The 253,850-nt window shown below is 47.5% G+C and overlaps 16 protein-coding genes, 3 long non-coding RNA genes and 2 other non-coding genes across 60 annotated transcripts; 6 read left to right on the top strand and 15 right to left on the bottom strand.

The window, feature by feature from the left end:
* Positions 1-2,913: 2,913 nt before the first annotated feature.
* On the bottom strand, positions 2,914-2,995 carry TRNAS-CGA. The gene has a single exon. It is a non-coding gene; the product is annotated as a tRNA-Ser (tRNA).
* Positions 2,996-3,861: 866 nt separating this feature from the next.
* SMARCC2 (SWI/SNF related, matrix associated, actin dependent regulator of chromatin subfamily c member 2) lies at positions 3,862-23,934 on the top strand. 6 transcript variants are annotated; one of them, XM_036864962.1, is made up of 30 exons: positions 3,862-4,017; positions 6,102-6,221; positions 6,839-6,924; positions 7,377-7,458; positions 7,554-7,646; positions 8,244-8,313; positions 8,523-8,592; positions 9,291-9,366; positions 9,536-9,667; positions 9,773-9,888; positions 10,555-10,679; positions 11,687-11,746; positions 11,904-11,941; positions 12,211-12,341; positions 12,626-12,697; positions 14,441-14,554; positions 14,993-15,146; positions 15,821-15,913; positions 16,147-16,266; positions 16,358-16,420; positions 16,753-17,011; positions 17,250-17,411; positions 17,684-17,748; positions 17,940-18,075; positions 18,152-18,318; positions 18,717-18,851; positions 20,181-20,562; positions 20,889-20,972; positions 21,246-21,311; positions 21,868-23,255. In XM_036864962.1, exons 1-30 carry the CDS (start codon positions 3,907-3,909, stop codon positions 21,942-21,944), a joined length of 3,459 nt encoding a protein of 1,152 aa, XP_036720857.1. In that variant the 5' UTR covers positions 3,862-3,906; the 3' UTR covers positions 21,945-23,255. The 6 variants fall into 6 exon arrangements, with proteins under 6 accessions (XP_036720857.1, XP_036720854.1, XP_036720856.1 ...); XM_036864959.1 differs by having other exon boundaries at positions 20,889-21,311; positions 21,868-23,256; XM_036864963.1 differs by lacking the exon at positions 21,246-21,311 and having other exon boundaries at positions 3,863-4,017; positions 21,868-23,934.
* A 78-nt stretch (positions 23,935-24,012) lies between these two features.
* On the bottom strand, positions 24,013-27,207 carry MYL6 (myosin light chain 6). Of its 3 annotated transcripts, XM_036864992.1 has the most exons (7): positions 27,115-27,207; positions 26,818-26,845; positions 25,816-25,959; positions 25,436-25,609; positions 25,261-25,338; positions 24,910-24,954; positions 24,013-24,204 (listed from the first exon to the last, which is right to left on the bottom strand). In XM_036864992.1, exons 1-6 carry the CDS (start codon positions 27,115-27,117, stop codon positions 24,926-24,928), a joined length of 456 nt encoding a protein of 151 aa, XP_036720887.1. In that variant the 5' UTR covers positions 27,118-27,207; the 3' UTR covers positions 24,013-24,204; positions 24,910-24,925. The 3 variants fall into 3 exon arrangements, with proteins under 3 accessions (XP_036720887.1, XP_036720886.1, XP_036720888.1); XM_036864991.1 differs by lacking the exon at positions 24,910-24,954; XM_036864993.1 differs by lacking the exons at positions 24,910-24,954; positions 26,818-26,845; positions 27,115-27,207 and adding an exon at positions 26,613-26,636.
* Positions 27,208-27,490: 283 nt separating this feature from the next.
* On the bottom strand, positions 27,491-31,705 carry MYL6B (myosin light chain 6B). 4 transcript variants are annotated; one of them, XM_036864981.1, is made up of 9 exons: positions 31,607-31,705; positions 31,248-31,326; positions 30,040-30,283; positions 29,297-29,324; positions 28,941-29,084; positions 28,538-28,711; positions 27,931-28,008; positions 27,739-27,776; positions 27,491-27,600 (listed from the first exon to the last, which is right to left on the bottom strand). In XM_036864981.1, the coding sequence occupies exons 3-8, from the start codon at positions 30,235-30,237 to the stop codon at positions 27,748-27,750; spliced, it is 651 nt and encodes a 216-aa protein (XP_036720876.1). In that variant the 5' UTR covers positions 30,238-30,283; positions 31,248-31,326; positions 31,607-31,705; the 3' UTR covers positions 27,491-27,600; positions 27,739-27,747. The 4 variants fall into 4 exon arrangements, with proteins under 4 accessions (XP_036720876.1, XP_036720878.1, XP_036720877.1 ...); XM_036864983.1 differs by having other exon boundaries at positions 30,040-30,264; XM_036864982.1 differs by lacking the exon at positions 31,248-31,326 and having other exon boundaries at positions 31,607-31,700.
* Positions 31,706-31,857: 152 nt separating this feature from the next.
* On the top strand, positions 31,858-43,109 carry LOC118901647. 2 transcript variants are annotated; one of them, XR_005021429.1, is made up of 3 exons: positions 31,858-31,965; positions 34,814-34,931; positions 42,975-43,109. It is a non-coding gene; the product is annotated as an uncharacterized LOC118901647 (long non-coding RNA). The 2 variants fall into 2 exon arrangements; XR_005021428.1 differs by lacking the exon at positions 31,858-31,965 and adding an exon at positions 31,980-32,119.
* ESYT1 (extended synaptotagmin 1) lies at positions 37,302-61,536 on the bottom strand. Of its 5 annotated transcripts, none has more exons than XM_036864968.1 (34): positions 61,482-61,536; positions 60,634-60,697; positions 52,805-53,001; positions 51,990-52,393; positions 50,345-50,386; positions 50,040-50,174; positions 49,862-49,935; positions 49,673-49,745; positions 49,427-49,516; positions 49,200-49,255; positions 48,649-48,772; positions 48,384-48,560; positions 48,184-48,266; positions 47,841-47,889; positions 47,620-47,706; positions 47,424-47,516; positions 45,935-46,006; positions 45,668-45,754; positions 43,870-44,019; positions 43,392-43,547; positions 43,086-43,262; positions 42,850-42,932; positions 42,688-42,736; positions 42,491-42,580; positions 42,263-42,358; positions 41,920-41,991; positions 41,741-41,827; positions 39,630-39,770; positions 39,366-39,520; positions 39,161-39,259; positions 38,946-39,077; positions 38,763-38,868; positions 38,475-38,524; positions 37,450-38,279 (listed from the first exon to the last, which is right to left on the bottom strand). In XM_036864968.1, exons 4-34 carry the CDS (start codon positions 52,371-52,373, stop codon positions 38,240-38,242), a joined length of 3,309 nt encoding a protein of 1,102 aa, XP_036720863.1. In that variant the 5' UTR covers positions 52,374-52,393; positions 52,805-53,001; positions 60,634-60,697; positions 61,482-61,536; the 3' UTR covers positions 37,450-38,239. The 5 variants fall into 5 exon arrangements, with proteins under 5 accessions (XP_036720861.1, XP_036720863.1, XP_036720862.1 ...); XM_036864967.1 differs by lacking the exon at positions 52,805-53,001 and adding an exon at positions 52,723-52,804; XM_036864969.1 differs by lacking the exon at positions 52,805-53,001 and having other exon boundaries at positions 61,482-61,504.
* ZC3H10 (zinc finger CCCH-type containing 10) lies at positions 54,955-61,554 on the bottom strand. 4 transcript variants are annotated; one of them, XM_036864974.1, is made up of 3 exons: positions 61,482-61,526; positions 60,634-60,697; positions 54,955-59,171 (listed from the first exon to the last, which is right to left on the bottom strand). In XM_036864974.1, the coding sequence occupies exon 3, from the start codon at positions 59,117-59,119 to the stop codon at positions 57,821-57,823; it is 1,299 nt and encodes a 432-aa protein (XP_036720869.1). In that variant the 5' UTR covers positions 59,120-59,171; positions 60,634-60,697; positions 61,482-61,526; the 3' UTR covers positions 54,955-57,820. The 4 variants fall into 4 exon arrangements, with proteins under 4 accessions (XP_036720869.1, XP_036720866.1, XP_036720867.1 ...); XM_036864971.1 differs by lacking the exon at positions 61,482-61,526 and adding an exon at positions 61,147-61,463 and having other exon boundaries at positions 54,955-59,174; XM_036864972.1 differs by lacking the exon at positions 61,482-61,526 and adding an exon at positions 61,147-61,463.
* A 445-nt stretch (positions 61,555-61,999) lies between these two features.
* On the bottom strand, positions 62,000-63,263 carry LOC118901627. Its single transcript, XM_036864931.1, has 4 exons — positions 63,165-63,263; positions 63,027-63,051; positions 62,622-62,644; positions 62,000-62,346 (listed from the first exon to the last, which is right to left on the bottom strand). Exons 1-4 carry the CDS (start codon positions 63,240-63,242, stop codon positions 62,167-62,169), a joined length of 306 nt encoding a protein of 101 aa, XP_036720826.1. The 5' UTR covers positions 63,243-63,263; the 3' UTR covers positions 62,000-62,166.
* A 1,596-nt stretch (positions 63,264-64,859) lies between these two features.
* Positions 64,860-72,829, bottom strand: PA2G4 (proliferation-associated 2G4). 2 transcript variants are annotated; one of them, XM_036864928.1, is made up of 14 exons: positions 72,559-72,829; positions 70,629-70,757; positions 70,262-70,367; positions 70,100-70,169; positions 69,760-69,852; positions 68,211-68,274; positions 67,888-67,966; positions 67,657-67,735; positions 67,441-67,574; positions 66,672-66,766; positions 66,419-66,546; positions 66,203-66,256; positions 65,917-65,983; positions 64,860-65,080 (listed from the first exon to the last, which is right to left on the bottom strand). In XM_036864928.1, the coding sequence occupies exons 1-13, from the start codon at positions 72,644-72,646 to the stop codon at positions 65,918-65,920; spliced, it is 1,185 nt and encodes a 394-aa protein (XP_036720823.1). In that variant the 5' UTR covers positions 72,647-72,829; the 3' UTR covers positions 64,860-65,080; position 65,917. The 2 variants fall into 2 exon arrangements, with proteins under 2 accessions (XP_036720823.1, XP_036720825.1); XM_036864930.1 differs by having other exon boundaries at positions 64,860-65,076.
* A 167-nt stretch (positions 72,830-72,996) lies between these two features.
* LOC118901628 lies at positions 72,997-78,943 on the top strand. The gene is made up of 4 exons (XR_005021426.1): positions 72,997-73,092; positions 75,316-75,491; positions 77,020-77,077; positions 78,604-78,943. It is a non-coding gene; the product is annotated as an uncharacterized LOC118901628 (long non-coding RNA).
* On the bottom strand, positions 73,822-91,033 carry ERBB3 (erb-b2 receptor tyrosine kinase 3). Of its 4 annotated transcripts, XM_036864924.1 has the most exons (28): positions 90,802-91,033; positions 87,175-87,326; positions 86,469-86,655; positions 85,624-85,749; positions 84,931-84,996; positions 84,640-84,758; positions 84,390-84,531; positions 83,904-84,017; positions 83,677-83,797; positions 82,005-82,078; positions 81,775-81,865; positions 81,323-81,528; positions 80,986-81,118; positions 80,688-80,778; positions 80,309-80,463; positions 79,851-79,904; positions 79,366-79,507; positions 78,645-78,764; positions 78,421-78,519; positions 78,045-78,230; positions 77,738-77,893; positions 77,416-77,491; positions 77,087-77,233; positions 76,675-76,772; positions 76,390-76,578; positions 76,158-76,229; positions 75,654-75,948; positions 73,822-75,467 (listed from the first exon to the last, which is right to left on the bottom strand). In XM_036864924.1, exons 1-28 carry the CDS (start codon positions 90,881-90,883, stop codon positions 74,944-74,946), a joined length of 4,017 nt encoding a protein of 1,338 aa, XP_036720819.1. In that variant the 5' UTR covers positions 90,884-91,033; the 3' UTR covers positions 73,822-74,943. The 4 variants fall into 4 exon arrangements, with proteins under 4 accessions (XP_036720819.1, XP_036720820.1, XP_036720821.1 ...); XM_036864925.1 differs by lacking the exon at positions 79,851-79,904; XM_036864926.1 differs by lacking the exon at positions 87,175-87,326 and having other exon boundaries at positions 90,802-90,930.
* A 38,133-nt stretch (positions 91,034-129,166) lies between these two features.
* On the bottom strand, positions 129,167-131,477 carry RPS26 (ribosomal protein S26). Of its 2 annotated transcripts, none has more exons than XM_036867413.1 (4): positions 131,274-131,477; positions 130,809-131,010; positions 129,604-129,734; positions 129,167-129,272 (listed from the first exon to the last, which is right to left on the bottom strand). In XM_036867413.1, exons 1-4 carry the CDS (start codon positions 131,274-131,276, stop codon positions 129,237-129,239), a joined length of 372 nt encoding a protein of 123 aa, XP_036723308.1. In that variant the 5' UTR covers positions 131,277-131,477; the 3' UTR covers positions 129,167-129,236. The 2 variants fall into 2 exon arrangements, with proteins under 2 accessions (XP_036723308.1, XP_036723309.1); XM_036867414.1 differs by having other exon boundaries at positions 130,833-131,010; positions 131,274-131,443.
* A 2,752-nt stretch (positions 131,478-134,229) lies between these two features.
* On the bottom strand, positions 134,230-159,579 carry IKZF4 (IKAROS family zinc finger 4). Of its 5 annotated transcripts, none has more exons than XM_036865263.1 (9): positions 159,411-159,579; positions 155,896-155,973; positions 151,223-151,274; positions 144,249-144,353; positions 142,365-142,625; positions 141,402-141,569; positions 138,614-138,775; positions 138,104-138,235; positions 134,230-137,470 (listed from the first exon to the last, which is right to left on the bottom strand). In XM_036865263.1, the coding sequence occupies exons 3-9, from the start codon at positions 151,260-151,262 to the stop codon at positions 136,710-136,712; spliced, it is 1,629 nt and encodes a 542-aa protein (XP_036721158.1). In that variant the 5' UTR covers positions 151,263-151,274; positions 155,896-155,973; positions 159,411-159,579; the 3' UTR covers positions 134,230-136,709. The 5 variants fall into 5 exon arrangements, with proteins under 5 accessions (XP_036721158.1, XP_036721160.1, XP_036721162.1 ...); XM_036865265.1 differs by having other exon boundaries at positions 138,626-138,775; XM_036865267.1 differs by lacking the exon at positions 159,411-159,579 and adding an exon at positions 150,006-150,104 and having other exon boundaries at positions 155,896-155,908.
* A 717-nt stretch (positions 159,580-160,296) lies between these two features.
* Positions 160,297-164,507, bottom strand: SUOX (sulfite oxidase). 2 transcript variants are annotated; one of them, XM_036865261.1, is made up of 4 exons: positions 164,426-164,507; positions 162,917-162,976; positions 162,479-162,656; positions 160,297-162,243 (listed from the first exon to the last, which is right to left on the bottom strand). In XM_036865261.1, exons 2-4 carry the CDS (start codon positions 162,964-162,966, stop codon positions 160,834-160,836), a joined length of 1,638 nt encoding a protein of 545 aa, XP_036721156.1. In that variant the 5' UTR covers positions 162,967-162,976; positions 164,426-164,507; the 3' UTR covers positions 160,297-160,833. The 2 variants fall into 2 exon arrangements, with proteins under 2 accessions (XP_036721156.1, XP_036721157.1); XM_036865262.1 differs by lacking the exon at positions 164,426-164,507 and adding an exon at positions 163,695-163,718.
* A 184-nt stretch (positions 164,508-164,691) lies between these two features.
* Positions 164,692-165,065, top strand: LOC118901741. Its single transcript, XR_005021459.1, has 2 exons — positions 164,692-164,833; positions 164,945-165,065. It is a non-coding gene; the product is annotated as an uncharacterized LOC118901741 (long non-coding RNA).
* A 1,355-nt stretch (positions 165,066-166,420) lies between these two features.
* Positions 166,421-184,619, bottom strand: RAB5B (RAB5B, member RAS oncogene family). 2 transcript variants are annotated; one of them, XM_036865269.1, is made up of 7 exons: positions 184,545-184,615; positions 173,490-173,609; positions 172,413-172,675; positions 170,399-170,550; positions 169,995-170,117; positions 169,337-169,430; positions 166,421-169,017 (listed from the first exon to the last, which is right to left on the bottom strand). In XM_036865269.1, exons 3-7 carry the CDS (start codon positions 172,573-172,575, stop codon positions 168,902-168,904), a joined length of 648 nt encoding a protein of 215 aa, XP_036721164.1. In that variant the 5' UTR covers positions 172,576-172,675; positions 173,490-173,609; positions 184,545-184,615; the 3' UTR covers positions 166,421-168,901. The 2 variants fall into 2 exon arrangements, with proteins under 2 accessions (XP_036721164.1, XP_036721165.1); XM_036865270.1 differs by lacking the exon at positions 173,490-173,609 and having other exon boundaries at positions 184,545-184,619.
* A 1,249-nt stretch (positions 184,620-185,868) lies between these two features.
* CDK2 (cyclin dependent kinase 2) lies at positions 185,869-191,511 on the bottom strand. Of its 3 annotated transcripts, XM_036867289.1 has the most exons (8): positions 191,194-191,450; positions 190,375-190,452; positions 190,146-190,266; positions 189,287-189,457; positions 188,713-188,814; positions 187,893-188,036; positions 187,386-187,589; positions 185,869-187,110 (listed from the first exon to the last, which is right to left on the bottom strand). In XM_036867289.1, the coding sequence occupies exons 1-8, from the start codon at positions 191,307-191,309 to the stop codon at positions 187,006-187,008; spliced, it is 1,041 nt and encodes a 346-aa protein (XP_036723184.1). In that variant the 5' UTR covers positions 191,310-191,450; the 3' UTR covers positions 185,869-187,005. The 3 variants fall into 3 exon arrangements, with proteins under 3 accessions (XP_036723184.1, XP_036723185.1, XP_036723186.1); XM_036867290.1 differs by lacking the exon at positions 187,893-188,036 and having other exon boundaries at positions 191,194-191,511; XM_036867291.1 differs by lacking the exon at positions 185,869-187,110 and having other exon boundaries at positions 187,452-187,589; positions 187,893-187,945.
* A 122-nt stretch (positions 191,512-191,633) lies between these two features.
* On the top strand, positions 191,634-201,667 carry PMEL (premelanosome protein). 3 transcript variants are annotated; one of them, XM_036864635.1, is made up of 13 exons: positions 191,634-191,677; positions 191,797-192,050; positions 192,283-192,407; positions 195,944-196,054; positions 196,215-196,361; positions 197,164-197,298; positions 197,679-197,840; positions 198,093-199,124; positions 199,875-199,991; positions 200,229-200,313; positions 200,424-200,629; positions 200,732-200,819; positions 201,438-201,667. In XM_036864635.1, exons 3-13 carry the CDS (start codon positions 192,332-192,334, stop codon positions 201,577-201,579), a joined length of 2,301 nt encoding a protein of 766 aa, XP_036720530.1. In that variant the 5' UTR covers positions 191,634-191,677; positions 191,797-192,050; positions 192,283-192,331; the 3' UTR covers positions 201,580-201,667. The 3 variants fall into 3 exon arrangements, with proteins under 3 accessions (XP_036720530.1, XP_036720529.1, XP_036720528.1); XM_036864634.1 differs by having other exon boundaries at positions 191,638-191,681; XM_036864633.1 differs by having other exon boundaries at positions 191,658-192,050.
* Positions 201,668-201,752: 85 nt separating this feature from the next.
* DGKA (diacylglycerol kinase alpha) lies at positions 201,753-221,635 on the bottom strand. 7 transcript variants are annotated; one of them, XM_036867203.1, is made up of 24 exons: positions 221,504-221,635; positions 215,917-216,064; positions 215,423-215,496; positions 214,961-215,093; positions 214,636-214,710; positions 214,130-214,179; positions 213,696-213,770; positions 213,377-213,496; positions 213,149-213,263; positions 212,488-212,576; positions 212,232-212,351; positions 211,939-212,037; positions 211,681-211,764; positions 211,404-211,477; positions 211,022-211,096; positions 210,525-210,610; positions 210,344-210,433; positions 204,006-204,166; positions 203,670-203,734; positions 203,342-203,432; positions 202,860-203,058; positions 202,625-202,745; positions 202,375-202,435; positions 201,753-202,100 (listed from the first exon to the last, which is right to left on the bottom strand). In XM_036867203.1, the coding sequence occupies exons 2-24, from the start codon at positions 215,978-215,980 to the stop codon at positions 202,017-202,019; spliced, it is 2,205 nt and encodes a 734-aa protein (XP_036723098.1). In that variant the 5' UTR covers positions 215,981-216,064; positions 221,504-221,635; the 3' UTR covers positions 201,753-202,016. The 7 variants fall into 7 exon arrangements, with proteins under 7 accessions (XP_036723098.1, XP_036723096.1, XP_036723095.1 ...); XM_036867201.1 differs by lacking the exon at positions 221,504-221,635 and adding an exon at positions 220,676-220,758; XM_036867200.1 differs by lacking the exon at positions 221,504-221,635 and adding an exon at positions 219,876-219,952 and having other exon boundaries at positions 214,961-214,994.
* A 3,407-nt stretch (positions 221,636-225,042) lies between these two features.
* On the top strand, positions 225,043-242,537 carry PYM1 (PYM homolog 1, exon junction complex associated factor). Its single transcript, XM_036867151.1, has 3 exons — positions 225,043-225,136; positions 241,133-241,226; positions 241,588-242,537. Exons 1-3 carry the CDS (start codon positions 225,103-225,105, stop codon positions 242,069-242,071), a joined length of 612 nt encoding a protein of 203 aa, XP_036723046.1. The 5' UTR covers positions 225,043-225,102; the 3' UTR covers positions 242,072-242,537.
* A 6,406-nt stretch (positions 242,538-248,943) lies between these two features.
* TRNAK-UUU lies at positions 248,944-249,015 on the bottom strand. Its single transcript has one exon. It is a non-coding gene; the product is annotated as a tRNA-Lys (tRNA).
* Between the last annotated feature and the right edge of the window lie 4,835 nt (positions 249,016-253,850).

Here is a 253,850-nt window from a genome sequence, read left to right as displayed (position 1 = left end):
TTGGCTGTGCCAGGTCTTAGTTGCAGCATGCGGAATCTAGTTCCCTGACCAGGGATTGAACCCAGGCCCCCTGCATTGGGAGCTCAGAGTCTTAACCACTGGACCACCAGGGAAGTCCCAGAGGATATACATTTTATTAAAAAAAAAAAGAGGGGGCTTCCCTGGTGGCGCAGTGGTTGAGAATCTGCCTGCCAATGCAGGGGACACGGGTTCGAGCCCTGGTCTGGGAAGATCCCACATGCCACGGAGCAACTGGGCCCATGAGCCACAATTACTGAGCCTGCGCGTCTGGAGCCTGTGCTCCGCAACAAGAGAGGCCGCGATGGTGAGAGGCCCGCGCACCGCGATGAAGAGTGGTCCCCACTTGCCGCAACTAGAGAAAGCCCTCGCACAGAAACGAAGACTCAACACAGTCATAAATAAATAAATAAATAAATAAAAGAACGTGAATTTCTTGAAAAAAAAAAAAAAAAAAAGAGTAGAAAACAACATGGTGATTTGGAAGTGTCAAGTGAAGGTATAGTTTTGTTTGTCCTAAATTAATGAAGGATTGAATGAGTAGAGTAGGAGAATTTTAACTTGTTACGGAAGGATATTCATGGAAGGTTCCTTAGGAGGTTGAAATGAGTGGGACTGCAAGCCAAGGTGCAGAAGGTAACTTCAGGTCAGAAGAGCAAGGCCAAATACTGAACCAGAAAATGAAGAATGCCAGTGGGTAGAATGTAGTAAATACGTAAGAATAGTGAGAAAGGGGGCCTGGTTATGCAACACAAAGAAAAATATAAGGATAGAGAGATAGGATTTGTTGGGATGGAAGGGTGAAGGAATTGTGGGTGGTGGGCTGTGGGGATGGTTAAAATTTGAAATTATCTGTTGTACAGGAAGGTTCAAAGTCTTGGCCTCTCACCCCCAGAGTTACAAGGGAAGCATCTGAGAGTGAAAAGTAGTATCTCAGGTACCAAACAACCTCAGCCAGCTTATTCCGGATCCAGATCCTCCATTTTGTAAACCATGGGGCTTCTGCTCTTCACAACATAGTTGTCGGTTGCCCTCTGCTGGTCAATTTTGGTCCTGGCTCTTCAGATGTTTAAATTTGAGAGTGTGTGCAAAATGGGATTTGGTAGGCAGTCCAGTACAGAACCTATTCGATTCTATTCATTCAGTACATTTTTTTATCACATCTATGTCTAAGGCCTAGTAGAGGAGGTACAAACAAATAAAATACACAGTCTTTACTCTCAAGAAGCTTACAGTCCAGTCTGAGTGAAGATTAAAACATGTACACATGACTATGTTAAAAAACAGCCATGTACGCAAAAAGATTTTTTTGGAGTGGCTTATGTGTGCCAAGAGTGTATATTCTATGGGGGAAGAAAGATTTCACATAGAAAGATTAGGGAATAGGATATGGTGGGAGACAGGTGGTTACAGAAGACTTCCCAGGAGAACCAACATTTAAGTGGAGACTGAGGAGAAGGTAAGGATGAGAAAGATTATTTCAGGCAGAGAACAGCAGGAACACAGAAAAATACTATGCCAGGAACTAACAGAATACCAGTGGATGAAATGTAGTGAATATGAAAAAGTGGGGAGAAAAAGAGGGACCAGATCATGAAACACAAAAAGCAACCATGGAAGGGTTTACGGTCCCCGGCTACCTTAAACCGGGGTAGTGTGGATGCTTTAGTGCAGCTTTACATATATCAACTCATGTGGTCCTCAAAAGTACCCCTACCTACCACATGAAGGCTCCAGCAAGTGGTGGGTCCAGCCTGCACTCACCTCTGAGAAAAGTGGACACAGTTGAGACTATTTATGAGGTAGAATAATGTAACTTGTTTTATTTTATTTTAATTAATTTTTGCAGAAGCGTGTCAAAGGAGATGCCTTGCATTCAACCTAGTGGATGGTGGTGGTAGGCTCTAGCTGTTGTAATCAAGAACCTCAAAGAGGAGGGGTAAAAAGACGGGGAGGATGGAAAATAATAATGGTGTGGGGGGCAGGGGGAAGGAAGTGGTGAGGCAAAAACAGCATGAGTGGAAAAAACAGCATGAGCAATGATAGGAAGGTGGGAAACTCCAAAGTGTAAATGTGTAAAAAGCTCTATGAATTACCTTTGAACCCCCTGCCCTCTGGGGAACCTTCTTGGAGATGTGGCTGTGCAAGAAATAAAATACAAAGAGAACATCTTCAACAGGTATCCTAGATATTCCCCACAGTGAGCAACTGGGAATAGGAAGAACCGGCTGAGGTGAGTACAGGAGGGTGAGAGGTTAGAGAAGGATTAATCCCCTAGCTAGGAACTTGGAACATGGAGAATTTAGAACACATAATGAGCACTCAATAAAAAGTGAGTTATCTTCACACACTCTGGCTCCAGCTGGATTGGCAGCGTTCATGATTCAATAGGCTACTCCCCGCTAGCCCTGTGATACCTGAGGTGCAGCTCTTCACAGCAATCCCAGTGAGAGAATGCCTTGTTTCCCGGGTCTTCATTGTAATCAGACCTACAAGATGTGACGTCTGGTCATGAAATCCAGAGGTGCCCTCTTTACCTGGAAACTCCAGTTTTGACTATTATAGCACAACAGGTATTCACATTCCCGAACAAAACTTAACCTTTCTTCAACCAAATCCTTTGCTATGCCCTCCCAAAAGAATGAAACAAGGTATGCCAAAACTGTGCTTGCAAAGCTGAAGTTAAAGAACTCTGAAAGTGCCTTGTATCCTAGCAGCCAATACAGTTGTGCATAATTACGCTTCTCATGGTCACCCTCATTCCCGCCCCCCTCCCCCCAAATCCAGAGGTGAGACCTTCTGGCTTCTGTTTCCGAGACAAAGGGAAGTGCACGAAAGACACGTGGAAGACAAGGGGCTCCCTTCACACACCCTTGAAGGAAAAAAAAAAGCGGTCGTCACGAACAGGATTCGAACCTGTGCGGGGAAACCCCACTGGATTTCGAGTCCAACGCCTTAACCACTCGGCCACCGTGACTTCCAAAACCACTCTTCGCCGCGCATTTACAGAAGGGGTCCGCACAGCGACCCGGAGGGAGTGCGACACAGGGAAGCCGGGCCGGGCCCAAACACACACACCCTGTGACCTCCTCCCGCCCCGCTCCTTACCTCTTCCTCCACGCGGCTCAAAGGAATAGAGTCTGGTGGACCGGGTGACCCAAGGACGGAGGGTCTCCCACCCCACGAAGATGAGGGTCTCAAGGAGCGTAAAGCTATTCAGGAGGCGATGGTGAGGCCTGCAGAGGAAGCAGTTGGAGAGGAGGGGCTGGGCCCCCAGGGTAGCGGCTAGGGGACTCCTCGGGTTACGGAGTGAGAGGCGGACCTGGGACATGGCCTTAGGGGCGAAGGAGGCTCAGAAAGAGCTTAAACGGGGAACTCCTGCGGATGGATGAAAGGAAGGAACTTCTTGCGGAAAGGGGTCCGGGGTTCCTTGGGATTAAGGGCTCCGTGGGGTTAGAAATGGGCAAGGTGAGGACTACTCGGAGCTATGGGCTGGGGGCTTCTCATGCCACGGGCATCCCCTTGGGGTAGGATAGAGAGGTACCCCACTTCCCGGGCTGAAAGGCAAGAAGAGAAAAGGCTTCAGGTCGGTTGGTAAAGGGCGCTCTCAGGGGAGTGTGCGCCCCCTCCAGGAAACAGCCTCCTCCCCGAAGCTCCGGCCGCTCCCGCCGCCGCCGCCGGGGAGGCCGCCAGGGTCGGCCCCGCGCCCCGCGCTCTGCCGCCTCCGCGTGCGGCCGGCCGGCAGGGGGCGCTGCGCGGGCCGGGGCCAGCCTAGGCGGCGGGAGGCGGCGGCCGCGGCGGCGGCGGGAGGCGGCGGGAGGCGGGCGGAGGAGGAGGCGGGAGCTGAGCTGAGCGGGGCGGGCGGCGGCGGGGCCCGAGCCCGAGAAGATGGCGGTGCGGAAGAAGGACGGCGGCCCCAACGTGAAGTACTACGAGGCCGCGGACACCGTGACCCAGTTCGACAACGTGCGGCTCTGGCTCGGCAAGAACTACAAGAAGGTACGCGGGCAGGGCCGCGCGGGGGCCGGGGGCGGGACAAAGGGACCGAGGCCCCGCGGCCCCCCCGGATCCTGCCCACCCTCCGGCGGCCCGCGGCCCGCGGCCCCTCCCCCGCGGCGTCCTGAGCGGCCCCAGCGCGCCCTCCGCCGCCCCGCGCCCCTCCTCCAGCCTCTTTTACCGCCCCCCCAGCCTCTGATTCCAGCCCCCGCCCCCACTGCTGCGCCCTCTGCCCCTTGTTTTTCTCCGCTGGCCCGGCGGGTCCCGGTGCCAGCTGCCCACCCTCCATAAGCCATCGCTTTGCGGGCTTTTCCGGGAGAGACGGCCGGGGGTGGACGGGGTGCCGAATGCACCCCCCCCACACACACACACACAGCGTGCCCGGCACGGTGCCCGCCAGAGCTCCCCACGGGGCCAGGTACCAGCAGGGTTGAGGCCTCCCCGGTGCTTTGTGTGTGTTCAGAGAGAGATGATGAAAGCGGGAGGGTAAACAGCTATAGAGCAGGCCCTCGACTGCTCATCAGCCTGAAAAAGGCCCCCACCCCGGGATCACCTGTCTACCGCTCGTCCCCCATCTCCGTACAAGGGGCAACAGAACCTCTTTGGGAGTCAGGGTAAAGGAGTTCCTGGGCAGCCCTTCTAAAACCATTCCTCAGCTTCACATTGAAGTCACCCCACACCACCTGGCCTTGCATTGCCTTGGGTTTGGGGTTCAGAGTCTGGGACACACTTTATGTCCATAGTCCCCCATCTCATAACAGGAGATACAAGGTAGTGAACAAAGGGTTCAAGCCTTACCTGTCTTTTCTACCAGACCTCTTCCTGGTGGTGTCTTTGTCTGTCTATAGGCCTGGTTGAAAGGAACATCTCTACATAGGGCTTTTCTCTGGAGATGGTCTGCCTTTCTTCCTTCTCACTACCCCCAGTTAGGGGTTCTCTTTCTGACGTTCCTTCAGCTCCCCAGTTCTTCCTGCCCAGCTTTGCAGCCTGTCAGAAGTGTGATGGGTGGTTTAGGAGGATGCCCCCCTGATCCTGGTCATGAGCCTGGGAGGTCTCTCTGGGTGTCAGGATCTTGACAAACAGCTGCTGGGTCTGTGGCTTGTCTGTACCCCAGCGTGAGGCTCTGGTTCCCAGGCATCTACCTTTGACCTTTTGGAAGGGAGATCAGTCTAGGGGCTTAGTCTCTGGCCCTGGGGGGATTGACAGCCTGTGACCTGGTTCAGCTTTCAAGCTCTTAGCTCTCTGTCATTTGCTTTTTCTTTCAGGGATCTCTTTACACCTCCCACTGAAAGGTGCGCTTTTCTCTGTGATCAGGGTTGAGGAAAAAGGGGTCAAAAGGTAAAGAGAAAGTTAGCCTCTTGGCACAGTTTTAAAATGAGAACAGAAGGCTAGGATGCTAGGTAGCATAATATGGAAATATTTAAGAAGGCCCAGGGTTGCTTGTCTCCGATACAGTTTCCTCAGAAAGGATAGATGTTGTCTTGCTATTTCCCACCAGGCTGGGTAGTAGCTGGTCTTTTTTTTCCATCTAGCAAGGCCTGTGAAGACATTTGTGCCCAGTCCTAGCAGAAGCAGAATGTACAAACTATTCTCTCAGTCCGTTTGCCTTACCTTATTACTTCCTTGCATCTTTTTTATTAGGCTGTATTATCGGGGGAATCTTGACCTTCCACAAAGTTACCCCAAGAAGTAGACTGTTGTCTCACTTAGAGCCTTGAAGATGTTGCTTCTGTGGCCTGAACTCCGTGAATCTTCAGAATTTTACAACTCTCAGTGCTGTTGGCTAGAGATCAGGGTCCTGCAACTCCATTTTTAGGTTGTTGGCTGAGGGAGAGTAGGAGACTGCCTTTACCTCCAGCACCAAAGACTGGTAACCTAGGCTGGAGGCAGCAGAATTTCAACTTCTTGGTGAGGGGCATCTAGGGCCTCCCTTCAGCCATTTTCTTTTTAGAGACTAGACATGTGGGGGAAGAAGACACTATTTCTTTCTGCCCCAGATGCTTCCAGAGCTCCTGGGCAAGAAATAAGGGAGATGGTGGGTAATTGATCTGGGATCTATTTTTCTTTCCTTTTCCCTGTTTCCCCAGTATATACAAGCTGAACCACCTACCAACAAGTCCCTGTCTAGCCTGGTTGTACAGTTGCTACAATTTCAGGAAGAAGTTTTTGGCAAACATGTCAGCAATGCACCGCTCACTAAACTGCCGGTGAGTGCAAAAAGCACGGGGGCAAAGCCTCCAAACCCGAGAGGGAGTTGTTTTTTTGTGTTTTTGTAAATTTGTAATTTTTGAGATTTGGGTGATTTCCTACCATCCCTTTCCCTGGTTGGGGTGTTACTGGCTTAGCAGAGTCCGCAGTTTACCATTCCCTTTGTCCTAGTAATAGTCTGTGCAACAGGTTATCTCAGAGTGTCTAAGCTCAGTCATGAAACTCATGGCATGGTTAAAACACATGAGATTTGGATTTGTACAAGCTTGTGTTCAAATCCTGGCTCTGCCACTTGGTGTCTCTGTGATCTTGGACAAGCCATTTATACCTTTTGAGTCTTGGTTCCTTCATCTCTCCATGGGATTAATACACCTACCTTGTAGGGTTTCTGTAATGGTTAACGAGGTAACCCAGTAAAGCACATAGCGGGGCTTTGTGAATATTGGTTTCTTTCTCTCCTCTCTTCCAGGCCTCATGATAGAATGGCACAGGGGTTAAAGAATTCCAGCTTCAAGAGGGAGATCAATTCAGCATAGGATTTTGTGAAAGGATTGTTAAGTCATAAGAGAATTTAGGATGTAACTCTCACATACTTCTTCCCTTCTCAATTTTGTAGATCAAATGTTTCCTAGATTTCAAAGCAGGAGGCTCCCTGTGCCACATACTTGCAGCTGCCTACAAATTCAAGAGTGACCAGGGATGGTGAGATGCCTTCTCTTCTCTCTGTGCTTCTTACATTTAGTTTAGAGGGAATCCCCCTTTATGATTCCCTGGGGTCTTTGTGGGGTGGGAGAGCATAGACATTCTTGCAAGTCTCTTACTTTGCTAGGTCAGTAGGCCTGACCTGCTAGGTTGGCTGGGAGTCAGAGCCAAAACAGTCTCCAAGAATGAGTGAGTATGTGTATGTGCATCAGTGTGTGTGTTGTAGAGGAAAAGGGATTCTTAGGTTGGCATCTCAAGCTTTTCTTTGTCCTTTTGCACTAAGTACAAAGTGATTCATGGAGTTATGATCAGTGAACCCCAGATCCCAGGTGATTTTGGCAAAGCTGAGGGCACGATTGCCTCCTAATTTCCCATGTTAAAAAAGTCACATACTCTGACCTCATCCCCAGACTTGAGCTGTACCACTCACTAGATTATTGCCTCTTTACAAGGCGGCGTTACGATTTCCAGAATCCATCACGCATGGACCGCAACGTGGAAATGTTCATGACCATTGAGAAATCCTTGGTGCAGGTAATAGGAACCTCCTCCATCCTTCTCCCTTCCCTTGGTGAGAATCCGAAACCCCTTCCCTGTAATCTCATCCCATTTGTTTCTTCTCCCTACAGAATAATTGCCTGTCTCGACCTAACATTTTTCTGTGCCCAGAAATTGAACCCAAACTGCTAGGGAAATTAAAAGACATTATCAAGAGACATCAGGTGAGTGGGTGGGTCAGGAGAGGTTTTAGAAACTCCATGACTCTCTTTCTGAAGTTTTCCATACAAGAAGCAGCCCTGAGGTAGCCCTGCCTACTTGGAAAAGTATTAGAATTAAAGCCTTGAGCCTCTCTTTCTCTGTTCCTCCCATTTCCCAGTCTTGGCAGATTTGGATCACTGTTCCTAGAGACTGCATGCGCCTGGGGGAAGAGCATCTACTTCCGCTGAGCTAGAGATTGCCTGATTTCAGATCAATGAAATCTTTGCTCTTTGGAACTCTATAATAACAAGCAGATGTTGTTAGGACATACAGGGACATAAAATCGACTGTACATTTCCCATGTGTGACAGATTATCTTCTCAGAGGATTATCTGCAACTTAAAATTCTTTGATTTGTCTCCATTATTTGCACAATCCCAGCTGTTTCTCTCTGCCACTTAGCTGATCTGTGCTTAGAGAATGCAAACCAACTTTGATACCATTCTGAGCAAAATATGATTAGGAAGGCAGATCTGTGGTTAAACCTTACTTTGGTTTATTTACATCCATGAGTAATTCAGAGGGGACCATACTTACCTGCTTCTCCTTGTGCCATCCAGGGAACGGTCACTGAGGATAAGAACAATGCCTCCCATGTCGTGTATCCTGTCCCAGGGAACCTGGAGGAAGGTGAGACCTGGGTTTTCTTGGTCACTGCAGTGGACAGCTTGGACTAGGAGGTGGAGGACTGCTCAGCAGCTGTGCAGTGCCTGGGCTCCTCTCTCCCTTCAGCCCTGAATCCTCTTACCACCTTTGCTGCAACAGGAGTTGTGTACAGAGTTATTTTGTGTGTATATCCCTTTAGCTTATGTTTCTCTCTGCTCTGTCTCTATCCCCAGAGGAATGGGTACGGCCAGTCATGAAGAGGGATAAGCAGGTTCTTCTGCACTGGGGCTACTATCCTGACAGGTGAGGATGGGTTCCTGGGGCAGGTTTAAGTACAATAGCCAGACTGAGAAGCCCTAGAACATCTAGTAAAGCAAGAAGGCACTCTTTGAGGGTTATTTTTAGGTCTGTTAATTTGTTCTCCTCCCACCTATTACGCGAATCCTCTGTCTTGGGGGAAGCTTGGACTTACTGGACAAGGCTTAGTCTAAAAGGATTGGGGCTTTCTGTGTGAAATGGTTAGCGTAGTATAATTTTTGGTAAGTAAACATTAGAAATAATCTCAATATCTAACAGTGGGAAAATGTTTCAGCAAATTTATATATCTAGTCAGTGGGCTATTTTGCAGTCTTTAAACTGATAGAGATAACACGTGATTTGTAGATAAATATCGCAAAAAGTAGGACGTAAAATAACATCTAGTATCAATGCAATTATGTAAAAACAAAATTGTACAGAAAAAAGTTACTGGGGAAAAAATATATCCTGAATGTCACAAGAACTTGTGTTAGAGTGATTCTTTTCTATTTTTGAAATATTTTATGATCATTTTTATTACTTTATAGTGAAAAGAATCCCAATATTAATTGGAAAAATAATCATACCAAAAAATAACCCAACAACCCATACTTTTTGTAAATGGAAAAGGTAAAAGGTTTGCACTTTATTTTTCCACAACTCTATCCCACTGATTGTGCTTTACGCTCAATTTCCCGTGGCAGTTACGACACATGGATCCCAGCCAGTGAAATTGAAGCATCTGTGGAAGATGCCCCGACTCCTGAGAAACCTAGGAAGGTGAGCTTTTCTTGTCCGTCCCCCCTCCCCCAAGAAGAATGCCAGGGCCAGACCACTCTTTGGAGGTGAAGCAGAGGCTCCTGTGCCCTTGGGCTCCTCTGTTAAGGATCCCCAGACAGAACTGGGGCTTCCAGGCCTCTCTCCAGGACAGTCTGCCTTTGTACTTCAGGTTCATGCAAAGTGGATCCTGGACACAGACACCTTCAATGAATGGATGAATGAGGAAGACTATGAAGTAAATGATGACAAAAACCCTGTCTCCCGGCGAAAGAAGATTTCAGCCAAGACACTGACGGATGAGGTGAAAGCTCTTCTTCTTTTCTCCTTGAGCCCTTAGCGCAAGTCTCAGAACAGGTCTTTGCTGGAGATTGTTGGCTGACGTTTGCCCCAATTCTCCAACCTGCAGGTGAACAGCCCAGATTCGGATCGACGGGACAAGAAGGGGGGCAACTATAAGAAGAGGAAGCGCTCCCCATCCCCTTCACCGACCCCAGAAGCTAAGAAGAAGAATGCTAAGAAAGGGTAGGCCAGCCCCTAACCCGCCCCCGCCTTTACTGCTCTGTCCACAGCGTGGTGAAGGAAGGAAGGACAAATCCCCTCCCGTAACCACTGGGCCCTGACCTGGGTGAGCCTGAGAGGGAGGATGAGGAGGTCTTCTTTAGCTGTCCAGTGGATACTTCTGATCCTGGCCACTAGTAAACTCAAAGAGAGCTTAATCTCCAAATGAAAGGCCTTTGCCTCTTCCCATTACTCTATAGTGATTGGTTTCTCTTTGCTCAGCTCTGCCCTCAGGATTCTCTCTCCCTTTTTTATTTCCTTCCAGTTTTATTGAGGTGTAGTTGACATACAGCCCTGTATAAGTTTAAGGAATACAGTCTCATGATTTGGTTTACATACATCATGAAGTGATTATCATAATACATTTGGTGAACATCTGTCGTCTCATGTAGATAATAAATAGAAAAATAAATAGGTAAAAACCTTTTTTTTTCTTGTGCTGAGAACTCTCAGGATTTCCTGTCTTAGCAGCTTTCATGTGTACCATACGGCAGTGTTAATTCTATTTATCATGTTGTACCTCACAGTCCCTTTGGGAGTCTTTCTTGCTTCCCTCCCGTTGGACCTCGCCTTCCAGGGATTCCTTGTCCAGGGGTGACTAGATTCTCTTTCACTCTCTTTCCTTCCCAGTCCCTCAACACCTTACACCAAGTCAAAGCGTGGCCACAGAGAAGAGGAGCAAGAAGACCTGACAAAGGACATGGATGAGCCCTCACCGGTCCCCAATGTGGAAGAGGTGACATTGCCCAAGACAGGTATGGGCCAGGCCAAGCTCCTGGGCACCCCCTCCCTGTCCTGCTCTTCCTGTGTCAAACCCCCTGGGTGGGCTGACTTCCCAGGCCCAGCTCCGGGTCTAGAGGGTCTTTCCCTTCAGCTTAGCTGGTTATCGAAACCATTTTCATCACCACAGACAGTCCTCGAACTTCATATCCGTATCTGAGTTGTGGACTGTGCTCTGTCTCCAAACTCTTTTTTATTACACACAACATCAGTAAAATGTATTTGAGCACAAATTATACACGTGTACTGTTTACCACTACTTTAGGAACGTTATAAAACACATTATCTAAAAATGGGCAAATGTAGAGGATAAGATTAAAAAATATAAAGAGAGGTTCTGATATTCTTTGCCTGTATTTCAGTGGACCCTCTTTTGCGTCCCCATTTTGGAGACCATTGCTCTGCAGTACTGGTTTACAGTCTGTATTCCATAGACATCCAGGAGTGGGTTTCAGGAGTAGGATAGGGGAGGCCACTGAGAGAGAGGAGTTCCGGCTTCCACCCCCTCATCAATCAGAGCAGCTCTCCTCTCTATCTGTGTTTTCTCCTGAGCTTCTGTGTATGAATTCAGTGGAGGAAAATGTCCTCTGTTTTCAAAAATGTTTAAGATCCAACTACTCCTCTACAGAGTGATTTGGTCAGACTCTGTCTCAGTCCATGAAGAACTTACAGACACATGAATGGAGATAAGGGCCAATCAAAGACAAGAATGATTGATGAGTGTTCATAGAGTAGAAGATGCTTCTTTATAAGAAAAAAGTTGAGTTAAATGAATTTTTTGTTGGGGAAGGGGAGAAAGTGGCAGGAAGGGGAGAAAGTTTCAAGCAGCAGAATGATTGTGACTGGAGGAAGTTACTACGTTTTGTGATCAGATGGGGCAAGCTTTTGGAGAAAGTGAGCTCTCTGGAACTGTTAGCAGTGGAGAGGCGACGGCTTGATTTAGGCAGAACCTGTCTGTGAAAATGACTCTCTCCCCTGGCAGTCAATACTAAGAAGGACTCGGAGTCAGCCCCGGTCAAAGGAGGCACCATGACTGACCTGGGTAAGATGGGGAGCTTGGGGCAGGGTGGTCAACGCCCGAAGGAGGCGAGGAGAGGCTGCCACCTGCCCCTAGCCTGCCGGGGCCTTTCCGAAAACACACTTGTTCTGCGGCCCCTGAGGAGGCTCCAGCCTTCTATCTTGCTGTCTCTCTCTTTCAGATGAACAAGAAGATGAAAGCATGGAGACCACGGGCAAGGTGGAGCCAGTTTAGAGAGGCCCCTACCTCTCTATGTGATTCTGACTTGTGATTATAAAGTTCCTTCTACCCAGAACTTTCCACTGCCCAGACTTCTCCCACCCTAATTCTAGCTGTTGCTCAAAACTCTGACGCTTTGAGTCCCAGGGCCCAGAACTGTTCATTCCCATCCCATCTTTAGTGCCCACATTCCTGGGGTGTAGGAGAAGCAGGGGGTTGCTAGGGGCAAGATGGGGATGCTGAGAGTCCAGCAGCCTCCATCCTCGCAGGATGAGGATGAGAACAGCACGGGGAACAAGGGGGAGCAGACCAAGAATCCGGACCTGCATGAGGACAACGTGACCGAACAGACCCATCACATCATCATCCCAAGCTATGCTGCCTGGTTTGACTATAATAGGTATCGGTGCTCCACCTTCTCACTAAATCCTCATTTTCCTGCTCCACAGATGAACATGTTGTTCCTCCTCCTGCCTCCAAATAAGTTACCTCTTCCTCAGCCAGGTAGACCGGGGTACAGTTCAGTTTTAGGGAAGCTCGTGGTCTCTGAGTCTTCCAGCCCTGGCGGAGAGTTCTCCCCAAGCGTCTCATTCCTTCCTGCTGCCCCATCTTCCAGGCTTTTCCTCCCTTTGGGGTCTCATCTCTCCACTAGAGCCTCTGAATGCACCCTTTCTTGTCTTGCAGTGTTCACGCCATAGAGCGGAGGGCTCTCCCTGAGTTCTTCAATGGCAAGAACAAGTCCAAGACTCCAGAAATGTAAGGAAATCTCAGCTCATGGTTCTCTCCCTCCTGTCCCCATTTGTTCCTCCCGATCCAGTGTGGCAAACATTTCTTGAGCTCCTTCCATGAGCCAGGCACTGTGCTAGGCTTACAGAGACATGGTCTCTGCCCATAGGCAGCCTCGGCCCAGCACTGTGACCACTGCTCTCTAGGATTTGCCTGGGGGCCATATTAAGCATATGCCTCTTCTGTTCAAAACAAGTATCTGCTCCGGTACCTGCAGAGCCTTTCCATCCATAATTACTCATGCTGTCTAAAATGCAGATATCTCTAGCATAAGTAGTAGCTTTGACTAAAATATAACTGACTACTATTGGTCCCTTAGAGTAGGTTTTGATAGAAAAAATGGGAGGAGGAACTATTAAGACCCAAGTCTGTGAATTAAGGGATGGAGAGACGTGTTTTGTAAAATCTGGGCTTGGGGCTCAGAAGTCTTCATCTCCTTCAAGGCTCCTCCTCGGGCCAAATCTGCCTGGCTTCAGTTTGGTGCTTTCCATGGTTAGGGATGCTCCGGGATATATATGGTGAGGCAGGTGAGACTTCGTGCTGAGCCCAGGCCCCCTGAGGACTGAACCAGCTGGCTTCCCAGCTGCTCCTCAGCCTCCCCACTCCCTGCTCCGGGGCCACCTTCCCTTCCACCATGTTTCTTTCCCCGAAGCCTGGTATGGTTCTCTCCTCCTCGTCTTCCTGGGGAAAACAGTGTGTGAAAAAGCCTTACTCTCTCCAGAGGAAGTAGTGACAGATGACAGGAGTGCAACTTGACCTGCAGGCAGAGTTGGAACTAGAACTGTTCTACGCCTTGCACTCTTGGTGTAAAATAGTAAATGATAATTGCCTACGGGTATTGAGAGCTTACTATCTCCCAGGCATTATCCTAAGTGTCCTACATACCTTGACTAATTTAATCTTCACGTCAGCTTTAGAGGTAGGTCCTATTATCTTCAGTTTAGTGATAAGGAAACTGAGGTGTAGAGGGGTTAAGTCACTTGCCTAAGGTCACACAGCTCGTGAGTAGTAAAGCTGGGAGCTGAGTCCTTTAGTCTGGCTCATGTTCTCAAATTTTACACTATACCACACAATAGCTACCATTTTTGGGGCCCGTACAGTGTGCCCGGCACTGTTCTAAACCTCTATAGACCTTTCTAATTCTCAATAGACACTTCATTTTACAGATGAGGAAACTGAGGTTCAAAAAATTTAAGGCCATCACAGTAGAACTAGGATTTGAACTTAGACCTTTCCACCTTTGAAACACGTGTTCTCAATACCATGCCATGCTGAGTAGGTGGAGGCACCGATCAGGACTTCCCTTTAACATCTGCCTTTGGAATTAAGGGCACTTTCTCTTACCTTTTGATTCCTTTTTCAAAAGTTGGATTGAGGGAGTTCCCTGGTGGCCTAGTGGTTAAGATTCCAGGCTTTCATTGCGGTGGTCTGGGTTCAATCCCTGCTCAGAGAACTGAGATCCTGCAAGCCGAGTGGCATGGCCAAAAAAAGTTGGATGAAACATCCCCAAGTACAGCCAAGGAGATAACTCATTTAACTAAAAACCCCATCAAAGGTTTGAACCCCTTGTGTCTAGCACACAGTGACCCTCAGTGTGTATTGAGTCAGCTGCAGTGTTCTTCTCTGTCTCTGTCACACAGGAGGAGTCCTTAGCTCTCTTATCATTTTTCCTACCCTTCAGCCCTCTCATCGTTCATCTCTCTCTCTTCTAAGCTACCTGGCCTATCGAAACTTCATGATCGACACTTACCGGCTGAACCCCCAAGAGTATCTCACGTCCACCGCCTGCCGCAGGAACCTGGCGGGTGATGTCTGTGCCATCATGAGGTGGGTCTGCAGCTGAGGGGCGGCGGGTACCTGAGGATGAATGCCCACAGATGTCTCTTGGCTGAAGTAGAGAGGCCGGCAAGGAGCATAGGGGACGAGCAGGAAAGGACATCTCTAGAGAAAGGCGAAGTTCAGGTTCGGGTACGGGTGACTTAGGGAATGGCAGGGGCACTCTCGGAAGTGTGGAGGAATGGAGGAGGGGCGCGTGTGTAGTGAAGGAGCCTACCCAGCGAGATACGCAAGAAGAGATGTTTAGTAGCTGGGTGGGTATGGAGAGAGGCCCCTGCTGTGGATGTAGACGTGGGTGTCAGTGGCATGTAGGTGCTGGGAGGAGACGGTATTTCCCAGGGAGTGGGAGGAGCAGAGAAGAGGGTGCCCCAGCTCCACCCCCAGCCCTCCTCCTCGTGTGTGACCCTGTCTCTGCCTGTCTCCTCACAGAGTCCATGCCTTCCTAGAACAGTGGGGTCTTATTAACTACCAGGTGGATGCTGAGAGTCGACCAACACCAATGGGGCCTCCGCCCACCTCGCATTTCCACGTCTTGGCGGACACACCGTCTGGGCTGGTGCCTCTGCAGCCCAAGACCCCGCAGGTAGGGCGAGGGGCTGTGGGGACAGGGTGGGATTGGGCTAAATGGGGCTTCTTCGCACTTTTCTTTTTCTGGTTTTTTAGGGTAATGGTTCAGGAGTGTTTTGAGGCTTCTTCCTTTCCCAGGGGATGCAAAGGGCCACAGGAATCAGCCCCATGTATTTAGCACCCTCTCTCAGCCTGTGTGCCCAAGACTGTGAGGACTTGCTGAGGCAGAAGAGATGCTTCTTGTTCTCGGGGAGCAGACAGGCTAATTAGGGGACGGAGCAGATAGAGAAAAATGGCTTAAAATTAAGTTGCATGAAATTTTTTAACTTTGTCACGTTTCCAACATTTTTTCATTTTTGCTTCATAATTTTTATCACTTCCATTTTTTTTCCACTTCCATTTCATACATTACAAAAATTAAGAAGAGAAAAGTTACGTGGCTTGCCCAAGGTCACACATGTAGGGTTAGAGCCTACTGGTCCAGCTCCTAAGAGAACCTGTAAAGATCCACGTGAATACAAATGGATATCATGCCAACTACAGATCTAAATAATCATTAAGGGAATACAGAACAGTGGCATGAGTGCCCCCCGAGCTTGCGAGCTGCCCGGCATTTGCTCTTGAGGCCTCCAGGGCCTCGGCCTGGTCTTTTCCTGCCCAGCCTCCATGACGCCAAGCTCTGTCCCCCAGGGCCGCCAGGTTGATGCTGATACCAAGGCTGGGCGAAAGGGCAAAGAGCTGGATGACTTGGTGCCAGAGACGGCTAAGGGCAAGCCAGAGCTGGTAGGTGGGGTGTAGACCCCGCTGGGCTTCTTATTTGCCCCTTTATTGGGGGGCCCCTGCCCGGGAAGAAGAGCCATGAGAGCAGAGGAGCTACAGCAGTGAGGGAGGAAGTCCCGCCCAGGGGTGTCCCTGGCTGTGGGAAGGAAGCTCCTTCTGTCTGTCCTCTCTCTCTGTCTGCCCCTGGCTCCTGGTGGTCACTTGGACTCACCTCTTTCTTTCCCCTCCACAAATAGCAGACCTCTGCTTCCCAGCAAATGCTCAACTTCCCTGATAAAGGCAAGGAGAAACCGACAGACATGCAGAACTTTGGGCTGCGCACAGACATGTACACAAAGAAGAACGTCCCCTCCAAGGTACGGAGGTGCGGGCCGCCTGGGGGTGGTGCACCTTCGCTCCTTGAGGCTGCGGGCTCCTCCCTCTGACCCACCTGTGTTTCCCCTGCAGAGCAAAGCTGCGGCCAGTGCCACTCGAGAGTGGACAGAACAGGAGACCCTGCTACTCCTGGAGGTAAGTAGGGCAAGGGAAGGGGAGCCCTATGAAAACGGAAGTGGCCAGGGGGCCGGCCGCACTCGTGAGTGGGGAGAGCATGATCTTGCCCCAGTCTCTCTCCTTCCTGGCGCCCATTGCACCTGCCCCAAGGACCAGCTCCAGGCCAGGGACTGGGACCATTTCGTTAACCCCTTGTCCTTTCTTAGTGCTACTTGCAGATCCCCCTTGGACCCAGGAGAGTACACAAATACCACAAACCAGAGAGCTTTGAAGCAGCTCCGTTTAGTGGGATGGGGGTGTTGACCTTCAAGGAAAGTGGCTAAGTGAGGTTGTGTCTCCACCACCACCAGGCACTGGAAATGTACAAAGATGACTGGAACAAAGTATCGGAGCACGTGGGAAGCCGCACACAGGACGAATGCATCTTGCATTTTCTTCGGCTTCCCATTGAAGACCCGTACCTGGAGGACTCAGAGGCCTCCCTGGGCCCCCTGGCCTACCAGCCCATCCCCTTCAGCCAGTCAGGCAACCCTGTGATGAGCACCGTTGCCTTCCTGGCCTCTGTCGTCGACCCTCGAGTGGCCTCTGCTGCTGCGAAGTCAGCCCTAGGTAATGCAGAGGGGTCCTGGCCCTCCTGGTTTGCGTTTGAAGGGCTGGGTACTCAGGCCGTGAAACCCCCTCAAGTTTGGCTGCCCTCCTGGCCTTGTCTGCTGCTGGCATCAGCCCAGGCACCTGTCCAGCTCCATGAAGGTGTAGATGAAGAGCCGGGCTTGTGAGGAAGCTCTCACAGGGAGAGCCAGAACTGCCTACCACCCGCTCCCAGCCTCACCCTCTCTGGGTCTTACAGAAGAGTTCTCCAAAATGAAGGAAGAGGTACCCACAGCCTTGGTGGAGGCCCACGTTCGGAAAGTGGAAGAAGCAGCCAAAGTGACAGGCAAAGCAGACCCAGCCTTTGGTCTGGAAAGCAGTGGCATTGCAGGAACCACCTCTGATGAACCTGAGCGGATTGGTAAGACCTGGCATGTTCCCGGACTCTTCCCTTCCTACCAAGAGCCTGAGCCACCTGGCCTCCCCACACCATCCCTGCATCCAGTTGGCCTCAGAGCACCAGACGAATGGGGAGAATTGGTGGGGCTTTTGTTTTTCCCAGGGCTTTACCTTAGGTACTGCGGCTCCCCACTGGTCCTCTCAGTAAGATCTTGGCTAGGAGAAGGGGCTGTTGGAAGAGCGTTGTAGCCAGACTGTGTCAGACATTTCCCGTTTCCTCTTCCCCGGGCCCAGAGGAGAGCGGGACTGACGAGGCGCGGGCGGAGGGCCAGGCCACAGAGGAGAAGAAGGAGCCCAAGGTATAGCGGGGCCCACACAGGCTGGGAGGGCAGAGGGGACAGGCGTGGACCGCGGTGGGGGGAGCCGGCTCCGTTCAGCTCAGGCAGGCTGGGCTGGACCTCCCAAGTAAGAGGCGTAAACTCAGTTCCTGGTCTGGGCCCTCTGTGTGCGTACCAGCGCCCTGATGCTCCCCCCTTTCCCGGGACTCCAGGAACCACGAGAAGGAGTTGGGGCTACAGAGGAAGAAGCAAAGGAGAAGACCAGTGAGGCGCCCAAGAAGGATGACGAGAAAGGGAAAGACGGCGACAGCGAGAAGGAGTCAGAGAAGAGTGACGGGGACCCGATAGGTAAGCCTCGAGCGTGGTGGTTGGGGTCCAGGAAGGAAGCGAGGCTGTAGGGCTCAAGACCCTTTTCCTGGCCCAGTTGATCCTGAGAAGGAGAAGGAGCCCAAGGAAGGGCAGGAGGAAGTGCTGAAGGAAGTGGTGGAGTCGGAGGGGGAAAGGAAGACGAAGGTGGAGCGTGACATCGGCGAGGGCAACCTCTCCACCGCTGCGGCCGCTGCCCTGGCTGCCGCTGCCGTGAAGGCCAAGGTGAGGACCAGAGACCCAGGGGAGGAGGTGCCCCTTCCCTCATCTCACATCACCTGGAAGAAATCCTTTCTTGTCATCCTTAAACAACGCTGGTCTGTTTCCTTTCCCTTTTGATCGTGAGAGGGAGACTTGGTCATCTCTTCTCTAAGCTTTCTTAAGCCTTTACCATTGGGCCTGTTTTCACCCTTTAATTATTTGACCTTGTCTTATCCTTTGCCACTCTCTCTCTCTCTTCATGTTCTTTTAAAAATATCGGTCAAGCCTGTGCTACTTTCTGGGTTGTGACCACAGCAAGTTCTCTCTTGAAACCTGGCAGCCTCCACGCTACCCTTCTCGGTCCCGGAACGTCTTCAGCTGGGTCCTCCCACTGACGGGCCGCCCCACCCCTCCTTCCTTAGCACTTGGCTGCCGTTGAGGAGAGGAAGATCAAATCTCTGGTGGCCCTGCTGGTGGAGACCCAGATGAAAAAGTTGGAAATCAAACTCCGGCACTTTGAGGAGCTAGAGACGATCATGGACCGGGAGCGAGAAGCGGTGAGTTGTGTCCCCTGGGTGTCGGTGGGGTCCCACCTTGACACTGGGCTGGGCCCCAGTTTAGGATGGAGGGAGTAGCAGTGCAGAGAGCCTGAGGCCGACAGGACATCACAGCAGAGCGGGCTAGCCCAGGCCAGGGCCGGAGCCAGCCCAGGCAGTTGGGGATAAGCAACCCACAGTTGCAGCCTGGAGACCGACGTCCCACAGAATGTCAGCTCCAGGGTCACGTTCTAGTTGGTTCTTTGATTGCTGCATCTCCAGGTCCTTGAAGGGTGCTTGGCCCATAGTAGACTCTCAATAAAGATTTGTTGAGTGATTGAACAGGTTTAAGGCATGATGAGAGGGTAAGGGCTTCAGATCCAGGAGGTGAACTTGGAAAGGGAATGGGATGGACAAGGTGTTGAATCACTTTGATTTTGAGAAGATACAAAAGAAATAGAAGACAGGGACTCTGACCCTGATCTCCTCAATTGAAGATATCAGACATACAACATGGAGACATCAAAACCAGTTAATGCTTCAGGTATCTGACAAACGCAAATTAAGAGGTTTCCAATTAAGAATAAAAGTCCTGGGGCTTCCCTGGTGGCGCAGTGGTTGAGAATCTGCCTGATAATTCAGGGGACACGGGTTCGAGCCCTGGTCTGGGAAGATCCCACATGCCGCGGAGCGACTAGGCCCGTGAGCCACAACTACTGAGCCTGCGCGTCTGGAGCCTGTGCTCCGCAACAAGAGAGGCCATGACAGTGAGAAGCCCGCGCACTGCGATGAAGAGTGGCCCCCGCTCGCCGCAACTAGAGAAAGCCCTCGCACAGAAACGAAGACCCAACACAGCCAAAAATAAATAAATAAATAAATAAATAATTAAAAAAAAAAAAAAAAAAAAGAATAAAAGTCCTGAGAGAAAATGGAATAAAGGCGAAAGCTCAGAGGCTAGGGAGTTGATCTGGGATGGCTTCCTAAGAATGGTGAGTTTTTCTCCAGTTTTGAAGGAAGCAAAGAACATGATTTGACAGGAGGAACTGGAGGGGTTTTCCAGATTAAAGTAATGACAAATTCAAAGCTTTGGAGCTGAAATGAGCAAGGGCTGCCACCAGATTAAGTCCACTGCAGTGAGAAGCCAGCGGGCAGCCAGAAGACCTGGTGGGGGGAATTGGAGAGGGGAGGGCGGGGGGGGGACACCGAGGAAGCCAAGCACAAGGGTGAGATTTGGCTTGGGGAACTGCCAGAACGAGAGTCTGCATTTGTCAGAAGACAAAGCAGGGGACAAGGCTTTCGCCTCTGGGGTCTCCTGAACCCGAGTAACCGTTCTTCATTTGGTCCTGGCAGCTAGAGTATCAGAGGCAGCAGCTCCTGGCCGACAGACAAGCCTTCCACATGGAGCAGCTGAAGTACGCGGAGATGAGGGCCCGGCAGCAGCACTTCCAGCAAATGCACCAACAGCAGCAGCCGCCCCCGCAAGCCCTGCCCCCTGGCTCCCAGCCTGTCCCACCTGCGGGCGCTGCTGGGCCACCCGCTGTCCACGGCTTGGCTCTGGCTCCAGCCTCCGTGGCCCCTGCCTCTGCGGGCAGTGGGGCCCCTCCCGGAAGCTTGGGCCCCTCTGAACAGATTGGGCAGGCAGGGTCAACTGCAGTGCCACAGCAGCAACAAGCAGCTGGAGCCCCCCAGCCTGGGGCAGTCCCACCAGGGGTACCCCCCCCTGGACCCCACGGTGAGTGATGGGTTCTGAAACTCTCGCTGACTGGAGGGATCCGGGTGAACGTTCCAGTTCCCCTCAGAGGGGGTATGGGATAGGACTGGAGATGAGGCTCAGCCTCGATTTTGATAGATTGACCTTGGTTATATCCCTAAGCCAGCAGGGATCCCTCCCCAAGCCCAGACTTTGGGAATTTTGTTCCAAGGATTTACCACTTACTCTAGTATCAGGAAAAAGGAAGGTGGCACCTAGGAGTGACGAGGTTATCCTTGCTGTGAAAGTGAGTTGGCAAGTGAGATTGTATGCTTCTAATCTTCTTGATCTCTCCTTTTCATTCCCAGGCCCCTCACCGTTCCCCAACCAACAAACTCCTCCCTCAATGATGCCAGGGGCAGTGCCAGGCAGCGGGCACCCAGGCGTGGCGGGTAATGCTCCTTTGGGTTTGCCTTTTGGCATGCCGCCTCCCCCCCCTGCTCCATCCATCATCCCATTTGGTAGCCTAGCCGACTCCATCAGTATTAACCTCCCCCCTCCTCCTAACCTGCATGGGCATCACCACCATCTCCCGTTCGCCCCGGCCACTCTCCCCGCCCCTAACCTGCCTGTGTCCATGGCGAACCCTCTACATCCTAACCTGCCGGCGACCACCACCATGCCATCTTCTTTGCCTCTTGGGCCGGGGCTCGGATCCGCCGCAGCCCAGAGCCCTGCCATTGTGGCAGCTGTTCAGGGCAACCTCCTGCCCAGTGCCAGCCCACTGCCAGGTGAGAAGGGTCCTGGAGGGGAGAAGGGTGAGGGAGAGGGGTCCACGTGGAGGGCTGGAGGGCAGGTGGGGAGGGGCTCAGGTACTAGAGCTTCCACGATCCCTTTTTGAACGCTCTGGTAAAATTAGAACACAGGAGGGAAGGGCCTCTCTGGCTGTCCTCCACCATTCCCCAGCCTGGCAGCTGCCACCCCTGGGATGACGCTGGTGCCTTTCACTGGTGGGTCATGGAGGAGTCCTGTGGCACAGAGCATCTCCGTTGTAAACTGGAAAAACGGCTACTTGTCTGCATGATGATTGGCGTTCCCTTTGCTTGTTCCCGTCACGTTCAAGTGCCCCATTTAGAGAGTTCCCTTGGGGGCAGGAGGAGGATTTGGGGTATCCCAGTTTTCCCAGCGTATGGTGGGAGAGGGTGTCGGGGAAAGGAAGTTGTACACCGTGGGTACTCTTTCATCTCCTGTCCATTGCATGCCATGCCCGGTTGTTTGTCTGGTGGCCTGGGTCTGGAGCCCTCTCTCCTGCTCACCCCAGCTGATGCAGCTCCCTTCTCTCCACAGACCCAGGCACCCCCCTGCCTCCAGACCCCACGGCCCCGAGCCCAGGCACAGTCACCCCTGTGCCGCCCACACAGTGAGGAGCCAGCCAGACATCTCTCTCCCTCACCCCCCATGGATATCAAGGTTCCAGGAACAGCCCTCTCCCCACCACTGGGACCCTTCCCCAGCCTGGAGAGTTCATCACTACGTAAGGAAAGCTCCTCCTGCCCCTCCAAAGCCCCCACCGTGCCTGTCAGGGGCATGCACTTTTATATTGGATTATTCAAGGACTTCTGTTGAAAAGATGTTTCTAATGTCTGGGAGAGAAGATAGGATGGGGATCCTGCCCTCAAAGGAAGGGCTGGGGGAAGTGTTTATACAAGGTTCTAATTAACCACTTCTAAGGGTACATCCCCTCAAAACTATTGCATTTTTTATGGATTGAAAAAGAGTGAAGCTCTTTAAAAGGAAGTAGAGATTTAAAAAAAGGCACATTGGAGCTCCCTCCACCCAGTGGAAAAAAATCCAACTTTTACATATTTTGAGGAGGGAGGTGAGTTTTAGGAAAGGGGAATTTAGGTTCTGGGGAGAGCTCTGGGGCTAGAACAGGGTGCAGAAATCTGTCTCCTCCAGCCCCTCGTTAGTGACTGAGGCAGCTCCCGAACTCCCTTGGCCACCCCACCCCCAGTTTATTCCCACTAATCTCTCCTGCTGCTTCCTCGGTGTTGCTGTTTTAGGCCACCCCAGCTCAGCCAATGGCCCCTTTCCCTCTGAATGTCAGCTTTGTGTTTTAAAGTCTCCTGCGTAGTTGATGTCAGCGTATGTGTATTTGGTGGGGACACATTTTGGGGGTTCCTGTGGCAGGTAGTAGAGGAAGAAAGGGCGCTTGGGGCTATGCTGCCTCCTGCCTGGGCTCTGTCAGCGAGCGGGCTCCCAGAAGATGTGGAGAGGGGCTCTAAGAGGATGGGAAGTCCTAAAAACGTGAAATTGTCAAAAGCACTTAAGCACCTCCTTCTTAGGGCTTGGTGGGTCACCCCGCTCACCTCTTCCCTCTCCCACCAAGACCATCAGAACCGTGGCTGGCAGTAGCTAGGGATTCCTTGGGATTTGGGGCAGCAGCCGGGGAGGGGGTGCCCGACCTAGGGTAGTGCCGAGCCCCTGCTTGCAGCTCACGGCTCGGCTCTGCTCCCCGGATCCCAGTGCCCCCGGTACCAGCTCTCCCCTCTTCGTCCTTGGTGTGAAGGCAAAAGTGACTCCAGGCTCTCCACCAGTTCTTCCTGGTCCCTCCCACCAGGCCTTGTGTTCCTTGTGTCCCCATATTTCTCTTCCTCTGCGTCTTGGCACCTTTCTTCTGTTCAAAAGTTTTCTGTAAATTTTCTCTTTTTTCTTTCTTCTTCTTCTTCTTTTTTTTTTTTTTTTTTTTTTTTTTATAAATTAATTTGCTTTCAGTTCCATCTGTGGATGCCTTCTGTGTTCTCTTACCTATGGCTGTTAGGCGGGGGGAATCGGGCTGGGGGCAGCACTCCTGGAGTCCTTCCCAGTGGCGCTCGGAGGGGCTGGAGAGGCACTGGGCCTCTCTCCCAAACAAACAGGCCGAGGGCAGCACAGCTGTCCGGACTGTACAACTGGTGCAGGGACTGGGCAGAGGCTCTCACCTGCCCTCAAAATAGCCATTTAAGACTTGGAAGGACATCCTCACATCCCAGAGATTTTGTCTCTTTATCCTTTCAGAAGTGGTGGCTTCATATCTTCCCTTATTAGGTGGGGAGAAGGCAGGCATCTCAGCTACTTGTTACTGTTGGCCCCTAGCCTTGCTGAATTGACAGACAGGCTCAGGCAGTGCTAATATGGCCTGGCTTTTGCGCCAATAAACACTCCCCGGGCTCCCCGACAAAAGGCCTTCAGTGCTGGGGAGGGCTAGGAGAGGACTCAGCGCCATATGGGATGGCCCAAGGGTGGCCAGCCTTGGTGCTACAGGGATTTATGGCTTTCCTAATCCCCAAGGGGTAGCCTTTGTCGCATCAATAACTAAGGCCAGCATTTCTTAAATCAGGCAAAGATGGTTCCTAGAGGCCCTTGGCCGGCCGGCTTTCCCCAGCCTCTGGTCCATTGACCCCCGACTGTCCTCCCCTTCACCCTGCTCAGGAAGGAAAGCAGAACCGCATGTAGGGCAGAGAGCAAGTTTATTTGGTGAATGCTGATGGCAAACATCATCCAAGAGAGACAATCTGGGAAAAATACTGTGACAAGAGCACCTAGGAGGCCTCCGGGGCTACATACACAGTCTCCCACAGGGAAGGCGTGGTTTCCGTGCACACTGGGACTGTCTTCAGCCATTCAGCACCATGCGGACGAGCTCTGCGGAAAGGAGAGGGGGTGATCCAGGGAGCAGGGCCAAGGGGAGGGGTCCACCAGGGGCCAGGAGACCACAAGACCACAAAGGTAGCCTAAGAAGGAACGTGCCCACAGCAACCAACCTTGGGGTCAGTTTGCAGAGGGGCCACCTTGAGTCTGACCAGTCCTCTCAGCCCCCGGCTCCCCTCCCACCAGCTGTTATTTCCCCACCCCACCCTGAGCAGCAAGAACACAGCAGAGGCAGAAGAGTTCTCAACTACACCTACAGCTACTGTCAGCCATTGGCGGGAGGAGAAGACAGAGTTTTGGGTTAGGGTACCTCCGAGCTGCCCAGCAGAAGGACGGGGAAGAGACTTCAGCTACAGTAGCACAGTGGGACAGGCAACCCAGCCCCCTATGCCAACTGCCCGTGCTCCCAGGCTAAAGGATGACCATGAAGCAAGACTGGGATAGGCCGGTGTGAGTTCCCAGACACCAGCGCCCTAAGAAGCAAAACCTCAGAGCCCATTCTAGGAGAGAAGGAGGTACCACACCCCCAGGCTGTCTTCCTCTTTGAGGAACCCCTCCCCTCCCCAGTCAGCTCCATGCAGAGACATGCCAGGAGGAAGTCAGATGGTAGTAGGGGAAGGGCAGGGGCTAGAGAGCAAAGGCTGGGAAGAAAAACACTGGGGAGGTCAACTAGAGAAGGGGGGCTGGGAGGAGCCGTACCCGCCCCATGGGCCCGTCACCCCGACAGGATATGCCTCACAAACGCTGCAGGAAGGAAGAGACATTAATGGTGAAGACAAGACACAGACATGGGGTGAAGGGGTCAGGCGGCGAGGGATTAGACATCCATTTATTTTACTTCCCATCCCTTTCCCACCCTTCATGCCACATGAGCCCTTCCTTTCCTGTCACACCCCCCCTGGCCTCCCACTCCTGGGCTGGGCTGGGCCCTGCCCCTTGCCTCTTGGCACTTTTTGGAGCCTGAATCCAGGGACAGGGAAAGCCCCAAATGCTGTGCTTGACCTGCCCTGTATGGCTGCTTCCTCCGTGAGACCCCAGTTAGTCCCTCACCTTCATAGTTGATACAACCATTGCTGTCCTCATGCCCTGCCACCAGCATCTCTACTTCTTCCTCTGTCATCTTCTCACCTGCAGAGGGGGAGAAAGAGTGAGCGTTCTGGAATTGGGTGACACATGAGGTCTATCAGGTGGCACCTCAGCTCAAGAAGGAAGGGCAGAGCCTTACCCAGTGTGACAAGAACATGCCGGATCTCAGCACCCATGACGGTGCCGTTCCCTTCCTTGTCAAACACCCGAAGGCCTTCAACGTAGTCCTCATAGGTGCCCTGGTCCTTGTTCTTGGCCACAGTCTGCAGCATGGGCAGGAAGTGCTCAAAGTCCAGCACCTTCACGTTCATCTCTGCCATAAAGGAGGTGGAAGCAAAGTCACATGCATTCTCAGGACTGGGGATTATGGGGTTCCCACTCAAGGCAGGAGAAATCTATCTGTGGGATTTGCTAGACAAGAGCTGCTTGAGTTCAAGGCCTAGGAAGATAAAGCGAAGCTATTAGCTGAAGACTGCAGACCCACTACCACACTGCAGAGTTATTCTTAAGGACCCTCACCATCACTCTTGGGGTTCCCCAGGACCTTGAGCACCTCGGCGTTGGTGGGGTTCTGGCCCAGGGCCCTCATCACGTCCCCACACTGGCTGTACAGGATCTTGCCATCCCCTGTTCGGTCAAACAGCTGGAAGGCCTCCTTGAACTCTGAGGATTCAGAGAAACATCAGCAGTGGGCACGTGGGGGTTGACCCAAACCCTCCCTTACAGCCCCTGCAGCCCATTCCACTTTGATCATGCTGAGGAAACCAGATATTTATACCGCTGTGCACCCAAACCCTCTAAGAGGGATCCAGCGGCCCTTCCTCCGACTCAGGTGTCCCACATAAAGACCCGGCCTTCCTCCCCTTGGCAGAGGTACCAGCCATTTACATACCCTCTGCCTGCAGCAGCCTGCCCAGCCTCCTCACCTCACTACTCAGGGCAGGGATTTGCCACCGCCCTGTCTGGGCCCTGTCCTTATAAGGAAGTGGGAGCAGCAGCCTGGGACTGGGGTCATCCCAGCCTGCCACTTCCCACCCCTCCAGTACAGAGACCTTTCAGAGAGTTCAGCTACAAAGAAGTATCCTCAGCAAACTCCCCTGTTCCATTTTCACAAAGTAACAGGTCACTGCTGTCTACAGCCTTCACAATTCCAAGCTGGGGGAGGGGAAAAGTTATCACAGGAGGAGCAAAGAAGCAGAAGTAGCTGACTAAGGAACAGAGGAGCACAGGCAGCTTAATACACAGTCCCCAAGCCCCACACACAACAGGCATTAGTGACCAAGTCGTTTCACATGCCCACACCACCTAAAACTCACCCAGTGCTTGGGGCTCAGATCTAGAGTACAAGGGAAGGGAGGAAGAAAGAGTGAGAAAAGAAAATGGAAGATCCAGAAGGACGGGAGAAGGGAATCCACTAGGTACTCCCCTGGGGGTGCTGAAGAGAAGACGGGTGGCTGGAGGGTGCTAGAGGGAGTGTCCCTCTCCCCTAAGCATGACCTCAATAGGGGTCAGATTACCTACCTGCGGTCTGGTCCTCGGTGAAGTCACACTGCTCAGAGAAGAGGGAGCGGTCAGCATCTTAACTCCAATCCCCCAAGCTTCTATCCCAGTCCCAAGAACTCTGAACCACAAACTCCCGTTCCATGCTGGGGACCCGCTTCCCAGCAGGACAGGATCCCCGACACTCCAACCCCACCTCCAACCTTTGAAGCCCTCAGGTTCCTTTACCCCCTACCTTTTGCCTTCTCCCCGCCCCCTATCCCCGGCTTCCCGCCTCTCGCCCCAAATCCCGCTCATCCTCCCAGCGCTGGGCCCCACCATCTTGACTGCTCAGCTCTGCGGGACCTTTTCCTGCAGTAATGGCTCCGGTTCCTGGCCCAACCCTAGTCTTAGTACGTCCCAATGACGTCACCCCCAGCCGACCCAGCCAATAGGAATCCTGGCCCGGGCTTATGCAGATGACGCTGCTATATTAGTAATGAGGTGGGCGGGGCCCACTGCTGTTCATTTCTCCAGAATAGCCCTATCTGGGGCACAGAAACTGCAGAAGAGGGTGGAGTGGGGCGCAAGGAATCTGCTCCTCCGAGAAGCAAGAAAGTTAGAGGATGTCGGATTGGGGAGGGGTGGGGGGAGAAGAGAGCCCTCCCTTTCCTTCCTTCCCTCCCCCACCTATAAAGAAAGCAAGAGTCGGAGACCAAGGGAGGAACCGTCTCTTTATTTTGAAACAATAGCCTCCTAGTGGCAGGAACTTGCTTTCGCCTGCGGGAGAACGGGGTCGGGGGGCAGTGTCCGACCCCACTGCACCTGTGGAAAAAGATGAAAAGTTGCCAAATCCTGGCGCTCTCGCGCAGCAGGACATGCAGACGTACTTCCCTGCTTTTCCACCCTGGCTGAGGGAAGGGAAGGAGGCTTGCCTCTCAAGGCGAAGTGGGAGGGCCCTACCTGTGGAGCTCAGACGCTTAGGATGTGCTTCAGGAAGGCTGCAGAGAGAGGAGGCAAGAGGGGCTGCAGAAGCTGGCCTGATGATGATCCACCTGACTTTAGATAATACGGGTCCCAGGGTGCCTCACCCACATATCTCTAACTTCCTGCCTCCCCCCTTCCCCTGTCCCTTCTGCTCCTCTGGCCCCTCACCTTCATAGTTGATGCAGCCGTTGCTGTCCTCATGTCCTGCCAGAACTGCCTCCACCTCTTCTTCACTCATCTTCTCTCCTGAGCCCCAGACACAGCGTTTTAGCCCCTGCCTTCCCTCCCTCATCAACCTAGGCCTCTTTCTTCTGAGTGGTACCTCCTCTTCTTCCACCCTGGAGACTTGCCCACAGCAACAGTCCCCCAAGAGAATCCTCTCCCTGTAATGAGCATGCCTTGAATGTGTCCCTGAATCTTGCTTTCCGTTTCACCTCAATTACACCCGGTGAAAGCTTTGACCGATAAGGAAACTGAATTCCAGAGGATTAAGAGACATACCATATCATAGAGTACGACCATCTCTTCCAAAACCGAAACTCAAATCTCCCACCTCATCCCCTTTCCTCTGCCCTTTGGGAGGCATCTGCAGCCCACACACTTTAGCCTCCGCAGGAGGAAGACCTTCAGATTGTACCCAAGCCTCTGACCTTCTCAGTCTCCTGCCCATGACCTACAGGAAAGTAATCCCTCCCTGGCTCTGCCTACTTAGCCAACCTTCTTCTTAGTTCACCCCCTCCTCTCAACCCCACGGGAGTTCTGGTCCCTGCCTCACCCAGGGTGGTGAGGACATGTCTGAGCTCTGCTCCCATGACTTTGCCATTCGCCTCTTTGTCAAACACCCGAAGCCCCTCCAGGTAGTCCTGGTATGTGCCTTGGTCCCGGTTCTTGGCCACTGCCTGGAGCATGGGCAGGAAAGTCTCAAAGTCCACACGCCGGGACTTTAGCTCTGGAGATCAGAGAAGTGAAGGAGAGGTCACTGTAGTGTCACCCAGGACCCAGCTCCCATACCCACCATGAAGGGTTTTATCCGTTCAACATTCACGATGCTTTTCTGCCCCTGGGTTTGACAGTTTCTAAAGTCCTGGGACCCACCTCAGCATTTTTTGTCACCTTACCAACATTCCTCGGTTCCACCACCAAACTGAAAACCCGCATTGTCACAGAGGTCCCCTCACCATCACTCTTGGGGTTCCCCAGGACCCTGAGCACCTCGGCGTTGGTGGGGTTCTGGCCCAGGGCCCTCATCACGTCCCCACACTGGCTGTACTGGATCTTGCCATCCCCTACTCGGTCAAACAGCTCGAAGGCCTCCTTGAACTCTGAAGTATAAGGAGGGGTCAGTGTTGACAAGGGGTCCCATCACCACCAGGAGAAAGGAGATTCAGAAACTATGTGCTTGAGCTGAGCAGAACAGGGAACACAAAGAGTACTAGTGTGGGAGTTTTCAAGGTCGGGAATGGAGTTAGGGGAATAGAAGGAGGATCTGAAGAGGGACTTGGGATGGACAGTGGGCTCAGGGGCTTCGCCTCACCCTCCAGCTGGTCCTTGTTAAACTCGATCTGTGGAAGAAAAGAGCAGGTGAGGAGAGATGACAGGGCTCATTCAATCCCTCTCCAGCACTCCTCCCGACCAACTGGCAGCCACTTCTGGGGAGGGGCCCAAAGGGACCAGGCTGGGAGCCCAGCCACCTCAGTCCCATTCCCAGCTCCAGACCTTGGGAGAATCCCAAGAGGAGGAATTATTGGGGGGAGGGTTTCCAGGGAACAGGGTTAATCCCATGCCACCTGTTCCCCTCCCTCTACTGCCCTGAGCCCTGCATCCCTCACATAACTGGGGGCTGAACAAAAGCTAAATTTACCCCTGGCCCCCAGCTGTGATTGTCTAACAAGTCTGTCCTCTTCAGCCTTCCCTCCTGGGGTTCAGAGCTGTGGCCTTTAGTGCTGAATAGTCAGCCAGGCACAGGCAGCAGCTCCCTCCCTTCACCTTGAAACTGTCCTCAGAACCCAGATGTTCCCCATCTTACAGGCCCTGCCTCCAGCAGGAGGGTAGGTGAGAAGGTGGGGGGTGTGTGGGTGTGTACATACACACACATGACAACAAAGACAACAGCAGGGTCATAAGCCTGGATGCTTCTAAATGGGGTACTAAGAGAAAGCCCCACTGTTATCCAGTGCTTACCGATTCCCTACCTTCTAGATACCCCTAGTCCCCTAGGCTGTATCCCACCCTTGTACCACCCCCTCCAAATTCTTTTCTCATTTTCCAGGGACTCACCACCACTTTGGAGAGATCGATGGGGGGCTCCTGGGTTTTCGCAGTTTTCTCAGGGGTTGGAGGGACAGCTGGCACTGGTGCTGGCACTGGCTCAGCCTTGGTCTTGGCTGGAGGGGCCCCTACTGCTGGCTTGGCAGCAGGCTTGGGGATAGAGGGTCCTGCTGGTTTCTTCACGGGAACATCCTTCTTGGGAGGCATGATGTCCGGTGGCCAAAGGACAGTGTGCTGATGGGGGCACCCATCTCTGTTTAAATAGCCAGGGAGTCTGGGATGTCAAGGGGCGGGGGCAGGGGCAGGGAGCCAGTTGGCTCTGGGGAGGGTGAGATAGAGAAGAGATATGACGGCCTGCCCTCACTCCCCTGGCCTCCTACGGTTCAGGACTCCTGCCCCAAGGTCTTCTCCCTTCTGTCTACCCCGCCCCAAATGCTGACCAGAACAATGGCCCCTTTGGGGGGAGGGGGAGGAGGAGGAGGCCAGAGACTGCCCAGAATGGGGCAGTTAACCTCCAGGGTGAGGATAGGATGCTTGCCAGTGACAAACACTGAAATAGGGATGTGACAAACACTGAAATAGGGATGAGGCAAAGAAGGGCATCCAGGCGTTTCAGGCCCCCAACCCCCTGACTCAGAATAGCCCTTTTTCCTAGCAGCTTTAGACTCTTGAAGGCTGAGGCAGGGATGGGGGCCTTGTGAACTGGGATTGTTCAAGTGGAGTCTGGGAGTAGTGAAAGGAGAAGAAAACAAGCAGCCCTTCCATTTCCCTCTTACCATGGATGAGGAGCAGGGTAGTTGACCCCACGGCCGAATAATCCTCAATACCTCAAGTCCCTAACCCCCTCCCTCCCAGCCCAGAACTGGAACTGTGCACAATATAGAGAAAGAATAGCAATAGAAGAGTGTGACACCCCCACTCCCCTCATTGTCCCCTGTGCCCAGTGTTGTTTTAGAGGTGGGGATGGAGGCAAGGATCAAGGAAGGAACCCTTGTCCACAAGCCTATGGTCATTCAAGTCAGACAAAGGTAGGGTGCCTGCTGAACCTGCAGGGACTCCGTGGTGGCACCTGGGGGGAAGGGCAGGCTCTGAGAGGCAAAGGGCCTAATTTCTAAAATCTCAATCCAAAGGGATATGAGAGGTCCCCTGGGCTCCATGAGTACTCACACCCAACCGGAGGGATAATAAAACCCTGACTCGGTAGCCAGGTTACAAACCTTGCTGGGGGCGCTGGGGAAGGGTGGAAGTCGATGGGGGGCGTACAGAAGAGGTGATGGGTTGCTGGTTACTTTTGTTCTGGGAGTAAAGAAGGAGACGATTTAGATAGCATTCTGAGGAAGATAGTAGTGATTCCTCTTAGGCCCTGAGATTCAGAGAGTTGATGCTGGGTCTCCCACTCGCAAAAAAAGCATTTGAGTATCATTACTGCAAATTGTCTCATTTTAGGAAAGTCAGAATCATTCCTCCAGCCGGGACTACACCACACACACACACACACACACACACACACACACGCACACACACCCCTAAGCCTTAAATAAAGGAAAGAGTCCCTCCCCAGCGCCCCAAAACTCACCCTGCGGGGTCCAGGTAAGGGGCGGAGGCGGGGCGCAGGGCAGCCGCGGACCCTGAAGGGTTAATTCCCGTGGCCTCTGAGCATGCCGGGAGTCGTAGTCCTCGCGCGCCCGCGGGCTCACGGGAAACTCCGCCCTACAGAGCAGGGCGGACGCCGGCGCAGTGACTTCCGGCCCACGGCGGCGGTTGGCGACTCACGATCTTTGGGACGTGATTCTTGTCCCGGAACCGAAAGGCAATGAGCACTTTACAATCCTCTTCCCTGACCCTAAAACCACGCGCGGTCCCTCAGGATATCTCCCTTGCTCAGGCCTGCGTTGCGCGTTTAGTGTGGGCGGGGATATTTTCCTGAATCCACTGGTGAGAACGCAGAACGAGGGGAAAGGCTGCAGTTGCAGCCGGCCGGATGGAGGTCAAATAGTAGGAAGCATTTACTGCCCGGGGCAGAGTGGTGCGGTCTCTAGTTTCCTCTTGCGGTTTGGTAGAAAGAGAACAGAAGCTGTTGAGTTGCCGTGTGAGTTGGAACAGTGACTTGGAACAGTTTTTGAAATGAACTGGTAGTTGAAGTAAATGTTAAATTTTGGAATTAAGCCGGGTCACCTGCCCCAGTCTCTAAGTTGAGATTTCTCCATTTTGCGCCGCGTATGCGCCAGCCACCTCGTCGGTTCCTCACAGGTCTCCTTGGAGTGGAGGACTGGGTTCTCCAGCCCTTGACTCTAAGACATCTCTTCCCAGCATCGGACATCTCTTTTCTGGAGATGGCTGTTTGTTTTTTAGATCTGTTTTTTGTTTTGTTTTTTTAAATTGAGGTATAGTTGTACAGTATTACAGAAGTTTCAGGTGTACAACAGTGATTCACAGTTTTTAAAGGTTATACTCCATTTATAGTTATTATAAATATTGGTTATATTCCTTGTGTTGTACATCCCCCAGATGTTCATCAAAGGTCTCATCTGTGTCGGGAGGGAACCAGCCCAGGCAGGCCCAACTTCACTTGCTGGATCAGTAAATGCCCTGGCGGCATACCTTGCTGGACATTGGGGCTTGCATGGGCCTGCAGGCAGTGGGTCAGAGTAGAAAACCCTCGGGAGGTCAGAAAGGTGAGGCATAAGTTAACTTTATGGGCAGTGCAGAAGTGATGTTTGCTGGTTGGGGAAAGCTTGGAAGAACAGAAATGGGTTGTGTAATATGGTTGGTTACAAGACTGGGTGAGGGCATAACAGATGCCTTTTAGTGTCTTTCATCACTTACACAGAAGTTGATTTCGAAGATGTGGTTTATCCGATTTTTTTACTCCTCCTCCTTTCCTTTATGGCTGCCTTTTGGCAGTTTGCCAAGTGGAAGTGGTTATGGCATCTGACTTTCTAGCTTTGTAAAAAATATATTTATTTGTTTATTTTAGCTGCACCACCTCTTAGTTGTGGCATCATTGTTTGTTTTTTGTTTTTGTTTTTTTGGCTGCGTTGGGTCTTTGTTGCTGCACGCGGGCTTTCTCTAGTTGCAGCGAGCGGGAGTCACTCTTCCTGGCGGTGTGCGGGCTTCTAATTGCGGTGGCTTCTCTTGTTGCAGAGCATGGGCTCTAGGCGCGTGGGCTTAAGTAGTTGTGGCACGCAGGCTCAGTAGTTGTGGCGCACAGGCTTAGTTGCTCCGCGGCATGTGGGATCTTCCTGGACCAGGGATCGAACCCATGTCTTCTGCATTGGCAGGTGGATTCTTAACCACTGCACCACCAGGGAAGTCCTGTCTTTTTGATAATAGTCATTCTAACAGGTATGAGGTGATATCTCATTGTGGTTTTGATTTGCATTTCCCCGATGATTAGTGATGTTGAGCACCTTTTCATGTACCTATTGGCCATCTGTATGTCTTCTTTGGAAAAATGTCTATTCAGATCTTATGTCCATTTTTTTAAACAGGTTATTTGTGGTTTTTTGCTTTTGAGTTGTTTGAGTTCTTTATATATTTTGGATATCAATCCCTTATCCGATAAGTGATTTGCAAATATTTTCTCCCATTCAGTAGGTTCATTGTTTCTTTTGCTATACAGAAATTTTTTAGTTTGATGTAGTCCCACTTGTTTATTTTTGCTTTTGTTGCCTTTGCTTTGGGTGTCAGATTGGTTTTTAGTTCTTTAGGGCAGTCTTACCTTTACATTTCAGTAGTACCTTCCTAGTGCAATGCTCCACAAATGTTTTCTGAATTCCTGCCCAAGATTAGAAAATTGACAGGTAGGGGGACTGCTACTGGAGAGAAAGCTTACTAATTTCACCAAGAAATGACCATTGGTAATCTGATAGTGAGGGAAGAGACAGGAAAATCTGTAAAACTAGGCAAAATTTTGCCCATCATTTGGCAAAGATTTTTTAACTTGTAATAAATATCCAAGAGAGAATATAGGAAAACATTTTTGTGTAATGCTGGTGGGAGTAGAGAATTCATATAATTTCCTTAGAATGTATTTTGGAAGACGGTACTGAAAGTCGTTAGGGGACTTCCGTGTGCCACAACTACTGAGCCTGCGGTCTAGAGCCCACGAGCCACAACTACTGAGCCCGCATGCCACAACTGCTGAAGCCCGCACGCCTAGAGCCTGTGCTCCGCAACAAGGGAAGCCACTGCAATGAGAAGGCTGCCCACCGCAACGAAGAGTAGCCCCTGCTTGACGCAACTAGAGAAAGCCTGTGCGCAGCAATGAAGACCCAACGCAGCCAAAAATAAAAAAAAATTAAAATTAAAAAATTAAAAAAAATAAAATAAAAGTCGTTAGGGAATTCCCTGGTGGTCCAGTGGTTAGGACTCTGCACTTTCAGTGCTGAGGGCCCGGGTTCAATCCCCAGTTGGGGAACTAAGATCCCACAAGCCACGTGGCGTGGCCAAAAAAAAAAAATAGTCATTAAAGTACATAAGTTGACCCACCAATTATACTTATCCTAAGGAAATCATTTGAGATGTGTATACTTTTGTGTTCCCACAGTGAATAGCAAAGCAGAACTACCTTCATTTCTGACAATAGAGAATCAGTTAAACTATGGGGCAGTCATTCTAAGGAACTGTATACATTGTGACCATTATAAATTATATTTTCAAGGAATATTTAATGAAGTGTAAAAATGCTTGTGTGTTAAGTGAAAAAAGCAGGTTATAATATACCTCTAATTTATAAAATATGTATCCATGTAATCATGTTAGCTTTTCTTCCTTGTGTTAGTGACCTCAGGCCTTAAAGAAAGCTGCTGCAGCTCCAGGCATCACATCTTCCCACTAATGACCCAAGCAGAAAGGAAGGGAGCAACGAGGGCTTTCTTCTGTTGACGCTCCGTCCCCAGGTGACTTCCTCTTACATCTTATTGACCAGAGCTGGGTCATAGAGCCACTCTGAGTTGCAGTGGAGGCTGGGAAAGTGAGCATCTAGCAAAGAGGATTGTGATTAATCCCTTGGGGCTGGCACACTGCCACTAAGAATGCTCTGGGGTTCTGTATGTAGGGAAGAGGGGCAAATGGCGGGTAGACAAATGTGTTGCCACACCCAGTTAACTACAGCATGTTGTTTGGGCCAATAAAGCCACATTCCAAGAGGGCAGTATTTGTAAACATCAGTGACAATGTACCCATATGCCATCATCTCTGCCTTTCTCTGGAAGAGGTAGGCATCATGTGCCAGTGTCAAAGACCAGCTGTTTGAGAAATAACAAATTAGCATTTGTTTAATTCCTGTGATTAATGACCCTTAGTTTACTTCATCTTTGTGTAAGAGCAACAGTATACTGAGTTGTGTCTCATCTTGTATTTAATATGTAGATCAGTACTTCTTCTGTTATGTATCCTGAACTTGAAAAGGTTGGGAAAGAGTAGGGACCCTTCTGGGATGGAAGAATTTGTGCCATGTCCTTTAGTTTTCTGGAATTGTAATTACTTGGAAATGATGAACTAGGTAAAGAGTGCTTCTTAAAATCACACATTGCAAGATCTCTGAAGCCAGCTAGAACAGCAGGCCTTGGGCTACATGCCCAGTATTGAATAATAAAACGAGAGACCTTAGAAATATAAGTTCCTCTGCCCTGTGTTTTGGGGGTTTTCACCCCTTCAGTTTTTGGGTCTGGGGAAGGGCAACAGAGACTTCTTGCTCACGGCCAAGGCTCTTAAGTTGATGGGAAGGAAGTAGAGATGGCAGAAGAACCAGCAGTGAGTACCAAGGAGTTATTGGGAAAAAAAATTAGGAGCTGAGTTAGTTGATGGCATAGAGTTTATTTTTATTTTTTTAATAAAGTTTCTTTTATTTATTTATATATATATTTTTGGCTGTGTTGGGTCTTCGTTGCTGCGCACGGGCTTTCTATAGGTGCGGCGAGCTGGGGCTACTCTTCGTTGTGGTGCGCAGGCTTCTCATTGCAGTGGCTTCTCTTGTCATGGAGCACGGGCTCTGGGCACACGGGCTTCAGTGGTTGTGGCACGGGGGCCCTAGAGGGCGCGGGCTTCAGTAGTTGTGGCGCACGGGCTTACTTGATCTGCAGCATGTGGGATCTGCCTGGACCAGGGATCGAGCCCGTGTCCCCTGCATTGGCAGGCGGATTCTTAACCACTGTGCCACCAGGGAAGTCCCTATGGCATAGAGTTTAAATTCAGCTTTTGCTAAGGTGGATTTTGACAACTCCTTGGAAGCTGAGTTTAGTTCTTTCCCTTGAGCCTTTCCTCTTCTCCCAGTGGACAGCATCTTAAGTTCCAGAGAAGATGATAAAGCCCCCCTGAGGCAGTTATGGAATCTCCAAGTTTCTATTCCAGTGACTCAGTTTTCAGTAGTTCACTCTTCCTCCATCTCGCTCTCCCTTCACGTGGTAATTAGAAGGGATAGGGCACAGCTTTTCTAGCTTGCATTCCAGGAAGGGTCCCGAAAGGAGCTGAGTTCAGGGTGAGCAGCTCTGAATGGGTATAAAATACTTCTCACGTAGCTGCGGATTGGGTGGGGCCTTAAGCCCTTTTGGATGTGGCTGAACATGCCACTGATACTCTGTGACCCTGTGCTGTGGCACAGAGCTTCCAAGTTCACCAGGTTTAGGAATCCTTTCCCTGGAAAGCCCAGAGGATGATAATCGGTAACAGACTTCACCACTGTGACTGGGAATGAATCTCACCAGAAACTCAATAGCAGCTAATTAATTCACACAGGTCCCTTGACCACCCTCAGTGCTACCAACAATCTTGGTGGCTGCAACCACAGTAGGTTCTGACCACTAATGAACTTGACTCAATCTCTAAGAAGCAGTCTCAGCTGCAGGGAGCTCGGGTTCACCTGCGCCTGCCTCACCACTGTTTGCTCTCACGGAGGAACAAGTCGGTCAGGAAGCTGCACCACGGCCTGGCTCTTAAAGAGAGACTCTGAGAACCAGAGGTGGAGATTCACTGACTGACTTAGAATTACGCTAAGCAGCTGCAGCGTAATGTCTTTGGAGAAGGTATGTGCCGACTTGATCAGAGGCGCAAAGGAAAAGACTCTCAAAGGGAAAGGACGGATGCCCACCAAGACTGTGAGGATAACTACAAGGAAAATTCCTGTGGTGAAGGTTCTAGGACTTGGGATCATTTTTCAGATGAGGAGCCACAGCGACTCACTGGCATGCACAGTCCTTCTGCAATTGTTAATAAGATTACTTCCATCAGTATTGAGCCAGGAGTCGAGGTTGAAGTCACCATGGCAGATGTTTAAATCAACTTTTTTAATAAACTGATAATCAGTTGATAAAAATATAAACAGACATCATTTGTGAACTGAATAAAGGCTTTTGACACTTGGAATAAACACCTGATGGGTAGGCTGTATTCTCTGCCCTTAAGGAAAAGAGCCACAGATGATTTGAGTATAACGTTTAATGTAAGATACAGTGGATTGGCAGAGTTGGTACAAAGCTAAGAGATTCAGTTCTAGTCAGTGAGTTAACAGCCTAGGCACCTGGACAAAAAATTGGCCCTGCTGTCCTGGGTCCTCCAAAGCCCCCTGGATGGCACCAGCTAGAGGCCCCACACCAAGACTGATATTGGCTACCTGCAGGCTTTGATGGAATCTACTGTTCCCAGAGTGATTCAAGAGACTGGCTGGCCCTAGTCAACATAGCAGGTGTAATTTTCAGGACAGGCTCGAGGAAAGTGGGTATAGAACTGGACATGGGGTTTGGGTGGCTGTACATTTGCTGCATGCAGTAGTCCAAGAGGCTCTCAGCTGGCGTGGTTAGCCTTTCCACCCACCCTGACTGCTGTTTGGGAAGAAGGAGAAAAAAAGGTTTTTCAAAAAGCTGTATTTGGCATGAGCTAATGCCACTGCCAGTGCTGCCAGTGGCCAGGCACAGACACAGAAGGCCCTGAGGAGCTGGGCGGAAAGGAGAATGTGCAGGCAGAGCAGGAAATAGCCAGCTCACATCCCTGCCGCAGAAGCCCAGAAGGATAAAGGCCGTGCAGTAAAGGGTAACATACGGTCCTCCTCTTTGGTCACGCAAAGGCCCTAGCATGGGCCTGGGAGGTGAGAGGGCTGAGGGGTACAGGCTCTGCCCTCGGGCCCCAACCTTTAGGCTCATCACATTGAGGCGGTGATGCAGCGAGAGGCGAGGCAAGGAGACAGAGCAGTCAGGCTGGTAATCTCTGGCTCCTAGGAGCTGCCCTTGTCCTTGTCATCCATGAGGTCATACCTGTGGGAACAAGCAGAGAGGGCTCAGGTAGAAAGATGACTTCTGTGTCCTCTTATAAATGAGACAAGATCTGAGGGCTCTTGTACTTCAGAGGATCACTGGTTCTCAGCTTGGGTTACATCCTTTTTCCCTCCTATGATTGGGATTTTTCCTACTTAAGCATCCAGGCCCATCCCCAGCTCATCAGACACTCACCACTGGGCTGCACCCTGGGAAAGGTCTATCTCAGCGAGGTCCAACTGCACCTGTGTTGGAGGATAGTAGGGGTGAGATGTTACTTTTGATGTCTCCAAAGACCACGTCCTACCCTGACACACTCCTGGTCCCAAACCAGTGCAGAGGTAATTGGGTAGTAAAGTACTGTAAAGTACATCTGTAAAGTAGTGTCACCAGGGTGCTTACTCCCTAATAGGGACTACAAGCCTTTCCACCAGCAACTTCTAACTCTCACCTTTGCCTGGTCCACCTTTGCCCTCTTCTTACCTTCCCCAGCAGCTCACGCTCTCTTGACATGAAGGAGGAACTAGACTTCACAGAGACGTCCAGCTTTCGCCGCAGGGCCTCATCCAGGGGCATTTCCCACTCAAACCTGAGGAGGGACTGAGGTTAGGGGCAGGGGCCCTTCCCGAGCCTGCCATCTCTTCACTTGAATGCTCACTGACTGACCGTTCATCGAATTCAGGATTTAGGGTCCTCTTCTTCTGTGAGCTCTTCCTCTTGGTGCCCCGGTTCTTGTCTGGCAGTAGCAACAGTGACACGTAGGGGTCAGGGGGATCCCGTCCATTTTGTCGAAGGGCCCTGTGACAGGAGGAAGGAGGTGATGAGGCAACCTGAGGGGAGGGATGGGGAGAACCTGGAGGATGTGACGGATGGAGTCTCACCGGCAACTGTGAACGATGCCGACCAGCTTTCGTTCTTCACTGTAGTACCAAACAGTGAGTTTCACCTGGCCCAGAGGCCCGGCTGGAGCCTCAAGGGGACTGTGGAGAGATGGAGATAGCGGTGGGAGGAGGTAGTGCCCCGGGAGTCTGTAGCTTATCCTTTATATCCTTGACTGAGTCCCATGGTTCTGTCCCAGCGCTTTACCTGTCACTGTGTGTTAGGCGCTGCCGGAGCTCTGGGGCTGGGGAAGTGATGTGAGGGAGTCCCCCCCAGAGCTCCGGTTCTTCGCTCAGAGATGAGGAGCTGTGGCTGTAGCTGTGGCTGTGAGCTTCCACCCCTGAGTGCTGGGACACCAGGATCTAGGCAGACAAGAAAGCGGCACGCAGAGTCCTTCCGCTCTCGGGCTAGAAGGACACGGCCCTCTGCTCCCGCCCTCCCTCCCCTTGCCCACTGTCTCCTGGCACTCACCCCGAGCTGTGCTCTCAGTAGCACCTGCCCTGGACCATTGCTGAGCATAAACCAGTGGTCCAAGCAGAGCTGGTCAGCCACGAGGAGCTCAGAGAGGGGCAGGGATAACGAGCCCAATGCGCCAGTCCCCTCACCCCGAACCTGTGGAGCAACAGGACTGCCGTCAAGAGAGAAGTGATTTAGGTAGTTCCCTGGCGATCCAGTGGTTAGGACTTGGCCCTTTCACCGCCAGAGCCCGGGTTTGATCCCTCGTCGGGGAACCGGGGAACTAAGATCCCGCAAGCCGCACAGCGAGGCCGGGGGGGGAAAAAAAGAGAGAGAGAAGTGATTTAATCCTGGCATTCCAGGTCCAAATGCTTGGACGCTTGAGTGGTTTTGGAGAGACTCTCCTTCGTGAAGGGCAGGGGAGCCGTGGTAATAGTTGCTGCTGGTCCCACTTCCCTGCTTCCCTTTCTTTCTTAACCAGAGTAGACTGTACTATCTTTACTTCCTAAGCTTTCACAAATTATCCCAGTAATACCTGCACAGGGTAGAAAAAAGAACAGTAAAAATAGAATTAAATTGTTTCCTGCCCATCCTATCCTCATGTCCATACTCCAAATGTAATGAGCCCTTCCTATTTTCTTTGTTCTGGCATAATTCTAACTAATATGTCTATATCTCTATTTCATGATTTGCCAACTTTAATATCTACTGATTCCCTGCTATTCAAGATGACAAATTGAGCTCACTTACATCTCTTCTCTACCTCTGCCAGTGTTGTTAATAGTCACATTATTTGAAATTCTGTTGGTTTCTATTCATGTAATTCTCTACTTACTGTTCTATCAACTTTGGAAGGTATCTGACTCCTTACTCCATGTAGAGAAAGCCAGCACTCCTATATTACCTTCCCCCATCCTCTCCCCACCTCCCATACCTCTTCACTTTTCGGTCACCCTTCGACCCACTGAAATCTAGTTTCTACTCCATTCCAGCCCCTGAAGTTGCTCCAGTCATCAGTGACCTCCTAGTTTTCAAAGTCAGTGAATAGTTTTCAGTCACCTAATTTTACCTCTCAGTAACATTTGACCACTTCCTGTCTTTTGAAACACTCTTCTTTTGGCTTCTGGAATCCACTCTCTCCTGGGGAGCATCCCACCACCCTGGCTACACTTCAGTGCTCTTCTTCCTCCATCTGCCCTTTTGTTGCAGCACCCAGCATGTCCAACCTTTGTCCTCTTTTCACTCTACACACGCCCTGAGAGCTCTCACTCACGCTTGTGACTACAGCTGCTACCTGTTGCTTGCTCATGATGCTCAAACAAGAGGGAGAGGGAGGAACACCACGATGGGCCACAGATCGACCTTCCAGATGGCTGTCTCCCCTTGGACAGCCCTCAGAGATCTCAATTTCAAAAACTCCTGCTCGGTGCATTCCCCGTGTTGGCGATGGCACCTTTATCTGTCCATCCACACTAAAACCCCAGGAGTTAACATGTAGTTGTTCTTTGTTCCTCTTCCCCCTCCATGTCAAAATAACCACCAAACACTATCTGGCCTTTGTCAGTTCTTGCTTCAGTTACTCTAACAGTCTCTTAAGTGACCTACCTGCCTCCAGTGCTGCCTTCCTCCAGTTCATTTTTTTACCCTGATGTCAACACCATCTTCCTAAGATGCAAATCTGGATGCCACCTCTCATTCCTTCAAATGTTTCCCTATGCCTTTAGGATAAAATCCAAATTCTTAGCATAATTTTTTTGTGATCTTGCTCTTTCCTGCCTCTATAATGTATAATTTGCCTTCTTTCTCCTCCATTCCCTTCTCAGCCTTAAGAGTTTTCCTGTCCTTCTTTTCTTGGTCAGGGCCTATTTACCCTTAAGCTAAGGACGCCTTTCTTACCTCACCTTTTCCCTTGTCTGAGTTAGAACCCCTCCTTTTTTCCCTACACTGCCTTTACCTCAGCAGTTATCAGTCAGGAAGTATTCTCTGGTTATTTTTCTCCCAAAAGAAGAGTGTGAGCTCCAAAAAGATAAGAACTACATCTTTTATCTCTGAATGCCCTGTGCCTGGTTCAGTGCCTGGCCTGTGACAGCAATCTGCAAAATGTTTGTAGAATGAATTTACGGTACCTGCAACTCCAGGCTCTCAAAGTGTGGTTTCCTGATGAGAAAGGAGGCACTCTCATCCCAGACAGGGGCTGACGTTTGGGAAACAGTCTGGTGGAGATGAGGGGTATGATCAGTGTTGACATTTTCTCCTCTACGCCTCTCATCCCTCCCATCCTTAGTCCTGCAGCATTTCCTAATACCTTAGTTTTATGAGAAGTATCTCCCACGGCAAGAGTAGCATAAGGGCTGGGAGGCTTGGTACCTTTTCGGAGCTGGAGAGAGAATGTTAGTCTTAAATTTGGACCAGTTAGGCAGATTCGCCCCTCCCCTCACAAATTACATCCACAGCCAATGGCCCATGTCCTCATTATCACTTGACAGCCCTCACCCTCCTGGCCTCGAACAGACAATTCTTCCCACCCCAGCACCACCCTGGGAGAGAGGAATTTGGAATTTACTATCCCAAATACACTAGGAGCATCCAAACCTGAGGGATGTAGAAGAAGGGCCAGGGAGCTATGGGGCGTGGGGAGCAGATCTCACCGGTAGGTCCTCAGCCCGCTCCAGGTAGACGGAGAGCAGGGCTGCCGCCAGTTCTGTACTCTTCTGAGTCTGGATCAAACTGTTCACCTGCAGCACCTGGGGAAGGACACATGGGAGCTGGGGAGTGGTAACTGACACTCTGGGGCCTGGCATATGCCTTAAAAGCTCATAGAAGAGTTTACCTTGACCCATCTTGGGTCCCTTCCTTCCTCCAGCATCTTTCCTTACCTCCTCTAACTCAGCAGCAGTGGGACGGGGGGTCAGACGCTCCAGACGCAAGTGTAGGCGGCCAGATGGGACATCCTCCAGGGTCAGCCACTGTGGAAGCGGGCAGGGTTAAGACTTGGGGGTGTGGGGACAGGGACTATGAGAATGAATCATGCATCAAGATCAGGAGAGACTGCTGATTCTAATTCCATGCTCACCTCATCAAGGAAGCCATTGTCTAGGACTGTGGTGAGGCTCACTTTACACCTGTAGAGGAGAAAGATTAAAATTAAGGTCTATGGTCAAGAGCCAAGTCTTTTGTCTCCAAGGTCTACAGAGGCCCAGCCCATCTTCCCCGCTGGACGCCCCCCGCCCCTCACCTGCCCAGAAAGTCATCCTTGTCCAGGTCCTTGTCAAAAACTTCAACCTCTAGCTCTTGGCCTGGAATTGATGTGACGATCACCTAGTGGGAGAAAATAATGGGATCCTTTCCTTTTCTTCTCAGAATGACTGGACACCTCCCCCAATCAACTGAACCCCAGAAGTTTTTTGGACCACTCAGAGCTGGGGGAGGAATGGGGCAAGACTGGGAAGAGTCCTAGCCCTCAATTCTGACCTCAAAGACCTCGTTCCAACGGGGATTGAGATCTTCCTGAACAACACGGCTCCGGAAGCTTCGTCCTCCCAGCTTTAGTTTGACATAGGGGTCTGACTTCCCCTTCACTAATCCCCCCAAGAAACGGTCTTTGGCAATCAGGTCCTGGGCCTCTAATACATGGATCCGAAGCACATTCTGCAAAAGGAACAGGTGCGGCACCAGGTGGCAGTCAAAGAGAGAATACTGTCAGACCCAGCCCTGAAACAGGCTTTGCGCACGTAGGGTGGGCAAACAGACTCCAGTCCTTTCCAGATACAGACTTACCTCTGTCCCAAAGTTACTGTCAGGAGTAGTGTGACTGGGTCGAGGTGGGGCATCCACACTGCTGCCTGTCTGGGGGCCCTCGTCGTCCAGGTCCCAAGCTTCAGGAGTACCAGGCACAGCAGGGAAGCGCACTTCTGATGAATCCAAGTACAAGAGCTGGGAAGGGTAGTGTGATTGTCAAATCAAAGCAGTGCATTTAGCCACCAGCAGGCAAGGTATGTGGGGGTGGGGGGGGGGCAGAGCAGGGGCTCTGACAGGGAAACTAGGTCCCTGCCTTGGCTGTGCTTATCTCTGGGGGGTTCACTCCACACTCACCCTACTCAGACACCATGTCTTCCCCCAGTTAGATCAACAAACATTTTTTGTGCGTCTGCTAGATGCTTCCAGATACACTAGCTCATTTCATCGTAGAGGATCCCCTTTCCTTACTCTTAATACCACAAGGAATCCACAGGGCCCTTCCCCTCCACCTCCATACCCTCATAACCAGTTTCATGTACAGCCGGGAGTTTGGGCCAGAACTGCTGAGCTGGAACCACTGGTCCAGGGTGAGTTCAGGGGCAGTCAGCAGGCGAGCCAGAGGCAGGGTCAACGCCCCTAAAGTCAGGGCCCTGGAGTCATCCTTCACCTATAGGCACAGGAAGAGGGGATGGAGTGAGGGATTAGGGAAAAGGGAGGTAGCCTGCGGAAATGATGACACAGCTGCAGCTTCATTCTCTCTGTGCCAATCACAAACCTTTTGCTCTACTCCAGGCCATCCTTTTACAGTCCTCTGCCCACTCTACAGTCCCTTCCTCCTTTGCTCGTTCTGGTCTCATTACCTGGAAAGTTCTCATTCTGCTCTTCTCTGCCTGTTTAAATCCTACTGATACTTTAAGGCCCTCTGAATATCCTACTTCCTTCACAAAGACTCTCTAGTTACTCCAGCCTCTGTACTTTTCTCTGGCCATCCTAAGCACTATACTATGGGTATTTTACTCCCAATGATTAATGTTGAATCATTCTTAGATGGTTATATATGTTTGTCTCCTCTCTGAAACGAGCCAGTAAGCTTCGTGAGGGCAGATACTGTGTTTTGCGCTTTTTCTATGACCTTAAAAGTGCTAGACGTCTGGGAGGCTGGGACTGGCATATGCACACTACTCTATGTAAAATAATCAATAAGGACCTACTGTATAGCGCAGGGAACTCTACTCAGTACTCTGTAATGACCTATATAGGAATAGAATCTGAAAAAGAATTAGGTATATGAATATGTATAACTAAGTCACTTTGATGTACATCTGAAACTAACACAATGTTGTGCTAACCCTATACTCCAATGTAAAATTAAAAATTAAAATAAAATAAAAATAAACCAGAAAAAAAAAAGTGCTAGGTGTCTAGCTGGTGCTCAATATGTTCTTCTCTTCTTTTAACAGGGTTTTTGTTTATTTTTTGGCTGTGCCTCATAGCATATGGGATCTTAGTTCCCCGACCAGGGATTGAACCTGTGCCCCATGCAGTGGGAGCGCAGTCTCAACCACTGGACCACCAGGGAAGTCTCCTTCTCTTCTTTTAAAAAATAATTTTTTTGAGGCATAATTTACATACCACAAAAATCACTCATTTTAAGTGCACAATTCTTAGTTATAAAAATGATTCTAGGGCTTCCCTGGTGGCGCAGTGGTTGAGAATCTGCCTGCCAATGCAGGGGACACGGGTTCGAGCCCTGGTCTGGGAAGATCCCACATGCCGCGGAGCGACTAAGCCCGTGAGCCACAATTGCTGAGCCTGCGCGTCTGGAGCCTGTGCTCCGCAACGGGAGAGGCCACGATAGTGAGAGGCCTGCGCACCGCGATGAAGAGTGGCCCCCACTTGCCGCAACTAGAGAAAGCCCTCGCACAGAAACGAAGACCCAACACAGCCATAAATAAATAAATAAATAAATAAAATTTAAAAAAAAAATTAAAAAAAAAAAAAAAAAAATGATTCTAGAGAGACAGGTGGGGAACCGTGGAGAGTAGAAGAGGTGGAGAGTCTAGGTAGATGGATTGAAAATAGAGATCATGGAATTCCCTGGTGGTCCAGTGGTTAGGACTCCGTGATCTCACTGCCGAGGGCCTGGATTCCATCCCTGATCAGGGAACTAAGATCCCGAAAGCCACACGGCACAGCCGAAAAAAAAAACAAGAAAAGAAAATAGAGATCAAAGGAGAAGATGGAGAGAAGAAATGGTGCAGATCTGAGAAGACAGAATAGGGTATCCAGGAGGGACTGATAGGTGATTCTCTCACCTGCACATCGAGCTCCTGGCTTCGAGGGTCTTGCAGGAAGAACCGGAAGGCCTCCTCCCACACCGGGCCGTTGGTGTTATAGACAGCCTAGAGATGTGCAGGATGTGATCAAGGTACACGCCACAGTCCCAGTCCTGTTTCTCCAGAAAACCCTTCCTCTTACAGGCATCCTAAAGGGAACGCTTCATCCCAAGAACAGTCCTCCCTCCTCCTGTCCCCACACACACATGACACCTGGCACAATGATATCCTTGTCCTGGCCCTCACCTTGCTCTCCTGGGTCACATCCTGAATTGACAGCTGTACCATGGGGTTGGGCTCCTTGTTCCCCTTCTTCAGCTGTGGGGGGTAGAATTCAGAAGTCACTATCTTGGTTGTTTTTGTTTTTGTTTCAGTGAAGGAAGGCGGGCTGTCATCAGAATCCTTCCCCTGGGGCTTCCCTGGTGGCGCAGTGGTTAAGAATCCGCCTGCCCGGCACTTCCCTGGTGGCGCAGTGGTTAAGAATCTGCCTGCCAATGCAGGGGACACGGGTTCAAGCCCTGGGGCGGGAAGATCCCACATGCTGCAGAGCAACTAAGCCCGTGCACCGCAACTACTGAGCTTGCGCTCTACAGCCCACGAGCCACAACTACTGAACCTGTGCACCTAGAGCCTGTGCTCCACAACAAGAGAAGCCACCACAATGAGAAGCCCGTGCAGCGCAACGAAGAGTAGCCCCCACTCGCCACAACTAGACAAAGCTCGCGCACAGCAACAAAGACCCAATGCAGCCAAAAATAAATAAATTAAATAAATAAAGATTATAAGAGAATATTATGAACAACTTTATACAAATAGTTAGAAAACATCGATTAAATAGATAATTTAAAAATACAACTCACGGGCTTCCCTGGTGGCGCAGTGGTTGAGAATCTGCCTGCCAGTGCAGGGGACACGGGTTCGAGCCCTGGTCTGGGAAGATCCCACATGCCGCGGAGCAACTAGGCCCGTGAGCCACAACTACTGAGCCTGCGCGTCTGGAGCCTGTGCTCCGCAACAAGAGAGGCCGCGATAGTGAGAGGCCCGCGCACCGCGATGAAGAGTGGCCCCCGCTTGCCGCAACTAGAGAGAGCCCTTGCACAGAAACGAAGACCCAACGCAGCCAATAAATAAATAAATAAAAGTCATTTGTGAATTTTATTTTCAAAAAAAAAAAAAAAAATACAACTCACTAAAACCAATTCAAGAATTTTAGTGAGATTAAAAAAAAAAAAAAGAATCCGCCTGCCAGTGCAGGAGACACGGGTCTGAGCCCTGGTCCGGGAAGATCCCACATGCCGCGGAGCAACTAAGCCCGTGCGCCACAGCTGCTGAGCCTGTGCTCTAGAGCCTATGAGCCACAACTACTGAAGCCCAACGTGCCACAACTACTGAGCCTGCGTGCCACAACTACCGAAGCCCACACGCCTAGAGCCCGTGCTTCGCAACGAGAAGCCACGACAATGAGAAGCCCGCGCACCACAACGAAGAGTAGCCCCCACTCGCTGTTAACTAGAGAAAGGCTGCACACAGCAATGAAGACCCAACGTAGCCAAAAATTAATTAATTAATTAAAAAAAAAAAAAGAATCTTTCCCCTGAGGTGACTGTGATCCCCTCTTTGGAACCCTTGTGTTACATGTTGTTGCTATGGAAGCAGAGCGGGCGGGGGGAAGGGAGGGTGTGGGAATGCTGCACCCATGGCTTCCTGTTCACCTGCCCTCAGAAGCCACACTCACAGGAAGATCTTGGGCCCGATCCAGATAGACAACTAAGATGGCAGCTGATGGGGGCTCCGGTCGGGAGGAGACTCCTCGGTTCCACTGTAGAACCTGGTGTGGGGTGGTAGTAGTCAGACCATCATCCCTCCAGACCCCCCATACTTCTAGCTACCTGTTTCTCCCCTGCTAGCTTCCTGTTTTCAGTGTTAGTTACCTGCTCCAGTTTTTCTGCATCTGGCAAAAGTGAAAGCCATTCTAGCCTTAAGTGAACTTGGCCTTGCCCACTTTGTAGAGGGAACCACTGGAGGGAGAGGAAGAAGAAAGTGAGGTATAGTAGACATCATATACACACCCAATCTCTTCCCCACCAATGTAGCAACCACCGTCTACACAATGGGGGACAGCACCCTCCACCTTCCTCTTCTCTCAACTTACTTCATCCATTACTCCAGCCTGCAGTACTTTCCCTACATCCAGCTTCATTCTGGGGGGCGGTGGTGGTGATGATGGCAGTGAAAGGAAAAAGAGGGGAGTGTTATAATTAGCAACATGTCATTCACTGGCCCGCTTCTCATCCACACAGAAATAACTGGCACATCTCAGACTCCCTTCTTACCCTCGGGAGATATATATGCATGTGTGCGTGGTGGGTATGAGGGGTGGGAAGGCTGGGAAGGAAAATGATAATATGATTCCCAGGCCTGGAAAAGGATTATAATTACCTCTGAGACCTTGGTGGCCCTGGGGATTTAGAATCCTAACACAGGCAGAGTCTCACCTGCCCAGAAAGTCATCTTTGTCTGGATCCTTGTCAAACACCTCCACCTCAATTTCCTGTCCTGGGACCTCATGTACCATAACCTGAAGAACACAGAGGGATAAGGGTCCGCAGGTGTGAAGATCATCCAATCAGCATATTCTCTCAAAACCTCCTGGAGCCTCCCCATCTGACACAGCCCCACTCGTTGGCTCTCCCACCTCATAAGTCTCTCCCCACTGGGGGTTGAGTTCCTCATCAATGACACGACTGCAGAATGTCTGGGTGCCCACTCGCACAAGTGCGTAGGGGTCTGACTTGCCCTCAATCAGGCCCTTTACGTATTTGTCCTTGGAGCTCAGCCCTCCAGCGGCCAGCAGGTGAATCCGAATAATGCCCTGAGGGTAGGAATCAGATCCTGAGATATTAAAGACCCACCACAGGGTTCCCAAGAGACGGATCTATCTAATAGGGGAGAGACCATACCCTGGGAAGAGGGGAACGCAACTGGGCCACATCTTGAAGGTCAGGCACAAGGGGCACCAATAATCGGTTGGGCAACACAAGAAAGGCAGCGATGGAATCCATGATCATGGTGTCAGAGAGGGAACTGAATGGGGGAGTGGAAAAGGAGGTGAGTGTGAGTGTCAATATTTCCCCACCGCCAAGTATGTTTCCCACAACCAAGAGAGACCTAAAGCTAGAGGGAAGTCCTTTCTTGAAAATACCTTTTTGCTTCTCTTCTACCCTGATTTCCCACCTACTGCTCTGTCCCTTCCTCACTGCCATCGCATCTCTTCCTTCTCCCTTTGCCCCGGCTGAGGAGTCCGTAGCCCACTTCATTCTCTACCAAAATGCACAGTCCCCCCACAGAAGAAAAATCACAGTATGAAACTTTTCAGGGGTATTTGTCTGATCTCCCCAACTAGGGTCAAGGCTCTTGGAGGGCACCAGCTGCATTTTTTACTGCTCTGTATCCCTTAAACCCCCAAACCAGGGCTGGAACACTTAACAGGTGCTCGATAAATCCTTCATACCTGAGTCCTGGGATATCCAGCAGGTTGGTCATCCCTGTCCAGTTGATATCTAGGGTCTGGAAGCAAAGAGCAGGGGGATCGGGACAGAGCATATGGTGGCATGGTTACGCCCATCCAACAGTTGCCAGACCCTCAGCCTACTTGTCAGTTCCCTCCCCCATTCCCCATAGCTTCCAATCCTCTCTGCTTCCCCCGCTTCCCTACCCCTCCTCAACGTTTTCCCTTACCGGGCGTCGGATAAAGAACATCGACACAGCCCCCACAATAGGAAGGTTCCCAATGAGTGGTTCAAGAATCACTCGTAAGACACCCTGCAGCTGGGGCAGGAAGAGACGAACAAAGCCTTTCTTCAGAAACAGTCTTCTTTCCCTCCCAGACCTCCCCAGCCTTGGTTTTCCCAACCTCCCACTTCCCCATATCTAATGAAACTTAGGGCAAAGGCTTCTTATGGAGGCCCCTGACATCTGCCCCACCTGCATGCCCTTGACTCCTGCTTTGCAGAAATATTTCTTCACTTCCACATCGATCTGTACATCACCTACATAGCTGGGAGTTAGTGAGGAAGAGAACAGAGGGTTAGCACTAGGCTGACGTGGGTAAGGGGAGTGAAGTAGTCAGAGTGACCAGGAAAGGGAATCGGGAAGAGTGGTGAGTGGCATTACCTGATGTTCAAGTCCAGCAGGATCTGGTCTTTCCTCTGACCAGGGTGAACCCTGACTCCTATGATGCGCGGTGGCTGCAGAGATGAATGCTTGAGAGGGGAGGGAAAGGCCCCTTTGGGCCACCCATCTCCCCTGCCCCATCTCTTCCCTGTCATTACTTTCCCTCCTACACACGTACCTTTTCACCCAATTCCACTCGTGTAAATGTAAATGTTTGCAGGTGGGGGTTAGATCCTCGAACAGCTGGGGCCACAGTTTCAGCCAAAAGCTTCTCCATATACTGGCCCAGGAACGGCCAGACCTGGGCCACAATCTGGGAGGAAAGGGAGCTTGTCATAGGAGAGTGCTGCCTTCCCTCTAAAGGCAAGTTCCTTCAGACTCCTCCCCATGGGGAGGCTAGATTTGAAGCGTGGCAGGGTCTGGCAAGAGAGCGAACCCCATTCCCCCTCAGGAAAAACAAAACCCAAGACAAGCAACCCTCACCTTATTTAGCCACTCAGCTTTTTCCACATCTGGGAAGCTGACCTGGAGGTGGAGAACATGGAGACAGTGAGGAGCACTATCCTCCGCCCGTAGCTTCCTACTAAGATGCCAGGTGGATGCTCACTAAGGAAACCTAAGTGTGACACCCAGGGGTTGAGGGGAGGGGCCGGGATGTCCTGAGGATTCATTCCTCCAGAGGGTTTGGGGCCCTGAGGTCTCTTCGGCAAAGGGAGCTGACAGTGTCAGCCACACAAAGTTGCTTTGCGGATAGCTCAGGGATGTGAAATGATGACAGCTGCTGGGGCAGAGAGGAGGAGGAGGGAAGAGAAGGGCACATTCTTTCCGGAGGGGGAGGTCCTGACAAATCAGAGTTTGAGGAGGAAATCCTGGGATTGGATAAGTCCTGGTTCCTTTTACCAGCCTTCCCTCTGCCCCTCGAACTGGGGCTTCTACACCAAAAGGTGAAGCAGGACGCGGCTCCTGTGTTAGGGAGGGGCCAGAAGAGCTATACAGGCCCAGGCTGGTGTTTTCTTTCTTTCTTTTTAATCGGTGTGACTCTTTTGATGGGAAGGAAGGACATCTGTGCTTTGTACTGGGGGAGGAGAAGGGGTAGTTGCTTTAGGAGGAAAATAATTTTCCATGATGAGAAGTAGGAAGAACAGAGACTCTTGCTGCCTGGGCTACAAGTCCCATGGGACCATTTCTCCCCGTTTCTCCTCCCCAGTCCAGGGTCGGGGAAGCATAGCTGTGTTTGCCTAGCGTCAACTTTGATTCCCCCAGACAGGCACCTCTGCTGGGAGGAGCAGGAAGGGAGGGGCCGGGAAGGGCCGGGTAACGGGCTCGGCATCTGCAAGGCCTGAGAGAAGCCATCGGGGCCCCTCACCACAGGAGAGGGGGCGTAGAAATAGGGTCCTGGCCCCAACCCAGCAGGCGCAGCCCGCAGTCCGGAAAAGGGTGGGGCCGGCCAGGGGCGGTGGAGTGCGGGCAGCGGGCACTGCAGCAGTAACACTACCCTCCCCCCAGTACCCCCGCCCTTTGTCCAGCAGCCGCCTCCGCTGCGCTGCGGCCAGGCCGCCTGAGGCTGGAAGGCTAGGGCCGGAGGGTCCGTCTGGGTGCGGGGGCTCGACTGGGCAATGCTCCCGGGGAGGATCTCGGGATAAGAGCGGGAAAAGGGAGAAGAAACTTATGGCCTTAAAGAGGTTTAAAAAAAAAAAAAAAAGAAGTCTTGGGGAGGACAGGAAAATGGAGGGAACCCACTGAGCGGCAACGGGAACAGGGACGCCCAGGAGCAGTGTGAGTGGCACCAGAAACGAGGAGGGGCGTTCGAGCGGTTTGGTTGGAGGAAGAGCCACGGCTGAGACGGGCTCCCCAGATGTTATTATTGCTCTTGCCCAAGCGTAGAGGAAGAAGTCCTGATTCTGTGGAAGAATCGGGATCTGGGCGTGGGGAAGGGGGGCGGGTAGTGGATAGTCGGTCCCAAGAGTGGCGCGTCCCTGCAGGCAGGAGGCTAGCGGGCCAAAGGGGAAAGTCTGGGGCCCATCGTCCCAAGATGGGGAGCTGACTTTAAGGATAGGGAGGGAGAGCCCGAGAACTAACGGGCAAGAAGGGAACTATGCTGCACTGAGGATTGAGGATGGTCGCTCACCCAGGCAGGTAGTTCTCGATGGCTCATGTAAAGAGTTTTCGCCGTGAGCCTCTCCTCATCATCCAGCAGCTGTCGCGCTACTCGAAGGCTCCGTTCTTTCTCCTCGCGGACCCGGCGCCAGCCCAGGTAGAGGGCGAGGCCGAAGAGCACAAAACCCACGCTGAGTCCTATTGCCCCAGCCAGGTACACCGGCACCAGCACCAGCAACCGCCGCCCGAACGAAGTCAGCACCGCCAAGGCCTCACCCGCGGCGCCTGGGCCGGCAGGTTGGTTCCCAGAACTCTGGTCCAGCTTTGCGTGAGCAGTGGGGGGCTGGTCAGGGGGGTCGGAGGGAGCGTAGGGCTGGTCCACTGCGCTGGGGCGGTCTCCAGGAGAGCGGTCCATGCTGCCACCTCTGGGAGGACCTGCCCGACCCAGAGACCAGCTAGAGGTTGCCTAGTTCGGCGACCAGATTCCCCCCCTACAAACCAAAACCCCAGAATGGGGGAGGGGACTTAAAGCCACGCCCCTTCGTTCTGACGGTTCGGGTTGGTCCGTGCCGCATAGATGAAGGTGGAATCAAAAGACCGAAACCCCGCCCCCTGCCTCGGGGAGAGGAAAGGGCTCGGGAGAGGCAGGACCTTCCTGATTGGACCGGAGTGCCAAGATGGGCGGTCTGGGATGGCGGGAAAAGGAGGAAAAAGGCTAAAGAGCAGCATGTGATTAGCCAGAAAGAGGAGGAGGAGCGGCGTACCATTTCAAGAGGAGAGGCGGGACCAGGAGCTCCCCCACGTGGGATTGGAGTGCCTATGGTATGACGTCATGCAGAGCCGCACCTGCAATTACTCTGTTTTAGAGAGAGCTGGAGTTGCGAAGTTGAGGGGTTGTGGAGCGTCGGGATTTCGTTCCACTCCCTTCAGACGGTTTGGCAGAACTTGGTCTGCGATTCCTACATGTTCATTTGTCTCCTTTCCCACGTTTTCATACTTTAAGCACATTCCTTATCCTTCCACTTTTTTTCTTGCTGGTTGTCCTTACAAAAGGAAAGGAAATTACCCTATTTGGAATGAAAGTGTTCGATGACCGACCCTGTTTATCCTGTTCCCAGTCCTCTACTTTGTCTATGCAGTGTAACGACAGACTCTAGAGAAAACTGGAGAACCCGAAAATTACAGAATTGAGATAATCTAGCCTTCAGGCAAGCGGGAGGGGGGAAAAAGCAGAGTGAATAGGAAGTGAGGCTTTATTTCTCTTTAGAAATCTCCAAGTTAGTTCATTCTATCTCCAAGAATTAGTCATCTCTATTTTAAAGAGCAAATTAAAACTAAATTGGCTCCAAGGGGGGTGGGGTCTCAGCTGCAGCCGAAATGATTACATTTTCCAAGAATTCCTGACCCTGAGGAACTGCTAGGACACTAAAATGGGAAATCAAGAGTAATGAGACAATTCTGTTTCTCATTTGCCTGGGTTATAAGGAAGGTTTAAAATACAGTCAGATGTAGAACTAAGTTCTACATCGCACTGTGTAGGTTTAGGAAGGAAAAAATGCAGGGTATATTGATGATGACTCTCGTTACTAGTTAACTGGACTTAGAGGTGTAGTGTTGTCCAGGGACTTAGAAACTGGACCGATCGGAAGCCCAGGAGGGACAGATTGGTCATGATTACCTTCTAATGCGATGTATGTGGGGCTAGTGTTATTCTGTTTGGTTTACAGCTGTTAAATTTTATCTGGCTCTGCAGGGCATAGATTTCATCAGGCTATGTTTCATCAAAGCTGTTTAAAACTTATCCCTGCCCAGGTTCCCTCCCTTAATCTTAAATTTTCTCACTTCCCTTTCTCTACTTCTCTGAAACAGTATCTAAACTGCTTCTTTCAGTTTGCAGAACTGTGTAAGGAACAGTTTTCCATCTGCCTCCTATGTTCTCTGTATTCTGAGAGATGAGCAGGTAAAAAAGCTCAAGGAGTTTGGAGGAGGTGAGTGCCCACCAACTTGACGAACCAGAACTATAGCAGGAAAATGGATGAACATCCTCAGAGGGAAACCTCCCTATAAACTGAAATTTGCCAAACACTGGAGTAGGGGAAGGGATCCCTTAGGCTGGGGGATGAAGAGGGTGACCTATGGAAGTTCCTTTTCAAACTTTTCCCCTTTCTCATCCTATCTAGATCATCAGATCCTCCTACTGAAGATGGTGTATGGAGGACAAAAGCTCATCCCCAGGAAGGTCTCTTCCCAGCTGGGGCCCAGGAGCCACAGAATCAGCAGCTGCAAGGCACCGGAACAAGTAAACAAGATGGGTCCCCACCCATTGACAATTCTGTTGCCGAGGTGCCACCTGGTGGTGATAAGCAGTAAATGGGTAACACGAAAAAGGATGGCCATTTGTTAGAGGAGAGCACTTAGACTTCCTGGTTTTGCAATCTGCATTTATATGTAAACTACAGTTGCCTCCCAGGGTTGGATGTGGTAATCTGGTCCCAGCCTACTCTCCAAGATGGAAGGGGCAACGGGATTTGAGGAAACTTCCTCTGTATTATTCCTTGTAAGTTACTGGAAAGTAGTGGTCCCATTGCTGGATGGCTATCATTAGAACTTTCTTATGCCAAGTCTGGAGTCAGACTGCCTGAAGAGATTCCTAGTTCCATTCCTTACTAGTTGTGGAGACTTGGGTTGATTACCCTCTTTAAGTCTTTCTCCTCTGCAAAACAAGTATAATAATAATGCCCATTGTGTCAGTGAAATATTGCATGTAAAGTGCCTAGCACAGTACCTTGGTTTATAGTAAGTACTCACATGTTAGCAATTTTTCTAGAACTCTCTGCTTATTTCCTATGCAGCAACACAGGACCTTTTTCTCCATTAGGTAGCCCTTCATATATCTGAAGACATCTATTGGGTCTACCCTCAGTCTTCTCTTGCCAGTTTTTTTCAGATACCCCACTGGTTTGCCAATGGCCCTCTGCAAAAACTATTTAGAAGAACACACAATACTTTAGAACTGGTTCCACTCAGATAGACGTGGTAGAACTACTATATTTACAATGCACAACTATGGTTCTTTTACCCTTATGGAGTTTCTAGAAAGGTGCCTAGAACATAGCAGCCTCTTGATATTTATTAACTGACATATTATGAAGAATAAGATTTTAATTTTTGCAGCCAATTGGAAGTCCCATGTTGTTCTCACATGAATTATTGCTAATATAGATCTCTGCATTTGTTTCTCAGACAGGCTCAAGCAATTTTTAGAGGGAAGGTCGGTCAATCCAAATGGACCCTTTGGATTAATTTAGTCAATACAAGTTACAGACAATTTCCATATTACTTAGTGTTTCCTTGTGTTACTGTTGGTAACTGGGCTTTTCATATTTTTATACAATTAAAAAAAAAAACATAGCCCTTGGGTATATCACTAGAGACTAGAGATTTCTCTAACATGAATATGCTAATCAACATTTACTAGGCACAAATGTTCAGTTTTGATTCCATCAAACTCTACTATTAACTGACTCATAATTATTCTCTTATCTGCAATGACTTAGCAGGTGAGAAAGAGGAAAGCAGTTCCTGACATCTGGGAACTGGCCTGACACAGCTAGGCTTTGGAATTATTAGGAGCTGACCTGGGCTCACAGGTACTGTTGAACACAAACAATCTCACAAAACACCAATATCAGACAAGAGTACTCAGTGACTGTGATGAAGTGAGGCAAAAAACAAGATCACTTCCCAATTTTGTTTAAGCACTAGACAAGGTCAGTGTGCAAACCACAAAACACCAAACATCCCCCTCTCCCAGCTAATGCAGCTTCAGCTTCACTTTAGACTGCCCTTTTTCTAGATAAGATAAAGATACGCAATTATAGAATTTTCCCTGCTCCCCTGACAGCACTCAATTTAGAGTGAAGCTCCACTTCCTTGAACCTTCCCCCAACTCACTTAATGAAGTTCAAGTCCTGTAGGGTCCTTTCTAACACCCTCTTGCAAGACACACCGTGGTTCCAAATGGCATCCTCTCTCCATCACTGCAATGAGCATTAAACCCAACTTGTTCAACTGCAGGTGTATTCCTGGTGGTCTTTAGCTAGAGCACGTTAATAAAGTACATACGACCTCCACAGTTTCCCAAATCTACCTCTTTAGAGATACTTGGCAAAAAAATAATAAAGTTAGCTTGTCAGGGTTTGGCTAGGATTAATTCATGTTGATATCTATGATCACATTTGTCTAAATGCTCATAAACCATCTCTTTTAATAAACCAGAATTGTGCCAGAAAATCAACATTAGGCTTATCAATGTGTGGTTTCTAGAATCCACAAACAATATTTCAGTATTTGCCCATTTTTAGTCATTCGTGCCGCAACCCCCCCCCCCACCTTTTTTTTTAAATGACTGGCCTTGACCTAGCCCACCATCTCCAACCCCAGGTGTAACCTGAGTGATCAACCAGACAAGAGAGCAAGAGGTAGCAGGAGATATGATGGGGAAAGAACAAACCAGGATCACTCTCTCTACCCCCAAATCCATTGTCCCATAGACTAGACACCTGAGTTGTTTCCCCTCCATCAGCCATGAGGTGAGGAGGAACTGAGGTTTGGCTACTGGGACCCTTGGCCTTACTGACTCTTAATTGGATTTAAAACCTCTGTGGTTCTATGTGGAGGCAGAGGGAAGAAAGGGACGAACCCTGAGGCTTGTGTCCCCAGAAGAACTCTCCTTTCCCCAGCACCTCTTAAGCCTTGAAGGCTTAAGGCACTGGTGACTGAGGAAGGGATGGGGTAGGAGTTACATCAACTGCTGTCAACTCAGAGAGCAACTGCCACCTGCCCTGCTCTGTTTGAATAAGGGAAGGATCTGTTGATACATATCCCATTCCCATTTCCCAGCACATCCACCCTTCTTAGTACCTGCCCCCTAAATGACCCTAGGAGCCCTGGTTACTAAGGCAACCTGGGAATAGTATGTGCAAATAGAAACCAAAACAAATGGGACTATTTTTAAACAAGACTAGGTGGCTCCAATGTTTTTACCTCACAGAGTACCTTCCCCAAAGCCCCATCTGATCTTGTTCTGGGTCCCTACCCTTCTTCACTGGCCTCCATCCATCCTTACTACTATGTGAAAGTGGGGTCTTTATTTCATTTTGGCAGATCTATTTACTGCTCCCATCTTCCACGCAGAATATCTAAGCAAGTTTTCACTGCCTCCATTTGTTAAAAATATATTTTTTTATTTCTTTGGAACATGGTGGGCCCTGCCCTATGGATGTCCAGGCCAAGCCAAGGTAATGAATGCTCTCCTAGTCTTTGGGCTGGAGTACTATGGTCCCCGCCTTCCCATGGGCCCAGGAGCAGTTCCTGTATTGTCCAACTCAGCTAGGCCCCAAATTGTCTGATGGCTTCTATCAGGCCTTCTCTCCTGGCCACCCACTTCCCAATCTTTCCTGGCTTCCCCTCTGGGCAGGGTATTTTTTTCTTCCAAAGCCAGTGCTGGAACCTGTGCCATGCAGAAGAGAGGACAAGACCAACGATGTCCCCCAAATTCCCATCAGAGAACACATAGCCCCTCAGTCAGTCCTTCCTCTGCTGGCTTCAGTCTGCACTCCTATGCAAGCCCCCTCTGTGAGGCTGGAAGGAAGATGGACAAGAGGACCCTCATAAAAGGGAGGTGAGAGAAAACACACCAACCCAACCCCTGCTCAGAAGCAAACTCCTTGTAGTCTCTCTTGTCCTAGTTCATGAGTGAGCCCTTCGGACAGGGCCTGGGAGGGCTAGGCGAGTGGGTAGGTAAGGGCCCCTCGACCCCAGCCCTGGGAGGCTATACCAGGGGAGTGTCCATTAGCCCCATCAGTGTGGCATGGCTGTGATACGCATGCTCTGGGAGGCGATGGGGTAAGTCACCATGGGAGTGGTGGTGTGGCTCATTGTGATTCCTGCCAAGGGCTGGGCCATCGATACAGCCACAGGAGCCACAGATACAGCCACAGGAGCCATGGAGACAGGTGGGGGTGCCATTCCCTGGGCAATTGTTTGAGCCAGAGCAGCCGACAGTGGCGTGATCTCTGGGTTCAAGTGTGGGGGTGGGGGTGGTGGAGCGGCAGGCGGTGCAGCATTAGCTGGGGGAGCAGCTGGAGCTCCCGCAGGGGCCACCAGTTCTTGCTGCGACACGGGGCGAGGCTGTAGAGCCTGGCTGCTGAGAGTAGTGTGAGTCTGGGCGATGCCATGGTTAAAAGTGGTGACAGTGCCCACGGTGGGGGCCAGAGTCTGCTCAGTTGCTGGTGCAGTGGAGCTCAGGGTCATGACCTTGGCCTGATTGCGGAACTGGGCATTTTGTTCCAGCAGTACCTCGTTGGTGGCCAGAAGGTTGCTGACCTGCTTCTTTAGCTCCTCTACCCGCTTCCTGAGCATGGCATTCTCTTCCTCTAGCAGCCTGCACTCCACCCCTCGGGGTGGAGCCAGGCTGTATTCATATGATTCAAAATGGGGGCCATCTGGGGGGCAGCATCCACCTCGCCGGCGCTTGGGGCCTGGCTCATGGTCCTCAAAGCCCCTGTCAGGGAGGTCGTAGATATCATAGAGGTCATGACGTCGTCCTGGGGGAACTGGGCCTGTTGAGCCCCCACCACCAGCACCTCCTCCACCCCGGGCATCAAACTCAAAATCCCGCTGCAGGTGACGGAACTTGCACTTGGCGCCTCTCTGGCAATCACCCTTGAGAAAGTCACGGCAGATAGGGACCTCCTCCTTCCCATTTGGTAGGTCAGCTGGTGAAAGGCCCAGGCCGGCTGCCACTTTCTGCCTCAGCCGAGGGGGAAGCTCTCCTGTCTTTTTATAGCCATCCTCATCCTCCTTGGAGCCATGGATGAATCGGCAGTTTGGGCGGCTACACTCCTTGTTCTGGAAGTCATGGCAGAAGATGAACTCATTTTTGCTCACCCCCAAGTTGGACACCTCACTCATGTCCGGATGGCGATAGCGGCAACGCTTGCCTCGCTTGCACACATTCCTCAGGAAGTCTCTACAGATAGCATCTGAGCTGGCCCCGCCACTGCCTGCCCCTGTCCCACTGGCCTCCTCGCTGCCACCGCCTCCAGGGCCTCCACCGCTGCTCCCAGTGCCGTTGGCATAGCTGTCCCGGTCAGGCATCCTGGTCCCCCCCAACTCAGGGCTTTCTTCCTTTTCTTGCCACCCTTGGTGACTGCTAGGAAAGAGGAGAGCTGTGTCAAACAGGAGTCCTCCAGAGGGGCCAAACTCTTGCTGACTATATGGCAGGCAGTCCAGCAAGAGGCAGGCCAGCAAGAGGCAGGCCAGAGGCACAATGGCTCTGGAGATGGAGAATCTAACGGATGAGAATTCTGCCTGGACTGGCTGGCTTGTCAGAAGTCCTGCCCAGGCCCTGTGCATCCGGTCTAGGTCAGAATGATTCACACTTGCCTGGCTGTCGGAGGGAGGGAGCTGGGGTGAAGCTACCTCATCTCACTAACGATGATACGCCAAGGAAGGAGCAGGGAGAGAACAGTGTTGGATTTTATTTCCCCTTCTGAACTGACCTTATTAAAGTTGTGGAATCAAAATTAAAACTGCTGTTGGTGTCTGATTAGGCTAAGAGGAGACTGGGAACAGTGGCTAAGATAAGCTGGTGAGCTACTAAGGGCTGTGGAAAATGGAGCACTAGTGACATTACTTCCCTGACCCCCTCTTCCATGGGATTTCAGGTGAGGACTCTGTGAAGTATCAGATCTCTAGACCCCAGGAAATCCTGAGTAAAAAGACTGGCATCACCAGCTTGAGGGCAATACCTAAACCTGTCATTTTTTGGTATTCTCTCCCGGATTACCACTATTCTCAACTCTAGGGTGGTCAGCCCCCTCCCCCTCCATTTCAGGGGAAGAGTTCTACAGCTGGAATCTCTACTTATAGACCTCAAAAGGACAAAACCATTTGTGGCAAGATCAAGGCAATAGGAAGGAGTTACTTTCACAGGAACAAGTGATCTTTCTTTCCCCATTCTATACCCCTCCTACCCCTCCATGGGAAGATCCCACTGACATCAAACCACACCATTCCTCGCCCTATAAAGATACTCTTTACTTACAGACTCTATAAAAGCTTTTAAAATCTCCTCTTTCCCCAAAGAGCTCAAGAACGTCAGTCCACTGCCCTGGTTCTAGCACTCTCCTCTCCCCACCGCCAACAAGACTAGGAGTCCCTGCTACCACGTGTCTGACCTCCTAAGCCTTTCCAGGCTCCCCCTGCTGTTCAAATAGGAAAACTTCATATTGTTTCCCCTTGAGTATAAGGGAATCTTTCCAATTTCTTTGGCCTTGACGGCCCCCAACCACCCGGTCCATTGCCTTGACTTTGTCTTCAAGGCAAAATGAACCCTAAAATGAACCGACTAGGTCACAGGCCAGAGTTGCAAGAAAATCTGTAAAAGAGGGGTCATCTTCCTCCAAAGGGAGGTAGTCTCAGAAAGACAGAAACAATCAAGGAAAAAAGAGTGGGAAAAGAGAAGACACAAATTTTCAATAAAAGGGAAATGACCTGGTGAAAAATAAATGGCATCTATCCAAGCCTGAACCGTGTTACAAGTCCCACCAGAAGCTGATAATCAGATCTGATATTTCTCCCCACCCAACTTTCCCAGGATTGTTTGATACCTGAGGTAGCTCAGGTGAAGTCCGGGGCTCCTGTGGGTCTCCACCTCCACATCACTGCTGGGTTCTGAACAGGAGAAAAACAGAGACTTGGGTGTGAGAAGGGGTAAGAATGGAGAACTACGGGGTGGTTGTTATAAGAATGAAGTCTGACAAAATGGCAAGAGCTCTGGGCACGTCAAGATTTCCTTAGGATTCAAATTGAACTTCCCCTGTCAAAGGGAGAAGCCGCCAGTAAGAAGAGAGTAGTAAGGAACAGAACTAATTTGGAGAGCCTAGGAGGACGGGTTGGAAAACCAGCCCTGAGTGAACAAAGGGTGAGGGGCACCCTGTCTCAAGGTGAAGGAGGATGTGGGGATCAAAGCCCGGCCTAGGGTTGGGGTTAGGAACTCCGAACAGGGAGCCGTGCAAGGGCAGCGACTGACAGCGCAATGGGATGGCGGATTAGACTTGAGAGCGGTGATTGTGACGCTTCGCAACACCCCAGAGTTTGCGAAAAAAGTCCTAGGAGTTTACCGCAGCATGTCTCTAGCCTGGCAGGTTCTGTGCAGTGCCGCCGGAGCTCAGCCGGGGACCAGGTGAACAGGACACTAAAGGGAGCACTTAGTGAAGCGAGGAAGGGGACTCCGGGTGACATCAAGCAGAGGGGATGGGCAGGGCTGTGACGTCACGGAGCTGGCGTTTGCTCGCGAAGCGGGGTCAGTCAGAAAAGGGATTCGGCCCTGATACGTGAGGAAGAGCCAAGTCGGTCCTGGGGGGCCTTGTGTAGCCCGGCCAAGCCCAGCCGCTGGGCCGGCCCCGACTCCTCCCCTCCGGGCGCGGCCTCCACCTAAGTCTCCCGCCTCCCTCACCTGCTGCCGCCGCCGTAGTTGCTGCTGCCGCCTGCCGGTCCTCTAGCTTCGACAAAGAGCCGCCTATCCTATCGCCCTTCCGCTTCCTGCGGAAGAAATGACACTCTAGCCACCAGACCCGGAACCACACTCTATGGTGTGTGAAGTATTTGCGCGACAAGCCGCAGGAAGTTCCCAGCAAGCTTTGCGTGTCACCATGGCAACCCGACCCAACAGCAAAGAGTCCCCAAAGCGAGACTTTGTAATGCAGGCCTAGACAAGGGAGGAGGGGAACCACTTTTTGCCCCTATGCCCGCGAGATCAACTTGAAAACTGCCCCTGGCGTGTGTAACACCCTTTCCAGCAAGTAAGGGCCACCCAATGCTCCAGCAGCTCCGAGGGCCGGAACCCCCACACCCGACTTGCAGCCTAAGTAGCTTGCTTGACTTCCTCTACATCACGGGGTAGAGAGGTCGACTGTACTGGTACAGAATCCCCAGCCAATGGAACCATAAAAACCACATAACACACAAGACGAATTTTTTTCTTCAGCTAAGACAGCAAAAGAGATGATTTATTGTTACATGTTACATTCAGCCACAACTGAGAATAGAACTAGTCCAGTATGTCAAAGGTCCAGGGCAAAGGACCAAAAGGGACCGTTTTGATACGAGTAAGGTGGGTCTCTCAAAGGCGGTCGAGGCGATCAGAATGGCCATCGATGTTCCAGATCCACTGAGACAAGTTCTAGACAGTAGGCAAGCAGTCCAACAATTTGTACCAGCGTCCCTGTCCTCTGCCTTCCCTTGTTTCTGCTCCTGTGGCTTCCATGGGTGTACAAGTTTACTTGGACCTCTGCCTCATCTTTCTTCTTTTGCGCTTCAGCCTGAAAACCAGACATAAGAATACACCTCCTGCCCACAAACCCGAGTTCAGTCTTTCCCTCCCATTTTACATCTAGACACAATACAAGGGACGGGTAAAATCAACGAACAATACGATGCTACCGTCTTGTGTCCCAACTCCTGGCTTTGGCCAGTCAATGCTCATAACGTTTTTCACCTAAAGTTGTTTTAGATTTCTAAACCAAATGTTCCTCCCAAGTTTTATCCAAGGCGCGCTCCACTTCCCCCCTCCTGTACTGGAAACTTCTCAGCATACCTGCGCATTCGCTTCTTCCTCCACTGGCAACCGATCATAACCAGAGGCAGAGAATAAAACAAGGTATCATTAATTTTAGTAACAAGTTTAGGCAGGGATATGAAGAGCACTATATGAGTAACCACATCAACAATTTGGACTCCCACCCGGATCCCAGACGTAAAACCCCGAAGCCCGCATGCGCTCTTCTACTCCCGCCCTCTCTCGCACTCCCAGCCTCTCTCACCACAGCACTTACCCACCACTTCCTTTGCTTCTCCCCAAACTATCCTTCCTCTCCCAACATCTCTTGGGCACCCTTGAGAACCCAGCGATCCCGGAACGATGGCGGACTTCCCTTGCCAAGGTCTACCCCAACAATCGCCAATTCTTAACAGCTTCAGCTCACTGCCAGGGACTGCTTACCTTCGCTCTCATGGCGCGGAGGTTTCTACGGGGAAAGAAAAAAAGTCTGCAGTTAGTTTGCTATAACGATGGTAAGTGCAGAGATCAGATGTTAATGGATTGTACTCGGAATCCGAACACAGCAACTCAGACACTCACCTCCGAAGATGGCGCTAAGGCCGAGAGAGGGGTAGAGGCCCGCCTACGGATATTTAATGGAACGCTCATTGTCGTCATTTCCGCTGTCTCGCCCTGCCCCTAGGGGCGGGGCTGCCCGAGGGGAGTAACAATAGCTTTCGGCCTTAGGTACCTGAGAAGTGATTGAATTAGGAAAGTTCTGTTGGAAAACACTATTTTGAGTTTGAGTTATAAAATTCCCCTTCCCCCAGTTTTATTATGAGGATACTGTATTATTTAAATATGAGCACATACTTACAATAAGAGACCTAGAGGTGCAAACGAGCAAAGGACAGCTACTTCCGCCTTCCCTCTCATTGCTTCATGGGAGTTGCAGTTGCCTGGCGATATCCTCCATTTTACTATGGATAGGTGCAGATTGAACAAAAACTCCTGATTTGTTTTACTGGTTTACCTTATTTTCTAAACTAAACTGCTGCAGGGAGATTCGATCTTGGAACTTACAAAGGTCCTAAGATTTCAGAACATTGAAAGGATGTAAAGTGAGGAGTTGAGAAAGCTGTCATACTACAGAGAACTTTGTCACTATCGAAGATAAACTCTTTTCCTAGCCAAGTCCGGTCTTTCTCTACAATGCATGAGGCAGAATGTCACTATATTCCTGGCCACGATGCATCTTGTTCAGAAACTTAAGTGATTCTCCTTCTGCATAGGGCGAAGATCAAATCAATGGACAGAGGGGAAGCAAGATGAGCTACACATTTCTTTAGGGCAAGAATGGTATTTGGTGGCAAGACAACTTCCCAGTCTCACGGTATGGTTAGGTCAGAAGTACCCGGAAAAGACACCCAAATATTTGGCTACAGTTATGAAGTATGAAAGAGAACCCTTCATCATACAGACTTCACCTTATTCACTGTAAGATACAGTACAGCTTGTTATAATCCCTTTTTTAGTGGTTTCCCTTTATAAAATTTCACCTTTTTTAGCTCTGGAAAAACAAGGTTTCTAAATTTAGGGCCCTTATTCCAAGTGCTTAAGCAGTTCTAGTACTGTCACCAGCAGAAGGTAATGTGTTTGAAAACAAGAAACCCTAGGATTATTTTTATATCAAATCCACTGGGATCTCACCTGTTGATTGCCCACTGTCTATAAGTTCTCATGAAGGGATGTGTTCAGTTTCGTTCAGCATAGTATCTTCAGGTCAGCAATGCCTCATATGTAAGATGCTCTAATACAAATTACCCATCCAATCTCAGGCTGGCCCTGAAAAATTACATAACACTAAATGCATTCTTCCTTGCTTCCTAAATCAAGATAATCACTTGCATACAGTGTTCTTATTTTTTGCAGTAAACATTAATGTCCTGAACAGTGTCAGCAGCAAGGTGTATGTTTCTAACTTCAGAAAACTAAATCACAAACTCCCATAGAAAAGGTACTCTTTTCAGAGAACCCAGGATTTATGTCTCCCCAACCCAAGGTATTCCTTGTTTTAGAAAGGTAAAATATGGCTATAGAAAACTGGTTCCAGGGACTTCCCTGGCAGTCCAGTGGTTAAGATTCCACATGGGTTCAATCCCTGGTCCGGGAACTAAGATTCTGCATGCCAAAAAAAACAAAACAAAACACAACAAAACAGGTTCCAAATGATCATCACTTCAACTCACACTCTCCCTCCGCCATCAATTAAGAGCAGCAAACAAAGACACATGATTATGAGCAAATCCAAATTTATTTTAATGCCATGTCATTTTCAGTATGTTTAAAAACCTTGTAAGTTAGCGGGAGCCCTAGTTCCCTGGGACAGCATGCCAGAGGTACTGAAATTCGTCACCTTTCTCTCCAAACCCCTAGCAATTCATCCAAGTCCACAGCTTCAGAAAGCCAGGAGTTTTGTCTCTTCAATCAGTCTGCTCCTCTGGTTCCAGGTCTTTCTTTCAAGAAAGGGAGGTCAAAATATTTCAAACAGGGAACAAAACCACAGTGGAGCTTCCAACTCAGGTTTCTAAGATAGAGCAAGGGAAGAATCCCACTGACTCCAAAGAAATGGACATGGTTGAGATGGATTACTTCTTTACAGCCTTGTGGAGGGGGAAAAAAATGTCCTGCAGAACAAAATGGACTACAAAGATTTACAAATGAGGATCCATTTGATAGATGAGAATCCCTTGGTAAACGCAGGCTCCAGCTCCTAAAAATGGGAGGGGCCTGACTAGACAGCCTGGATCATAAAAGGAATCTGCCACATGTGAAGAAAAACAGTCTGAAGAATAGCTCCTCTATTTTGAGGCCTGATAAAATACTTGGGGAGAGTGGGAAAAGAGAGAGGAACAAGCCCCAACAGATGGGAAAATGCTGACACTGGAGTGGTATAAAAAAATTTCAGCTGAGTTTTTAGTGGTGGTGGCTACTTTAGCCTCTTCCCCGTTCTGTTGTAGGGTCATAAACCTCGACCAAGCAGAGAATAGTAGAAAAAGGCTAGAAAGAGGGGCTTGAAGACGATGGATTTTGACTCCTGATTTTATTATTCAATTTCTCTTTTCTATTTAAAGTAGTCTTCGATGGCTGGGAAGCCTGGCCTCCCAAGACCAGAGTCAGTTAGAGCTGGTTGTTGTTGGAAGGGGGCTGGGTTGGGGGACTGGGATGAGGACAGGGAGACCCCGCTCTGCTGGTGGTCCTGGGTGGAGAAGACGAACTGCACTTCACAGAGCCTGGGGTGTGGTGGGAAGGGGATGAGGCAGGAGTGGCAAGCTGGGGGGATGGGACCCACCTCAGTCCCCAGCTTCATTTTCTTCTAAAGTTTCCCCACTGGTGGCATTCTCTGCAGTCTTAGAGGCCTACATTCATGGAAAGGAGAGGGAGAAGACATGTCAGTTTCCAACAACTTAGGGTAGTGTCTGGGGGACCAAGGACAAAAATATCCTAATTCTCTAGGTCAGGGCTGAGATGGGGAGAAATAAGGACATACAGAAATCTATACAACCACCATGACCCAGGAAGGTGGAATAAAGAGGGATCAAGTTCACCCTGCCAGAGAGGGATGATTGTTAACGAACCTTCTTTTTTTTCTTTTTCTGGGTTTTCCGACTTGCCGAACTCTGGAGGAGGGCCTGGAACATATAGAAGGAAGAAGGAAAACAAATTTTGAGGAATGTGGAGCAAACACCAAGTGCTACTCTCAGCATTGTAGCTCTCTTCAGGACTTTCCCATCACTTATTCCTCACTCCCAAGACAAGTGCCACGTGCCCGCCCCTTTCCATCCCACACTAACCTTGAGCTCTGCATCCTGGACCTCCATCTCAGACTTATAAAGGTCAGGCTCAAAGGGACCACTGGTTATCCGCATGGGGCCATTGGGCATAAGCAAAACTGTAAATTTAAACTGGGCAACAAATTCACCTATGAGAGAAACAAAGTATTTTGATAAAATGTTCCCTTGTCATCCATCCTCTTTTCTGTGAGCTATAGGGAGGAGGGGACCATAATCAGGGGCTCCAAAGTACAACTCTCTTCTTAGAACTCACCCTCCTTCTCATAGAGAACATTAAATGGTTGTAGCAGTTCGTGTTTGGCGCACTCCACCACACCCATGCGGGCCTTCTTCTCATCTTCAAATGCTCTGGGGAGAGAGAGACAAATTCAGGTATCCTTATCTCCTTATCATGTCTTACCATTTTGCTCATGTTTTTAAATAACTCCTACCCTCAGGCAGAAATCACACGTAGGATTGCTTTTTTACACTACCTTCTATGAGAGGGAGATGGGGAGAGGGAGAGAAGGCGAGAGGGAGAGAAGGCATGCACGCAGGCTGGAGCTACAAGTCTAGGCAGGAGAGGAGAGAGAGGGAGGGAAAGGTGGGGGAAGGAAGAGTGCCCCTGGGGGCTTCCCTGGTGGCGCAGTGGTTAAGAATCCGCCTGCCAATGCAGGGGACACGGGTTCGAGCCCTGGTCCGGGAAGTTCCCACATGCCATGGAGCAACTAAGCCTGTGCGCCACAACTACTGAGCCTGTGCTCTAGAGCCCGCGAGCCACAACTACTGAAGCCCGTGCGCCTAGAGCCCGTGCTCTGCAACAAGAGAAGCCACCGCAATGAGAAGCCCGTGCACCACAACGAAGAGTAGCCCCCGCTCGCTGCAACTAGAGAAAGCACGCATGCAAGGAAGACCCAACGCAGCCAAAAATAAATAAATTAAATAAATTAAAAAAAAAAAAAAAAAAAAAAAGAGTGCTTCTGGGTGTGTGGTATATGGGTCTGAATGGTTCCAAGCCCTTTCCTTGCTAAGTGCAGTAGTACCTTAAAGTAAAGGGCATGGCATCAAAACGCCTTTCAACCTCACTGAAGAAGGCACGAGAAGTTTTCATTTTCAGGCCATACTGCTTAGAAGGGTCTCTTTTGTAAATGGTGGTTCTCTGTCCTGCATCCTTGGCCTAAAAAAGATCACATTTTGGTCTGGTGCTCTTGGAACACACCCTCAGCCGCCCCCCCTGCTAGCTCTGTTACATTCCTCACCTTGCCCTCTCCTGAGCTGACGAGAACATCCACAGCATATACTTCATGTACCTCAAATTCAACTTTCTCATGGTCCTTCCTAAAAGGAACAGAAAGGAAACCATAAAGAGCAATAAGTAGTTCCTGGAGTTTAGAGTAGAAAGTAGATAAGATTAGCCTGGAATATGGAAGGATAAGTTCATGACTAGTCTGGTATGACAGAAGGTACAGGGTGGGATACAGGGCACCTACTTCTGCTGGTCTGTGGGATTCTGGATAATGGTTTTCTCTCCATCGATGACATGCTGCTTCAACTGGTGTGACAGCATACCTGCAGATAGGACAAAGTCTATGGTACCACTCACCTAGAATCCCAAAAGGTTTTCAACCCACCCACCCAAGTAGAATCATGGAGCAGACAATGAGAGCAAAGTGCCTGGCTATGGAAACACAGGGCACTGAGATTTTTGGCTTGGATTATGTCAGAGCCAAGATGGATCCTCAAGGGAGCAAAAGTCTTAATTCTGCAAAACCACTCATACTTAGACCCCCAACCCTACTATCTGAGGTCTCACCTTCTATTGGTGTGCAATTAAATGAGTGGGCAACTTTGTTCCAGGCTTCTGTCACTTGTGTGTTCTAGAAGTACAAGATCAAATAAAAGATAAGATACAGGGGCTAGGGAGTTGTCTACTATGAGAACAAGAAGCATAAAAGAACTGAGAAAAAAAAAAAAGAACTGAGAGATCTAATATCCTCAAGCAAGTACAATGATTCTCATTGGTTTTTCATTTCATAGGCCCTATCATCCCTACAACCTAGAAATTACATTTGCATACCATTTTACAAAGCACTTTCACGAAGATGGTCTACTTAGATAACGATTCTGTAAGGTGGATAGTGCAGATCTACATCCCAATCTAGAGGAGGAAACTGAGGCTCAGGAAGGTTACATGATTTGCCCAGGGTTAAACCAGTTAACCAAAAGAACGTGGTATAAACCCAGGTTTTCTGACCATAGTGTTTAGTCCATTATACCTGGAATTCTAACCTGTTGAAAGGGTATAGAAACTTTTATTTTTCACTTCTTACCTCTTTCAAACATGATCTGATCCTCACCTAAACTACAGTTCTTAAGAAAAAAAGGAAAGTGAATTACCAATCACGCTATTATTAAACTGTGCCACATACTGTGATAATCACTTTACATGGATGATCTCGATCTTCACAGCCATGTGATAATAAGGCACAATTTAATTTTTCCCACTTTACAGATGAGGAAATTTGAACTTGAAGTTATTAAAAATCAGTAGGGGGTGGCAACAGGGTGAGAATCCAGAACGTCTAATGTCATAGCTAGACAACAGCCACTATATTAACAGTACCTTCCAGTGAAAAGACACAATAGTAAGTACATAAATACTAAGAATAATTAATGTGCAAAATAATAATAGCTGACACAAGGGCTTACTATGTGCCAAGTACTGTTCAAAATACTTTATGGTAGCTCTATGAAGTAGGTACCGCTGTAAGAAACCTACAACAGAGCTTTAAGTAAAAATGATGCAATTAAGTAACAATGGGGACAAACTGATGAAAAGTGTAAAGAAGAGAGCACAGAAAAAAAGAAGATGCTTTAAGTATTGAACAGGTCTCTGAAATCTAAGTGTTCGAGAAAAATCTCCACTAATAGTCTAACACACTAAATTGTATTAATTCATGAGCAGTTTATGATCCCTGGGCTTCCTAATATTGTCTTGCAAGGGGCTTTGGCCTCTTTGTCACCAATTTACTGGTACTATTAATATTTTTGTTTTATAAGCTTTTAAAATTGAGTTTTAAAACTGTGGTATCTGTGTTTTATTTGTAAGCTATCTATCTCAAATTATTTTGGGGAAAGATGCACATCCAAAACATGAAAAAGGATCTCTATAGGCTCCATGAGAAAGGGACCACATATCCCCTTACACCTAGCATGATACCACCTAAGGTAGGCACTCAGATTTAACTGCTCTTTGGTATTACTCTTTAATTCCTGCCTCTTCTCTTTCAGCACAGAATAGCTGTAGATGCCTAATGTATCTTTGGCTCTATCAAGCTTTGGAGTTGGACTCAACAGCTTACCTGGTTTCCAGGTTTGACCAGGCGTAGGGCAGCTTCAGCACAAAGGTGAGCTGCCTTAATGACATCTGCTTTCCGCCCTGTTACTTGGGTCCCCTGTAGATAAGGAAATGCAGTGAGTGCCTTCCTGGAAAGCTCTTTAACTCAGCAGGTCTTTCAGTTAATATCTGTTTGCGTCCATTATGCAGCCAGTGGTGAGGAGAGAAAACACCCTTTCCCCTTTCATTTCTCTAGATACTCTCTCAAAACTTGCGTGGTGGTGGGGCTGGGGATAAGAAGCGAGCAGCAGTGCGCCCTCCCCCACTCCCCACCGGCTGAACAGAGTTCAAAGTGGTCCACCTACCAGAGCTACATCAACCACAAAAGTGTGAGCCACATTAGCGATGAAGCCATCCACATGGACCCCAAGGTCGCTGAAAGGCAAGAGCAGAGTACAGCATTAGCAACTGGCACTACTGTGAATGCTTAGGAAAAAGACAAGTGCTCTAAAATAGTTTAAGCTTACATTTTTACCAAGTCACCTTCCTTGAGAATATAGTCCTGGTCGCTCTTCAAAGGGGAGAAGTGACATACACAGTTATTTACTGAAATGCTGGTGGGAAAGGCAATACCTGTAAAGAGACAATCAGCCTTACTGCCTTGCTCACTCTCTTGGAGCCCTGTTGCCCCTCAGAAAGATGAGTGGATTCTCTTCAGGGTCTTGCTTAAGTTTGATCAGTTTGGATTGGGTGGGAAACTACTTGAATCCCCCTTGCCATTCCAAATTTCCAAATATCTCAACGAGTGCTAGGGTAGGGGTTGCATCATTACAATAAAACAAACAGGACTGAATAAGGGTCAAACTTAGGAAATTCATGGGGGATTGTTTTTACCTTTCTTCATTTCTTTTTCTTTTTTGAAAATCTTCCCTGTCTCTTCCATTATCATGGCATCACCTTTCTCACACAGGCTCAGTACCGACACACCTGAACAGGATGCTTCCACCAAAGACCGAAGTACCCCTGGGAACAGAACCCCGTATCAGTCCTGCATGTGTTGTCTAAGTTACCATCCAAGAAACACCTAGAAGTTGGACTTAGAGTTTCTAATATTCCCTAGTGCCATTGCTCAAAGGATGAAAGAGGGAATAAGTTTTGTCTCTTGCAATGTACCTCCCTATAATCTCTAAATCTCTACCTTCCTTTCCTGAAATAAAAAAGCCAACATTCCCTTTCCTCCCTTATATAGTGTGACAACTGGGTATGCACCATCTGTCTCCTTAGGCAAGGGAGACTTTCCAAAGATGATATCTGTGGTGTGGTAGGACAGGATTATGAACTTCAAGGGGATTCTCACCAAGGTATCCAACATACATGCAAAGCAAACTGGAGGAAATTTGTCGGCGTCAGGGACAACAGGAAGGTAGACATACAATTGCTGACTCCAAGCTGATGCATTGTTAAATGCTACCTTCTTCCCTTCCCAGACACCCCAATTAGATGTTAGTAATCCCAATTTATGTAGACTTATTTCTTCAAATAACAAGTCAAGGAGACTTAAACTAAGGTCCCTGGGCTTCAGCAAGCTCTGCTCTTAGCAGATTTCAAAGAGGTATGTGACCCAAAAGAGTTTCAAACTGGTATCTGGAATCACAAGTGCCTCAGAAGTTATAAACTGCAAGAGGGAAAAAATTTTTTTTCTGATTCAAACCACTACATATCAATTATGTTATAAAGCATTGTTTTGTTCACCGGATACCCTCTCCATGGCCCATCCTGGACTTCAGATTTGATTTTTGTGATCAAGTTTTGGTGATTCTTTGGAAGTCTGAAAACTCAGGTTTTCAGCCATAGGATCAAAGGCATCCTAAATGCCTATCTTTACTGTCAAAACCATTGAAAAGCCCAAAGACAAGCACTTTCTGTCCCCCTAACTGGGTTTTAAATTGGAAAGACAGAAGACAGAAAGTGAGACATCTGTCCAGACTGGCAGGCAGCTGCCACTGAGTAAGTGGCAGCTGAGTAAGTCAGAGCACAGTCCTAATATTCTAACATCAGTCCCCCCCTTTAACAGTACTAGTCACAGGTTTGCCTAGTTGGGGTGAGAAGGACCTCAAAACACTCCTAAAGTTGTGAAACCCTTGAGAACAATCAAATTTGACGACTAACTAAAGCCATCTGCGCAGATTGGGGGTAGTGATGAATAACTTTGAGAACAGTGAGATACATCTCCAAGAGTTATGGGGTGCCCTCCAACGGTCCCTGAGCTGGCCCAAGAGTAGAAGGCGGCCCCCACCAAGGAAGGAGCTGAAGTAAAGAACGAAAAACTACAACAAAGCACGTGGTAGGGAAGCTGGTGTCAGGGACCACAGCGGAGGGAGCCGGCGATCCGCAGGGGACCTGGCAACACGTGCCGGCTAGGCTCCTGACGGCGGAGAGCCGCGACAAAATAGAGGAGCGCTTCCTTTTCGAGGTGGCTTCGCTGCTGCCAAAATCAGAGACAGAGATCCGGACTGAAGAGTGAGGAGCAGGAGATACGCCTCGCCTCCTTACCAACCGCGTAGGGTTGGAGCCGGCCGAAGGCCCAGCTCTCCGCCCCTCCCGGCCGCCTGCATCTCGAGACTCCAGCCCAGGCCTAGCCTCTCAGGTCCCAGGCGTGACACGGAGCCTCCCCACCACGCCACCTCCAGCAGACCTGCGCGGGGCCCTCACTAGCCCACACTGCATGACCCCACCGCTCCAGGCCCTCGGGGGCCAGCCCAACACCGTCCCCCTTGCCTCTCCCTCCCAGCCTCGATCTCCGGACCCCTGAGGCCGCACTCACGGTTGGCAATGTCGCCCCCCATCTTATACTTGGTCACGACCAGGTCCTCGGCGATAGTTTGCTCCTGCTGCTCGTCCTCGCCCGACATCTTCCCACCACCACCACTGCAGCTTCGTTTCTCCTGAACCGCCGCCTCTGTCGCCCTTCCCAGCCACAGGCTGTAGCCACAGTCCCTTCGATCCGCGAGGAGAGCGCGAGCAAAAGCGCGAGCAAGCTAGGGAGCGGAGGGCGGGCGAGAGCGAGAAACTGCGAGCGCGCGGGCTGAGGCGCAGGGCACGCTGGGACAATGAGTCCCTCCTACCGCCAGCCTCTAGCCCCCCTCGCGGGCTATCAAACTACCATTCCCAGCCTGCCTTTCGCATCCCTAAGCCAGGCCCTGGGGCCTTGCCCTCTGAGGGCCTCGCACGCCGGAATCGCCGAGCACGCTGGGAAGGGTCAGGCTCCGGCGGGAAGGCGGAGCAGTTGGAGAGCGTGAGGGGAAGCGTGGTCTCTCCCGGAAAAACCACAATCACCAGGAGCGCTGAGCGAGAACCCGTAAGAGAGAGGGACGGGCTAAGGGAGAAGGGGCGGACCTACGGCGGGGAAATGTGTTTGGAGGCTGCGGGGCAGGGTGGAGCTGAGGCGAGTCGGGGAGATTGCGTTAAGGGCGGGGAGGCTGGGTACGCCCTTCCCCGGATCCCTGGAGCGGCAGGAGGGACCGGCTCGGCCAGTCCGCTCGTCCTCAGGTGCTGGGAGAACCGGGAGGGGCAGAGCGGGTGTGGAAGGAGATCAGGAGTCTGTGGAGCAGGGGCTAACTGAGCAGCCAGACTTATGAAGGATTATCCGTTTACAGCCTCCCAATCTAGAGACCGGACTCCCACTGAAGATGGCACTGTTGTTTAACAACAGGCTTTGATGGCACCTGGGGAAGTGTTCACAGAGATTTAAGAGAATGAGAGTTCTAAAACATTTGCGTTTTCAGTATTCCACCTCTTAGGGCTTTTTCTAACTTTCCTAAACGTGTTGTTTTTGCTTGTTTTGTTATTCCCAGTTGGTTGCCCGGTAGAGATTACTAGTAAAACCCTTAAATGAAAAGGACTGTGCCCTATACTTGTCTTAAGGGAATAAGGAAAAAGTAGGGCTGGAGAAAGCTACATGGGGCCGAGTAGGACTATCAGGAGACAGAGAAAGAAGCATACGGTGGTAGCTATCCACCGCTGAGGGACAGAGAAAAGGGGTGGTCTGCCTCACACACTAAAGGTTTTTATTTGACAGACAGGAAGCTGCAAAACGTTGGCATTTTTATTCAGACGTATAAAAACAAAACAAAAAAACTTCAGGGATAACAACAGATACCCCCAGTTTCCCATCCATGGGGACGGAGGTCTGAAGCTGGGTCCTCTTTCTATGCCAGCTGGAAGCTTCCCACTACTGGATGAGAATAGCTCCTAAAAGTGGCTCTTGGGACCACTGTGAATCCGTCCCTTGGGTGGAGATCATATACAGCACATGCAGGTTATGGTTTACACAGAGATGCCCAGTTATTTTTCCTTCTGACCACCCCCTACTCCCACCTCCTGAGATAAGAAGTCTGGGTGTAGGAGAAGGCTGTAGTTGCTGGAGTTAGACTTGATTCAGTGCAAAAACAAGAAGACAATGCCCCTTCAGGGGCTCTGACTTATATCAGTTTTCCTTGATACTTTACAGTAAGAGCACATGCATTGGAAGATCTTGAATCTGGACCTGCTACTTGATTTACTTAATCTCTTTAAGGCTCAGTTTCCTTATTTGTAAAATGGGATAATACCTAGCATACAGAATTGGTGTCAAGGATTAAGTTAGATAATGTTGGTAAAGTTTAGCATGATGCTCGGCACATAGTAAATGCTCAGTTAATAGTAATCATTAATATCTACTCCCAACCTCTTCACAAGATTTTAAGCTTCTCATTTTTTCTAGGGGGTTAAGGGTCACAAGCCAAAATTTTGCTTTCCCCTGCCAGGTTCCTGCCTTTCCTCTTCCTTAAAAGTCTGATGGGAAACAAAGGCACACTTTAAAGCCTAGTCTCAACAAGTCAGAGTCTAAGAGAAAGGGACATGGGGAGTAATCCTTCATATCGCCAGGGAGTTCCCCCAAGGAAGTTGAGGAATGGGATTGGGAAAGCACATAAAATAGGGAAAACCATCTCCTTTCCTGGGTTTGGGAAAGAGAAAAAGTGCAAAGCTGGCTAATACCACAAGAATTTTGTGTCCAAGTGTTTAAGGCCTCCAAAGGTTGATTGGAATTGTCTAGGACTAGGGAAATGGGGCTGAGATCTGTGAGGGAGAGGGACTAAGGAGAAGAGGGGTACCCTCCAGAGGCACTAGCTGCCATCAAATGCTCCCTGAGTACCTCAGTGAGCAGGGGTTATGTTCTCTGGGCATTAGCCTTGGGGAAAAGCCGGCTATGCCAGTAATCGGGGTTATCAAAGGCAGAGTCAGTGGCTTCTAAACTACGTAGAGTTTTGAGGCGGGCATAATGGACTTGGGGGCCATGGTGTACAGGCCCCTGGAAAGCTCTCATTTCTTCATACCCTTGCTCAGCTGCTGGGCAGGCCTCCATGGCTGCATAATCCCCCCCAGGACCTCCTCCACCACGTCGCCGATTCATATATTCATAATCTTCATCTGGAGTTGTGCTGGCGTTGGGCATGGTGGGCACGGGGTTGAGCGGGCAACTCTGTGTGCTGCCCAGGGAAGCACTGAGGTCTGATCCCACATCCATGTACTCATAACCCAGCTCCTCAAGGGAACTTGGCCTAGGGGGACGAGATGGACTGCACTTTCTCCTCCGGTTCATGTATTCATACTCCTCGTCGTCGTCATCTTCTTCAGTACCCAGGACAGAACTGAGACCCACTGAAGAAAGGGTGCCTTCCCGGGAGGAGGTACCTGAGGGTTGAGAAGAGAGGCTAGGTATGTGGTATTACTTCATTGTAATAGGCAGTGAGGAGTGGGGGAGTCTTAGGAAAAAATGAATAGGGAGGGGTATGATCAGAGAAGACAGAAGGATTAAGAGGAGCCTGTGGAAGGAGGATTAGAGAAAGATTGAGGAAAGCGCTACAGAAAGTCAGGCACCTTTGAGGTGTGCATCTGGCATGACATAACCATTGACATCCTCTTCCTCTAACCCTGGTGGGGACTGTGGGGTGACAGGAGTAAGCAGGCTGTGGCGCTGGGAATGGTAGGCACTGTCTCCTCGTGGCCGTGGGCTCCGGCTCCGGCTTCTACACATGGATACCTTCTCCTGGAGCTCGGCCTCAGAGCCTGTCACATGGCCCTCCGATGACTCTGATGCCAGGCGTCCCCGTGGCACTGGGTGCAGAGAGGCTGGACGGTGGCACCGTTCACTATACCCACGAACTGCAGACTTCTAAGGAGGAAAATAATACATGGAGATTTATACAGAAATGAGGGAAGAAGAGAGATTTGTTTAGAAGGAGCTTGGGTCGTTCAGTGCCTTCTGTTTTGTAGGACACTGATTAAACCTCAGAGGTTTTTAAAGTCTCCCACACTACCCCTATCAATCCTAAGACACTGCCACCCAGCCTCTTGGCATCCTCTTAAAGAGACAGACCTTACCTGGGCAGCCTCCCCAAGATTCCCCTGGTTCATAGGCATATATCCCGATGATGGACTTACAAGGCTCTGGCTCTAGGATGAAAAAAGTGAGGAAGAAGTTTAGATTAAGAGAGAAATCTACTCACCACAGCAGCCTTTGAACAGTTAATATGGACGTCTGTGGGATTCGTGAGGGCGCAGGTGTACAGAGGGCTTAGGGTGCAGAAAGTCTTGGGAAACTGGAAAATCTTACCCCACGTGGCCGAGTAAGTGTTCCAAGTGGCAGGCTAAGGGCAGAGCCTAGTGTGGTTGCCAAGGTCTCCTCCTCTGCCTCCAACTCCAGGTCTAGGTCTAGTTCTGGCTCCAGCTCTACTTCCTCCAGTTCCTTGTTTGTTAGAGCAGGGGGCTCTGCCCCAGGCGGAATTCCAGGCCCACTCTCTCTCTGTGAGGGCAGATGGTTGATTGTTAAGGTATATCCTGGTTCCAGCCAAGTTCCCTTTTCTCTAGATCTCCTTGGCACCTCCTAATCCCCACTCACCTTTATGACCAGGTACCGTGGTGGGTCTCGGGCCATCCTGGTGAACTCATTGGCTAGTTCTTTAAAGGTTGGGCGAATGTTCTCATCAATCATCCAACCTGGGGGTAAGATGTAGGAAGGAGAGCGATAAGAGGGGAGTGGAGTAGGGAGGGAAGCTACTTAGAAAATGGCTGACGCTTTGTTCCCTCATCTTTGTGTGGGGAGCCTGACATCCACGTAGATGCCAACGGCATAAATGATGTGGAGAGTGCTTAGTGTTTATTGGGCGGAGACCATTTGGGGCATGCACCGCTGTTCTGGCTATTCACTTTTCATCACTGAGCATTGTTTATCCATGCCTTTTAGGTTTTCAGTCCAATGAAGCAATAATGGAGTAAAAAAAAAAAAAGGCTGAGATCAGCAGGTAACTCACACTTGACCATGACCATGTAGACGTCAATGGTACAGATCTGGGGCTGTGCCAACCGCTCCCCCTTCTCCAGCAGATCTGGTACTTCAGCCAGTCGCAGCCCTGCATAGGGCTCTGCCCCAAAGGTCATCAGCTCCCAAACTGTCACTCCTGGTATAGGAAGACATGACTAGTTGATGGCAAAATAGTAGACATGGGCATGCAGATGAAGGGAAGGCAGAACTTGATCTGACCCAGGATCTGAAGGGCTTAGAGATTCTAAGAACGGGTCTCAAAAGGCATCTTTGGAATTTGGGCCAGTGATGGTATGGTGGGCATCCAGATGGACTGACCATAGCTCCAGACGTCACTCTGGTGTGTGTATTTCCCAAAGTGGATACTCTCGAGGGCCATCCACTTAATTGGAGTCTGGGGGATTAAAGACAAAGGCGTCACCAGCTGATTTCCACACATTTTCTTAGCATTTCTAAACCCATGTTCTCCATCGTTCTTTTCTTTGTTGCTCTCTAAACTTTTATTTCTGGCATCTCCAGGTTCTTCTCCTTGGACTAACCCTGCAGCATCTGCTGGCCTCTCAAAGAGACCACAGAGTGCTTCCCATCCCCATGCTTCACTCCACCCCTGCCTCCTTACCCAGCCTTTGTGTCACCTTACCTTGGCCTCACTGTGCAGTAGCTGCTTATCATCAGGGGGCAGCAAGTCAGCAACCCCAAAATCTGCCACCTGAACTTGACTGGGTGACTTCAGTAGCACATTTCGGGCAGCCAGGTTCCTGTGCACCATACCATGTTCCTCAAGGTAGTACATTCCCTATAGGGAAGGAAGTATTCTCAAGGTTGGGGAAATTGGTCATTGAGCTTCAGAATCACCTCAAACCCTAAGGCACCTCTCAACACTTGAATCTCCTGGTGCCCTCCCTGTGGGCCCGCAGGCAGTTTCATCTTAGAACTCCTCCACTCACCTTGGCAATTTGTACTCCCCAGTTGAGCAGCAGCTGTGGCCCCAGTGCCCCACGGTGTTGTCTCACATGATCCAGCAGGGAGCCCAGAGGCAGGTACTGAGTGATGAGCTGCAGAGATGACCCTGGGCACAGTCCCAGCAGCCGTACAATGTGGGCATGGTCGAGGCTGCCAATGGCCAGCATATGCTAAGAGACACAAGAAAGGTCATCCTGGGAACAAACAGGGTCACATAAAACCAGACCAGGGCTCCCTCAACATTCGAAGACATCAATGTGGCTAACACAGTATCTGCTAACACAAGACTGTGCTTCTACATAATTGTATCTAATATCAACCCTCTCCTAGTGGCACACAGAACACCCTGCCTTCACTTACGTCCGTCACAGCTTGAAAGCTTTGCCGTCCACTCTTGTCCTCGATGACTTTAATGCAGACTGGAATCTTGATCGATTCACCCTCAGGAATCCACACACCCTGGGAAATTTTGGGTAGGAGTCAGCCTAAGGTCATTCTCCCCAGGCTAGTCCTGTCTCTGAATCTTTCTCTCCTTTGCCCTAGATCCTTTTCCCACCTCCCCAGACTTCCTGTGGGCCACTCACTTTGTGCACAGTTCCGAAGACGCCCGAGCCCAGCACTTTAAGCTTCTTCAGCTCTGTTTCTTTGAAGATTCTGGCCGAGACTTTGTTAGCCTTCTCACTGGGATCCAGAGGCTCTACGCTCTGGAACCGATGGGAAGGAGGTACTCAGGAAAGCCCACTCCCATGTCCCTCTCCAACCCCCTCCCCATAGGTGGATGCCAAGAGCAGCAAAGCCCAAAGGGGTGGGAGCAGGAAGAGGAATGTCTCTAGTCTTGGAAAGCATTGCAGGCATATGGGGGAATAAAAGACCTGAGGATTGAGGAAGTCGTTTGTGTTCATGAGACCAGAAATCAAGAGGGTCAGGTTTTCCCTTTGATGGGAGAGAGATGGTAGTACTATCACCTTGAGTACTTTTATACAGTTCTCTCTGTTTTTCAAAGCACTTTCACATACATCATCCCCTTTCACCCTTACAGCCATCTTGTAAGGATGAATGTTATTATTTCCTCTGTATACATGCATAAACTGAGGCACAGAGAAGGAAGCTAACTTATTCAAAGTCATACGGCAAATTAATGGCAAAATCAGGACTAGAATTCATGTCTCCCATTTCTCTGGCCAGAGTCCTTTCTGATGGACCATACTACCTCCTTGAAGAAAGGGATCAAAGCTCTGGGGAAGGAAGAGGATCTTAAAAGGGTGATGGTATAGGGTATGTTTCAAGGGTAAGCTAGGCACTAACCTCACCCCGTTCCAAGTAGCGCCTCATAGCCCTCTTATTCTGAATCCGGCGCCCACGCCAATAGAGAAAAGTGCTGCCCAGGATCAGGAAAATCACTGCCAATCCTACCACCACTGTTAAAGCCATTGCCAGATGGGTTTTGCTGTGGGACAGAGAAGCCCAGAATTATCCTGGGTCTACACTTCCCTTACAAATGTCATTTACACCTGTACTAAAGGTATAGCGCAGATCTGGGGCAAGAAGTTAACATTCACATCTACATATATCCTTGAGCAACGAAGGGGTTAACCTCAATCTCCACCCCAAGACTACTGCAAGTTAATCTTAGGAAGGGAAGACCAGAAGCCTGGATTCTTGTGTCCCCAAGTCCAGTGACAGTAGCCTGTATATAGAAGGCCAGAACGAATAGAGACTTAACTCTTCCCAGGAGGTAACGGCCCTTCCCCAAATATTCCCAGCTCCCTAAATCTCCAAGCCCACCATACCTGATCAGTGCCAGTGTTTGGCCTAAACAGTCTTGTAGCTCTGGTCCCTTACACCTGGAGAAGAAAGTCACCTCCTTAAATGGGAGCTTGGTAGACTTCCACGGGAAGCTCAATTCCAACAGTCTCAACGTACATTGTTTCAGACCCTACCATGGCATCCCATCCTGAAGCCCAAAGCATATCCCAAGACATGGCTCCCATCTCTGGCTCACCAATCCTCCCTGCGTCCCTCTCTTGAATGAAACTCCCCTGAGCTGAGGTTATTCCAGGTTCCCCAAATTGTAGCGTCATTTTATGCTGTTACTGAGTTTCCCTTTCTCCAATCCTTCGCTACACAGCTGGGAGTGGTTCTTAAGTCGTAGTTCCTTTTTTCTTTCTGCTCCCCTCACCCTCTTCTTTCCCTCTAGTTCTGTACTCTTACCCCTCCACCAACACCCTTTTATCATCCCATCACTGACCCCTGGGTGCAGTTCTCATGACAGGGCCGACATTCATTCTGAGCATCTGGGTACTTGTAGATGGGGCCCTTGGCACCGAGGACTCCAAAGGGGCAGCTGCTCACACAGTGGGGCCCATCTCGAAAATGGGCACACTGGGCACAAGCATCAGAGCCCTGGGTGGAAGAGAGAAGGTCAGGAAGTATGGTATTCCAAGATCAATTCCATACTTCCCAACAAGAACTAGCCCAGCCATTTAGGATCCTCCACTCACAGACCCTAGCATTATCTGGCCTCCCTGTGCCTCTCTATGGCCTTGAAATTTGGCCATATCATTCCCTAGACCCTCCAGTGTTGCCCCACCCTCTCTCCCTTAGAGATCCTGGTGCTGCTACTGTACCGAGCCATTGCACGTGGCAGTGCCCTCCAAGGGTTGGCATTCCGGGTGGCAGGAAAAGCATTCAGCTTCATGGGCAAACTCACGAGGCTCCCTGCAGTGGCGGGCCGGGGGTAAAGGGAGGGGGGTCACTTCCAAGGCCTGACCTTTATGCTCTGATCCCCCAACCACAGGGCCTCCTACCTAATTCCCACCAAAGCATATACAGAAAGTTGTCTAAAGGCATTCAGGTGCCACCTGAACAGCTCCATCCCTCGGGTCCATCCCCCAACCCCTTCTTGACTCTCCCCGCTCACTGTACCCATTCAGAAAGTTGCAGTGGGTCACACAGACACCTCCTCGGCTGTAGTTTCGGCAAGATAGGCACTGACTGGGGCCTGGGCCCCAGCATCCCCCAGAGGAGCACAGTGGGTCACACACTTTGCCTTCTGCCACTGGAAAGGAAGGGGTGGGTTAGGAGGAGTCTGAGGTCTCCTAACAAGCCTTTTCCTGAACTCTTGCTCGTTACTGCTTCCAGCCTAATGTCCCCCTCTCCTTGGCTCTGTCCCCTATCCCTACTCCCACTTGCAGGGCAGAGCAGCCCTTATACCCTTCTCCTGCCTGATTCCACCGCCCCGTCCGTGGGCCCTTTCCCTCACCGCAGTCTCTGCGGGGCCGATTATGCTTGATGTCCAGTCTCTCTTCCGAAGGCCCCCGAAGCAGCCTGGTCCAGTTCAAAGAATGGTGGTAGCAGAGCTGTCGATTGGCACTTATGTAGATACGCCCAGCACTAATTTCTTTCAAGGATCGGAGGCCCAGAGATGTTACATTCAAGTTCTTCATGATCAACAGTGAGAAGCCCCGGCTGAGAACAAGGAGACTGGATGAGAGGGGAGACTACAGAGGAAAAACTGAGCACACAGTGGATTCATTTCCATTCAATAAATTTGCTCTGGGCTAATCAACCCACTCAGAGGGACTCCCCCCTCCTTTAGCCTTTGCCCCATCAAACTCCCACTGTATGAGACCATGCCTTGTATTTCACTCAAGGATGCCTGAGAAACTGGGTTCTTTGGCCGGAGGTGTGACGACCTCCACACCCCTTACTCACTTGTAGAGGCTTCGGCCCCCAATGGTCGTCAGGTTGGAAAAGACACTGAAGTTGTGCATGTGGGGAGGCCAGGACTGGATGTTCAGGTAACCTGAGGGGTTGGAGAGGGGCATATGAGTGGGGAGCCTCTCTCCTTCCTTCCTCAGGTTTACCTGGTCCCTCCCCTGATGCCTGGCACATGATTTTCTCAAGTGGTATACTCAGTAAGGGCAGCCTCTCCTCCCATTCACCTGTGATCTCCCGCACTGTCCGGAAGACACTGAGCTTCTCAGGGTCCAGAGCAGGGATCTTGTGCCAGGGGTCTCTGAGGAGAACAGTAAAAACCAGTCAACAAGGTAGAGGCATAACCAAGTAGCAGTGAGCACGCCTAGCCTCAGAACTTTGTTTCCAAATAGCGTTCTCCACTAAAAGGAAACAGGACTCTTGGGAGAAATGGCTGAGGCAGGAAAAATATAACATGAGCCTACAGCATCCTGTGCAAAAAAGTAAGGAAATGCTCAAAGCATGAGGGGTATAAGCCCAAAGAACATAGGAGCCATCATGAAGGGGCCCCACAATGAGCAGACCAAGGACAACTAGAATAACGATTGTAAGAGACTCTGAAATGTTGACTAAAACAAGTATCCACACAGATTAAACACACAAACAAGTAAGTAAATAAACAGGAAGGGAAGGCTCTCCCTAACACGAGAATGCCAACGAATAAATACAGGAGGAATAATGGAGTTAGAAAATCATCATTTGGCAATTCTCATAAAAACTGCTTCAGGCAAATATCTCCCCACAAGATACTTATTAATTTGCAAAGGGAAAATAGTAACTTTACAGTAGAAAAGCTGGCAGACGCTACCTTAACCAAGTGACCAGAGGTATCATCACCAATGATGGAACAAATCAACATCATGTGCCTCCTTGATACGATGCACTGAGAATACATCTATAGTATTCCTATCAAAAATGCATAACTTGAATCTAAGTGTGAGGCAACATTAGATAAACCCCAACTGAGGAACATACTACCAATCACCTGACCTATACTCATCAGCAATGTCAAGGTCATGAACTGTGACAGATTAAAGGAGACTGAAGAGACACCAAATGTAAATGTATGATCCAGGACATGAGCAAGACAATTATCGAAATCTGATTAAGGTCTGTAGATTAGATAACGTTTTATATCAATGCTAATTTCCCGATTTAAACAATTGTACTATGGTTTTGTAAGAAAATGTTCTTGTTTTCAAGGAATACACACTGAAATGCAACTGGGGTGAGGGGACACCATGTCTGGAAATTTACCTTCAAGTGGTTCAGAAAAACAAGAGCATGTATAGTGTGTGTGGTGCGTAGAGACAAATGATAAAGCATGTGGTACACTGGTAACATTTGGGGGATCTGAATAAAGAGTGTATGGGAAATCTTTATACCATTTTTTGCAACTTTAGATCTAAAATTTTGTCCAAAGTAGACAGGTGGCCCTAACGTTTCACACAGTCACACCCACACCCACACACACTCACTCACTCACTGTAAATGCTGTCCTATGGATTAGAATGTCCCTTTGCTCTTTGTGGCTCCAAACCAAGAAGCAGAACTAGGGGAAACAGCTGGAAGTCATGAGAGATTTTTATCTAATTTAAGTAAGAACATTTAGAAACGTTTAAGAAGGAGGACACAGTGTCCCTGTCCCTTGCCACTCAGCTGGCTGGATTGCTTACGGGTATCTCTGAGGGGATTCAAGCCCTGGCTGGGGAGTTCAGCACTGTCAGGTCCTTTGTGACCTCTAAGATTTTATGATCTAGATTCCTGATCGGCTCCACATACGAAGGCTTGAACCAATGCAATGAACCGTGAGCAGGTGGATGGGGTGGGGGGTTAGGGGATGAAAGCAGAATCTCTAACCCATTGAGGCCAGTGATAAGAAAGTCCAGGTTGCCCAGGATCTTGGTGCAGTTCACAAATCCATCAATGTTGCTTGAGTCCACAGTCTGGAAGCGGCTCCCAGAGCCCGTCCCCTCACAAGCTGTAAACACAAGAGGCTCACTGGGGAGGGGGTGTGGCGGGTGGAGTCTGAGTAGTCTCAGGGGAAAGGGTATCTCTTCACCAACTCCTTACCATCTCTTACTCACCTTTGGGGCACAGACCCCCACAAGGTTCACACATCTTGAGTCCATTTTTATCTACTTCCATCTTGTCAGGAGGACAAGCCCTGACACAAGATGTTTGATCCACCACAAAGTTATCTAGGAGGGAGGAGAGCACCATTAGAGATGAGGGAGGAACACTGCCAACTACCAACTGAACCTCCTTCCTCCTGCTCTGCACTGCATTTGCTCCAATCGACCACCCGAGGTTCCTTAAGTGCTGTCTCATGGATTAGAAAGGCCCTTTGCTCTTTGGATCCAAAAAGCAGAACTAGGAGCAATTTCTGGAAGTCATGGGGAGATAGATGCGGGAACAGGACATAGGGGTCATTCATTAGGGGTGACTAGATGATCACAACCAATTGCCCTCTATATCCTCTATTAACCACCCAACTTGATCCATTTTGCCTCCTAAAATTTCATCTAAAATCCTGGTTCCACTACCATTGTTCCTTCCCTTCAGACACTTACGGGGACAGCTGGCTACACAAACTCCTCCATACTGATACTTGGTGTGGGGATTGGGTTCCAGCTGGAAAGTTAGCTTGTTGTAGACAAGAGGCTGTGGACACTGGCGTACACAGGCTCCACTGTCATTGAAGAGCCGGCAGGCCTAGGAACACAGAAGGCTCATAAGACTCATGTTACATATGGACCCCTACTTCCTCCCCAAAGCCCACATCCCATTTCAGAACAGGCAAGCGGTGGTAACAGTACGTACAAAGCAGTCTGTGTCCTGAGGGCCTGAGCAGCCCCCTGCACACTCGTCGTGGCAGCACTGGTTGGGGTTCGGCCCAAAGCAGTGACCATTACACTGAGGGGCACAGATGGTCTTGGTCACTACGGACGGAGAGAAAGCACAGCTGTCAGGGCTCACGGGACTATTCTGACGCTCTCTCTCACCCTCTTGCCTTAATAGGCTCATCGCTACCCCCGTGTCGACACAGGCTGGGGTGGGCAAGGATATGAAAGTGTATATGAGTTTGAAGTCTTTAAAATGAAGTAAACCCACGTGTCTGGCAGTCTTCTGGTCCAGGACCCCAGCATCGCCCCTTGCAGACCTCATGACAGGGGGGACCTGGTTGGGAGGGAAAGTAGCACAAGCGGCTGTCAAAAAGCCTTGCTCAAATCAACAGGGTATGATGTCAGCACACAGGCACCCAGTCCCGGGAAGCGAAGAGCCAGGGCAGCATCCCTCCTTGCCCCAGCGGAGCTGGGCTGGGCTCAAGTGAACCTGTCAGCAAGGGGTGGAGCCGCGCCTCCACACCACCCACAGGGCAGCTGAGGGGAGGGCCCGGGGCACATGCCTCACTCAGCCCAGTCCCAACCCAGGAATTTGGTTCTTGGCAAATTAAACCCAGTAGGAATATGTGTGAGTGAGAGGATAGGGAGCGGCAGACTGCGGTCAGGGCTAGGTAGGTTCCAAGAAGGAAGGATGTTGGAGTGGAAAGAGAAATGGATGTGGAGTCCAGAGACCTGGCTTCCCACTCAGAGCACAGCGCTCTTTAGCCCCTTTCCTTCGCACGCTGCTTCTGCGGTTCGCGTTCTAGGGGACTGACCTGCTCCCTCCTGGCAGGCTGCTTGGGTTAGAGCCTGAGGTTTGTTCAGTGGCAGCTGGGTTCACATTAGGGACATATTGATGAGGGGAAAGGAGCCACTCTGGTTGGGTGGGGGCATGGGGGCAGTCTTGATCACGGCCACTCACAGGTCCTGCCATTGTCCTTCACCACTATCTCGGCGTCTCGGTCCCGCACGATGTCCCTCCAGTCAACTGTGTCCATGTGACAAAGTTTATCATTCTTCTCAATGTAAACGCCCCCTGACAGAATCTCTGAGGTAGGGAAGAGAAGTGCCAGGGTCAAGGGCTAGTCAGGGAAGTCCTCCTTTTCCCTGCCTCTCCACCAGTCTGAAAGGCCGCCCGAGTCAGGAGCAGAGGACATGGGGCAGACGGATATGTCCAATTAAATCCAAACTGCAGAGGAGGCGCGCCTCGTAAGAGGAGGAGCAGGCCAAAAGAAAGTCCTGCCTCCTCAGACACCTGTCCAGATCCGGTTTAGCGAGTGGGGGAGGGGACGGGAAAGGAGAGTAGATACCTGACTCAAATCCACACCTCCCCACCCCCGCGTGCCCTACCTGTGTGCTTTTCAACTGACTGGGGCAGGCAGAATTAGACGGTGGCCAGGCGGTATTTAACCCCTCTAGTCCTCCAGCTTGGGGCGACTTGTGAGGGTGGGAGGGAGGATTCCCATCCCCAGGGAAGGAGGGACATCAAGGGACACTGCACTCGGAAGTCAGAGGAATGTGTAACAGCCTCAGCTCCAAATGCAGCCCCACCAGGACATAAGGACCCTCCCCGGGGACAGATGCCTCAGCTCCCTGTTAGGGCCCTCTATCATTTAAGGAGGAGTGGACCTTTAGACCGTGGTGGTCAAGGTGGTGGGCACCTTGAACAGGGGTACTTGGAGGGAGCAGTCTTGGGTCATCATCAAAGAGGCACCTGTCAGCAGGTTGGCTGAGGGGCAGGCCTGGAAGGAATCACCAGGAACTGACCAGTGAGCTGAGTAAAGCGGAGCTGGCGCAGAGCATGGCTGGAGTTGGTGTTGTAGTTCAACATGACAAAGATGGCAAACTTCCCATCGTAGACCTGGGTCCCCCGCACCACTCGGAGGTTGGGCAGTGGCAGCGTAGAGAACTCATTCATGGCCACAAGGACGTAGCCAGTCACTTCTCGGATCCACTGTGATGGAGCAGATCGTGTGGGTGAGAGGGAGAGCGGGGCAAGAAGTCTCAATCCCCTTTCCCTCCCTAAGGCACTGAGGAAGCTCTAACTGCTCTAATTTTTACCAAGTCCTGTTTTGGAGTAGGGAGTAGCAGGTGCCACACGACTTCTGCAAGTGAAGACAAGCTGCAGAAATGACCGAGGAATTCTAGGCTCCTAGCCTTTCCTTCTCAGGGCTCCTCAGGCCAGGAGGGTCCTTGCTTATCCCTTCCTCACCTCCCCAGGTGCCTCTTGGTCCCTGGTGCAGAACCCCACCCTGCCCCTGCCTCCTTCTCAGGGCCAGACCCTGTGCATCCCCGGCTACAGCGACCAGTCCACAGGCCCCAGACTCCAATCATTGCCCCATAAACACACTGGCTTGGATCTTAGGAACCGTGGAGTCTTAGGAATGCTCAACTCCAGCCCTGAGGACAGGAAAGACGCTTCTGTAGGGAGGACAAGGGGGGAGAGGTCGAGGAAGGAGGTCTGCACTCTAACCTGCAGGAAGGAGAGGTCAGCATTATGTCCTGTGAGCACGATCTCCAGGTTCCCCATCACCACCTCACACCTCTCGTAGAGCTTGTACAGTGTCTGGTACTGGTTCTCGGCATCGCCGGTCACACTCAGCCCATTCAGAGTCCCAGGGCACACTGTTCCAAGTGGAGGTAAGAATGGCAGAGGCCTGGACACAAGTTTTCAGCCCCATCCCCCAAGACCACCCCTTGGTTGCCCTCTTCCAGTAACATTTAGCACGATCAGAGGCAGCTGCCTCCAACCCTCCGCCCTAGAGGCAGATGCCAAGGCCGGACTGAGAGCCTAAACTTCCTCTTTTCCCAGAATCCCTTCACTGGCCCCCTGAACAGGAAGGTGAAGAGATTTCCTTTTCCCACCTGGGCCTCCTCTGTGCCTCTACTGGGTACTACTTTAGGTGCTAAGGAGTTAATCAAGGAGGATGAGGGGTTGTTTTCCCCTCCCTAGAAAGAAGTTAGAAAAGGACCACAGCTTGGTTACCCTCCTCTTCCCTTCCCCCGCTCCAACCAGGGCACTCCTCTACCCCCATCCTGCCTCTCTAGGTCCTGGAATAAATATCTCTTTGGGGCAGCACACAGCCCCTATTGTGTCTACTGAGGGTGGGATGGGGGCAGAGGGCGGGGGCAGTGCCTGGGGCCACGGTCCGGCCCACAATGAGGCGATTCTATTTAGGAGGAGGGGGCTGCCCCACCCTGTCCCCAGACACCCTGTCCTCAGCCGCAGCCCCCCTCTCGCCTCAAGCCTTGGGCTCAGGCGAGTGACCTCACTGGCAGGGGGCCTCTGGTGGTGGCGTGGGGGGCTCAGTGTGAGCTCTGTCTTTAAAGCTGGAAGATAGGGAGCTGACTGCCCACCTCGCACCCCCTTCCTAAACTCTGGCTTTGCTCTCACTCCTTTCCCCATCCCAGCCCACTCCAGCTCCCTCAGCATCACACTTTCCAGCCCTAGAGTATTTTTCAGCAAATACAGAGAAGCCGGATGGAAACAGCAGCCGACTGCCTCCATTCTAAGCCTTCTACCCAATTTCATTGTCAGAGGAGATTCATTAAGAAGCCTTCCAACATGGCACTCTCACTCACATTAGGGAGAGCCTAGACTCGAGGTACATGAGGCATGTCAGTCTTGGGGGTTCACTTTACTTTGTAAGTATGGAGGACATAGGGGCCATGGGAAATGTTGGACCCTGAAGCCCTACCCCTGTCTCTCCTCTGGCTCAGTGAAAGACTGCGGGGAGGGGGGGTAGATACCACCTGTCCCAGTCACCCTTCCCTGAGGCAGTGGCAGCCTAGTGGGAGGCAGGACTGAATGGAGGGAGGGAGATTGGTGAGGCCCCAACCCCTCCTCCTAGATGCACCCCTAGTCTGACCACCTGACCTTTGAAGGGCTCCCATTCCCTATCACACCCCATGAAGGGAAAGGGGTGAGCTAGACCCAGCAGAGGGGTAAACAGGCTGGGAGCTCCCAGAGGAGCCTGGGAACTCTAGGGTCCTTGGGTTGAAAACGAAATGACTAGAAGGTTAGTCGTTTCTGGAACAGCGCCACCCCAACCCCCTTCCTGGCAGGGCATCCCCTCTTCCAAGTCAAGGCGCCAACCCTTCTCCCCAGATAAGGGAGGAGCCAAGATTTCTGCACAGGGAAGTGGGGTGTGTGCGTGTACACACACACACACACACACACACACACACACACGTACTCGTACACGTACACAGCTCCCCTACTGGCCCAGAAATCTACACTGGTTCTGTCCTTGGGTTTCCTTATTTGGAAGTATTTCAGGTGGCCCCATCCATTCCAACTGCCCATATGTGTTTGTGCAAACTTTGTGTCTGTGCTTGGAAGGCTACAGTGCTCGAGGTCCCAGTTCCCTGCCACCCTGAGGGTAAAGTCCATATTACACAAATAGGAGCAAAGGGCTGGGTGGGAAGAGAGTATGAACAACACCTCTGAGGAGGAACCAGGCAGCCTGGGGAGGAGAGGAGGGGTAGGGGAATTAGAAAGTCCCTGCTATACGCAGGGATTAGGGGCACAGGGAGGGCCTGTGGCACAGACCCCCCTTTGGTAAAGAGCACTGGGGTGGGTCACAGCAAGAATCTCCAGCCCCTCCTTAACCAGAGGCCTCCTCTCCAAAGTCCCCCACCCCCCATCACAGCCAGGACAAAGGGGCTATAGAAGGACTGAGACAGGGCCGGATGCCCAGAGGCTGCAGGATCCAGATAAAGGGTAAAGAGACCCAACCATGCCTGCCTCCTGTCTCCCTCAGGGAAGGTGGCCAGGATCTGGGACTCCTGGGTTCCCGGCTGAAGATTCCAGGGGTCTGGATGGGACAGTGATACAGTCACTTTACTCAGTCTCTCCCACTCCAATCCCCAGACCCCCGCCCTCCACCAGCTGGGAGTGTTCACATCTCAAGATCCCAGGGTCTAAATTTAGGCCCAGCAACTGTGAGGGAAGCACAGGTGTTTCTCCCACTCCCACCCTGGGGAAGGGGCCCTGACTGTGCCAAACCCCAAGCTGAGATCTGGGGGGAGGGGAGGAAATCAACAGGGTTCCTCCAATGCCAGCAACCCCAGCACCCCTCAGGTGTCCATGGTCCCAGAGACACCCCAAAGAGGTGGGCTCAGCTGGCATGGGAGTGGGAGGAGGAACAGAGGAGCAATCTGACTCTCGTCTAGACTGCTAGAGACAGCCAGACAATAAACAGAATGGGGGTGGGGGTGACGCTGGGCCTAAGAAGGACCCCCCCCCCAAGGACAGGGGGCTCAGAAGACAGGACAGGTGTCCTGTTGGCCCTCAGGTTGGGGAGAGAAAAGACAGAGAAATAGCATCTGGAAGTCCTTGACCCTATAGCTCCTGGCTCAGTGCTTTGTACATAGTAGATGCTCAATAAGTATTAGTTGAATTGATCTGGGTCTTGACAATAAAAGTTTGGTCAAGTCGGGGACCAGCTAACTTTATTATTTTGAGAGAAAGAGGCCAGTCAGCCTCTGCAGGGCCTCTCACCCTGCTGTCACCTGGACTTGGCCCTTGGGTTAATCTCAGCTCTCCACAGGGCAGGCCCACTCACGGAAGAGGAGGTGCCTCTCTTGTTTTCCAACACTAGACAACAACAACCTCCCCCCTTCCACAGCTCCGCCCTGCCGGCAAAACAACAAAACTGGAGGTTTTTGAGCCCCTGGGGGCAGGAGGTTGGGAGCAAACCGAGACCCCCCCCCTTCCCTGCCCCGCTCTTTCCAAGATCTCCACCTCCAATCATCCCCTCACGTTTACAGAATGGAGGTCCCAGCTCCCCTCCCTGCAGGGCCCCTCAGAAGAGTGAACTGTTTCAGCATCAGCCCTATCCGGAGAGACAAATCAGAGGGTCCGCGACACGGCAGGGAGGAGGTGGCCGGGGCAAGGTAGTGGTCCGGGAATCCCGTCCCCGCCCGGACCACGCCGAGAACCTGATCCTGACGGTCTCCGCCCAGGGGGCCCCAGCGCGCCGGGGCTCCGCACCCCCAGCCTCGCACAGCCCGAGCTCCTGCCCCTGGCCTCCGGCACCCCGCGAATTTGGCTCGGAATCCCAGGTTCCGAGCCTGCCGGTGCTCCCGCGCCGCTTACCTGCCTGCGAGTTGCCCACCTCGGAGCCCCGGGCCAGGCTGAGGAGGAAGCCCAGCACCTGCAGAGCCCCGTTCGCTCTCATGACTCCAGCGGAGAGTGAGGGGAGCCCAGCCCAATCCGACCGGGGGGCGGCCCTGGGCTAGGACATCTAAGCGGAGCCACCTGAGCCGCCGGAGACTTGGTAGCGGCGGCAGAGGAGGCTGCAAACTGCAACCGGAGCCGGAGCCGGAGTTTGGGGCGGAATGGCAGGGGAGGGGTGTAGTCTGCAAGGGAGCGCAGGGGGAGGGGGTGAGTCTCGGCCGCGCCCCCTCGGGCGCGAGGCTGGAGTAGCGATTGCTGGAGCCTCGGCGGCCCGCCCCGAGCGCGCCCCACGCCCCAGTGCCCGGCAACTTGGCCGCGCAGATCCAGGACGGGTCTCGCCCTAATTTTTCTCCGGGAGCTGAAGTAAGGGGTGGCCAAGATTCCAAACGCCCCCAAATGCTTCCAAAGGAGAAAGGTAATGGGTGTGGGGAGAGCGCTCCAAAGCCCGACCCCCTGCAAGTTGGCCTCGCCCACTAACCAAATCACTCAACTCCCCTAGCCGGTTGGGTCACTTGGGGGATTTTCCGTCTGAATGTGAATGTTTCTCTCCGAGTGTGTTTTTGAGGGGGAGGGTGTTTTTGCCGCCCGCTCAGGCCACCTCAGTTTCCCCGGAACCGCCTCGAAACCCCATAACTCATGCACCCTGCCGAGGAACCCGAGCCCCAGAGGCCGCGTGAAATTGCAGTGTCTCCGGCCGCTTCCTCCTCCAGACCCGGCGCCGGCCCGGCCTCTCCCGGGGATTTGGTTGGGGGGCGGGGGTGGCTTCCAGCCTGGGAACAGACCCCGAAGCCCGCCTTTTCACTTCCACTCCGGGAGGGGCTCCCGCACCTGTCGCCGTCCCCTCTGCTGCCCCCCAAGGCCGCCTGGGAGAACAGCTGCCTCCCCTTGCACACTGGGGTCGGACCGCGCCGTCGGGGCGGCCAGCGTTCCCACCACAGGCGCTCACTTTCCCAGGCCTTCCGGGCCCGGGCTCTCGCTGGAGAGGAGAAGGAGGGGGACGCGGAGAGGGCACTAGAGACTGCGTCCCCGAAAGGCATGAACCCTGGGCACCTCCAGCACCAGCTCCGGGATTCTGGCCAGAGGCGTTGGGGCGCACCGCGAGGGGCTGCCCCAAACCCAGCCAGACTCCAAGTGGATCCGACGGGCACCCCCTGGTGCCCAACCGGCGGCAGTGAGGCCCCACACGGCGTTGCATTCCGGATCTTGCCCAGAGAGCCTAAGTATCTTCCCCGGAGTTTCAAGCCTGAAGACTTCAAGAACATTTGAACTTTGATTAAGAAAAATCCCGCCTCTCACTCCGAGCAAAGATTACTGGCTAAAATTCTTTAAACTTGCTTTGTATTGATCTGCATCCTAGAGGGCCCATTCTCTGGGGAGGCTACCTCTCTGGAGGCTACCTTTGCCCTCTGGGCGTTGATCTTGCCCTGACCACTTACATAACAGTCATAATAGTAATAGCAACATTAACATATACATACATATACCACGTCGTTTTCAAGTGCTTCCTCAACTTACAGAATGTTTCACTTAACATAAAAATTATGTGAGCTGGGGACATCACTCTAGTTTACAGAACTGGAAATGTGGGACTACTCCAAGGTCATCCACCCGGTGACAATGCTGAGATGATCAGGTGACCAGAAGGAGGGACTCCGGTTTCTGCCTAGGATTTCGTATGTCACTCCGAGACTGGAGCATCACCTGCTCAGAATCAAACTCCCGTGATAACTGAGATAATACCACTTAAGGGACCTTTCATTTTATCGCTCATCCACCTTGACCTAGTTAGTCTTCAGGCTCTGGTTCTGAAGGAGGAAACCCTCCTTAGTTTCTTTGTTTGTAGAGCAGTCATATTTACTTAAAGGTTGTCATCTGTATTTACTGAGAAAAGACAGGGAGGTCTTCATTACTGAAAGCTAGCTGTATTTCTTCCTATTATCACCAACCATAACCCTACCCTCCCCAACTAGATACCCAGGTGTGCTTGCTGATATCCATTCTTCAATACATTATGCTAAACAGCAGGGACGTAAACACTGGATAAAGCTGACAAGTAAGGGGCCACCTCTGTTGGGTGCTGCCCTGACTCAATAAATGAAGGAAGGGACGCTTTATTTACGAACGCTCTCTGCAGTTATCCAGCATCCCTTTATTTTTCCTTACTCTTAGATGATAACTTTGATTCTTGTTTTACTGTGAAAGTAATCAAAAGAAAACATCCTTATCTATCTAACACCAATCTGGCCAAATTACCTCCCTCCTCACTTACGTATTCTGACTTCCATCTTATTTCAGTGAATTGTCATTGCTGCTATTTAAGCTAACTGTCACTCTCCCATTCCCATCCCTCACCCCACCCTCACCCCCACCCTCCAGTTCTACACCTCAGTCCATTTCTTTTTTTTTTAATTAATTAATTAATTTATTTATTTATTTTTGGCTGCATTGGGTCTTCGTTGCTGCACGTGGCCTTCTTTAGTTGTGGCGAGCGGGGGCTACTCTTTGTTGCGGTGCGCGGGCTTCTCATTGCGGCGGCTTCTCTTGTTCCGGAGCTTGGGCTCTAGGCACGCAGGCTTCAGTAGTTGTGGCACGTGGGCTCAGTAGTTATGGCACGCCGGCTCTAGAGCGCAGGATCAGTAGTGGTGGCGCACAGGCTTAGTTGCTCCGCGGCATGTGGGATCTTCCGGGACCAGAGCTCAAACCCGTGTCCCCTGCACTGGCAGGCGGATTCTTAACCACTGCGCCACCAGGGAAGCCCCGTCAGTCCATTTCTTCTTGTTTTTTTCCTGTATTATCCCCTTTCTCCTGTATTATCAATTTTTCTCTCTACTAGATAATTCCTATTAGCATACAAGTGTGCTGTAATATCTACCATCTTAAAAAAATAAAACAAAACAAATAAACTTTCTCTGACCACGCCCCTCGTGGCCTTCTAGTCCTTTGCTCCTAACTGCTGCAAGATACTCTATTGTGGGAATCCCTATCCTTTATTTGTTCACTACTCCAATGATTGCCTCCAGCTTCTTGATACCACAAGCGATGCTGCAATAAATATCCTTGTACGTACATGTCTCCTTTGGTTCTGTGGCAATTTCTTCTGCATATTGAGCTCCACAGTCTCTGGAATGTCACACCATTAATAGTGGAATTTCTATATCCCAACCTTCTTGCCAATACTTGACGTTATTTTTATTTTTATTTTTAAAATTTATTTATTTTTGGCTGCGTTGGGTCTTTGTTGCTGCCCGCGGGGCTTTCTCTAGTTGTGGCTCTCAGGGGCTGCTCTTCCTTGCTGAGTGCAGGCTTCTCATTGCGGTGGCTTCTCTAGAGCACGGGCTCTAGGCACACAGGCTTCAACAGTTGTGGTACATGGGCTCAGTAGTTGTGGCACATGGGCTTAGTTGCTCCGTGGCATGTGGGATCTTCCCGAGCCAGGACTCGAACCCGTGTCCCCTGCATTGGCAGGCAGATTCTTAACCACTGCACCACCAGGGAAGTCCTTGACATTACTCAAATTTCCAATTTGCCATGAATTAAAAATACCTCATTGCATTTCTTTAATGTGTTTGAACATCTTCTCAAATTTTTTCTTACTTTTGGTTTTCCTTTTATGAATTGCCTATTCATTTTCCTTTGCCTATTTTTCTATTGAGATTCCCATTTTTAAAAATTGATTTGTAGCAGTTTATTTTATTCATTTATTTATTTTGGCCGCACCACTTGGCTTGCAGGATCTTATTTCCCCTACCAGGGACTGAACCCAGGCCCCGGCAGTGAAAGCACCGACTCCTAACCACTGGACCGCCAGGGAATTCCCTGTAGCAGTTTAGTGTATATGAATTTCCCATATTAGTCCTTCATTGATTTTAGACATTGCAAATATCTCTTCCTAACTTTTATCATTAACTGTCAATAATATTGTTTACTGAACAGAAATCCTTAATTTTGGTATAATCTAATTAGTCACTATTATTCTTATGGTTTGTGATCTTGATATATTTAAAGACTTCCCCACCCTGGCAATGATTTATTGAGGTATAATTGAGATATAATTGATATACAATAAACTGCACATATATCAAGTCTACAATGTGATGTTTTGACATACATAACCACAATCAAAATAATGAACATATCCATCACCCAGGAAAATTTCCTTGTGCCTTTTGGCAATTCCTCCTTCCTAGTCCCCATAATCTCCCCCTGCCCCACACCAGCATGTGTATGCCCAGTTGTTCCAGCATCATTTGTTGATAGTAGTAAATTTTTTTAAAAATTTATTTATTTTTGGCTGCAGTTGGGTCTTTGTTGCTGCGTGCAGGCTTTCTCTAGTTGCGGCGACCGGGGGCTACTCCTTGTTGCAGTGCGCGGGCTTCTCATTGCGGTGGCTTCTCTTGTTGTGGAGCACGGGCTGTAGGCGCGCGGGCTTCAGTAGTTGTGGCACGCGGGCTCAGTAGTTGTGTCTCACGGGCTCTAAAGAACAGGCTCAGTAGTTGTGGTGCACGGGCTTAGTTGTGCCGCGGCATGTGGGATCTTCCCAGACTAGGGCTTGAGCCCGTGTCCCCTGCTCAAACCTGTGTCCCCTGCATTGGCAGGCGGATTCTTAACCACTGCGCCACTAGGGAAGTCCCGATAGTAGTAAATTTTTAATACTAAAAAATGCTAGTACTACATAGATAGAAAAAAATGGGCATTTTTTACGAAGTTATTTTTTAGGGGAGAAAACTTCAGGGGAGGTATTTTACATACAGAATCCTTTGACTTGTTAAATAAATACTTAGAAGAGGTAAAAGGTATATGCCAAGTAAGTTTCATTTAACATAAAGCCCCTGCAGGGACTTCCTTGGCGGTCCAGTGGTTAAGACTCCAGGCTTCCACTACAGGGGGTGCTGGTTCGATCCCTGGTGGGGAACTAAGATCCTGAATGCCCGCCCGGTGCGGCCCTCGCACCAAAAAAAAAAAAAAAAAGCCCCTGCAAGAGTGATTTATGCAAAAACAAACAAACAAAACCCCACAGACACAATTACAACTAATAAGAACATTACAAAGATTTCTGGGAACTTCCCTGGCAGTCCAGTGGTTAAGACTCCGTCCTTCCAATGTAGGGGGTACGGATTTGATGCCTGGTCAGGGAAGTAGGATCCCACATGCCGCGGGACAAAAAAAATTTATGGGACTTCCCTGGTGGCGCACTGGTTAAGAATCTGCCTGCCAATTCAGGGGACACAGGTTCGAGCCCTGGTCCAGGAAGATCCCACATGCCGCTGAGCAACTAAGCCCGTGCACCACAACTACTGAGCCTGCGCTCTAGAGCCCGCGAGCCACAACTAGAGAAAGCCCGTGTGCAGCAACGAAGACCCAATGCAGCCACAAATAAATAAATAAATAAAAATTTATTAAAAATAATTTCTGAGTATAACATGAATATTACCCAATCAATAGTCGTTATCTTGATCCTAAAACCGGATAATGAAAATGCATGAAATGAATGTTACTGGTCCATCTTATGCATATGTATATATATACATCTTATACTTATGTGTGTATATACAAGTGTACTAAGTAAAATACTAGTTACCTTAGTATATTAAAAAATAATTGTCTGAACACTCCTTTTCTAGTTTCTGAAAAACTTGCATGAAGTAGTAAGAAACTGTTCTTGAAAATCAGTAGAACATATCTGTAAAATCATCTGGGTCAAAACTTTTGGTAGGAAAGTCTTTGATTAACATTTTATTTATTTATCTTTTAAACCTTTATTTGTTTGTTTGTTTATGGCTGCTCCGGGCCCATGGCAGTGAAAGCGTGGAGTCCTAACCGCTGGACTGCCAGGGAAGTCCCTTTGATTAACATTTAATTTCTTTTTTTTTTTTTTTTTTATAAGCATTTATTTTATTTTATAGCTACTTTATTTATTTATTTATTTATTTTTGGCTGTGTTGGGTCTTCGGTTCGTGCGAGGGCTTTCTCCAGTTACGGCAAGTGGGGGCCACTCTTCATCGCGGTGCGGGGACCGCTCTTCATCGCAGTGCGCGGGCCTTTCACTATCGCGGCCCCTCCCTTTGCGGGGCACAGGCTCCAGACGCGCAGGCTCAGTAGTTGTGGCTCACGGGCCCAGCTGCTCCGTGGCATGTGGGATCTTCCCAGACCAGGGCTCGAACCCGTGTCCCCTGCATTAGCAGGCAGATTCTCAACCACTGCGCCACCAGGGAAGCCCCATTTAATTTCTTTAACGCTTGCTGGTTTTAAATTCCTTCTCGATCCATTTTGCTATTTATATTTTCCCAGAATTTATCCATTTCACTTAGACTTATAAATTCATTAGTGTATGGTTATTAATAATATTGTTTTGTTTGTTTTGTTTTTTTGGCCGTGCAGCATGTGGAATATTACCCAGACCAGGGATCGAACCTGTGCCCCCTGCAGTGGAAGCGAGAAGTCTTAACCACTGGACCTCCAGGGAAGTCCAATATTGTTATTATTTTTTAAAAAATCTGTTGTGGGAGCTTCTGAGTTGGTGAACATGTGGAGATGCGGGGAGAGTGGCACCTGGAGATGGCATGGAAACTCCCACATACTTTGCCTTATACATCTCTTCCATCAGGCTGCTCCCTGAGTTGTATCCTTTTATAATAAACCAGTAATCTAGTAAGTAAAACTTAAAAAAACTGTTGTGTCAAAATAAACTCAAAATGGCTTAAAGACTTAAATGTAAGACATGACACCATAAAACTCCTAGAAGAGAACATAGGCAAAACATTCTCTGATGTAAATCATACCATTGTTGCTTTGTTTTTTTTTTTTTTTTTTTGGCTGCGTTGGGTCTTTGTTGCTGCGCATGGGCTTTCTCTAGCTGAGGCGAGCGAGGGCTTCTCTTCGTGTTTGGGCTTCTCATGTTGTGGAGCAGGGGCTCTAGGTGCGTGGGCTTCAGTAGTTGCGGCACACAGGCTCAGTAGTTGTGGCTCAAGGGCTGTAGAGCACAGGCTCAGTAGTTGTGGCACACAGGCTTAGTTGCTCCTTGGCATGTGGGATCTTCCTGGACCAGGGCTTGAACCTGTTTCCCCTGTACTGGCAGGCAGATTCTTAACCACTGTGCCACCAGGGAAGTCCCCATACCAATGTTTTGTTAGGTCAGTCTCTCAGGGCAATAGAAATAAAAGTAAAATTAAACAAATGGAACCTAATCAAACTTAGAAGCTTTTGCACAGCAAAGGAAAACATAAACAAAACAAAAACACAACCTACAGACTGGGAGAAAATATTTGCAAACGATGCTACCAACAAGGGCTTAATTTCCAAAATATACAAACAGCTCCTACAGTTCAATAACAACAACAACAAACAAAACAAACAAAACCCAATCAAAAAATGGGCAGAAGACCTAAATTTTTTTTTTTTTTTTTTTTTGGCTGCACCATGTGGCATATGGGATCTTAGTCCCCTGACCAGGGATCAAACCTGGGCCTTGGCAATGAAAGCTCAGACTCCTAACCACTGGACCGCCAGGGAATTCCCCCAGAAGACCTAAATAGACATTTCTCCAAAGAAGACATACAGATGGCCAACAGGCACATGAAAAAATGCTAAGTATTAGAGAAATGCAAATCAAAACAACGAGGTACCACCTCACACCAGTAAGAATGCCCATCATTAAAAAGTCTACAATAGGGCTTCCCTGGTGGCACAGTGGTTAAGAATCCACCTGCCAATGCGGGAGACACGGGTTCGAGCCCTAGTCTGGGAAGATCCCACATGCCACGGAGCAACTAAGCCCGTGTGCCACACCTACTGAGCCTGCGCTCTAGAGCCTGCGAGCCACAACTACTGAGCCTACGTGCCACACTACTGAAGCCTGGGTGCCTAGAGCCTGTGCTCCGCAACAGGAGAAGCCCACGCACCACAACGAAGAGTAGCCCCCGCTTGCCACAACTAGAAAAAAACAACCAGCGCACAGCAAGAAGACCCACTGCAGCCAAAAAAAAAAAAAAGTCTACAATAATAAATGCTGGAGAGGGTGTGGAGAAAAGGGAAACCTCTTACACTATTGGTGGGAATGTAACTGGTACAGCCATTATGGAAAACAGTATGGAGGTTCCTCAAAGAACTAAAAATAATGCAGCCACTATGGAGAACAGTATGGAGTTTCCTTGAAAAACTAAAAATAGAACTACCATATGATCCAGCGATCCCACTGCTGGGCATATACCCTGAGAAAACCATAATTCAAAAAGACACATGCACCCCAATGTTCATTGCAGCACAATTTACAATAGCCAGGACATGGAAGCAACCTAAGTGTCCATCAGCTGAGGAATGGATAAAGAAGATGTGGTGTATATATACAATGGAATATTACTCAGCCATAAAAAGGAAAAAAATTGGGTCATTTGTAGAGATGTGGATGGACCTAGAGACTGTCATACTGAGTGAAGTAATTCAGGAAGAGAAAAACAAGTATCATATATTAACGCATGTATGTGGAATCTAGAAAAATGGTATGGATTATCTTATTTGCAGAGCAGAAATAGAGACACAGATGTAGAGAACAAACATATGAACACCAAGGGAGGAAAGTGGGGAGGGATGAATTGGGAGATTGGGATTGACATATATAGACTATTGATACTATGTATAAAATAGATAACTAATGAGAACCTACTGTATAGCTCAGGGAACTCTACTCAGTGCTCTCTGGTGACCTAAATGGGAAGGAAATCCAAAAAAGAGGGGATATATGTATAAGTATAGCTGTACAGTAGAAACTAACACAGCATTGTAAAGCAACTATACTCCAATAAAAATTAATTTAAAAAAAAAACTAAAATTAGAATTGCCGTATGATCCAGCAATCCCACTCCTGGGCACATACCCAGATAAAACTGTAGTTCAAAAAGATACATGAACCCCTATGTTCATAGCAGCACTATTTACAATAGCCAAGACATGGAAATAACCTAAATGTCCATTGACAGATGAATGGATAAAGAAGAGGTGGTATACATATATACACTGGAATATTACTCAGCCATTAAAAAGAATGAAATAATGTCATTTGCAGCAACATGGATGGACCTAGAGATTAGCATACTAAGCAAAGGAAGTCAGAAAGAGAAAGACAAATACCATATGATATCACTTATATGTGGAATCTAAAATATGACACAAATGAACATATCTATGAAACAAAAACAGACTCACAAATATAGAGAACAGACTTGTGGTTGCCAAAGAGGGGGGTGGGGGAAGGAAGGATTGGGAGTGTGGGATTAGCACATGCAAACTATTATATATAGGCTGGATAAACTACAAGGTCCTACTGTATAGCATAGGGAACTATATTCAATATCCTGTGATAAGCCATAATGGAAAACTACATTTAAATTAACATAAAAAAAACCTATTGTGTTTGTGTTGTATCTGTGGAGTCTGTGTTCCATTTTCATTCTGTACTTTGCTTATTTGCATCTTTTTTTTCTTTTGGTCTTCTTTATCATTTTAGCTAGAGTTCTCTTTTTGGTTCCTCTCTTGTTCATTGATTATATGATTCTCTTTATTCTTTTTTAAAAATATTTATTTATTTATTTGGTTGCACCGGGTCTTAGTTGCCGTGTGCTGGATCTTCACTGCCGCGTACAGGATCTGTAGTTGCGGCATGCGGGATCTAGTTCCCCGATCAGGGATCGAACGCAGGCCCCGTGCATTGGGAGCATGGAGTCTTAACCACTGGACCAAGGAAGTCGCCTCTTTATTCTTATTTCGTCTTCATATATCTCACAGATTTACCTTGTTAACAATATCCTTCAGATTTTCTGTATTTCAACTTATTGTTTGTCTGAGAGGGTATGTTAAAAACTCCAGTTCTAATAGTTGATTCATTCTTGAGTTGAATGCTTTGTTCATCAGTTTCCAAAATTTTTGCTTTCTTTCAAGTATATTTAACATTCTACATCTCTAATTAAAGCTTTCGTTGTATCCTAGAAAATTTGATAAACTTTCATTTAAAGTATTTCATAATTTCTCTTATTTTTTTAACCCAAAGTTTACTACTAATAGTATGTTTTTAGTTTCCAGACATTTGTCAACTTTAAAAAGTTATCCTTTGCTTAGTAATTTCTCATGTTATTGCATTAAAGTCATAGAACATAGGCTGTATAATACTGATTTTTTAAAATGTAATATTAAGCCTTCCTTTGTAATTTTGTGCAGTCATTTTTTGTAAATGTTCCACATGTGCTAGAAAAAGTGTATTATCTACTTGTTATATGTAGAATTCTTCATATATCATATATTGAGCTTATTAATTGTATTATTCAGATCTTTTATTTATATCTTTGCTTATTGTTTGTCTTTTAAAAATTAATTTATTTATTTTTTGGCTGCATTGGGTCTTCGTTGCTGCATGCAGGCTTTCTCTAGTTGCGGCAAGCGGGGCTACTCTTCGTTGCAGTACGTGGGCTTCTCACTGAGGTGCCTTTTCTTGTTGCGGAGCACGGGCTCTAGCAGCACGGGCTTCAGTAGTTGTGGCACTTGGGCTCAGTAGTTGTAGCTCCCGGGCTCTAGAGCGCAGGCTCAGTAGTTGTGGCGCACGGGCTTAGTTGCTCCACGGCATGTAGAATCTTCCCCGAGCAGGGCTCGAACCCGTGTCCCCTGCATTGGCAGGTGGATTCTTAACCACTGTGCCACCAGGGAAGCCCAAAGTTAACTATTAAAATTTATATATTTTGAGCCTACGTTGGCAAACACATTTATGATGGCTATATTTTCTTGTCCTCTTTATCTTATTGTTATGTAATACTCTCTCCTTTGTCCCATAATTATTTGCCTTGAATTTTATCACATTAAAATCCCAATTTGCTTTTGGTTTATTTTTGCCTGGTAAAGCTTTTCTCTTGATCATAGGTTGAGTTTCCAGAGAAGCCAATTCTAAAGTGGAGATTAGACTGCAGGCAGTTTATTAGTGAGTGCTCTTGAGATCAACACTTGCAGGAAAGGAAGGAAACAGGATTGGAAAGGAGAAGTTGGACTGCTGAGCAGTCGCAATGCTGCAACTAATCTGGAGGGAACTCTGAAAAAAGGTTAGTATCTCACCCTCTGGAGAGCAAGTGTCTTACCAAAAGGCATCTGACATACTTGCCACTTCCTGCTCAACCAGTCCAATTTACTTGATGTTGTCAGTATAGCAGATCAGTATAATGATGTTCTGAGAGATGTACAGCTGGTGAGGTCTCTTTAGACTATTTTCTGACAGAGGACAGGAGATTTAACATAGCCTTGGGGCAAGACTGTAAATGCATATTGTTGCCTTTTCCAAGCGAATGTGAACTATTTTTGTTCTCCTTTCTGATAGGAATGGAAAAGAATGTGTTTGCCAGAGCAATGGTTGCATACCATGTACTTGAGGCCTAGTTATTTTTCTGCTCTAGTAATGATACCACATGTGGCAAAGCAGCTGCAATTAGGGCTAGTAGTTGGTTGAGTTTGCAATAGTTCACTGTAATCCTCCAGGATCTATTGTTTTTTTTGCAGGAACCAGATTGGTGAATTAAATTAAGATACAATGGGGACCATTACCTTTGAGTCCTTTAGATCTTTGTTGTCCAGTATGGTAGCCCTAGCCATAGGCATCCATTTCGAGAAGTCAGAAAAAGAGAAAAAACCCCAAAGAAAGTAGAGGAAAGTAAATAATAAAGATAAGAGCTGAAACTGGGACTTCCCTGGTGGTCCAGTGGTAAAGAATCTGCCTTCCGATGCCAGGGACGCGGGTTCGATCCCTGGTCGGGGAACTAAGATCCCACATGCCGTGGGGCAACTAAGCCCGGGTGCCCAAACTAGGGAGAGAAAACCCTCACGCCACAACTAGAGAGAAGCCCACGTGCCACAGTGAAAGATCCCACATGCCACAATGAAGATCCCATGTGCTGCAACTAAGACCCGACCGCAGTCAAGAATAAAGTTAATTTTTTAAAAAAAGAGCTGAAACTAACGAAATACAAAATAAATACGCAGTTTTGAAGATCAACAAAGCTAAGTTTGTTCCAATATCAGGAATAAAAAAGGAGGCTTCCTATAGATTCTACAGATAACAAGAGGATATTATAAGTAACTTTATTAAATTAAATTTTAAAAGTTGGTTGAAATAGAAACATTCTTAGGAAAACAAAACTTACCTAAATTGATCAAAGAAGTAATAAAAAATTCTGAATGGTTCTGTATCTATTAAAGAAATTGAATACATAATATAAAAACTTTCCCACAAGAAAATTCTAGACCCCAATAGATGTCCTAGTGAATTATTCCATTTAGGGACGATCTTACAAAAACTTTTCTAGATAATAGAAAAAAGGAAACAATTTCCCATTCATTTTATGAGACAATATAACCTGAACAAATTTATTAAGAAATAGGAAAATTAGAGGCCCATCTCTCATTAACTTTGATGCAAAATATTAGCTACACAAAATATTAGCAAACAGAATCCATTGATAGGCTAAAATTATAAAACACTGTAGTCAGGTTGGGTTTATTTCAGTAATTCCAGTAAGGTTTAACACTGGAAAACCAAATAATATAATTTACTACATTAACAGTATAAAGGAGAAAAATCATGTAATCCTCTCTACGAATGCAGAAAAACTATTTGATAAAATACAACACCCATTGATGATTTTTGAAAAAACATAGGAATTCCCTGGCAGTCCAGTGATTAGGACTCGGCGCTTTCACTGCTAAGGCCCGGGTTCGATCCCTGGTCGGGGAACTAAGATCCTGCAGGCTGCGTGGCCAAAAAATAAAAAATAAATTTTAAAATTAAAAATTAAAAAAAATTAACAAACTAGGAATAGATAAGAACTTTAAAAAATTTGATAGAGGCCCGCGCACCGCGATGAAGAGTGGCCCCCGCTTGCCACAACTAGAGAAAGCCCTCACACAGAAACGAAGACCCAACACAGCCAAAGATAAATAAAATAAATAAATTTAAAAAAAAAATTTGATAGAGAGTACTTACCAAAAACCTACAGCAAATATCATACCTAATGATACAAACCTTGAAAACATTGGGGGCTTCCCTGGTGGTCCAGTGGTTAAGACTCTGTGCTCCCACTGCAGGGGGCACGGGTTCAGTTTCTTTTTTTTAAGACAGAACATTCTATTTATTTATTTATTTATTTATTTAATTTATTTATTTTTGGCTGCGTTGGGTCTTTGTTGCTGCACTCAGGCTTTTTCTAGTTGTGGCGAGCAGGGGCTACTCTTCGTTGCGGTGTGCGGGCTTCTCATTGCGGTGGCTTCTCTTGTTGCGGAGCACGGGCTCTAGGCGCGGGCTTCAGTAGTTGTGGCTCGTGGGCTGTAGAGCGCAGGCTCAGTAGTTGAGGCGCATGGGCTTAGTTGCTCCGCGGCATGTGGGATCTTCTCCGACCAGGGCTTGAACCTGTGTACCCTGCATTGGCAGGCAGATTCTTAACCACTGTGGCACCAGGGAAGTCCCGGGTTCGGTTTGATCCCTGGTTGGGGGAACTAAGATTCCTGCATGCCGCATGCTGCCGCCAAAAACAAACAAACAAACCAAAAAAACAACTTTGCAAACATTATGCTAAGTGAAAGAAAGCCTGGCATAAAAGATCATATTGTTTGATCCCTTTTATATAAATCATTCAGAATAGATAAATCCATAAAAACAGAAAGATTGGGGTTGCCAGGGCTAGGGATAGAGCGGTACAGGGAGTAACTGCTTAGCGGATATGGGGTTTTATTTGGGGGTGATGAAAACGTTTTAGAATTCCACAGAGGTGGTGGTTGCACAATATTTTGAATGAACGGAATGACCCTGATTGTAATTTTCTTTTCTTGTGTTGTCTTTTTCTGGCTTTGGTATTGGGGTAATGTTGGCCTCATAGAATGAGTTAGGGAATTTCTTCTTCCCTCACCTTCTCCTTCTTCTTCTTCCTTCTCTTCTTAAGAGTTTGAGAAGCACTGATGTCAGTTTTTAAAATGTTTGGTAGATTTTACCAGTGAAGCCTGATCCTGGACATTTTTTTGGTTGGGAGGGTTTTGGTTACTGATTCAATATCCCTACTTGTTATGGGTAGGTTCAGACACTTTATTTCTTCTTGAGTCAGTTTTGGTAATTCCTGTGTTCCATGGATTTGCTCATTTCATCTAGGTAATCTAATTTGTTGGTGTGCAATTGTTCACAGTATTCTCTTACAGTCCTTTTATTTCTGTAAGGTTGGTAGTAATGGCTCCATTTTTATTTCTGATTTTAGGTATTTGTGTCTCTCTTTTTCTTAGACTAGTTAAAGGTTTGTCAATTTTGTTCTTTTCAAATAATTAACTTTGGGATGCACTTATTTTTTAAAAAAAGTATTTATTTATCTATTTGGCTGCATTGGGTCTTGCAGCACGTGGGATCTTCATTGCGGCATGCGAGCTTCTCTCTAGTTGTGGCACAGGGGCTCCAGAGCTCGCGGGCTCTCTAGCTGTGGCCCACAGGCTCTAGAGCACGTGCCCTTAGCTGCCCCACGGCCTGTGGGATGTTACCCACATCCCCTGCATTGGAAGGCGGATTCTTAACCACTGGACCACCAGGGAAGTCCCTCTCTATTATTTTTCTATACTCTATTTCATTTACCTCTGCTCTAATCTTTATTATTTCCTTCTTTGTGCTAGCTTTAGGTTTAGTTTGCTCTTCCTTTGCTATATCTCCCTCTTTTTTCTGATCTCTAAATGGTGAAGGGTCTTAGGGCTCAGTCCTTGAACTGTTTCACTGTCTACTCTCACTCCCTAGGTTAGGAAGTGGGGAAGATCCCTCAAAGAAGACAGAGAGCAAATGTGTCCGTGAAGTAGGAGGAAAACCAAGAGAGAAGAGTGTCTCAGGAGAAAAGCAAATAAAGACTTTTAATAAGCAGGGACAAATACTGCTGGGAGGGCAAGAAGGGTGAGGATTGAGAACTGGCCAGAGATTTGATCACATATGGAGGTTTTTGAAGACTTTAACAAATTTCTCTCAAATGGTGTGGATTAAACTTGATTTATAATGGATTGAAGAGACAATGGGAGAAGCTATCAAAGACTACTAACGTTATATCAGAAGAACTCAAGAGCCAACCTGAAGTGAATCCCAATGTAACCATCTCAATGTAACTAGGATAATAACCACAATGGATTAGAGCACATTAAATAGAAATAAATCTATGAATTCATAATGTTCTTTTAAGAAATATGAAGTAGTCATCATTGGAAGATGAGAGGGAACCAACCCATTATTTTGAAAACTTTTGATCAAGTATCAAACATTTATCTTGCCTTTCCTATATGAACTATACATCAGAGTAGCCTACTTCTACTCTGAGGGGAAGTTTCTCATTATCAGAATATGCCAGCCAATAAATGAAGAAGGGATATTATAATTAGAATATCACCATTTTGCAACACCTAATGAATGTATGGATTTAAGCCTTGAGCAACAACAGTTGCTAACATCACAAAAAGAGGTAACCAGATATTATATGCCTCCTGATGGAAGAACTCACTATCATCTATGAAGGAGTCTTACCAAAATAATCAAATCTGAATCCGATCAGCCTCTCAATCCAATACCAATTTACAACAAATTCATAGGCCAAAGGAAAGATACCACACAGTCAGCAAAATTCAGAATGCAGGAAATTTTATAGGACAACAATCTAAGTTTCTCCAACAAATAAACTGCAAGAGAAGGATACCCCAGAAGATTAAAGGATGATTGTTTGCCAATTTTCCCCAAATACCCCCAGGATAGGGAATGCCTGAGACAGTCATTACAGGGTTGGGCCACTATGAGAGTTAGAAATGTTTTTACTCTCTCTAAAAACACAAAATTTCTTTCTTTTTTTTTATAGCCACACCGCACCGGCTTTCGGGATCTTGGTTCCCCAACCAGGGATGGAACCTGGGCCCCAGCAGTGAAAGCGCTGAGTCCTAACCACTGGACCACGAGGTAATTCCCCAAAATTTCTTTTTAAAAAGTAAAAAATCTGGACTTCCCTGGCGGTCCAGTGGTTAAGACTCCACGCTCCCAATGCAGGGGGCATGGGGAAGATCCCTGGTCGGGGAAGATCCTGCATGCTGCGTGGCACGGCCAAAAAATAAAAAAATTAAAAAAATATATACATATGTAAAAAATCTGTTTACATATGTTTAAACTATATCTTGAAGGATATACAAGAAACTGCCTATAAGAAGGGGAACTGAATGCAAGACATCACTGTATAATCCTTTTGTACTTTCTGTTTTGTTCATGTTTTATGTAGTCAAAAAATAAAATAATTGGAAAGGAAAGAAGGAAAGAAGAAAGGAAGGAAGGAAAATCATCAGACCAATTATGTTTCTCTGTAACTTCTATCAAGTAGGCCTCATTCTACCCTCTGGTTAATCCCTCTTCTATGTAACAACTCTTTTTTTTTTTTTTTAATTAATTTATTTATTTATTTATTTTTGGCTGTGTTGGGTCTTCGTTGCTGCATGCGGGCTTTCTCTAGTTGCGGCGAGTGGGGGCTACTCTTCCTTGCAGTGCGCGGGCTTCTCATTGCAGTGGCTTCTCTTGTTGTGGAGCACGGGCTCTAGGCACACGGGCTTCAGTAGTTGTGGCACGCGGGCTCAGTAGTTGTGGCTTGTGGGCTCTAGAGTGCAGGCTCAGTAGTTGTGGCACATGGGCTTAATTGCTCCACGGCATGTGGGATCTTCCCGGGCCAGGGCTCGAACCTGTGTCTCCTGCATTGGCAGGCGGATTCTTAACCACTGTGCCACCAGGGAAGCCCTATGTCACAACTCTTCAGATACTTGACGATGTCTCTCTTTTCCCCTTTCGTTTACTTTTCTCCAGCCAAATGTCTCCAGGTCCTCCCACTGTTCTTCAAGTGACTCGCTTAACAATCTCTTCTCTATTGCCCCTGTCTCTCTTGGTTGTACGTGGTCCAGTTTGTTAAAGTGTGTAGCTCAAGACTGAATATCAGATGACAGATGGGGCTACCACTTAGCACATCCTGAACACTATGCCTATTAATGGAGCCAAAGCCTAAATTAAATGACCCAGCAATTCCATTTCTGGTTATATACCCAAGAGAAATGAAAACATATGTTCCCACCAAAACTTGTACACGAATGTTTATTACAGCATTATTCATACTAGCCAAAAGATGGTGAAGGAAATCAGAATATATCATCTCAAAATATGCCTCTTTGACAAAAAAAAATTATTTTGAGCTGAAGGCAATTAAAAACAGCAAACACAGAAACTTCCCTGGTGGTCCAGTGGCTAAGACTCCGTGCTCCCAATGCAGGGGGCCTGGGTTCGATCCCTGGTCAGGGAACTAGATCCCACATGCCGCAACTAAGACCCGGCACAGCCAAATAAATAAATAAATATTAAAAAAAAGAATAAAGCAAACACAGAAAAAGCTTTCTCTCTCTACCCTCCTCCTTTTCTGCCTGAAGGCAGGATATAAATTCTCCTTTACTAGAGACACTCTAGACGCTTATCAGCCCAGAGACGGCACCAGAGAAATCTGCAAACAAACCTCACTCCATTAGTTTCCTCCCATATATTTATCTTCCCACAGTTGGCCACCCTTAGAAGCCCAAAACCCTTTTCCTTTATTTATTTATATATTTTTAATTGGGGGTAGAGTTGCTGTACAATGTTGTGTTAATTTCTGCTGTACGGTGAAGTGAATCAGCTATATGTATACATATATCCCCTCTTTTATGGATTTCCTTCCCATTTAGGTCACCACAGAGCATTAAGGAGAATTCCCTGTGCTATACAGCAGGTTCTCATTATAAAACCCTTTTCCTTTGTCCTATCATTTCTCCACGAATTTATTGTTTTTTTCTTGAAGATGCCATGTTAGCCAGAGTTCTAAGTCATTGCTTCAAGTTACTCTTCGTTGAAGTTTCTCATGTGTGATATGCACTGCATGTGTCAATAAACTTGTTTGTTTTTCTCTCGTTAATCTATCCTTTTGTTAAAGAGCCCTAGCTGAGGACCTAAGATGGATAGAGGTAAATTTCTACCTACCCTACAATGGAAACAACCCAAATGTCTATCAACAGAAAATGGATAAACCAAATGTGGTGTATCCAGACAATTGAATATTATTTGCCCATAAAAAGAATGGAGTATTGATAAATGCTACAACTTCAATGAACCTTGAAAACATTATGCTAAATGAAAGAAGCCAGTCAGAAAAGGCCACATATTATATAATTCTATTTTTATGAAAGTCCTGAAAAGGGTAATCTATAGAGACAGAAAGTAGATTAGTGGTTGCTTAGGGCTAGGAAAGGGATGACTGGGGTAGGAGGATGATAGCGAATAGGTATGAGGTTTCTTTTTTTTTTTAACATTAATTAATTAATTTATTTATTTTTGGCTGTGTTGGGTCTTCGTTTCTGTGCGAGGGCTTTGTCTAGTTGCGGCGAGCGGGGGCCACTCTTCATCGCGGTGCGCGAGCCTCTCACTGTCGCGGCCTCTCTTGTTGCAGAGCACAAGCTCCAGACGCGCAGGCTCAGTAGTTGTGGCTCACGGGCCTAGTTGCTCCGCGGCATGTGGGATCTTCCCAGATCAGGGCTCGAACCCGTGTCCCCTGCATTGGCAGGCAGATTCTCAACCACTGCGCCACCAGGGAAGCCCTGAGGTTTCTTTTTGAGGTGATGGAAATGTTCTAAAATTGACTGTAGTGATGGTTGCACATATCTGTGAATATACTAAAAACCACTGAATTGTACACTTTTAATGAGTTAATTATATCATACGTGAATTATATCTCAATGTGAATTTTAAAAACAAAATACTTTTGTTTTTAAAAAAAGTAAATTAACATTTTTGGTTAGTTTCATCATCGTGTCACTTCATATAGTGTTGCTGTTACACAAGCTATTATTTTTTCTTAATTGGACTATAGTTGATTTATAATACTGTGTTAATTTCATGTGTACAGCAAAGATTTTAGTTATACATATATATATTCTTTTTCAGATTCTTTTCCATTATAGGTTATTATAAGATATTGAATATAGTTCTGTGTGCTATAAGATAAATCCTTATTGTTTATTTTGTATATAGCGCTATGTATCTGTTAATCCCATACTCCTCATTTATCCCTCCCCCCTTTCCCCTTTGGAATAAGTTTGTTTTCTATGTCGGTGAGTCTGTTTCTGTTTTGTAAATAAGTTCATTTGTATTAGTTTTTAGATTCCATGTATGTGATATCACATAATATTTATCTTCCACAGGCTATTATTAAACCAGCCTATCCTTGTTCATCAGTTATGAATTGGGGGCCTGAATGAATGAGCTTTCATTTATCTTGGCTAATTATCATCTCTTTGAGATTCATCTTTCTTCTGGCCATTCTATTGCCTTTTGGATTCTGATTATGTTTTCCACTGTGCAAGCTATCTGAAAATCAGATCACTGTAATTCAGTTTTTTATTCATCATTTATATTCAAATGCTGGACTATTCCCCTGGATTCTAATCTTTTTTTTTTTTTAATTTATTTATTTTTTATTTATTTATTTTTGGCTGCGTTGGGTCTTTGTTGCTGCATGCAGGGTTTTTCTAGTTACGGTGAGCGGGGGCTACTCTTTGTTGCGGTGTGTGGGCTTCTCATTGAAGTGGCTTTTCTTTTGCGGAGCACGGGCTCTAGGCGTGCGGGCTTCAGTAGTTGTGGCTCGTGGGCTCTAGAGCGCAGGCTCAGTAGTTGTGACGCACGGGCTTAGCTGCTCTGCGGCATGTGGGATCTTCCCGGACCAGGGATCGAACCCGTGTCCCCTGCATTGGCAGGCGGATTCTTAACCACTGCGCCACCAGGGAAGTCCCTGGATTCTAATCTTGTCTCCAGTTTTGTCTCCCACAATCCATTCTCCTTACTGAAGTTTGTGATGTTAGAAAAAAACAACAAGAACCAGAAATTTGGGACTTCCCTGGTGGTGCAGTGGTTAAGAATCCGCCTGCCAATGCAGGGGACACAGTTTCGATCCCTGGTCCAGGAAGATCGTACATGCCACGGAGCAACTAAGCCCGTGTGCCACAACTACTGAGCCCGCGTGCCACAACTACTGAGCCCACGTGCCACAACTACTGAGCCCGCGTGCCACAACTACTGAAGCCCATGCACCTAGAGCCCATGCTCCGCAACAAGAGAAGCCACTGCAATGAGAAGCCCGCGCACCACAATGAAGAGTAACCCCTGCTCGCCGCAACTAGAGAAAGCCCGTGCGCAGCAACAAAGACCCAAGGCAGCCAAAAATAAATAAATAAATAAATGTATTAAAATTTAAAAATCTGTATTAAAAAACCCAGAGGGCTTCCCTGGTGGCACAGTGGTTGAGAATCTGCCCGCCAATGCAGGGGACACGGGTTTGAGCCCTGGTCTGGGAAGATCCCACATGCCGTGGAGCAACTAGGCCCGTGAGCCGCAACTACTGAGCCTGCGCATCTGGAACCTGTGCTCCGCAACAAGAGAGGCCGCGATAGTGAGAGGCCCGCGCATTGAGATGAAGAGTGGCCCCCACTCACCGCAACTAGAGAAAGCCCTCGCACAGAAACAAAGACCCAACACAGCCAAAAATAAATAATAAATAAATAATAAATAAATTGAAAAAAAAAGAAACACATCTCTACATAGACATGGATCAAAGAAAAAAAAAAAAAACCCAGAAATTTCATCAGACCACTCCCTTGCTTAAAATCTTTTAAAGGATTTTCATTGCCTTCAGGATAAAGGGCAAACTCCTTAACTGGCTTACAAGGCCCTACACTGACTTGGCCCAATCCTCCAGCCTTATCTCTTACCACTTCTCTATCCCGCTTTGTGTATCTGCCATAAACTGACCCTTTTCTCTCAACCGCCAAATAAGCTGCTTTTTGTGGAACATTTTTCTTTCACCAAATATTTACTGAGCCCCAACTATATTGCCAGGTGCTGTTCCTGAGCTCTCATGGAACTTACATTCTTTTTTTTTTTTTATAAATTTATTTATTTGTATTTTTATTTATTTTTGGCTGCGTTTGGTCTTTGTTGCTACGTGCCGTCTTTCTCTAGTTGCCTCGAGCGGGGGCTACTCTTCCTTGCCGTGCGCGGGCTTCTCATTGCACAGCACCGGCTCTAGGCGTGCGGGCTTCAGTAGTTGTGGCTCCCGGGCTCTAGAGCGCAGGCTCAGTAGTTGTGGCGCATGAGCTTAGTTGCTCCGCAGCATATGAGATCTTCCCCCACCAGGGCTCGAACCCGTGTCCCCTGCACTGGCAGGCGGATTCTTAACCACTGCGCCACCAGAGAAGTCCCATGGGAAACATTTATAACAAAATTAGATGACAAGGTATCCCCACAAACCCCAAAATACAAGCAATGAGAATGAACACCGAAAGTCACAGGACCTGCTTGTTAAGGGTGTCTATGCAGGAGAGAGCAGAGGAAGCAACCGGGGTGTCAGAGAAATATGAGAACAGGAGGAGCTCCAAATAGAAAGCCTGGCAGGCCAATCTGACAATGGCAGCTGAAACTGAGAGAGGTTTTGTGCCCCCCCCGCCCCAGTGGCGGGTGAAGACAAGGGCCTGTGCATGTCAGTAAGGACTGAAGAGTTTGGAGTAACTTCACCCCCTTTGAACTCTCCAAACTGATTATCCAGGGCTTCCTTTCCGGATAGGCCCCATACTGAAGAAAGACTGATGAGAGAGGAATCAAAATTGAGCAGGACAGGGACAACAGAGACAAAGGAAGAGAAGGTCCGGAGAAAAGTAGGGTGCGGTATGAAGCTGGAAATCTCAGACAGCAAGCCACTATATTTCTGAACACTACTCAGAGCAGTAGAAGAGGGAGCTCTGTCTAAATAGGAAAGCTATCTGAACAAATCCTTCAAAATATTAAATTCAGGTAAAAATGAGCAACAGAAAGTAACAAGTTAAATCCTATACAAAATTTCTATAAGAAAAAAGAGAATCAGAAACAGAAAAGCATCCCTACAGAAAAAGAAAGCATGCCAGAGAAATAGGCTCACAAAATGGATGAAATTAACAACATCAAAAATGCTTGAAAAAAAAAAAAAGAAAAAAAAAATGCTTGAAGTGGTAGAACTCGAGGAAAAAATAGAGTAAAAGAAAAAACATTTTAGAAATGAAGACTAGGGAATTCCCTGGCGGTCCAGGGGTTAGAATTCTGCGCTTTCACTGCTGAGGGCCTGGGTTCAATCCCTGGTCGGGGAACTAAGATCTTGCAAGCCACACAGAGAGGCCAAAAAAAAAAAAAAAAGACTAAACTATGAGGAACACGATGAGCAAATAAACACAATAAATAATGCCTTTCAAAAAGATGAAAAAGAGGTAAATTTTTAAAGTAAAAAGAAATGAAGTTAAGAGGATTTAAGAGAAAATGACAAAGACAGAAAAGGAAGATATAAAATCCTTGGCTCATACTTTCTTTTCTTTTTTTTTTTTTTTTGGCTTAAATGACAACCATTTATTTCTCATAGTTCTGGAGGGTGAGTCTAAGATCGAGGCTTTGTAGATCCAGTGTTTGAGGGGGACCCACTTCCTGGCTTATAGACAGCCACCTTCTCCCTGTATCCTCACATGGCTGAGAGAGTCTCAAAGTCTCTCCTGTCTCTTCTTATAAGAGCATTAATCTCATTATGAGGGCTCCACCCTAATGACCCAATCACCTGCCAAAGGCTTCATCTCCAAATATCCTTAGGTAACTTTCTTTGAGTGTCTTCATGAACCCCACTAACAGGTTAATAGAAATCTCTGAAAAAGAAAAACAAAGCAAGGGGACAGAAAAAAACCACCAAATACTACTCAAGAAAACTTTTCCTAAAATTAAAAATTTCAAAACTACATATTAAAAGAAGATAGAAGATACTTAAAAACATTGACCTAGAATGACCAACACCAAGACATATTCTAATAAAATTACTAGACTTATAGGGAAAAAAAAATCCATGACCAGACAAAAAGAGTATGATTCATAAGGGACAAGTTAGATAATTATGAGACTTTTTGACACCAGTGCTTTATGTAAGAAGAAAATGAAGTTGACATATTTTAAATATTCAAGAAAAGTACATGTGAGCCAAAGCAAACTAACCTTCAACTATAATGGCCACAGACAAATTGTTACCAATATGCAGGAACTCGGGGAGTATTGTTCCCATGAGTCTTTCCTAAGAAATCCACCAGCGAATGCACTTCAGACAACCAAACTTCCTAGAGAGACATCAACATAAGGGCTGAGTGAGCATTGTAATAGTATTTATTTACAGAACTGAGACTGAATAAAGGTTAAAAGAGAGAGTATAGTAGTATGTAATGACCATATGATCTGACAATGTAGATATTATAACCATAAAAAATGGGAGGAGAATGGGGATGGCATTCACAAAAAATTTTTTAATCTGTTTTTAGTAATCATAATTGGTGGAGGTAGTATTACTGGTGTATTCTGAGACTGTTTAATGTGTAATGTGGGGTAAAGCAAATGAGTAATTATGAAATATTCTAATTCTCTATTTCTGTGCCCTTAAGAACCATGATCATTATTATTATTTGGTTTATAGAGATTTATTAAAATTGAAAGTTGTTTGATCTTCTGTCTCACGAGCATCCATCCAGCTGCCTGTTAACTAGTAAGCTGCAAGATGGCTGCTGTCGTTAATGCCTTTGAAATCTTCAGGGTAAGAGCAGGTCTGCCTTTGCTTGAAACTCCTTGTTCCATGCCTTGTAGCCAACCCAACTCTTCACACCTTTATATAAAAGGTCTCCAAAACCTGCACTCCAAGCAAGTCATCCACAGATGAAAACATATACCCACTAGCAAAACAAAAAAATTCATCCAGACACATCAAAGACTCAAGTCTTCAACTTCCAGCTAATTCTGCCTAATGCCTGTTTAGTGCCTGTTTGCCTGTGGCTAGAGTGTGAAGCATGTGCTTTAGAACCTGTGAAGAAACAGCATCATGTAAACTTAGGGGCAATCTCTAAGAAGGAGCACTTTTTTTTTTTTTTTTTTTTTTTCTGCTGTGCTGCACAGCTTGCAGGGATCTCAGTTTCCCAGCGAGGGATTGAACCCAGGCCCCGGCTGTGAAAGTGCCGAATCCTAACCAGCAGACCACCAAGGAACTCCCAAAGAACCACAATTTTTGATGGAAGAAAGAAAATATAGATTTTTTTTTGGTAGTTTTATAGTTCCAAATTTGAACTAGAACAGTCAGTATGAACATTATACATACATAGCTTTGTCCACTGAAAAGACCTAGAGTGACCAACACGATAGTAATGAGCTTTCCTAGTTCATGGTGCTCTCTAATGGCCATTTTATTTTTAATTAATTTATTTATTTTTGTCTGCGTTGGGTCTTCATTGCTGCACGTGGGCTTTCTCTAGTTGCAGGGAGCAGGGGCTACTCTTCATTGCGGTGTGTGGGCTTTTCACTGCAGTGGCTTCCCTTGTTGCGGAGCACGGGCTCTCGGCACGCGGGCTTCAGATAGTTGTGGCATGTGGGCTCAGTAGTTGTGGCTCGCGGGCTCTAGAACGCAGGCTCAGTAGCTGTGGCGCAGGGGCTTAGTTGCTCTGCAGCATGTGGGATCTTCCCAGAGCAGGGCTCGAACCTGTGTCCCCTGCATTGGCAGGCAGATTCTTAACCACTGTGCCACCAGGGAAGTCCTCTAATGGCCATTTCCCATTAAAGAAACCAAGATTTTTGGAGAAATAGGTGAGACTGTTGGATGCTCGGGAAATAGTAGGCTCTATGGATTGGAGGTGAATGTGAAGGAGACAAACTATTGAGGTAAGCATGGTTGAGCCAGTGACCTGAAGGTGAGGTGGTCATTGGAGAGCTAAGTTTGAGGTTTCTAAGATGGCACAGTTTTTTGGTGATGCCAAGGTCTAAGTTATGACTGGTGGGATAGAGGATAGATCACGGAGAGCAAGGTGGTCAAGAAACTGAGAAGTCAGAGTATTAGATGGGAGATCCAAATGGATGTCGAGGGCACTAAGAATAATGAAAGAGGATGGTCTGCAGAAGAAGACAATGAATCAGGAGGTGAAGTTTTCAGTGAGTAAGAGTCAGTGACCTGAGGGGCGAACAAGAGCATCATGGAGGGAGAGGGTGTCAGAGCCCGACTCAGTGAGTCTGTAAAGAGCAGAGGGGTTGCCAGCAGAAGGGAGTAGTGGGTGGTCTGTAAGACATTAAGGAGCAAATGGGACACCACCCCGACCCCCTGCCCCTGAGTTATTTGGAGTATGAGAGAAACCTGGAGAAGGCAGCCAGCAAAGAGGTGTGCTCTGGACGGACACAGGTAGCTTTCAGTTAAGGTCAAGAGACGAAGGAGTCTTCCGAGGGTGCTCATCACAGAGTGGGGATTCAGAAGAGCACAGAGGAGGGAGTTAGAGCAGAGGGACAGGCTGGGACTGTGGCAGGGCAAGGAGGCATACAGCAGTGTTGGACTGAATGGGGAGAAGGAAGGGAGGGAGGGAGGAAGGAAGGAAGGAAGGAAGGAGGGAAGGGAGAGAGGGAGGAAGGGAGAGAGGGAGGGAGGGAGGAAGGAAGGAAGGAAGGAAAGAAGGAAGGGGAGATATGACGGGATTGGTCCAGATGGTCTCTTTATGGAGAAAGACATTTCTTCTTAAACAGCTTTATTGGGGCATAATTGACATACAATGAACTGCCTATGTTTAAAGGGGTCAGTTTGAGAAAAGCCTTCAGCTAGAATGACAGCCCCGTGTCCTGAGCAGAGGGGAGCTCCCAGAGTCCTTCTCACTGCAGTCAGTCCTCTGGACCACGTAGTTCATGCCAGGGTCATTCCCTTCTTTTTCTTTTTAAAATATTTATTTATTTATTTATTTATTTAGGCTGTGCCAGATCTTAGTTGTGGCACACGGGATCTTCGTTGCAGCATGCGGACTCTCAGTTGCAGCATGCATGTGGAATCTATTTCCCTGACCAGGGATTGAACCAGGCCCCCGGAATTGGGAGCGCAGAGTCTTACCCACTGGACCAACAGGGAAGTCCCTCCCTTGTTCTAATTGTGTTTTTTGTTTCTTGTTTTTTTAAATTTTTTTTTTAAATTTTTGGCTGCGTTGGGTCTTCGTTGCTGCGTGCGGGCTTTCTCTAGTTGCGGTGAGCGGGGCCTACTCTTCGTTGCGGTGTGCGGGCTTCTCATTGCGGTGGTTTCTTTTGTTGCAGAGCACGGGTTTCAGTAGTTGTGGCTCCTGGGCTCTAGAGCGCAGGCTGAGTAGTTGTGGTACACAGGCTTAGTTGCTCCGCGGCATGTGGGATCTTCCTGGACCAGGACTCGAACCCATGTCCCCTGCATTGGCAGGCAGATTCTTAACCACTGCGCCACCAGGGAAGCCCCCATTTCATACTTTTGACATCTAGAACTGTAAGATAATAAATGTGTTGTTTTAAGCCACTGACTTTGTGGTAATTTGTTACAGCAACCTTGGGAACTAACAAAACATTCCATGACCTGAAACCTTCCTATGTGACCTCAGACATCATTCATTGATTTAGTGCCATGCACTGTTCTAAACACTGAGTAAACAGTAGTAAAACGAGATAAGGCCTCTGCCCTCAAGGAGCTTACATTCTAGGGAGGGTAGACAGTCAAGAGACAACTCAAGAAGTAACTGCAGTAGTAAGTGGCATGACATAAACAAAACAAGGCACTGGGGAAGTGACCACTGGTGTGCCTGGGGAGGGGCTTCTTTAGACAGAATCCTCAGAGGGGGATTCTGTCGGGTGACATTTGCACCAAGCGTTGAATGACAAGAAGGACCAGTTGTGGTTGATCTGAAGGAAGAGCATTCCCGGCAGAGCAACCTGCAAGAGCACAGGCCCTGAGGGAGGAATGAGCTTGGAGTGTCTGAGGAACAGAAAGAAGGAGGTCCATGTGGCTGGAGCAGAGAGGGTCCTGAGGAGAAGGTCAGAGAGGAAGCGAGGAGCCAGATCATGCAGAGGCTCCCATTCACAGCAAGGAGCTGGGATTTTACTTTAATTGCAGAAAGAGGCTATTAGAAGGATTTGAGTCGGGGAGTGACAGGATTGGGTTTATTTGTCTAAATAATCAAGTCTTGTTGCTGTGTAGTGAATGAACTATGAGGGGTGAGAGTAGGGGCAAGAAGACCAGTTATGAGGTCACTGCTGTAATCTAGATGAGAGGCGATGATGGCTTGGACCAGTGCCCACAGCCTGGAGGCAACCACTGCTACCGTTTCTTGAGAATCCTCTAGAACTGTTCCATGTACAAACACAGCAAATGCTTTTTTTTTGCAAATTCATTTTTGTTTTTTTAAATGACAATTTAGAAAGGTTAGTAGGAAGGTATCCTGCTTATAGAGTAATAGAGGGTGTGTTGTGTTTATACAGAAATGATCTTTCCTAGATAAAACTGTCCCTAGAGTAGAGAGGGGCAAATTACTACTTCAGCCCTAATCCTGTTCTGATTAAACAACCCTCAGTTTTATACTTTGGTCTCCTGAGTTAACTTACGAGGGACTGTCCCACAGAAGTTACTGATGTTGATTCTTTTGCTAGGGATAGGTGCTGTTAGAAATACATACACAGGACTTCCCTGGTGGTGCAGTGGTTAAGAATCTGCCTGCCAATGCAGGAGACACGGGTTTCAGCCCTAGTCCGGGAAGATCACACCTGCCGCGGAGCAACTAAGCCCGTGCACCACAACTACTGAGCCTGCGCTCTAGAACCTGCGAGCCACAACTACTGAGCCCGCGCGACACAACTACTGAAGCTCGCGCGCCTAGAGCCCGTGCTCTGCAACAAGAGAAGCCACTGCAATGAGAAGCCCGTGCACTGCAACCAAGAGTAGCCCCCGCTCACCGCAACTAGAGAAAGCCTGCACGCAGCAACGAAGACCCAATGCAGCCAAAAGTAAAAGGAATAAAATAAATAAATTTATATAAAAAAAAAATCCTAAATGTACAAAACTTCCAGGAGAAAAACTTTGTGACCTTGAGTAAGGAAAATATCTTAGATTCAATACCCAAAGCACAATCCATAAAAGAAAATAAACTGGATTAACAAAATTAATAACCTCTGCTTTCAGAAGACACTGTTAAAAGAATGAAAGGGTTAAGTCACAAACTGGAAGAAAAAATATGCAAATCACATATTTGATAAATAATTTGCACTCAGAATAAAGGACTCGAAAAACTCAATAATAAAAAACAAGCAGGGCTTCCCTGGTGGCGCAGTGGTTGAGAGTCTGCCTGCCAATTCAGGGGACATGGGTTCAAGCCATGGTCTGGGAAGATCCCACATGCCGCGGAGCAACTAGGCCCGTGAGCCACAACTACTGAGCCTGCGCATCTGGAGCCTGTGCTCCGCAACAAGAGAGGCCGCAATAGTGAGAGGCCCGCGCACCGCGATGAAGAGTGGCCCCCACTCACCGCAACTAGAGAAAGCCCTCGCACAGAAACGAAGACACAACACAGCCAAAAATAAAAATAAAAAATAAATAAAAAATAAAAAACAGGCAATCTGTGGTGACCATTTTGTAATGTATAGAAATATCAAATCACTACATTGTGCACCAAGAACTAACATAGTGTTGTAGGTCAATTATACTTCAAAAACAAACAAACAAACTCAGAAAAATATCAGATTTGTGGTTACCAGAGGTGGGGGTGGGAGGAATTGGAGAAAGGTGGTCAAAAGGTACAAACTTCCAGTTATAAGATAAAAAAGTACTAGAGATGTAGTACACAACATGTACCTGTGTAGTTTTCAATTGAGTGAACCAATACATTTCCTTTATTTAAAAAAAAAATTAAGAGTAAATCCTAAGAGTTCTCATCACAAGGAAAAAATATTTTTTTCCTTTATTTTGTATCTATATGAGATGATGCATGGTCACTAACTTACTGTGGTAATCATTTTATGATGTCTGTAAGTAAAATCATTTTGCTGTACACCTTAAACTTATACAGTGCTGTATGTTCAACTATATCTGAATAAAACTGGAAGAAAAAAAAACAAGCAACCTAATTTTAAAAATAGGGCCAACAGGGACTTCCCTGGTGGTCCAGTGGCTAAGATTCCATGCTCCCAATGTAGGGAACCCAGGTTCGATCCCTGGTCAGGGAACTATATCTCACATGCCACAATGAAGATCCCAAACGCAGCATGCGGCAATGTAGATCCCGGGTGCCGCAACTAAGACCCTGGCACAGACAAATACATAAATAATAAATAAATATTTTATAAATAAATAAATAAATAAAGGGGCAAAAGATTCGAACAGACATTTCACTAAAGAAGATAAATATCTGGGGACTTCCCTGGCTGTCCAGTAGTTAAGACTCTGCACTTCCACTGCAGGGGGCATGGGTTGTATCCCTGGTGGGGGAACTAAGATTCCTGCATGCCACACGGTGCAGAAAAAAAAAAAAAAAGATATATATCTGGCAAATAAGCACATGAAAAGATGCTCAACATCATTAGTTATTATGGAAAAAAATTAAAACCACAATGAGACAGCACTAAACATCTATTAGAATGGCTAAAATTAAAAAGACAGCCAAAAACAAAAAAACAAAAAAAACAAAAACAAAACAAAACAAAAAAAAGACAGCCAAGGGGACTTCCCTGGTAGTCCAGTAGGTAGGACTCTGCGATCCCAATGCAGGGGGCCCCTGGTTCGATCCCTGGTCGGGGAACTAGATACAGCATGCATGCTGCAACTAAGAGCTTGCATGCCACAACTAAGAACTCCTCATGTTGCAACTGAAGATCCCACGTGCCACAACTGAGACCCAGGCGCAGCCCAAATGAAGAAAGAAAGAAAGAAAGAAAGAAAGAAAGAAAGAAAGAAAGAAAGAAAGAAAAACAGCCAAGTGTTGAAGAGAATGTGAAGAAACTGGGATTCTCATACACTGCTGGTAGGAATGTAAAATGATACCATCACTTTTGGAAAACAATTTGGCAGTTTCTTGAAAAGTTAAGTATACACCTACAGTGTGACTCATCCAGCCAGTGATTCCATTCCTAGGTATTTTCCCAAGAGAAATGACAACATACGTCCACACAAACTCTGTACATAAATGTTTATTACAGCTTTATTTATAATAGCCAAGAATTAGAAACACAAGCAAATGCCCATCAGCAGGTGAATGGATAAACAAACTGGTACATCCATATAATGAAATCCTACTCAGCAATAAAAGGGAACCAACTACTGATACATGCAACAGTGATGAATCTCAAAATAATTAAGCTGAGTGAAAAAAGCCAAGACAAAGAAGTATGTACTGTAGGATTTCATTTATGTAAAATTCTAAAAAATGCAAACCAACGTACAATGACAAAAAGCAGTTTAGTGATTAGGGTATGGGGCTGCGAGTGACAAGATGGTGAAATTACAAAAGAGCAAGAAGCAACTTTTGGGGTGACCTACATGTTCATTATCTTGAGTATGGTGATGGTTTCATTGGTATACACATATGTCAAAAATTTTCAAATTGTACACTTTAAATATCTACAATTTATTGTATTTCAATTACCTTCAATAAAGCTTTTTTTTTTCCTTGGCCACCCTGAGGAGGAGTGGTGAAGTCTGGGTCCCTGTAGACAGGTGAGCTGGGACTCTAGTCCCCACTGCATGCCTGGCTTGTGAGGCATAATGTCTGCCAGGATTCACTGCACTGTGGCCCTTATCCCTGTTCATGTGCAGTGCAGTCACAAGAAGCCCAGGACTGCAGGTTACTCTTCATCCGTCTCCCAGATTCTAATTCCCATGCAGTCCTTTCTGACCCCATTTCTTCTCCATCTCCTGAAACATTTTCATGGCCCTCTCAAAAAAAATAGTCTATATTCCATATTTAATGACAATACATGTTAGAGACATTCTGCCCCATTCTTTTTTTTGGTCTCACAGCACAGCTTGTGGGGTCTTAGTTTTCTGATAGGGGATTGAACCACGGCAGTGAAAGCGCTGAGTCTTAACGACTGGACCGCCAGGGAAGTCGCACATCCCACTCTTTTTTTTTTTTTTTTTGGGTTCAATGCCCTACCTCAAGGCCATTTCTTTTTTTTTTTTTTTTTTTTTTTAATTGTCACTTTTTTTTTTTTTTAATTTTATAGCTACTTTATTTATTTATTTATTATTTATTTTTGGCTGTGTTGGGTCTTCGGTTCGTGCGAGGGCTTTCTCTAGTTGCGGCAAGCGGGGGCCACTCTTCATCGCGGTGCGGGGACCGCTCTTCATCGCGGTGCGCGGGCCTTTCACTATCGCGGCCCCTCCCGTTGCGGGGCACAGGCTCCAGACGCGCAGGCTCAGTAGTTGTGGCTCACGGGCCCAGCTGCTCCGTGGCATGTGGGATCTTCCCAGACCAGGGCTCGAACCCGTGTCCCCTGCATTAGCAGGCAGATTCTCAACCACTGCGCCACCAGGGAAGCCCCATCCCACTCTTTTTAAAAAAATTTTTGTCCCATTCTCTTTTGAACTCACTCTGACCATGCTTTTGCCCCCACCACTCCACTGAAACTTCTCATCAAGGTCACTAATAACTCTGTGTTGCTAAAGCCAGTTGTCATTTCTCAATCCTTATCTTATTTCTTATCTTATTTGACTTATTAACAGCAGTTGGCCCAGTTGATCACCTGCTCCTTCTTGTAACATTTTTTTTTTTTTTTTTTTGCCATGCCACGCGGCTTTCAGGATCTCAGTTCCCTGACCAGGGATTGAACCTGTGCCCCCTACAGTGGAAATGCGGAGTCCTAACCACTGGCCAGCCAGGGGAATTCCCAATTTTCTTCCCTTGCAGAATGTATATAGTGTGCTACTATGTGTTAAGTATATATGTATTCCCTCGTAGTATATATATTTATTCAGGAAACGAGTTATAAGTGTTTATCTCCTGGATAGCTGGGGGGAAATTATTTTCACTATGTATGTTTTTGCACTTTTTGCATTCTTTACCTTTTGCATTATAACTCATTGTGAAGGGGGACCCCAGCCACTTCCCCTATACCTTCTGAACTTGCCCTTTTGCTCAAGACTCTCAGTCCCTCTTATTTTTCCCAGTTCCTTTTTGGCTTCCCTTTTCTCCCAATTGATCTTGGACTCCTCCCTCCACCAAACAGTCATGACTGAAATAGCACCATGATTTCCATGTTTATATTCTCAAACCAGAGCAAACCAAACTAATGGGTGTGAAGTGGTATCTCATTGTTTACTACCAGACTTGAGTGAAGTCCAGAGTCTTTGCCAGGGCCTAAAAAGCTCCATGTGATCTGGACTTATCTTCCCTAACTTTATGTACCACAGGTACACAATCCCTTGTCTGCAACTAAAAAACCAAAACAGCTCTAAAAATCAAGATTTTTTTGAACTCATATGGCAGCAAAACCTGACATGAAACTCATGTTAGGTAACTTGGTCTTTCTTTTTTCTACATAACATGACTATTCTTATATTTTACTGCAGAAATTTTAATATGTTTGATGCTGGGTGCTGTTCCAGATCACTTTGAGAATGTTAAATATTAAACAGTATATGCTCTGTATTACTGTTCTAAAATCAAAAAGCAATTCCAATGCAATAAGTTTTCAAGGATTTCAAATAAAGGATTGTAGACCTGAACCACTTCCCCCCAGCTCACTTGAATTTAGCCACTGCCTGCCTTGCTTTTTGTGACATGCCAGGCATACTCTTGCCTCAGGGCATTTGTACTTGCTATTCCATCTGCTGGAAAGCTCTTTCCCCATCTATCCAAATGGCTTGCTCCTTCACTTTAATTTTCTAGTCAAATGTTATCTATCAATCTTATAAGGCCACCTTATATAAAACTTACATAAAACTGCAGCACTACCTCATGCCAGACCGCTCTCTCACACTCCTCCCCAACTAAAATATAAAGCTCTATGAGACCAGGGACTTGATCACTGCTTATGTCTTTAGCACTTAGAAATGTCTGGCACATAGTAGGTACTCAATAAATATTTTATATTACTTAAACTACATCAAAATACTATGATATAGGAACGACTGTCCTAAAGATTAGAAAATTGAAGACAGAGAGGTTAGGTAACTCAGCAAAGGTCACGCAGATCAAAGTGTCAGAGGTGCGACTTACATCTAGGAGTCAGCTCTCTTAGGTTCTTAACCAGATGCCTCTGTTTTATTTTCTTTTTCTTTGGCCGCACCATTCCCTGACGAGGGATGGTACCCGTGCTCCCCCAGAGGAAACGTGGAGTCTTAACCACTGGACCACCAGGGAAGTCCCTGGACGCCTCTGTTTTAATAGGGAACCTGGACTCAGAAGCAAAGTGCCAAGCACGTGGGCAACTAGTATTTACTGAACAAATAAATGAATGAATGTGGATTTTAGCTCATGCTTTCATCTATTGCTGTCTCTGTTGACAAGCCTATTAGCTTGTTAGTGCATATGAAATGCACACCCCTCTACACCTAACAGTTACTGAAAGAATAAATAAGCTACCTGTGTAAACTAAAAAACACATTAACCTAAATAGTGTGATAGGCAGTGAATAATTTTTTCCTCATACATGCTAAGCTATGGAGAGGTAGGCAAAGAAAAGCGAAAATCCAGGAACTGAGGTTGAAGGAAAGGGTGGTTCAGGACCTCAATGAATTTTTTAAAATATATCTTTATTGGAGTATAATTGCTTTACTATGTTGTGTTACTTTCTGTTGTACAACAAAGTGAATCAACTGTAAGTATACATATATCCCCATAACCCCTCCCTCTTGAGCCTCCCTCCCATCCTCTCTATGACCTAGAGGGGTCTCTAAGACCCCTCTAGGTCTTCACAAAGCATCCAGCTGATCTCCCTGTGCTATGCAGCAGCTTCCCACTAGCCATCTCTTACTTCGTCCCAGCTTCCCCTTCCCCCACTGCGTTGAGTCCCTTCTTTACGTCTTTGTCTTTACTCCTGCCCTGCCACTAGGTTCATCAGTACTGTTTTTTTAGATTCCACATATGTGCGTTAGCATACGGTATTTGTTTTTCTCCTTCTGACTTATTTCACTCTGTATGACAGACTCTAGGTCCATCCACCTCACTACAAATAACTCAATTTCGTTTCCTTTTATGGTGGAGTAATATTCCATTGTATATATGTGCCACATCTTCTTTATCCATTCATCTGTCAATGGACACTTAGGTTGCTTCCATGTCCTGGCTATTGTAAATAGTGCTGCAATGAACATTGTGGTACATGTCTCTCTTTGAATTATGGTTTTCTCAGGGTATATGCCCAGTAGTGCGATTGCTGGGTCATATGGTAGTTCTACTTTTAGTTTTTTAAGGAACCTCCATACTGTTCTCCATAGTGGCTGTATCAATTTACATTCCCACCAACAGTGCAAGAGGGTTCCCTTTTCTCCACAGCCTCTCCAGCATTTACTGTTTGTAGATTTTTTGATGATGGCCATTCTGACTGGTGTGAGGTGATACCTCATTATGGTTTTGATTTGCATTTCTCTAACCATTAGTGATGTTGAGCATCTTTTCATGTGTTTGTTGGCAATCTGTATATCTTCTTTTCATGTGTTTGTTGGCAATCTGTATATCTTCTTTGGAGAAACGTCTGCTTAGGTCTTCTGACCATTTTTGGATTGGGTTTTTTTTTTGATATTGAGCTGCATGAGCTACTTGTATATTTTGGAGATTAATCCTTTGTCAGTTGCTTCGTTTGCAAATATTTTCTCCCATTCCGAGGGTTGTCTTTTCGTCTTGTGGTTTCCTTTGCTGTGCAAAAGCTATTAAGTTTCATTAGGTCCCATTTGTTTTTTTATTCCCATTACTCTCAGAGGTGGGTCGAAAAAGATCTTGCTGTGACTTATGTCAGAGCGTTCTGCCTATGTTTTCCTCTAAGAGGTTTATAGTATCTGGCCTTACATTTAGGTCTTTAATCCATTTTGAGTTTATTTCTGTGTATGGTGTTAGAAGTGTTCTAATTTCATTCTTTTACATGTAGCTATCCAGTTTTCCCAGCTCCACTTATTGAAGAGGCTGTCTTTTCTCCATTGTATATTCTTGCCTCCTTTGTCAAAGATAAGGTAACCATATGTGCATGGGTTTATCTCTTGGCTTTCTATCCTGTCCCATTATCTGTATTTGTTTTTGTGCCAGTACCATACTATCTTAATTACTGTAGCTTTGTAGTATAGTCTGAAGTCAAGGAGCCTGATTCCTCCAGCTCCATTTTTCTTTCTCAAGATTGCTTTGGGGGCTTCCCTGGTGGCACAGTGGTTGAGAATCTGCCTGCCAATGCAGGGGACACGGGTTCGAGCCCTGGTCTGGGAAGATCCCACATGCCGCGGAGCAACTAGGCCCGTGAGCCACAACTACTGAGCCTGCGCGTCTGGAGCCTGTGCTCCGCAACAAGAGAGGCCGCGATAGTGAGAGGCCCGCGCACCGCGATGAAGAGTGGCCCCCGCTTGCCACAACTAGAGAAAGCCCTTGCACAGAAACGAAGACCCAACACAGCCAAAAATAAATAATAAATAAATAATAAATAAATTTAAAAAAAATTAAAAAAAAAAAAAAAAAAAGATTGCTTTGGCTCTCAATTAATCTTGACCACAGGGAATTGACCTGAAATCCAATACCTCACAGGTGCACACTGGGCCAATGGCTGGAAGAGCCCAGAGGCGTCTACCTGGCTTTACACATTGAGACTGGAGAACACATCTGAAATGTTAGGGAGCTGCTGAGACTGCAATTAACTTTTCCCCTCCTAACAGTCCATTAAAACAAGCTGGAGGTGAAGGGTGGGGGGTGGAGGCAGGGGCTCAGAGGTTTATATCATCTTTTCTGTGACCAACTACTAGAACATCAGTCCACAATAGCTTAAGCAGAGAAGGCTGCTGATCTTGCAGTCCAAATACCTTGAGAAACTCAAACTGACCTGTGGGATACTTCTGACAACTTAAGTGGCTTTCTTTTCTGGGATAGATGATGGATGCCTACATAGGAGGTAACTTTCCCATAGGTAGAAATTGGATATCCTGGTTGCCCATCAGACACCATTTGAGTTCTTTGTAACTGGTGGATTGGGAGGTGGGATGGGGCTATTTTAGAACCTGAAGCACATGGAAAGCCCTTTTGTGAAAGTTACCGCTAGCACTCCAAAATCAGTTAGTTTGGGATTATCCTCAAGTACCAATAGATAAACAGCTAAACCAATTCTTAGCTCTTAGGCTTAGTTTAAATCAATTTTTAAACTCATGGGAGAGCCAATTAAGACCTACCCCGAGAAAAGGATAAGCTGTGCCTATAAACATCTCAAGAGAAATCTCAGCACTCACATGATCCTGATTTACTACTTGAATCTGGTTTTATTGAGCAAGCTGGGATTTAGGACCACCAGGTTCAGCATTCATTTTCACCTTGAACCCTATTTTCTTCTATCCAATGTTTTATCCCTGGTGTAGCAGGATCATTACAGTGTAGAGAAATGAAGAAGCACAGATATTGTGGGTCTCCCCAAAGGATGGAAACTCTTGCCTACATTCAGTGTTTTAACAAACCGTTTCCCACAATGTTTATTTATTTTATTTTTTATTTTTTATTGGCTGCACAGTGCAGCTTGTGGGATTTTAGTTCCCAGACCAGGGATTGAACCCAGGCCCTCAGCAGTGAGGGCATCAAGTCCTAAACACTGGACTGCCAGGGAATTCCCAAACAATGTGTATTTTTTTTTTTTTTTAATTTTTATTTGAGCCAAATTTGAGGATTATAGCCCGGGAAAAGCATCTCAGAAAGCTCTGAGAACTGTTCCACTGGTTAGAAATGAAGGAACGGTTATATAAGTTTTTTGAAACAAAGGACTGTACCTCAAATGACGTATTATTGACAGTTTACATAATCCAAATCTAAGTGTCATCCTGGTGGGTCATGAGACCTCTTACAAAATCAAGAAAGAATGTTATTTCTTTAAATTAATTAATTAATTAATTAATTTTTCGCTGTGTTGGGTCTTCGTTTCTGTGCGAGGGCCCTCTCCAGCTGCGGCAAGCGGGGGCCACTCCTCATCGCGGTGCGCGGGCCTCTCACCGTCGCGGCCTCTCTTGTTGCAGAGCACAGGCTCCAGACGCGCAGGCTCAGCAGTTGTGGCTCACGGGCCCAGTTGCTCTGCGGCATGTGGGATCCTCCCAGACCAGGGCTCGAACCCGTGTCCCCTGCATTGGCAGGCGGACTCTCAACCACTGCACCACCAGGGATGCCCAACAATGTGTATTTTAATCAAAACTTCCAAGCTACTAGTTTAGCTTAATTCAGGGGGAAAAAAAAAAATCACATAACCTAACCAGCAAAGTCCTTAGCAATCCATACCCAAATGAATTTTTCAAATAAACATACATCTGACCCCTGAACAATACATAGGTTAGGGGTACCACCCAGTCAAAAATCCTTATATAACTTTAGATTTACCCTTTCTTATTTGCCTGTGCTTTCACCATCTGAGGAGTCAACCAACTGTGGACTGTGTAGTATGTATTTATTGAAAACAAAACAAAACAAAAAAACCCACACAGTTAAACCCATGTTGTTCAAGGTTCAACTGTATATCCCTAGCTAGTAACTTTCTAATTTCTGAATTCTGGAACAAATGAACCATTGTCACACAGATAAAATTAGGTACAGCCTTTTCCCATACTTTGCGTGGAAACTTCCTCTCTTGGGACTTCCACAAATTTCTAGGAATGCCTCGTGTCCTGGACATTTTCACCCCATAGAAAGATGCAGGCTGGGTGACAACTGGCTTACCAGCAGACCACAGTAGACAGGTGAATTTTACGAAGTTAAGGATCTGAATACAGACCTTTTAAGCTATCTAAGTCTGAATACAGACCCCCTAAGCTATCCAAGTCATGTGCTTCCTAGTAAATAAAGTCTTCTGTCCTCAACCAGGGGTATGCACACCTCAGTCTAAATCACTTCCTGATGTGCTCCTCATTCAGTAACACTCCTTACCCTGCTAGTTCCTCCCCATTTTAAAGACCCCAGCTTAAGCCACTTGCCAGGATGAATTAATCTAACATTCACAGATGCCTTAACTCCTCTCCCCCACCCCACAGCTATGCAAATTGGGGAGGCCAAAGGCAGAAATACAAAAGGTTTAACTTACCTGGATAAGCTTTCTCACCCCATGAAAACACCACATGGCACTCCACAACCGAATACTTGGTAAAAGTAATTACAGTTCTATGACATAAACACACCCCCACTCCACCTGACAATACATACTCAACACGCCATATAAAGTATAATTTCCACTTTATTGTCTTTCCAGGGAACAGTATTTCTTCAGTCTTTAAGGACTTAGCTCCTTACATGGGCTTTGGTGGAGGTCGTGGGGCAGCACCCTGAAAGATAAAGAAATGAAAGAATTTAAAAAAACCATGCATGGAAGAGTCCCCCCTCAAAGAACCTGACCACTACCCTCCCATCACTAACAATGTATTTGGGTCATAAAAGTATGAATAAATGTGGAACAAGATTACACTATTCAACCTGAAACAGATTCTTACAGCTATTCTTTAAAAGTGTCTCTAAACAAATGTTTAGGTGTGGGTCTTTACAGACTTAGTTGATCCCACCCATAGGCAGAGATCTTAATTTGATATTCCTTGGGTCCTTCCTTATCTTTTGTCAATTACCCCTCTGGCTTCCACATCTCCTCTTTAAGATACTCACAGCAGGTCTAAATCGGGGTGGAGGTGTTCGGTCCTTCCGGGCTTCCCGAGAACGATTCCTGACTACCTTGCTGTGAATGGCACAACTCACGCAGTAATGCAGTTTCACATACAGCTTGGGAAGCACATAGGCTAAGAAACAGAAAATTATAGGTTTGATATTAGGTATGGTACCACATTGCACTGTTCTTTCTTGTTCATTCTATCAGTCAAAAGTAAACTTACTCATGGGCTTCCTTGGTGGCGCAGTGGTTAAGAATCCGCCTGCCAATGCAGGGGACATGGGTTCGAGCCCTGGTCCAGAAGATCCCACATGCCGCAGAGCAACTAGGCCCGTGCACCACAACTGCTGAGCCTGCGCTCTAGAGCCTTAGCTCCACAACAAGAGGAGCCACCGCAATGAGAGGCCGGCTCACCGCAACTAGAAAAGGCCGCGCGCAGCAACAAAGACCCAACGCAGCCAAAAATGAATAATAAATAAATTTTTTAAAAAAGTAAACTCATTCAAATGTCTGTCAGGCATATCTACAAGATTTCACCCCCAAAGCCAAGTGTTCAGTCTCTGGTATCTAAATACATATACAACACAGTTCCACAAATGAATATTCCCTTACTGAGCGACCCTGTCACCACAGGGACTAAATCCACACCACAGATGTAATATCACCAAGAATCCAGTTCCTTCAGCAATTGCATCATCCCCAATGCCTACTCCTGGGCCCCCTCCTGTTGCCTAAGAAAGCTAATTCGTCTTAAGACAAAGAAAAGATCAAAACGACATCATATTGCTCCAAAGATCACCCTTGTCGACCAAGCTAGACTACTTCGACTCTTTAAAAGTCTTCGAAAGACTCCTTTCTACAAATACTCAAATGTTCGTCAACAATTCAAGAGTTGTTACATTTACATTTTCAGCTAGTACTCCCGAAGTTTTGATACAGGATAAGCACCATAAGTGCTTTTGGAATCTCACCCCCTACACAGGCAGTCACAAAATAAGAGTCAAAGACTATGCAATACCACAAAAAGTCCCCCTCTGTCCAGAGAAGGCTCAAAACGTCAAACAACATAGCAAACATATCATTCTCTTCTACTAACAATCCTAAAGGCGCAAAAAATTGTTGGAGACGTTCCAATGAACACAGCCTGCGGATGGGGGGGGTGGGAGAGGCGGCAGGAAGCGGTTTTAGATATTCGGATACTTGCACAGTTCACGCGCCAGAAGCTCACCGTCGAAAACACTCGCTTCGGAAATGTCCCTGACGGCTGCGGCCTCTACGATGTTCCGAATGACGAACTTCTTAATAGCCTTATCCTTGGGCACGCAACGGGCACAGTTGGTACAGCGAATAGGCTGCACGTGGCCGCGGCCCTTTTTGGCACGACCATTGTTCCTTCTTTTCTTGGTCTGCATGAAATTGAAAACCCCATTAGAAAGAAGACACAATTTACCCAGGTTATCCCCCTTCCAGCCACATTCCGCGCTGGCAACCCCCAGAAAAGTGCCACTCAGATATCCAGTCCCTCCGCAAATCCCTCCAAGCCTGGAACAAACATACGCTCTTTCCATTCCTCCACCGTGGCCCAGGTTTTCAAATCCCCACAATCCCAAAATATGCTCCTCTCAAGCCTCCATCCGGCCCCTCACATTCACCACGAGCTAAAACTCACCATCTTGGAAGCGAAGAGGCGAAAAAGGATCCGGCTTTCGTTACGACTCTCCTATATAGCGCGAGATCCCTACGCTCACGCCGGGAGATTCCTCCTAGACGTCTACTGGAAGCACGCCAAGAACGGAAATCCACTTTACTCAAATTTTCTTTATTATTCAGCGTTTCCGCTGAAATTTAGGGCAGGAAGGTGTTTCTCGAGTTTCTTTTTCCGTGGCACATGGTGCCGGTGGGACTATTTAACCAGCTGGCGGAAGAAAATTAGAGTTATATGTTTCCCAGCAACCCTTGCGACGCCCTACCCCGGAAGTAATTCTGGGCGGCTATAGTTATCCTTTTTTGCGATGCTGGGCGCGGAAGTTTCTCAGCGCAGGGCCGCAAGTCGCCTTCCCAGTTAGAGGCCGGAGGGCAAGAGATGCATGGTGGGAGTTGTAGTGCGAGGTCGGCAGGCCCCCGGCCCCAAGCACTGAGACCGAAGGCGACACTACGCCACCGGGGGACGCTCTCGGCTCGTTTCTCTGACAGTCCTGTTACTTGGTGCAAGATTGAGAAGTGGAAGAAGGCGGGGGTGGGGTGGGGTGGGGGTGGAATAAAGCATTTTGTTAATTCCTCCTTTCAATATGGAGAAAACCCCACAATGAGGAGCCATGGACAAGTGCGTTGGTGCTAGGGTTGTTCCTCGTTCGCTTTTTTATTCCTGGATCCTGCTAGCACAGTGCTAGGCGCTGTAGTAAGCAGTGTATAAATATTAACTCTTTTAACCCTCAACAAGCCTATAAGGTAGGTTCTATTATTGTCCTTACTTTACAGATTGAAAAACTGAGGTGTAGAGAGGTTAAAATTGAGGTTGTCTGAAGTCACGTCGTGCTAGTATGAGGTGTTCTGGCTCCACTATACTATGCTGTCTCTTACCTAACAAATGGATGGAGGTATATATAGCCTGGACTAGTGACTTAAGAGATTTGACTCAGACTCCTAGTAGAAATATATTTTACGTTGGTACTCAGTACATACACAGATGTACTCAGTACATACTCAGTACATACACACAAAACTGACACACAAACTTCATGAAACAATGCCCTTATGACATAAGGTGCACTGTTATGTTCTGTTTTCTTTTAATAAGTGTTGATCAATCCCCACCAAGGTGATTTCACCACTCATTGATGAATCTGGCCCCCTACTGAAACATACTTTGTTCTGTCCGAGTTCCATTTACCTCTGGAGAGCCTTCAGAGAGTCTTTAGCCTTGAGCAGGAGTGGCTATTCATGGGTAGCCAACCACCCACTTGTCTCCAAAATTGAAGAAATTTGGGTGTCAAGGTGACCTCCCAGCATTCAGACCCAAGATGGTACAGATGGAGACTGACCCTTCATTCATGAGTCATTCTAGAGTCTGAATATACCAGATTCACTCTCCCTCCCACAACCCATTATGGTTTCCGTTAATTTGTAACCCACTTTATTGGGGTTAAAATTTATTTTCTAACTTTAGTTTTGGCTTCAAAACAACTATGTTCATGGTCTTTTTTGAGTTTCAATTTGCTAGTTTCAGTGAGTCATGGAAAATGATAGACTCTAGATGGAAGCATCTCCAGTTTTCACTTCAATATAGTCTCATGGAAAACACAAAGCAGACAATATTGTATAGAATGGCAGTGAGGTAGATAGAGCAGAAAAAGTTCAGTGAGGGGGACAGAAAATAGTTAATATTTAAGACAGAACCAAGTTAACGTTCCTATGTTGGCTTTTCTTTGGATTTTCATAGCCTGGGGGTTTCACTGGCTGGATTTCTGGGCTTTAAGGGTTAAACACAGACTTTGGGTGAACACACCATATCCTTGGGTTCAAATCTGGGTTCTGTCACTTACTGGCTTATAAGTCTTAGACAAGTTATCTATTCTCTCTTGGGCTTTTATTCTTCACTAGTAATGGTGACCGTTCTTTAATAGGTTGTCTCTACAATTAAATGAATACTTGGCACAGTGCTTGGCATTTATGAAATGCTCAAGAAGTGGTAGACCCTATTCTCATCATTATTCATGCTATTGTATCTTGTATCTCCCTGGGAATATAGTGTGTTTTACACATAGTAGGTACTCAACAAATGTTTGATGAATCTCTGCTTTGGACAGATAGACAGGTTGGGTTTTCTCTCCTTTCCTGAAGGCACTCCTGGTGGGCAACTCTCCTCCACTTCCCATACTAGGTTGAAAATTCTTCTGTTCTTCTGTAGCAACAACTTGAGCACTCTTGTTTGGTTTCCTCTCAGTCTTATACTTGTTCACCTTCAAAATGTTTACTAGTTGGTACAGTATGCTGCAAGGAGGTCCCCCTCCCTCCCAGCAGAAAAGCAAGGCAAAGGAAGTCTTCAAAAACAACCAGGGGTGTTAAATTACTCATGTTTATTTATAACAGACCTTCAGCCAGTACAGTACAAAACTTACAGTAGTATATCTCCGTTACACAAATATTTACTTACAATATATTACATATACAAAATGCTTTGCAATAAGTCTCAAAAGCTAGTTTAACTCCCCTTGAGAAAGGAGAAAAACTCTTTAAAAAAAAAGGTGGGGGAAGGGGGAACCAGAGGAAGAGGAGGAGGTGAAGGGGTAAGGTCCAAGGAGACACCAAGCATAGGCTACAAATGAAACCCTGGGAGAGAGAGAAGAGAGGTGGTATTGCACTTGCTTCTGTGTTTTATTTTTTTTTTTCTTTTTGTTCTTCATAACTTCTGATTAAAAATATATATTATATATATATTATGTACACAAGGAAAGAAGCTGCCGGAAGTATTACAAAATCCCATGTGCAGCTTGGACACTGACACGAAAAAACAAAGGTCTGGCAAAGTGTCTATTTAGAAATTTTTTTGTGTGGTGTTGATTTTAAATATCAATATAAAAGGAAAACACCTCTTTTCTCCATGTGGGTTTCAATGTATTTTTTTTCTTTTTCTTTACTTTTTTTTTTATGCAAAAGGCTGCTGGGAAAGAACATGAGGATGTTTGAGGTTCCAGAGCTGGAAGGCTCTAGAAAGTAGGATTTTGTACCTAAGACCCTGGTTAAAGTGCAGTGATGGTCTGGAGAGAGACAGAGTGCCCTTCTCTCCCCTCCTTAGCACCTGGTCTTGCCCTTCCAGTCTCTGCTCTCATGGGCTCAGAGTATGGCCTCAGAGCATAGTCTTTCATGTTCCAGGAGGTTACAGGTGCCAAAACTGACTGGGGGAGGGGACAGGGCACCCTAAGGCTCTGATACCCCAGAAGGGACTAGTCCTTATGAGGTATCACCAAATACACAGCAGCAGAAGAGATGGTGAGGGCAGGTCTAACAGGATGGGGCTCAATAACCAGAACAGTTGAGGGGAACCCCAGATATTAATGTCAGCTCTGCTGCCATTCTGAAACAAGGAGCCAGTTCCCTGGGGTGTTCTCAAGAAGACTCTCCCCTTCTCCAGAGACCACTCTCCTCCCAGATGACTCCCCGATCCTCTGCCCTTGGCAGCATCTGTTTATTGCTAAATTGTCAAGGAGGAACAGTCAACCCACAGTGCCCCTCCTTGACAATCTGGTTCTCTTGGGGAGACCACATAGTGGGGGAGAAAAGGAGGAAGAAGAGAAGTTTTTTAGGGTCTCCCTTCCCATAATAGGGTAAGGTAGACTCTCTTAGAGCCCTTAAGAGCCCCAATCCCAGGGTCTGTTTCTTAGCCAACCTTTTACCATCCCCCTAAATTATCCCTGATAGGGAGTGAGAAAAGTAGGAGGCAAAAGAGCCAATAAGGAAAGGACATGTGGAAAGAAAGATGGAAGGGAAGAGAAAAGGGGGGGGGGAGAGAGAGAGAAGGACCAAGTGTTACAACTTGTGAGGTGTTGTGTTTGGTTTTTACTTTTTTTATCTTTAAATATAGAAAAACAGGCTTTGGTTTGAATCTCAAGGAAGCAGAGAATGGGATGGCTGTGGCCTTGGGCAGGGAACTCTTGTAGAAAGAGATCTCCAGTTGCAGTGGAGCTGTATCTCCTCCTGCCCCCTTCTCACTAACTAGGTTACCCAAATAGCCAGGGGTCTCTGCAGTAGCCAGGAGAGTGCCCCCTCCTGCCCTACATCTGGGAGCTGAGTGTAGAGGGGGCAGTAAAGGATGACCCCCCAGTTCCGTTATGCCCATCCCATTCTTGCTGGGACAAGAGTGGAATGGGGAGAGGGGCACATGCCCTTGCTCATCCTGGGATAATTTTTGGTTATACTGAAAATTAGGAGAGAGAAAAGAGACAGCCTTTTCTCCCTGCCACTGATCCTAAGAACAGGGCCCAGGAGCCCGGGAATGAGAGGGTGAATCCTGCTAGGGGGAGAAGAAGAAGGCAGCGTGACGCGGGGGGCTGAGGGTACCCCCTTGTTATCAGGCAGCAACTCACCAGTTTCTCATAGGACAGGGACCACAGGAGACCCTGAGAGCCCAGGAAGGTCACTAGAGTGAAGAAGCTTGAGAGGTGGGAGAGAAAGAGAAGAATTTTGACCCATTCCCTTCCCTGGTTCCCATTTAGGCACCTGTGGCTCCAAACGTGTCAGAGACAGAGGACTGCTGACCTAGCCTTGGCCCCTGAGAATATAAAATTGGGGCACTCCAAGGAGAGAAAAACCACCATGGAGTAGACGGGCAGTTCGAGGAGAGAAGAGAGAGATATCACATCCTAGAGGCAGATCCTGAATGTGGGCTTTGGGGAACTCGTATCACTAGGGGGATGTCAAGAGGACCCTCAGTCCCATGGTGCCTGGGGAGAATTTCTTCGGCCTCTCCTTCCAAATGAGGGATTTCTTCATTCGATCAGGAGTAGTGCAAGCTGCCTAAAGTGAGAGGGCACAAGAGGTATGGAGTACCAGGTTGAAGGGTCCCAGAGAGGAGATATAATGCCACAGAGCTAAGGTAGGTCCAGAGGGAGCTATCAGCATCAAAACTGAAGAATCAGATAATGTAAAAGATGAGGACTTAAATCAAGAAGCTCAAGGTCTCTTAGCACTAAGAGGAGCTTCCTACCCCTGGGGCCGTTGGAGAAAGCTGGATCAAAGAGAAAAATTAGGCCTAAAGCAGAAGGGGACTGTGGGCAGGAAGTGGGGTGTGGTAAGTGACTGATATAAGTTAAAAAAAAAAAGAAAAAGAAAACTCAACAAATTATATTAATAAATAAGTCAGTGAGTATGGTGGGATGAGAGGAGAAGAGAAAAAGGAGAAACATAAGCAAAAGACCTGTTTCATCACAATGCTTAGATCAGTCAGGGGAGAGGAGGAGCACAGGTGAGGAGGGGTCAGCGTCAAGTGTGAAGTCAGGTAGCCAGTAGCGGGGCTACACAACCCAACTCCTTGGGACGTGATGGGGACAGGGCTAGACTCCTGTAGGTAGGGCAGTGGAGTGGTGGACCGAGGGGGGACACTAGGTCGCTAGCCCACCTTGTGCTCCCCCCGGACGATGTGGGAAGAGAACTCGTACCGGTCCTGGCTGTGGTAGCCACAGATGTTGCACTCGAAAGGGTCTCTGAAGCCATGGCAGCCCATGTGGATAGTGAACATGACATGGTCCAGGAAGAGGATGCGGCAGTGCTCACACTTGAAGGCCTTCACCGGCTCACCGCTCTCGCCCACCACCCGAAGCACTTCCTTGGAGGGGCCTGGGGTGCCCCGCAGTAACCCCTCCTGTGGCTTGGGGTCCTCTTTGGCGTAGGCAGGACTGGGCCGGCCCACCACAATGGTGGGAGGAGGCTGGGGTGGGGGACCCTGAGGGAGGGAAACCACCGCCCCAACCCGATCTTCGTGGTTGCTCTCTGTATCTGTGGAGTCCTGGCAGCCATTGCTGGGGGACGCCCCGGGGTCAGTCAGGGGGCCTCGGGCCCGGTAGAGGAGGGGACCTCCATCAGCTAGATCCTCGGGTCCCTCACCTGCTTCTCGGGACCCTGGAAGCTCCAGTCGACCAGGGAGGGGCTGCATCTGAGTGTAGACAGAGCTGATGACGGGCGTGAGTTCTGAGATGCAGTTGGTAGGTGGAAGGCGGAGGGGACGCAGATGTTCTGCCCCCACAAAGGCCAGAGAACCTCCAAAGCCAGGCTCCAGGCCGTGGTGTGCCACCAACTCCACATCCTTCTCATAGCCACCCGAGTTCACATCATAGGGGAGGTCCGAGAGGCTGAAGCGCATCTGCTTTTCGCCTGTGGAGAGGAGGGTCTCAGCAGGGCTGGCTTTGGATAATTCCTAAGCTCCCCCAGAATTACTTCTTCATTTTCTTTCCCCTGGGGATGGCTGTAACATTATTCACCACCCCTCATTTACTTCCCTCAAGGTCAGGTCCTGTGTGGGGCTTCTCCCTGACTCTGGGCTATAATCTTAGGGAAGGACTCAGTCCCAGCCCACTGGTCTTGAATACTTCTTTCGTTGCTCTCTATAAAGCTCCAGGTCCTTAGAGAGCTAACGACCAGGGCCAGGTCGGGGGACCCCATACACACCTCTTCTCTCTGACTCTAAGGGTCCTTCACTCAGCCCCTGTAGACTGAAGTCCTTACTATTTTCAAAAATTGGAAGAGCCTGAGCCCCTGACCCCCTCCTCTTACAACCAACCACCTGGAGAACCCTCAACTCTGACCCCTCTTCCACCATCACGAGGGACGCTCTCCCTCTCCACTCCCCTCCTGTTCTGGGGATAGATTCTGAGCACCAAAGACCACCAGACCGCTTTCTTTCCCCCAAGCGAATCTCCAGACCCAGTTGGTCTAATGGCTACCAGTGCTCAGATTTAGATGAGCTGTGGCTTAAAGCTGATGTCTCCTCTCCAACTGGACTCTTACCTACAAACTTCTGGGGAGTGGAACGCTTGCGTTTGGTGAGGCTGTTGGCCAGACGATCGATGAAAGTTGGCCTCTCAGAGGATGAGTGCAGCATGGAGTCTGGCACCATCTCCAGGTCCCGTATCTCATCACCTAGTGGGAGGGAGGTGGGAACAGGTAGGAGCAGCTGAGTAGGGATAGCAGTCTGGCTTCCTGCCAGCTCAGCTCCTGGCCTCACCACAGCACATTTCTGATAATTTGGGGACAATTAAATACATGTGGCCCTTGATTGTATACTTCCTTGTACTCTCTCTCTCCCATTAGACTGAGGACATAGATCAAATCCTCCCCTACCTCTGGATCTCCCTGCAGTACCCACCACAGGGCTCTGCACCAACTGGGGTGCTCGGCACATTTACTGGGGTAACTGTCCCTGTTCCATAGACCCCATCCCTTTGTGGGGGTAGGTGCTGGGATTGCCCTTGTCCTGCACTCCCTCCGGCCTTGTTCTCAACTCCCCGATGGTCCTACCTGCAGGCTCACCTGACTGGCCAGCCAGAGCTTGGGCTTCAGTGCTGAGACTCTGTAGGTAGTTGTGGCACCGCTCCTTGTGCTCCTCCAGGGTGCTCTGCTGTTTGTAGCTCCGGCCGCAGTAGTTACACTTGTAGGGCTTGCCCACCGTGGGAGAGGAGACTGTGTAGGAGAGAGAAGAGAAAGCATTGGAGTTACTTCTCCCTGTGCCCTGGCTCTGCAAAATCGCCCAGGAGCAAATGTGCACGGGCGTGAGGAGGAAGGGACGTTGCTCAGTCGAGTTCTTCTGCTTGTCTTCCTTTCCCCAACTTCAGCTGCAAGCACGGACAGGCGACCAAACCTTGGAGAAGAGGGACAACGGGCAGCTATGGGAGGAGAGAGGGGACCCAGGGCACATAGCTTTGGACTGTTGGTGGGCCTCAAGATGGCCAAATTGTTGTTCAAAGGAAGGGAGGACCCAGGGACTTTGTAGGGGGTCATCCCTGGCAGGCAGGCTGGCCCCACCCCAGGATCTCAGAGTCTGGGGCCCAGACTGTGGTTTAACCTTTCCATGTGGCAGGCGGGTATAAGTGCTGTTTATCAGACAAGGGGATTTTTTGCTTACGAACTATCTGTTTCAGTTTGGAGGAAATTGGTGGGCTGGAGTGAGAGAAACAAGAGCCCTTAGATCTGCCAATGTGGGGAGGGGCAGTTTTCACTGACCTTTACTTGTACTCTTACCTCCATCCCTGGCCTGGTTTTACTACTCATTTTTCTTTCTCTCTACACTGAGATACCAAGAGAGCCCTAGAAAAACCATCACTGATAGAGAAATTCTGAGAAGAGAAAAAAAGAAAAGAACAAGAGGAAAGTAAAGGCGAAGAATAAAAGGAAGAGAACACCAACTTTGGGGGTCTTGTTTTAAAAAATAAAGAACAGGTTATAAAGATTTTGTTTCCACTGAAGAAAAAAAGGTTGGAAAAACTGAGATCAACACTTCCTTTAAAAACTTGAGAGATGATATTTGTGAAAGTATCTTGCTACTATTGAGCAGGGACTCAGGAGAAGGTATCTCCAGGAGGCTGGTAATTACTACCCATCCCCCAACGCCTAAACTGGGCCTAGTCTCAATCAATCTACTGCCATTTTGCTCTGGCACTGTAAATCCGAGTGTTTGGGGGATGAGATGAATGCCGTGGTCCTCATCCATCCAAGACTCTTGGGGAAATGATCTAACATCTAGGGGAGGAACTCCTTTTTTCCTATAGTGTGGGCTGTGATAGAAAACATCTCACAGAGATGGGATCCAACAGTTTATGTGTCCGCTTCTGTCCCTAATAATCTCCTACAGAGCAGCATCCAATATCCACCCAGCTGGCCCTGCTGTTTTGGTAGGAATTCTAGGGGGCCAAGCCATCCTTGTCCCAAACCAGCAGGGGGAGCCACCCCTTCTCCTCAGAAAAGGAGCACAACTCCCTGGCACCTGCCGTTAACGGGATTCCAGCGAGGCTGCACAAGAGCTCTGTGATAATAACATCTACCTTGGAATCGTTATGAGGATCACATGAGCGAGGAGACACACGTGAAATGCTCTGTAGATTATAAAGCATGAATCAATAATGTTCTTTCTCCCTGGTTCTCCACATACATAGCGATAAAGAGGTCCCAGCTCCAAAGTGAGAGAATCTAGAACAAGGTAGGTGGCTGGGAGAAGTAGAGGGTGGTGAGGTGATTGCTCTGTCCCTTTTAATCCTGGCCTAGGAGAGTTTAAGGAAAGAGAAAAACAGCAAGGAAGGTTTCCAAGGACAGACCCTACTAATTCTTTCCCCTCTGCCCTTCTTCCTTCCTTTTCCCAATCTTGAGCTCCCTCCTTCCTGCCAGCTCAGCTCCTGGCCTCTTCCCAAGTCCAAGCCAAAAGCTTAAAACTCAGCAAAATGCTTCAAAAGTGCTATCTGTCCAGCTGATTCAGAAAGACGTCGACTCAACCCGCCTTGGCTGGGGCTAGGAAACCTGGTTAGTCCAGTTCCCTGGCACTGTTCCAAACACTGACCTCCAGGCACCCTCTGGATTTGCTGTTGCCTCTGGGAAGGTGACAACCTCTTGGGATGGGAAACAGAAATGGGATACTCTTTTCCTAGGCTTCCTTTCTTCCAGTTTGGGAGGCCCATGGAAATTTTCAGAAACCAGCAGGAAGTCAAGGGGCGACCAGACAGAGTGGGGAGATGCAGATGGTGACAGGTGTGGGGCCTGGGGCACACGGGAGTAGAAGGAGGGGTTTCCCTGGTGCTCAGCAGTGGGGGGTGACGGGGCCCAGAGGGTTCTGGCATCAGCGTGAACTTTAAAACCCAAGTCGGGGGACTTCCCTGGTGGTCCAGTGGTTAAGACTCCGCGCTCCCAACGCAGGGGGCCTGGGTTCAATCCCTGGTCAGGGAACTAGATCCCGCATGCTGCAACTAAGAGTCTGCATGCCGCAACTAAAGATCCTGCATGCGGCAATGAAGATCCCGAGTGCTGCAGCTAAGACCTGGTGCAGCCAAATAAATACATAAATAAATAAATAAATAAATAAAAACCAAGTCAGGGAGGGTGACTGTCGAGAGCCAACAACATCACCCAGGCTCCTTCTTGCTCCCTATTACAGAGGATGGCAGATGTAAAATACCCCATCAAAGAGCCCCAAGTCCCCCATGGGGCCTGCTGCCCTGCTCTGTGAGTGCTCTGCCCTCCTCAGTGGCAGACACTGTAACTCCCCCAGTGCAGGAGAAGTGGCTGAGCTCTATTTGCTGGGCGTCCCGGACAGGCCACCTACCCGAGTGTGTGCGGAGATGGCCTGTGAGCGCGTCACGCCGGCGGCACGCGTAGCTGCAGAAGGGACACTTGAAGGGCTTCTCCCCAGAGTGCAGCTTGATGTGGCGCAGCAGGTTGCCCTTCTGGGTGAAGGAGGCACCGCACTGGTTGCAGTGGAAGGGCCTTTCTCCTGCGAGTGGAAGACAGAGCCCAGACGACCAGGCGTGAGGAACTGTGAAGGTTAAACCTAGTCGCTCACGCTCTGCTTCACCCCACCCGGGGGAAGGAAGGTGCTCAGAACACATTTCTGAGAGGCAGGGCTGTGCCACACACACAAATCCTGCTTTATAAGGACCCCTTGGGAACAGTCTCACCCTGAGATGTAGACTAGAGGTGTGTGGCAGGGGGAAGGGCGCCAGACCTGGAACTCTGGGCCAAAGACTGTTGTTAAGAACTGAGCCCCGCAGGGCCCACTCTGCCCCAGAAGTCCGAAGCCCAAAGCCCAAGAAAGCTGGGAAGAGGCTTCTGTGTTCCTTTTTTTTAAAAAAAAAAAAAATCATGAGACAGGGACATCCCCGGCGGTCCAGTTGTTAAGACTCAGCGCTTCCACTGCAGGGAGCAAAGGTTCGATCCCTGGTTGGGGAACTAAGATCCCACATGCCTCACAGCACGGCCAAAAAAAAAAAAAAAAAAGAATCATGAGACAGAAGGGCCCAAACAATACCCGTTGGACTATAGGACCCTTCTTGAGGCTACCACACCTTCCCCTCCGTCACCTCCTGAGACAAATACCAGCTCTCCTTCGTAACAACAGCTGAGGAAAGTGCCAGGAAGTACAGGTGTTGAGGGAGTCCGAATTTCATCCCCAGACTTTTTTTCATCAGCTAGAAATGGTGCTGGGAGAGACCCTTCCCTTCCTGAGGCTACCCCACTGCGGCATAGCCTCGCAGCACGGCCTCTGCCTCGGGGCACCTGCTGTACTCACCCGTGTGGCTACGCTTGTGCACCATGAGCACGTTGGGTCCGATGCAGACCATGCCACAGACGTCACATTTGAGCTTGCCATTGGGCAGCCGGATGCCACCGGGGGAGTGAGGCTCTGGCCCGCTTCCATCACAGTAGCCCAGGGGCTCCGACAACGAGTCTTCCACGATCACACTGTCGTCCTTTTCCAGGAGCCGCTCATCCGGCCCGAGCAATCTGCTCGACTCCTCATCGCTGTACATCTCCACCTTGATGGAGTTGGCTGGAGGGTGGAAGGGTGTTTAGGATACAGACAGGCAAAGGGCGGAACCTGCTTGTGGGCCAGAAAGGCCCTCCTAAAGTCGGAAAGGCTGTCTCCAAGCCCTGAGACATTGAGGCTTTAAAAGAAGCCAATCCGGGACTTCCCTGGTGGCGCAGCGGTTAAGAATCCGCCTGCCAATGCAGGGGACACGGATTTGAGCCCTGGTCCGGGAAGATCCCACGTGCCGCAGAGCGACTAAGCCTGTGAGCCACAACTACTGAGCCTGCGTGCCTAGAGCCAATGCTCTGCAACAAGAGAAGCCACCACTATGAGAAGCCCCCGCATCGCAATAAAGAGTAGCCCCCGCCCACCGCAACTAGAGAAAGCCCGCGTGCAGCAATGAAGACCCAACACAGCCAAAAATAAATAAATAAAATAAAATAAGCCAATTCGGGACTTCCCTGGTGGTGCAGTGGTTAAGAATCCGCCTGCCAGTGCAGGGGACACGGATTCGAGCCCTGGTCCAGGAAGATCCCACATGCCATGGAGCAACTAAGCCCGTACGCCACAACTACTGAGCCTGCGCTCTAGAGGCCGTGAGCCACAACCACTGAAGCCCTTGCGCCTAGAGCCCGTGCTCCGCAACAAGAGAAGCCACCGCAGTGAGAAGCCCGCGCACCGCAGTGAAGAGTGGCCCCTGCTCACCACAACTAGAGAAAGCCCGCGTGCAGCAACAAAGACCTAACGCAGCCAAAATAAATAAATAAATAAATTTTTTAAAAAATGAAAGAAAGAAGCTAATCCCCTAAGTATCCTGGGTGGTGATATGGGGTCCTGCTGGGACCTGAAACAACCTTTTCCTCCTATTCCAACCACCAGGCAAATAGGTTTCAAGAGAAAAAAAGTTGGGGTACATGGGATGTCTTCAGTTACTGGGGAGAGGAGGAGACTAAGGGGAGCTTTTTTCTCCACTCTCTTGTCATTAGGAAAGATGTCTGGCTTGGCCCTGGGCAGGAAGCCAGCAAGTAACAGTGGCGGGAAAATGGTCCTAGGAAGACCAAGACGGCGGGCTTAAGAAAGAGCAAAGCTGGAAGACAGAAATGGCTCGCACTATCCTCCTGCCCCATAGGACCAAACACCTCTACTCCCCTCCGTAAAAATCTGGAGAGGGGGATGGAGGAGGGAGGAGCCATGGAGGAGAGAGCTTTGGCTCTAGCTCTGACCTACATTCCTGGCTATTCCAACCATTTAGAGAATGTCACAGATCCAGGGCCAGCTGAGGAGGGGCAGTCATGGGGACCCTGTCTGGCAGGAGACTAGGGGGTGGTGATGGGGGGATCCTTCTCATCTCTATTTCCTAACTCCAGCTCACGACCATTTCTATCTACTCATTTCTCCAGCTCCAGAATTTCTCTTTGGAGCCTTTACCTTAATCCCACCCGTGCCTCTTTTAATTCCACCCTAGTCACTAGGCAGTGACCATTCACTCTCCTCTCAGAAGTCAGGGAAACCCCAGACTGAGCTCCTGAGTCCTGTTAGAGACTCTGAGCCGGAAACCAGAGGAGGGCAGCGATGGGGAAATGGCTGCCATGGAAGGCGAACTGAGGGCACCTAACGCCAGGGAGGGCAGGAGGCTGCACTTACCACTGAGTGAGCGGCTGGGAGAAGAGTGCTGGCTGTTGGGGCTGCTCACTGAGGGCCCCACTGGGGCCCCGAGGAATTCCTTCTCCAGAGATGAGTCCCCGCTACCTTGGAGGAGAGAACAAGAGGGGAGGTGAAGCTGCAGCGCGAGCCATTTACTGTCCATTGCCTAATCTCTTCAAAGTTCAGTTAAGTTTCACAAACGTTTATCTCGTAGCCATGTACAAGGCAGTGTTGTATGCCTGGCACCACACCTTGTGCCCTCGCCAGCCTGGGTGCCCGGTGCTGACTTCCACGAGCTCAGTGGCTGCGCCTTGCCCACCCTACCTTCATCTAGGCCTGAGGGGAAGAGCATCATTGCCTGACGTCCACAGGAAGCAGGGCTGGGGCTGGGCGGGCCGGGGTGGAGAGGAAAATGGGGGCCTCAGGAGGGAGGTGGTTCAGGACAGACGTTCTTCCCTACTGTTCCTCTCCGGAGCCCCTGACACCAGGTTCGGGATCTGCAGGAAGGGCAGCTGAAATTGTCCCTGAATCTAATGATAATGATAGTAATCATAATAATAGCAGCTAACATTTTAATTAAAAATTTTTTTTTTTTATTTTATGGCCACACCGCACGGCATGTGGGATCTTGGTTCCCTGACCAGGGATCGAACCCACACCCCCTGCATTGGAAGCGCGGAGTCTTAACCACAGAACCGCCAGGGAATTCACAATAGCAGCTAACATTAATTGAGTACTTACTACATGCCAGGAATTGTTCTATGCACTTTAAATGAATCATCTCATTTAATCTTCACAACAACTCTGTGAAGTAGGTGCCAATATTATCTTAATTTTACAGATGAGGAAACTGAAGCACAAAAAAAGGCTATGTTACTTGTCTAAGGTCAAGTAGTGGTGGAACCCCAATCTGATCACAAACAGTAAGTACCCATGCCTTAACCATCACCTGTATAGCTAACTGGGAGTCACTGTTTCAGTAGGGAAGAGCTGGGCCCATTCGACTTTCTAAAATCAGCAAAAATGTGGCTACTCTAGAAAGCCTCTATCTGATATGATTCCAATCACATATTTACTACTTGATGTTCCCTTGACAGTGAAATAGTCAGTTTATTCTCAATATATTCATTTTAACTTGGTCACAAATTGCTTTGTAAAAATGCTTTTTAAGAGTGTCATATATGTTTTTAAAAATCAGATAACACACCTGAAGATACGAATCATATCTTTAAAAAAAATCCCTCCTCCCCACAATCCTCTGCACAAATATACAGGTGAAATAAAACACATGTAGATAAACACACACAGACACGGACACATACCACATATGCAGATACACATAAAGAGAACATACCTATTGGGAGAAACATAGTCATAGCCTTCAACATTATCTGCTAACATGAACATGCATAGATGTGTGCACACAGGCCTAAATATGGAAGACAGACAGAGAGAGAGAGAGAGACAAACCCTAAAATTCATCCCTAAAGTCCACCTATTAGTATTTTACCCAATTTCCCAGCTATGCACATACTTACTTTCACAAAATAAAGATTCCATTATAAAATGGTTGGAGTCTTGGGCCTGAGGCAAGAAATCCGGAACACACCCTCCTGAGGGATCCCTCTCCAGCTTTGGTCAGTGGGAAGAAAACAACCACTCAGGACTTTGGGACCATTTCCCATTCATATCCTCTACTAAAAGTCCCATTTCCCCCACTCTATCCCATCAAAGCCTGAGGAAATTTGTTCACTACCTATCGAAGAAGCCTTATGGCTTGAAACTGAGGTTCCCCAGCTGGGGTTCTTTAGATGAGCCATGGTTGTCTAAAAAAAGTTGCCCCATATCAGGACCACACACATATCGTGAGGTGAGCATCTCAGAGTTGTGGGTTGAGACTTGTAGACTCAGACCCAGTTTTAAAATATGTCCTTTCAACTAAGAGTAGTGTTTGCTAAGGTTAGAAGGGCTGAAAGGTTATCTTCTCATTCCTTTTCAAATGTTAGTGCTGACTTGTCCTAAATCACTGGATGTTAGTAATGGGGGAAAAACAGGGCTCTGGGCCCTGGCGCTGAGTCCTTGACCCTAAAAGGATGAGTGAGCTTGCTGGAAATCCATTGCTGGTCCCAGCCTACCAGGCTGAGGCTGCCTCTTGGGGCCTGGGGCTTGATATATGGGGAAAATATCCTTAAAGGGCTATCTAGGGACACTAAGGGAAAAACACCCTTTGTGGCTCTCCCTCTTAAGGCCTGGGAACAGGAGGAAGAGCAGTTACCGCCAGAGTCACACCAGTAGTTCAACGGGCTCTTTGATGCCGTTGCCTTCCCTAGGATAAAGGTAAGAGGCAAAACAGGCTCAAGTCTACTTTTATGGGGCTAATACATAAAATAAATCCATTTCAGGGGTCAGAAAGTCTTTTGGGGCTCTAGGGATTTTGAGTTTTAGCTGGAAGGTGAAGAGAACTGGAGACAGATTTAGGAAGTTCAGCAGTTCCTCTCTCAGCCCCAGAAACCCCAGTGAGGGAATTTCAAATGCCTGGGACTCCCAAGAAATCCCAGACTGTCAAAGCCAAGAATTAGGGCTGCTCTCAGGTCTCAGAGAAATTTTCTTGGTCAAAGTCATCACAGATTGGCTGAACCCCCAGAGGGCAAAGCCAAATCATGAGGTTCACATCAGAGGAACCAGGAGGTGGGCAAAGGGCATAAAAGCAGGAGGGAGAGAAAGGAACCAGAGCAGCGTCCCACCAGCTAAATGTGTTTCCCACGTTGAGGGGGTCCAGCCCTCCGCTCCTGCTGCCCTTCCTCCATCCCTTCAAAGAGTGGCCACCTAGGGAAGAGCCGTGAGGTCCGAGAGCCTCCACACTCCTCTGCAAGGGACCTCATCCTAACCGCCTTCCTCTTCTTGACCATGGGTTCCAGGGGGCAGGATGCTAGACTGCTAGCAGGGAAGAGTGGGGTCAGGAGCAAAGAAAGACGCCCATCCCCAGCTCTATTGTGGGGAGGAGGCTGAAGCCCCTCGGATCTCAGTTCCAGGCTGAGGCATCTGCTGCCAGGGCTCCTCTTTACCTCGATTCTTTCTATTGCCCATTCCCACCCCAGCCTGTCTCGGCATTGGCATTTCACCCCAGGCAGCTCTACATCTGTCCCCAAGGCCTAATCAAGATGTCACCACAAGCTCCCACTGTCCAAGTCGCAGCCTTTGCTTAGCAACACCAAACACCATTTCCCATCCTCCGCAAGTGTAAGGAGGAACGCCCCCTCCCCTGCTACACACACAGCCCCCATCCTCTCCCTCTCCCCAGGCTTGGGAGTTGTTACTGAATTGGCTCCCTAGCCCCAGCACCCCCCTTCCCCCCTCCACTAGCCACCTTCTGCCTGAACTTACATTATCCTTCCCTTGCCGGTGAGACCCTGGGGTGCGAACGCGGCCGCCGCCTTGGAAACGGCGAGGGAGTGCGGGTGGTGTGTGCATGTCTGCGTCTCGGTGGCAGGCAGGGGTGAGCCCAGCCACTCACCTTCCAGGAAGCGTGGATTCCTGGAAGTGAGGGGAACCGCCGTCATTTCGCAGGCAGCGGCAGCGGCACGGTGAGCAGGGGCCCACGGCTGCAGCCAGCAAGAGCTCAGCCCAGGGTGTGTGTGTGAGCGTGTGTCTGTGTGTGTGTGTGTGTGTGTGTGTGTGAGAGAGAGAGAGAGAGAGAGAGAGAGAGAGAGAGGGAGAGAGGGAGAGAGGGAGAGAGAGAGAGGGAGAGAGGGAGAGAGGGAGGGAGAGAGGGAGAGAGGGAGAGAGAGAGGGAGAGAGGGAGAGAGGGAGAGAGAGAGAGGGAGAGAGAGAGAGAGAGAGGGAGAGAGAGAGGGAGAAAGCAGGAGCAGCACAGCTTGGATGTGCCTGGGGAGGGGGCTGGAGAGAATGTGTATGTGGTGACGGGGGCTAGGCTACAGCATCCCTTCCTCAAGCCAGTGAAGGGCTGGGGTTGGGGGGGTCCACAGGGAGGGAGGCAGATGCCGTTGCCCTCGTGCCCAGCAGACAAAGAGGAACTGCACAACAAATGCCTGAGAGAGACAAGAGTGTGTGCAAGAGAGAGAGAGATGGATGGGCCCACAGGGTTGGGGGAGAAAGGGGGGCCCCCAGGGAAGGCCCAATCCTCTGCCAGCTGGGGAAGCCAAGGCCTCAGAGGTCATGGGGCCCAGGACAGCGGGCAGCTTCAAGGCTCTCAGATCGGCAGAGAGCCCCTCCCCCACAGAACTCAGGCTCTCCGTATCCCTCCTTTCCTTCCTCCTCCAGGAGGGAGGTCGCTCTCCAGATCTGGGGACTGACAGCCTCCCCCTTCCCAGCAGCCGGAGGGCCCTGCACAGTCTGATCTCAGGCTCGTGTTGCTCTGTGGCCCTGAGCCCTTTCAGATTCCAGGCAAAGTACTGGTATAGTCTCCCCACCTCCCCTCCCCTCCTGTGCCCCTGGGGCCCCAGCAGCCGACAGCCCTGGCTGAATCCGCCCTCTATCAAGACAAGGCCTCTGCTCCCTTCCCTTCCAGAGGAGCTGCTCACTGACGTGCTGACCTACTTTGGAAGACTAGATTTTCTGATTCCAAGAATTTGGGGGTGGGAGGGGCCGTGAAACTTTGGGCTGTCTACCCCTGGATCCCTTTCTGCCAAGGTTCCCTTAAACATTTCACAGTCCCAGAAAACTTGGGACAAGCACTGCTCAGTCAGTTAATTGCACGAGCTGCGTTTGAGCAACTCAGTTTCCCTTGAAAGATAGGGAATGGGGGTGGGGAGAGCACCTGTGTGGTAAATTAATGGATTCCTCCTTTCTTCCCTCTCTTCCCCAGGAGGGAATGATCTGCACCTTTAGAAAGAGATAGGGGAAGAAAAGGTGGATTTTCTGAAATAGGTTCTGTGCGGTGGGAAAATCTCTTCGAAGAACAGGAGAGATACCCCCTTCATCAACTGGCCAGGCAAGTGAAGGCCCCCAGGTGTGGAGGCGGAAGAGCGGTGATGACCGTGAGGGGGCCGCCGCGCACTTTAGGAGGGGTGTACACTGCAGCCTTTCCCACTGCTTCCACATCAGTCTGGGAGAGAAGCGTCAGCGACGGGCACTCAGGCAGCCCTCCCGTGAACTGTCTCAGCCACGCCCAGTCCTGCAGGGGCTGCTTTTCAGTGCTCATGTTAACCCTGCCTTGATTTTCCCCTGTGCCTCTCTAAGGTGCAGTAGCTGCTGACATCTAGAATTCTCAGAACACAGATGAGGGGTTTCTGGCCTCCACTTTCATTCAAAAACCATCCTATGCAGAGGACTCTTCTTATCTAGGAAGTGCCACCCTGCTGAAAGCAGGGAAAAGCTTGGTTTCATAGCACAGTGAAGCCAACACCCTCAGAAGTTTTCCTCTAATACTCAACATTCTCCAGAGATAGGACTGAAAAGAGCTCCATGGGATTTCCCCAGCCGGCTTCCTAGCTTCTCATTTGCCTGCCTTAGGGCAGGGACTTCTCCATCTGAGTGTTCCCCAGCACCAACGCAGGGTCCTGAGAACAGGTGTTCCTCAATAGTGGTTTTCTGAATAGGCTTAACTGAGCAGGAGGTAGGAGGATTGGCTGGTTCCTCAGAAAGGCCATGACTTTAGTTCCAATAAAGTCTCTTTCAACTAAATCAGTCCACTTGATCCCTGTTACTCTGTCCAGCATGTAACAGGTATCAAATGCCTGTACCCATTCCAACGCCTTCCCTCCTTAAATGAGAAAGGGGTCAGAGTCAACTTCTTACCTTGACATTATGCAGGTGTTGTCAATGACTCTCATATGTGTGTCTGACCCATCTTGCTATCTCCCTTAGCGCATGCCCATAATTCCTCCATTGGTCCCACTTTAAGGTAAAAAAATAAACTATAGGTCATTTCTACAATGGTGCCTGGATTACTGATGGGGATACGCATCACCTCAAAACCCAATTCTGGCTTCCCTTACCTCTTACAATCATTTCCTGCCCTAACATTCTAATGGTCCAAAAAATGATTCCTTCCATCGTAGAGACAAACTCTGTCTTAGGCCCTTTCCTACACCCTCAGAGAGAGCCGGATGAAGTTCCTCATTTCTTTTCATCTTGTGAAACTCTAAGAGGATCCTGATTACTTTCATATCCCTAAAAGCCACCCATACTACAAGCAGTGATCTCTTCTGCCTCAATAAGAGTATTTGGCAGGTATAAAAAGCTACGACGTTATGATCACGGAAAGGATTGGGAGAGAATTGGGCTCTCTACCTCTCCTTCAAAGGTGTAAGCTCTTGGCCCACTGGCTGAATTCAGACCATAGATAAATTTGGCTTCTTGCCCCATGCAACATTTTTTAAAATATGGAGTTATTATTTTTAAATGGAGACATTTCATATAAAATCCTGATTTCTGATTTCTTTTGAAAAGCTAGAAGTTTGGGCCATACTGGATACGCATTCCCACATGGCGATGCCTGCTGGACCCTGCAGAGCTGCTGCTCCTTGAGGTAGGACATGTGCTCTCCAGTCCAGGACAGTCCCCATCATTCTCTTCTGCTCGTTATCCAAAGCCAATTCACTCTTTTACATACCCACCTGGCCCCTGCAGGCCTCTGAGGTTTGAAACCTGGCTCTGCGCTCTACCTGGCTGGGACAGGATGTCGTGTTTAGCTGGTGACCTCAGAGCACAGAAGAAGGAATCTTATCTTCCTTCTGTCTCTTTGTTTCAAATCAGTCCTCTCTCTAATAGTCTCCACTCATATTCCCCTCCTATTTCCTTCTCCTACTCCTATCCTCCAAGATGTCTGGGAAGAGAATCACTTTTTAGGGAATGTAAAATGACCAGAATAAATGCACACCACCAAGAGTGAGTGACAGCTCTGTGACCAGGGCACTCAGAGGTCCCGTGCTAGGCTGAAGGCTCTCCACTCTGCTCCACAGGAGAGCATCTGCTCCCAGCCCCTTACAAACAGAATGCACAAGAGGGCATACCAGACATATAGGAGCGGCCATTGCTGTCTTCTATGTCCATCTTAGAGAGATTCTGCTGGAAGAGAAAACAACTACTATTAGAAGCCAGATCTGGAAAGGGAGTAGGTTTCTCTTTGACATTCTGGAGTTAGCAAGAACCCTAAAGGATCACTTAAGTGTGCTCTGACCCTATCCTAAAGAAGCAAAACCTCATACTTTGTCCCGGAGAGAAAGACGATGTACCCTGACTTACAAACCCCAGGGTCTCCGCCAACCCCCAACTTCTGCAGGCTTCCCCAGTCTCTCGGGTGGAAACACTGTCTTATTCTACACTGGTCCCTGATTGTGTTGTTTGGAGAGTAGACCCTCTCCCTGTAAGTGGAGCTGATGGTGTAGGAAAGGAGACAGGTTACAGCTCAGCTCTCATGAGGCAAAGAAACAACCTCATAGAGGCTCTAAACCTTGTTAAGGATGGGGTAGTAATAGGAGGAAGAAGCTAGATGCGGTCGTTCAAGGGATACTTTTTTGGGTGGAAGGAGGGAGGGGGACAGGAAAGTAGAAGATAAAGGAGAGCAGCCCACCTCAAGTTCAGAGAGGAATCCTCTACTGAAGGTGTAACAGTCAAATTAAACCTTTAAGTGTTTCCCCCCTTACTTCTTGTCGATTACTTTGCTATGTTTATTTTTTTAAAAGGGGAGTTGGGGTGGGAACCTGAATTTAAAATGCGGGTTAGTCTATTTGAGGGAAGGCAAACAGTAATTGGCAGTAGAGTATTAAACAATCAAGAACTGAGGATAATTAAAAGTGATAATTTGTTGCAATGAATTATCCCAGGAGCCTGTGGGAGGAGAAAAAAAAAATTCTATTTGGTGGAAATTTACATACATCCAAAATTGCTTTCACCAGTCATCTCATGAAAAATAAATACCCCAGGGGCAGATTTTGGGGAGCTAGAGTGGGGCGAGGGAACAGCCTGAGCTGCCACCCGGATTCTTGGTCTCTTTGAAGGATCTCACTGAGGCAGATGGATGGAAATCTGGTTTGCTGGTAATACTATATTGATAGAGGTGGGGATGGGGGCTCTGGAGGGCACACAGGGGAAAAGTGTCTATCACCCCGTCTCCCTCCCACCACACTCCAAGTCATTCTTGTCTAGTGCTGGGAGACATCATACTCTAAAAAGTCTCATGAGAAAGCCTGACACACGGGCTCTCCTTCACTTTGCAAAGCAGCTCTCCCTAGATTTCATTAGAGAGATTTCTAGTCTCACCTAGGACGCCTGGGTGTGGAAGAAAAAATTCTCCAAGTCTATTTTCAACTCCTGTTTTCTTGACATCCTCCCCGGGATGGACTGAGCTTTGGGACCAGACTGCTAGACCAAGCCACAATAAGAAGCGGTTCCTTGAAGGTTCCCTTAGGAGCAATGATGAGAAGAGCCCAAGTCCACAGTGGTTAGTGAACTCATACCCTCTGGAACTAGCCGTAGAATTTGCGGTGGTCAGAGATGGAAATACGAGGGAACGCGGTCTGGTACTCATGGGGTCCCTTTCATTTCCGAATCATTAGCTCCATAATTGCCCTTTGGGATTTTGCAGAGCTCAAGATGCCACATGTGACTTCCCTCACACACACCCCCCCACCCCCCAATGCAGGAGAAGCAAGAGTGAGTAGGTTTTTCCCCATTTTCTGCTTGGAGAAACTGAGGTTCAGAGCAGCTAAGTGACTTGTCTCAGGGCTCATAGTGAGCCTGGAACAAGGAAAAGAACCCAAGTCTCCTGCCTCTCTGAGGTGTGCTTCCTTTCAAAAGCCAGGGTACTCAAGGCCTTCATGGATCTTCTTGCTTTTCCCTGGTTCTAACATCTTTTCCTTTGGTATGATCCCCGTGGGAGTGGGGTCTGTTACTTAAAAAGTAAGAGCAGGGACTTCCCTGGTGGCACAGTGGTTAAGAATCCACCTGCCAATGCAGGGGACACGGGTTTGATCCCTGGTATGGGAAGATCCCACATGCCGTGGAGCAACTAAGCCCGTGAACCACAACTACAGAGCCTGCGCTCTAGAACCCGCGAGCCACAACTACTGAGCCTGTGTGCCCCAACTACTGAAGCCTATGCGCCTAGAGCCTGTGCTCCACAACAAGAGAAGCCACCACGATGAGAAGCCCACGCACCGCAACGAAGAGTAGCCCCCGGTCACTGCAACTAGAGAAAGCCTGCGCGCAGCAACGAAGACCCAACGCAGCCAAAAATAAATAAATAAATTTATTTATTTATTTAAAAAAAAAAGTAAGAACAAATTGAGCAGGCTCTATGGGGAGAAATATCCTAATGCGATTGTGTGTGTGTGTGTGTGTGTGCGCGCGCGCATGTGTGTGTATGAACGGGGAGCTAGACAAGCACTAGGTGGGCAGAATAGTTGAAGCATAGCATTCAGCTATGCTGAGTACTGGCTCAGGAAGTGCATCTCATTCTTGGACACCTGCCCAAATGGCCCCAAAACAATTTCGAGAAGGGTCTGAAGGAGTTGTTTTCTGAGTTGGACTTTGTTCCTAGAAACTGAGGAACTGAGCTCTTTTGCTTCTTAATTTTTCTTAACAGGTGCTCCATGACACATCTTGGGAAAAATCAGTCTTTAGCTGTCTCCAACTGGTCTAAATGCCAAGTTGGTAGCCCTGGGAGTGAGACCGGACTGAGATTCTGCTCTTCCCGATCCTGGTATTCCGAGAGCCAGGAGCACATCAGGAGATGTACTTCACTGTTTGCTCAAGTCTTCAGGCAGCATATCCCTCTCCACCTTCCCACTCCCTGCCCCTCAAAGCACCTTCTCCCCTGCCTGGCCTGCCAGGCAGATCTTAGTGTCTCCTTAGAGGAACTGGGTCAAATTAGGCAGTGCCAACTGGAGACACACCACAGCGGGAGGAGGCATAAAGAGGGAGAAGCTAGTGACACAAGACAGGTTTGGTTCAAAGATCTCAAAAGGAAACTGGCTTTATATCAACATAGACACCATTCAGTGATGGACGTAGGCACATATGTACTGTAAATTCAGTTCAGTGAGCTGAATACAAAGCAACTAGAAACAGCCAGCCTCCCAATTCAAAAGGAAGTATTTTTATGAGGAGGGAGGAAAGGTTGGTCATTGTAACCTGAGACAAAGACTTTCTTCCCTGTTCTTTTGAATGCACCTGGCACCATAATAAGAATCCTCCATGGCCCTGGCTTTCTTCCATCAACATGATATCGCATTTAAACAGAAATGGGCAGGAATGGGTATCCCTTCCAGACAGAAGATTTCCCACCACACTTCCTGAGAAGCAGCAGGTGAGACCAATCCAAGGTCTGACTTCCAAGGTTAGGCATCAGCTACCACCCTCATCTCCCCATCTCCACAAAAACGTTCCCACAGCTCTAACTATTGGTGAAAAAAATATCAGAAAGTCAAGTTTTCTCTGTGTAGTGGCTCTGAAAGTCTGAAAGAATATGGACATCACAAGTAATTAAAGCTCTTCAAATCCTCCAAAGAATCCTGTTTGATCCAGTGAAACTCCAAGACTGGAATTTAAAACACAGTCCATGTGGCTTAGTGGGTAGAAAGGTAGTGAGGAGGATGTTGTTGTGAAAGTGGAGAGAGGGGCAAGGATCCATGCCATCCTTTTGGCTGCAATAGGGAGGAGGGGAGATTTTTTTTCTGGTCTCTCTTAGGATCTGGGATCTGAGGTGGAGTCCAGTGATTTTTAAAAAAAATTTTTACTGGGGTATAGTTGATTTACAGTGTTGTGTTAGTTTCAGGTGTACAGCAAAGTGGATCAGTTATACATATACATATATCCACTCTTTTTTAGATTTTTTTCCCATATAGGCCATTACAGAGTATTGAGTAGAGTTCCCTGTGCTATACAGTAGGTCCTTATTAGTCATCTATTTTATATATAGTAGTGTGTATGTGTCAATCCCAATCTTCCAATTTATCCCTCCCCTCCCTTACCCCCCTCCCCCGGTAACGATAAGTTTATTTTCTACGTCTGTAACTCTATTTCTGTTTTGTAGATAAGTCCATTTGTAGCTTTTTTTAGATTCCACACATAAGCAATATCATATGATATTTGCCCAGTGATTATGAACAAGACAGATCTTCCCACCTGCCTGGGATTGAGCAGTGCAGGTACTAGAAGTGGACCAAACCCAAGCATCATCCTCTCCTGTCTGTGCCTTCCTGAACTGAATGAAACCTCAGCAAAAAACATGTTGGAATCACAAAGCTGGCTCTGCTCTCTATCAGGACTTTGAATAACTGGGGAGGGGGAAAGGGTAAAGGGTTGAGAGAAGAGGTGGAATTAGGTATTGTCTGCAACCTGACTACACGCCGCTTTCCAGGAACCAGACCTAGACATTGAGCGATTTGCAGCCCTGAAGTGATCTTTAGGGTCAACCTAGTGCCCTCTGAAGGAAACCCACCAACCTTTTCTCAGCTTATGTGTCTGTATTTACAGCAGAAAGATCTGACTCATTTTCACCAGGCTGTAGATAGTGACCTGTTTACTTATAACACAGACGAGGACAGCTCAGCTTCGTTATCCAAGTGCTTGGGGAGCAGTGTGGGGCGGATGAATTCTCAGGTCACCCTAGGAATGGCCAGTCTCTAAAATAAGAAGGGGTAAGAGCTGGAAACACAACACCTGGGCAGTGGGAAAATATCACCTCATTGTCTCCTTTTAGCTCTCAGTTGGATGCATCTTTTCTCTTGTTCTTTGTGCTTCCCTGGCCTCCCCACGTAGACTGCGGAAGAGAGAGAAGGCTAAGGTTTATGGGTGGGAGGAGAAACAATCTCACCCCTCCCATGTCTCATTTCAGAACTAAGGAAAGGGCCAAACTAAACAGTTTAAATCACCAGGTGTGATGCACATGAGATGATACTTTCTGGGGCTTTTGGGTATACCCTTGAGTATATAAGCCCTATGTTTATAGAAAGGCTCCACAAGGTCACTGCTGTTCAGCTGTACCTTTTGGCAGGGGTGGGTAAAGTAGAGCAGGGCAGTTCAATTTGAGTTTTATAGTAATAAGTTTTGAAGCCAAAGATGCCCAAAACAGGGTTTACTATCTCAAGTGAAGTTTGAAATGACATGGAAGTCTCAATTAACTATTCTGATTGGGGTAGGGTGGCAAAAAGGTGGAAGAGACAGAAACAATTGCCTTTGGTAGCAGTCCTGGCCAGAAGTCCCTAATGCATGGTGACCAAAAGAGCTCACTGTTGTTTGGGCCAGGAAGATGTTTTCAGGCTCCTCTGCTAACAACGAATCTTGCTCTGACAATCCAATTTAGTAAGCCTCTGTTCATTTGGAGGGCCTGGGGCAGGGGTGCTCCAGGACCTGGGGAATCTTGGAGCTAGAATGGAGTTGAGAGATGATCTCCAATCTCTTGGTTTTTAACAGAAGAGTTAAACTAAGCCCAGAGTCACCCATCTGGTTAGCGATAGAAGTAGGACAAATAGAACCCAGGTTACCAGTCTGGGCTTCTTTCTACTACAGCACAAAATCAAATCTTGCCATAGCAAGGTCTGGGGCTCCTCTGCTTGCTTTCTTTCTTGGATGATGAAATGAACAGTTTTGGGGTCTCCATCTTAGTGACTTAAGTCCTTGAACTACAAACACAGGTCTATGGATGGGAAGAGAAATAATCCTCTCCCTCCCATGTCTGTTTTCAGAGATTATGGGCCTGAGGAAAAAGCCAACCTAGACTCTCACTAAATCTCTTTAATGTAGGAACAGGGCTCCTTGGCTCAAGGATTAGACCAGCATACGTATTCCAGCAGAGTCTGCAAGGTCGATGACCCTTGGGGGGGACCAGGCCATTCATATCAGCACTACCCTTTCTTAGATGCTTTCCTCTGAAAGACCTTGAACCTGTCTCTGTTTCCAATACAGAGTCCCCAACTCTTCTGAGAAAAGGAGGCAAATCAAAGAGCCTGGAATTCAGAGCTTTCTCCAGCAGGGTCAAGAGACCAACAAAGGGAGTCCCTCTGCCTGTGGCATTGTCTATACCCACAGGGTTCCACACTCTTATTTGTTCCTACAGAGCGAAATGAGGCTAGAAATACCTGCCCTACAATAACTTTTTTTTTTTTTAATCAGTCATCAATTTTATACACATCAGTGTATACATGTCAATAACTTTTTATTTTTCCTTGACTATTTTGTGTGTGTGTGTGTGTGTGTGTGTGTGTGTTGAGGGAAGAGAGATGGCCAGTCTGGGAGGAAATAATTTCTTTGTGGATGTTGGGTGGGGAAAGTAGGATAAAAGGTGGGATAATGTTCCTCCCATGCTGGGAAGTACTAAGCATGTACTAAGAGGAAATAAGGAATAAACTTTCAGTTGCATTTTCCACTGGAAAAAAGTCAGGACTTATTTCTGAGCCAAGTCCTCCAAACCTACTGAGAGTAAGGGGATTGCCCAGAAGCTACAATTGAACTAACTAACTGCACTCAGTGGGCAACAAAAACATTATGTTTTGTGCTTGAGACATCAGCATCTACTGAGTAGGACAAGATATAATTCTGAAGCTGCCAAATTGAGGGCAGCTCCCACCATCCTGGGGCCCACCCCAGAAGCTCCACTGAGACCTCTCCTGCTTCCCAATGGTAAGGCTATTTTCTTCTTTAAAGACTTTATTTTTATCTCAGGAGCCACTCTTTTGACGGTTCTCATGACCCAGGGAGCAGTCTGGATTCTCTGAATTAGGCTGTAAGTGGGGAAGGCTGAAGTCCCCCGCACACCACAGAGCAAGATTCACTGACCTACTGGCAGACCCATGAGGAGATGAGGAATTCCCGGCTGGGCATTTCACATACCCCTACCAAATGAGATGCTACACCCAAAGGGTGTCTGATTTGGCCTTTTATCTGGTCTTGTTCTCAGAATCTGAGTGGTCTTAAGTGGAAATATTCTAGGTAGTCAGACACCTGCTTTTATTGCTTCCTAAGGACATGGACATGTACCTTCACCCAGACAAAGTGAACAAGTAGCATTAAGGGGAAACAGCCAGGCCTCAATAGTCTGCTGCTTGGCCATGATTTCGGAAGGCCTAGAGCTGACCTATGAGCAAGTCACAACCATACCAAGCTCACCACTGATGCTTTGAGGGCTCGGACTGGGGAGACTGGAGTATAGCTGGAGCTATCAGACATGTAAGTGGGGGTGGATAAATCACAACAGTAGACAGTTTTGCTTATAGGAGAAGGGACTGAGGTGAAAGAAGGTGTGCAAACTTTGACACAGTGTGGTTGGTAATACATCAAATCTTCCTAGAAGCAGAGTCAGTAAATTCATGACCTTGGAGGGGGAAATGGGGTACCATATTTCCTAAACATCTCATATCTAAAGGTCCATGTTCCCATTAAACATTGTCACCAGACAGGACCAGTCATAATTAAAAAAAAAAAAAAAAAAGGATAGAAATCAAACAGTGAGAATCTACAACTACAAGGGCGAAAACAGTAACTGGGGATGGGGCTGTGTGAGGAGATACAGGGAAGGCTGTTTTAGTTTAGACCTGCTTCCCAAGTCTGTTGTACCCTCTGGTGGTCTGCCCCAGGGCTTCCTCTGTGTTTCTTCCTTAGGGCTCCTACGCAATGAATCTCTTCCTTCCCAACCTTGCTTCTCAGGTTCCCTGGACTTCTCACCCTACATAGTACCCCAGACAGCACTTTTCGCTCCACCCTAAGTTTCTTCTCTACCACATGTTTCTCCCACTCTGCTCACTGCCTCCCAGTCTTCCCACTTAGGCCTATGTCTTTCTCTCTAACCTTCTTGACCGACACCTTCCCCCCACCCCACCCCGCGCCGCCTCTCGCTTCTTTGCCCAGGTACCCAGTCTAATTCGCCTTTCTCCGCCCTGTCCTTCTGTTCTACCCCAGCTGTACCCCACGAAGGAGCCTCGCGCACACCAGCTCCCGCCTGTCCTCGGTCCTCTGCCGTGACCCATCTCCCGCCCTTTTAGGACGCCTAGGTCCCTGCTACGTCCCCCTCAATCCTGTGGTCTCGCGCCAAACACCCCATGCCAGCTTCCTCCCTTGGGCCGCAACCCACCCAGCGACCCTCTTCCCGCCTCGCCCCCGCCCACGTGTCCCCCTCCCTTCACACCCAAGCCCCTCAGGCCCCGCCCCCGGCGGCCGAGGCCCCGCCCCTCGCACTTCGCCCAAACCCCGCCCCTCACTCACCTGAGGCAGCTCCGCGCGCGCGCAGGCTGGGCGGGAGAGGGAGAGGGGAAGGTATTGGGGGAGAAGGGGGCGGGGCGGCGGGGGTCCCCCACTCTGGCCCGGGCGGCCCAGTGCGGGGGGAGTGGGGTCACTGAGCCGGCCGCAACCGGGCCGGAGGCGGGACCCGGGCGCTCAGCGGCGGCGGCGGCTCCATCTCCATCAGCGGCTTCACCTGAGGAGGGACGGGCCCCCCCCATAAACCCCCCCAGCACGGCTGTCCCCCCTCCCCCGAACAACTTCCGGCCCCACTACCAGGCGACAGGCGGCGTGGCTGAACACCGAGCGCCCACAAGCTGGGGAGACAAGGGAGGAAGAGCTAGGGGAGAGTAGCCGAGCGCCGAAAGATTCAAGTCCTAAAGGCGCGGTCGCAGGCAAAGGGTAACTCAGTGACTGCCCCTTCATCTGCATCTACTTTGCAAACAAGGCCACGGTTGGACGCCCTAGTTGCCGTGGCACATCTGCCCCTAGTGCCAAGTTTTGCCTTTGCCGCCCCTAAGACAATATTGATTTTGACCTCTTAGTATTCTTTGCCTTTCCTGCCAAGTGCGTAGGAATTGTGTGGGGGAGGGGCTTAAGGATGCCAAATCAAAAAAAATTTCCTCTCTTGGGGGGTATCCTGAGGTCATTCACCTAAGTAGCCCCGCAGATACTGAGACTTAAGAGAAGGAAAGCCCAATCTGGACTTCCCTGCCCCTGCTTCCTTTTTCCCTTCCCCCCACTTTTTGTTTGTTTTGGGTTGTCTCACTAGATGTCCCAGTACCAATCAGTGCACCGCCCTCCTGCAACTTGCTCACTCCCCAGCCTCAAGAAGTCCCAAAGGTCATAATCTTTTTTTGCTCTTTCAGAGTGGTAGTCTTAAACAGATATTTTATTGATGTATTTAGAAAAGTGGAACAATAAAGGGAGAGGGTTGCGCCCTTCACAACCCCTGGCAACCTAGAGACGCAGTAAAAAGTTGCATATACACTTTTCTTACACATATCCTCACACATTCTCTGAAGAATCCAAGAAGAAAAGCAAAATAAGGCCTCAGTGGTGATAGTCATTAGAAATGGAGATAGGGTAGGTAGAGAAAATAGCACTTATTTCCAGAATTACTTTTCCTACTTCTAGCCCTTTGCTCCAGCAGCTCTTACCTCCTCGAAGGCACTGGGTCAGTGGCCAGGAGGGGTATGTAACACCTCCTGTCAAAGGGAAGCAGGTGCCTGGGTGGAAGTGTGCAATGCATGTACCTGTGTGTGGCTTCGGAAGGCATAGTCAGGGTTGTGATGCAAGACATGGAGAGGTGGAGGGAAGGATGTTTTGTGGTAATGAGGCCAAGGGATGGGTGTGGAAAGGGGTTCAGAAGGTGGTTCTGGAGAGTAGATGGTTCCATTTCACTTTCTCATGGAGCAACATGGACGTGGACGTGGTGCCAGGCATTGCTGAGCACGCCTCGCAGGTTCCAGATTGGGGCCACTGTGTCTGGCTGAACATTGTAGCTGTCATCTACAGCCTTACAAACGATGTTCAATTCTTTTTTCCCAGCTGGCACAGGGGCTTGCAGCTGCCATAGCCGCCAGGCCCAGGCCTTTCGGGCACGCTGTTCCTCTCCATCCAGCTCAGCCACCTGCCAGGTTAGGCCCCCATCCAGAGACACATCCACCCTGACCACAGCTCTTCCTCCACCACTCCATGCATAGCCTTTGACAGTCACCTCCCCTGACTCTATTGTCTCCCCATCTTTGGGCTGTGTGATGGCTGACTGGACAGGAAGTTCCTGAATAGATGGAGCCGAGTCAAAATCTACAGTGTCCCAGTCCACAGATGGAGAGAAGCCTTTGTAATCCCGCCGCTGCCAGTGGCTGTAACTTTCCTCTGGTTCCACGCTCACTTTGCCCAGCCATTTGACATGGCGGGCACCCACCACACCAGGAACCACCACCCGCACAGGGAAGCCATGGTCACGAGGCAGAGGCTGCCCATTCATCTCATATGCCAACAGGACCTCAGCTTCAGGGTCCATGGCCCGAGCCAGAGGGATGGATGCTCCATAGGCAGTCCCTGTGGGGTCTGAGTCCAGTCCCTCAAAGCAGACATGGGCCTCAGTTTCAGAGAGGTGGTGACCAGCCTGGGATAACACATCACAGAGCCGTGCCCCAGCCCAGCGTGCAGTGCTAATGGCCCCTGCACTCCACTCCAGACCTCGTACTTCTTTGAACCGAGTCATCTCAGAGCGCCGGTTGCCAGCACACTGCAGAGTGACCGTGATCTCATGCTTGGGGAACTGGTACAAGTCATCCAGGGATAGGCACAGAGACTGACCCCCAGGTGGCCCTACTACATGTAGGCGATAGGTGTCTGGGTCAAGGTTAGGTACAGGCAAATGATTCCGGGTGAAGAAGATAGGGTTGGGTGTGATGTAGTTTTCTGTCAGCAGCTCAGGGGGTGGTTCTGCATTAAAGGGGCGCTGGCTGTTGACCTTCAGGGCTGGGTGACGTATAGGATCATCAGCGTAAGGGTCAGAGGTCTTCAAGATGGAGGCTGCCTTGTCGTCGGGGCTCAGCTCCCCAATCTTGTACTGAGCCAGTATCTCTCGCACGTGGGACTGGTTGTGAACAGCATAGAGGGTCCAGAAGGGCTCTAGAGGACCCCCAGCTGCTAGCATCAGCTTTGATGGACCCCCTGGGTGTAGGTCCACAAATTCTGTGACATCAAAGACCTCAGAGCCCAAAGTCACCCAGATCCCAGTCTCAGGGCTGCTGTGGGATCTCACTTCCTCCCTCGTGTATATGCGTGGTGACTCCTGAGCAGCCTGCAGGCAGGGCAGGGTTGAGGCAAAAGGGAACAAAATGTTAAGAAGAAATCACTCACTTCACCCTGACCCAACCCACAACGGTGTAGCCACTGGGAAATGGAGGTAACAGATTCCGTCTCTACTGTGCATGAAGACAGTGTCACCGTGGGCTCTGTGGTAAAGCCTGGGTTGCCTGGGGAGCTCACTAGGGCCCCTTTGTTCTGACAGTGAAGTCCCTTCCTTCCCTACTTACCCTGCACCGGTGGTCATGATAGGCCAACACTGCACCAAGGCCTAGCAGAGTCCCCATGACTCTCCATCCCCTGGTGCTGGAGTTATCACCAGAGAAGGCATGGCTGGAGCGCTGTGGCTGAAATGAATCATTTGTAGAGCAGGCCCAAATGCAGAGCCTTGAGGGGGCTGACTTGAGTCTGGAAGAGAGAGAAGTCTTCTTAGTAGCATACTTCTGATCATAAGAAAGGGCTAGGGAAGGCCTGGGGTGTACCTCTCCCAGGTTAGCCATTGGTTTCTTCAGTTGGGACTTAGTTTCTCAGGAGTGGGTGGGACAAGTGGGACGTGGCTTTCCCTTTCCTCCCTGGCCACTACCTCAACCATCTTAATCTGGCAGATAAGATAAGAGTCATAAAGGTACAGGGAGTAGGAGATATGGGCTAGGAACTGGATGGCCTACCTGTAGGCCTGTCGGAGCCCTGGGACCACAGTTCTATGCAGCAGCAGCATTACGGCAGACCTAGGATAGAAGGAAGATTCCAGGATCAAGACAGGGAGTCCTACATCAGGGATGAGATTAGGGTAGCTTGAGGGAATGGGTGGGAGGAGGACACAGAGGAGATCAGCTAGGAGCTCTCTGGACAAATGGGTAAACTTTTTCTGTGGTAATGAGGCCAAAGAATGGAAGTGGGGGTCCAAATGGGCCCTTAGAGAAAACTTGGAGAACTTCGGAGACAGAATATGCTGACAGGATGGAAAGGAATGGGGGGTGGGAGGGAGTCTCCTAGAATCACCTGTCTCCCATCCTCCACTCTCTACTTTGTCCACTACAGAGAACAATGGGGGCCAGGGCCTAAAGGGCAGAAGCCAAAAGTCTATTGTCCAGTTTGCCAGTTTATTATTTCTGAAGTCAGCAGAGGACAACCGCAGGGTATACTCAGAGAGACAAAAAGGTGAAAAAGAGTGGGAGGTGAAGGAGCTCGGATGCTGGAGTCAAACTGCTTTGCTTTTATAAAACCAGTCCTGCCATTAACCAGCCCTGTTCCTGGGCAAGATACCAAGCCTCTCTGAACTTGTGTCCTCATCTATGAAATGAGATCTACCTAGCAGAGCTGCTGTGATGAGCAAACAAGTAGTAACATTATCATTGAAGGCCTTTCCCTCTACCCACCCTAAAAAAATAAAAATTGAACCCGGCTGGGAACTGGACCCCAATCTGGACCAACCCCAACCCCTACCTTGTCTATGCCATTCCAGTGAGCTCAGGAAATTGAGGAGTTAATGGCCAGGATGTCAGGGGATGGGCTAGAGAAGGAAGAGGGTAATTTTTCCGCTCTGGCCTGGAGCAGTTTCTTCCTTACAGCACTGAGCATATCACTGACCCCAGGAGGGCCAAAGCAGGGAGGGGTGAGAAGAGTCAGAACTGCTGATGAGATGCTAAAGAGGGGTGCCGGCACAGAAACTGCGAGGAAGCTAGGAATAGGAGCAGAGTCTGCATTTTACTCCTGGGCCTTGGGATCCTCACTCTCCCTCCCACTTTCCCTCAATCCCAGCAGCCCACTATAACCAGACTGGAGCGGTGCAGGTAGAGCTGACTTGTAGGTGAACTCGGTCAGCCCAGTGTCCCAAGTTTGGGAGAGGCAGTCTTCTGCTGCAAAACGGATGCCACCCCCTTGTGCGGGTGGTGGACAGTTACTCCGCAGGGTCACTTTGGGTAGAAAACGGATATGTCCAGCACCGGGGCCCAAGCACCCGGTTCCATGTCACTGCCCAACAGCTGGCCCAGGAGTGTCTTGTAGCAACGCCCCGCCGCGGCCCAGGAGCACAGAGCTAGCGGGAGTGGAGGCAGGTACTGGCAGTTTTGCTGTCCTTGGAATTCGGAGCACCCCTGGGTGCCAAGACCGCCGCCGCCGCCCAGGTTACTAACCCTGCCTCCTCCTCTTCCCTCTCCCGGCCCCAGCCTCCTTACCCAGCTCGGCGTCCGCACGGTGGCTCTTTTACCCGCTCGGCGCCCAGCGGCTGCCGGCGAAGGGGCGGGGCCTGCGCCGTGACGTTGTGCCGGAGTAAAGGACCACTCTCTCCCCTCGGCTCGTCCCCCAGCCATTGGCGGGCGGCGGGCCGCCTCCCAGCTGCTGTGCCCGCCTCCTGGAGGCCGAGGCTGGCGGCGCGTCACCTGGGCTCGGAGCTAGGGCGGGCTGTTTTTGCTTCCACCCCTGCCAGACGAGGAGTGGGACCTCATGATGTCCGGAACCCGGGCAGTGGAAGGTGATGAGGACTCCAAAGGTTGGGCTGAGAGATGTCCCCGCCCCGCCCCACCAGCTGAGACACAAGGTGCTTTCACTAGAGGCCTCGGGATCCAGCCGGCTTTCTCCCGGTGGTGAGCTCCGCCTCTAACCTATTTTTTGACAAACGCCTGTGTTGCAACTACAACAGTCCTGTTTGCCTTTTAGAGAAAACAAGATCAAACGCTCAATTCTTTTATGTCCAGGAATGAGAGCAGAAATGGGGCCTAAAATGGTGGTTCAAAGCCTTCGAGATCCCTTGGACCAGCTGCATTTCTCCTCAAATTATAGAACCAACAACACTAAATAGACATCTTTTTAATTTTGCTTAGTTGTCAATTTCTTTTAAAAAGTCGTCACTTGATGACATTTTAACGCCCAAAGTAGGAAGATTATAACTGCTCATATCAGAATAAAGGATACTAACAGAAATTGTTTGCTATTACCCTTTTATCATTTGGTGTGGGAGTGAAAACTTGTCATTGGCTAGCTGTGGACCCGGGGCAAACGTATCCACACTGCCCTCTAGAGACTAGAAGGTTGAGTTACAACCTTACTTTAAGTGAAGATCATTTCCCCTTTTCTGCTTTCCTAAACTGAACTAGAAGAGCTTTTACTAGGAATGAAGAAGCCTTGGGGGGAGTCCTAAGAGATACACAGTAAGGGGAACTGACAGTGAAAAGGTGATTTTGGCTCTAAGGTTTTTGGAAAAAGAAAGATTCCCAACTCAACTGTGTACAATTAAATCATCAGAGAAGCCTGATGCCCAACCTATCCTACCCAGGATACAGAGAAGTCAGTTAAGGACTGCCTGAAGCCATGAGATGAGACTTCTGCCTAATAAATGTCACCCTACATAAAGCCACACACATGCTTTATATAATTGACCTTTAAATCTCAAATTTTCTTCATTTTACAGAAGAAACTGAGGCAGAAAGCAGCTAAGTAACTTGATCAAGGCCACAGCTGGTAAACTGTCAGAGACGGGACTGAATTCCAGGCTCTGTCTTTCCTGTCCTTCAGATTCTTTGGAATTCAAAACTCCACCTGCAACCATACCTAATCTTTTCTCTGTATCATTCCCCCCCACCCACTTCCACTTAGACTGTGAGGGACTGAGGGCTTCAAGTACAGCAAGAAACGAGCAGAATTTCCTGTTGAAATTTTCCTGTTGGGGTAGAAGCCACATGATCAATCAATAATGTTAACTCAGTGATTTTTAAAAAACTTTCTTAAGTCATGGACCCCTCTGAGATACTAATTAAGGCAGTGGGCCCTCTCCCTAGAAAGCTGCACATAGATATTTGCATAATACTTCGAAGTATTCACAAATACCACCTCTCCCTCCAATCTCATCAATTGTCTGCCCAGAGGTCCATAGACCACCACCCCCTTCCATGTATACAATGTTAGGATGGCCTAAAAAAATAAGCTAGGGACAGATTTGGTGAGCTCTCTAGTGGCCTGGGAACAGGGGTGATTAAACAGCAATAAAGGGGCTATTCTCCAAATTGGGTTATCTCACTAGTCAAGAAAATATTAATGAGAATAAGGAGGTACCAGGATGCAAGGGAGGGTGTGTTTCTGATTCAATAAAACATTACTGGGTTGCCTTCCAAATTTCTGGTAACAGACAGAGAAATAGCAAAAAAAAAAAAAAAGAAGAAGAAGCAACACTCCAATACACTTTTTTTTTGTCCTTTTTTACTTACATTAAATACATTGGTAAATCAGCAGTCGCATTCTGTTACCACGATTGTTATGTTGGGAGAGGAAGAAAGGGGAAAAAAGGCAAATACTTTCTTAGAAGCAAAAAAAAAAAAAAAAAAAAAAACAAAAAAAAAATGAAGAGCTGGGAAATAAAAACTAAGATTCCCTAAGCCCAACAGAGCTCAAAGGAAAGCAGAAGAGCTAATAGGAAGTAGAAGGAAGGCAGCAGATAGGCCCAGAAGCTAAGGCCAATCCTGTTCCTAAGGGGGTCAGGGGACGGGAGAAGAAGCCTGGAGAAATGGTTTCCCAGCCCCAAGGCAATGAAACATCTTCACTACTGCTCCATGGGGAAAACTACACAGAGAAAGAACTTCATTTCTAAGAAACTTAAGAGAGCCATCGTAGTTCTTCCACTTGTAAGGATGCACTGGCTGCTCTGGGGGGCTAGTGCGTGCTGGGAAAAGGAGGGGAAAATGTGTATGTGTTTCAGGGCCATGGGAACTAAGGCTGCCCCTGGTAAAGGAAGGGAATTTAGGTGTAAGTGGAAGAACCTAAGCTGGGTCCTTCAGAATCTCAGCTTCATGGATTTCTCAGCTTCTCTGGGACAGAAGGCAGTCTGCAAGCCAAAAGGGCAGAAAGGTTCCAATCCTAGGTCACTATGGCCTCTCCTATCTTATTTCCCCCAATCTCCTCAAAACCCTGGGCTAGAACAAGAAGGGATTTAGAGTTCTCTCTTGCCTTGATGGCTTCCCAAAGACATCTTAAAATACCTGATGAGGGATGTGAAGAGAGACTAGAGATTTAGAAAGGCCCAACATCCTCTGGTGATGTGAGACAGTTGTGAGGTACCTTCAGTGCCAGTCGTTCCCTGTCCACAGGAACAGGTGTTATGATATTAGGGGACCACAAGTAGGCCTCTGTGGTACTACCCCCCTAGCGGTACGTGGATTAAACCACTGGTTGCATGGGGGATGGGTTTGGGGGGTAAGCATGGGGGGACCAAACTGAAGATACTAACAAAGGAGAAAAGAAATAGGGCCTGATGGGAGGTGGGGGGCAGAACAGACTGTACAGTGGGAATAAAGATCATACCTATTTACAGGGAAGTAGAAAAGACATGGTAATGGGTGGATCAAATTGAATGGGAACCCTGGGAAAGGACAGAAAACTCCTCCCTCTTGCTGACTCCTCTTCACTCCCCTACAACGGCCTATGTTATCTTGAGACTGCTCTCCAGTTGCTCAGTTAACTCCTCAGGAAAGGTAAACCTATACCCAAGAGTTAGGCTGGCAAGAATATAGATGAAGTAAGAATCAGAGTTGGAGGAAGCTAGCAGTGGAGATTGGGCTTGAGTAGCTGCCACCGGTACTGTTCTCTACAGCCCCTCCCCAAACCTCATATACACCTCGGATTCCACTTAATTAAAAAGTTAAGAGGGCAGGTAAATCAATCAAAACCCCCATAGAACAAGTATCACAACTGAACTACCATCAGTTAAAGTGCAAACTGCAGGGGGATATCGTGGCTGGGGCTGAGGCCATCTGAAGGCCAGAGAGAAAAAAATGCATATGTGTAAGTCAGAGGATGGGTGTCAGAAACTGGTCCCTCCTCCATTTAGATCACAGCAGAGCCAAAGATGCAGGCAACCAGTGAAGATTCTTTGGAGGACTCTGGGGTCCAGAATCTCCCCCACTATGGGGGAGAAGCTACCTAAGAGGCTGGGTGAGGGGAAAGTAAGCCTTAGAAGAGTTCCTGAGCCACAGATGACACTGCATCTCCACCTCTTCCACCTCTGCCCAGTTAGCTAACAAGACTCCAACCTGGTGCCTGACAGCTTGCCTTCCCATTCTCACCTCTACCTAGAAACACCCTCCACAAGGCCAACTCAGTGTTTTCAAATATGAGAAACTCCAACCAAATAAAAACAAAAAGGAAATGTTTCCTTACTCCCCCCTGCTCTGAGCCTTACTTTCCCCCAGGGTCCTCAATGTGACTGAACTGGAAACCTCCTTCCTCACTTCCTGGGTTCACTACCTTCTCCATCCTGGGGAGAGGAAGAAAAGGGGATCAAGAAGAGAGACTGACCAAAAGCAGAAGGGGAAAGGGCAGGAGACAAAAAAGAGTTTTCTGAAAAAATGGGGAGGAGGAGGAAAGATAAGTAGGTCACTGTCTTGCACCTATAATACAAAGTGAAGAAAGTTTGTTTTGGAAGGTAAGTCCTGGGGGATCTGACCCCCAAGCCCCCGAGCAGGGGTAGGAGGCCAGTGGCAACAGCTGCCTGGTGTTGTTGCTGAAGCGTTAAAAAGTGCCATGACGGAGCTGTCAAGAGGCAGCCCTTGGGAGCCAGGGCCCAGTGTGCTGTTACCGTAGGGGCTGTGTGCTGAGCGGTGGGGATGGAGGTTATTTCTGAGCTCTCGTGCTAGCTCCATACTTGTTTGCCGCTAGCCACCCCCTCAGTTGCTACAACACTGGCTCTTGTTCTGCTGGGACTGCTCATGGAGATCCACACCCCGGCTTCGGCCTGCTGCACCCCCCAGATTCTGGGGTTCACTCTTTGGCAACTTCTTAGCTAGAGATAAAAACAGAAGGGAACAAAGTATGGTAGATTTTACTCATCCCCCCAGAAAAAGACTATTGGGGGAAAGGGGAAATGCGAGAGACTAAAAGAACGTTCCGAAGAGGGGAGGTTTCATTGTAAACTACATTGAAGATGAGGGGGTTCAAAATGCAGCCAAAGGATGGAGGTCACAATGGAAAGTTAAGGTATCTCCACACCTAAAGTTTTCATAAGAGGAGATGCTCCCATTTATCCTTATGACTTGGGTTAGTCATCTTGCCTGGAGGCAAGGGAAAAAACACAGGAAGACCTCAGGCTGCTCTGACCTTACCTATTGCCAGGAAGAGATCGTTCACGTTCATAGCTGTCTTGGCTGAAGTCTCCATAAACAATAAGCTGTTGTCATCTGCATACGCCTGGGCCTCCTGCAAGGGGTGGGGTGTACTGGGACTCAGACTGTAGGGCAGGAACAAGTACTGCCTTTCCACTCCCATGTAGCACCAGAGCTAGACAATATCCTAGGTTCCCTCCCCTTAACTGCCCCTCTGAGCCAGCTAGCCCTGGACCCATATTTTGGAGATGACTCCCTCAAGGGATGACCCATGGTCTAGACCACTTAACCCAACAAACAGATGTCAGGAATCTTAATTACTGGGGAGGAGGTAAGTTGGTTGGGGGCTTTTGGGTTCTGACACTTGAGTATCCCTTACCTCAAATTCAACTGCTCCCTCCTTCCTCTTTTCATACTGGTACCCCCACAGCTGGTACTGGTACTTCCCTACCCCTCTGCTCTGGAATTTTCTTCTGACTCCTCTAAAATCTCCTGGCTGGCATTAGGGTCACAGTGTTGCTGTATTTAACTTGGTGCAGAACTGGGGAATGAGATGATGAATGTCCTCAGATGAGATTTTCAGAAAGGGCAGGTTTGGAAAAAAGAGGTCCCAAGCACAGAGGGAGTGTGTCAGAGAGGGACTCTGTGGCCATCTTACTTCGTACTCCACCATGCGCTTGTTGGCCAGGTCAGCTTTGTTCCCCGCCAGGGCAATAACGATGCTAGGACTGGCCTGTCGCTGTAGTTCCTTTACCCATGTCTTTGCTCGGGCGAAGGTTTCCTAGGAAAACACAAGGATGAGAATGAGTAGGCTGGCTCATTCAGCCTACTGACTGCCAATCCAGGCCCATCAACTTCAAAGCCCAGTCTCAAAACTCACCTCTTCTAAGCAGCCTTCACTCACTGAAACCACCTGTCTCTGGTAATTCATTACCTCTGTCTTCTCAGCACTTGGAAGCATAATCTGTATTCTTATTTGCTATTTCAAGAACAAGTTTTCTCTCCCCCACCTATTTTAATTACTATAAATAAAAGCAAGGACAATCTTCTCAGCCCACTTACCTGATTAGTAATGTCATAAACCACAATTGCAGCTTGGGCACCTCTGTAGTACATGGGGGCCAAGCTATGGTATCGCTCCTGCCCAGCTGTGTCCCAGATCTCAAACTTGACTGTTGTGTCATCTAGACAAACCGACTGGGTGAGGAAGGCCGCTATGAATGAGAGAACAGAGAAGTTGTTGTAAGTGGGAGGATGTATGGGAACATCCCACCCTTCTTCAAAATCTCTCTACTCTCCGTCTAAGATAAGTCACCACCCAGGCCATTCAGCTACAGGAAAGGTTTAGCATTCTCCTCCTTACACACAAGAAAGGTTTAGCATTTTCCTTCAGATCTTGGAACCAGAATTAAGCCTGCTCTTGGCTAAGTCCTCCCTACCAGAAGTTTCTCTAGCTAAGGAATGGGGGAACATCGTAAACTCTGAGGGACAGAAAGAACTGGCACTTATACCAGAGTCATCCCTCTTCTAACCAAAACACAGGAGTAAGAGACAATGACGGAGATAATAAGCTTCAGATAAAAGTCACATCAAGAACTGATTAGACAGGGACTTCCCTGGTGGCGCAGCGGTCCGCCTGCCAATGCAGGGGACACGGGTTCAAGCCCTGGTCCGGGAAGATCCCACATGCCATGGAGCAACTAAGCCCGTGAGCCACAACAACTGAGCCCGCATGCCACAACTACTGAAGCTCATGCGCCTAGAGCCCGTGCTCTGCAACAAGCGAAGCCACTGCAATGAGAAGCCCGCGCACCACAACAAAGAGTAGCCCCCGCTCACCGCAACTAGAGAAAGCCTGCATGCAGGAATGAAGACCCAACACAGCCAAAAATAAATAAATAAAATAAATAAATTAAAAAAAAAAAGAGAACTGATTAGACGATTTTAAAGTCTGTTGTTAGGTCCCACCATTATCAGTATTATTTGGCTGTTACTTTTTCATATTACCTCTGCTGGTCCAAGAACACATTTCCAAGGTGACTTGGAAATAAGTCACCCCCCCCAATAAAAGTGGGGAAGGAGTTAACATGGGAGTTCTCATAAAAGACCCTTTATTAAATTACCACCCTATTTTGGGGTAGTGGCAAAGAGAAGGTAGCGAAGGTGGGAAAGGCAGATTCCTTTATCTTTTGTATTTAGTTCTAACCTCTGTTTTACCAGATATGTGCATCAGGATCAGCTAAGGAGCTTTTCCAAACATACATGTCTATACTGCCACCAACCTCACCCTACCTCCAATACTAATCAGTAGATCTAGGGTAGGGCCCAAGCATGCATAGAATGAAAATGCTCCCCAGGTGATTCTGATGTACATCTTTGATTATGAGCCACTGCCCCAAACCAACCCTGCTCAAGATGACACTCAACTGAACTTCACTGGCATTAAGATGAGAGTGGGGGCTTCCCTGGTGGCGCAGTGGTTAAGAATCCGCCTGCCAGTGCAGGGGACACAGGTTCAAGCCCTGGTCCGGGAAGGTCCCACATGCCGCGGAGCAACTAAGCCTGTGTGCCATAACTACTGAGCCTGCGCTCTAGAGCCCGCGAGCCACAACTACTGAGCCCACGTGCCACAACTACTGAAGCCTGCGCGCCTAGAGCCCGTGGTCCTCAACGAGAAGCCACTGCAATGAGAAGCCCGCACACCGCAACAAAGAGTAGTAGCCCCTGCGCACAGCAACGAAGACTCAATGCAGCCAAAAATAAACAAACAACTAACTAACTAAATAAATTTATTAAAAAAAAAAAAAAAAAAAGATGAGAGTGGGAGGAGGAAGAAAACAGACAGATAAAAAAATTAGTGGTTTTCTTGGTGCTCAAAGGCCAACCTTTCTAACTTTCTTCTAGGAAGTAAGAGGATGAACATAGACCTGCTTTTGGGCATTATGGCAATTTTTTTTGTTTCTTAAAGGATTTCCATTCCAGGGAGCTAAGAGGGCCAGCTCCACAAACAGATCCCTAGATCTCCCTTCAAAAGCCCTTCTAAGCATTGAACCTCTTCTCTCCCTGAAGTACTCACCTCCAATGGTGCTCTCCTGGTACTCGTGGAACTGCCCTTTGACAAAACGTAATACCAGGCTAGACTTCCCCACTGCAGATTCACCCAGCAGGACCAATTTGAACTGGCATATTTTGCTGGCCTGGGGCTGCCCATTGGGCCTGGCTGTGCTTCTGCTAGTCATAGCTAGATTATCAGAGTGGGAAAGGGTAGAGGGAGGGGGATGCCACAAAGCGGCGGAGGGGGGAGGGGGGAGGGGAGGGGACTTCCAGGCTTCAACAGTCCTGCAAGAAAAAAAGGAGGTAAAATTAAACACAGGGCCATTACAGCTGCAATCACTTTTTAGAGAAAGGACAGAATCTCTTCATTTCTTTGCTCATATGAGGACTTAACTCTTACAATCACCCACCATTAAAAGGTTACACCACTGAGAGGGTCCCAGGCACCTGACACTCACTGGTAAGAGTGAGGAACAATAAAATAAGAATTGCATCTGAAGTAGAGTGTGCTGAAATGGAGACTGAAAACCATGTGAGAGTAGTTTTTAATCTCCCAATCATTCCCCACCAGGTCTTCAAAGAACAGCATATTGATCAACTTTTAGTTGGCCCGAAGAGCACCCAGATCCACCCAAAAGTACCCTAAATCCTACTATCTCCTTGGTGTCCTGGTGCTGTCCTTTTATTACCCCCTCTTTTTTCTAGCTTTCAAAATGAGAAATTCACTCTAGGGGTATGGGATAACAGTCACCCATCCTAAGAATAGAGGGATAGCTTCTGGTTCTATATCCTTCTTACACGACCATTTCTGAAAATTGACATTTCTGAAAATATAACCAAGGTCCAATGATCAGAAAATCCATCCTTTCTCATTTCTGGTCAAAGGTAATAGAGAAACAGACCATATTCAGTATTAACTCTTTCACTTTTCTTCTGCCACCTCTCCAAGTCTGAAAATCTATCAAGTCTGAGTCAGTAGGCTTGACTTACTCTCAACTTGCAGCTGTCTTCCTGGTGCCTAGGGATTAGACTACCCTCCACACTGAAAGGGCCTAACAGCTGTAGCCCTCCAAGTTAGAGGCAGAGAAAGAAGGTGTACCTTCTAAACACATGCGGGAATCTCCAGTAGATGGTATAGGGGATAAGTCTTCGAGCAATAAATACTTGATGAAAGAATAAAACTGAACCACCTTCTCTACCTTCCAAGCGGCTAGGAAAGCTGGTGGTGGAGGAGGAGACAGACAGAGAGAGAAAGTTGGGATTTTGAATGTCCAGTCACCCAAACCTGAATATATTTCATCATCCTGACTCTGACGGGAAAGGAATTGTGAGATTCAAAGAAGTGTTAGCGGGGCTTCCCTGGTGGCGCAGTGGTTGAGAATCTGCCTGCCAATGCAGGGGACATGGGTTCAAGCCCTGGTCTGGGAAGATCCCACATGCCGCGGAGCAACTAGGCCCGTGAGCCACAACTACTGAGCCTGCGCGTCTGGATCCTGTGCTCCGCAACAAGAGAGGTCACAATAGTGAGAGGCCCGCGCACCGCGATGAAGAGTGGCCCCCGCTTGCCGCAACTAGGGAAAGCCCTCGCACAGAAACGAAGACCCAACACAACCAAAAATAAAAATAAATAAATAAATAAAAAATTTTAAAAAAAGAAGTGTTAGCATGATCACAGCATGTAAACCTAACCCCAAAACCTAAGCATTGCTTGGATTATACTTTGCTTGTTCAAATTAATCTTTCCCTTCTCCAAGGTTGATTCTAGTGACTCCATAAACATCATACTCTGTGACATATACGGGGAAACATTATTTTTTCACTATAGCAAATTGCTTTGGGATCAAATCAGGGTTAAAAATATCTGCAATCCTAGTAAAGACAGAAAAGACAGAAAAACCATACAGGAGGAGGTGTAGAGGAACAAAGGCTGTGGAGTCCAATTCACTGGATTTATTTTATAGTTCTGCTTACTAGCTTTAAATCTTTGGACAATTTACTAAATCTACCTGTGCATGTGTTTCCTCATCTGTAAAATGGGATAATAGCCTATGAGCAACTAATTCATAAGGTTGTTGTGAGGATTAAATGAGATAATACATACAAAGAACTCAAATAAACATTTGACAAAAAGTGCTATATCAGGGGCTTCCCTGGTGGCGCAGTGGTTGAGAATCTGCCTGCCAATGCAGGGGACATGGGTTCAAGCCCTGGTCTGGGAAGATCCCACATGCCACGGAGCAACTAGGCCCGTGAGCCACAATTACTGAGCCTGCGCGTCTGGAGCCTTTGCTCCGCAACAAGAGAGGTCACGATAATGAGAGGCCCGCCCACCGCGATGAAGAGTGGCCCCCACTTGCCGCAACTAGAGAAAGCCCTCGCACAGAAACGAAGACCCAACACAGCCATAAATAAATAAATAAATAAATAAATAAACAAACCCAAAGTTAAAAAAAAAAGTGCTATATCAATGAATATTAAGCTATTAATCATTATTAATATGACATCAAGAAAATTGCCTGAGCCTTACCTTCCACCTTTTTTTAAAAAAATTTATTTATTTAATTTATGTATTATTTTTGGCTGTGTTGGACCCTCGTTGCTGTGTGCGGGCCTTCTCTAGTTGCAGCAAGCGGGGCTTCTCTTGTTGCGGAGCACAGGGTCCAGGCGTGCAGGCTTCAGTAGTTGTGGCACACGTGCTCAGCAGTTGTGGTGCACGGGCTTAGCTGCTGCGAGGCATGTGGGATCTTCCCGGACCAGGGCTCGAACCCATGTCCCCTGCATTGGTAGGCGGATTCCCAACCACTGAGCCACCAGGGAAGCTCCCACCTTTATAAAATGGAAAAAATACCTACCTCATAGAGTAGCCCTGAGGATTAAGTGAAAAATTTAACATAGTGTTAATGAATAGTAAGACAGGTATTGTTGGGCTTCCCTGGTGGCGCAGTGGTTGAGAATCTGCCTGCCAATGCAGGGGACACGGGTTTGAACCCTGGTCTGGGAAGATCCCACATGCCGCGGAGCAACTAGGCCTGTGAGCCACAACTACTGAGCCTGCGCTTCTGGAGCCTGTGCTCCCAACAAGAGAGGCCGCGATAGTGAGAGGCCCACGCACCGCGATGAAGAGTGGCCCCCTGTTGCCGCAACTAGAGAAAGCCCTTGCACAGAAACGAAGACCCAACACAACCAAAAATAAATAAAAATTAAAAAATAAATAAAAATTAAAAAATAAAAAATAAAAGAAACTGCCAAAGTGTTTTAAAAAAAAAAAAGACAGGTATTGTTATTTAGTGACCCTGATTCACAGAAAAGATCAATTTAATATATTAAAGGATATCTCAATATTAGTTGTTATCAATATATGCCTAAAGAGCAGCCATGATATGAAAGAGGTAGAGAAAAAAAACAGGAAAAAAAATGTGTAAAGAGGAAGTTAACGGAGAAATGAGATTGAAATGAGAACCCAGAAAAGTCCCAAAGTAGACCAGATTAAGACAGAGGACTGCAAGAAATTACTCTGATCCTACTGGGTATTTTGTAGTCCCCTAGGCCACGGAGTCCCAAGAATCCAGATATACATACATGTGCCACTTTGTGATGAAGTTTTCACTGGTCTGTGATGAAATGATTAAATAAAAATGATATAGCAAGTTCTTCATAAAGCTAAATTTATTCATTTTAGGAGTATCTTTTATAACAAGATTTCTAACTTACGTTTTTTGTATCAGTTTTCCCTCAAAGGTAAATATGTATTTTTTGCATGGATAAACCTCTAAGACCTATTGTTAAGTTAAAAAAAAAAAGTTAGAGAACAAAACATGTGGTTGATCCTATTTCTGTAAAACAAAGCAACATTCTGCAGAGAAAAAGGTATGTAAAGGTACACACTCATCTGTTAACAGTGGTTACCTCCCTCTAAGGAGAGTGGGATTGAGGAAAACGGTATGAGAAGGACTCAGGTTTTTTCATTCCACATAATTCTTTCTTTTTTTAACAGGAAATATATTTTTTTAAAGTTTCCTACATAATTTTTTTAAAAATTGCTTTTTATAAAAAAAAATTACAAATAATGGTGTTGATAGGCAGTAGTAAGCTTTCTAAATATACTTATGTGGAAAAATAGAAACCCCCAAATTTAAATTAATTGGTCCATTAAATCCAAAATTCTGGGAACCAGTACTGCAAAAATCAGTATTAATTAGCTTCTTAATCACTAGTCACAGTTCTTTAGCTCTTTTCATCCTCAAACCTTTAGAGCAGTGTTTCTCAAACTGTGGGCTGTAAGCCAATAGTGACCTTGAAATCACTTGCTGGATCATGATCAGTATATTTAAAAAAAAAGAAAAAAGAAAAAGAAAAAAATCAAGTGGATTGCAAATAATAAGCATGAGAATAATTTTGTGAAAATGTTTCACTTGTGGGTGTATGTACATACACTGAATTATGATGTAAAAAAAATTTTTTTTTAATGAGCCACAGTCAAAAAAAGTTTAATAAACACTGCTTTGGAGAGACCTGAAACTGAAAGATGGGTTAGTAGGAAATCTAGTCTCCGGCCAGCCTAAGAAAGCACTTCCAGGTGAAATTAAGATGAGGGTTTAATATAGCTCTCCAGGAGTCAGAGGTTCTCCAACCCTGCTACTAAAGTTATGGAGCAATTATGAAAATGGAAAGTTAAAGTCGACAGAGGCAGTCCTGCACAGTGGTAAGGGCTTTGGAATCAGGCAAGCCTCAGTTTTATTCTCTGCTTTGCCAATTAACCCACTGTGATCTTAGGCCACTCACTCCCTTTGCCTTTCTAAGCTTCAGTTTCCTTATCTATGAGGATCTGGGGTTGGGGTAGGGAGGATAATAGGTGAAAGTAGTAAAAGGCAGAAACTGAATTCAATTCCAAAGTTCTGGGTACATTTAAGAAATGTGTTTCTCTTAGGGCTTCTCAGCATCTGCAAGAATTATTTTTAAAAACACATTTACGTAGTACTTCATATACATTGTTTCATAGGAAAAGAGGATAGGCCATCATAACTACACTTTACAACAGAAAACAGATGACACAATAGGGAAAAAAACCTCTACAGATCATAAGCTGATCAAGTTTCCTTTAGGTTGACACACATACACTATATTCTTAAAAAACAACAGAAAGGGGGCTTCCCTGGTGGCGCAGTGGTTGAGAATCTGCCTGCCAATGCGGGGGAAACGGGTTCGAGCCCTGGTCTGGGAAGATCCCACATGCCGTGGAGCAACTGGGCCCGTGAGCCACAATTACTGAGCCTGTGCGTCTGGAGCCTGTGCTCCGCAACGAGAGAGGCCGCGATAGTGAGAGGCCCGCGCACCGCGATGAAGAGTGGCCCCCGCTTGCCACAGCTGGAGAAAGCCCTGGCACAGAAACGAAGACCCAACACAGCCATAAATAAAATAAATAAATAAAAAAAACAACAGAAAAAGTTACTAGATTCTTCAACTTACTCCCTCACATTTCAAAGCATGTGATCCAAGGGGCAGAACACTAAGTTAGAGTGGACTGAATTCTCATCAGCAGACATGTCTCTCTAGGCCTGGGAAAACAGTAGGGAGTTGGAGAAGTGTGAAGATAGGAAACAGTTGGGAATTCCCTGGCGGTCCAGTGGTTAGGACTCCGCGCTTTCATTGCTGTGGCCCGGGTTCAACCTCCAAGCAGCGTGGCACGGCCAAAAAAAAAAAAAGGAAACAGTCACAGACACACGGGTTGGTCACTAACCCCCACAGATAAGTCAAGCCAGAGCCAATCAGCAAACTTTATTGAACTGTCAGAGATTAGTAACTATGGTGTTAGAAAAGACTATCTCCCACGCCAATGTTTCAGCTCAAGAATATGTCCTACCCTCTCTGTTCACAGTAATTGATGGGCGGCCCATCTCTGTGCCTTGATCTTTAATCCCAACATGTTAATAAGGGTATCATGTTTCTTATGCAATAGCTAGACTCTCAAAAGATCAGGGGTACAGAAATGGAATAATACATATAAGATTCAATTGATTTCTCCACTATTCTAGCGGTGATTTTTTTGCTAACAGTTGACAGTGGGCAAATGATCCATCCAAAGGCAAAAAATAAATCACAGCCAACCAGTCAAGTGGGGTGATGATTATTACCTTCAAACCTGAGGCAAAAAAAGGGAGAAGGTTTTTCTTCCCTTCAAAACTTTCAGTTCAGGGCTTCCCTGGTGGCGCAGTGGTTGAGAGTCTGCCTGCTGAGGCGGGGGACACGGGTTCGAGCCCTGGTCTGGGAAGGTCCCACATGCCGCGGAGCAACTGGGCCCAGGAGACACAACCACTGAGCCTGTGCGTCTGGAGCCTGTGCTCCGCAACAAGAGAGGCCGCGATAGTGAGAGGCCCGCGCATCGCAATGAAGAGTGGCCCCTGCTTGCCGCAACTAGAGAGAGCACTCGCACAGAAACGAAGACCCAACACAGCCAAAAATAAATAAATAAATAAGTTAAAAAAAAAATATTCCAAGCTTTAAAAAAAAAAAAAAAAAAAACTTCCAGTTCACATGAGATGACAACTTCCCTCAGAAGTGCAGCCCCACAAGAATGGCTTATCAAATGACCATTAACTGGGCTTCCCTGGTGGTGCAGTGGTTAAGAATAGGCCTGCCAATGCAGGGGACACGGGTTCAAGCCCTGGCCCGGGAAGATCCCACATGCCGCGGAGCAACTAAGCCTGTGCGCCACAACTACTGAGCCTGCGCTCTAGAGCCCGCATGCCACAACTACTGAGCCCACGTATTGCAACTACCAAAGCCCATGCACCTAGAGCCTGTGCTCCGCAACAAGAGAAGCCATTGCAATGAGAGGCCCACGAGCCACAACGAAGAGTAGCCCCCGCTCGACGCAACTACAGAAAGCCGGCGTGCAGCAACGAAGACTCAACGCAGCCAAAAATAAATAAGTAAAATAAATAAATTTATATATTAAAAAAAAGACCATTAACTAAGGAGGATTAAGGCATGACCATGTCATCAGTCTATTGGGGAAGGGAGAGGTGGAGGATGAGGGGCAAGTTCTTTAGTGTGAGCAGCTCTCCCAGCAGCACAGGGAAATATGAATAGGAAAGGTTTCTTAGGGACTTCCCTGGCGGTCCAGTGGTTAAGACTCTGAGCTTCCACTGCAGGGGGCACAGGTTCGACCACTGGTTGGGGAACTAAGATCCCGAAAACTGTGTGGCCAAAAAAAAAAAAAAGGAAAGGTTTCTTAGCCTGCCGAAACCTGAGGAATGGAGTCTGCCTAGGGCAAGACTCCATTCCTCAGATTCCTTCCCACTTGGTAGCTTTGGGTTCCTATGCCAACTACATATGAAGCCTCCAGAAGTCTGTCATCTACCAATAGAGACTGAGTTCAAGGCACAGAGCCACTGGAGTCTAGCCCCCTCCCAAATGTTAGCCCTGTAAGTTCAGTTTGCCAGATAAGAGGCAGTTTGGAGGTCATCTAGTCCAGTCTATATTTTACAGAGAGGAAACTAAGGCAAATAAAATCAACCAGCTTGCCAGGAGTTGTCACACAGCCAGCTTTCACACAACTGCTTAGTAGCAAGTCTCCTTCTAGCAAGTACTCTCAGCCAGGTCCTCCTGCTCCTGTTATACCACTATACCTCTTCAGGAAGCAGGAGATGCTGAACTCTGAACTGAAATCCAAAGAAGGCACCAGGACAGGAACAAGAGCTTAGATTGGATAGTTTCTGCTTCTATTCAGTTTAGATAAGTACTTCCTTTGGGACTGAAAACAAGTTAGGAAGGCCCAGGCCTTCGCTGGGAACTGGAATCTACTCCCATATCCTTTTGACAGAAGGACTCACTCATTACTGTGCTTCTCTAAAAGGTCTTGACCAACCCCCACCAGGACAGTTGAAACAGAAGTAAATCAATGGAAGGTGCTAGGAAAGCAATGGTAATTTCTGCAGAATTCAATGGGCTGTGGGATTAATGTGAGATTTACTGAGCAGGGAAGACAGAGCAGAAGCCAGTAAACACCTTCAACTCTCCAACTTTGTTTAGACCCCAAATTACCAAAATCTTAAACTGAATTCCACTACCTGGCTCATTGTGTTGATCCAATGTTAACCAATGAGTCACAGGCTTAAATGAGAGTCCTTCCACTTCCCCCACCCTCTCCCTAAAAGCATTCTTATCTCTTATCAGCATGGTACTGCAAACTCCCTATTATTGACCTATTAAAGACTGGAATGCCTTTCTCCACTTTGTCTGCCTAGCAAACACCTAATGTGTCTTTTAAAGCCAAGCTCAAATGTCACCTTCTCTGTGAAACTGCATAATTACCCTCTCACCCTAGCAGAATTCGTCACTGCTTCCTCTAGGATCCCATAGTATTAAAACTGTATTCTTGGGAATTCCCTGGCTGTCCAGTGGTTAGGACTCGGTGCTTTCACTGCCAGGGCCCGGGTTCAATCCCTGGTTGGGGAACTAAGATCCCACAAGCCGTGTGGCACGGGCAAAAAACAAAAACAAACAAAAAAAACCCTGTATTCTTATCACAGCATTTATTACATTATTTGACTTAATTGTTTGTGTCTGTCTGCTCTGCTAAACTATGAACTTCTCAAAAAGTGTGACTATTTTTTATGTCATCTTGAATCTCCAGAGCAGAGCACAATGCCTGGTCCCTAGTAGCTGTTCATTAATTAAGGCCAAAGCAATCCTGCTTCCTTCCTCCATCTACTCCTCCCCTTCTGTGCCATCTGAATAGATTCTTACTCAGTTCCATTTGGGAATGTTCTTAAAAGGCCAGTTCTCCCTCTTGCCTCTTTGTGATCTCCCCTGGATGGAGGGGCCTCTTGGGACCCAGCCCACAAGGTACTGTTGCAACTCACATGGGCTAACTGCTTTTCCTGTCACCCGTTACTATGCCTCAGATGGCCTAATCACACCAAATATGCAGCCCTCCCACCGTTAACACTGAGGCAACTGTGGCTAAAAACAAAGTTCTCTGAATCTTCAGTGGATGTTAAATGTTCAAAAAACTTCGGGTCATTATCTCTATTAATTCCTGAACTTCAGAAACACAAGTTTAAAAAAAAAAAAACAAAAAACATACTACCACTCTAGCAAGGTACCCACTGCCCCTCAACAGAAACTACAACCTGGCCCAGAAATATGCACACACTTTGCTCACCTGGGTGGCTCCTTATTCAGCTCAGTTACTGGTCAGTCAGTGACTAAATCTTTCCTAAAACATTCTTGGGAAGTGGGAGTGTATTGTGTAGGGTTTTAAGGTATCCCTCCTCCAAGAAGGCTGTTGCGTTTCCTTATTTTAAATTCAACGTCTCACACTTTGGTTACTTTCCAACCTGAAATGCCTTAGGATTAGTGAGCAGGCTATACACTTGCTTCTCCTACCCCATGTCTCCTCATAAGTCAAATTCATATCAATGCGCACATATGAGTAAACTATAAAAGGGCAATCCTTGCTCCTGGGCAAAGTAAGAGTTAGATGGGATGAGGTATGACTTCAAGGGCAATGGGAAAGTCCTCTTCTCCAAATATATTTTTGTAACTCCAGATCTATGTTTGAAATTCTATATTGATGATTTCCACTCCTTAGCTCCCTCTTTAAGAAGCAAAAACTCTTGGAAGAATTAATACTTTAAGTGACTTTTTGTTATTTACACCTTAATATGGAGCAATTCCAGATCATTTTTTGAAAGTAGGCTTTGATTAAGAAAGACAAGAAGGGATGTATAGAAGAAAGGGACAGGATATCATCAGGATGTAGGAAATGGCAAAGCTTAGTGAGGATTTAAAAAACAAACACACACATACACATCTACACAACTTTCTCTAGGACTGGCTTTGCAGGAGAGAAAATAAAAGCTCCTGGGGGGACAATAATCAAGGTTTCTGAGGGCACTGTATAAAGGCTGGGCACATCACAGGGCTTCTGAAGCCAGTAAGGACAAATTCAATTAATAAGGTGGTGTATAAAATGTCCCAGCTGTGCTGAGGTTTAGAGGAAAACCAATTTCAAAGCCAGAGAGATTTGGAAGCTTCTCATATCATTACAGAAAGACAGACACAGGGGCTCCTTAGGAGAACCATCATCTTATTCTGGGATAATGAAGGGACAGTCACATAATCTGAACATGCAGAGACCATGAACCAGAAGATAGAAGTCTCAAATTCCTCACATTAGCAGAGATGCCAACAATTCTCCCAAATAAAATCATTCACTTTAATGTTTCTTTCCTGCCCATAAAAGAGAAAGACGTTTTGGCCATCTATTTGGGCATTTCCTAGGATACCCAGTGCACAAGTGGGGTGTGTGCGTGTGTGTGTGCATGTGTGCGTAAGGATGTGAGGGATAACCCAGACTACAGCTCTCTGCTTGTCTGAATTTGATAAAAGCAAGACAAAATGAACTGTGAAAGGAGCACAATAAATAACAGAGTATGGTCCCAGAAGGGAAAACTGGAAAGAATGAGAAACCAGAGTTTGGTGGGAACATGAAAACAGAATTGCCTTTGGTGGCACATCCCCCAAAGTGAAGTAAGATTAGTCTAATCTACTGTCTCTTATCTCTGACCTTTCTGGATGAAATGAGTGAGGTATATGTGGGAGGATCTACACTTTTTACACTTCTATAAAACTTGAATATTTTAAAATATGTACTTATTACTTTTCTAACTAAGAAAAAATGTATTTATAAAATACAGTGGTATAAAAGGGAAAAAGGAGGAAGTATAATAAGGGAAAATCCAATAAGCTCCAATCTATGGAGGGGACTAAGGAGGTCAGTAGACCGTTAAAAATATCTGGGAGGAGGGGACCCCTATGTCTCAGAAATCCATCTTCCTTTTCTCTACTCACCTCCTTCCCCAAGTGCCTCTCTGTTTGACCCAACTTTTTAATAGCTCAGAAACCCGGGCTCCTGAAGAAGTAGACAAAGAACAGGGGTGATGCCAACCTTCTGGAATGGAATTTCTCACTCTTCCCCAAATCCCTTCCTCCGTGATATCACCTCATATTTCCAGGCTTGGTTCCACATAACCATTACCTGCCTGGGAAATACCCAAGCCTAACTGCCACAAAAGTTTTACCAACTATGGTCGGGAGATCTCTGGATGGCTGGGGATCCCTAAGCCCAGTTCCAATGCAGAAAATGAGTCACTGATTCCCCACCTCTAGGTGAGAGATATGGTCTCCAGTATAGACCACATTATTAAATAGGAAAGAAACGAACAAACATCCCCCAAATCTAACTTCTTAGCTTTTTCACAGGACATGAGAAACAGGAGGTTAGAAGAAACACAGAGGCTGCAGCCTAAACCAGCTCGAGGGGAAGTGCAGGGGCTGAGTCTGGAATAGCCAAGTCACAGAAAAAAAAGTTACTTTTGTCTTCATTGGCTACCCTGGGAGTACCAAAAAACTTCAAGTTGCCACATCTCCACACTAATGGGAACAAAAGCGTGATTACTCGCAAGCCCCAGAGCCTCCAGCCCACCCTTCAGCATTCCCAGAAGCTCCCATTACTGATGGGAGGCCCTGCTTCCACTGCCCCAGCTACCTTAGTCTTCTAGATTAGAAAAGCTTTCTTCGCTTGTCTCAGTTCTCCCGCACTGAACCCAAATCCCTCTCAGCTCAACTCTGGGGCACCCTAGTTATTTTTATAAGTCACTTTCCCTGAAAAGAATGCCTCTTACCCAGCTAAGAGCCCTTCCCTGGCCCTTCCAATGAGACCTCTCGAGAGAGCCCCAGCCCCGGTTCCCCTCCGGGCCCGGGCGCCGAGTTTGACCCCTCCTCACCTCCGGGAGAATGGACTTACCTCACCCGCCGCCCAGTCCCTTTCCCCTAGTTCCTCCCTCTTCGGCGCCGCTCAATGAGGCCTGCCCCTGCCCGCACACGAGCCCCGGGCCTCCCGCGCCGGCCCCCAGCCCGGCCGCCAACACCACCCGGCCGCCTCCCCGACTCACCAACTTCGGGCTCCCAGCCCGCCCGGCCCCCTCCTCAGCGCCCCCATTAGGCCTGCCGGGGCCCGGCCCCCTTCTCCTTTCTCTGGTGGGCCACTCTAACCCTCGCGGAGGCCCAGACCCGCCTCTGCCCTCAGGCCGCACTCCTCTCCGGGGCGCCTCCTCCCCTGCCCTTGCGGGCTCCATCAGCCCGGTACCTGGGGCTCCGTCTCCCCCGTCGGGCCCAAGCCTGTGTCGAACAGACAAACAGCTGCAGCTCAACCAAACCCTCCTGCCCCTCCTCCTCCTCCTCGCCCTGTGGCGGGGGCCCCAGCCAATTGCACGATTACCCGCCTACCATCAAGGGTGGGCTCTGCGCGTGCTAATCCGCCAATCCTCTGGAGAAAGGCGGTGCTCTCACCGACGTGTAAGAGCAGAGGACTGGACAGGCGGTGCCCCAGACCAATACAGAGAGGGAAACTTTGAAGATGGACGAGGTGAGGAGCCACTAAACAGCGAGCTCCCGGAGATAGGGGGCGGTACCCTGTTGACAGGCGTATACTCTAACCAGTAGCATCTCGACACCCTCATGACCCCGCCTTTTAACTCATAAACATCTAATCAGGTGAGCTATGGGGGCGGGTCAAAGTGAAACTTTAACCAGTACTGCGAAAATTCGGGACTTGAATGGCAGGCAAGGCGGGGTTGAAAGAGGCCTTAGGAAGGCGGCTACTGACCTTCGCCCCTCCCCTGGGATTTGGCGGGGCCTACCTCTGGCGCCCCGCCTTCTATCACAAATTCGCGGGCGTGAAGGGAAATACCTCTCCTAGGGACCCGGAGCCTAGGAATTTAGGCAGCCCTCACGTCGGTGCTTCCTCCTTTTAGTGGGGCCCCAGAGCACAGGAATTTTGGGGATGGCCCGCGGCAGTCTGAGATGTTTTTTGGTGAGCTGAGACAATGGCAACTCCAAGAAGTGGTAGCTTGGGGAGACTTTAGCCCCTGTATAATAATTTTTCATACAGACGATTGATATATTCTGAATCGCATGTAAATGTGAATAAGTATCTCTAGAAAACTTTGCTCTTTGTGATATGGAACAAAAAGAAAACAATACGAGCTTAGTGGGAAATGCAGCGTCAATGCGAATTACCTTGGAGCCCACTTCCAACCATACTGCTGCTCCTGAGCCCTAACATTGAAAATCTGGAACTGGAGCCTTGTGTGTATGTGTATGTGATATGTGTGTCTGGGGGCGGGTGGGTGGGGTGGGGGAGATGCTGGTTTAGGGGAAAGTGAAGTAGGAAATACATAAGCTTCACTTTCCCCAGCTGTAAAATGGGGGCAATAATTCCCACTTCACCCACCCGCGGCACTATCCCAATTGCATCACAGAGGTCGAAATGGAGTGGGGTGGGTAGCCCTGCATAGAGTGATTAGGAAAAGGGGTCTGAAACCTATTATCACATGCACACATTCATGTTCTCTCTCACACCATTCTTTCAGTAAATATGCAAAAGTAAAGGAGGAGAGAGATGAACTATAAAACCAGGAACTTTTTTTTAATCAATTACAAACTAAATTACAAATAATGTTAATAGCAAGAACACTCAAGGACAAAAGGTGGGAGAAGAGAGACAAAATCATAAACAAGAAAAAAAGCTTTTTTTTTTTTAAACATTCGCGTTACAACCCCCAAGGTGCACATGGCAACAAATCCCCACCGATTCCCACTTAAAAAACTGCTATAACCTGAAATATAAATATAATTGTTCATCCTTCTTTTAAAGAAATATTTTTTTCCCAATGTCCCCACTCAGGCACAGCCCTAAAAAAGTGTCAGCATTCTTAAAATGAGGTCTTAACCTTAACTTTCACTCCTATGGGCTGGCCTTTAGAGGAAGATGGGACCTAGCACCTGAAGAACTAAGAATCTTAAAAGGAAGAGAAAAATTCAAACATCTTTCACTTGCCTCATAAGGCCTCGGTGAAGCACGGTCCCTGTCCCAGAGCCCAGACACCCCTTGCCTGTAGGAGGGACAGGCAAGAAGACTAGGAGCAATCATTTCTACTGCAGTCCCACCAGGACTGCAGAGACTGGGTGTCTAAGACAGGGAGTCTTGAGTCTCCCAGACTGTTAGGTGAGATGAAACACTAAAACTAGGGTATAAACTGGTTGGATCTATTTTTTTAACCTAATTCTTTAAAACAGGCCCCTCCCCATGTTTTTGTTTTGCTTGGTTTTCAAAAGTTCCAACTTAGTGCCCCTGCTATCAGTTGGCCTTACACAGGGCTGTGGGAGGTTTGGGGTCTCTGTCACCTGAAATACAGAAAATAATAATTGCAGGGCTTTCAGAGACTGGGATGGCAAACCCTATGTGGAGGAAGGAGAAACAGTCTTTTTTTTTTTTTTTTTTTTTTAAATACCAGCCCTCCTAAGCAATGACTAAGAGGAAGGGGAGAGCATGGTGCAGAGATTAAGTGCATGTAATATTGACGCTTCCTTTCAATTTCACCTATTTCTTCCCTCCACCCCCTCTCCCCAGAGTTGGCTGGCTAAGAGGGGCAGGTGAGTGCTAAGGCAGCCAGACAAGATCAGTGAGCTAAGAGCCCTGGGCCAAGCCAGATCATGCCCTCACTGGAGGAGAGGGTGAGACTGGGAGTAGGGGCTTGAGAAAGCCATCAGAGTCGAAGGTGAGGTACTGGCTTGGTCACATCCTGGAAGAAAGGGTGAGCCAAAGCTGCCTTTGCTGAGATCCGCTTGTTGGGGTCGTAGTGCAGCATTTGCTGGAGGGAGAGATGTATGCTGACGTCAGTTATGTGATAATGGAGTAAATGGGCAGCAGGTGTTTTGAGAAATCGGGAAACAATTCCTTTCACCCAAGGAAGAGTTCCCATTTCCCTCCTTCCTGTATCTAAGGGGTGCACAACAGCGAGAGGGAAGCAGGGGCTAGGGTAATGCTGAGACCAGGAGTCCAGGGCCTCATTCTTCCTTCATCCTGGAAAAACCCTGCCCTGGGGGAGTGAATGAGAGGAAATGGGTGCCCACTCCCCACTCTCACCGATAACAAGCTCCGTCCATCTTCATCCAGGGGGGGCACAACTTTGCTAAAATCTTGCCTGGCCCACTTGGGGAAACTTGGCTTATAATCAGGCATAGAAGTAACTCCTGGCCAAACCACCTCATCTGGGGTCCCCAGAGTCCGAAAGATCCGGAAGAGTTGGTCGATCTCAGAATCTCCGGGGAATAGGGCCCGCCGGGTCACCTGAAAATGGGGAAAGAGGAAAAGCCAAGACCCACATTGACGTCAGTCAAAACTGCCCACTGGATAATGGAGGTTCCCACAGGCAGTGGAAGGTCAGCAGGGCCCCATGACTCCCTCCCCAGGGCCTTTCATGGGGTCAGTCAAACAGAGCCTGAGACAATGAAGTCCCTTCATCTGTCTCCTCGCCCCCTCCTTCCTTCCCCCAACCATGGCTTTGCAGATCCCCAAGGCTGGGTGGGGCTGGGAGGGGGTGAATGTCTGGGGTGCCACTGACATGTAGCAAAGGGATCCCAAGCCACTCACGGGGTGTGGGGTAGACACTGCGGTCATCCCCCCTCCTTGTGATGCAGCCACTTCTAGATAGGAGCACAGCGGGCAGAGACTGTGTCTTCCATTTCTTCTGTGTTCCCCACAGCACCTAGCATGGTGCTGGGTACACACTAGGTGCTTAACAAATATTTTTTGATGAATTGAGAGACGAATATGGGCAATTGTAAAGTAACGCACTGGGGGATAAATGCACATTATATATATGGGCTAATGGTCTCCATGCCCCCAGTTACAACCCAGATAAGGGACCATAAAACATACTGCTGATTTGATTTGAAAACTTAGCTCACTCCACTGTTGTATTAAAGGGGATGAGAGCTCCCTTATAAGGCTGGGCCTCAGGGATCCTTCAATCTGAAAAGCCAGAGGTTGAGGGGGGATGTGATCTAAGTCTGCAGTTTAAATAAAAGGTGTGGGTAAGGTGAACAAAGTTGGCCTCACCACATTCCTGGTGCCCTACAATAAGGTCTACAGGCCAAATGAAGGGGACACTAGATGGAACTCATTTTCCCAAATATATGCAGGCTAAAGCTAAAACAGTTGCAGCAATGATTTAGCTCAATTCAGAGATAAGATATGTATACTGCATGCTAAAGCTGTTTGAGGATATCCTAACATTGTGGTTGACATCAGGGATGACAGTCCTATCCTTTCCCCACCACCCCCTTTGTGCCACTCTAGAGGAAGGACCCTGTGATAAGAGAAGGGCCATGGGTCTAGGCCAAGAAACAGTTCTGTTGTTCTTGAATGTGGGCAGGGGTGGGCTGGGTAGAACTCGGGCATGCCTCCGTACCATCTCAGCAAAGATGCAGCCCAGGCTCCAGATGTCCACAGCTGTGGAGTAGTATTTGCAGCCCAGCAGGATTTCAGGTGCTCGGTACCACAGAGTCACCACCTGAGGACAAGCGTAGGAAGGGGAGGGGTGGTGTATGGGGCATGGAGATTCCCACATCTCACTTCCTCAGGACTACTCTGCTAACTCAGCTTCTTAACAAGCAGCTTCTTTCCCTCCATCCTTCCCTTCCCTCTGACTTCTCCTAAGTAAAATAGCTGGGTACAACTTCTTAGCCCAGAGTTAGCCTAGTCCATGGTTCTGGGGACCATATTTTCTGAACCCCCAATTTGCAACCTTCTTGGAAAACTTGAGGCAATCGGTCATAATTTTAATGGCGTGCCATCCAGCTCTCCTGGCTTGTTATCTATCAAAATATGAACTCTGTGTATACTCTAAGACCTCTTAGGGTGTCAGAGATACTTTCCATCTAGTGAGAGAGAAACTGCTGGCCAGATAGTTACTAAAAACTTTGTGAATGTCCCTGTTAACACCTCCCAGGAAGTTCAGAGAAGACATGCAGAGAGGGACTCACCTCGTGGGTGTAAGTACGAACAGGGACTCCAAAGGCTCTGGCTAGTCCAAAGTCTGCTAGCTTGATGGCCCCCTCTGCGTTGATAAGCAGATTCTGAGGTTTGAGGTCTCGGTGTAGGACCCGATGAGAATGGCAGAAAGCTAGGCCTTGGAGCAGCTGGAACAGATAGCTCTGACAAGGGGAGAGAAAAGACTGTGTTTTTCCATCACTGTGAGAAGATTAGGGTCTCCTCTGTGCCTCCAAAGTTCTACTAAAGCCTTCACTAGTTAGGTAATAATTACATGTTTACAAGCCATCTCCCCGATTGGACTGTCAGCCCAGTGAGGATAAGGATCAGGTCTTACTCAGTTTTGCATTTCTTTTCCGTATCCTGTGTTCAGCACATTGAAGGTGTTCAATAAATGTGTGTTGGATAAACGTTTGTTGATAGATTGAAAGTAGCTCTGGGAGTAAAGAACCCAGAAAAACAGACAATAGAGACTCACTGGCTATTTCTCCCACCAAGCAGGTGGAAAGGCTTTTTGGAGGGGTCTACCAAGTGCCCTCCAGTCCCATTTATCTGAGTTTCATCTCACCTTCCACCTGAGCTGCTAAGCTGACTCACTAGAGTTTCAACTTCTTTGATTCTCCTGCCCAGCCTTAGGGTTAATAAGCGTAATGAGCAGTGAAGGAGCCACAAAATAGGTATGTGTGATCGTGTGTGTGTGTGTGTGTGTGTGTGTGTGTTTGTGTGTGTGTGTGTAGGGGGATGAGGGCTGGGAAGGAAGCTAAGATCACAAATCAACACTCAGTCTGGATTGCCTGCCTTCAGTCCCCCCAAGACATGCCCATGTTGGGAGGAGATGATGAGAAGGACTACCTTTATGAGGGGAAGAGGAATGCCAGTGAGAGCAGAGGCATCCATGAATTTCTTGAGATCCTGGTGCAGAAACTCAAAAACCAGGTAGAGTTTGTTTTCTGTATGAATGACATCCAGCAGCCTAGGGAAGGGAGGTCCAGGGATAGAGGTGAGGGAGAGAAATGCCCAGACAACACAAACAGAAGGCATCCTCCTTTACTGTCAGAGCACCTCCCAGATACATACTTACTTGACAATATTAGGGTGGTTAAGCTCCTTAAGCAGAGAGATCTCGCGTATGGCAGTACTGGGTACACCCTCCGTCTCACTTGGAGAAGTTGGGAAAGCAGAGATGGGAATGTGGTTACAAATATTCCTTTTCCCCCAGCCCAGTGATTCTACCCCGCCCCCTCCCTCCCCACAGAGACACCACCCCAGCATCCCCTAGGAAAGTGAGAGAAGAGAAGGGGTGCTTCAGGGGTTAATTCATGGATGGACGGGACTGGCTTTTGGACACATTAAGGTCATTATTTCTTCTTTGCCCAGGGTTAGGTTAGCAAAGCCTCCTGGTGAAGGTGAAGAAGGTAACAGGTAAAAAAAAAAAAAGGGGGGGGGGGAGTAGCAGCACCCAGCCTCTCTAGAGGGGCCAGTGAGGTTCAACTGCCATTCTTTTGAAAGGGGGAGAGAATTCTAAGATGAGGGTGGGGTTGGGGCAGTGAGGAGGGCTCGTCATTCAAAAAGGTGCTCTTTACAGCTTACTGCAAAACCCAGCTCCACAGGGAGTCCTGGAACCCCCATCTCAGAGGCCTCCTTCCTCTTCCTGAGTCTTTCTGACTGTACCTTTGGGGGCATCACCCGCCTTTCGGGAGGAAATTTCCCATGGATTCTACACTACCCTATAGTCTCCCCCGGGAAGCACTCTACTCGTCCTTCAGCCCACCTCTCCACTTCAAAAGAAGTCCCTCCCTGCTACCTTCCGGTCCCTGGATGGCCACCGCCGGTTGGGGTGGGGGTAGGGGGCACTCAAGGAGCTCCCGAGTTAGGAGTCCCGGGTACAGAGGCCACTCACGTGTCCAGGCGGATTTTTTTAAGCGCCACCACTTCTCCCGTCACCTTGTTTTTGGCTTTGTACACAACTCCGTACGTTCCCTCTCCGATCTTTTCCACTTTTTGGAAGTTCTCCATGAAGCGCTAGCGAGTCGGGTCAGCCCGGCCCTGGAGCGGGGGCCTGGGAACCTGCAGAAAGCGGCACCCAGCTCTCGGGGCCCGAGGAGGGGAAACAGGGCCCAGTACCTTGGCCCCAGGTCGGGATGGAACGCAGTGTAACTCTCGCTCTTGTCAATTTGTCCAACTTGAAACAATGTTACCGCCTCCCCCCAGTTCCCTACCGCCACCAGAAGCCCCGCCCCTCCTTCCCGCGTTTCCATGGCTCCGCCCCCAGATCTTCCTATTGGTCAACGTCAGAGCGGGAGGGGCCAGCCCTGCGTCCTTCTCTGCAAACGACCCCGCCCCGCGCAAGTTTGGTTCCGAGGGGCATTAAGACAAGTTTCAACGTAGGTGGGGAGGCTGAACACCTTTTTCCAAGTATCTGATTTGGGATCGAGTTTCCTACCTGTGTCCTGAGTCTATAGGGATTTCCTGATCTCTAATTCGCCGTTTTCACCACCCCTAGGAAAATGTGTATTGACCTAAGATTGAATGCCACCTGGTTCAGGGAGCCTCCTCTGAAAGCATGAAGCTGGGAATCTCATTTTAAGGGTCTCCCGGGCCTCGGAGGAGTCGTTGCCTCCGTCTCTCCGCCTACTCCGATACTGTCTCTCTTTGATTTTGGATCCAGGGTCACTGCTTCTACAGTCTTTTTGAGAGGTTCCTGGTTTGACTCACAATAAATTGATCCACTCTCCCATGATGAATCGTGTGTGTCCGGTACGTGTTTTGTTTTGTAGCTGCCCTTCAGTCAGTTCTTTCCACGGGGGGATGGAGTGCTTTAAGATGAGCGTGACCCTGTGAAACCAGAAACTGTCACTGAGTAGCGGGATGTCCAGGGACCAGGATCCCTCCTCAGTTCTGCCTTTCTCAGGTCCTCCTGCTCCTCCCAGGCCTCCCCTGCAGGGAGAGAGGGAAGGGCTATGCAAATGAGCATCCGTTTCTTATATAGGGGCTTGTCCTACTCCCCAGCGCCTTTGGTTGCTGGAAAGAAGAACAGGATGGATCTGGTGCTGAGAAAATGCCTTCTCCATGTGGCTGTGATGGGTGCTCTTCTGGCTGTGGGGGCCACAGAAGGTGAGTGTGGGGTGTGTGGACATGAGCAAGTGTGAATCTGGGGTTGCACACCTGCTCTGGTTTTCCCCTCCCTAATGGGAGATAACCAGCAATGCTTCGGGCATCTCCCACCCATTTGATGGGTGGGCAACTGAGCTCCCTCCCCACATGAAGATTTGGGACTCAGCCTGAAAATAACTCCATTTACTTGGAAGGGCAAGAGAATAGTGGGTCTTTGTGGCCCTAATTCTGAGACCCCCTGGGCAGTGAGCTGGAGCAGGGGCTCCAAGGGAGTAAAATGAGTGGGAGACTCTTTTAGGCAATGTCTCAGGCACTTGGGATAGGGTACTTAAAGTGAGGAGCAAAAGAATGTGGTGTTGGTTAGAGGGTAAAGAGACACCACATCCCCTCTTTGGGATGGGCATAGGCGAACACAGCCCAGGCTTTTGTTCTGGGGCTGGGAGAGACAGGCAGAGGGGTCTCAGCTGAGCATCACATGAAAGAGCTCTGGGGGATTGGGGCCTCGTGACAGGAGCAAGGGGTGGGGGTGGGGGGTGGTGAGAGGGTCTGGAATGTCCCGTGCTGCTCTGAGGAGGGAGGGTTGGGAGTGGAGAAAGAATGGGGCATCTTATAATTCTCTTGTTCTCATGGTGGGATGCTCAGTGGGATGATTCCAGATCCTCCCCCAGCAGAATCAACCAGGTTTCTGGTACATATTAGAAATGGAGTGAGGATAGTCTCTGCTGTGCTGAAATATCTGCATCATATTCCAGTGCCCCCCTTTCTCTAGATCCCTGGTCTCACAGACTTCTAGGAAGTTCTCCTTGATCTGACTTCCCTCATTCATGGTGCAGTTTCAAGTCTTTTTCTTTTACTACGTTCCTTATTGTACTCTGGAAACATTCTGTTCATACGTGTCCACCTGAGGCTCTTAAAATATTGTGCTTACTTTTTTTTTTTTAAAGACATCATTGCTACCCTTCAGTCAATTTATTTTCATTAAGTACTTATTAGAGGGCTTTTTAAATTTTATTTATTTATTTATTTATGGCTGTGTTGGGTCTTCGTTTCTGTGCGAGGGCTTTCTCTAGTTGCGGCAAGTGGGGGCCACTCTTCATCGCGGTGCGCGGGCCTCTCACTATCGCGACCTCTCTTGTTGCGGAGCAGAGGCTCCAGACGCGCAGGCTCAGCAATTGTGGCTCATGGGCCTAGTCGCTCCGCGGCATGTGGGATCTTCCCAGACCAGGGCTCGAACCCGTGTCCCCTGCATTGGCAGGCAGATTCTCAGCCACTGCGCCACCAGGGAAGCCCTGTGCTTACTTTTTGGATCCTGATTTTTAAAATCATAAGAAGACATTTTTAGATATTCATGAAATTTTGTATGGACTGGTTTCAATAATTTTGTCTAGTGTGAATTAGCATTGTATTTATTCAAGAAAATATTTCTTTTTTACAGATACATACTGAATTTGTACGGTTTTAAATAACATTATGTCTGGGATTTGCTTGTGAATGCTTTAGCCAGGGACTTCCCTGGTGGTCCAGCGGTAAAGAATCCACCTTCCAATGCAGGGGTCACGGGTTAGATCCCTGGTCGGGGAATTAAGATCCCACATGGCGCGGGGCAACTAAACCTGCGCACCACAACTACTGAGCTCGTGCGCCTCAAGGAGAGAGTCTGCGTGCCGCAAACTACAGAGCCCATGCGCTCTGGAGCCCCCGCATCCTGGAGCCCACGCACCACAACTAGAGAGAGAAAACCCACACGCCACAACTAGAGAGAAGCCCGCACGCTGCAACAAAAGATCCCACATGCTGCAACTAAGACCCGACACAGCCAAAAGAAAAAAGGAAGGAAAAAATAATAATAAATAAATAAAAATAAAGGAAGGAAGGAAGGAAAGAAAGAAAGAAAGAAAAGTACAGCATTAGAAATGAATACTCTAAAAAAGAAAATTAAATGCTTTAACCAAAAAACAAACCAACAACAAAGGATCGATAAAGCAAATGTGGCAAAATGTTGATAGTTGTTGGATCTGGTGAGGCATGTGGAGAGCCATCATATCCCTTTCTTTCAGACCTCTCTTTTTTTTTTTAATTTAATTTATTTATTTTATTTTAATTTATTTTTGGTTGTGTTGGGTCTTCACTGCTGCGTGCAGGCTTTCTCTAGTTGTGGCGAGCAGGGGCTACTCTTTGTTGTGGTGCGCGGGCTTCTTGTTGCGGTGGCTTCTCTTGCTGTGGAGCACAGGCTCTAGAGCGCGTGGGCTTCAGCAATTGTGGCACGCAAGCTCAGTAGTTGTGGCTCGCGGGCTCCAGAGCCCAGTCTTGGCAGCTGTGGCACACGGGCCTGGTTGCTCCGCGGCATGTGGGATCCTCCTGGACGACAGTTCGAACCCGTGTCCCCAGCACGGGCAGGCAGACTCTTTTTTTTTTTTTTTTTAAAGCAAGTTTCTTTTTAATTTTTATTTATTTATTTATTTATTTATTTATTTATTTATTTATTTATTTATTTATTTATTTATTTATTTATTTATTTATTTATTTATTTATTTATGGCTGTGTTGGGTCTTCGTTTCCGTGCGAGGGCTTTCTCTAGTTGCGGCAAGCGGGGGCCACTCTTCATCGCAGTGCGCGGGCCTCTCACTATCGCGGCCTCTCTTGTTGCAGAGCACATGCTCCAGACGCACAGGCTCAGTAATTGTGGCTCACGGGCCCAGCCGCTCCGCGGCATGTGGGATCTTCCCAGACCAGGGCTCGAACCCGCGTCCCCTGCATTGGCAGGCAGACTCTTAACCACTGTGCCACCAGGGAAGCCCCAGACCTCTCTCTTGGTCAGTTATAATAATTTTGTTTGTCCCCACTCCCAATTTCTACCTGCCTCTGGTCCATCCTCCTCACTGCTTGCTGAAGTGATCCTTCTAAAACACAAATCTGATCATATTCAAAAAGTTTTGAAGGGTAAATTTTATGGCATGTGAATTATATCTGAATACAACAAACAAAATCTTCTGAGGTGGACTTGCCTACAGGATAAAGGCCAAACTCCTTCGCCTGGCACTCAAAGCCCCCACCCCATCTTCTTGGCCTCATCTCTCACGGTGTACATCAACCATATTGCTAGTGGTCCCCTATCATGCCATGTGCTTCCACGCCTCCATGCATCTGCTCATGCTGGGCCTTCTGCCTAGAATGCTTTATGCCACAGGCCAACTCCTCATTGGGTCCTTCCCAGTCTGCCAGAGTGGAATTAATCTGTTTATTCTGTCATTTTGTTGTATATCGTGCATGTTTATTATGGCTCATGTTAAGCAGTGCCTTGAATTATACTAATTTATGTATATGTCTATTTCATATACTTTAACCTGAATCTCTTTAGGACCATTTCTTTTTCATTTCTTAAGTTCTTTGCACCTAGCACAGTGCCTGGTACATGGTGGGTATTGGGTAAATTAAAATGCACTTTGAATGTGAGAATGAGTGACGTGACATGGGACACTGTGGTCCCCTGAGAAGGGAGTAATGACCTGAGGGTCCTCATTATACCTTCCTTTTAGGACCCAGAGACCGGGACTGGCTTGGTGTCTCAAGGCAGCTCAGAACTAAAGCATGGAACAGGCAGCTATATCCAGAGTGGACAGAAAGCCAGGGGCCTGACTGCTGGAGAGGTGGGAACTTGGCAATTTCTGGGGAGGGTATGGTGGGAATGGGGTGGGGAGAGGAGAGGAGCAAGAACTGGGTTGAATGTAGCTTGAGAAGACAGGAAGGGAAAAGGCATATGGGGAGGGGAAGCCAAGGAGTCCCAGCTAACACAGCTGCCCTTTCCAGGTGGCCAGGTATCTCTGAAGGTCAGCAATGATGGGCCTACACTGCTTGGGGCAAATGCCTCCTTCTCTATTGCCCTGCACTTCCCTGAAAGCCAAAAGGTGCTGTCGGATGGGCAGGTCATCTGGGCCAACAACACCATCATTAACGGTGGGTACCACTCCACTCCAGGCCTCATTCTCAGGGCTCAGCTCATGCCCCTTCTCCTCCTTCTTCTTTTTTTAAACAAATTATATATGTAATTAGATTAGAAAGCACAGATACAGCACAAAGAAAAAAAAAATTGTAGTCCCCAAAATGGGGGACAGAAGACCCAGTGGATATAGAAGTTGGACAGACTTGGATTTAAACCTGTTACCAGTATGTGACCCTGGGCAAGTCACTCAATTGTTTTGTGCTTCCATCCCCTTAATCTGTAGAATAGGGATGATACTACTTTAAAAGGTTGTTGTAAGGATTAAAATGTGATAATATATAAAGAATTTAGCATAATGCCTGCCCTAGCCTACAGTAAAGTCTCAGTAAATGTTAGCTGGTGCTGTTATTTTTACTTTTATCCCACTAGCCAGAGCAAATCTTTCTAAACATTTTGATACATTTCCAATCTCTTTCTCTCCAATCTCTATGTATATACTTACATAGGTATCTTTTTTTTTTTTTTGGCCGCTCAACATGGGGGATCTTAGTTCCCTGCCCAGGGATTGAACCCATGCCTCCTGCATTGGAAGAGTGGAGTCTTTTAACCACTGGACCACCAGGGAAGTCCCTACATAGGAATCTTTAATTACAGTTTCCATTCTCCCCACTACCACCCACAGTGGGTTATATCAAGGAGAATATATTTTGTAGCTAGGGAGTATTCCCAGAGCCCTGCTCTGGGAGCCATGTTAAAGGTTTTGGTGTATAATAAGGAATGCCAGGGTTTGAGGGTGACTTTGTATCTTCCTTTCAGGGAGCCAGGTGTGGGGAGGACAGCCAGTGTATCCCCAAGAACCTGATGATACCTGCATCTTCCCCGATGGGAGGGCCTGCCCATCTGGCCCTTCACCTCAGAGAAGAAGCTTTGTTTATGTCTGGAAGACCTGGGGTGAGAGACTCCCTTCTCTGGCCTGTCACCCACACTTGGATTCATCTCTTCCTACCTGATCCCTTTTCTTTTGGTCCCACCCCTAAACTCTGTGAGTTTCCCTAATCTTCACCTCCCCCATGACTCCTTCTTCCACAACACCTACCCAATTCCATTATACTTCTTTCTGGGAACCCTTCTCCAATTACAGTCCCATCCCATGGAACCCCTCAGTAGGACTCCTTTCCTGCCCCCATATACAAGCTTCCAAACACCCTCTGAAATAACCATCCTCTCAATACGTCTCCTGACCTTCCTTCTCTGGTGCCCTGTCTCTAACCCTTCCCCAGTCCCCTTTGACCACTAACCCCCTTCTCTACTCTTCTTTCCAAAAACCTCAGGCCAATACTGGCAAGTTCTGGGGGGCCCAGTGTCTGGACTGAGCATTGGGACAGGCAAGGCAGTGCTGGGCACACACATCATGGAAGTGACTGTCTACCACCGCCGGGGGTCCCAGAGCTACATATCCCTCGCTCACTCCCGCTCAGCCTTCACCATTACTGGTAAGGACTTAGGAAGGGACAAGGCCAGTCTCAGGGCAGGAGGAGGTGGGGAAGCTTGGCTGGGCAGGAAAGGGGAAAGAGGAAATGGTGTGCAGGGGCACCTTATAGGGGCAGAGCCAGGAAGACATGGGCAGAGGAATGTGGGGCTTGGAGCCAGTGAAGGGCCAGGCAGCTTGGGGTTAGAGGATGTGGCTGTGAAAGAAGAAGCTGTGGCCCAGACTTGGTTCTCACCTTTTCTGGCTCCAATCTCAGACCAGGTGCCCTTCTCTGTGAGCGTGTCTCGGCTGCAGGCCTTGGATGGAGCGAACAAGCACTTCCTGAGAAAGCAACCTCTGACCTTTGCCCTCCAGCTCCACGACCCCAGTGGCTATTTGGCTGGAGCTGACCTCTCCTACACCTGGGACTTTGGAGACAGTACTGGGACCCTGATCTCTCGGGCACTTGTGGTCACTCACACTTACCTAGAGTCTGGCCCAGTCACTGCACAGGTGGTGCTACAGGCTGCCATTCCTCTCACCTCCTGTGGCTCCTCCCCAGTTCCAGGCACCACAGCTGGGCATATGCCAACTGCCGAGGCCCCTGGCACCACAGCTGGCCAAGTGCCTACTGCAGAAGTCGTGGGTACTACACCTGCTCAGGTGCCAACTGCAGAGCCCTCTGGAACCACAGCTGTGCAAGTGCCAACTGCAGAGGGCAGAGGTACCACAGCTGGCCAAGTGCCTACTGCAGAAGTCGTGGGCACTACACCTGCTCAGGTGCCAACTGCAGAGCCCTCTGGAACCACAGCTGTGCAAGTGCCAACTGCAGAGGGCAGAGGTACCACAGCTGGCCAAGTGCCTACTGCAGAAGTCGTGGGTACTACACCTGCTCAGGTGCCAACTGCAGAGCCCTCTGGAACCACAGCTGTGCAAGTGCCAACTGCAGAGGGCAGAGGTACCACAGCTGGCCAAGTGCCTACTGCAGAAGTCGTGGGCACTACACCTGCTCAGGTGCCAACTGCAGAGCCCTCTGGAACCACAGCTGTGCAAGTGCCAACTGCAGAGGGCACAGGTACCACACCTGAGCAGGTACTAACCTCAGAAGTCATAAGTACCACACCTGCAGAGATGCCAACTGCAGAGGCCATAGGTACGACACCTGAAGTGTCAACTGCAGAACCCTCTGGAACCACAGTTGCACAGGTAACAACTACAGAGCTGGTGGAGACCATAGCTGGAGAGGTACCCACCCCTGAGCCTGACAGTCCAGATGCCAGCCCATTCTTGTCTACAGAAGGTATTACAGGTAAGAGGGCCAGTATGAATGAGGTTCATTGAGGTGGGGGCATTTGTCACAGCTCTAAAGACCTGAAAGACTTACTCTGGATCCAGATGTTACCCAATCCTTAGCTTACCAGTGGAGTCCCTTCAGAGTCTTCACTGGTTTTAAAGCCCCCCAAGTCCCTCTTAATGGCATGGAAGAGATCCAGAGTTCAGGAAACCAGGGTCTTCTCCTAGGCCATGGGGAGAGAGCTTGTTGCTCCTCTGTCTCTGAAAAGAGCTGTTCCCTAAAGTGAAGGTCAGGGAGCAGTCTGTGATCATTTACATAATACTTATATCTCATTTTCTGATTAAGTGTAAATGCATAGAAATCTTTCCCAGTTTCTGACACCATTTCCCACCTCTGGATTCCCATCCCAAAGTAGGTTTACCTGGAATTGTGGTAGAAACACTGAAAAGGGAGGAATAAGATAGTGACACTATAATGAGTTAACATACATCAAGTGTCTAACCCAGGACCTGGCACAGTGTGGGGTGTGATAAACATTTGGGATTTTTAAAACTCCAACTCTACCCCTAACTGTGACTCTGGGGCAGTCATTTCTCCTTCTGGGCCTCAGTTTCCTTATCTATAAAATGAGATTTCCCAGCTCTTGCCTGATTCCAAGCCTGGATCCAGTAGCTCTGGCTCTACCTGGAAAAATGCCTGCTTGGCCTCTGTTTCCAGGTGAGTCATTTGTCTCATGACTTTGCCCCTTCCATCCTCTCCTGCCAGGCTCCCAGAGCCCCCTGCTGGATGACACAGCCACCTTAATCCTGGTGAAGCGACAAGTCCCCCTGGATTGTGTTCTGTATCGATATGGCTCCTTTTCCCTCACCCTGGACATCGTCCGTGAGTCTTGCCTACTTTGGGAGCTGGTGGAAGGAAGGCGTGTGCTGCTTAGGGCTGCCCAGTGGAAGCACACCCTGGAAGGAGTTACTCACCTGAACAAGAATACCCAAATCCCAGGGTTTTCATTTGAAGGCATGAGGATGGGATTGGGGAGGTAGCCCGAGGACCTTCCTGTCCGTGGGCCTTTGGGGAGGACTGGTAGAGGAGTCCCAGACTTAAAATCTTGCAACTTTGCAGAGGGTATTGAGAGTGCTGAGATCCTGCAGGCTGTGCCATCCAGTGAAGGAGATGCATTTGAGCTGACTGTGTCTTGCCAAGGCGGGTGAGTGTCCCACTGGTTGCCCCGAGAACTCTTGGGTTGACTGCTGCCCTGCTCTCTGGTGTCTAGTGTTCCTTCCCAGACTCCCTGACGTAAGCTGACATCTCTCCCAGGCTACCCAAGGAGGCCTGCATGGACATCTCATCGCCAGGGTGCCAGCCCCCTGTCCAGCGGCTGTGTCAGCCTGTGCCACCCAGCCCAGCCTGCCAGCTGGTTCTGCACCAGGTACTGAAGGGCGGCTCGGGGACCTACTGCCTCAATGTGTCTTTGGCTGATGCCAACAGCCTGGCAATGGTCAGCACCCAGCTTGTCATGCCTGGTAGGTACTTGGACAAGAGGTAGGATGAAGAAGGGGGGTGGTAGAGGATATCTGACAGGAAGCAGTTGCTGACTCTAGCTATGTCTGGGATTCTGCCTATAGGTCAAGAAACAGGCTTCGGGCAGGCTCCCCTGTTCTTGGGCATCTTGCTGGTACTGATGGCTTTGCTGCTCGCATCGCTGATATATAGGTGAGAGCCCCACCATGCCGCTCACACACCCTTATCCCTTAGCACCACCGCTCATTCTTCCTCAAGGCAAGAAGGAACCACCACCCCCTTCGAGAAAGCATAGTGTCCAGGAAAGAGCCCAGATTTGGAAGTTAAACAGGTCTGGGCTGCAGACCTGGTGGGATATTGGGGAAGTAGCTTAACCTTTCTGAGCCACTGAAAGGTAGGAAAACTGATACCTGCCCTGTGAGGCTGTTGTCAGGATTCTAGACAATGCGGGTAAAGTACCTGGTTCTGAAGCAAGAGTGCAATAAATGATGATCTTGATGATTTTTCTAATGAATAATATGAAGAGTGGAGGAGGCTGGGTGAAGTGAGTTCTCCACCTGCATGAAGGGCAAATCCCTAGGCCTGGGGTGCCGAGGGCCTCAAAGCAGGGAAGCTGGTAGGGTGAGGGGAATGGACAGAGGTTACCACAGAAATAAGAGAGGATGAACCCTGTTGGTGAGAAGAAGGGGAAGGAGCCAGGATCAAGGCCAAGGAAACCTGGGATATGATTTATCCTCTTCGTTGGAGAAGCACAAACAGGCTGCCATTGACTACCGCTAACCAGTATCCCCGCTTTTCTCCCAATATCAGGAGAAGACGTACGAAGCAGGGCTCAGCTCTCCCCCTTCCCCAGCTGCCACCCGGCAGAACCCAGTGGCTACGTCTGCCCTGGGTCTTCCGCTCTTGCCCCATTGGTGAGAGCAGCCCCCTCCTCAGTGGGCAGCAGGTCTGAGTACTCTCACGTGCAGCATGGAGAGCAATGCCTATCTTTTCTCCAGTCTTCCCTTGGAGACTACCACTGCCTGAAATAAAGACTCAGAACCTGGTGCTGTTATTTCCTTACTTCTGGGAGAACCTATGTCATTAAAGGAGTGGAGGTATAAAGGAAGGAGGTGTACCACTTACTTAACAGATATCCCAGTGGGAAAAAAAGTCATTTTATTCAGATGAGGCACTTTCAATGTATCGTTTGTGACGTGTGTGTGTATGTGTGTGCACATGTGCACGGGGAATAGTGGACGTGGTGCAGGATAATAAATACTGTGAGGGTGAAGGAACACTCCCCTGAGCTGGCAGGAGGGTTGGGCAGCAATGTACAGAGCCTAGGGAGTAGAGTCCAGGGACAAGGAGGTGGGTTCAAGGCTGGCTTGGAGGCTGAGATGTCCCCCCTCAGCATAAGAAGCCAAAGAAATTGGAGGAGCGGGGGGGTGGGCCCATGAGCATGGGCATCTGGTTCCTGTGGGTAATCTTGATCTGGAAGGGAAGGAGGTGCATTCAGAGATAAGACCTAGTGCCTTGGGGCTGGAGCAGCAGAGATTTGGGGGAAAATCTGTAGGGTTCAGGGTGGGTTGCCAGGGTCCTAGAGAGGCCATGGTAGGAGGGCCAGGGGCTGAGAAATCAGGATTTGGGAGGAAGGGTGCACAGGGGAACTTCAGGCCTCAGCAGGAAGTAAAGAAGCTGTGGAATGGAAATTTAGGATCCACGGAGCCTGGGGGTTCAGTTTTTGCCAGGCATAGGCAATACTCACTGTACAGGGTGTCTGCATCCAGGGTTCTCCATCAATTTGCATGGGGAGGGTTTTTGTGGTGCTGTGTGAGGTCAAGGCAGATTGGTGGCAATTTCTTTATCAACCGAGTACCAAAACTGTTCTTAGGTTGGCCTTGAGACCCTTTGTTACTGAGGAAGATCTGGTACAGTCCCTCCCCACCATTCCCATACCCTTCTGCTTTCCTGGTCCCACTCCTTCCCTCAGAGCCCCCAGCTTGAGTTTTCCTTACTGGAAGGTGATCTCAGAGCACTTGGCTAGCCGATGTCCAGCATTCTTGAGCTTGGTATAGATCTGGCCCATCTCAATTGCACCCTCCAGCCCTACTACTTCCAGCCGCTTGTCGCTTAGGTCTGGGGGGGGGTGGGAAGTAGGGAGACAGGTTTTGTAGAAGCAGGGTTCCTCCAAAGAGAGTCACACCTTCTCCTTAGTCCCCCCCACTAAGCTCCCAAGGCTGCTCCTCTTACCTGGTACACAGGTTTTCAGGATATCAGGGTCGGTGATCACTTTGGCTGTAGCACCTAAGGCCTGGTTGATCCCATGGATATCGCTGTGCGGTCTCTTGGTGTCACCCCAGAGATTGGAGCCGCCATGCGTGCTCGGGATGTTCAGCACTGCGATGCCTTCTAGGGACAGGTTGCTCAGATCCAGTGGTTTCCCACAGATCTGAGGGGAGGAGAGCACAGATCCTTGCCTCACGGCATCACAACGGACATGACCGCTCCCTCCACCAGATAACACACTGGGAAGACTAGGATTTGGAGGTCTGCAAGAGGTGGAGGGAACTAGGGACTGGTGTATCTTAAGAACTTGGGAGATCAGGATTAGAGAGCAGGGAGGTCAAAGTATAGGTTCAAGAATATGAGAAGTTCCTGAGGGCTCCTGTGGAGGGAGAAATTAAGATATAAGGGGCTAAAAAGGATGTGGGGTTGGCTCTCATCACGCCCACCTCAACTGTCAAAGATTCCTCCAGCTTTTTGCACGTTGAGAAGATGGATTCAGAAGTGGCAAATTCGAAGTACCATAGCTTGTTCTTCATTCTGTGTCGGTCCCAACACCAGGCCCAGGAGGGAGGGGACAAATTACACAGTGCTGGCAGAGGTGGGCTAAGTGACAGGGAAGGGCATCAACCTCCCAACTGCAGTCCCATGGGGAACAGGGAAGCTTGGTTGAGGGGCTTCCTAGAGGTGTCACTGCCCGTCTAAGCAATGAGTCAAACTTGGCCACCATGTGGTCCCTGCCACTGTGTATGCCCACACCCGTCCCATTTTCCTCACCTGCTGTTGAACTTCTCAGGATATTTCTCCCGCATGATGTGAAATCGGTGAGCAATAGAGGCATCCTGGGGAGTCCAGGGCATATGAGATCAGAGGCCGCCTCCTTCCTCAGCACAGAACCCTCTCTCTCTTTAACTCTCCAGTTCGGGAGTGATACGTCCCACATTCTTTTTTTTTTTCGTCCCACATTCTTTTCTTGCAACTCACACCACTGTGCCCACTCCTGATTTCCCTGTGTCACAGCTCCTTTACCCTCTACCTTCCTTTTCTGCCCTCCTCCAGCCTCTGCCTGCTTAACCCCCACTTCCTCCCCGCCCCATGCCCCACTCCACTGACCACACCAATGGAGAAGTAGTTATTGATGATTTGAAAGGGGACTGGGTCACTCTTTTCTTCAGTTTGTTGGGGTATCACCTCCACAGACCATCGATCCATGTGTACCACCTTACTCGTCTCTAAATCCTTGAGGATCTTCCCCAGATTCTGTCCCTCATACCCTAAGGATGGTATGAAGACAGGTTAGCACTGAACCCCGGGTCCCAGACGGACCTCCTCTCAGCTCCCAGATCCACAGATTCCCAGGGATACTCTGCCCTGGTTCTGCAGATCCTCCGAGCCCTAAGCAGTGAAAGGGCAGGGGTGTTCAGTCATGGCTCCCATGGACCAATCTGAAGGCCAGACTCTTACTGACCCTTTTCTCCACACTGTCACCGTCATGGAGGGTGAAAGTTCCCAATGTGTGTGCGCAGCTAACAATAACGCCAAAGTTCATTTGGAAGAGTAAAGAAAATAGCCAGGAAAATGAAAAGTGCTGAAAAAGATAAGTGATGAATGGGAATAATCTCTCTCTTTCTCTGATGCTTCCTCTCCCCATTCTACCAGATAGAACACAGTATAAAGCAAGGGTATCAAAACAGGGTAATAACTGGCACAGTGACTGGAATAAAAAGTTCAATAGTAAAGAACGGAGTGCCCAGAAATAGACTCAAGTATATATGGGAATTTAGTATATCGTGACATTTTAAATAAATGGGGAAAGATAGATTATTCAGTAAATGGTACTGGATGTAGAAGTCACCCCTTACACTAAAATAAATTCAAGATGGGTCAAAGAATTTAAATGTAAGCAGAATTTGTACTAGCAGAAAACATGAGTGAATGTTTTATAATCTTTGAGCGGAAAAGGCCTTTCTAAAGCATAGTACAAAACTCAGAGCCAAACAAGAAAAAGACTGATAAATACAATTATATGAAAATTAAAAACTTCTGAAATCAAACAGAAGTAAAGCAAATATATCTGGAATTTTCAAAATTGCCACAAAATAAACAGAAATAGTTCTGACAAAAAAATAAATAAAAAGACCTAACCAAGCAAACAAACAACTTCTGTACAGTTAAATAAACACACACCTAAAAAAAAGACAAAAGACAAACTGGGAAAAAATATCTGCAGCACACATAACAGACTAACTTCTCCAACATTCAAAAAGTGCTTACAGATCACTATATTTAAAGTCAGGGGGACTTCCCTGGTGGCGCAGTGGTTAAGAATCCGCCTGCCAATGCAGGGGACACAGGTTCAAGCCCTGGCCCGGGAAGATCCCACATGCCGTGGAGCAACTAAGCCTGGGCACCACAACTATTGAGCCTGCGCTCTTAGCCCACGAGCCACAACTGCTGAGCCCACGTGCCACAACTACTGAAGCCCATGCGCCTAGACCCTGTGCTCTGCAACAAGAGAAGCCACCGCAATGAGAAGCCCGTGCACCACAATGAAGAGTGGCCCCTGCTTGCCACAACTAGAGAAAGCCTGCGTGCAGCAACAAAGACCCAACGCAGCCAAAAATAAATAAATTTAATTAAAAAATAATAATAACATTAAAAAAAAAAGTCAGGAACTTCCCTGGTGGTCCAGTGGTAAAGAATCCGCCTTCCAATGCAGGGGACACGGGTTCAATCTCTGGTCTGGGAACTAAGATCCCACATGCCACGGGGCAACTAAGCCCACGCACAACTACTGAGCTCGTGAGCCTCAACTACAGAGCCCACGCGCTCTGGAACCCATGCACCACAGCAAGAGAGAGAAAACCCACACGCCACAACTAGAGAGAAGCCCGTGAGCTTCAACGAGCCCCAAAAGGAAAGATCCCAAGTGCCGCAACGAAGACTGGAGGCAGCCAAATAAATAAATAAATATTTTTTAAAAAGTCAGTAGAAAAATGGGCAAATAACTCAAGCCAATTACAGAAGAAATACAAATGCCAATATTCATATTAAAGATGTTCAATATTACTAATAGTTAAAAGAACTGTAAATTAAAATTGTAAATTAGTTAACTTTTTGTGCCTATCAGATTGACAAACTATGAAGAGACTGAGAAAACCAAATGCTAATGGGATTATGAATAAACTGGCACTCTCATTTGCTGTTAGTTGGAGCATAAATTGGTATTTCATTTTTGGAAGACAATTTGGCAACTTTTATCAAAATGTTATCAAATTTTATCAAAACATATTCTCTGACACAGCAATTCCACTTTTAGGAATTTCTCCTACAGAAACAAAAATCCACAGAGATGGATGTATAAGGATTTTTGCTGAGGTACTCTGTAAAACAGCAAAAAACTGGAAACAATCTAAATGTCCACCAGGAGGGGAAGGTTTTATAAATTATGCCAAATCCATGCTATGAAATAATGTGCAGCTACTGAAATCAGAATGAAATCTCTATGTAGTATCATGGAAAGTTCTCCAAGACATATTCAATGAAAAAAGAAGTCCCAGGACAATGTGTGTAGTATGATCCCATTTATGTTTGTTTAAAAGTTATGTGTGTGTGTGAAACAGAAAAATGAGTGCAAATAGGAAACAGTAGTTATCTCTGGGGAGGAATGTGGAATTTGGTGAGGGGGTAGGGAAGAGGAAACCTGTATGTGAAGACTCACACATTTTACTTTTTAAAACCTTTCAGTGAAAATGTACTGATGCATTACTTGTGTAATTTTTTAAAACTAAAATAACTAGTAAAATGTTTATACTCTTTGAGCCAGCAATTCCACTTCTAGAAATCTCTTCTAGAGAAATTCTCCCATCTGTGTGCAGAGATAGACTGCAGTATGGTGTGTAATAAAAAACTGAATGCTACCCAAATGTCTATCAATATGGGACTAGTTAGGGAATTCCCTGGAGGTCCAGTGATTAAGACTCCACGCTTCCACTGCAGGGGGCACGGATTCAATTCCTGGCTGGGGAACTAAAATCCCACATTCCGCGTGCGTGGTGCAGCAAAAAAAAAAAAGAAAAAAAAAAAAAAGTCTTCACTTCCTCACATTCCATCAATGGTTCAACCCACTATAATTTGCCTTTCTCCATACCACCCTGCTGAAACTCTTTTGGCAAAGATTGCCAATGATTCCTGCCAAAACCAATAGTATATCTTTAGCTCTCATTTTAAGACATGAAACTCCTCACTCAGCCTCTAAAATACCACTAAAGTTACAGAGGACCTGCTCTGTTTTTTCTTAGTCTCTGTGGTAAGCAAAACAACGGCCTTTCAGAGATGTGCACAACCTAATCTCCAGAATCTGTGCATATGTTGCCTTAAACGGCAAAAGAGACTTTGCAGATGTGATTAAATTAAGGATTTTAAGATGAGGAGATTATCCTGGATTATCTGGCTGGGCCCTATGTAATCACAGGGCTCCTAATAAGTGAAAGAAGGCTACAAGAGAGAAGAGTCATGGAAGGAGATTTGACAATGGAAGCAGAGCTTGGAAGGATAACATTGCTGGTTGGAAGGGGGGGATATGAGCCAAGGAATGCAGGCAGCCTCTAGTAACTGGAAAAGACAAGGCAAGGGATTCTCCCTTGGAGCCTCTAGAAAAAATACAGCCCTGCCAACATCTTGATTTTAGCACAGTGGAAACGATTTTGGATTTGTGCCCTCAAGAACTGTTAAGATAATACATTCGTGTTGTTTTAAGGCACCATGGTGATTTGTCACAGCAGCAAGAGGACACTAATACAGACTCCTTTAATAATTCATCTTCTTCTGTTCAACCCTTAAATAGGGTGTTTACCAGGATCTGGCTGTCCTTATCCACTTTCTCTTCTTACCTCTTTCCCTGGGTAACTCCTCTACTCTGAGGATGTCAATTACCTCCTAGGAGATGACTGTCAAACACATATCTTCAGTCCTGACTTCTCTCCTAAATTCTTAACATCAATTTCTGACTACCCACCACACATCTCCACCTAGGTGCTCCACTGATACCTTAACTCAATACATCCAAAACCGAATCTATCTTTCTTCCTTAAACTGGTCCTCCTCCTATATTCCCTATTTTTTTAAAAAATTTATTTATTTTATTTATTTATTTTTGGTTGAGTTGGGTCTTCATTGCTGTACGCGGGCTTTCTCTAGTGGTGGCGAGCGAGGGCTACTCTTCATTGCAGTGTGTCGGCTTCTCATTGTGGTGGCTTCTCTTGTTGCGGAGCATGGGCTCTAGGCCCGCAGGCTTCAGTAGTTGTGGCATGCGGGCTCAGTAGTTGTGGCTCACGGGCTCTAGAGTGCAGGCTCCGTAGTTGTGGTGAACGGCCTTTGTTGCTCCGCAGCATGTGGGATCTTCCCGGACCAGGGATCGAACCCGTGTCCCCTGCATTGGCAGGCGGATTCTCAACCACTGTGCCACCAGGGAAGCCCTATATTCCCTATTTTAATAAATGGTATCCCCATCTGCTCAGTCCACAAACCTAGAAAATGTCTTAGACTTGTCTTTACCTCTTCCTCCACAATCCATTAGTTACCAAGTATTGTGGCTTCTACCCCATGACTCCACTGGTGCTGCCTTTGCTTTTGTGCTGTTCATCACTTGACTAGACTATTGCAATCGAGGTCCTGCTTTCTTCCTCCAATCCATCCTCCACAGAGCTCCCATAGCGGCATTCTTTCCATCAATCCCCCTTCGAATCTTAGGATTTTTTTCAATATCAACACAAGTTTTCATTAGTGCTGTATTTATATCATTATTTTCATGATTCAGGTGGAATTAGCAGAAACTGCTATGAGAGTCTCATTTGCAAAACACAAAGTGAAGACGCAAAGTTCATGATTTCAAAGTGTCTAATACTGTTAATGAAAACAAAGTCAGATGTTGAGGATTTAAGCATGGCCCCCCCCAAAATGGTCATATGTTTACATACAAGATTTAAATTATATTACGCAGAGATATTTCTCCTTTCTGGAATAATATTTTATATAAAAAGTAATTTTTATTATATACAAACTATAATTTATATATATAAAGTATTATATATGCATATACACACACACACACACACACACACACCTATTTTTTCTTTTAGTTACATCTTTCATGAGTTCCAGAGCTCCCCATGGTTCAGGGATTGCACATTCAAATGCCTCAGAAGCTAGAAACGTAAAGTGAATGAGTGGCAGGGAGGTGAGAGGATTGTGTTGAATTGAAGAATACATGACCCACTTCTTAGAAATAACCAAGGTCAAAAAAATTCAAAACACTGCAAGACAAACAATACAAAACACTACACATCATTTCTGTGGGCTGTCAGTTTTCAAACTCTGGCAGGATGAAGTTGAAAACTCCTCACCACAGCATTCATGACCCTCCATTATCTGGACCCTGTTCAATTCAGTCCTCCCTCTTCTCATTGCCCACTGTGCACCCTATGTCTCAGTCACAATGAACGACTCGCTTTCCAAAATGCACCACCATGTTGTTTGGTGACTCCTCTGGCCTTACACAACTTCTTCCACCGAGAATACTTTTTGCTCTCCTTAGCAGCCTCCTATTCCATAATCTCCTGTGAGATCTCAGAGCTGGACTCTGAATCCAAGAGCCTCAATTCCAAGACAACTTCCTCAATTCCAAGACAATTTCAATCTGCCCCACACTGACCTCTCTATCTACTGATTACATCTCTCAAACTTTCTCTTTGAAGGGAAAAAGAGACTAGAAATGGGAGAGCAGTTAGGAGACTGTTGCAATAGACGTGGGGAAGATTATGAATGAATGAATGACCCCTGATTACAGCTGACCCTTGAATAATGTGGGGGTTAATCCGCGTATAACTTATAGTTGGCCCTCCGTATCCACTGTTTCTCCACATCTGCGGATTCAACCAACCATGGACTGTGTAGTCCTGTAGTATTTACTACTGAAAAATATCCTCAATAAGTGGACCGGCGCAGTTCAAGACCATGCTGTTCAAGGGTCAAGTGTAATTGGTTGAATAAATGAATGAATCATGGCCAAGCTCTCTGCCAGCTCCATCACTCAGCAACTGGCTTAGCTCTTATACAACCTTCCTTATTCCCACATTGTCCTCTCTACCCCATATTCTTTGATTCTGAGCCCTAAGACTTGGGAGAAACAGAAGGATATTTTTAGGTTTATAGGGAAGAGGACTGTCACCCTTGACCCTTCTAGGTTCAGACTGTCATCCTTGACCCTTCAGGTATTTGCTTCTTCCAGAGCTCTCTTCCTTTGGGACAATCCACTTTGGGACCCACCCATCTGTGCCTCTCTTTTCCGCCAAGGCTTTTTCTTCACCAGATGCCTAAATGCCTTCTCTGTGTGCCTTTCCCTACCTACCCAACTCCCCCATTCCCCAGGAAAACAATTTCTAACCACTTACCTCCTCCCCATCTTAGGCAACGAGCCAGATCATTTCCAGTGCCCAGGGGCAACACAGCAACAGGAGGCACAACAGGCAAGTTGGCTTTGTCTGTGGAGGCAGGTAAGGAGACGGATGAAGGGAGTTAGCTCTGGAAGGCCACTGTCCCTGGGCCCAGCCCGGAGCCGCTCCCTGCACTGACCAATGGTCTCTAGAATCCAGCCTACTGTGCCATCTCCGCCACACACCAAAATCCGGTAATCAGGAACATCTCTGAAGAATCTGAGCCTGAGACAAAAGGTGAGAGAGAAGATGAGGAAGGATAACTGGACTGAGGCTACCCAACTCTTGGACAGGCAGAGTAAGTACTTCTTGTCTCTCATTCCTTATAACACCCTTCCCCTTTGTCAAACGACTTATTTCTATTAAGGGTAGAGAAAAAGTACAATGGGGAAATCTTATAGCCACTCCTTAGTGGTGAGGGAGAAATTGGTATCTCCATTCTTTGAGAGCAGAACAGAGATGAGCTGGAGAATTCAGAGGTAGGGATACCCAGCAAAAGCAGCATTCTGAAGTCTGGTTTCTTGGGCTTCCCCTGGCCCTCCCCTCCCAACAAGCACTCTTTCCTGCTCTCTTCCAACATACACAGATAGGCAGACACACACAAACCCTGCGATACAGCCCCTAACCTATACTCACCCTGGCTCGGGACCATCCTTTAGGAGGTTAAACACCTGTCGAGGGTTTAGTAGATACTGGAATTTCCAAAGCACCCTGTGTGGGGAAAAAGGAAAGCTCATGGCAGGGCATGGCATGGATGTTCTGTACTCCACTCTCTCTCTCGCTCTCTTTTTTTTTTTGGCCGTGCCGCGCAGCATGCAGGATCTTAGTTTCCCCACCAGGGTTGGAACCCCCGCCCCCTGCAGTGAAAGCATGGAGTCCTAACCATTGGACCGCCAGGGAAGTCCCTGTACTCCACTCTCTTGATGTCCTCAAGGTATGTCCCCTGCATACACACACATTCCCAGCCTCTGTCCATCTTCCCTCTCTATTTTACAAGACCTAGTAGAGCTCTTCTCACCTCTCCCCTTGCTTCCCACCACTCTTGGGGTTGACAAAGACCAGAAGTGGGTGGGTGTTAGAAACAGGGTCAATCTGCATTGAGGGAAGAAAACAAGGATAAGGAAAGCAGGATTTTGTCAGAGTTAAGATGGGCCCCGGAGACAGGAGCAAAGGGCTGGCATTCCCCCCAGGCGGCTTTCCCCTCCCCCAGGGAGCAGGAACCAGTCCCCAGGTTTCCCACTTCATTCCCTCCTATGAGGTCCCCACCATGAAGCCCAAGCCTCTCAGCCCTGTACCCGCAGTGCCTCAGAGGTGCTCAAATTCAAATCATCCACGGTCTTCTGGTTTGTTTTGCTAATTTTACGCTCCTGTCCAGAGGCCTAGGAAGGGAAGGAGGCAGAAGGAAGGAAAACTGGATTGTGTGAATCCATAAACAGATGAGAGTCTGACTTGAATCCTAAAAATATAGGCTCTCTGCTCTAAATGGCATTGTGTGCGTATGTGAATTGGGGAAGCACTCCTGTCCCCTCCCAGCCGCTGTCCAGGGGTCTCACAAGGACGCTGGGATAGATGGAAGATGGACGCAGGATGTGATCGCGGAGCAGCCCACAGTCACACTCATGGCCCATGGCTGGCAGGCAGTCGTCATGGATCTGAAAGACAAGGCAGGCACGGAGAGACTGTGGAGGGAACCCCGTCACCTCTCAGCTTGGGTTCTGCTACTGCAAGAGAGCCCTTGGGAGTAGGGCAACCAAGGCTGTAAGGGAGATGTGCCAGAGGGGGCCACGGAGAGGGCAGCTTAGGGAGGGTCCCAAAGCAAGGCTGGAGGGATAGCTCCCGGACTGACCTCTAGGTGGCACCACACACAGTGCAGCCCAACCAGACTGTGGTAGATCCGGATCTTTTTCTGACAGCGGTCGCAGCGTCCGGATTCACAGCCTCCTCGCACCCACACATGTGATTGGACCTTGGGGAGAAAGGCAAACTCTTGTCTGAGAGGGTCTGAGCAGGGACTAGGGGAAGGCCTGAGGGCAGCAATGGGCCAAGAGCCAGGACCAGGGCCAGGATGCGGGTGGTGATCCGGTGGGCGTGGGGTCACTCACACCAATGTCCTTCCGAGACTTCGCATAGGTGCTGACTTCACAGGGCAGGGCCTTCATGGCACACTGGTCGTGAACGACGTATTTACAGACTGGGCAAGAGTGAAGAAGGTCAGAGGCTTAGCTGCAGCCCCTCCCCCTATTTCTTCCTTACCTGGAGGTGAGACAGCATCACTCACTGAAACATGGCATATAACCCCTTGCTGTGAGGGTGTGGTATTGAACTGAAGTTTGGGCTGGGGGCTCACCTCCAAGACCTGTGCCTTTTGCTCACTCTTCCCCCTAAAAGAGCAATTGCTACTGCATGCCCAACCCCACTCCATTCATGTGTCAGGAACTGAGCTGGATGATGTAAAGGAGGTCCAGATATAACAGCAACAATAACAACAACAATAATAATAGCTAATTTTTATTGCAGACTTAATAGTATGTACATGCACTACATGAAGCACCTTTCTTGCATCAACTTATTTAATGCTCACAATTACCTCATTCTCAGTTGAAGAAACTAAGACTTAAAGAAGTTATGTGGCTTTCCCAAGGTCACATAACCAGTCACTGGCAGAGCCCAGGATTCAAAGCCAGGTCTAAGTTCAGAGCGCCATGCTCCCACAGATAGCTGGGCTGCCCCTGTGTTCCCACACTCCCAGGCCCCATCACTCACGGTTACAGCTCAGCCCCTGTTTGCCAAGACCAATGCTCGACTCGCACAGGTTGCAGTAGACTGGTCGGGGGAACCTCTTGGGTCTCCACATGTGCTGCCCATTGTCCTTCAGGGTCTGGGAGGGCACAGCAGATGCTGGGGAATGTCTAAGCCCTTAGAGTGCCAACCTCTGGCAAGTACAACCCAAGGCAACTGTTTTACCCATCCTTACAAGTCTCTCCTACTCACCATCTCCAGACCCAGTAGCACTAGCAGTGGCACGGTGGTGGCCCCAGCCCGGAGCCACTCAGCTAGGGAGACAGAGCCACTGCCATCATAGTCAATCTCTTTCATCATCTCCTGAAGAATCTGAGCAGAGAATGTGGGGAGGTGGACTTCTGGTGTGAGTAACCCCTCAGATCTGACACTTCTCCACTGCCCCCTAGGACAGCCAGCCTAGCCATCCTAGCCAAGGGCACCAGGCTGCCTGTCAGAGATGGGGTGAGGTAGATAAAGGTCTCACTAGGGAGCAGGTACAACAAGGGACAAGCAGGAAGAATTGCCTTACCGGCCTCAGCTCAGACACCTCCCAATCCAGGTATTCAGCCACTCGCATCATCTGTATAATGATTTTGTCCACTTCCTGAGGGCCGAGAGGGTAAGAGCCACAGCCATATCCTGCCTCACTACCACCATCCAAACCCTCCTCTAGAAATCAGGGTTCCTGAGTTCCACCCACAGACCCCCTCTCATTCTCAGGTGTCTCTGCCAAGTAAATGAATGTCTATGTGTCTGTGTTTGCAAGGAAGCCCCCAAGTCGTGTCTCCAGCATCCTCTTTTAGGGGTCAAGAGCTTGGGACCTACTCCCAGATTTAGTCCTAGAGGACTCAGCTTCTCCCTCTAGCTTCCTCTGCTTCCTAAGATCCTGGAAGAGTTGGGACAGGTGGACACAGACAAATGGACACATATTCCCTTGCCCAGCATACAGGTCCCCCAACTCACTGAGCTGTCCAGGATCCCATTTCTGTCCGTGTCGTACAGCTTGAAGGTGACTGTGGGGTGTTTTAGGGGGCCAGGGTCAGTTTGTGAGGGATACCCAAAGAATTCATAACAGAATACAGGGGAAACAAAGAGATAAGGAGAGACTTTTTGGATGAAGAGCCCAGGACGTGGGGCTGGGACTGAGATGGGAGACAAAAAGGGAGGGGAAACAGGTCTGGATTCCACCCTTGGTGAACCTGATAGGCGAGACAGTACACACCTCCCACATCCCATCCCGGGTCCCCCACATGAAAATATACAAGACGTGGGAACTAGGGTGACTATGGTGGATGGCGTTAGGTATAAGGCGTCTGGGGAAACAGAGGAAATGGGCCCATGCTCTGGCCCCACCTTTGTCTGGCCTGTCAGCCTTTAGGAATCCTGAAAAAATGAGGGAAGGAAGGCTGGGGAGTACCCTCTCTCCCTTCACCTTTCCTTCCCTCTCCCAGTCCAGAATGGTAACTCACACTCTAGCTTGTCTTCTGGCCGGCCACCCTCCAGAAGGGAAAAGTAGCAGGAGACATCACTGAGACACACCACATCTGGTTACAGAAAGTACAGCAGATCTGAGGTTGGGGCTCCCTCCAGTCTGGCTCTTCTCTTTTCCTTTGTTCCAATTCTTCCCTTTAACTTTCCTCCCTCTGGCTCCTAGGCAAGCCTGGCTACCCTCTACCTCCCCCTCCCACCACCCTGCCCCCAACATGTGACTCAATTCAACTCTCACCCCAAAACCCACACTTAATTTGACTTTTCTTCAGGAGGCCCAGCCCAGTCCCACCTACGTGACCATACCTTCTTTTACAGTCTCTTCTAAGCAGTAACTAGTCTGGAAGGATTGAAACAGTGCCAGGCTTAGGGGACTGGGAACATTATCCACGTCCAGATAGATTTTCAGGAATTGCTGGAATCCCTCGTACCCAATGGCCTATGATGAGAGCAAGCATTACCCTGGGGAGATCTGCAGGATGGGAGTTGGGGACTGAATCGGGAGTGGTGGAGACAGTGACAGTAAGTGCAGGGTTGAGAAGCATCCAAGGCAGGAGTATGGTTTATTGGGCTAAGTCCTGAGCTACTAGAATCTCTTGTTTTGTCCTAAAGCAATAGTTGCAGTAACAATGGATGCTGGGGAATCTGGAGAGAGGATAGCAAGGGTTGGGCCCAGAATAATCCCTGGAAGTTGGGCATCCCAATGGAGTAGCAAAAACAAAGGTGGGAGGAGTTGGTGAAGGAGAGGATTTCCCAGCTGCCACTCACATCTCCTTGGAGATATTCAGCCATTTCACCATCCTCAAAGAGCTTTAGGACATCACTGACCTTCTTGGTGGAGTCTAGGATGTGAAGAGAGTGAAGAGAGCATTAGTCTGGTTCAGCTCTCCCTGCCCTCTGCCACAGTCCCACCCAGACATACAACAGGAAAGAAGATTCCAGTGAGATGAAAAAGAAATTCCAAGAAGAAATACAGAAGTACAGAGAGAAAAACATTTCAGATCCTCCAAAGTGGTTGCCCTCTTTATTTCTCTTCTCTGAGATTTGGTGCAGGCAGTCAAGATTCAGAGAAGGTGGGAGGAGAGCTAAGACCACGGGCATCTTCCTATTTCCCTCCCCTCCTGCTCCCAGCCAGGCATATCTAAGGAGCATCCTGTCTCAAGGCCACTGGGGAAAAGAGGGGGAACTGGGGGGAATGAGGAGGAGGAGGTATTGTCTAAGGGTAAGGTCTCCAGGACTGAATGACTGAGAGGAAGACTCACATTCCATGTATTTTTGCAGCTGGGCAAAATCACTGGGGCTTATTAGGCCCCTCTCCTTGGCCATCTTTCTTTTTTTCTTAAGGATGGACACGAAGACAGCTTGGTAGTAGTACTTCTGGCTCCTGGAACTCTGCTTCCAAGGGTAGCTCTGGAGGAAGACAACAAGAGCATGTGGCAGGACTGGCCAGCTGTCTGGGTCTCTTTGCTTCTGTATACTCTGTTCATTTTCCACTCTTACTACTATTTCTGTTCTTTTCTTGTTTCTGAGTCCCTCCCTAAGTCTCTTCCTTTCCCTGTGTTCCTCTCCTCTGTGTCTCTATCTCTCCCTGACAGTATCTGTCCTCTGTCTCTGTTTCTCTGACTCATCCCTGACTTTCTCTCCAACATTTCTGTATCCTTCTCCAGCTCTCTGATTTCTTCCCCAATCTGTCTTGATTCATCTCTGACCATCCCTCACCTCCCTCCCCCCCACCCCTCTTTCCCAGGCTATACGCGTCTCTGTGTGAGTGTCCCTCGCCTGCTCCTACCTTTTCTCCCTCCACCCCCAATCTCTGCAGTCTCTGCCGGGCCTGCGCCCTGTCCCATCTCCCTTCTCATCCCGCAGCCCCGGCCCTCCGGTGGTTCTCACTGAGATGGCGGCACGCCTCCCGGGCCACGACCCCATCTTGCTCCGCCTCCAGCCCCGGTCCCCAGCCCCGCTCAGCTACCACTCCCAGAGCCACCCACGCCCCGCAACGACCTCTAGCGCTTCTGACGCGCGCGACACAGAACCAGCTCTAGCCGGGTCCCCAGCCCCGGCCACGCCTCGTCTGCGTCCCGCAGCGCTCCACTGGGGAAGGGCGGGACCCAGACACGAGAGATTGGGGAGAAGGTAGGGGAAGAAGGCTCTGAGCATCTGCCTGGCTTCTCAGCTCCAGGAGGGTTGTGCTCAGTGCGGGAGCCTTCCTTCCACCCTGCTAGGTTAGCAGTGTTTAGGGAGCCCCAACTTTCAGCTATGGGACCCAGGGACCAAGGAGGAGCCATCACGTGGATCATGCTGACCACTGACCCAGGGGCCAAGCTGCAGAGGGCAACTTGCCTTGAGGATTCAATAACAGCAATAACAATATCTTACATGAGCATAGTACAACACCACTTTGGAGTCAAACAAAACTGGGGTTAGTCATATCTGGGTTCCATTCTTAGCTGTGTTACCACTGTGTGACTTGGGCAAAGTACAGCTATAAAATGGCAGAATGATACCTATCTTTCACAGTTGTGAGGATTAAGTCAAATAATGTATGAAAAGTACCTAGTATAACAACTGGCATATAGAGGGCCTACAAAGAATGGTAGTTATTGTATTAACAAGTAAAATCAAATTCTATGAGATAGGAAATTATTGGTACAGCCATTCTACAGGTGAAGAAACGGGAGCTCAAAGAGGTTGGGACTTCCCAAGGCAGGTGATAAGTGGAGGAGCCAAGGCTCCAACCCAAGAACTTCGTGGTGCAACCCCCCTCTCCCACCGCCTCTCTGTCCTCCTCTTGTTCCACTCTCCCCTTCACACACTGCCTTCTAGTCTCACTGCCCTCCTTTCTGTTCCTCAAGCATGCCAAGTTCTTCCCTGCTCAGGGCCATGAGACTTACTGTTCTGTCTGCCTGGACCACCCTTCCCCACTCTTGGCAGAGCTGACTTCTTGCCTAAGTTGAAATGCCAGCTCCTCCAAGAGACCTTCCCTGATCATTCTGTCCTAAGGTAGTCCCCCCCTCCTTTGCATAGCACCCTCTTTTGTTTCCTTCATAGAACTTATCACAACTGGAGATTATCTAGCCCATTTATTTGCTTCTTTGTTTACTGTTTGTCTTTTCCTACCAAAATGTAAGTTCCACAGGGCAGGAACTTATCAGTCTTATTCACCACTGTATCCCCAATACCTAATCCCCATCGTGTTATAAGTGCTCCATATTGGTTGTACAAATAGTTGTATAAAGCTAGGGAGTCATATATGAGGACTCTTAATCCAAACACGGTTAAATGGGATGCCAGAGTATCCATCTGGACAGTGAGGGGAACGTGAGACAATGTGGAGCACATATAGTAGGTGCTAAATGAATATTTGTTAAATGGATGAATGATGCTAAAAAGCACTTATCGTGGTACTCCATCCAAGGCCCTGACCTTCTGTCTCCCCTCCGCCCACTTATTTAGGGTGGTTGGGGCAGGCTTAAGGAGGCAGTTAGGGTCTAATAGAATTTCTTTTCTGATGGTGCAAGAAACTTCTCTATAACCTCTGCCCTTGGGACATCTCTGCCACTCACCTCCATGTATAGCATTCCTGTTCTGGAGGCTCTCTGGGAACACTTAGAAGGGGGTTCTGAGACACTAATATTGTGGAGAAAGGACTCCACCCATCTGGCCCTTTCAATGACTATAATCTAACTTCTCCTGCCAACAGATCTAACGAATACATAATAGTCTTATGGCTAATGGGGCCTGTAAGGCTTAATTAGCCTCTCTGATTACCCCTGGGGATTCTTAGATGGCTCCAAGGTTCTAGGAAATGGAATCTGAGAGAGAAAGTGACAGGGAGAGAGCAAACAAGAGACAAACAGGAGAGAAGACAGAATACTTCTCTCTTGCCTGTCTTTTCACAAGCCCCCCCATCTTACATGTAGTATATAGTAGAAGTTAAAAGAATGGACTTTTTTTTTTTTTTTTTTTTGGACTTTTGAATTAGATAGGCTTGGATTAGAATTCTAGCTCTGGGGACTTCCCTGGCGTTCCAGTGGTTAAGACTCCGCGCTTCCAACGCAAGGGGCGTGGGTTCGATCACTGGTCAGGGAACTAAGATTCCACATGCCACGCAGCGTGGCCAAAAAGAAAAAAGAATTCTAGCTCTTGGGTGAGTTATTTCATCTCCCTGAACCTGTTTCCTTATCAGTAAAATGGTTACCTGGAGAAATCAGTCACCATGGGGGGGTTAAATAAGGTAATACATGCAATATACTTAGCAAACTGCATGGCACAGAGAAAGAACTCAATAAACATTAGCTATTATTATTATTGTTATTATTATTATACAAGGGTGGTACCTAGAGAAACCTATCTGGAGAGTAGGAAAAATAATGCCTTGGACCCAGGATGGCATAAATTCTAGGAACTCCCAGCAGCAGTGAAGCCCAAGTTGTATACCTTCCCACTTGTGTCATGTCTCAGGCACAGGCATGTAATATCAGGATCCTGCATTTTGCCTCTGGGAGGGTGAGGAGGTGGCTATAGAAACTAGACTATCAGGGTCCAAGGACACCCCTGGGCTGGGACCTTGTACATAAAGGCTCCTGGGATTTTTTCAGTTGTCCAGGGCCTTAAAAGTCTGGAACAAGTCCAATTTTGTCCTGCTCCATCCCAGCCCCGAGGCTATAACCTGGGCTAGTCCAGGCGAAGGCTAGGGCTGGGAGGGTGGGGTCTGCTGCCCAACCCGCCAGCTATTTGTGACTCACCCTTCCCCTCCCTCCTCTGGTTTCCCTGCCCGTCCCTACCAACTTGGGGTGAGAAAGAAGTTGACTTGGAGGCAGAGAATCCTAGAATGTCCTCAGAGCTGGGAGGCACCAACTCTCTTATTTTACAGAGGAAGAAACTGAGGCCCAGATAGAGAGCCACTCTCTCAGGGTCACACCCAGACTCTAGACATAGTGTCCTTAGTCCATTCCATTAAATCTTAGTGTCTCTGGTCTTCTAGATCTTATTTTAAACATTAAGTACTAAAATTGCTGGTAACTGAGAGATAACTATGATTTCCAAAGCTAGTGCTAACATTTAAAGTTTCCTTTTTCACATCAACACTCATTGCTCATATTCCAAGTCATGTAGGTTTACCATTACTCAAGAATCAGCTATGCCCCCAGAACACTCAGGCTGACCCAGCAAGGAACCCCAAGGGGCAGGCACTCCCTTCTGAGGGCCCAGACCTGATTACCTGGACTTCTGAATCCCTTAACCACACCAGGGCTTGCATCTTCCTCCTCTTTCTGAAGACTGAGGGAGGGTCTCTTCCTTCCTACCCATCCCTGCTACCAGTCAGTGGCCCCTGAGAGGGAATCATTTGGCTTGAAGCCTTAATATTTGTTAAGCCTCCACAAACATCGCAGATGGTAGTATTGCCTGATTAAGGGGGTGGTGTTATTGTGTGTGTGTGGGTGGGTGTCACTGTGCAGTACAGGAGGAAGTTACGATGTTGGCACGCTTGGGGGATGTGGGCTCATACGGTTAAGAGGTTGAGGAGATGCCCAGCAATATTTGCATTTCTTCCTCAGTAAAGCTCATTTCCCCCATTGAAAGGTGAAAAGTGGGATTCAGACCCAGGTAGTTTCAGAAACTTCCCGGTGACAGGTGTGGAAAGGAGAGGGGTGGGAAGTTGCGGACCAGGAGGCCAAACAAGAACACTTCTCCACCCGTGCAGCGCTGTGCAGGTTCCAAAATGGACTTTCCTCCGACTCGGGTCCCCAGGAGCCAGCTTCAGCATCCGTCCGAGTGATCGGGACAGACGGAGGGCAAGGTCTGGGGGAAACACTGCTTACGGGGTTCTGGGCCAGCCCTCCCGCTGCCCCCAGCTCCTGGCGCAAACCCTTCTAGCTACCCACTCCAGCTGTCACGCTTCCTCCTTCTCGGCCCAGCCGCCCTACCCTAGCCCGTGGGGCGTCCCCTCCCGCGGCCCCCGCCCCGGCCTGCTCCGGTGCAGGAGGGCGGGAGGCGGCAGGGGGCTCGCGGGGTCTCTACCTTGCCTGCGGAGGGCGCGCGGTCGGAGCTGGAGCGCCGGCGCGGGAGCTGGAGCCCGAGCTGGGCTGGAGGGGACGGGCCAGGCAGACGCCGCCGCCGCGGGGCCGCCCCGCTCCTGACGACACAGCTGCCCGCCCCCCACCCCAGAAGGCCCGCCCGCCGGCGCCCGCGCCCGGCGCCGGGCGCCCCCAACTCTAGAAACTTCTAGTTCACCAGACCCGATTCCTCCCTCCCCCGATTATCTCCAGGGCTCTGGTCTGTGCCACTTTCTCCACATTCCTGCGCAGCTCATCTTCCCGCCCCGGTAACAGCTCTGTTTCTGTCTTTCCAATCCCTTCTTTCCAATCCCTCACAGCCTGTCCCCGCATCCCAACCCTGGGAGGCCAAGGTAGGGGGCGGGGCCGCTGATGAGACAGCTTGGCTGTTGCCCACCCAACTTCTCACCCTCTCCTAACTGCTGCCATCAGGGGACTTCCCTTCCCAACTCCTTTCCATCCGTCCACCGTGGATTGAATTCACACTCAGGAGGTTCCGCAGGAGCAAGGCCAGAGTTCCAGACTGCACATCCTAAGACCAAACACCTCCCTGCCACCATGGACTCCACACTGCTTGACACTGCTTGAGAGAATCTGCCCACCTTTGCCTCCAGGTTCCTCACCTCCGTTAAACCCAAACCCCAGGTGCCTCAGATTTGTTTTCCCCAGGCTAAGGACACCTCCTTCTCTCAAGACTCAGATTCTTCCCTTAAGTCTGGGGTTGTGATTCAGGTGCAAAGAGCATTCTGGTCTGAGTCCACCCTTTCTCCATGCCCTAACCCTCCCACTTTACCTGCTGGCCTTGGCAGGTGCTGTGGAAGGCTCTGGCCAAAAGTCGGGGTGAAAGGAGATCCTTTCAGCTTCTCCTGTCTGGAAACTGTTTGGAGTTAAGGTTCTTGGGGCAGCATGGATGGTGGTGAGGCTGATAGAGCAAGGGAGAGAGACTGAGGCCTAGGGACTTACTGGTAGGAACTGAAGACCCAGGCATCCTGCTCCCTGGCCCCGCCCCAACTCTGTCTAACCCCCTCCTACCCTTCATTGAAGTAGGGCACAGTAACAAAGGCTTGAGTTCCTGGAATCTTCCCTCATACACCTGGTGGTGGAGAGGGGGAGGGAGAGCTCTGATTGGAAGGGTATATGTGGGTGTTGTGTGTATGTTGTACCTGTACACACATACAAACACAAATGTAATATATACATACTTTTGGTGGAGGTTGGAGAGGAGAAGGAATGAATACACGAGGCCCTCTAGTGGAAACAGAGGGGTCTAAGCAGTTCTTGACTGTTTTGAGACTTGTTGGAAGAGAATCCTCCATTTTTATCAGAAATATAGCTTCTGAGTAATAGGGTTTGGAGTATCGTTGTTGCATGTGAACTGGAGATCTGAGGCAGCGGTTGGAGAGGATCTGTCTCTCTGCTCCTGTCTCCCCTCTAATCTTAAAAAGACAAGGACACTCCCCATCCTTCATCTCCCCTTCCTACATGACCTCCTCAGTCATGAAATCATAAGTACTTTTAAAAAAAAATTTTTTTTAAATTTTATTTATTTTATTTATTTTTGGCTGCATTGGGTCTTGGTTGCTGCATGCGGGCTTTCTCTAGGTGTGGCGAGCGGGGGCTTCTCTTGTTGCGGAGCCAGGCTCTAGGCACGTGGGTTTCAGTAGTTGTGGCACGTGGGCTCAGTTGTGGCACGTGGGCTCAGTTGTAGCAGCACGTGGGCTCAGTAGTTGTGGCTTGCAGGCTCAGTAGTTGTGGCTCTCGGGCTTAGTTGCTCTGCGGCATGTGGGATCTTCCCAGACCAGGGCTTGAACCCATGTCCCCTGCATCGGCAGGCGGATTCTTAACCACTGCGCCACCAGGGAAGCCCCAAGCACTTCTGAAGGTTTATTACACACCAAGTCCTGTACTTTGTTCTGCAGGACAGCCAAAGACATAGATAGCCCAGCTTAAGGACTGCACCAAACGGTGGCTTGGTTGTGTGGGTATGTGTATAAGCCATCCTAAACAAACATACAATATAAGTAAGAACAGGTCCCCTAGTTCCTCTTCCAATCAGTTTTCTGCCCCTGAGCCCCTCATCTAGAAATGCTGGAATGATACTAATCCTTAAGGCACTCAGCTTTCCTTGCAAATAACACTTGCAGCGCTACCACCCTATGTACGACCTGTGTTTTTTCACTCTGTCATCCTCAGCTATGTTCCTACATGAAGTTAAAGATGCTCCTTTTAAGACATTTTTTGAGACTTCAAAGTGGGGCATGAGGTGATCTCTCTAATAAGCAATAAGATGGAATTGGTCATACTCTAGGCTTGCGTCTTCTTTCGGATCTGTGCTCCATCATACCCCAGTCAGTTATTGGTGGGGGTGGGAGGAAGAAAGGCCAAGAAACATCTAAGGAGGAGGCGTCTAATGCCTACAGTTCCAGGTGCTCATTTCTTTAATCAACCACATCATAAAAATCAGAAAGAAAGAAACCGCAGTGAACAAAGGGAAAGGAAAAAACAACAGCCTTGTTCTCCCCAGCCTCTTCGTTCCCCTCTTCCTCTTCAGGGTGGTGGGGGACACATCCGGGGTTCAGGGCTGGGTCCCAGGCAGGTCTGCTAGGCAGACAATTGAGTTTCACTTCCCGTCAACCCCAGAGCTGAGGCAGGATGTCTGAAGGCATAGTGGGGGGCCTAGGGTAGGGTGGTCAACAGGGGCCACTTTAGGATTGCTTCTTGCAGAAAGGTCCTTTGATTAGCCCACTAGTACTCCTCAGGTAGTACAGTCAGTACCAACGCATCCCTCTACTTTTTACGTGCTTCAGCTCACTCTTACCTTTAGTAACAAGGCTATGGACAGGTTACTAGACCAGCAGGGCTGAAGCACAATTGGTGAAAGAAAAGCAGGGATGAAGGATGGCAGTGTTAGAACACTTGCAATGACAGTGTATTGAATGCAAATCGGTTTTTAAATGAGTCTTTTTGAGATCTTCTGAGTTGGGCCTCTGGTGGAACTCAGGAAGGTGGAGTATGGAAGAGAAGCCAAGCTGTGACCCCCTAAAACTTCTGAAGCTTCATTTCAAAGCTTTAATAAGTTCCTAGTCAGCCATTGCTTTGTTTTTTGTTTGTCTGTTTGTTTCTTAAGTGGGACATGCAGCCTAGTGTTGGAGGTGGTCACTAACTGGTTCTGTTGGACATTAACCTAAGCCAAAGTGGGGGATTTGGAGGAAGGTAAAAGGGTTGATGAGGAAAAAGCAACATGGTGGGGGGGGGGGCAGGAAGAGGGCAGGGCAGACACCTGAGGAGAGGAACTTGCAGCCGGCCCCTCCCAAGCTGTGAGGGAAACGAGTTTAGCAGGACTTAGCCCAGAAGGAACAAGAGCTGCTGAAAAGAGCGGGGGAGGGAGAACGTTTGGGTTCCTCTAAAGAATAGGGAGGCACGGGGCAGGGCAGGGCTGCAAAGGGAGTGACTGTACGGCTCAGATTATTGGCGCGTTGCCCCGACTTCGATCCCCAGCGCCCAGAGACTTGGACAAGGTTAATTAGAATACTAACTGGGTCCTCCCAGAAGCCTTCGCCTTGCCCTCTGACCCTGGGGCCAAAACCGAAGAGGCTCCCGGGTCGAAGGCCAGAGCAAACTTGGGCCGTCGTCACTTCGCCGCCCGAGTCCCTGGGGCCGCCCCAGGGGCAGGGCCAGGCCCGGGCTGCCCGCCCAGCCCGGCCCGCCGCGCCTCCTCAGCCGTAGAAGCCGCCGGCAACCCTGAGGCTGCGGGGACAGGTGACCGACCGGCAGCGCCTTCGGCCTTGCACTCCCCTCTCTCGGTTCTCCGTCCAGAGGGTTGAGCTGAGCGGCCAAGGGCAATCGGCACGCGATTTCGACCTCCCCACCTTCTAAGAGAGGGTTAGTTGGGGTCTTGCGTTCGCCCCCAACATCGGTGCGCCCCAGTGCGTTCCCGGAGTTTGCCTGTCCCGCCCCATGTCCCCAAGCTGCTCTGGGACCTGGACGAAGGCCAGGGCCTGAATATTCTTCTTTTCCTCATTAATTAGCCGCCCCCCGCCCTTTCTGGGTGCAGGTGGGCCTTGCCCCCTTTTCTCTCGCAGGTCCTAGACAGTCGAAGAGTGCCTTGAGGAGAGGGGCTGTGCCTCGGAACTTCTCTCGGCGCCCAGAGAACTGCTGTATACGCAGCAGGCGCTCAGTAATGCTATCAGTGGCAGTAAAAGAGCCCACGGCTCTTATTTTTTAGAGTCTTCAGCTTCTACTCCCTTCCTCCTCCTTCACTGCTGTCTACGAAATGGTGCACTCTTCCTTTAAGACTAAAATGGTGGCTTGCTACGATCAGGACTCCACTTCCGGTGGGGAGGGGGGCGGGACCCCAGCCCGCTCACGCCGGAAGTGGTTTGCGTTTTCAAGATGGCGACTCCCTATGTAACTGATGAGACCGGCGGTGAGTGCGGGAGACGTGGAGCCGCTTCTCCCCGGGCTCTCGGGGTAGGGGTTCGGACTTGGAAAGGGGTCTGTGCCCCGCCCATCCCGGGGCCCCTCCTTTGCCCCGCCCTCCGGACCGCCTTCCCCATTCATTCTCTCCTACGGGGTGTCACCTGCGCCCCCTTCTGGTCTCGTGTTTGGGGGTCTCCGCTTCCGGTCACCCAAACCGTGAGGTCGTTCAATGTTGGACCTTGCTCCAGGACCCTCACGGGCCCTTAGCTTTTGTCCAGAAGTTGGAGCTGCCATATCTCTTTGGGGTTCTTCAGGCTTGGGGGCTCCTCCACTCTCAGTTCCCTCCAATTCCTGCTCTCCACCTCTTCCCCTCCCCCATCTCTCAGTGTACCTGCTTTTTGCCCTACCCCAGCCCCGTTTAAATTCTTTTTCTCGAAGCTATATCTGTTGGAGACCTCCTCATTGGTACATAGTTCTTTTTTCCACTCTCCCTTATTTTCATTGTTGGGTCACTGAGGTACAGAGGTGTGAAAGGAAGAGGAACCTAATACAACTTTCAGCTAGAGTTTTCTCCTTGGTGGCACCACCCTTCTGTACCTTCTCTGGCGATGGTGATGGGAGTTGAGGGATCTAAGGTGGTAGAAGGTGAACAAGAAGGTGTCTAGTGGCCTCTCAAGCCGTGTGACAAGTTTACAGAACCCACTGTGCCTTCTGATCAGAGAAGATTTTCCAACCTGGCTGATTGAGATGCTGAAATATCTGTTGTGTATGTGAGGTTTATGTGTTGAAAACTGAAAATCAAGATTTTCATTTTGGCTATAGCCCATCCTAATTTCCTCACCTTCAGAAAAATGTGCATATCTACCCAGTGACAGTCAAATAAGATAGTATATGTGAAAGCAATTTATAAAATGCTGTGCAAGGCAAGGTATTGCTGTTTTTTGTAGCCCTCATTGTGTATGTGTATTCTGTAGAAGTGACAGTGTGTGTGTGCCTTGGTACATGCGGTCTGTTTTAAAATGCACCTTTTATGCCTCTTGCTTTGCTTGTTTTCCATGTTACTTACATCTCAACCCACCTCTCCTATGGTATCTAATGACAACCCAAGTCTCTGCTACTTCTCTGCAACCTCACCTTTCAAAATGGTACAACCTCTTCTCTTGCTCTCTACATAGTAGGTACTTCTTCAGTTTGCTTCTTTTAATGTGTGCTTTGAAAATATTACTTGTTGTCCAGTACACTCTTTATTCTTAATGTTTTCTTTAAACTGATTTAACGGACATCCAGATATCACATCTCACCCTACCCTCCCACCAAGAGGTATCTTCTGTTCTCTGTGACTGTGTGGAAGAGAAGGAATCACACTGCTTTTTTGCTTTCTCTTACTACTTCCAGATCATTGATCTACCACTGTCACTGTAATTCTCATGGAAGGTATTGCCATGCAATTATAGCATTTTCTCTAAAACCTCAGGGCCATTATTCACTGCCCACAAGGACCCTGATGTAGCATATCTTTCTTTTTTTTTTTTCTTTTATTCTATTTCTCAGTGTCTCCACTCATTCTCAGTGTCTTCAGCATCTTTGGAATACTCTTATTGTATAGTTCCTCAGCATGAGACCATTAACTTTCCTTTGAATTTTCAAACCAGCCACACATCAGAATCACTACAATCTGGACCTACTACATATCCTACTACATAGGACATCACCTATGACACTGCTTCCCCCTTCAGGTGTTCCCCATCACTTATTTTAGCTTCCTTACCCAGTCACCTGTTTTACTTCCACACACCCATAGAATCAGCTTTTTGCCCTCCATAGGTTCTCTGGTCCTTGACCTTTCCCATTTCATTGAGTCTACCAGTATCTTCATGACTACTTTTGATGCTACCCTGCTAGACCTCTGTGACCAGTCACTATCCTCATTGCTTTCCTCATTCATTTTGATCTTCAATACTAAGCAAGCACTTCTGTTATCTTGAATCATACCCATCAACTGTTTTCTTGGCTTCAGCTTCTAGGCCACAGCACATGGCTAGAGAAAAGGCACAGACAGTAGCACATTCAGTATAATATAACTTAATGTTAACTTCTGCCAAGATCACAGCTTTTCTCCAATTCTTCTTTGTTGGTTTGCTTACATTGTACCATGGCTATTTCCCCTACCTTTCTCAGCTCTCGGTGACTTTCCCTTTTAATTCCCCTTCTTGTGGCAAATGGCCTCATTTTCTGTTTCATTGAGAAATCAAGGTCTGTTATTTCTGTTTCTTTCCTGTTCATAGCCTGATTTCTTGACTATCAGGTCCACACATACTATTTCCATTTCCTCACTGCTTACTTGTTCCTTAACCTTTTTTTTTTGGCCTTGCGGCTTTCAGGATCTTAGTTCCCTGACCAGGGATTGAACCTGGGCCACAGCAGTGAGAGCACCGAATCCTAAGCACTGGACTGCCGGGAATTCCCTGTTCCTTAACTCTTCAAAATGGTTTCTTTCTAGCACTAGCCTCTCTCCTGAGTTGTCAGTTCTAATTGTGTGGTGAGTAGCTTTCATTCTTGGATATACTGTCACACCTTAAATCCAGTCTGACCATAATCAATATCAGTTTTTCCTTCCTTATTGTTGTTAAAGGCACCATTGTTCTAGCCAACCCAAGATCAACTTATTGCATCATTTCTCTCTTTCTTTATTTTAAATAGACTTTATTTTTTACAACAGTTTTAGATTTATAGAAAAATTGAGAAAATGATACAGACAGTTCCCATATACCTTAAACTCAGTTTCCCCTGTTATTAACATCTTACATTAGTATGGTATCGTTATTGCAATTGATGAACCGATATTCATACATTGTTATTAACTAAGGTCCATACATTATTCAGATTTCCTTAGTTTTTACCTAATTTTTTTTCTGTTCCAGGATCCCATCCAGGATCCCATATTACATTTAGTTCTCATGTCTCCTTAAACTCCTATTGGCTGTGACAGTTTCTCAGACTTTCCTTGTTTTTGATGACTTTAACAGTTTTGAGGAGTATTGGTCAGTTATTTTTGTAGGATGCTCCTCTATTGGAATTTGATGTTTGTCTCATGATTAGACTGGGGTTATGTGTTTTTTAGGGGAGGACCATTGAAGTAAAGTGATGTTTTCATCATATCATATCGAGGATACATAGTATCACAAAGATTTTTTTACTCTTGATATTTACCATGATCTCCTGACTGAGGTAGTGTTTGTAAAGTTTCTCCACTGTAAAGTTACTTTTTCCCCTTCTCCTTTCCATTTTGTACTCTTAAGAAAGTCACTATTCACAGCCCACACTTAAAGAGTGGGGAGTAATGCTACCTTCCTTAAGGATGGAGTATTTATACACGTCATTTGAAATTCTTCTGCACAGATTTGTCTCTTCTCTGCCATTTATTTATTCAATCATTTATGTGTATCAATATGAACTTCAGGTTATTTTATTTATTTTATTGCTCAAATGTTTCAGCTTTGAACATTGGGAGCTCTTTTGGTTGGCCCTGTGTCCCTTTGACATATCCCCATCAGTGTAGGGGTTTTTTTTGTTTGTTTTGTTTTGTTTTGTTTAGCTCTTTCTTACTTTCTGGCACTAGAAGCTGCTCCAGGCTCATCTTGCATATTTCCTGGCCCAGTCCTAGAATCAGCTATTTCTCCAAGGAGCCCTTGTTCCTTTTACTTAAGAATGGTGTGGGAAACCAAGATCAGAGCACTAGGTGTTTTTGTTGTTATTAACAAAATGAACTGGGGTGTTGTTTTTGCATTGTCTTTTACTCCCTCTTCTACCCCCCACCCTCCAGTTGTCAAAGTATCATTTTCTGTTTCTGCTGTTGTTACCCTTGTCCCATCTTCAATACTTGTTAGCTACATGGCCTGGGAATTTTAAGCCTAGGGAATCCAAGCTTTAGTTTTCTCATCAATGAAATAGGAATAATAACTCCTACAACATAGGATTATTGTGAGAATTAAAATTTAAATGAAATAATGTACATGTCTAGCACATAGAAAGTACCCAAGAAATGGTTCTGTAATTATTAATGTTATAAAGATTATGGATTAGAATAGATTACATGTGTAAAGTATCAAGCAGAGTACTTGGGTCAATCTAAGTGCCTGATAAAATTCTAGTTTCCTTTATCCTACAAATATTGCTGTGACCTCCTAAACAGTTGTCCTACCTCTGTCTCTCTCTCTGTTTCAGTTCATTTGACACACTGTTAGCAGATTACTGCTCCTTAAGTACAAATTTAATTATTTAATTTTTGTTCAATATAATTTGTCCACTGTTAAATTTGGCATATACCCCTTTTTTTTTTTTAATAAATTTATTTATTTATTTATTTATTTATTTTTGGCTGTGTTGGGTCTTCGTTTCTGTGCGAGGGCTTTCTCTAGTTGCGGCAAGTGGGGGCCACTCTTCATCGCGGTGCGCGGGCCTCTCACTATCGCGGCCTCTCTTGTTGCGGAGCACAGGCTCCAGACGCGCAGGCTCAGTAGTTGTGGCTCACGGGCCTAGTTGCTCCGCGGCATGTGGGATCTTCCCAGATCAGGGCTCGAACCCATGTCCCCTGCATTGGCAGGCAGATTCTCAACCACTGCGCCACCAGGGAAGCCAGGCATATACCCTTCTGATCTCTGTTTTTCTGTGCATTTTTAAAACGTTTTTTAATCAGACAGTATTTACATTTTTATGTGTTGCCTTTTCATTTAACCTCACGACATATAAATATTTTTCCTTGCTATTAAAAACTCTTTGAAAACATCTTTTAAAATACTGGCAGAGTGTTTTATTATTTGGGCATACACCCTCTCTTACCTTTCTTCTGTTATTGGACTTCTAGATTGTTTCCAGAATTTTTGTTATAAGAACTCTATGAATATTTTTGTGCATAAATTTTTGTCTGCATTTAGGGTTATTTTCCTTTTTTAAATTAATTAATTAATTAATTTATTTATTTTTGGCTGCATTGGGTCTTCGTTGCTGCGTGCAGGCTTTCCCTAGTTGCAGCGAGTGGGGGCTACTCTTTGTTGCGGTACGTGAGCCTCTCACTGCAGTGGCTTCTGTTGTTGCGGAGCACAGGCTCCAGGCATGCGGGCTTCAGTAGTTGTGGCACGTGGGCTCAGTAGTTGTGGCTCGCGGGCTCTAGAGCGCAGGCTCAGTAGTTGTAGCTCACGGTCTTAGTTGCTCCGCGGCATGTGGGATCTTCCCAGACCAGGGCTCGAACCCGTGTCCCCTGCACTGGCAGGCGGACTCTCAACTGCTACGCCACCAGGGAAGCCCTAGGGTTATTTTGTTAGGACAGATTTCTCAGAAGTCGAATTACTGGATTGGAGGCTACAAACTTTTATTTATTTTTAATTAATTATAAAATTAATTTATATTGATTGTAGAAAACTTGGAAAATATTTTCATAACTAGTATAAAATATAAGTCCCATGCATATTTGGTAATTCCAGAGCCCAAAGATAACTACAGTTACATTTCCTTTTATTTTTCTTTCTCTGCACATATATAGCATATCTATTTAACATAATTTGGATCATACCGAATGGCTGTACTTCCCCAAATATGATTCTCAGAACACTTATTAGTCTTGTGAGATGTGCTGTAAAATAAAAAACTAAAATAAAAATAAGCTTCCTGTGGTCAAATAAATTAGGGAAACACTGTAAAACACATTTCCATCGGAATATTTACATGAACGAGAACATAACTCATTTAAGTCTTGCTGATAAGAACAAAAATCTTTTCCTACTTTTTTTTTTTTTAATTTTACTTATTTATTTTTGGCTGTGTTGGGTCTTCGTTTCTGTGCGAGGGCTTTCTCTAGTTGTGGCAAGTGGGGGCCACTCTTCATCGCGGTACGCGGGCCTCTCACTATCGCGGCCCCTCTTGTTGCGGAGCACAGGCTCCAGACGCGCAGGCTCAGTAATTGTGGCTCACGGGCCTAGTTGCTCCACGGCATGTGGGATCTTCCCAGACCAGGGCTCGAACCCATGTCCCCTGCATTGGCAGGCGGACTCTCAACCACTGCACCACCAGGGAAAGCCCCTTTTCCTACGTTTAACCCAGAATTTCTCAAGCTTATTTAACAAATTTTTTGGGGTAACCTTACAGAAGTAGTGTTACAGTATCTTACAGAAGTAGTGTTTTATTACATAACAATATTTAGGAAATGCTATATGATAGGACTACCTTATACTCTCTCACTTAGTTAGCCAGATTGCTTTCTGAAGGGTTTGACCATTGACAATATATGAATATACTGGTTTCATCACTTCTTGGACTACACTGGTATTCTGATCTTTAAAAATTCTACTGCTTTGATAGGTAAAAATGATATTTTATTGTTTTAATTTGTATTTCCTTTGATTACTAGTGAGGTTGAACTTTCTGGTGTTCTTCTTCACTTATAACACAATACACAATAGTAGTGTAAAAAGCACAGCCTTTGGAACCCACAGCCTGGATTCGAATTCTACTGCAGTTTACTGACATTGTAACTTTGGGCAAATTATTAAATTTCTCATCATCTGGGGCTTCCCTGGTGGCGCAGTGGTTGAGAATCTGCCTGCCGATGCGGGGTATACGGGTTCGAGCCCTGGTCTGGGAGGATCCCACATGCCGCGGAGCAACTAAGCCCGTGGGCCACAACTGCTGAGCCTGCGCGTCTGGAGCCTGTGCTCCGCAACACGAGAGGCCGCGATGGTGAGAGGCCCGCACACCGCAATGAAGAGTGGCCCCTGCTTGCCGCAAGTAGAGAGAGCCCTCGCGCAGAAATGAAGACCCAACACAGCCAAAAATAAAAAAAAAAAAAAAAAAAAAAAAAAAAAAATTTCTCATCATCTGTGAAATGAATAATCCTTCATGGAGTTGTGAAAATGAAATAATATATATAAACAGGGACTTCCCTGACAGTCCAGTGGTTAAGACTTCGTCTTCCAATGCAGAGGTTGTGGGTTCAATCCCTGGTCAGGGAGGTAAGATCCTACATGCCTCACAGCCAAAAGACCAAAACATAAAACAGAAGCAATATTGTAACAAATTCAATAAAGACTTTAAAAATGATCCATGTCAAAAAAATCTCAAAAAAAAAAAATTACATGTATATATATATATATATATACACACACACAAAAACACTAAGTATTGTCCTTGGCATGAAGCAAGCACTCAATAAAGGGTAGCTGCTGTTATCTTTTCGGAATTGACTATCAAATTTACATATGGACCATTCACTTTTGCATTCAAGATACTCTTCTCTAATATGAGCACAAACCACTTTTCGATACAGTATCATCACATACTATATCTCTGCCTAAACCCTCTAGTGAAACTGGGCAGTATAGTATAAAACAGGTGGAATAGAAGTGTTCTGGTATGTAAGCTTCGGCGTCAGGACTGAGTTCAGACTGTAGCTACATGCTGCCTTTGTGATCTTGGACATATCTTCAACCTCTTGAAGACTTTGTTTCCTCAGCTGTAGATCATAATAATCTACCTATTGTCTAGATTCAGTCAGGTAGTGTATGTAAAGTTCCTGGTGTAAAGTACCCACTCATTAATAAACATTCTCTCCTAATTGTTCTTAACGTACTGTGGGTTTTACACTGCCATCATTTTGCTTGTTGTTATTCCTCTTAGAATGCCCTTTCCCTTCCTTTCTCTGCCTGCAAAAATATCAGCCACTGATTTACTGTTGTTATTATTACTACTGCTTCCTACTCTTTGAGGTCAAGTCCCTGAGATGTTCCTAATTTCCTGTCACCTTCCCCCATCAAATGGGGTGTGGTTATTTATTCTCTTGAAATCTCCTATTAGTTATGTGTCAGTGTCTCTTAGGGATACCTAAGACATTTATACTTTTGTCTTATTCTTTGTTTGCCTAACTTGCCCACCTTCTTCCTTACTTAAACTGTAAATTTCTTGACAGTAGGGGCCATTTTACTGATCTTGATAATCCCTATAGCACTTCATATAGTATTTTTCTCATAGGAGGCTTTCAATAAACGTTCATTGCACTTAATTAACTTATAGTCTGGCTTCTGACCACTCTACTTGTCTGAGGCTGTATTCTTGAACATAATTAGGGATTTCCAAATTTCCAAAATCAATAACCTTTTCCTACTCAGTTCTGCTTTTCCTTAATCTCTCTGTAATATTTAATACTGTTAATCACCTGCCGTTACTTCAAACTCTTTTGGTCTCCATGGAATAGTACTGTCCAGGTCCTTCTTTTCTAAGGATTATTTCCTAGTGTTGCTGACACCTTTTCTTTTTTGAGGAAAATAATCATGACCGTTTTTCCAAGGTCATTCCTCCAGATTGGATCTTCTCTTTTAATATTTTCTCTATGTTAGAAACCATGTCTGGATGACTAATTAAAAAAAAAAAAAAGAAAAAAAGAAACCACGTCTAAGTCTTATAATTGTTGGCCCTGAGGTCATCCTCAGGCTCAGATCTGTGACCCAGATCTCCGTTGGTAACTTTGAAACAGGCCCCAGGGATTCAGCACACCTTTAACAGTCACTTCCACCTAACCCCTTGGAGTTCTTTCAAGCCTTGCTGTGTTGTCTCTTCACTGTCTTCCTGCCACCCCTGAAAACAAAGCCCTTTTCAGTTTAAGGAAATAGATTGAGGATTACAAAATAGCAGATGTGGGGAAATAACAAAGCTTACAAAGTTCTTATAGTAGCAGTCTCTAACCTCTAGTTTCTGGTTCTCTCAAAGATGCTACTGAGAATCATGGTATTCTGCCCATGGTTTTTATTTCTAGGGTTAGGAATCAGCAAACCTCTCCCTTCTTTTTGACTTTACCTTTGGACACCATCGAGGCCAGAGACTGAAACCAAGATAACATAAAATAGGTATTCCTTTGTGATAATGGGCTATTTGTATCTCTGAGGGCTTCCAGTTAGGATGGCCATTCAAGAAGCTTCTGCCCTATCTTTTTTTTTTTTAAATTTTACTTATTTATTTATTTATTTTTGTCTGTGTTGGGTCTTCGTTTCTGTGCGAGGGCTTTCTCTAGTTGCAGCAAGTGGGGGCCACTCTTCATCGCGGTGCGCGGGCCTTTCACTATCGCGGCCTCTCTTGCTGCGGAGCACAGGCTCCAGACGCGCAGGCTCAGTAATTGTGGCTCACGGGCCCAGTTGCTCCGCGACATGTGGGATCTTCCCAGACCAGGGCTCGAACCCGTGTCCCCTGCATTGGCAGGCGGATTCTCAACCACTGCGCCACCAGGGAAGCCCTGCCCTATCTTTTCTCACACTCCATCTTTACTAGTCTTTTTCTTTGCTGTGTTTTATTTAATTTTTTATTGGAGTGTAGTTGCTTTACACTGCTGTGTCAGTTTCTGCTGTACAGCAAAGTTTATCAGCCATATGTATACATATATCCCCTCTTTTTTGGATTTCCTTCCAATTTAGGTCACCCCAGAGCACCGAGTAGAGTTCCCTGTGCTATACAGTAGGTTCTCATTAGTCATCTGTTTTATACATAGTATCAATAGTGTTTATATGTCAATCCCAATCTCCCAGTTCATCCCACCCACGCTGCCCTTTCTCCCTTGTTTTCCATACGTTTGTTCTCTATGTCTCTGTCTCTATTTCTGCTTTACAGATAAGATCATCTATACCATTTCTCTAGATTCCACATATATGTGTTAATATACGATACTTGTTTTTCTCTTTTTGACTTACTTCACTCTGTATGAGAGGATCTAGGTCCATCCACGCATTTGCCATCTTTACTAGTCTTAAGCCTTCAACTATAATCTCTGCAGTGTACTTAAATGTATGTTTCTAGCATTGTCCCTTTCTCCTTAATTCCATGTAAAAACACTGCCTGTCTAGAATTGAATTAGTTATTTTCACAAAGTTGTCTTCTCCTATGGACTCTCTTTTTTTTTTTTAATAAATTTATTTATTTTTGGCTGCGTTGGGTCTTCCTTGCTGCGCATGGGCTTTCTCTAGTTGCGGTGAGCGGGGGCTACTCTTCGTTGTGGTGCGCAGGCTTCTCATTGCAGTGGCTTCTCTTGTTACAGAGCACAGGCTCTAGGCACACAGGCTTCAGTAGTTGTGGCACGTGGGCCTCAGTAGTTGTGGCTCGCAGGCTCTAGAGCGCAGGCTCAGTAGTTATGGCGCGTGGGCTTTGTTGCTCCGCGGCATGTGGGATCTTCCTGGACCAGGGCTCGAACCCGTGTCCCCTGCATTGACAGGCGGATTCTTAACCACTGCGCCACCAAGGAAGCCCTATCTTTCTTTTTAATTAGAATGCATGCTCCAAGAAGGCATTCATTCATTCATTCATTCATTGTTGTATCCCTAGCTCCTGTTACATTGCCTGCCACAGCAGCAAGTACTCAATAAACATTTAAAATCCATGTGTGAATAATGTTATTACTATACGCCCTACATGCCCACAGGGATGTTGTGAAAAATAAGAGAAAACATGTGAAAAGCACCAGATTAAATCCACTGTAGCACAATGATTTCCTCTCTCTCATTCAAATCTTGGCAGTCTTCAGATCCTGACTACTTATTCTTCATAATGAATTTCTCTTTCATTTTCTTTTCAACACTTATAGAGACCATTTAAATCAAGTCTTCTCACATTGCAGCTATTGCTTTCATTTTTTTCTACCTTTAGTTTATGTTACACATTTTTCAGGTTAATCTTCTTAAAGCAATGCTTTGAGCAGATCATCTGCACTCTCTTAATGGCCTTCAGTGTTCTCCCACCTTCTGAAGCTTGAGTCCAAACTCGAGATTGGATACCTTTCATATTCTGACTAATTTACCTCTAGTCTCTTTTTCCATTACATATGCTTTTTGCCAGAGTATACTGGATTCTTGCTATTCCCTAACATGATGCTTAACTTTATTTATTCATTAATTTGAATTAATTACAGTCTTCCATGGACCAGGCCCTTTGCTTCAAAGACCAAAGGCAAAGTTTCTGCTCTTAAGCAAGCAAACAATTATTTTAAACATTAGATCATGATAAAAGGCCACAACAGGTGCTGTGGGTGCACAAAGGGCAACTTCTAAACTGGTTTGGGGTGGGGAGGTCAGGAAAGACTTCACTGAGGAGTTTATACTTGAACTCGACCTTTAAAGACCAATAGGCATTAACTAAGATAAGAATCAAGAAAAGTCTATTCCAAGCCAAAGGAAGTAAAAGCAAAAAGGCATAGAGAATAAAGACACAGTCAGGTGAGATTTGTGGCTATTTCAGTGGCTGGAGCAGAGAGTGTGAATGACTGGGTATGAAGAGGCTGGAGACTAGCAAGAGCTGGGTCAAGAAGGCCTTTGTGTGTGGTTCCATCGTCCATGTAAATACCCTGAGGGCAACAGGAATCCAGGAAGAATTTTAAGTAGGGGAATGACTAGTCTGATTTGTCCCTTTGTTTATGTTGTCCTATAAGCCTGAAATACTTCCCTTTCTCCTCTTTCCTCATAACCACACCCCTACGTCCACCTGTCTAAATCCTGCTCATCTTCCAAAGATCACAAAGATGCTTTGTCCTCCATAAAATTTTTACTTTACCTGGTCAAAAGTAATTTCACTCTCCTTTGTGTACTCGTTCTCCAAAGCCGCTTGGATTTGAAACCCAAAATGAGATTTTTAAAAACCTACAGTATAGCAACAACATTAATTGGAATTTTTAAAAGGAAAAGTTATTTATAAGCCAATCACCAACATAACTTTCCATATTGCACATTCTTTTCTAAACTTATGAATATGCATAACATTTAATAATAAATCATAGCGTATATAACTTTATGTTTTATATTCCATTATATCATATTAATGATTAAAATTTTTTTGTCATTATTTTTAATGGCTATATTATAAACCACTCCTGTATAACTGGATGTGAAGTTTGTTTTTAATTTTTAGCTATTTATAAATAATGCTATAGTTTTCACATGATTACTGTCCCTTTCTTCTTTTTTCTGTTTTCGTTTTTTCCTGTTGGAATTATTTCCTTATGCTAAATTTTCAAGATTGGCATTGCTAAAACGAAGTGTGTTGAAGTGTCTTTGGCTTTAACCTCTTTACGCTTCCCCCAGTCAGTGAATTACCAAGTGAGGTTGATCCTTTGATAACGTGGCTGGCATCATTCTCTTCCTTTCCATTCTCAGCCAGTTCTGTCTCTCATGCCAGGATTATTGCAGTCTTTTTTTTGAAAGATGATTTTTTAAAAAATTTACTTATTTTATTTTTTTTCTTTTTGGCTACATTGGGTCTTCGTTGCTGTGCGCAGGCTTTGTCTAGTTGCCGTGAGTGGGGGCTACTCTTCATTGCTGCTCACGGGCTTCGCATTGCGGTGGCTTCTCTTGTTGCAGAGCACGGACCCTAGGTGGACGGGCTTCAGTGGTTGTGGTGCACGGGCTTAGTTGCTCCGCGGCATGTGGGATCTTTCTGGACCAGGGCTCGAGCCTGTGTCCCCTGCATCGGCAGGCAGATTCTTAACCACTGTGCCACCAGGGAAGCCCCCTTATTGCAGTCTTTTTTTCCTAACTGATTGCCCCAGTCTCCAGTGTTTTCTCTTAACAATTCATCTTTTCATCATGCCAGATTAGTTGCCCTAAAACTCTGCTTTGGATAAAAGATTCATTCATTTGACAAATATTTATTGAATGCATGCCATGTGCCAGATATTAAACTCCTTAACTGGCATTTCAAGATCTGAACATTCTCTTTTACTTTACATCAGCCCTGACTCAGCCAGGCTAGTCTACTCACTGTCTCCTGCCCATGCCATCTGCATTCCCACGTCTGAAATTTTGTTTTAGAATAGGATTCTGTTTAGAATCCATTTTGCTTCCCTTTTTTAATATATTAATTAATTAATTTTTAAAATACATCTTTATTGGAATATAATTACTTCACAATCCTGTGTTAGTTTCTGTTGTACAACAAAGTGAATCTTCATACATATATCCCCATATCCCCATATCCCCATATCCCCTCCCTCTTGAGCATCCCTCCCACCCGTCTAGGTCGTTGCAAAGTAGTGAGCTGATCTCCCTGCTTCCCTTTTCATTTACTTTAGTTTGACTCTTTCTTCAAAGCCCAGCTCTAATCTCAGTTCTCCCTCTGTAGAGTCTCTGTTTTTTCATTCTTTTTTTCTTAATAATTAAATTTATTTATTTATTTATTTTTGGCTGTGTTGGGTCTTCGTTGCTGCTCATGGGCTTTCTCTAGTTGTGGCAAGCAGGGGCTACTCTTCGTTGCAGTGCATGGGCTTCTCATTGCGGTGGCTTCTCTTGTTGCAGAGCACGGGCTCTAGTCGCGCGGGCTTCAGTAGTTGTGGCTCTCGGGCTTAGTTGCTCCGCGGCATGTGGGATCTTCCTGGACCAGGGCTCGAACCCGTGTCCCCTGCATTGGCAGGTGGATTTTTAACCACTGGGCCACCAGGGAAGTCCCTGTGTTTTCCTTCTTGAATTTTTACTCTTGTCTCTAAACTGTTGCAGCTCGGCAAACAATATCCTCAGTGGCCCTCTTTTATTCACCAGATAAATTCCAAATTCCTTGACCTTGTTTTTAAGGCTTTCTAAGGTCTGGCCCCATTTTCAATTTTCAACTTAGCTTCATGTTATTCCCCATCATGAACTGTCTGGTTCTCCTGGACTCTTGTTTTCTGTTCTTTACATACTCAGGCCATCCCCACATCCAAGTCTTTCTTGGCGCATGTTTGTTCTTTCTCCCATCCCCTCTACCTGTCAAATCTTACCCATTTTCTTTAACATTTTTTGTTTTAGTTTTAATTTATTAATGATATTTGCCTTTTGAACAAAAGCCCAATTCATGTAATAATGTATAATCCCCATGGGAGGCTCTGGACTGGACTTTTTATTTTTATTTTGTTAATCTTTTTTATTTTCTTTTTCCTTTTTTTTTAACAAGTTATACTAAAAAAAAAGTTATACTAAAAAAAAGAAAAACAAGAGTAACACAAGATATAAATATATATATGTATTTTTTTAAAGAATATATTATTAAAGGTTAATGGTTTCTACCACCTCTTCTTCCAGGTTATCCCTCTTAAGGTAACCAGCATTAAAGTCTTGGTATCTTGGTATGTGTCCTTCCACACCTTTCTCTTTGCCCCTATACACAAACTGTCTGGACCTCTAAGTGCTGCTCCTCGCCCCAACAAGAATGGGAGCACCCTCTACACCAGCGGTTCTCAAAATGTTGTCCAGGACCCTTGAGGATTCCCTAAGACCCTATCAGGAGGTCTGCAAGCATAACTATTTTGATAATATACTGAGATGTTATTTGCCCTTTTAGTGGGTTGACATTTGCACTGAGGGTACAAAAGCAATGGTGGGTAAAACTGCTGGCCTCTTAGCACTAATTAAGGTGGTGGCACCAAAGCGTACTGGTCATTGTGTTCTTCACTGCCACATGCTTGCAGTAAATAATGCCAGTTTCACTTAAGAGTACCCTTGATGATGCAATAAAAATTATTAATTTTATTAAACCCTGGCTCTTTAATATACATCTTTTTATCTATTTTTCCAGGTTTATTGAGATATGACTGACATTTAACATTGTGTACAATGTTGTAGGTGTACAAGGTGATGATTTGATACACATATATATTGCGAAAGGTTTACTACAATAAGGTTAGTTAACACATCCTTTACCTCACATAATTATCATTTCATTGATTTATGGCGAGAACACTGAAACTCTACTCTCATAGCAACTTTCAAGTATACAGTTCAGTTTTGCTGACGATAGTCACCATGCTGTACCTTATACCCCCAGAACTTATTCATCTTATAACTGAAAATTACACATCTTTTTAGAGTTCTCTGTGAATTAAATGGGAAGTAAGCATGAAACACTGCTGCGCACTGAAGTGGTGTCTCAAGGAAAAGCACTGGCGCAGTTGTTGGAGTTGTAAGCTAAACAAGCTTCCTTTTCATGGAACTCTATTTTTCCTTGAAAGAACCACTGACAAACTATAGTAATTCAGACCTGAGTACCTGATAGGCATTTTCCTGAAAAATGAAAGAAGTGAGCCTGTCATTTCAAGGAAAACAACTGACAGTGTTTGTTGCCAGTGATAAGATTTAAGCCTTCAAGTGGAAATTAGAATTTTGGAAAACTTGTATCTGCCCCTGGGAGCGTGACAGCTTTTCAGTAAAGGGTTTTCTGATGAGATTAACAGATGTGATTTTTTTAAAAAAGATTGCACAGTGAAATGCATAATATTACAAAATAAGAGCGTATGGGGGATTCTGAAATAAAAAAGTTTGAGGATCTTTACGCATTATTCTGCAACTTGCTTTTTCACTTAGTATATCATGAATACCATTCAAGGTCAGTACATTTGTATGTAACATACTTTTTCATAATGGCACGGTGTTCCATCATGCGGATGACCCACATCTATTTAGTCACTCATCTATTGATGGTCATTCAAGTTGCTTTCAGCTTTTGGCTAATTTAAATAATGCAGCAACATTATTATAATGCAAACATCTTTACATATAGCCTTGTGTTCTGGTGCTTTTATATCTACAGTATGGATTCCTGAAAGTTGACCTATTTTTCACCATCCACCTTAATAAAACTTCCCCTTTTTTACATCCCTGGTCATTTCTCCTTCCTATGATTCCTGTTTTTGCCCTTTTTAGCCTCTTATTCATGTACTGTCCTTTGATGTCCTCATGCTGTTTTTTTTTTTTAAACTTCCTCTATGCCTGCCCTGTCTTGCCAACTAGATTATAAAAGTAGACACTCCCTGAGGGCAGGGATGGTGTATTATACAGTGTATAAGCACTCAGTAAATAATGAGAGTGGGATTGAGGGTTGATATGAGAAAAGAATGCCTTAATGGATGCATTTAGTGGAAGGTGCTGGGGGATGCTCTGTGCATTCATGCATTCTTTCACCTTGGGAGCTATTTGAAAATTAGAAAGAGTAACTCTCCAAATTAATTCTCCCATTTCAGGCAAGTACATCGCTTCAACACAGCGACCTGACGGGACCTGGCGAAAGCAACGGAGGGTGAAAGAAGGCTATGTGCCCCAGGAGGAGGTCCCAGTGTGCGTGGTTAGGCGTGAGGAGGGAGTATTTAATGGGGTCCCTACAGCAAGAAAGAACATGTGTGCCTATGAGGTCAGGGAAGAATTTCCTGATCCCAGGATCCTAGGAAAGGGAAGGAGGGGACTGGGATTCAGGGATGAGTGAAGGATGAGTAACCAAGTGACTGACAAGTCCTGTTGCTGTGGCCTCTGTTCAGCAGAACCTGTAAATAACATTCGGAGATCCAGAGCTTTAGGACCTAGGGATCCTACAACCTGCAGAGCAGAGGAAGGAAGCAGGAAAGTGAAAAGGGTGAAGTAAATTACAAGGTTAGGAAAAGGGCTCGAAAAGTCAGTGATTCTTTGACACTGTTCCCCGCAGGTATGAGAACAAGTATGTGAAGTTTTTCAAGAGTAAACCAGAACTGCCCCCCGGCCTGAGCCCGGAGGCCACTGCTCCGGTCACCCCATCCAGGCTGGAAGGTGGTGAACCAGGCCTCTCCAAGACAGCCAAACGTAACCTGAAGCGGAAGGAGAAGAGGCGGCAGCAGCAAGAGAAAGGGGAGGCGGAGGCCTTGAGCCGGACTCTCGAGAAGGTGTCCCTGGGAGAGACAGCCCAGGTCCCCAGTGCCCCACAGGCCTCCCGGGCAGCGCCTGCAGCTGCCTCCGACCAGCCTGACTCAGCTGCCACTGCTGAGAAGGCCAAGAAGATAAAGAACCTAAAGAAGAAGCTTCGGCAGGTGGAAGAGCTGCAGCAGCGGATCCAGGCTGGGGAAATCAGCCAACCCAGCAAAGAGCAGCTGGAGAAGCTAGCGAGGAGGAGGGCGTTGGAGGAGGAGCTAGAGGACTTGGAGCTGGGCCTGTGAGGCCTTTGGGGAATAGAGGATGGACTGCAGAACAAACCATGGGGCTCTCTGGGGTCCTGGGGAACGTGGGCAGCAGCAGTCAGGAGGGGTACCCCCGTACTGGCTCACTTCAGCCTCTCATGGCCCAATTCCGTCCTCCAGAGCCTAGCCTCTCCCTCATTCCTTCCCTTTTTTTCCCAACTCCTATTTTTTTGGACTTCTCTCCCTCCCATTCCCAGTGTTCAAAATCTCAGTGACTATCCCAGGTACCTTTGCTGCTGATTTGGGTGTCTTGTTTAAAAGAAAATTGGGTGGGTGGGAGTCTCTTGGAGAACTGAGGTTGAGGGTAGGGGGAGTACGCCCAAGTCTTGGAGTCTTGGTTCCGGTTCACAGTGTTTATGGGTTATTTCCCCCTCCATCCCTAACCTCTTTTTTTTTTTTTTTTCTTTTTTTTTTTAAAGAACAGAATAAACTCAAGTAGACAACATGTTTTGCCTCTCTTCTTTTCAGCTTCTAGTAGGTGTTTTATCCCCTTCAGTTTGGCACAGGAAGATAAGTATTGGGAGTAATATTCCTTTTGATTTTTAAAAATAATGTGTATCACCAAATTAGCAACACTGACTTCTGTACACGTTTGCTCAGACTTCAGTGAATAGAAATTAGTGTTATAATAAAATGAAACTTAGAACAAATTTAATTTGATATTAATTTACATGTATCATCATTATTGTGCTGCATAGCAATGGGGCCCTAGTATCTCCCTTACTGTTTACTTCTGGAAGTCATTGACCTAATTTATTTATTTATTTTTTTTGGCCACATCGCAGGTCTTGCAGGATCTTAGTTCTCCCACCAGGGATTGAACCGGGCCACTGCAGTGAAAGGGCCGAGTCCTAACCACTGGACCACCAGGGAATTCCTGGGACAGCTCTTTTGAAATTTTACCTTCTCAGATGCCACCCCAAGATGGCATTGTGGGGCAAACTAATGATACAGGAAGAGGAATTTACAGCCTAAAAGAGCTGTCACTTAATTTTCGCATACCCTCTGATTTCCACACCTCACTTGTCATAATCTTTCTTTCTAGCCAGCTGCCAGAATAGAAACCCACGGAGGAGAAGTCAACCTTAATAAACTATCTGAAGAGTTCAGAGTTCTTAGCCTGACTCTTAAGATCCCACCCAATCTGGCCTCATTTCTTGCCATTCTTTTAACTCTGGTCAAACTGCTTCAACTCTACTGAACTACTTTCATTTCATCGAAGGAGCCGTATTCTCTGAGCCTTAGTCCTTTGCCCCTGCTGGTCCCTCTGCCTAGAATACTCTTCCTGTCCCCTTCTCCCTAATCAACTCTTCCTTAGCCTTTGGATCTCTGCTTAAATGTTATCTTCTCTGGGAAGACTTTTGTTACCCTCAAATATTAATTTAGGTGTCTTATTTATTTATTTATTTATTTATTTATGGCTGTGTTGGATCTTCGTTTCTGTGTGAGGGTTTTCTCTAGTTGCGGCAAGTGGGGGCCACTCTTCATCGCGGTGTGCAGGCCTCTCACTATCGCGACCTCTCTTGTTGAGAGCACAGGCTCCAGACGCGCAGGCTCAGCAATTGTGGCTCACAGGCCTAGTCGCTCCGAGGCATGTGGGATCTTCCCAGACCAGGGCTCGAACCTGTGTCCCCTGCATTGGCAGGCAGATTCTCTGCCACTGCGCCACCAGGGAAGCCCTAGGTGTCTTTCTTAACCTGCTTCCTTAACACTCCACACTTACATTTGTGGTGGCATTTATTATATTATGTTGTCACACTTGTTTTCTTGTTAGCCCTTCTCCTCCTTATTAGATCATGTGCTCCTCGAGCATTGGGATTGTGTTTATTATCACTGCATCCCAGTGCCCAATATAGTAAATTCTCAAATATTTGGCTGAATGAATGAAGACACAAGCCATGTGGGGAAACAGAAGACGAGGGAAAATGTATGCCTTGCACACCTGAGCAGTTACTGAGAACTTGATTGGGCACCTCAGTGTGAGACCAAAAGTTCAAGTTCCCTTGTGTAAGACCCCTATGCAATTATAAAGATTTTAAATAAGATTTTTTTAATACAAATTTATTTATTTATTTATTTATTTTTGGCTGTGTTGGGTCTTCGTTGCTGCGCGTGGACTTTCTCTAGTTGCGGCGAGCAGGGGCTAATCTTCGTTGCAGTGTGTGGGCTTCTCATTGCGGTGGCTTCTCTTGTTGCAGAGCATGGGCTCTAGGCGCGCAGGCTTCAGTAGTTGTGGCTCTCAGGCTTAGTTTCTCCGCGGCTTGTGGCATCTTCCCAGACTAGGGCTCCAACACGTGTCCCCTGCATTGGCAGGCGGATTCTTAACCATTGCGCCACCAGGGAAGTCCCTTAAATAAGATTTAATTGGCTTATAAGTAGATATTTGATGCTTTGTAAGTTCAGATGTTATAGAGGAATCTATAATTTAAAAGTATTATTAGGGAGAGATTATTTGCTTTGCAAAAGCACAGTATTTACCACAGTAAAACCTTTAAATTTCCTGGATCTTTAGTGGCTTGGTTAAAGTTTATTTTGATATTTTTTGGGTCCCATCAATCATTGCGCTAGTCTGAAGGGATGAAATTATGAACACATTTTACACAATTCTACACATTGTAGAACCTTCATTTAAGGAAGCTGTTAAAAAAAAAAAAAAGGAAGCTGTTAAGTCATGTAAATCACTAAGCACTGGTCAGATTTAATTAAGTGCTGTAGTAGAGGTATCAGCAATGAGTTGAGGGAGAGCTAAGAAAGAAACTGTTTATTCTGATTGCAGGGATAGGGAGGCTTAATGGTGAAGTTGGATCTTAAAGAAGACCATGACTAGCATCTCAAGAAAGACAAGTAGTGGGGAGCAAGTATGTACAAAGGCTTGGCAGCATGAAAGGTATGTGGTAAATTTGCTTTCAATTTTGATTTTTTTTTTTTTTTTTGGCCGTGTGGCATGCAGGATCTTAGTTCCCAGAGCAGGGATCGAACCCATACTCCCTGCAGTGGAAGCGAGGAGTCTTAACCACTGGACCGCCAGGGAAGTCCCAATTTGCTTTCAATTTTGTAGGGGCACATTTTCTTACATAAAATCAATGTTAATCACTTGATTAACATTACACTAACTTATGTGCAAATGAAAATTTGCACATAAGTTAGTGTTTTGCTATATGTGGGTAATGAAATCAATTTAGAAACTTGTGACCAGTACTGTTTCTTAAATAGAATATAATAGAGCAGAGACTGATGCTTAATAAGAGTAAATATGTCTCACGATAATTTTGTTCCAGATATATACTATATGAGTATTGGGTTACAATGTAAGATGTTTTCCTTACCTTTGTTTGCAGGAAAATAAATTTCAAAGCCACTGATGAAATCAATACTGAGGGGCTGAAGCATCGCACACACTTTCCTTCTGGTCTTTATATTTGGGATGGGTGGGATAGAAGGATATTAGTTTAATTATTTCCTCAAGGACCCTTATAGCTTATGGTGAAGTACATTAGCCCCTGGCTTTCTTTTTAATCCTGAAACTATATTACTATTTACTTACCATTTCTTTCCTCCTTGCAGATGAATCCTCTCTCCTATTGTGTAAATAGCAAAGATTCTAGGGATCCAGAAGTGAATTATTTTAGGATTGGCCTTTTACCCTCACAGGCTCAGAATCCATGTGTTAGTTTCTTATTGTCCACTAGGTGGTACTGTGAGGGGTCAATGTTTGCGACTTATCTTGTCCCTAGACTCCAGCTTGTTTTGAAATTAGCAGATAGGTTTACTCAGCTAGAAAATCTTTTCTCTTCAGGCTCCCAGGCACTCCAGGATGGGATATATAGATCTCCCTTCCCTACCCAACTATAACCTAGAGCTACAAATTGAGGAGGATAGAGAATCTGGGATCGAGAGGGTACCTTTATTTGTCAGTAATGCCATCTCTCAAAAGAAACAGTAATGCTTTCCATTCTCTCCTGGAGATCAAAGAAGATGCTGAACTGCAGTGGGAGGGAAGGAGATTATAACCCCAAATAGATAACTGGCTGAGTGGGGGTAATAGAATTGGCTGAGAGGTGGGGAGAGAAATGTTAGAGGATCTCTTTTTTTGGGAAAGCAACAAGACATAGATTTTGACTAAATTCAGCAAACATTTTTCAAGAGTCTTCTATAGTCCAGGAGAACCCAAAGTTGGATAAATTTTGGTACCTCCCTTCTAGAACCTCAAGAAAAACAAAGAAGCAAACACTCAACAATAATAAAGTGTAAAAGATACTCTATTAGGGACAAGCCGAGAAGGGACTCCTAAGTTCCCCATCTGCGGGGGTGGGGACAGGCAGGTGGTGATCACGGAAGGCTCCCCAGAGGACATGACTAGGCTGAGTCTGGAAGTCCAACATTCTAGAAATCTACAAGGTTCTGCTGTACTCAAGTCTCCCCTGGTGACTTCATTTACGCTTGTGATTTCAATAATTACCTCTGTGCTAATAACTCCCAAACTTTCTCTAACCAGCCACCTCTAAAACCTGCCTATCCAATATCTCCTATTTGGATGTTGGTGCTTCAGATTCAATTTGTCTAAAACCCAGAACTGAAAGAAGCTTGAGGCTATTGGTTTTTACAGTAGTCATATAATTCTTATCCTTATTCATTATCTAGGTGGATATCCTAGTCACTACTTGTCTGAACTACTGCAAAAGCACACTAACTGGTCTCCAACTTAGATCTCTCTCCACCACCCACTTCCCCCAGTCAGTCCCACACACTTTGATCTTCAACAAGATTTACTTCCTTTAAGCCCAATGCTGATGGTGTCATTTCATCAAACAACAACCTTTAATGCATTCCCTTTGGTCTACCCAATGGAGATCAAGCTTATTCATCAGATAATCAAGGCAGTTACTATGGTCTGAATGTTCATGTCCCCCCAAATTCATATGTTGAAATCCTAGCCCCCAAAGGGTATTAGGAGGTGGGACTTTTGGGAGGTGATTAGGTCATGAGGGTGGAGCCCTTGTGAATGAGATTAATGCTCTTATAAAAGAGACCCCACAAAACTCCCTACCCCCTTCCACTATGTGAGGATACAAGAAGTCTGAGACCTGGAAAAGGGCCCTCACCTGACCATGCTGGCACCCTGATCTCAGACTTCCAGCCTCTAGAATTGTGAGCAATAACTTTTTTTTCTTTTTATCAAGGTATATTTGATTTACAATATTATGTAAGTTTCAGGTGTACAACATAGTGATTCACAGTTTTAAAACATTATGCTCCATTTATAGTTATTATAAAATATTGGCTATATTCCCTGTGCTGTACAATATATTCTTGTATTTTATTTATTTCATACATAGTAGTTTCTACCTCTTAATTCCCTACTTCTGCCTTGGCCTTTCCCACTGTGAGCAAAAAATTTCTGTTGTTTATAAGCTACCTAGTCTGTGGTATTTTGTTATAGCAGCCTGAATAGACTAAGATAGCACTCAATGTTTTGGTCCTGAATTACTCTTTCTACCTTATGTTCTATGATTCCCTTAAGTGCCTTTTATAGCTAAACTCACCTACGCAATATTTATTTCCTAAATACAGCTCTTTATTTCTCAGTGTTTAAGTTTTTTTTAATTTATTTTTTTATTGAAGTATAGTTGATTTACAATGTTGTGTTAATTTCTGCTGTACAGCAAAGTGACTCAGTTATATACATATATACATTCTTTTTTATATTCTGTTCCATTATGGTTTATCCTAGGATATTGAATATAGTCCCCTGTGCTATACAGTAGGACCTTGTTGTTTATCCATTCTATATCTAATAGTTTCATCTACTAACCCCAAACTCCCAGTCCATTCTTCCCTCCCCTTCCCTCCCCCCTTGGCAACCACAAGTCTGTTCTCTATGTCTGTGAGTCTGTTTCTGTTTCATAGATAGGTTCATTTGCACCATATTTTAGATTCCACATATAAGTGATATCATATGGTATTTGTCTTTCTGACTTCACTTAGTATGATAATCTCTAGTTGCATCCATGTTGCTGCAAATGGCATTATTTCCTTCTTTTTTTATGGCCGAGTAGTATTTCATTGTATATAAGTGCCACATCTTCTTTATCCATTCCTCTGTTGATGGACATTTATGTTGTTTCCATGTCTTGGCTATTGTGAACAGTGCATGTATCTTTTTGAATTATATGCCCAGGAGTGGGATTGTTGGATCATATGGTAATTCTATTTTCAGTTTTCTGAGTCAGTGTTTAAGCTTATACTAATCTCATCTCCTTGTCAAAGTGCTATCTATTTTGGTCAGGGAAAGGTTTCCTGAGCATAACATTAAAGGCAGAAAACATATATAACAAAGGATTTACATTTTATTATATAAAGAGCTCTTGCAAATCAACACGAAAAGACAACCTCTCCAATAGAAAGATAGGCAAAGTCCATAAACAGACAATTCCAATTGATATGGTCAGGTTTAAGTCCCAACCACCATGCTATTTGTTTTCTACTTGTCCTATCCATTTTTACTCCTTTCTTCCTGCTCACCTTGGACTATTTTTAGTATTTCATTTTATCTCCTATTATTAATTATATTTCTTTATTTTTTTCAGTAGTTGCTCTAGGGTTTACCATATGTATCTTTAACTTATCACAGTCTACATTCAAATAATATTATATGGGTTCATATATAATGTAAAAACTGTACAAAAGCATACTTCCATTTTCCCTTCTCCCATCCTTTCTACCTTTGTTATCATACATTTTACTTCTACATATATTATATCCCACTATATATTAGTACTATTTTTGTCTTGAACAGTTGATCTTTAAACAATTTTTTTTTTGGCTGTGCTGCGCAGCTTGCGGGATCTTAGTTCCCTGGCCAGGGATTGAACCTGGGCCACAGAAGTAAAAGCACTGAGTCCTAACCACTGGACAACCAGGGAACTCCCTAAACAATTTTTAAAATATCTTTTATATTTACCCACATGCTTACTATTTCCATGCCCTTAATTCTTTTGTGTAGATCTGTTTCTACTTGGTATCATCTTTCTTCAATCTGAAGAACCTCCTTTAATGGTTCTGGTAATGCAAGTGATCTATATATATATATTTTTTATTTTTTAATTTATTTTATTATTTATTTATTTATTTATTTATTTATTTTGGCTGTGTTGGGTCTTTTGTTGCTGCACACAGGCTTTCTCTAGTTGCAGTAAGTGGGGGGTTACTCTTCTTTGCAGTGCACGGGCTTCTCATTGCGGTGGCTTCTCTTGTTGCAGAACATGGGCTCTAGGCACGTGGGCTTCAGTAGTTGTGGCACACGGGCTCAGTAGTTGTGGCTCACGGGCTCTAGAGCACAGGCTCAGTAGTTGTGGCTCACGGGCTTAGTTGCTTCGCGGCATGTGGGATCTTCCCGGACCAGGGCACGAACCTGTGTCCCCTGCATTGGCAGGCGGATTCTTAACCACTGCGCCACCAGGGAAGCCCGCAAGTGATATTCTTTTTTCAGCTTTCGTTTGTTTTAAAATTTCTTTTTTGGGCTTCCCTGGTGGCGCAGTGGTTGAGAATCTGCCTGCCAATGCAGGAGACACGGGTTCGAGCCCTGGTCTGGGAAGATCCCACATGCCACGGAGCAAATGGGCCCGTGAGCCACAATTACTGAGCCTGCGCGTCTGGAGCCTGTGCTCTGCAACAAGAGAAGCCGCGATAGTGAGAGGCCCGCGCACCGCGATGAAGAGTGGCCCCCGCTTGCCGCAACTAGAGAAAGCCCTAGCACAGAAACGAAGATCCAACACAGCCATTAATAAATAAATAAAGCACACCTAGTATAGTGTAATTAAAAAAAAAAAAAAAAAAAAATTTGTATTAAAATTTCTTTTTTGCTTTCTTTTTTTTTAAAAGAAATTCACGTTCTTTTATTTATTTATTTATGACTGTGTTGGGTCTTCGTTTCTGTGCGAGGGCTTTCTCTAGTTGTGGCAAATGGGGACCACTCTTCATCGCAGTGCGCGGGCCTCTCACCATCGCGGCCTCTCTTGTTGTGGAGCACAGGCTCCAGACACGCAGGCTCAGTAATTGTGGCTCACGGGCCCAGTTGCTCCGTGGCATGTGGGGTCTTCCCAGACCAGGGCTCGAACCCATGTCCCCTGCATTGGCAGGCAGATTCTCAACCACTGTGCCACCAGGGAAGCCCGTTTTGCTTTCATTTTTAATGGGTATTTCCACTGGGTATAGAATTCTAGATTGATACATTTTTCATTTAGTACTTTTTAAAGGCATCATTCCATTGTTTTCTGTCTTGAATTGTTTCTGAAGAGAGTTAATTGTTATTCTTATATTTGCTTCCATATACATAATGATCTTTTTCTCTGGCTTCTTTTCAGACGTCCTTTTTCTCATTGGTTTTCAGCAATTTTATTAATGCTGTGTCTTGATGTAGTTTTCTTTGTGTTTATACTGCTTGTGGTTCATCAAACATTTTGATCTGGGTGTTTTGATATTTTCTTCATTAAATATGGTGAATTTTTTGCCATTATTTCTTCAGATATCCTTTTCTATTCCTATTGTTTTCCAGTACTCCAAGTCACATGTATGGTAGTGTACTTGATATTGCCCAACAGGTCACTGAGGCTCTGTTCATTTTTCCCTCAGCTTTCTTTTCTTTCTATGCTTCACTTTAGGTAGTTTTTATTTCTATGTCTTCAAGTTCACTGATCTTTCAACTGCATTGTCTAATTTGTTGTTAAGGCCATACAGTGGTATTTTTCATTTCTTTTATGTAGTCTCTATTTCTTTCCTCATTTTATTTATTGTTTTCTTTTCTCTTGAACTTATAATAGGTGTTGAAAAATTCTTATCCACTAATTCCATAACTTCTGTCATTTCTGGTTCTATTTTTTTTTAAATTTCAGCATTATTTTGTTTTTTTTAATTTATTTTTTTATACAGCAGGTTCTTATTAGTTATCCATTTTATACATATTAGTGTATATATGTCAATCCCAATTCATCACACCACCACCCCACCCCACCCCCCCGCCACTTTCCCCACTTGGTGTCCATACGTTTGTTCTCTACATCTGTGTCTCTGTTTCTGCCCTGCAAACTGGTTCATCTGTACCATTTTTCTAGGTTCCACATATATGCATTAATATATGATATTTGTTATTCTCTGACTTACTTCACTCTGTATGACAGTCTTGATCCATCCACGTCTCTACAAATGACCCAATTTCATTCTTTTTTATGACTGAGTAATATTCCATTGTATATATGTAACACATCTTCTTTATCCATTCATCTGTTGATAGGCATTTAGGTTGCTTCCATGACCTGGCTATTGTAAATAGCGCTGCAATGAACATTGGGGTGCATGTGTCTTTTTGAATTATGGTTTTCTCTGGGTATATGCCCAGTAGTGGGATTGCTGGATCATATGGTAATTCTATTTTTAGTTTTTTAAGGAACCTCCATACTGTTCTCCATAGTGGCTGTAACAATTTACATTCCCACCAACAGTGTAAGAGGGTTCCCTTTTCTCCACACCCTCTCCAGCATTTGTTGTTTGTAGATTTTCTGATGATGTCCATTCTAACTGGTGTGAGGTGATACTTCATTGTAGTTTTGATTTACACTTCTCTAATAATTAGTGATGTTGAGCAGCTTTTCATGTGCCTCTTGGCCATCTGTATGTCTTCTTTGGAGAAAAGTCTGTTTAGGTCTTCTGTCCATTTTTGGATTGGGTTGTTTGTTTTTTTTAATATTGAGCTGCATGAGCTGTTTATATATTTTGGAGATTAATCCTTTGTCCGTTGATTCGTTTGCAAATATTTTCTCCCATTCTGAGGGTTGTCTTTTCATCTTGTTTAAAGTTTCCTTTGTTGTGCAAAAGCTTTTAAGTTTCATTAGGTCCCATTGGTTTATTTTTGTTTTTATTTCCATTACTCTAGGAGTTGGATCAAAAAAGATCTTGCTGTGATTTATGTCAAAGAGTGTTCTTCCTATGTTTTCCTCTAAGAGTTTTATAGTGTCCAGTCTTACATTTAGGTCTCTAATCCATTTTGAGTTTATTTTTGTGTATGGTGTTAGGGAGTGTTCTAATTTCATTCTTTTACATGTAGCTGTCCAGTTTTCCCAGCACCACTTATTGAAGAGACTGTCTGTTCTCCATTGTGTATCCTTGCCTCCTTTTTCATAGATTACTTGACCATAGGTGCATGGGTTTATCTCTGGGCTTTCTATCCTGTTCCGTTGATCTATATTTCTGTTTTGTGCCAGTACCATATTGTCTTGATTACTGTAGCTTTGTAGTATAGTCTGAAGTCGGGGAGCCTGATTCCTCCAGCTCCATTTTTTTCCCTCAAGACGGCTTTGGCTATTCGGGGTCTTTTGTGTCTCCATACAAATTTTAAGATTTTTTGTTCTAGTTCTGTAAAAAATGCCGTTGGTAATTTGATAGGGATTGCATTGAATCTGTAGATTGCTTTGGGTAGTATAGTCATTTTCACAATATTGATTCTTCCAATCCAAGAACATGGTATATCTCTCCATCTGTTGGTATCATCTTTAATTTTTTTCATCAGTGTCTTATAGTTTTCTGCATAAAGGTCTTTTGTCTCCCTAGGTAGGTTTATTCCTAGGTATTTTATTCGTTTTGTTGGAATGGTAAATGGGAATGTTTCCTTAACTTCTCTTTCAGATTTTTCATCATTAGTGTATAGGAATGCAAGAGATTTCTGTGCATTAATTTTGTATCCTGCAACTTTACCAAATTCATTGATTAGCTCTAGTAGTTTTCTGGTGGCATCTTTAGGATTCTCTATATATAGTATCATGTCATCTGCAAACAGTGACAGTTTTACTTCTTTTCCCATTTGTATTCCTTTTATTTCTTTTTCTTCTCTGATTGCCATGGCTAGGACTTCCAAAACTATGTTGAATAATAGTGGTGAGAGTAGACATCTTTGTCTTGTTCCTGATCTTAGAGGAAATGCTTTCAGTTTTTCACTATTGAGAATGATGTTTGCTGTGGGTTTGTCATATATGTCCTTTATTATGTTGAGATAGGTTCCCTCTATGCCCACTTTCTGGAGAGTTTTTATCATAAATGGGTGTTGCATTTTGTCAAAAGTTTTTTCTGCATCTATTGAGATGATCATATGGTTTTTATCCCTCAATTTGTTAATATGGTGTATCACATTGATTGATTTGCATATATTGAAGAATCCTTGCATCCCTGGGATAAATCCCACTTGATCATGGTGTATGATCCTTTTAATGTGTTGTTGGATTCTTTTTGCTAAATTTTGTTGAGGATTTTTGCATCTATATTCATCAGTGGTATTGGTCTGTGATTTTCTTTTTTTGTAGTATCTTTGTCTGGTTTTGGTATCAGGGTGATAGTGGCCTCATAGAATGACTTTGGGAGTGTTCCTTCCTCTGCAATTTTTTGGAAGAGTTTGAGACGGATGGGTGTTAGCTCTTCTCTAAATGTTTGATAGAATTCACAGTGAAGACATCTGGTCCTGGACTTTTGTTTGTTGGAAGATTTTTAATACAGTTTCAATTTCATTACTTGTGATTTGTCTGTTCATATTTTCTATTTCTTCCTGGTTCAGTCTTGGAAGGTTATACCTTTCTAAGAATTTGTCCATTTCTTCCAGGTTGTCCATTTTATTGGCATAGAGTTGCTTGTAGTAGTCTCTTAGGATGCTTTGTATTTCTGCGGTGTCTGTTGTAACTTCTCCTTTTTCATTTCTAATTTTATTGATTTGAGTCCT

Source organism: Balaenoptera musculus, chromosome 10 (assembly GCF_009873245.2).
Source record: "Balaenoptera musculus isolate JJ_BM4_2016_0621 chromosome 10, mBalMus1.pri.v3, whole genome shotgun sequence".
Lineage (NCBI taxonomy): Eukaryota > Metazoa > Chordata > Mammalia > Artiodactyla > Balaenopteridae > Balaenoptera > Balaenoptera musculus.
This window is presented reverse-complemented; position numbering and strand designations above follow the sequence as displayed.

Excerpts from the sequence above, each read along its gene's own strand:
- PMEL (XM_036864635.1), top strand. The coding sequence starts at position 192,332 with ATGGATCTGGTGCTGAGAAAATGCCTTCTCCATGTGGCTGTGATGGGT. Across the intron at positions 192,408-195,943 it reads GGCTGTGGGGGCCACAGAAG|GACCCAGAGACCGGGACTGG; the intron begins GTGAGTGTGGGG and ends CCTTCCTTTTAG. Across the intron at positions 200,630-200,731 it reads CACCCAGCTTGTCATGCCTG|GTCAAGAAACAGGCTTCGGG; the intron begins GTAGGTACTTGG and ends TTCTGCCTATAG.
- DGKA (XM_036867198.1), bottom strand. The coding sequence starts at position 219,914 with ATGCAAGCCCTGGTGTGGTTAAGGGATTCAGAAGTCCAG. Across the intron at positions 215,094-215,422 it reads CTGAATATCTCCAAGGAGAT|GCCATTGGGTACGAGGGATT; the intron begins GTGAGTGGCAGC and ends CTCTCATCATAG. Across the intron at positions 212,038-212,231 it reads GTGTGTGGTGCCACCTAGAG|ATCCATGACGACTGCCTGCC; the intron begins GTCAGTCCGGGA and ends CTTGTCTTTCAG.
- MYL6B (XM_036864981.1), bottom strand. The coding sequence starts at position 30,237 with ATGCCTCCCAAGAAGGATGTTCCCGTGAAGAAACCAGCAGGACCCTCT. Across the intron at positions 28,712-28,940 it reads GGGGAACCCCAAGAGTGATG|AGCTAAAGTCCCGGCGTGTG; the intron begins GTGAGGGGACCT and ends TCTGATCTCCAG. Across the intron at positions 28,009-28,537 it reads ACATGTCCTCACCACCCTGG|GAGAGAAGATGAGTGAAGAA; the intron begins GTGAGGCAGGGA and ends TCTGGGGCTCAG.
- RPS26 (XM_036867413.1), bottom strand. Across the intron at positions 129,735-130,808 it reads GCTTCTGGCGCGTGAACTGT|CCTATGTGCTTCCCAAGCTG; the intron begins GCAAGTATCCGA and ends TCTGTTTCTTAG. Across the intron at positions 129,273-129,603 it reads CACCCCGATTTAGACCTGCT|GGTGCTGCCCCACGACCTCC; the intron begins GTGAGTATCTTA and ends TTTATCTTTCAG.
- SUOX (XM_036865261.1), bottom strand. The coding sequence starts at position 162,966 with ATGCTGCTGCTGCATAGAACTGTGGTCCCAGGGCTCCGACAGGCCTAC. Across the intron at positions 162,657-162,916 it reads GGGCTCCGACAGGCCTACAG|ACTCAAGTCAGCCCCCTCAA; the intron begins GTAGGCCATCCA and ends TCTCTCTTCCAG. Across the intron at positions 162,244-162,478 it reads ATCATGACCACCGGTGCAGG|GCTGCTCAGGAGTCACCACG; the intron begins GTAAGTAGGGAA and ends CCCTGCCTGCAG.
- SMARCC2 (XM_036864959.1), top strand. The coding sequence starts at position 3,907 with ATGGCGGTGCGGAAGAAGGACGGCGGCCCCAACGTGAAGTACTACGAG. Across the intron at positions 12,342-12,625 it reads GCCTGGTTTGACTATAATAG|TGTTCACGCCATAGAGCGGA; the intron begins GTATCGGTGCTC and ends CTTGTCTTGCAG. Across the intron at positions 14,555-14,992 it reads GATGTCTGTGCCATCATGAG|AGTCCATGCCTTCCTAGAAC; the intron begins GTGGGTCTGCAG and ends GTCTCCTCACAG.
- ESYT1 (XM_036864968.1), bottom strand. The coding sequence starts at position 52,373 with ATGGACCGCTCTCCTGGAGACCGCCCCAGCGCAGTGGACCAGCCCTAC. Across the intron at positions 50,175-50,344 it reads AAGCTGAGTGGCTAAATAAG|ATTGTGGCCCAGGTCTGGCC; the intron begins GTGAGGGTTGCT and ends CTTTCCTCCCAG. Across the intron at positions 49,517-49,672 it reads CAGGAGTCAAGGGCATGCAG|CTGCAGGGTGTCTTACGAGT; the intron begins GTGGGGCAGATG and ends TTCCTGCCCCAG.
- PYM1 (XM_036867151.1), top strand. The coding sequence starts at position 225,103 with ATGGCGACTCCCTATGTAACTGATGAGACCGGCG. Across the intron at positions 225,137-241,132 it reads TGTAACTGATGAGACCGGCG|GCAAGTACATCGCTTCAACA; the intron begins GTGAGTGCGGGA and ends CTCCCATTTCAG. Across the intron at positions 241,227-241,587 it reads CCCCAGGAGGAGGTCCCAGT|GTATGAGAACAAGTATGTGA; the intron begins GTGCGTGGTTAG and ends TGTTCCCCGCAG.
- LOC118901627 (XM_036864931.1), bottom strand. The coding sequence starts at position 63,242 with ATGACGACAATGAGCGTTCCATTAAATATCCGTAGGCGGGCCTCTACC. Across the intron at positions 63,052-63,164 it reads CCTTAGCGCCATCTTCGGAG|AAACCTCCGCGCCATGAGAG; the intron begins GTGAGTGTCTGA and ends CTTTCCCCGTAG. Across the intron at positions 62,645-63,026 it reads TCCGCGCCATGAGAGCGAAG|TGGAGGAAGAAGCGAATGCG; the intron begins GTAAGCAGTCCC and ends ATCGGTTGCCAG.
- IKZF4 (XM_036865268.1), bottom strand. The coding sequence starts at position 147,719 with ATGCACACACCACCCGCACTCCCTCGCCGTTTCCAAGGCGGCGGCCGC. Across the intron at positions 144,354-145,786 it reads GGAATCTTTATTTTGTGAAA|GTAGCGGGGACTCATCTCTG; the intron begins GTAAGTATGTGC and ends CTCTCCTCCAAG. Across the intron at positions 137,471-138,103 it reads CACTCCCCAGAAGTTTGTAG|GCGAAAAGCAGATGCGCTTC; the intron begins GTAAGAGTCCAG and ends TCCTCTCCACAG.
- PA2G4 (XM_036864928.1), bottom strand. The coding sequence starts at position 72,646 with ATGTCGGGCGAGGACGAGCAGCAGGAGCAAACTATCGCCGAGGACCTG. Across the intron at positions 70,170-70,261 it reads GAAGGTGACTTGGTAAAAAT|CGACCTTGGGGTCCATGTGG; the intron begins GTAAGCTTAAAC and ends CTTGCCTTTCAG. Across the intron at positions 67,967-68,210 it reads TAATTGCACACCAATAGAAG|GTATGCTGTCACACCAGTTG; the intron begins GTGAGACCTCAG and ends TCCTATCTGCAG.
- RAB5B (XM_036865270.1), bottom strand. The coding sequence starts at position 172,575 with ATGACTAGCAGAAGCACAGCCAGGCCCAATGGGCAGCCCCAGGCCAGC. Across the intron at positions 170,551-172,412 it reads CCAGGAGAGCACCATTGGAG|CGGCCTTCCTCACCCAGTCG; the intron begins GTGAGTACTTCA and ends TCTCATTCATAG. Across the intron at positions 169,431-169,994 it reads AGCGCATGGTGGAGTACGAA|GAGGCCCAGGCGTATGCAGA; the intron begins GTAAGATGGCCA and ends CACCCCTTGCAG.
- CDK2 (XM_036867289.1), bottom strand. The coding sequence starts at position 191,309 with ATGGAGAACTTCCAAAAAGTGGAAAAGATCGGAGAGGGAACGTACGGA. Across the intron at positions 190,453-191,193 it reads AAAAAAATCCGCCTGGACAC|TGAGACGGAGGGTGTACCCA; the intron begins GTGAGTGGCCTC and ends AACTTCTCCAAG. Across the intron at positions 187,111-187,385 it reads ATGGACGGAGCTTGTTATCG|CAAATGCTGCACTACGACCC; the intron begins GTGAGAGTGGGG and ends CTCTCCCTCCAG.
- ERBB3 (XM_036864924.1), bottom strand. The coding sequence starts at position 90,883 with ATGAGAGCGAACGGGGCTCTGCAGGTGCTGGGCTTCCTCCTCAGCCTG. Across the intron at positions 84,997-85,623 it reads GAAGGACAATGGCAGGACCT|GTCCCCCCTGTCATGAGGTC; the intron begins GTGAGTGGCCGT and ends CCTCCCAACCAG. Across the intron at positions 79,508-79,850 it reads CAAACACTGGCACTGATCAG|CAAAACCCATCTGGCAATGG; the intron begins GTATGGTGGGCT and ends TCTGTCCCACAG.
- ZC3H10 (XM_036864971.1), bottom strand. The coding sequence starts at position 61,267 with ATGTCACCCGGAGTCCCCTTCCTCGCTTCACTAAGTGCTCCCTTTAGT. Across the intron at positions 60,698-61,146 it reads CAGGCTAGAGACATGCTGCG|AACCCAGCAGTGATGTGGAG; the intron begins GTAAACTCCTAG and ends TCTCCTGTTCAG. Across the intron at positions 59,175-60,633 it reads CTTCACCTGAGCTACCTCAG|CAGTCACCAAGGGTGGCAAG; the intron begins GTATCAAACAAT and ends CCTCTTTCCTAG.
- MYL6 (XM_036864992.1), bottom strand. Across the intron at positions 25,339-25,435 it reads GCATGTTCTTGTCACACTGG|GTGAGAAGATGACAGAGGAA; the intron begins GTAAGGCTCTGC and ends CCCCCTCTGCAG. Across the intron at positions 24,955-25,260 it reads TGGTTGTATCAACTATGAAG|CGTTTGTGAGGCATATCCTG; the intron begins GTGAGGGACTAA and ends TCCTTCCTGCAG.